This window comes from Acomys russatus, chromosome 29 (genome assembly GCF_903995435.1).
Source record: "Acomys russatus chromosome 29, mAcoRus1.1, whole genome shotgun sequence".
Taxonomy (NCBI): Eukaryota; Metazoa; Chordata; class Mammalia; order Rodentia; family Muridae; genus Acomys; species Acomys russatus.
Window position 1 is genome coordinate 19676375 of NC_067165.1, and position 286793 is coordinate 19963167.

Sequence of the window (286793 nt, forward strand, 5' to 3'; positions counted from 1 at the left end):
CAAGAGACGAAGACTACCATTGGTAACTGGCCACTTTTCTGCCAGTCAGTTAGTCCTTTGAACTTGGCATCTGTGGAGGAGTTCATACTTGACAGAGAAGCCTCTGCACTGATGGAAGGATGGGACGGGGTGGGGAGGGAAGGGCGTGACCACAGTGGAGGTCAAGAGGAGGTTGGCCACCCTCACTACCTTCAGGCTAGAGAGCCAGTTTCTCAGCTAAGTCTCGTATCCACGGTCGTGCCTGACAGCCCCTCTCCTACAACCTCCAGAAAGATAAGACCTTAAGAAATGCCAGGTTAAAAATCAGCTCTCAGATTCCATTGTAGGTTATTCAAAGGAGAAAAAGAATAAAAATCAATGTGAACCCCATCTCCTGCTCTGAGGAGCCGTCGCATCTTGTTTGTAACCCGAAAGGATCAATAAGAGATGCTCCTTCTGTTCTGTTTTTTAAGCTCAATACGATGGATGCAATTTGGTTGACAATTATGAACAATCAGTTATCTTGTAGGCTCGCTCCCGCCACCAGCTACCCCATTGGCAATCATGAGCTATTATAGAGGTGGGGGCGGCGCCGCAGAGGAACTGGCTCCTGCCCCCCTCACCGAGGATCTCTCAGAAGTGAACAGAATTCTCCGATCAATGGAGCCACTGGGATGTACAAGTTATGAATGCTCCAGCACAGAGTCCTGGCTTTCTCGAGTTTTCAGACCCATTAGCCAGGGTGAAGTTTTGTATTGATGAAATAATCTATCTCACTCCCGTTGGAAGTTACAAGATGCTGAGACTCTGGGTTAGGGCTTGCAAGGGCTCCAAAAACCAGGTGTCCCTGGCTGTCAGTGAGACTGTGGAGAGTTGACGGGGTGCGACAGAGAACTGAGCTGGGAGGATAAAAAGCCAGCAGGGACTGGGGAGACAGCTCAGTGGGTAAGGAACTTGTCATGCAAGCATGAGGGCCCGTGTCTGGATCCCCAGGACCCATGTAAAGAGTAGGACAGCAATGTGTGTAATCCTATGCCTGGATGGAAGGCCAGAGAGGAGGACCCTGGGAGCTCATGAGCCGGAAAGAGACTGGTCTTAGACATGGTGGACTATGAAGATGGACCCCTGAGGTTGTCCTTTGGACTCTGTATGGTCATCACGGTGTATGTGTGGCATCTTCTTTCTCTGTCTCTGTCTCTGTGTCTCTCTCTCTTTCTCTCTCTCTCTCTCTCTCTCTCTCTCTCTCTCTCTCTCTCTCTCTCTCTCTGTGTGTGTGTGTGTGTGTGTGTGTGTGTGTGTGTGTCTCAGCCTGAGCTAGGAATCCCTGTGGGACTAACAAGCTGTCTGGCTGAGCCTCAGGACTAACTGAGCAACTGAGCCTCAACTGCCTTTTGGGGGTCTTACACCAATTTTGGAAAACTAATATCAGCTCAGCATGTCCCTTAAGAGTTTCTCAGGTGCTCTAGGCTTTGTGCATGATCTTTTTTGGGGGGGGGCCTATGGAAGCTAGGATGACAGTGTCATGATAAGGGATTTGAAGTCTGGTAACTTTGGTTGGGCTTTATCACCTGGAAGCTGTGCTATCCCGAGCAACCTCTCTCCCATGCTCCAAAACGGTATTTTCTTTCTGTAATGTGGATGCAAATTGCATCCACCACACAGAATTGCAAGATAATCCATGGGGAATGCAATCCATTTGCATAGTGATAGTAAGTGATTAATAAACATTAGCATCGTGGTTAACGTGAATAATAATGATGGGAACCAGCTTCAAGTCATGGGATATCTTTATGCTGCATTGATAAAAATGAGAGTGTGTCTCGCCATTTGTACTTACCCATGTGTTTATATTATGCCTAGCTTCTTTACCTGAGTGCTTACTTCACAAGGCTGTGGATCAGCAGGCCTGCCAACTTCACCTCTGATTTCCAGCTCCTACCCATGTGCTTGTCGTGAAGTGCGTTCTCCATACATAACAGGACAGGTTACAGGCTATTCTAGCTTCAGCTCTCCTCTAGTTCCCTCCTGTTATAAAACATTCAGACCAAAAGCAAGTTATAGAGGAATGGCTTTGTTTCAGCTTATAAATTAAAGTCCACCACTGAGAGAATTCAGGGCAGTGCCTTGAAGCAAAAATCACGGAAGGATGCTGTTTGCTGGTTATCACACTAGGCTCATGCTCACCCCTGCCTAGGGAATGGTGCTGCCCATAGTGGGCTGGGCTATCCTGTATCAATTAACAATCAAGACAATCCCCCACAGACATACTACAGGACAATCTGATCTAATAATAATGATCTTTCCTCAAATGATTCTAGGTTGTGCCAAGTTGATTACTAAGCTAACTAGGTCATTCAAGGAAGGGAAAGTAGCAACTTACTGTGGACAGCTCCTTACAGGAGCTCAAAGGGGGTAGTTAAAGGGAAGGAAAAGGGAATCTCTGTTTCTGGGGGCCCTGGGGGAGTATCTTATCTCTGAATCAGAACCTAGGTCTCCTCTGCTAGCCCAGGACATTGCTTCTAAGAACAGGATGGAGGGCTGGAGAGATGGCTCAGAGGTTAAGAGCACTGACTGCTCTTCCAGAGGACCTGGGTTCAATTCCCGGCAACCACATGATGGCTCACAATCATCTAGAATGTGACCTAATGCCCTCTTCTGACATGTAGGTGTATATGCAGGCAGAGCACTGTATACATAAAAATAAATCTTAAAAAACAAAAACAAAAAAACCCAGGATGGAGCCTGGGGCCCTGGATGCATACCAACCCTTTTGTCCTGTCTTTGCAATCCTGCTCTACTTTTCTCCCCACTAAACACTGTGACCTTGTGGCCTGTCTAGTCACTCAAGCCATCTCCAGTTCAGGAAATGATCTGATTCACTCAGTGCCCCTGAGATTTCACTAGATTCTATTCTTGAGGCTATTTGCATTTTAATGACCAACGATAAAAAATTTAAGCCCAAGGAGTGATGTAGAGCCATGGAGGCAGCCCTAGCTCTTGCACGAGCCCTTTCTGATGTTCAGAGAGAGGGAAGGCCTCTGAGTAAGAAGGTATTGGGCCCTGGCCGATGTCCTATGAGAGCAGGTCTGTGGGCCTCGTGACTTTTTTTTTCTGTCTCCATGCCTAACATGTACTGCTCCAAATGACTTAACAAATCTGAGAGCTCAATGTAGGGCACTAGAGAGCATTTCACAGCCCTCTCCGGGCTCTCCTTAGCCTTCCCCCTCCTCTGTCCTAGCCAGCCTGGCTGAGGCCCTGATTCTGGGTCTCTCAGAGATGTGGCAGCTGCAAGGGGAAGCAGAAGTGAACCTAGAGCAGGCGGCTAAGCCAGATTGGCCTGCGGACAACCCAGCCCCCCTCTGTAGTTAGGTAGGAGCTAGTAGAGGGAGAGGCACTGAGGGCACACATACAGCTGGGAAATGCTTTACAGCCTCCTTTTAAACAGCCCTCACTCCAGAACCCCACAGCTACCTATCAAAGACTCAGAACAAATAGAGGCAGCAGAGCAGAGGGAGATGGTCCAGGAAAGAAGCCATTTCCTAGGCCTCCTGGGCAGGAAATTACTCTCCCAGTGAAAATCAGGGATGTTCTAGCCCAAGTGGCCTGCCTGTGCAATGCTCACACAGCACGCATGGGACTGGCATTAGCTAATGGCAAGACACCACATCTCCGGCCTGAAGACTCAGCATGACCTTACAGCCCCCTTCTTGGGCTACTCAGTGGCTTTCCATTAGTGACAGGAGCACAGATTGACAACGGCCCGGTCTGCTGGACAGGGCCACAGACACACATCTCTTCATGCCTGCATACACACGCAGGGAGGACTAGGGCCAGACCCAATGCTTAAGTGACAGAAACGGTAGCACTGAACCCAACTGAAGATCCTCAGTGATGTGTTAGATGCAGATACAACAGGGTGCCTGAGAGCTAAGTCAACAGGTTGGCTCAGTGGTAGAGCACTTGCACAAGGTTCTAGGTTCGATTCCCAGAACTTCAAGCAGCAACAGCGAAGCAAGGTCAAGAGGCCAGGAGACAAGTGCAGCTATGACGTAAGGACTACCAGTGTTACTGCGATACCTGTGACACCCTACTGCGTCGGCAGAATTCTCTCAAATATCACGACAAATGCTCAGGATAGTGTCACCAGTCCATTGTGTGTGTGATTGAGAATACTAAGATTAGGTAATTTGTTTAACATTGCGCAACCAAACAATAAAGCCAGAGTTCAGGGCAGGATAGCAGATTCCAGCCCAAATATCAGGCAGTGCTTCTAATCCATCCCACTGACCTCGTGACTCTAGGTCCTCAGTTTCCCCATCTGTAAAGCAAAAGACCTTACCTCTCTTTCTTACAGAGTTATTGGAGGAAAGCAGGCCACACACATCTCTACATATGGACAGACGGACATATAGAACTTTCTAAGCCTTAAAATTTCCCCCCCTTCCAGTCTTTGGATTAGTGATGCAGATTGTGTGAGCTGGCAGAGAATATTCCAGATACGCTTAGCACAAGAATCCAAGCCCAACAACTCAAGAAATGTCCTTTAGTTCATGAGAAAGAGTGGAAGGGATACAAGGAGATGAGGCAGCCTGAGCCAGGCTTGGTGAGGTCTATGAAGACTGGAAGAGGGAGGCTCCTGATAGCCTGTACCTTGGCCTCGCTGAGCCCTGGCCTTCACCCACCCAGGAAACAGAGGGGCTCAGAGCCCCTTCTGCAGCCACTCACCCCTTGTCTTGTTGGCTCTGTTCCAAGTCACCTCTCCCGGGGCCTAAGCTAACACAGTCACTGTGCCTGTCCCTGTCCCTGAGGACAGGGAATGATCTCCAGGAGCCATCAGGTACAGCTGACCTGGGAAGACTGGGCCACCACACTCACCATTTGGAATCTTCCCTCTCTCCCCATCCTTCAGGTAACAGTAAATCTGCAGCAAGCAGCCTGCAGAGGCTGGTGGGATATTTGCTCGCCCGACTACCCCGCCTTCCCCCTCCACTACTCTGCAACATTTCCAGTCGTGGGCTCTCGGGGATGAGTGTATTCCTTGTGAGACAGGTATTGAGAAACAGCAACGTCATGAAGTTCATCTACTGAGTGCTTTGTCCACAGCCACAGGAGGCCGCTGTGAGCAGAGCAGAGGACAGGGCCCTGGGGAAGGGCCCAAGCAGGGCCTGAACAGAGCCACTAAGCGAGACCTTACCTCCTCATGCCCAACCTCCCTTTACCTGAAGAACTTTGTTCACTCATCTCTTGTTTGCTTACTTTGCTTTTAAGGTAACAGTCTCTGGTAGTCCAAGCTGGCCTCCAACTCACTATATAGGCAAAGATGACCTTGAACTTCTGGTTCTCCTCCATCTCCCAAGCACTGGGATTATAGGCATGTACCACCAAGCCCATTTGTAAGGAGCTGATTATCCAAACTAAGGCAGTATGCATCTTAAGTCAACAGTCTACCAACCTGACACACCATCTTTTGTGAGACTCTGCTCTGTCATATGTGTGGGCATGTATATATATGTGTGTGTGTGAAAGAGCATGCTACACATGACACATGTATGAATACATGTGCATAGTAATGAATACTTGTATGAGCTAATGTGTTTGTGTATCAGCACTCCTACGCCTCCTCCTGACTCCCATCCCCATCTGAGTGACTGAGAGTCTAAACTTGGTTTCCTTCTTCCAGAGTCAACAGCTTCCTTTCTTCTCCAGAAAAAAAAGAAAAAGGGAAAAAAAAAAAAAAAAAAAAAAGCAAATATGTACCTCCAATACAGACCTTTTTCCGCAGCCTCACACCCACAAAGGATGGTCTGTACAGATCTGAAACCCAGGGCCACAAAATATCCTCCTCCAGTTTTCCCAAAGTTCCTGCAGACCTAACGGTGCCAGCATTGTCACTGTCACCCTTACAGGTTCCTTCACATTTTTATCTCCACGAAAGGCCTGGGCTCCTTCCTGCGGTCCTCTCACCAGAACCTTACTGGCTCCTGACCCAGCCATTCAACTGGAGACCATAATACCATTATTAAAGCACAGGTGTGGGTACTGGTGTCACATGCCTATACTCTCAGCTACTTGGGAGTCTGATGCAGGAAAGTGGCAAGTTCAAGGCCAGCCTGGGGCAACTTCATAAGACCTTGTCTCCAAACAAAACAAAACAAAAAATAAACATAAAAATAAAATAAATAGAAGGCTAATGATGTATCTCAGTGGGTAAAGGGCTCCTTAATATGCATAAGGTCATATCTTTAAAAATGTGCACACAGCTGCCCCCCCACCCCACCCCAAAAAACCCTCAGTTTTCTTGTTTCCCACCCAAACCATTTCCTGGGCTCCTTGCCTGGGTTCAAAGCTCCCTCTCTGCTGCTGGTGCCCTGAGGGAGCATGACTCTGAGACCTCTGAGAACCCCCCACAGAGTGATGAAAACCCAGCTCAACAACATGGGAATGTGCCGCCAAGTGTCTCATGTAATATACATGCTATGTAAACATGTTTTATATGTTGCATAAATATGTATGTGCATATATAAAATATGTATTTTCTTAATTTCAGCTCTTTGGTTTGAGAGAGAAGCAGTGTAGTGTGCATGTGGATGGGTAAGTGTGTAAGGAAATGAGTACTGCACGTAGCAGTGGGCACAGAGAGCCCGCCGTGTAGCTGTCTTTCACCTCTTCATTCAGTGTCTACTTCAACCCGCTTTGTCCTATATAGTGGTTCAAATATAGACCAAGATAGAAAAGTTCTGGCCTTAAACATTTGGCATCCAATATGAACTTCCTCTCAACCTTTAAGCCTGGAAAAAAGAAATCCGATGATTTCTGCAGAGAAATTATTTTTTAACCTCCTAACTGCCGCCCTTCCCCACATCCCACACCCCAGACTGGCCTGTCCCTGTCCCTTCTTTGCAGAGGTAGCGCCCTGAAACTTCCCCCCACTCCCCCTGAGCCACCAGATCTACAGTCCTTTGGTAGCCTGTAAGAACTGTCATCTCTGCTATTTGGCTCTGCAGTGTATGATCCCTGGTTAGTACAGGTGGTGGCCCAGAGAGGGACAAACAGAGCGGGGGAGGGGGCACAGAAAGGGGCAGAGAGGGACAGAGGGGGACAGAGAGGGGCAGAGAAGGGCAGAGAGGGACAGAGGGGGCAGAGAGGGGAAGAATGGGAACCCCCCCCCCCCACACACACACACAGAACTGGAAAAGCGGGGCTTGCTTCTAGGGCTGGAATGAGAGGTGGAGGTAGAGGTCGATGAGACTCGTCTAACTGAAGTCTCTCCAATTCACTCTCAAGAAGGAGCTCCATTAACGGGAGCGTTTGGGGAAAAAGACAAAAAACACTAATCACCATCCGAAATGTACATGCTATTTCCCATCTGGTGTGCGGAATTGGATCGTCTCGGGAGTCTCAGGGAAAATGCGGCAGATGGGCTGGGCTTGGAGCGCCTCTCCCCACAGGCAGTAGGGAAAAGAGGAAGTGGCTTGGCACAGGAAGCTGGCTTGAGGGAGGGATGGTGGGCCCCACCGGGTACCTATCAACTGCGGCCTGAGGAAGCCGCCCCGCCCGCCCCTCTGATGCCTGGTGCCTGCAGCAGCTGTGCTGGCTGCCCTGTGGCTTTGGATCCGATCTGGGAAGCAGTGTGGATTGCTCCGGGTTTATTGAATCTATGCTTAGTCTGCAGTGGTGCTGGGAAAAGATTCAGAGGCATCAAATACCTGCTGGTGCACCTTTCTAGCTGTGTGCTCCTGGGACGGGGTGGGGTGGGATGATGGGGTGGTGGAGGAGTGGGGAGGGGAGTCGGGGTTGTCACTCACCATGGGTCATAGGTGTCTCTACGAGGTTCTGATGAGGCCATTGAGAAGTGATCTGTGCCTGGAGGTCACTACTTGCCTCAGACACCCTGATCAGGACATCTTGGGATTCTCCATAGGGAATAGAGCCTAGTGATACACTCAAGCAGGAAAAAGACTCACCCTAGGGCTCCTGGCCTTCCAGGGTAACCAAAGAGCTGTCCAGGGTCCCCATTCTGTGCCACTACAGGGGACTCATGTGTCACAAGTGGTGTGAGGAAAGATGGCTCCCTGACAGCAAGCAAGAGGCTGGACCTGTTCCTGGCACATAGAGAGAGAGGCACTGGGGAGACACTGGGAAAGAATCAGCAAGGTGGAAAGCAATGCTTCTGGCAGGAAGGACCACAAAGTGTGGATGCTTGGGGGGGCATCTACTGCTAGGGTCCCATCTAGAGAGGAGATGGCCCTTCCTCACTCCTTATGACCCAGTGATGACTCCTGTCCTATCAGACAGCAGGATACTTCCAACACTCTTCCTCTCTGCAGTGACTTTCAGTCTCTCTCCCCTGAGCACCCCTCCTCCAACATCTAATTAAAGGGAGGAAAGTAATTAAGGAAGGGCATGTAACATTCTCTGTAATGCCGAACCCAGTAACGCCCCCTGCCCCTCCCCCACTCCCAATCCATCAGTATGGCATGCAGAGCAACTCAACCCAACACCACCTTGTTTATTGCTTGCGAAGCTGGAAAGCACTTGACCCGACCTCCTGCATAAGTGGAGTTAGGGAAGATCCCAGCGTCTTTAAGTGGGAAGAAGATGGAGGCCTGTCAGGCTTCTTTTAGAGAACTGAGCGTGAGGCCTCATCCACTCATTTACGCCAGTGTTTTGCCAAGTGCCCACGGTGGACCAGATCATGTGTTCACATTTAGAATATTGAGGAGATGAAGGGATAAATTAGCGTTGATCCTACAACTGGAAACATGTCATCTTCTGCTGTCTGAAAAGGTGGCAGCTCAGGCCCTGGAAAGGAGAAAGACCGCCCCCGCCCCCAGAAGCCGCCCCCAGGGGGAGGGCTCACTACATTTGAGAGGGGAAAGACACTTCCTCCAGTGAAGCTAAAAGGAGAGGGTTGCATAGCCTACTGCACAGCTCCCCAGCTCCCAGCTGGAGGACAGCTCTTCACCAATCCTATCCTCTAGTCCAGGCACTGTGGGGGCTGTGGACACTGTGAGGTCACTGGCCCGGTTTTGAAGGAGACCATAGTCAAAGTGGGGAGCCAGACTCTGGTAAGGCGTTCACTGTCGTATAAGAAAATTCATTCCTTAATTGAGATGCTTGCAAAGCACAGGGGAAAGGCGGGGACTGACTTTGTCTGGGGGACTTGAAGACAGGATCACAAAGGCACTGGCATTGAAGTTGGATTTTGAAGCATCGATGGCAATTCCCCGGTGGAGGAAAGGGTGTGGGAAAACCTCAGCAGGAGAAAACGCTTGTGTAAAGGCCCAAAGGCGTGGAAGGGTAGATGACTTGTCTGAGTGGAAGTAGAGAGGGGAGGAGGGGGTGGAGGGACAGTGGACACAGCGTCATAGAAGATACAGTGCAGTCTGTGAAAGGTGGTGTAGCGGGAGGCTATTCAGTGAGGGCTGGCTGCCTGGCTTAAGAACCTGGCTAACCACTTCCTAGCTGGGCTCTCTTTATTAACCATCCCACGAGAATCTCAGTTGGACCCGGCCCAGAGAAAGACTGTGAAAATTTAAGAATTGATTTATGTCAAATGCCTAGTACTGTGCCTGGCATGTAACAAGCACTTGGTGCTTAGAAATACCATTTTCCTTCTTGGGGTTTGGGAGGAAGGTGTCTCTCTAGGTGGTTCAGGCTGGCTTTGAACTCAAGACCCTCCAGACTCCCAAATCCTAGGATCACAACAAGCATGTACCACCGTGACCTGATCATCATTTGCTTTTTATGACCACACACCTTGAGGTGCCTTCCTAAGAACCCTTTGATGGTTAGGAGCAGAACACCCTCTTTTTTATTTTGTATTTTGGAGAAGCCCCTCCTACAGGTGGCTCAGAATCCACCAGTCTCCAAACACTGATGTCCCCAAATTGCCTGGAGAATATGCTTAGCACATCTTCCCAAGCACCCAACTCCTAAATTGCTAATTCAAAATCTTCTAGATTAAAAATGAAAGGGTCGGGGCTGGAGAGATGGCTCAGTGATTAAGAGCACTGCCTGCTCTTTGAAAGGACCTGGATTCAATTCCTAGCACCCACACGGCAGCTCACAGCTGTCTGTAACTCCAAGATCTGACACCCTCACACCAACACACATAAATTAAAATTAAATAAAAAATTTTTTAAAATGAAAGGGTGAGAGGGTGTCCTAAGGGATAGTGAAAGGAATGACAAAGGTGCTTTATACCCAAACTGTGGGACAGCTGCCCATCTGTGTAGAATCACCAGAAAGCACTGAATTGGACTCACTGAACAGAGGGTATTTCTATTAGGTAAGTGACACCCAAATGAAGTCATTAAAAAAAGTCTTCAGGATGATTCTAGTGAGAAACTAGTGTGTGTGTGTGTGTGTGTTCGTTCCTGACTGCAGGGCCTATGAGTGCAATGTGTTGGTGGGCAGAGTCACAGAGTAAGACTTGCTCAGTATTCCCCTGGCATATCTACCCAGGACTAACTAGAGGATCAGGAACAGAGTACTCATCTCTCTTTCCATTTTAGAAAAGCGCCCCCAACAGGCCTTTCCTGGGTTGATCTTAGTCAAAGAAGCCACTGGTGTTGGCTAGGGCTCGCTCTTCAGCCCCTCCAGCATCAGCTTGTGGGGGGTAAAGGGGAGGGAGGTAAGGGGGCAGGGATTGGTCTAATATAAGGAAGCTCTATTGCCAGTCCTGGCCTTTCAGGAACCCTGAGAGCTCCCAAAGGACAGGTACCCAGAGCTGTATACGGAGTAGGTAGCCACAGTCATGGGTGGTGCTACTGAGCTTCATGGGACCCCAGGTTTCTGCCCTAAGAGAAGATGCAAAGCCTTGCCTCAGGCTCCTGCTGCTTGCAGCAGCCACTTTTAGCAGGAGCATCTCCCCCCACCCCCTCTTCCACTCACACCAGTATTTCCCTTGCTGGGGGTTGAGGCCAGTTTATAGGGGCAGAGGCCTTGCCTCTGAGACACCCAAACTTTTAACTTTATTCCCTCAGCTCTTCCCTTGGACACCAAACTCCCACCAGTCTTCCCCCAGCTCTGGGCTGGGCCCCAGGGCTTCCTGCTTGGCATGTGAACCCTAGGCTTGTCCTCTGTTGTGAGATCTCAAGTTCTCATTTGTCCCCTGCGCGTAACCTCTTTGCCCTCTCCTCTGACCCCAGGCACTCTACCTGCACCTCTTCTGTCAGTGCCTGTGCTCCTTGGCTTTCCCACACTGGTCTCTTGAAACCCCACTAGGGACTCCACAGCTTTCCTGTACCCCCTCAGCCGGCACGAGCAGTGGTTTTCCAGTGATGCTTGGAATACAATAATGAGCGGGTGAGGGAAGCAGCTGGGAAGGTTTGGGAAGTAAATTGTTCTGTGATTGGAATTAAAGTGTTCTCCTTTGGATGGTCTGGAAACTTGCTTCTATTTTTACTCAGTGGTGTGTGTGTGCAGATGTGGGCATAGCCCCAAGCTTCCCAACATGAGCTTACAGGTTCTTTCTCTGCCACGCCTCCGTCTTTTGATTCCTGCCTCAGGTCACAGGAGTAAGAATCAGCAAACCCTTTAGCCAAGGGCCCTTGACTCCCTGAGATAGGTGCCCTGGGGCTTTCTCAGAGGCATCTAGCAGAAGAGAGAGATGCCCAAACCATCCCAGGCCTCTGGTGTGCTCCTCTTCTCCCTGAGGCAGGGAGGGCAAGTTGCCCAACACAAGCCACAAGCAGAGCTAACCTGCCCCTCAGCACCAAGGGTCAGCAGGTTGTGTCAGAGTTCCCTAAATGCCTGAAGGGTGAAGATGGCTGTTCTTTGTCCTCTAGTCTGGTCCCTACCTGTCCCCAAGCTCTGAGTATCCCGGGGCTTAGAAGGGATGCGTGTGCACATTCGAGAGGAAAGAGACTCGGCTGGCTGAGCCCACATAATGAAGTTATGCCAAATCAGAGAAATGAGCCTGTGTGCCCAGCCCAACTGAACCCAGGTGGAGGATAGAGCCCTGGATTAACTGATTGGCAGAGTTCTGTTGTCTGTCACTCCGTCCTCCTGCTGCCTCAGAGATAAGGGGGCTGAGCCTGACTCCGGCAGCCCTGCCTTCTCCATTGTGGTCCTAGCCTTGCCCTAGGCTCCTCTCTGCTGTCTGTGCAGCTGCTTCTGTTTTTTGTTTGTTTTGTTTTGTTTTGTTTGCCCCCTAGAAACACTGAGGTGCCTCGCACTAAGCAGCGAGAGCTTCCAATGGCTGATTTGGGGACTTCTGGGCCCCCATCCTAGGCTCTTCTGAAGTGTCCCTTCATCTCAGAGGCCCAGCAGCTTCCCTGGCGAGGAGAAAGCCTTGAGCTGAGACACAGGAAAGGGTCAGCAGTATTATGACAATGGGACGGGGTCAAGAGGAAGTTCAGTTAGGTAGGACTGAGGGCTCCACATGTCCAAAGATGTCACCCTGGTGTAGTGGCACTCGCTTTTAATCCTAGTGCTCAGGAGGCAGAGGTGAGTCAACTTCTATTGAGTGGGAGGCCAATGCGGTCTATATACTGAGGCTTCAGGCTAATCAAGGCTACATAATGAGACTCTGTTAAAAAACACACACACACAAATCCAGCTGGGAGGCAAGCATGTGTGTGTGTGTGTGTGTGTGTGTGTATGTGAAATGTATGTGTAATGTGTGTGTTTAGTGTGTAAAGTACAAGATGTATGTGTGTGTTATCTGAATGTGTATACATGTGTGTGTGTAGCATGTGTGCTATCTATGTATGTATGTATTTATGTTGTGTATGCATGTATGTGTAGGAGAAGAGCATTTCCCCACAGACCTAACTCTAGACAAGTCCAAGCAGGCAGGACAGATGACTGCCAGGTGCTGTTTGTCTCCATAGAGTGCCAGACATGGTCCTAAGCACGGCGCACGTCTCAACTCATTTGACCCTCCCAACAGCCCTGCAGGGCAGATCATACTATCATTTCCATGTTACAGCTGGAAAGCAGAAGCATAGGAAATAGATTAATAGCTAGGGTGCTCACCTAGGAGGGGGCAGGGCTCATTTGCAGCCAGGCTATCTGGCTGTGTAGTGTGTGGTTCCTTTCATCGTAGGTGGACGGTAGAACCTTGTTGTGTGTGTGTGTGTGTGTGCGTGTGCGCGTGCACAGGTTTTCTCGTTTCTCACAGAAATGAGAAAAGTTAGTTCCCTCTAAAGAAACCATGAGGACTTTTCTTCTGCTCTCCTTTTCCCAGTGAGACTGTCGCTTTCCCCTCTCCAGACTGCCGCTACCTTTGGTCAGCTCCATGAGGTTTTCTGGCCTCCTGGCAACAAACAAACACAAACCAAGGCACATCTGCATGCAGAGGTTCTCTCGTGTAGAGTGGGCATGGTTCTTACCATCTGCTGTGGCTGAAATGTTTGCTGCCTTCAGCCCTGTTCTGGGCACAAACCCCAAGTGCTTTCTCCAGGATATGCCCATTGCTAGAAACATCTTCCTTCTCTGGAACAATGTGGGACAGGGTAGATGTATCACTGGGGATCCATAACGGGGGTGGGGGGTGGGGGTGGGACTAGGTCTGCAACCTGGATGGCCTGCTGTGGGGAAAGGCAACAGCATCTCCCTTAGCCTATGGTCCCAGCCTCCTCCCAGCTCCTCCTTCTAAGTGTCCAGGGCATGTGCTTCTCTCCTCTGGCAGCCTGGCGGCTTGCCGCCATGCCTGTCTTGTGGGCAGAGACTCACCATACCTGTGTGCCAGAGAGGCACAGGTGTGCCCGTGCCACTCACACAGCGCACCACCTGCTGGAATCTTGGCGGAAGGTGGCCTTGGGATGGGATCCACGAGAGAGACAGTCTGTGGCATAATTAAGAGGGAGCAAAACAGAAAACAAAACAATGTTTTCCTTCCTCTCTCTTTTCTACCACTTGCCCTAATTATTTTCCCACTCTCAAATTCTACATCAACTTTAATTAAGCTGGCCTCGGGCAGGGAAGTCTGGCAAACTTGGAGAAGTTCACTTGTTTATTTTCCTATCACTCCGTGATTGGATTTTCACAGTGCACTCTGTCTCTTTTTCTCTAAGGAGGGGTGGTGACAGCCTCCTGCCTACGGAGGAGGGGACGATGACAGGTGCAGCTGAGAACGGGTTCTGCAGACTCCCAGGGAGGTGCTTCTCCACCCAAATCTATTGTTGGCAAACTTATGTTTTAGTTCTGGCCCCCCCCCCCCCCCCCCCATTGAGCCTGCCTCTGCTCTCCCCCACCCCCACCCCCGCCGAGAGCTCAAGATATGATAGAAGATGGAATCTTTAAGCAGCAGAGACTGGACTTGAAGGTTAGACGTGTGGGCTGGAAATTCTGTTTTATTACTTATTTTGTGGGGGGAGGGGCACATTATTGGTGTGCTTAGTTCATTCATGTACATGTCAACTCATTCTCTGCTCTCCCTGTCACCAGCAAAGGGAATGCCCCACTTCCACTCTTCTGCAAGTTCCAGGAGGCAGGTTCCTTGGCTCCTCTGGGCATTTTTTTTCTTTATCCCTGTATGCTTGGGTTATTTCAAGGACAAGAGGAGAGAGCTGCAACTGGAAGCCAGTGTGACTCTTGGCTCCGTGTGGTGACACTACACGACCTCAATTGTGTTCCATCCATCACCAGGCACACAGGTGCTGGGTCTTTCTGGACCGTCTTCATCTTTGTGAGGAGGACAGATGCTAGGCCATTCCCAGGGCCAGAGATGCAGACTGAACCCCGAGGTTGCTGAATTTCACATTACAGTGGGAGGCAGGAGGACTGAGGCTCTAAAGAACCAAGGCTTTCTGGGGAGCACAGCACATTTCTGAGGTGTCTTGGGTTGGCCTAAGCGATTGGATGGTGACAGGCAGGTGGTTTTTTTTTTTTTCCCCCCCCTGGGTCCGCTGGGAAAGCAGTGTGAGGGTGACAGAGTGAAGGAAGGCGTGTGTGGATGAGTGTAGTGAATAGAAGACAGAACAAAAGACTGGAGTGTGTGAGTGGACAAATGGATGAATAAAGGAGCAAATGACTTAGTGGATGTATGAATGAAGGAACTAGGGCATGGGAAAGAATGAATAAGGCAGGAGTGAGGTCTTTAGTGAGCAAACAAGCAAAAGCCTCCTGTAAGTGGAAGTCTAAGTGGATCAATGAGGGGACAGGATGAATTAATTACAGATTGACCGTATGAATGGGTGAGGGGGAGAATTTGGTAAGGGATTGAGGGGGGAAAAAACCCCAACGAATCAATGAGTGAATAGCTGACTAAGGGGATAAAAAAAAATGAATGGATTAATGAACGAATGGTTGCATAAGTAAATTAATTAGGGACTCTGAATGATTGTTGGAGTAAGCTAGCTAGTGACTGTGGTCCCCACCAGTAGAGTCAGGGAGCCAGGAGATGCTAGTTCCTGTGGGCACTCTTTGCCTTTTCCTCATCTCACAGCAGTAAATTCCCCCACCCTGTGGGCATCTTACCCACTAGCACCTGTTCTGTTCTGTACACATACAATAAGAATATTCGTGCATGTGTACCTGCACACCGTTTACTTCCCCACCAGAACAGCGCCCAGACCATTGAAGAGCAGATGTCAGTAAAATAGCGTATCTCCGGTGGCTTGTCTACCTGTCTCCCTCACTGCTGAGAAATAACTCAGCAGCAGTGGGTTAAGCTGACAACAAACAGAGGAATTGACTTCAGTGGGAATGAACTTGCTTCACTGTGGACAAAAATCTAAGGTGATGCCACTTTTACTGGCTCACCACTTGCTCGGGTGTCTGTGGACCTGTGCTGCTTTCTCCCTTCTTGGAGCAGGGGGAAGAGATAGAGGTCTCTGGCCTTATAGGTCACAGTGCATAGGACAGAGAGAAACTGGGAAATAGAGTGGGACCTTGGGACAGAATCCTCGGTCTTTCAGCCTCCTGCTTGAGCAGTCAGTAGAGATCGTGTGTGTGTGTGTGTGTGTGTGTGTGTGTGTGTGTAGAGGGATTGTCAGCTGCCTCTTTCCAAGCCTGAACCCCTGGGGCCAGAGAGAGGAGAGGTTTCTCTATCTCGTTTTCACCAACGCATCAGAAGAGGGGAGCGTCCAGAGCCCACAGGGCAGGCTGGGCTACAGTGTCCAGCCCTTCAGCACCCGCCTGCAAAGGAGTTGACAATAAGCAGGCTTCAGCAGAGGGCACTCAAGTCCTAGGAATCTGCACTCAGGAACTGTGCGCTGGGCTCAGTGGCTTCCCGGGGAAGCGGAGTCATGAATCTCGGTAACTCGAGCCCAGGGCCTCATCACTCACAGTGATTGTGGAGGGACTGAGAGCCGAGTGGATCAGTCTAAACAAAACATGCACACAGGGGACTCATCTAAAGGAGCTAGCTTGGCCACCCCTGGGGGCTCCCCTCCTTAACCACATAAGTAAGGAGTACAGGGAGGGGCCAGGGGGCTTGAGGGGGCCTGATAGTACCACCCACCCCCCTTCTTCCAAGCCTTATCCACACCCCCACCTGTGAGCCAGTGGGAGGCATGAATCTAGCTGGCAGCGACTTGGGCCAGCTCAGCCGTTTTAGGGGATGTTAATGAAATTCGGGAGCACTTGTCCTTTCAGACAGCGGCCCCTTTTATTTGGGAATGAAAAGCTGCATTAGTCTGAATGAGGTTTGGAGGCCTCATAAATCCAGTGCTGGCTGCCTCCTGGGGGAGCGGAGGGGGGCTGGGGGGAGCCGAGGCCTGGCTGGTGGGTAGACTTGTTTACCAACAATTCCAAAAGCCAGGATTGGCGGCTCCCAATCTCCAGAGATGGGGTTTGAGAGCTTGCCAATCCTGCTATCTGCTGACTCTGGGGATGGCCTGAAGAGGCTCTTGAGGGAGGACTGCAGAGCTCTCTTAAGATTTGGGGAAGGGGGTGGGCATGGGGACAGAGTTCTCCAGTTTACTCCAGTCAAGAACCCTGTTGCTTTCTGCTTCCCGCCTGCCCTCGGGCAGCCTGAGGCACAGAGGTTTCTGCCGAGGCCAAGGGGCTCTCAATAGAGCAGTTTCCGTTCAGTCCAGGTGGTGTAGGACACCACAGGGTGTCAACTTAACAGCCTGCTGAGTCTGTGTGCAAACCCAGCCTGGCAAACAGTACCACCTAACAAATGTCAGTGGAAGGAAGGGACGGAGGAAAGGAAGAAGGGAGGAGAGGAAGGGAGCTAGCTAGCTATGTGTGTCTTTGGACTTAAGTCCTTGGAGCTTGGGTCCTTACTCTGTAAAGTGGAAAAACAGCACAAGACTATCTTGGTGTGTCGTGGGAAGGACTGGATGGAGTGACAGGCAAGCTTGTGAGTACCTTCTCTGGACCATAGAAAACATGCAATAAACACATCAGTCATGGTCGTCATCCAGCTGTTTTTTGATTTGTTGTTGTTGTTGAGTGCATCCCACCCTTCCCTTGTGACTGGGACTTGCAGTTGGGTCAAGAGAGAAGAAGGTCAGGCCTGGGCGTAGGAAAGGCTACTCTACTCCGCTCCAGAGTTCAAAGAGGGGCTGTAAAACCCTGACAGAGCCTCCCTGCAACTGGGAGGCCGTTCCCTCTGCAACCCAAAGGAAGCCCGAGACAAGCCTTTGTCCATCCATATGCTAGGGAAAACTCATCTGCTTGGGCATGGGACTGGCTGGGCTGCCTGCTTCCTGAGTGTGGGGAGGGGGCTCCGGTGACAGAACCACACTCTCCCCTTTGAGGAACTCAAGTTTTCCTTCTTCCTCCATTTACTGCTATGGTGCTACCTCAGCTAGCTTTTAGGAAGCCTGGCCATCTCTCCCACCCTTCAGCTCTCCCAGCTGGCCTCAGAGGTGTTCCTTTCTCTGGCCATACCTCTACCTTTCTGCATCTTCAGGTTTCCTGTGGAGTCACTTGTCTCTGTCCCCAGCCCACTCGTGACAAGGGGTTTCTGTCTGCAGAACAGGCAGCCTATAGAAGTAGTCAGCCCTGGGCACCGCTGTTGCACTATTTTCAACCCTTTCCCTATTAGGGCACAGAATTATCTTCCTTAGAAAACAGTGCAGGTCCTCTGGGCTCCAGGAACCAAACAAACCAGCTGTGAAATCTGAGCTCAGGCAGTGGGGTGCTGGGACCGGCTTCTGACAGCTGTGTCTTAGGGGTCGTCTGCTCCGCTCTTCTGCATGCCTTCTTCCTGGGTCCTTGGGGACCTATCCTCTAAAATCTCTGGCCCCTATGGAGAGGTGGGAGCTGCTGATTCTGAAGCTATGATCTTTGTGTCTTTGCCTATTTCTTTGGGCAACACTTGTCAGAGGCCGGTTGGGGAACGAGCCATTCTCACTCCAGTGAAGGCCCAACTACGGCAAATTCAGAGACCTCGGTACAACAGCTGATCACCTAGGAGGTCTGGGGACAAGGTACACACTCCTCTTTTTCTTGGGCAGAGCCCAGGAACTTGTCGCTCCCAAGGCCACGGATACAAGTTCAGAAGAGAAGGAAGGAGCCTCTTCCTAATTGCTAATTGGCTCTACTGCCATATTCATAACCCCGCACAATGCCTCGGAACCGTGCGCCTTGGATAGGGCGGGAAAGAAAATACGGCAAAATTAACAGGCGGGTTTGAAGCGCAACACATTATCTATTTGTAGGAAAATTAAAGATTTGCTCTTCAGATGTAGGGGGCCATGCTCTTACCAGACAGCTGGCAAATGGGAGAGATTGGAAATGATTGAATAGATCAAATTATTTAAATGAGAAAAATAAATTCGCACACAGCCTAGCCGCTGCCCGGTGACAGATCTGTTTATTTATCTACTGTATCGGTACCGCTTTGTCTCTGTCAAAAAGGTCATTAAACTCGCCTAGCTGCGTAATTCGCAGCCTCCTGCTCCTGCCTCGCTCCACAGCCCTTCTCTTCCCTCGACACCCAGCTTCACTTGAAAAAAAAATTATTATTGGTAATAAACAACATTTCTTTTTAACCCTTTCGGCTTGCTTCCTTGCGAGTTCTACTCTGTCCCACGAAAAATCAGTTTCTCTGTACTGTTTCTCAGGAGAATTCCGGGAGGGGGCTCCAATTCCTCCCGCATAGTTGCGGAAGAGGACTGAGAAACCAGCGGGCTCCAACTCCAGAGGCCCTTGGAAGCGAAGGTGTTAGCGGTCTTTCTCCACGGCCCTCCTAATGATGGTGCGTGGTCCTACCTTCCACGCAGAGGGTCTCTCCCTCCCGGTTAGTTCCTGAAGCTCCGCAACCCCAAGCACCGACAGTTCTCTCTCCCCCCCTTCAAAAAAAAACCCTCCAAATCCCGGGCTAACTCCGCTTTCCCATGGGCTGGAGATCAGGAGGGAGAACCAGCTTCAGGTCAGTCTCCTGCCACCGCCGTCCAGCAAGCTCCAGCCGCGTGGGAGCTGAAAGGCGAGGCTCCGCAGACGGCGGGCTCTGGGTCTCGCGGCTCTCGGCAGGCGCGTCTCTTCCAGCTGGTCGGGCGGCTGGGCTGCCGCCGCCTCCCCGCTCGCGGTGCCAGCGCTGCCGCTTGCTCTACGCTTGGCTCCCCGGCTCCGTGCCTTGCCCTGGGGGCGGCAGGGCAGATGGGGACGTCTGGGCTGCGGAGGAAAGTCTTCATCCTCCGGGCGTCCCCCCTCCCAAACCCGGGCCAGGGTCCCCTTCCCCGCCCCCTGCGCAGGTGTGAGCGCGCGAGTGTGCGCCCGGGCGAGTGTGAGTGGGAAGCGTGTGTGCGCGGGGGAGTACGCGGAGGGAGCGCGGGCGGCGGGCGGCGCGGGAGGCGGGAGGCAGGGCGCGGGGGAGGGGGCTGGGAGGGAGTGTGTGCGCGCGTGCAACTCCACTCCGGGGCTTTGTGCGAGCCCGGGCGATAGCATCGGCGGCGGCTGGAGGAGGAGCGGCCGGAGACGCGTGCAAGCCCGCCTGGCAGCCGGGGCAGGTGGGAAGCCCGCGCGGGAGCCGAGCGGACACGAGCAGAAGACGCCGCAGCCGAGTCCGAGAGGAGCCCGGGCGGAGCCCAGGAGCCCTCGCTCACGGGCGGCCCGTAGGCGGCAGCCTAGGCGGGGCGGGCGCCGGCGGGGCGGCCCCCCAGTAAGATGTGCGCAGCGCCGCGGGGCGCCCCCCACTCGCAGAGGCGCTCGGGAGCCGGGCGGCTGGGCCAGGCGGCGCCTCGGGGGCTGCTGCGCGCCCGCGCCTAGAGCTGCCGCCCCAGGGAGCCCGCCACGGCCTCGCCCCGGGCACGCTCGGTGGCGCCCAACGATGACCGCTCCCTGGCGGCGCCTCCGGAGTCTGGTTTGGGAATACTGGGCCGGGCTCCTCGTGTGCGCCTTCTGGATCCCAGACTCGCGCGGGATGCCCCACGTCATCCGGATCGGTAAGGGCTCCCCTGGAGCCGGAGGGGGGATGTCTCTGCGCGCTCGGGTGGGGACGGGAATTTTGGGGTAGTGGTGCTCTGAACGTGATCCGAGAGATTGCCCCAACCTTCCTTTAGGGTGCAGGGGTCGGGTGGCTATTGGAAGCTCTTGTATGGGAGGACAAAGTTCCAAAGCCCAGGTCGCTGGGCCTTACTTACGGAGAGGAGGCAACCGGGTCCCGGTGATGAGGGGACCTGGGCACGCTCGGGAGAAGGCGACGTGGTGGAGTGTGTCGAAGGTTCCAGCCCCTAAACCAGCGCCTCAGGGGAATTTCGCCGCGACTGTCAGCACGGTTGGCCGCAGACCGAGTTGAGGGACTGGCTTCTGCGCAGAGTGGGAGCCCTATGGAAGGGGCCAACTTCTCTCCCCTTGTCGCCCCCAGGGCCACCACGCTGAAGCTTAGGGACTGGCACGGGCAGGGGGTGCAGGGGATGGATTCGCCGGACGAGGGCAGTGGATCTCTTTACCCCTGGTTGGCAGAGGCGCTGGGCAGGAGAGGAGCAGTCCCCTGCATGTAGCTCCAACGGATCCTCCAGGCCCAGGCCTTTTTCGATCGAGGGTAACCGAGGCTGGGGAAAGGGAGCGCAGCAGGCAGCCCAGCGCCGCGCAGCCAGGGAAGGCGGCTGAGGGATGCGAGTGGCTTTTAAAGTTAGCTGAAAATCCCTCCGCAGCTGGCGGTGGCTGGCGGTTTGCGCGCGGCTTTCTGAGGTTCTGGCTTTTCAGCTTCTCTTACCGCCCGCCGCAGATTTCTTACTCTGGGCTTTAACTTTGTTGTGGCCGCCTGAGGCACCCTGCGCGGCAGCGCTCTGGGCTGGGCGGGAGCTAATGCGTGTCTCTGGCCAGCCGTACCGCAAGGTTGGGCCAGGCTAGGCTACCCAGGAGCCTCGGTTTCTGCGGGCCCAGAGACCGCGCCAGGCAGGAGACTTGGGCAGCTCGGGTTCGCGAGGCACCAACATCTGGTGCGTAGCCAGCCGAGAGGGAGCTCTACCCAGTCAGGGCTACCTTCTTCCTCCTCCTCCCAGGCTCTCCTCCAGGAGCCGACTTTGCCTCTACAAGAGCGGACTTTGGGTGGCCAGTGGTGAAATGAGGATACAGGAAACGCGGGCCAGGCTCGGTTATCTGTGCTTGAGGTTTTTCCTAGGAGGCAGTCCTCTTGCTCACTCTCCTGGAGCCACGTCCTCTTGATCTCAGCTTCTGAATGAAAGCAGAAAACAGTCCTTCCAGTGCATGCCTAGAACCCAGGATCAGGACGAGCAGGCACTACACCTGAGGCCAAGAAGGCCAGGCACCTGAGGAGAGTCTGGGGGACAGCTCTCACAGTCAAATTTAACCCTTTAAAGTCCAGGTTTCTCCAGGCTAACCAGAAAGATTCCTGCCCCGCTACTGGCTCGTTTGCCGCTCCAGCTAGTCGCTTAGCAGTGGGCCACTGCTTCCTGTATTTCCTCTCAGTTCTTGTGATTTTAGGGGACCTTCATGGTAGAGTGTCCTTGAGATAGAAAGGAAACCTCAAAGGGTGCAGTGTGCCCTCCCCATGCTTTGTAGGTCTGTCCTCTTTGGTCATCCCTCCAAGGGTTGGGGGGTGGGGGCGGGGACAACGACTACAGGACGGGTATGTTTCCAGCCCAGTTTTACAAATGGAAATCTTTGGGGGCCTAGAGAATTCGGGATAAGCACAGCCTTAGAGGTCTGGACTGCAAATGGGCAGGGCAACTGCCCTTGTCCCTGGGATAGTACTCAGAGTTGCACTGGGATCTCTCCATTGCTCTGAGGAGGAACACATTCCAAACCTGTGGCCCTTTCTTGAGCCACAGTGTAATAGTGTGATTAAGGACGGCAGAGCTCGCCTCTCTTCTAATCTTCTTCATATTAAGCCCCAGGATTAATTAGCGTGTCGGCCCAGGCCATTTATATCCGAGAGCCCTGCCCTATTTGACTCCCAGCCTCAGGACCAGGGTGCTGTACTGATGCCAACCGGGACTGACTCCTGGAGCAGGGCCAACTCTGGGTGGTGGATGGGAAGGATCGGAGACCTTTGACTTCTTTAGAGCTGCCTGGGAGAGCTGAGCCTCAGTCCTTCTGGAGCTTAAGGTTGAACCTCAGCAGGAATCAGGGCACCAGGAAGTGGGAACCATAGAGGTGGGGGTGGGGAGTACCACTGCAACCCAAAGATACTATCTTGGCCAGTCTCCCCGCCCCCCCCCCCACCCCCTAGGATCCGAGGCCTCTTGGCTGAGGCTGCAGGGATGGAGGCTATGGAAACTGGGCTCCTCTGAAGCATGCTGGGTGCTTCTGTTGGAGCTGTTTGAGCTTGGAGCCCCAATCCTTCTCCTGCAGCCAGACAGTCCTCCTCACTGAGCACCAGACCAGAGAGAGCATTTACCTGCAGGTGCAAGATGGGCTCTCTGGCCTAGGGAGTGTGGTACCCGCCCCTTCTCTTTGTGCCTCTTTTGGGGGCTGAAACTCCCTCTCAGACAAGGAGATGGATAGCTCAGCAGTGTGACAGAGTGTTCAAACAATCTGTCTTGAATAGATGAATTGCATTGCTCTGTCTTTTTGTAATTGTGTCTATCAGAGGGAGAGGTCAAGGCATTGATTGCTTGGATGGTTTGCAAGTAACAAAGGAGAGAGAGGGAGAGAGCGAGGGAGAGAGAGTAATTGGATTGTAGTCTGCGGGAAAAAATGATCATTGATTATTTTCTATGAATATGTGGAAGATGTATTCTGTGTGTGATTATCAAGGGCTGCCATTGAAGGCTTGCGAGACATGTTGTTATTTTATTATTACTGTTGCCATTGTTATCGTTGGTTGGATGGATCCTGGTCTTAGGATGAACAGTTAGATTCAGGGTCTTCTCAGCCAAATGAGCTCTTTAGAGACCCTCCATGGGGACGGGATTTGTAGGTTTGGTAGGTTCCTAATCTAGAAGCTAAAGAGCAGAGGTGATGGACGCAGAGGCTGGAGGCTTGGGTTTCATATTCTTTCAGCTCTCAGCAAACTGGATCACTTTGACAAAATTCCGTTCTTTCCCCCCCCCCCCACTTTGGTGCTCAGTTTCCCCATATGTACGCAATTTAGCCGACATGGCAGGAAACAGTCACTGTAGGTTTCCTGGCTGTGTCTTCCCTAGGATTATAGACCTGCTAGAGGACCCTGAGGGCTGCTTGGAACCCGAGAAAAGCACCAGGCAGTAGTGGCAGAAGCTGAGGAAAGCCTGGTGAGTCTTCCTGGTGGTGAAGAGCTTGGTGGCTGGGAGCGATCTCTGGCTAGCCGGCGAGGAGATTCAAAGCCAAATGACTGCGGAGACATAAAACAGGTGTAAGGGGTGGGAGGGAAGGGCGTGCCCAGCTCTGCGATCTTGGAGCCTTCAGTCAGGGCAGAGGTAAGCAGTTCCTGAATATATGGGAGCCCAGCAGCCCTTCACAGCGGGGGAGGGGGAGCGGGGGGGGTGGTGAACATCACCACCACCACCACCACCCGCCTCCCACTTGCCACTTTTCTGACCAGATCATCGAAATTGTCCCGAACACTGTCTCTTGAGTTTGAGAGTCATTACCTGTAAAACAATGAGGAATTCTCGTGACCGGCGATGTGTGGAGACATTGCGCCTTGTAGGAACAGACAGCAGCTGAATGAAGATCAATAGGGCTTTGCCCCCCTAGAAGCAAATAGCTTCGGACAAAACCTGGGAGTGGCCCGAGGGGCCTTAGAAAGCATTAACTTGAGGAATTTCTGCCTCGCTTCTCAGTCCAGCTGCTCCTGTCAGCTCAGGCTCCCCGCCCTCTCCAGCTGGAGTTTAATGTCTCCTCGATGCTCGGACTGCGCTGAACAGCCTTCTGGCGTCAGGATGACCTGGGGTTTTTAGGACGGGTTTGTGTGGGGTGAGCTAGGCCAGGCTAAACTTTTCCAAGGTCACGGGCATTCCCCCTCCCCCATGGCTGTGCGTGGTGGGTTGAGTTTAGAAGTCTAACCCCTAGGGCTGTTTTAAAGTGGTTTCGAGAGGCCTCCCTCCACACCTCACTCCTACCGAAATGCAGGAGTGCTTGGCTCCCTTTAGCGTCCTTTGTGACCCCTCCCTCCAACACCATGAACCTCTTTGAGGCCCCATGTTCGCACAGGCACAATGTTTTAGCGTTGGAAAGTAGAGTATACTGCAGAGACAGAAGGGCCAGATGAACCTGTAGGCATTATAACTACCCCCTCCTCAGGGGGCAAGGCCTGTGGAGGGGAAGCTGCAGGCTGGGGCAGTCTTGGTAGGAGAGGTTTGTGCTTTGTAGCTAGGGCTCCCCATCCTCTCATACTCAGCCACCCCCTCTCCCTCCTACAGCTGCAACCTGAGCCTTGTCGTGTCCTTACTCAGAACCTTCTAGAGGGAACTGAGATCTGATCATGTAAAAGTGGGTAGGGTATAGAGGTCCCCAGGACCTGCCTGGCAACAGAGAGGGCTGGCGTGCAAGAATAAGGCCCTTCTCCGGAGCTGGCAGCCGCAGACCCCAGTGTATCCTCCAGTGGGGCAGGAGGCCTGAGTAGGTAGAATCCCCCAGAGGGCCAGACAGGACCTAGTCCTGGGCCTCACTTAGCCTTGGCCTTGTTTCCTGGAGCGCTTTTCTTCCTGCTGCCTGTTCCTTAGCAGCAGCACCAGAGGGCAGTGTGTCTGTGCTCAGATGGCCAAACCGATTCTCCTGCCTGGGGGCCCCACTGAGTATGGCGCATAATCAAAATAATAAGATGGCAACAGTACCATGGCCATAGTTTATCGAGCACTTAATAGCCACCAGGCTGTTCGGAGTGCTTTCCAAACAATGACAAAGTAGGGGGAGAGATAGTAAGTGCTCAATAAATGTAGCCCACAGTATTTTCTCCATTATCTGATTGCTGCTGGTGTCGCTGCTGCTCCCCACTTCGCAGACAAGGGAACTAAGCTAGGTGAACTCACTTGCCTGCGAGCACATGGCTAGTACTTGGTAGACACAGGCCTTGAGCTGCAGCCAGAGCGCCTGTAGATAGCCTACAGATCTGGTGTTTGGAGCTGGCTATGGTTTGAAGATAACAACAAATTATAAAGGGGCTAAATGCAGGCCTCGTGCCTATGGTTTTGGAAGTTGAACAAGGTCTTGCTAGGTGGTTCTGGGTCTTTCGCTGGCCGGGGATGGTTTCTGTGCCATGTTTAGCCCCTTCAGTGCTCATATGCAGGGTCAGACTGGCCTTGGTAGTTAGTCTGCTTCTGTGGAAAGGAGTGACTGTCCAGGGAGGCACACACTGCTGTGTTTTTCTGTACTCCACCTGGCTCTGGCTTCTTACCAGCTAGCGCTTTATCTAAGGGCCACATAAAGGCTGGGTTCTCCTGTGGGTGAGGACAGTCTACTCACAGAAGTCCCCGTGCTCAGAGTTTCCCGAGATATCCTCAAAGACACTGCCAAAGCTTTGAGCCCCCAAAGCCCTGTATGTATCTCACCTCCAGCCTCTTTCACCCTCGAGCTGGCAAAGGAAGATAGGTATGTGGTGGGTGGGTTCTCTTTGTGCCTTCTGTCCTGTCTCACCTCCCGTTTGCTACCCTGATCTCATCCTGTCTCCTCTCTACCATCTTTTTTCCAGGCTACCCGATAGTTTTTTTTTTTTTTAATGTTGTTCTATTTTTAAGCAAGAGTCACGTGCCCATCTTCTAAATGGAGCCTATCTGGTCTGGAACGGAGACTGGTGGGCAACATCCAGGGCCTGGTGGTTGGTGTCAGCAACTGCCACTCTGCTAGTAAATGGAGCTGTATCACTTACTCACCGCAGCAGTGACACATTCAGTATTGGCTCGGACAGAGGGGTCGTCATGTTGTCGTTGTCCAGTTTCCCTGTCTATAGACTGGGGGAAATATATAATGCCTGTCTCTCAGAGTGTGATGTCTTTCCAAAAAAAAAAAAGCTTAAGTCGCTCCAAGGATCAACAAGATGTCTTTGCTATTATTCCTGCAGTCAAAGACCAGTTCAGAGCCTGGACTGGGATGAAGCTCCCTGGGTGTGTGTGTGTGTGTGTGTGTGTGTGTGTGTGTGTGTGTGTGTGTGTGTGTGTGTGTGTGTGTGTGTTTAAGGAAGCTCTCAAAAAGTAAGGGCTTAGAGCTTTCCTCACTGATACAACAGTGAGTGCCTCCTTAAATCCTGCCTCTGCCCTTCTTCTGGGTGAGTTCCAGGTGCTATGGTTCTTGGATTTAGAGATGCCTAGCTGTGAAAACCAGCTAGGCTTGGAGAGGTGAGACTGGAGGAGGGGCCAGGGAACTGGAGTTGAGGGCAACGGGCTGCTTGATTTTGCTTGCCTTTTTTCTTTTAATACATTTCACAGCAGCAAGGCCTCAGAGCCCTTGTGTCATGTCACCCTTCCCTCAACTGACTGCTTTGTTTCTTGGGAACTGCCTCCAGAGTCCAGGCTGTCTCTCCTCTCCCTGCCTCCCCTCCTCCTACTGGCATTTTCTTCTCCTCACAGCTCAGTTATAGCCAAAGTTCCTATCTCTGCCTCTCTTGACCTTTATATATTTGTTTGCTTTATATACTTTATATGCATTAACAATAGTGTTGTTGACCTTGAGTGTGGGTAGGGCAGGGGATGGATTTGGGCTTTTCTCTAACGCTTGCGGTTCTGCTGCCTGCCTTCGAGAAGGATCTGCCCAAGGTTTCCCCACAACACTACCAAAATGGATAGTTTCAGAATGATGTGTTTTATGGATGCTAAGCTAGTTTTTTTTCCTCTTTATGTTGTCACATAGAAGCTAGCATGGGCCTCATGTTCCATGTCTGAGCTTACTTATGGATTTTTTTTTTCTTGGCACTTGCAAATAATGGTGTGTCTGGGTTTGATGAGTTGTAGCTGACTGGCTACATCTGCTCAGGTGTGCTGGCTGCCTGACCTGACTGAGTCACTTCCCCTCTGAACCTCTGTTTCCTCTTTGCCTGAGACAGAAGGAGTAACATTTAGAGAGGATCTAGTCTGTTGTTTTTGACCTACAAACATTTTGCCCGGTCGAGCCTTATAGTACCGCCTTCACAGGGCTGCCGTGTGGATTAAAGGAGATAAAATGGTGTGAAGCTCTTTGTACGGAGCCTAACGTTTAATAACTGAGAAGGAGAAGGAAGGTTCCCCAGGGTGGAGGCCGTGTCTCTGCCATCAGACGGAGCTCTGAAGCTTTCTCTGCTTTGTGTTCACCCTGGTGCTCATGCTCCATGCGGCACTCTATGTGCCATTTGCTCGTTGCACACACACCAGCGTGGCCTGATGTGGAATTGTCAAGTCCAGCCACTGTGCCAATTACAAGAGCAGGAGGGGAGCCCTTCCTAGGACACTCCTGGACCATCATTTGTCACATACCTACAGCCTGGGGCACCGAGTTTGCATTTGCAGCGATTTAATTGAAATGCTTTTGTAAAAGCGTGTGTTCAGAGCTGGAAAGACCCAGGGGATGGTTGTGGATGCTCTTGAGGGATTAGTCTGGGGGTATACTGGTCAGCCAGCCCCCCCTTTTTTTTGAATAGGGTGCTCAGTGTTTGTTTCTTGGACAGGTCAGTAGGGATGGGAGACAGTCTGTGCCTGGATCAGAAGGACAGACATTGTTGGCTCTTTTGGGAGACACCAGGTAATGGTGGCAAAAGCTGGGGAGGGATGGAAGGATTGAAGATAATGAACTCAGTGAGAACTGGGGGGGGGGAGTGTCAAGCCTCTCCCACAGACCCTTTGGTGCTGCGCTGGATGGCGGTTAAGGACGGCAGAGGGAGAGAAGGAAAAAAACACTGCTGAGATTCCTGTTTGTGTCAAGAGGGTTCCAGTCCATAGAAGACAATTAAAGTCTCCTGCTATTCAAGAGACAATGCAGACAGGCTGCTGGTAGAGGGGTTTTTATAGAGTTCTCAGAACAACTGCAGGAACGAGCTCTTTAAATATGGCAACGCCGGGGACCTCTGCAAAGCCTCCCTGGTTCTGCTTTGCAGAACTGAATGCGCTATTCCTAAGAGCTGCCCAATTGGGCGGAAAAGCGGGAGGGAAAGCCAAGGACTTCCCTGGGCTCCAAGCAGCCCATTTCCTGTCTACAGCGAAGAATTGCAGAATCCAGGCAGTAGAGAATTCCAGGGGTCATCCTGGGCTTCTGGCTTTCCAATATTAGCATTTATCAGAATCATGGAGAACGCCTTCAGACACTGATTGCCAGGACCCCAGCCCCAGAGGGCGGCCACTCAGCAGGTCTAGAATGAGGATTCCTTCTGTCCCTCCCCTTCCTTCCCCCTCCCTTCCCCTCCCTCTTCTTACTCACTTTGCTTGTTTGCTTGCTTCCTTGTTTTGAGTCAGTGTCCCATTTTGTAGCCCAGGCTGTCCTGGAACTTACGTAGCCCAGGCTAGCCTCAAATTCTCTGCCATCCTTTTGCTTCAGCCTCTGGAGTGCTAGGATGATGGGGAGCCATCATGCCCACCTCGGATGCCACCCTTTGAGAGACCACTGACACAACATGGTGGAGGATGCCACCCTTTGAGAGACCACTGACATAACATGGTGGAGGATCTTCCTGAAGCCCGTCTCTAGATGAATATCACCAGTCTCAGGGAGCTTGCTGCTTTTAGGGTCCACCTAGTCTCTAGCACAGTCGCTGGCTACTGATTACAGCCCCGCCCCCACCCACACCCACACTTCAGAAGCTGACATACATCAGCCTGCAGCCCTGAGAAGGCAATGAGACTCCTGTCTTGGGAGCGGTGAGCTCTAGCATGCAACTAGGTGGGCTTAAGACCCCTTCTTTCCTGGCTGTGTGAAATTGGATGAGTCACTTCTCACAGCCTAGAGTCCCTCACCTGTGAAATGGGAACAGTAGCTTTGGCCTCCTGGGATTGTATGAGAATCAGCTGGCACGGCACACGCGCATGCACACGCATGCATACATGCACACACACACACATGCACACACATCGAAACAATAACAACAGCAAAACAAACAAACAAACAAAAACAACAACAACAAAAAAATCTCTTTTGAGCCTTGTGGATATGTGTGCAGGTTCTTGACTCGATCAGACGACGAACATTAAAGCCTGTCTTTGTGACTTCCTACCTGCGTGATCTTGGGCAAATGGTTACATGTGTTGACATACTCCTCACAGGGACCGTATCTATCTCCAGCATTTGGTGAGGACCGGGTGACGTAATGCATAGGAAGTCCTTAGAATTCCTGCAAGCAGGCTCCTGCTGTTAGATCACGCTGACACTGGTTGAGGCAGGCTCCCCATCCTACCCTGACAAGTATAAAGAAATGTCTTTGTCCCAAAGAGGCACAGCTCCAGCAGCACCGTGCCTGCCATTATGCTGCTTGTTTATTGAAACTGGTAAGGCCGCTACCTCCCTAGATCTTAGCCTTGACCTCTAATAATGCAACTCCCAGTTATCCCAGGTGTTTAAGCAGCCATTTCCCTTTATTGAGCAGCTACTGTACCGTGCTGGTGGTCTCCTGAGATCATGAGGTCTTTTTTTTTTTTTTTTTTTTTTTTTTTCTCTTTTTATACAGGATCTTATCTTATAGCCGTGGCTTGCCTAGAACTCACTAAGTAGACCAGACTGGCCTTAAACTCATAGAGATCCACCTGCCTCTGCCTCCAGAGTTCTGGCATTAAAGGTGTGCACCACCACACCCAGCTCATGAGATCTTACCACAGGATTCACTGCCCGTCTATAACTTCTCTCGTCCTTTTGGTGACAGTTGATCCTTTAAGCTTCAAGGCAGGGTCTGTCATTCATCTCTAGGGAGTTCTGTCATCGAGTCTTCATGTAGATTATTTTTCTCTTGTTCACTGTTAGTGTACCACCCCAGCCTGGTCCCATAGTTTCATCTCAGAAAATAAGTATAAACGTCACCGTCTCCTTCCACTGTGACTTCCTTCCTGAGGTCTGTAGAGATGAAGCGCTTGTGGGCTGGAGCTAGGAACTCCTGTCCAGAGCAGCAAAGCTTTGGGGACTGCCTCTTACATTGTATGGCATGCTTCATCCCATTGGAGCCTGGGAGAGATGGGTCTTCTCTTACTTCTGCCATGTTTGTTTTCCTACAGGACATGGCTGACTTGTGTGTCTGCTGGATTCATCATGGTGGCCTTGGCTTCCCTTACTCTAAGTCACCTTAACCAACTGCAAACAAGGGACAGTTTCCCTAACACCATTAGGCCTTGGTGTTCTCCATACCAGCGGCCACAGTCTCTGGAGCTAGACATGGCCCATTCTCACCGTTTCTCTCTGCCAAATGCTTGAGGCCTCCCAGGAGGCTCTGCTTCTCCACTCTCACCCCTGGCTTCTGCCCATCTTTTCTACCTGACCAACTCCTTTCTATTCACACTCATGTCTCGGCAAACATGTCTCTTCCTCCACGAAGCCTTTCTTGACCTCCACTGCTTCCTGCAAGTCCTCACAACCCCCTTCGCTTCCCTGGGCATAGTGCTTATTGCATTGTTCCCAGTTACCGTAGAGATAAATAAACAGGCTTGGAGCCTGCACCCTCTCTGCTGTACTCTGTATCCAGTACAGTTTGTGCTTGGCGCATCAGAGACGATGAGTAAACATTTGTTGAGCAAATGAATCCGTCCATGGCTACGGTCATGTGGACAGAAGGCCACCTAACTGCTTCATCATTCAGTTCAGCACCTTTGCTGTTTCATCTATGAGGATTTCACGAACACCTTGCATCCCCAGAAGTCAAGATACTCACGAGGCCTCTGGTATTCTCCCAACACTCAGGTTGGCATCTTCTATGCCAAGGCCTTCTCCATTGAGTCTAGTGGGTTACACTAGAGTGGCTGGCGGGGGGCGGGGGAGGAGGGTGGGCAGTGAGCCCTTTCCTTCCAAGCTCAGGGCTAGACATCCCATCCATCGCCTGATTCCTACATTGGGGGCTGTCCTTTTGAGAGAGACACAGCTGCCCACTTTCAGAAGAGAGTGAGGATGCAGTCATCACTCCTCTGCCTCTCTGACCTCACATCTTGCTCCTTAGAATCTTTCCTCCTCTTTTTGGGAACTGGTCTGAGGATATGGACTTGTGCCATCTGGTCCTTAACAGACTGATCACTAAGGCGGAGTTATGGCTAAGACACGTGCGTCTCTGCCAGTCAGCTCTCCGTACTTCCTCCCTTTGCCACTTCCCTGGATCCTGCTGGGATGTGTAGACAGCAGACTGAGGTGACATCTGAGGTGTAGCATGGAGGTTATCCGTTATCCTGGAGACTCAGGATATGCAGTCAGCCCGAGCTGTTTAACCTGCATCATCCCCTCTGGGTGTTTGAAGTGCACATGCGCACGTGCATGTGTCTGTGTGTGTGTGTGTGTGTGTGTGTGTGTGTGTGTGTACATATGCATGTGTACGTGTGTGTGTGTGTGTGTGTGTGTGTGTGTGTGTACTGTACAGTATACTTGCCAGAGATGTCCCAAGGGGCTTTGCTTCTGTAGAGACAGCTTACCAACTGGAGGTTTGACAGCTGTTCATCGTCCAAAGCCCAATCCACGACAGTAGTTTTCTCTTTGGATTGCCAAGAAAACAAAACTTTGCCAGTGGCCTCACTTCCTGAATGTATAGATGACCTTTTCACCACTGTGGTATAGCTGAGAACAGTACGCATTCATGACGTAGCCCCCCCCCCCCCCATGCCCTTCACAGACACAGCAGAGAGGGATATCGCCCTACTGGAGCCCAAGCCCTCCCATTTCCTCATGCCCTTCTGCAGAGAAACGGGTGACACTTCATGAGCAGCAAGAGCCTGTTGCTGACAAGGCCACTTTTCCTCCAGTTTAATAGAGGTGACAGCCGTCAATTTTACTTGTCTCGTAACATCAAATCAGTAAATAAAATAAGGGGGAACTCTCAGGTTAAACTGAATTACTGCTGATCCCTGGGGAGTGAGGGTTGGGGGAGCCTCCAACAGGAAGTTCTTTTAAGAGAAGTAGAGCCTGTGTCTTCCAACTGAATCCAGTAAGTCCTTTTTCATGTGGGAGGAGACCAGGTCATAGTGTTTGATGCTGTCAGAGTCCATGGAAGAACCAGAGCACCAGGGTAGGCATGGCAAGTGATGGGACTGTCACAGGTAAGGACTCTGAGGACACAAGGGAAATGACCTGTTGTATGCTTTTTGGTGAGCTGTGTGTGTGTGTGTGTGTGTGTGTGTGTGTGAAGCCTTGACCCCTGGTCTTGACCTCTTAACATGTGCACACATCACTTTGAAGCTTTAACTTCATAGGTTTGCTTATTGGTAGAGACAGGAGCTCACTTTGTTTCCCAGGCTGGCCTTGAAATCTTGGCCACAAGTTATCCCTCTGCATCAGCTATGTTGGCTTTGTGGGCTACTAACACATACCCACTATGCTTGACTGGATATGCAGTCTTCAGAGATATACATAGATTAGAATTTTTCAGTGTGGGAAAAAAAAAAACACCTATGAAATGTCTTTCCACACAGAGAGAGAATACAGATTGGGACTGTATGTGTTGATAAAAGCTTCCAGATAATAGCCCTGCTAGGAGGGTCGCCCTGGACTCGCTGTGTTCAGCACCACGGAGAGCAGCTCTGGCTAGGATAATGGCTCTGTGATGTTCCAAGGTTCCTTTCTAGCCCTGGTGTGGCTTCGGTCGCACTAAACAGGTGTTCTGCCTTCCAATGCAGGACCTCTAGGCTCTGGTAGTCACATACAGGACAGCTGTTTTTGTTTTTTTTAAGAAGCCCACATCTGGTGAGGAAACACCAGGAATTTCGTTGGAGTCTAGTAATGAACAGTTAAGGAAAATGACGCCTCCAGGTAGAATTTCTTTCTTTTTGCCCTTCCACATAAACTGTTCTTAAATCGTTGGTGCCATGTATGGCTTGTCTGCTAGGGAGCAGTAGCAGATGACAAAATGCATGAACAACTGCCTGTCAGATAGCACACCTGATACCACGAGTCTCTGCTCAGCCTGCCGGCATCATCTTTCACATTGCATTTGGTAAGTGGGCTTTCCTAATGCAGTTTTATCCTGCTAAATGTGATTTCTTAAACGCGTTTTCTGTGTTATTGTTTCCTGAGCTGTGGAGGCCTGCACACCTGTAATAGAACCTTATTTTCTGCTAATAAATAAAGTTACTATTCATTCAGGTGATGGGAAACCAATGTGTCACAGCTTTGCGGTGTTCCCTCAAAGAGCCACAGCGGCAGGTGCATGATCACCTGCCTGTGTCAGAGAAGCTTGATCAGCGGGTGGGTGTAACAGAGGCATCCCCTAGACAGGAAGATGTGAGAGAGGGTTACATGGAGGATGGAGAATGAGGGCGCCTTTGTGCGTCACCAGGGGACTGAGAATTGACTGGGAGCACTAGAACCCAACTGCATTAGAACCCAAAGAGACAAAGAAGGCCACGGATGGCAGAAGAGCAGAGGGATTGCATTTTGGGCTCTTGGGACTTCAGAGGCAAGCTAGCCCCCAGAAGCCTATAGCAAAAAGAAAGACCTAGGACATGCAGGGGGCCTGTGGCAGCTGCAGTTGGGGATGCTTTAGGAGCCCTGGCTTGAGAAATGTCAGCATCAAGGGTCTGAAGATTTTTTTTTTTTTTTTTGGCTTCCCTTAAGAAAGAAAAAGAAAAAAAAAAAAAACGCTTTGGAAATGTGGCTATTTTTATGCTGTTTGTAATTTTGTGTTTATTTCCTGTCTTTTTTCACATGGATTCTGGGCTGACTCATTGATTCATGAAACATTAGTGGAACGCCCACTCTGTGTTGAAGAGGAAAGAGGACAGGGGGCTGCTGGGGTGGGGTGCAGTTGCACCCTGAGCTGGGGAGCATACTAGGGTGCTCACTGTACATCCAGGCGGTGATAACACCCATGGTCCTTCACACTGAGGGTGTGTACAGCCTACATCAAAGCCCCGTGCTCGGAGGTTCCTTATTTCCTCTCTATATCCTGGGGAGAGGTAACAAGGCTCAGAGATCAGCTGCATGTCTCACAGCAGATACGGGAAGGAAGCCCATTTTTTTTTCAGCTTCTTTGCTTCCTTACCCCTTCCAGAACTCTTTTCAGTTTGTTTTCTGCCCAGAACTATCATGCCCCCAACTTCCAGCCCCTCCAGGGTTCACTTTTTCCCCTGCCCGTAGGCAGAATTCCATCTAACTCATCTAGAAGGGAAGAAATTAGCATCGTGTGTGTGTGTGTGTGTGTGTGTGTGTGTGTGTGTGTGTGAGAGAGAGAGAGAGAGAGAGAGAGAGAGAGAGAGAGAGAGAGAGAGGATAAGCATGAGCTAGCCTATACAAGAGCACTTGGCTGTCTTCCTAATTGGTTCTCCACCTTAGCTCTTAAGATAGCGTTTCTTACTGAGCCTGGAGTGCACTATTTTGGCTAGACTGGTTGACCAGCAGGACCCTGGGGGTCTGCTTCATCCTCCAGCACCAGAAGAGTTCCAGGTGTGCCAGGTGTGCCAGGTGTGACTGGCTTTCACCCAGCTGTGGGGCATCTGAACGTGGGTCTTCATGCTTGTGCAGTGGACACTATCCACTGAGCTATCTCTCCAGCCCCCAGCACCGACTTTTGAGCATCTGAGGGATTGACTCTCCTTCTAGCTAATTTGGATTCTTCCTACTGCAAGGCAAAGGTCTCTGGTCCAGGGCATGATATGGCCTTTCCTTAGGGCATAGGAACCTCTAGCTTGAGACTCATTCTTTCCAGGGCTTTTCTTTTTGGAGCTACAGCAGAGAAGCTCTTAGACAATTAAATTGAAATGGCTACACATTTTCCCTCACAGGGGTTTGGACAGATTTATATTATTTTCTTTTTTAAAAAAAAAATCGGGCCCTTTTTCATGGAGACAATGATTTATGGAATAATCAATTTCTTTATCTACCTAATACATTGGAGTGATCCGTCAGTTCAGGCATCAGTCTCCCTGGGGCTGGGGAGGGCAGATGGTCTAACAGCCTGGCTCATCAGGCAAAGGGCAGGTTTTCCGGTGAGAGCTGTTTTGCTGCCGAGACTGGACGGAGAGGCTTGGAAGGATGGCCGAAGGCTCCTGTAGACTTCTCTTGCAGATAATAGGTAACTCTTTCTTCTCTTCAGTCTCTGCCACCCAAGGGGAGTGGGCGCTGTCCACATCACACAGCTTTGGAGACCGAGCTCTTGAATCATGCTGAGGGAGTGATGGCTCAGCTGCTAAAAACGCCTACCTTGCAAGCACTAGGACCCGAGCTTGATTCCCAGAGCCCACGTAGAGATGACAGTGTGCAGGTGCACATGTGTAAGTCCAGTGCTGAGAAGATGGGAGAGTCTCGTAGCTCCCTGGCCAGCCAGGACAGTGAGAGACCTGGCGATAAACAGTCTCAAAGGAGGTGGGTGCATCCCTAAGAATGACACCTGAGGTTGCTGTTCTCCCATGTCCATGCACATGTACACATCCATGATGTTCACACACATGCATACATCCATGGACACGCATGCACACACACGTACACACGCAGACATACCCATATGAGATGGACAGGAACTTAAAGACAGGAAGGCAAGAGTGACTGCCTATAAATTCTGAAGCTCAGGCTGGTGTGACAATTCAGCTAGTGAAAGCGTTTGCCACCAAGCCTCTCTGAGCTCAAGCCCCAGGACCCACATGGTAGAAAGAAAGAACTGACATCCACATGTCATCTTCCAACCTCCACATGTGCACCTCCCTCCAGCATACAAATAAAAATGTGATTTTTTAAAAAAAAGTCTCTGAGGTCTATAGCAAGTGGAGGACACAAACCTGGCCTGAGAGGTCCCTGCAGGATTGAGACCAGTAAGTGCTGGCCAATACCAGCTGTTTTATCTTTAGTACTATTTGAAGATTCAGTAAACTGTCTCATGGGGGTAGTGGGCTTCCTGCAATGGAGACACACACAGCTTGGCTGATGACATCACAAGAAGAGCCCAGGATTCTCCCCCTGTGAAGTTTTCAGTCTGCCCAGCTGTATGACTAAGGCTGCTGCTGAGGATAGCCAGGTTTTCTGAGCTCCCTGAAAAGACCAAGGCCATGCCAGCTCTAGCTTATGCAAACCCCACGGAGGGAGGCCAAACTCCAGGTGGTGGTTGCCTGCCGAGGACACTCGCAGCTCACAGTCTATCGCCTCCACTGCTCATCCTGGTAATGCCATGGGTCAGTGAGGGAAATGGTCAGTACAGCTGGAAATCTGGGAGATGTCATGGCAAGCACATCACAGTCCTCAGCTTGTTTGGCTCCCCATCTCTGAGGCGTGAAACTTCCTTCTGCAGGAGCAGAGGCTGGTATCTGAAACAGAAGGTCTGGGGTCAGGCAGCAGACTATCAGCGTGGGAGCGTCATTCGCTGCCTGGTGGTTCACAACAGGTGGCTTTACTTTGTACTCACTGCGGGTCAGTCTTGTGCCAAGTGCCAAGGTGAGCAAGGCAGGAGGGATCTGTGTCCTCCAGGAGCCCACAGTCGGGCATGAGAGGCAGACATCAAAATGCATTCCAGGAGGAAAGTTCAGGATTAAGAAAATGACATCCAGGTTTAAGACTCAAAGCAGCAAGAAAGGACAGATGGGTGCCGGTGAAGGGGGAGGAGTGAGGGATGAGTCCTCAGGCAACAGATACAATGTGCTCCAAGCAGCAGATACAATGTGCTCGAATGCGGAACGGGCTGGCAGTGGTGTCTGCCTGACTGTGTGAGACTCCCAGCTTTGTACGCAAGCACAATCAAATACTAGCAGTTTCACATTTCAGACTGTCGTTGAAAACCTCAAGGAACACTGGGCAGTGGTGGCACACACCTTTAGTGTCAGCACTTGGGAGGCAGAGGCAGGTGGATTGCTGTGAGTTCGAAGCCAGCCTGGTCTACAAAGTGAGTCCAGGACAGCCAAGGCCACACATAGAAACCCTGTCTCAAAAAAAAAAAAAAAAAAAAAGAAAGAAAGAAAGAAAACCTCAAGGAAGTCCAGATATTAGCAGTGGTGGTACAGGAATGTAGTCCGTGTGACCCTCCTGAAGAGTATTTGAGTATCGAGTCTGGGCGATGGGGAACCACTGAGGAAGAGGGACAGAACCAAACCCACATGGTGGCTGTGGGACGGGACTTCAATGAAAGCTGGAGGCCCTTACATGCTGTTTTCAGAGGTCCAGGTGAGAAATGAAATGCTATCTGTGGATGGACGGAGGATTGTTTCAGAGAGCTAGCATCCTGCTTCACTGTCTTGAGCTCTTCCCAAAGGCCTGACTGTTTCTTTGCCCTGGGCCTAAGTAGTGGATGCAGGCTGGGTATGTATGAGTGCTCTGGTCCTCCCAAGACCTCTATGTTCATGTCTCCAGGTGTCTTTGGGTGCCACATGGATGACACCAAGTGCAGCAAAGGCCTTCAGTACCTTTCACCTACTCTGAACTGAGCATCCACAGCCAGTTCTGTCCCCCACTGTCCTGCTCAGAGGGCAGGCTACCCATCTCACAGCCATCTCCCGTGATCAGGCAGAGCCCGATGTGTCTGGCCACCAGGTGGGCCTGCCGTGAGTGCCAGGTAGGGAGGCCTGAGAAAGAAAGCGACAGGGCTACTGTCTGGCTTGTTGTCTTGGGTAGGAGGTTGGGGTAGCTGAGGAGTCCTTCTGTGGGCTGAGCACAGAGGACAGAGAACAATCCACGGGGCAAGTGCAGGGCAGTAGGGAGGGCTGCTGGGGCAGGAGCTTCCTCTCTCTGAGTTCCGGTTGGGCTGACCTCTCTTCCCTTTTAATTCCCAACTGGCTCCGTGAATCCAGACAACAGTGACCCATCGACAACAGCTACCCATTGTGGACTTAGCACACACCAGGCTCTGTTCCAAAGAGCCATGTCATGCACGCAGCACCTTTAAGAGGTAGGATGCAGCCCCGCCCCTCATAATGAGGATCATGAAGGCCTGGGCATGCAGAGAGGAGCCCGCATGGCATTGCTTTCCTTATCACCACCTTATCATCACCCCCGAGGTAGAAAGGTGTTTATTTTTGAGGCAAAGTGCTTTTACATATTTCTTTGCTTAAATGTTGCTTTTAACTTCTATTGAGAAATTGTGATTGTCTATATTACACAGGAAGGGACACAATGCAAGGTTCTGACATTGTTGCTCTTGTTATCTCAACTAAAAGATGTGGAAACTCCCTGCCCTGCCCTGCCCTGCTTGTCAGGGGGTGCTCATGGTATGCGTGCACACATTTGTATCTGTTTCCTTTGTAAGGAGCTGGTTGAGTGGAGCAGTGCAGCACAGCTGGAGAAAGCTCTCGACTCCCACAATGCCCCAGTGGCTCCCGCTTCCGTTCTTCCGCCCATCCCTTTTTCCTAGTCCAGCCTGGCCCCCTTAGCTGGCTTCTCTGGATTCACAGGGCACTTGATCCTGCCATCTGTCCCAGTTGCAGGGACTGACCCTGGGAGGGCAGATGGTTCCCTTCTGGATCCTTCCTGATCCTTCTGGATTTTGCACCGCAGGTGCCCCACTCCCACCCCTCAGCTACCCACAGGTAGCATTGCTAAGACCTCCCAGGAACTATTTCGTTTCCAATGTGAGCAACTTGTCTGGGGTGCAGTGGTTGCCGCTCAGATGTTGCGCTTTTTGGACACCCCACTTGCAGTGTCACTTTTCTGCCTGCTGTTGAATCACTTCTCTCTCATATTTTGTGCCTAGCAGAAGCCATACCTGCTCTGGGAATTGTTCATGGGAACACATCTCACCCCTAAGCACAAGCCTGTCTGAAGACTTCCCCCAGACATTTCAGAAACTCTCATGGCTACCAAAATTCTCTTCTGTCCCATTGGTCCTGTTGGAGGTTCAGGGTCTCAAGACTCCAAGTTTTGTGGGCCTCTTTCCTCAAGCTATTTTCCTTTTGGACTTTTTAAAAAGATATTTTTATTAAAACAAAGCAGCACACTCATGGTTTGTGGGATTGGCCAAGCAATTCTCTATGTGAACCTATTTTTGTGTGCATGTGAACCTACTTTTTTTCTGTGCCCCCCCCTCCTCATTGATTCAAATTTAAGTTGCGTTAATTTTTTTTCTTTTTCTTCTTCTTCTTCTTTTTTTTTTGTCAGCTAGCCTTCAGGCGCTGGGACTTGTCCATACAGTTTGGATGTCCACCTTCTTTCTGCATAGTCTCCAGCACCACAGACCCCACCCTGCTTTCTAATCATCTCCCATGATGGGATGCCCCTGTCCTGTCAGAGGTGCTCAGGGTGTGTGTGTGTGTGTGTGTGTGTGTGTGTGTGCGCGCGCGCACACGTATCTATTTCAAACTGGCTTTTGGTCAAGTTCATAGAGAAAAGGAGTGTTTTGTGGACCTACATTTTCATTCTCAGGAGGAAACAAAGGGCAAAGACAGCCGTGGTCTCCCTACCTTCCTCTCTGACTTGTCCTGCTTCTGTCTGGCTGACTCCTGTACCTCCCACGTGGCAGGGCGGGATTTGGTCTCAGTCTGTTGTCATCTTCACAGCTATGGGACACCGGGCTTTTTACCAATACCTCCAAACCCTCATAGTCTCATGGGATGGATGAGATTGTCCCTGCCTTTTGGGTAAGGAACAGGTGTCTCAGATGAGGAAAGCAAGTGAGTGAGAAAGATGTCCAGGCGGGGTGTTCTCAAGCTATGATTACTGATCTGCCTGGATGCAATAGAACCCTTTTGCTTGTTCCTAATGGCTGCTCCAGCTGCTCCCTGTAGGCGATGGATTAATAAGTCTTAGTAAGTCAGGCTGAGTGCCAGTCCCAGGTCAGATAGATCAGGAAGGACCGCACCCCTCCCCCATACACACACACCTGCGATGGGGAGCAGTTTGCATGTGTCTGATGTTTCCAGCTCTACCTTCCTTCATCAGGCTTTATAGAGTGGTGGTAACTTAAGTAAAGTGAGTGCGTGCTGGGTGGGGATGTATTGAGGGTCCTTGCTCCATCCCCACCCCTGTCTTTGAGGCAGGAGGACATGGTGCAGGTGTCAAGCTCAGTAGGAGGATTTTAACAACCTCTGTCCTTGTTCGCTTTCTGTAGTCCTCAAGGTGGCCACAGGCTCATCACTGTAACACGGTCTCAAGGACTAATTGGGCCCGGATAATAGGCTGGGTGTACAGCCTTCCCAATCTCCTTCTGGACTGTAGAGTCTTTTTGCAAAGCCACTCCTTCTGCCTGGGCAGGAGTTGGGGAGAATTGTGGCTCGGAGGCAGATGGTTCCCTGCTCCAGGCAGGCACAAGCTGCTGGGTACCTCACATCGCCCAATGGATTCTCTATAACAGGAGTCGGGGCTGTGTGTTGTCAGCAGTGCTCTGTGGGCATCGTCAGAAGGTGGCTGCTAGAAAGACTCTCAACAAAGGATCCCCGGCTCTCCACGTGCAAGGGTCTGTGGGTGTTGCCCGGTCCTGTCATTATGTCATCCCGCTGCTGGCCACTCGGAGCAGTTGGCACGGGAAGCTTCAGATGAGAGCACGTAGTGTTTTCTTTGCCCGGCTCCAGGGTTCTGTGCAAGTGGATTAAGTTTTGGATCGAATAGGGCCTCTCTCGCTTTCTTGGCTTTCAGGGCTGGCTTTGCTTTTCTGCCTGTTGGGATACATGTTGGCTATGTGGATTATCCCCCATATCCAAACTTGGGGAATCCTGAGCCTCCAACTGTTCCAGTCTGGGATTCTAGACATCTGGCCTTGCTGGCCCGGAGACAAGTCTCACTCTGGGGAGACAGTGCCCTCGGCTGATGGGGACTGGGTGTCATGTTGGGGATGTGGCGTGAGTCTCCTGCTCCTGAGGGAACCTAGGAAGGGAACCTTCTGCATGCCGTCTGAGCCCTATGTCCTTGGGCTCTGTTCAGACCCCACCACCTACCACAGGAAGGGAGAGAGCCTGACTCTAGGGACCTGACAGTGGTCAGTGAGATCAGAGTGGAGGCTCAGCTTCTGGGAAAGTCTGTCTCAGTGGCTCTCATTGTTCCCAGTGTCTGGGGGTCATGCTGGAGTCAGTTACCCACCCAAGAGGTAGCCTATCTGTATGGTCTTCACCTCCCAGGTGCCTTCCCTGGGACCTCACACTTTCTTTTGCTGTAGTAGCCACTGCTGGAGGCGCTAACCCCTTTCCTTGTGGCCCCTCCAGGGTTTGAGGGGAGAGGAGCCCACTCAAAGAGGGATGACCCTTGGGCTCTCTACTATAGCACATTGTCCCCAGGGAACTGGGGCCTTTCCTTTATCTTGTCTTTCACCCATGCTGACAGGACCACCTACCCTTATTAGCCCAACCCAGGCTCCAGACCAGCACTGAGGCCGAGCAACCAAACAGAAGAGCTGGGCTGACACTAGCCATATCTACAGGGACCACCCTTGTCTCCCGGAACCAGCCATACCCGCTGAACGTTTATTGCACACTGGCAGTGTGTTGGCACTTACCAGTGTGTCCCCTAAATTTGCACATGAGAAGAAAACTGAGGTCTGGTGAGGTCAAGTCAAACCAGATAAGTCTGGCTCAGGAAAACCATCTGTGTGAGGACTGCCCCTTCACTTTTAGTTGCTTTGTTACTTTGGGGGACACAAAGCCAGCCTCATCTGAAAATGCAGGAAAAAAAGCCCCTGGTGTCAAAATGTCAGGGTGTCTCTGCATATGGTGAGGGTGGGCCGGGCTTAGTAAGCAGGTGCTTGGTAAATGTTACCCCCCCCCTTGCCCCGCTTCTGTTCTGTCCTTGGCATTGGGGAGTGAGGAAGGAGCAAAATATTTTCTTCCGCCCACTCGTCCTCCCAGCCTCCTGTGCTCCAGGTTTGTTGTTGCGACCTTGTTCGAGAAACGTCTTGATGTTTGTTGCCAGGTAGACAAAACATCTGGAGGATTGACCCATCTTTTTCTTTCGTCCAAATGTTTTGGTGTCATGAGGATAAAGCCTCAGCGATGTAACTGCCAGGGCCCGGTTCCCAGAAGGCTATAAAACACGGGTGATCTTGCCGGGCCTTGCATGCCACAATCCAGCAAAGTGCTCCTCGCATTCAACACATGGTGATTTTTTACAAAATCGCTGAACTAGCCATGTTCTCTGTATTGATCAATAAATTACTTTGATGAAAACTCAATAGGCAAAGGCCCCTGGCACTCATTCCTTCACAAGGGAAGGGCCTGTACGCCTTTCCATCTCAAAAACCTTGCAGCTGTTTCCAGATCCATATTTTCTCTTCGGTGTGCCACTCCCTGGGCTGGCACCTGTTCAGACAGAGCTGATAGTCTAGGGGTGACAGGCAGATTCTCTTCTCACCCAGAAGCATGGAAGCTTGATGGGGGGGTGAGAATGAATCCACCTGTCAGGCCCCCAAAGAGCATTTTCTGCTTTCTTGAACACTGGGTGTATGTACTGCCACTGCTGTGTCTAGGCCTTATGAGACAGCAGGCACCTTGCCACCCTCCTGCCTGGAAGAGCCTGGGTCAGAATGGACCCACGGGCTGCCTCTAAAGCTACTGTCTCATTCATTCATATGAATCTTTTGAGGCCCCCATCCTCTCTGGAACTTTCTGTGTGCACTGCTGGATTTGGTACTTGAGATGAATCTTCCCTGCCTTGGACAGAACAACAGCCTGCCGCCTTTGTGGTGTGCATTGGAGGCAGGAAGCCCCTCGGGTTGGAGGGGACCACAGAATATGGTGGTTATAAGCCTGGTTCACAGCACACCTCATGACTTTCCTTAAGTTCTTAACCTTATCAGTTCATCCATCTGTGCACGAGGCTAGAGCGAGTCCAGAGAGTGTGGAGGGGTGTAGGGTCTTGTGCTGAAGCCCCAAGTGAGCCGCCCTGGCCAGTTAGGATAAAATGAACAAGTACATACAGTTCACAGACCAGCGTGTGTCACCTAGATCTGGTGCAGAGAAGCCAGGAACACCTGCTCATGTAACCCTCACACTGCTGCAAGGGGGCATCGTTAGACCCCCCCACACACTTTGCAGATGAGAAAACCGAGGCTCTGTGAGGCCAAGAGAATGTCCGGGTTTCGCAGGGATGCTTTGACCTCCTCTTGTGGTGCTTCTCCCAAGTGCTGGACCAGTCGCAGCTCTTTGGGGCTGGAGAGGAGCTGGAGGAGACTGGGTCAACAGCCCGAATGTGATGCCCTATGCATCACTCCCAGAGAGCCAGCCTACTCCTGAGAATGTATAGTCGTTTTAGGGAGTGGAGGCTCACGATGCAGTGGTGACATCTGAATGGCTGACTGTTTTCCCTGTTGCCCCAGGTATATCCAAATAGAGCCCCTCCACTCCCAGACACCACCCCTCCCCATTTGGGAACTGGTTTTTCTTTAACCAGCCCAGGTTGGCCTCCTCAATCCTCCTCGATATTCTAAGCACTGTAGCATTGTTTTATAGATGTGTCCACCACACCAGCCGGCAGCATCTTTAACCCTGCTGTGGCATAGCTATTAAGAGAATAGGTTCTTGAATCATGTCACTAAGTTGAAATTCTGAACCCCTCACTTCTTGACTTTGCCTCAGTTTCCCTGGGGCTATAGCAAGGGTCCAAGGGATATGACCCAAGTATATAGAAATGTATAGAAAGTGCTTTTAAAAGTCAGCTTTTACTTATTTAGTTATCTGTGTTTTATTCCTTTATTATAGACAGAGTCTTACCATGTAGCCTAGGCTAGCCTTGAACTCACAGCAGTCCTCCTACCAGCGTGCTGGGATTACAAGCTTCCATCACCACACTCAGCTTTATTTATTCTCCAACTAAAACGAAAACAGTAATTGTCCATTTTTACAGCTCTAAATATATTTCTATCCCAGTCTGACCCCAGATAACACTGAGGGGGGAGGGGGGGAACTAAAGGGTGGAGTTTAGCTTCCTTCCCCTGTAACAGAGCCCAGTGTGGAGGACTCATTCAAGGTTGCACAGCTGGCCAGTGGACCAGGCAAGGCTCAGACTGCCAGCTGTTGGTGCTTTCCGCCTGCACCACAACTGTCTTCCATGTCAAAGCTTCAGGCTGCAGGGGGAAGCCCAAGCCTCCCCAGGCATCTGGTTTCTGCCGCCGAGTTGGCCTGGTTCTGTCTCCAGGCCCTTCCTCAGTGGTGTAACAGCTTTCTCTCCTCTGCAGTCCCCACATTAGCTTCCTTCCTCCCATTAAAGTGACATTAGCTACCCCACCAGGCCCAACACCCATACCCTGCTTTCTCCCGCAACATCCTCAGGACTGTGGCTTTGGGCCAAGGGACATTTTTCCCAATTACCTCGATCGCCTAAGTTCCTACTGCAGCTGGCCAGGCCCGGCCCCATTTGCATACCATTAGCTATGATGCCATGCATTATGGATTCATATTTAATTTTAGTACTTTTTGGAGGCAACTCTAACCTAATTAAAATCTCCTTCTCCAAGAATCTGACATTTCCCCGAACTCTGGCTCTGCACGAATGGAACTCTCTCTCTCTCTCTCTCTCTCTCTCTCTCTCTCTCTCTCTGACTGACTCACCTTGGTCTAGGTATAGATGTATAACATGCTACTTCAGCGCTATTTCTTTAGATTCATTTCTTCAGTAAAAAGGGAAACTTTTCTCCCGGGGATATTCGCCGGCCTCAGTTTCTCCTCCTTTTGTAAATAGTAAGAAGACAGCAGTTGTAGCCCATGCCGTACTGTACTCATATCCTTAGCTCATTTGCACGTGGGAACCATGAATTAAATGACTTTTAAGCTTTTTCCTTCCTTAAATCAAACCCACTAGCCTAATGTTTGCTGGGTGACCGCCACATGTTAATCAGGCACCTTAATTAGTTCTCACAACAGTTTGAGGTCAGCATTGTTGAGACATGCCCATTTTACAGGTGAAAAGACTGAGGCCTGTGGGTGTAAGTTTTTTTTTCCTTAGTGCCACCTGGTATTGGTGGAGGCTGGATTTCACCCCGCACTGCTTTAGAACTTGGGCCTTAACTAGACCACAGTTTCCTCCTTCCCCTTGAAAGGGAGGAATTGGGATAGAGGGCTGGATCCATTCTATGCTCTGGTCCCAAGATGATGCCCTCACTGTCCTCAGATGCAGGCCAGTGTGTAACTGCCCTTTATCTCCTTACTGGGTCTCAGCAGTCAACCAGTCTCAGCCGATCAGAGTCAGCATATTCTGACCTAAGCATCCTGGAATAACAGAGTTTGGGCAGGGCCTGGCAGGCTGGGCAAACCCCTGGATATGAGGCACAGGAAATGTCCCCTCCCTCCTAGAGAGAGGGCTCAGACCACCGCCCACCCTTGGTTCTCAGCTTCTTCCTGTGGACCAGCCAGAAGGATGTAGCAGGGTGGGAGCTTCATGTGGGCTTCTATGGAAGAAAATAGATTGCTCATCACCCCCAACCTTTAGGTATGACAGGACACAGATTGTGACACAGAAAAGGGAGGGGAATCTACAGTGCATGTCCTGGGCATCCAGTCTGCTCCCACTTTGTGCTCCAGCACTGCCCCAAAAGACTCCATACCGACACTTCAGTCCTCCCACAGGCTCAGGGCGGTGTGGCTTCTTGTGCCCATTGCACAGAGGATCAAGTTGGGGCCCAGCTGGGTGAAGGGGCTGGCTCAGCTGATGAGACTCCATAAGAGCTAGGCCCAGGAGTGTCCCCAGAGCTCTCTCTACCCTCAAAGCCTTGGTTTTCTCCCTCTCCCACTCTACTGTCACTGCAGGACACTGAGTCCCTTAGATAGTGTCTACGGGGGCCATTCCTTGACCACAATGGTCAAGGTCATGCCTCCATTCCAGGAGGTTTTACAAGCCACCCCACGCCCCCCCACCCCCGCCACAGAACTCAGAGGTAAGCAGTGAGCCTAGGCCAAGACTTACTCCTGCGTCCCATTCGATGCCTACTGTCTACCTTGAGTTGGCTCTGTTGCCTCCTAAACAAATCAGCTGCGATCTTGTACTCCCTCACCGGGGACTGAAGCATTGGCTTGCCTTGCGCATGTGACACTCTAAGCCTTTCCCTAGAAAGGCCTCAGAGGCAGAAGCAGGGATGTGGGCTTGTTTCCTTTGACAATCTCCTTCACAGCCCTGGAGCCTCACTCAACTTCTTGAAGAGACATACCTGCAGGGCAGCGGGGCAGTGTTTGTAGCTCAGAACCATGGACAGCGTCTTGGCCCCAACTACTCCAGGAGTGCAGATAGGCCTTAGTTCCAATCTTGGCAGTGACAGTTTGGATAATGTTCTTTAGCTGGACCAGACCTCAGTCTTCCCATCTGTGGAGGGGACTCAGCAATAGGCTCCAGCTAAGATGTTCCAAATAGGCTGTAGCCTACCGACAGCCGCTGAAGGCAGGGGCAACCAGCGTCCCCGAGCCACGGATTCAGGGAAGGTTCCAGCATCCATATCCCTGCAGTGTCTTCTTGGTGACTGCCCTTGTTCATGAGTAGCAGCACCTGCAGTCCCTTGGGCCTTTGACCTGGGCAGACTTTGCCAGGAGAAATTCCTCCTTCCTGGCCAAGCTGCCACCTCCTTTCATATTCCACATTGAGGCTTTGCAGAGAAATGTTTCATGTTTCCCACATGTAGAGAAAGAACCATGGATCCTTCTCTTCTGGCTACTGTGATATTGGAGACATCAGTCCCTGTGGGACCCGCCAGCCTTTGCTCCGAATTGGCTTCATCTGCACGTGTCCTGGTGCTATATTTAGGCCTTTGAGTCCCTCTGTCCCTCCAAGCATTATTAAGGTTACTACTGATCCTGCTGCAGAACTCAGCCTGGAGGGCTGAGGCAAAGCCCTTGTCCCAGTGTACACTTAGAGGGTCCCTTCATGGTCTGGGACTCCCCTACCAATGACAGTGAAGAGACAGAAGAAAAAGGACAGGGCCACAAACTCTGAAAACACAGGCAGCCTTGTGTGTGTGTGTGTGTGTGTGTGTGAGAGAGAGAGAGAGAGAGAGAGAGAGAGAGAGAGAGAGAGAGAGAGAGAGAGAGAAGCTTGCAGCCTTGGACCTTCTGTGTCCCCTAGGTTCACCCCATTTACACCTTCAGTTCAGCATTCTTTGACTTTCTTGCCAGAAAACCCAACATGGCTCTGTATGCCATCTTACCTGCATCCTATAATCTTCAAGGGCTCCCTATTACCTGCAAATGAAGCCTAACCTTAGCCTGGCATTCAAGGGTTTCTGTGATCTCATCCAACCTACATCTTCATCTTCAGGTGAAGAAAACCTTCACCGAGACATAAGTTTCATCTGTTTCACTGACCACAGGCTGCCTCGGAGGGTAAATAGAGCACTGGGTGGAGGGGAGGGCAATATGGTGAAAGTGGGAGGGAGGGAGGAATGGGACGATACAAGTGATGAGATAACAATTGAGCTGTAATCTGAATAAATTAATAAAATTTAAAAATATAAAGTATGATGTGGCCATTTGCAGCATCCCACCCCCTGTGTACACTTGATCTTGGCCCTACCTGGTCCTCTGTGGTGGCCCAGCTCAGAGTCCCACTTGCTGGGCATGTCTATGGCATAGCTGCTTCTATGCATGGCTGATACTCCTTGAGGTCTGTGGAAAGAAGATGCCTCAGCTGGTGACCTTCAACCTTTGTGAGTTCCTCTGTGCCTTACGGAGGATGGGGCAGGCCCAGCCCTGGTGAGCAGACAGGAAGAGATGTCACCCCAGGTAGGGGAGAGTGCGTGCAGCTCAGAGGGGATTGCGGCTGGTGTCATCTGGGTGGGCCATGTAAGTAGGACCCCAGAAAAGCATAGCATGGAGCCTGGAGATGGCCAAGCTCAGAGCAGGGACTGTGGGAGTGGGAGGGGATCAGATGCCCAAGGCAGCTGGCCAGAGCTATGCTTCTGTTATCACAGAAGCTGTCCTGGGGTGGGGGCAACAGCTGCTAGGCAGGGGTCTGAGGTGAGCCCCGAGGCCTGAAAACAAGGCAGGAACTGTGCTCCACACCAGGGCTAAGGTTAGGCCTCAGCTGGCCATCAGAGACTTTCGGTGGCAACTGCTCTCTGCCATTGTGGAGACAAGCGATCAGGACCTGCCTAATTAAGCTGCACTTGTAGATCCAGCAGGCTGGGCTTGAGGATGAAGTGGAGATGTTAACAAATGTGATGCGCAGACACACACACGCACACACGTACACACACACACACACACACACACACACACACACACACACGCTGGAGTTGAGGATGAAGTGGAGATGTTAACAAATGTGATGCGCAGACACACACACACACACACACACGCGCGCGCGCACTGGAGTTGAGGATGAAGTGGAGATGTCAACAAATGTGATGAGAGAGGGGGAGAGGACCCTTTCATGACCCTAGAGACCTCTTCTTTCAGACTTAGCACCTGCCAATTTGAGGCACAGGAGGGAGGGGCCGGGAGCCTCGTGGTGGGGCCCCCATTCTGGTCATCCACATCGTCTAGGTCCACTTGACTCTCCCAAGGGACAGTTCTAGGAACCATGCTGTCTGTGTCCCTCATCCCTCCCCCAATCCCTTTGTGCGCTTTTCCCTCTGTGTAGCCCTGTGATAGCCAGATCATATGGGATTATCGGCTCTGCTTTACAGATAAGGAGATGGCTGGAGAAGGCCCTGTGGTTTGTCAGGGAGCGCACCGGGGCTGGGGATTAGTCTAGAGCGGCTGCCTTTCCCCTGCTCTGATATGTAGAGTTTTCATCCTGCCAAGATGTCCTGAAGTTTCCAGGAGCAGTGTGGGTGGAAGCAAGGAGAAGGCAGAGTAGTCCATAGACTTTTCTCTTCCAGGGCTTTCTCTCAACATTGGCTTTGGGGTTCTGACAGGTGGCAGGCGCCACTCAGCCCCTCCCTCTTCTTCTGTAGGGGGGTGGGGAAGTGTGAGGCAGAAGAGCAGCATCTGGGGTGCCTGTGTCTGAGAAGGGGTGGCAAGGAAATGAATGACACCTATGGTAGATTGTGTGTGTGTGTGTGTGTAGGTATTTGTGGTGTGTGTGTGTGTGTAGGTATGTGTGGGATGTGTGTGTGTGAGGTGGTGTGCATGTGTGTGAAGATGTGTAGGTAGGTGTGTGTGTGTGTGTGTGTGTGTGTGTGTGTGTGAACACCAGAGTATAACCTCAGATGTTATTCCTCAAGAAATCCTTCCAACACATTTTGAGATAGGGAGATAGGGTCTTTTATTGGGCCTGGGAGTGGCCAAGTAGGCTAGGCTGACTGGGCAGCAAACCTCAGGGACCCTCCTGTCTTCACCTCTGAGTGCATGTGCCAACATACCTGGCTTTTACATAAATTCTGAGGATAGAAGTCAGGTCCTGGTAGTTACACAGTGGGTGCCTCATTTCTCTCTCTCTCTCTCTCTCTCTCTCTCTCTCTCTCTCTCTCTCTCCCCCCAAACTGATTTAAGGGAACAGATGAAAAAGCAGGGGTGGAGTGGGACAATTTGGTTTCCCGAGGGAGTGGTTAGGAAAGCTAATGCTGGTTAGGTTACATGCCACCTCCAGGAATGGCTGGGATACCATGAGGCTGACCTGGAAGGGCATCTGGGTCACTCCCTATCTATGATTTGGATGATGACTGGGCTTGGTTGCTAGTTAATGAGTTGGTAACCACTCCGTCTCACTCCACAAAAGTAACATGAAGTGGTTCACAAGAATAACAGTTCAAGAGCTAGGTAACCCCTGGGAAGGATTCACTGCCAGGAAAACTTTTAAAAAATGTTCCTTGAGGATAAAGCAAAATGGCACGTTTTAGTCATGGCGACATGTAAGTTCTATCATTGGGTCCCAGGGACAAGGGAAACAGTTGCTGAAATTTTACCTCAGGCAGGAAAAGCAATCTTGATAGTTTTTCCATTAACCCCCTCATTTTAAAAGAACCGTTCGTTCATCCTGGTTTTTACATGGAAGACACAGGAAAGCGACACCCTTCCAACATATGGCTGGATTTTGTGAGTCGTAGTCTGGTCCTGAAGGCATCACCTAGGCGAGAGCGTGAAGCTGTGAAAGGAGCCAAGCCATGCCTTTCAAGGGCACAGTTCCATCTGAGGAGAGCTTAGAATATCTGGAGAATGGGTCAGCCTGTTCCCCCATTGCCATTTCTTTCGTTCAGACCTCTAACTGATACCAGCCAGTTGACGTTTGAGGCCTCGTCTGGCAGGACTTGATATCCATGTGACTGCGGGGCCATTCCCAATCAGTCACCAGCGGTGATGGTCAGCTTTCCTCGAAGACATGCCCTGTGAGGACAGGTCCAACATTCTCCCCAGTAAATAGGATGTTCTTAATAAGTTATATACTAAGACAGCCAGGATAATCTACACACCTTACAAATTGCATGCCATGATTAGTAATAGTGATGTTTAAATAACTAATTAAAAATAATGGTATTCCGAGCCAGGTGTGGTGGCTCACATCTGTAATTTTAGCGCTGGTGGGGAGGCTGAAGGAGGAGAGTCTTGAGTTTGAAGCCAGCCTGGGCTATACAGTGAAACCCTGTCTCAGAAAAGCAGTGAGATGTCCATCGGCCCAGGTGGGTGTTGCTGGAGACACCTGCTTTGTACTCAGCTGTGTCCAGCCTCTTTGCAGCCTTCTAAATCCTCCCACTGTGGTGGTGGCTGACCACCTGCTGTCACTCAGAAGCATCATGGTAGAAGAGAGTTAATGCCTCATCCACCGGCATGCGGGATGCAGCCTTTGCAAGGAGTCCTCGAGGGTCCTAGGAAACGCACCTGCTCCTGGATGACCTCCTGCATCTGCCTAGCTTCCTCTTCTCTCACCCATGTGTCCTGATGTCACATCTCAAGTGAACCACGTGATCTCAGTCCGCTCAGCATCTGCAATGGGGAAGCCCAGCAAGGGTGGATCTCCTTTGAGGAAACCAAGAAACCAAGGAAGGATTTTGGTCTGGGAAAAGAGGGTTCAGCTTTTCTTTTTCTTGAAAACCAGTACAGTGTTTCTTTGCCACGCTGAGAGTGGGCAGCCTTGTGCTGTGTGGTGACTCTATCCTGGAAGGGGTTCTTAGGAAACATTCTGGGCCCTCACGAGGAACAAGAAGGCTGGGGCTGGAGTTGTGTGGCTTCCCACCTGCAGATCTGTGTGGGGTGCCCCGGGAGTAACTGAGTTAAGTTCTAAGCTGAAGGGAGCTTTGAATATAAGCTCATTAAATTTGTAAGGACAACTGCCAAATGCAATCGATTTTTGCTTTAGGACAATTGATTCCAGCCAATTTTTTCTGACAATAGGCAGATAAAGGGCCACTTGTCTATTGCAGCCATTGTTGGGTTGTGGCAATAAAATGAAGCAATTGGCCCAGAAGCTCATCTTTTAGAGTCCTGGGGCAGTGACACATAAACATACGTAGGTACATACACATGCTCAGAAATAAATACATTCATGCACAAACATGTACATGCAGACATGCATACACAGACACATACATACATAAACACGTATACTACACACAGACCGACAGATGCAATTCACATCCATGCATGCACAAACACATATACCATATATCTACATAGACACAATTCACATACATACATAGACACATAGCCATGCATGCATGGACACATATGTGTACACACACACACATACACACACATATATATGCACACACATACAGATGCACAGTGTACACACACATACACACCATACACAAATGCAAACATTGCATGCATATACACATCCATGCATACACACATATGTGTAAACATGTGCATATAACTTGCACACATAAACATGCACATATGTGCACATACATTTATGTATACATAGGCATAGATACCCCACAGCATACATATGCACACATATACACTCATGAGCCTATATTTCTCACATTGATGGCAATATCATCTGATGTCATTTAATTCTTTGAGTTATTGCATCCAGATTGCTGGCTGGCTATCTCCAGAGCACTGTGGAGAAGGTACTGGCAGGAGTTGGCATGGGAACTACGGGGCCACCTCTGCATATCACCCTTACCTGTGTCGCTTCTGCTCTTTCTCCTGGACAAGGGTTAAATGAGGTGTGTGCCCAGGCAATGCAGTTGTTTGTCCCCCACACATGAGCATGTCAAAGCAGGAAAGCCCTCACGGGCTTTTCACAGCATGAAAGCAGTTTAGATCTGGCCACACTTTTCAAGGCTTCCCGTCTCCCACCTGTGACCCAGGCCCTGGAGTGCCGCTTCTAACGGGCTCCGGCTGGCCGGTGTGCATAGGAGAAGAGAGCATTCGGATTTGGATGGATGCGGGTGCCTTCTTGGCTTTGCCTTGTGCTTGTCTTGGGACAGCCGTGTGTCTCTGGACTGCAGTTTCTTTTTCTGTAGTCCAGAATTATTGCCTGATAATAAAATGGTCGCAGGTGCCCCCCGACGAAGCTCGCACAAAGCACCCAGCATGGCGTCAAGCCCAGGGCTGTGTGAGCTTCGATATGATGTTATGTTGTTTCTCTGAACTTCATTTTCTCCATGTGGCAAATTGGGTTAATAGCTTTCACCTTCTAGGGTGATTGGGAAACGTCAGTTAATTAGATTAAGTATGAGAAACCTTTACTGCGGGGCCTGGCATACAGTAAGTGCTCAATAGAAGCTAGGTATTGGTGCCATCATTATTCCCTCACGTTCAAGATAGAGCTAATAAGAATAACACTTCTCTTCTCTATCTTGGCAGTGGTGAGTTGGGCCAGCATGGATGGGTTAAATGACACTATCTGGGAAGCTGCCTTGGGGGCCCTGTGGGTGAAGAGACAGAATTAAGGTGCTTTCCCAGAAACTGCCCAGAGGGTAGCTGGAAACCCAGATGCTGGGCCCTGTGTTTTCCAGCTGTCTCAAGGCTCATCGGCCCCCATACCTGCCTCCTGCAGTGTGGTCCCCGCCCCCCCCCCCCCGCTTCCTGAGAACACAAGGTCGGCCCCCAGCTGGGACCCTGTGTCTGATGTGCCATCCACCCTTGAGGTGCCTCTCCCATTCGTGGCGCCTGGGCCCTCCCCCACTTCACCTCACAGAGTCCCCTCCCTGGATTGTCAGGGCAGCAGACTCACCCTGCCTTCCACTTTATGTACTTGAGCTCCAACTGTGGACACCTGAGCCTTCCACCCTCCCCATCCCCTTCCCCCCCCTCCATCCTCCCCATCCCCAGCATTCCCATCAGATTCTCAAAACCTCTCACTTTTGCCTCCTGCCCCCGCCCCCAGATCCTAGCCTCTGTCTTATTATCTCTCAATCCCCGCCCCCTCCAGAAGCCCAGCAGTGTAAGACAGGGATAGATAGATGTATGAGACTGTAGCCGGAACAGAGGCTAGACCTTGACATTTACCCTGCCCCGCCCATTGCCTTGAGTAGAAATCCTAGCTGCTGTTCACAGGCTAGGGGAAGGGTTCCTTCCAATACCAGGGGTTCTGGGAGTCCAGGGCGAGGGGGCTTCCCTGAGCTTCAGGCTCTTTTTCTGTTAAAAGGGTGATAATGTCTCATGTCACAAAGCTATCAGGAGTGTTAGGTGGTGTGGTGGTTTGAATAAGACTGATCCTCATAGGCTCAGATATTTGAATGCTTAGTCACCACGGAGTGGCCCTATTTGAGAAGGATTAGAAAGGTAAGGAGGTGTGGCCTTGTTGGAGTGGGTGTGGCCTTGATGGAGTGGGTGTGGCCTTGTTGGAGTAGGTTTGGGCTTGTTGGAGGAAGTGCGTCACTGGGGGTGGGCTTTGAGGTTTCAGCGCCTCTCAGCTATTTCTGCAGCACCACGCCTGTCTGCCACCATGCTCCCTGCCATGATGATAATGGACTAAACCTCTGAAACTGTAAGCTAGCCCCGGTGAAATGCTTTCTTTTGTAAGAATTGTCTTTGTCATGGTGTCTTGTCATAGCAGTTAGAACAACGACTAAGACAGTTGGGGAGTCAGGCCCAGGACTCCCTAGTAGAATCAGACAAATGCCAGCCATGGAGGCCAAAGAGGCTGCTGCTGGAAGCAAGCACATCAGTTCCTATGGATGCCTCCCATCCGCGGACAGGCACTGGTAACCCTCTCTGCTGAGGCCCTTGGCTGCCGCTAGAGATGCAGCATAAACTCACACAAGACTGGTTTGGGTTCCACTGCCATTTGGGAAGCCAGGGTTCAGCCCCAGGTCCTGTAGTCAGCAGTCTGGCAGGGTGATAAGGAGGCCAGGCCAGGTCAGGGACAGGAAGGGGCCTTATTGATTCTGTTGGAGAACTATTCTTGTTGGGTGGCATTTCAGAATGTCTGGCCAGTGGGACACAGCAGCCTGACCAGCTTGGGCCATATAAGATGGGCTTGGACTCCACTGCCCCTTCACGTCCACTCATTCCTTTCTTTCTTTATTCAGTTAGACCTACCATGTGCCCAGCATTGTCCCCTACTTTGAACTTCACAGCAAGGAACATAACGTACCACTATCCCTGGACTGGCAGAGCTTAAATTCTGGTGAAGGGAGAGATAGCCATTAAAATGTGCTGGTCATCCCTTCCTTCTCCAGACCATTCCAGGACTCAGGCCTGCTACCCTTGGCACTGCTGTGGTTAACCTTGAGTGTTCCTGGTTCTGCTGGGGAGTTGGCTAGGTCTGAGCATTAGGGCATCTCTGATGCAGGTGGGGTCACCTCAGCCCCTCTTAGGCTGAGGCTGGTTGCTCATTTCTTTTTCCCTGGGGCAGCCTGAGAAGCAGAGGCTGGCGGCAGCATACATCTGAGCCTCCCAGCCTGGGCATCCACGGCCCTGCGCAGCTGGAGTTTGAGCTTAAGGGTTCATCCTTCCAGACCACACTGCCCCTTTAGCAGGGTCCTAGATGGAGGGGTGGCATGGGGCTCTGCAATGACATCTCTTGCCTTAGCATCTGTGTGTGTTCACTGCAGCTTTACTGCCTTAAAAATGTTTTCTAATAACCCCCAGGTGTTTCTCTTGCATACAATAGCCTGGCTTGTTACAGCCCAATTAAATCCTTATTTGAGACGCTTAATTAAAACTCTGAACAGAACAAGCCATAAAGCTTGCTCCTTGCCAGCCTTTCGCCAAAAGTGCCTGTCCCTACCCTCACTGCCGGATCCTTCCAGGACATGCTACTGACAATTCTCCACTTCTAGTATTGACCTGGAGGGGCAGAGGCATCCAGCTTGTTCCTGGGGGGCAGGGGTGGGGGGAAGGAGGGGGCTGAGCCCCAGAACCTGTGAGTCCCTGGCTCCTTTTCTGGGATCCATCTCAGGTAGCCAGATGACCAGTCTCAGGGACAGTGCTATCTGGGGCCAGATAACTTCTTGCTGGAGTTGCCATCCCAAACACACCTGGCATCTCCCAAAGAACAGTAATGGGCTCCTCCCTGCCAGTGATGTCAACCAAAGATGTTTCCGGACATTGCCAGATGCCCCCTGACAGGTGGGGAGGACATCACCCTCTCTGGGACCATTGTCCCAAAGGGAGATGCCGTTCCCCACTTTTCCCAACACAGTCATCAAATCCTGTGTGCCTCATCATCTCCCAGGAGATGCTAAATCCAGTCCAGGCTACAACCTGAACAGGGCAAGTGACAATGGAGATTAACCACTGCTCCCGCCATTGGAGTCCCTGCAGTCTGGGTGGAGCAACCCCTTGCAAGCAGATTCTTGCTTCCTCCCCTACAGAGAATTCTAACAGATCCCTGGGAGAAGAACCAGGGTGGGAAAGCTGATGGGCAGGGCAGGAGGGGGCACAACTCCACCCACAGATTACCTGTTCTGCCCACGGCCTTGGTCTCCCTGCCCCCCCCTTCCCCTCATCTCTTCTTAGCTCAGGATAAACTGGAGACACTCTTTCAGAGCTTCCTGGAAATCAGGAACTGGCCCTTCGGCATTCTAACCTGGAAGCCTCCCTAGTTGTGGCTGGCCCTGGTGACAATGGATGGTGCTAACCTCAGGTCCAGAGATACAGGAGGAGGGCATGATGGGACAGACATCTCACACCTCTGGCCCTCAGACAGAAGCATCCACAGATGCCCTGTTGACAGCCCAGTTCCCAGAGGGTGATGGGAGGAGTGGCCAGCCGATGGATTCTGACTGACAGGGAGCTGTCTAGTGAAGGAGTATGACAAGAAAATGGGAGGAAGTCACCTTGTCAACTTGTAAGGTCCACGCCTAGGAGGGTGTAGCCTGGATGTCAGTATGTGAGACAAGGGAGACACATGAGCAGGGGCCTATGGTCTGGAATGCGGAGATTAGAGAGACAGGTCCCGTGCAGGCTCTTCTGTCAGTGAGCCCTCAGCCCCTTGCTTCTGAGTTTTAGTGAAGTGTAGGCTGGGATTATTATTTATTTATTATTTTTATAATAATGTGTAAGTTACCCACTGAGGCTTACAACCTGGAGTTGCAAGCGGTTGGAAGTCACCCAGTGTAGGTTTGGGAACTGAACTCTGGCCCACTGCAAGAGCAGAGTGTGCTCTTAACTGCGGGCTGTCTCTCCAGGGCCACTGGAAGTATATAAAACAAAACTGAGCCTGCACTGAACATGCACAGAGTCTTTTATTATCATCTTAATAGTAACCCTTAAGCAGCACGGTGTGACAGCTACTTGCACAGCATGTATATTGCATTGGGTATTCTGTCATTCATAGGTGACTTGCAGTGGGGGTGACTGTAAAGCTTCATAAATATGAATATTATTGCATTTGGGGTAAGGGACTTGGGCAGCCCTGGGTTGTGCTATCCATGGTATCCTGGGGCCAACACTTCACTAGTTACTTTTCTGTCTCCGTGAGGAGCTAGCTGACAGAAGCAACTTAAAGGAGAGAGGTTTGTTTGTCCTTACTGTGCCCTGTCCACAGCCCTTCCATCCCATTAGCTTGAGTGGAATATCACGGCGTTGGGGGGGGGGGGTGTGTGGCAGAGGCAGACAGGAAGCATTCTCAAGGACCTGCCCCACCCCCATCTCAGTGGCTTATTTCCTTTAACCAGGCCCCGCCTCCCAAGTTTTCCAGAGAACCTCTCAGAATAATGTCACCATCTGGATACCGAGTAATCAACACGTGAGCCTTGCGGGGGGTGGGGGTGGGGGACATTTCCTATTCAAACCATCCCAAAAGCCCTGTGAGCACTTAGGGTCAACTAGCAAATTGATCTAAGAAAATCAGGTTTGGACTGAGTCCTGAGGAACCTGTTTTTTTCCTAGGAAGCTCTAGGGAGGCTGGATTTGTAGAAGGTGCATTCCAAGGATGGAAAAGAAAGAGGGTTGACCAAGAGGGCATGTGCCTAGTGACATCATTCCTGGCCACACCATCCCCAAGAGGGACCTTGAGTCTGTTGAGTTACCCTGAGCTGTTGTGTGTTGAACACCTTCTATGTGTGTTGTTGAATGTTGGATGGGTAGCAGCTAGCCAGTCTTCATGTTGCCCACAAGATGGAGGAATTGGTTTACACTGTGGTCAGTTGTAGACAATGTGACAGTGTCCCTACAGTGACTCTCGCTCTCATCACGGTGGGGCCCCAACTTTCCCAGTTGGTCTTTCTAGGTGGTATTGGACTCACCTGTGGGATGGGTGCACACAGTGATGGGTGCGCAGCTTGTGCTTTGGCCCCTATGGGGTCCCTTCGCTTTTGAAGCTCTGTGGGTTGACAGTGCAGGGCAAAGCCGTGGATGGGCTAGGACATGGAAAGAGAGTGCAGGAGACATGGAACAAGAGGTGGTCAAAGGCTTCCCAGTTCCTACTGAGAAAAAGAGACGGGCTTTATTTACGTTGGTGGTGACAGGTGCCACTGAGATGCTTCACTCACTCCTACTCTTGACTCTTGAAGAGAGGGTGGGTCGACCTGGCCCTCAGGAAGAGAGGCACGTTCCAGGTGAGTAATGTGGGAGCCCCTGAGCATGGGCACCAAGCCCATTTCCCTGATGTTGTTGAGTGACCTGTGACCTCAGAACAGCATGGGGTTCACTGCAAGCCTGAGGATGGGGTAAAGAATCTTCAAATTCACAGACCAGAAAGCTTTACTTGAGGCCAAGGTTTGGGGACGCCTAGCCCCATCTACAGAAGCACAGCTTTGTTGAAGATCCATCTTATGTCACACATTATGTCAGATTCAAGTCAATTTCTGCAGGGCTAAACTTACTTTTGTGGGCACAAAGGGGGCTGCTAAACTTTAGGCCAGCAAGGTGTAGAATGCCTGGATTCAGAGAGATGTTTGAAAAACCCGTCACCGGGCTCTAATATGCACAAGATAGGGACATTCCAAGTGTCCAGAAGGACAGCGAAGGCTCCGGGTGTGGTTCGCATGGTAGAGGGCTTGCCTGGCATGCACAAGGCTCTGGTTTCTTTCCCTGGCATCAATCATGTAATGGTGGGTGTGGTGGCGTGTGTCTGTGGTCTCAGCATTTTGAGGCCTGGTGATAGGAGAATGAGGTGTCATCCTCCGCTGGATGACTACGTAGGGAGTTCAAGGCCAGCCTGCCATACCTGAGACCCTTCTTAAAGAAAAAGGCCAATGAGGTGAATCAGTAACTGGCTCCAAGATGGAGCTGTCAGTTCTCTCTGAGTGTAAGGGACTCAGAGTGCCACCAGATTCTGTGGGTATCGGTTGCTTGAGGAAGACTTCTTTTTGTTATCTCTAGAGTGCAGGTTTGTAGCCGGACATGTATGCATAGCACCACAACGTAGGGCTTGTAGCTTGGGCACGGCCGAGGCTGAAAATTCCAGGCTGACCCTGTAGCTCTTACAGACCTGGCTGTCATCCCAGCTTCCCGTCCAAGGCCTTTTGTCACTTCTGCCCCCAGCCTGTGCTCACACCCTGTTCCGGTTGCCTTGTGCCTGCCGTTTGGCCCATGGCCTCTCTGTCTCTCACCTAATGATCTCCTAGCTCCCTTTGCCAATAGCACCACACCTCAGATTCCAAGGAGAAGGATTTGGTGGCACTGTCAGCTTTTCCCATGGGCCGCGGCCAGCCCGCAGATGACTGCTGGCCTCGGTCGACCGCACGAAGCTTGAGTGAATGGGGGAGGCTGATAAGAGGCAAAGGGCCGTCCTTGGACGGAGATGTGGCTGGAACATGACCTGTAAACAGTGGTGATAATTAGTGGGTTTGCTTGCAACAGGGACAGGCATGCTTATTCAATTCACGTGTGAGGCAGAGTGGTGGGAAATTGCGATTTCCCTGCATGACAGCAGCCTCATGTCTGAGCTTCTCCATGGCTCTGGAGTCTGCAGGAGACCACTCTGTCCCCGTGCCCGGGCACCTGGGAGGCTCCAGGTTCCCACTGCTTAACGGGGGGGGGGGGGGGCAGGGGGGGGGGGGGACTATGGCAACTCTTCATGTTCTGTTCCGTTCTATGGAGGATTCCAACCAGGCTGACCAAATCATGCAAAGTAATGTAACAGGTGGAAAATGGTTCTAATTCCAGCAAGAGCTGGGACGAGCTCTCTCTCTGTCTCTCTGTCGTCTCTGTTTTTTTCTCTCTGTCTTTCTCTCTGTCTCTCTCTGTCTCTCTCTGTCTCTCTCTGTCTCTGTCTCTGTCTCTGTCTCTGTCTCTCTCTCTCTCTCTCTCTCTCTCTCTCTCTCTCTCGTGTGTGTTTAGTTTTTTTGTGCGCCAGGAATGGTGTGGCAATTGATCATTATTGGAAATAAATGATCTAAAACAGGGTTGGTAATGGTACCCCCACTGTTCTACATTAGGTAACACCTGATGAAAGGGGAGCTCTGAAGGTCACAGCTGACATTTCTGGACATCTGTGCTCAAGACACTGTTCTCAGTGTAATCTCATGTCAACCCTGTGGGATGGATACTGACTGGTTCACAGACCATAACATTGACGAGCAGAGGAACTTAACTGTACTGGGGTAGGTGGGCCACGCCAAAGTCCGCAGGGTTGAGTGGTTGCCTGTGTGAGGAGTGTGAGTTGGAGGGATCCCAAGATAGTGCTGGGTGAAGGCTAGCCCATGGTATTGAAGGGGATGTGCAGGAGACGCCGTGCTCCTTGCTCTCTCGGCCTTGTCACCCTCACACATTTTACCCAGGTGCATCATAGCCCCACATTGCAAGGACCCCCAGGAGCTGTCATGACCAGCAGGCTTAGAATTCCTGCTTCATCTTATGCTCCCCCAAAGCCCCGTGGGCCTCTGTTTCACTAATGTCCCGCTTTGTGGAAGAGGGGTGTGGATGCCCAAGAGTTTAAAAGGCTAGTTCAAGGACACACATCCAGTAAAACACCACGTGTGAACTCCCAAACCCAGTGCCTGACCTGGCTGCTTGTAATTCAAAGCAAGTCTCTGAGTCCCCTAGGCAGGTGACACCTGGTCACCATGCTTGATCACCATGTCTGGTGGGTGAGCCAGTCATTGCTCCTCTCCTCTAGTGCCTCACCGAATGCAGGGCTCCATCTCCCATGTCTGCGAAGATGCTTCGAGAACATCTCTTTTTCTCCCAGGTCTCTCCCCCTGATGTCCCAACTTTAGACTCCACTTGTAGCACTGGCTCATCTGATCCTAGTGTTAAGAGGTAAAATCCTGAGCCTAATGCTGGCTTACTGTGCCCTACCCTCTTGTGCCTCAGCTTTCTCATCTATAAAATAGGACTAATGATGGTCTGTCTATGTACACACACACACACACACACACACACACACACACACACACACACACACACAGTGATTAGGACAGGCCTGATTACTGCCCCAGTTGTTCTAACACTCTCAGGCGAGAGCAGTTGGCAAGTACTCCCTCGTCCTATGCCTCCCATGGGACAAGTGTCTCCATGTCACTTTCCTGTGCCCTGACTCTTCACCGTCAGCCTCCACCATCACCACCAGCTCAGTGATGACCCCATCTTTCTCTGTTTCCTAGAAGGCTATTCTACCCATCCTCTGTCAAACGGTTGGGTGGTACCCTAAGCATTTCCTTGTGGCCCTCAGGGGGGACCCTAGTTTGTCCATCTGGAGACTCTCTCCTACCTCTGAACCTTCACTTCCCTTTTGTCTCAGGCCTTCTTGGCCTCACAGAAGCCCTGGCTTCTCCATCCATATCCTACCCAGTGCATGCCTTTAATCCCAGCACTTGGGAGGCAGAGGCAGGTGGATCACTGTGAGTTCCAGGCTAGCCTGGTCTACAAGTGAGTCCAGGATAGCCAAGGCTACACAGAGAAACCCTGTCTTGAAAAACAAAATCAGAAAACAAACAAACAACTTTCTCCTTGATGCATTTCCACCTTCAAAGTCAGTCTCCTTAGTTCCACAGACTCAGCTCCTCTCCAGGCCTGTGGTCCTTTTTCCTTGTGGATATCTGTAAACTATGACTTTTCCCAAGAGGCTCATGGCACCAGCTAGCCCTGGCCTTGGGTCTGCAGCAAAATGCCTTTACTGAGACCAGCAATCCCCAGGGCCACCTCCCCAGGCCCTGCAACTCTGGCTGCCACCCCAAGGGCCCTGGCCCAGTGCCACAGCTGCCTAGTTGCTTAGGACATCAGATCAGTACTTTTGATGTGTGCATGCTGTGCCTCCTACCCACCCCCCCCCCCAACCTCCAGATCTCATAAATGCCTTCATTCCCATCAGAAATGGAAGAAAATTTGTTTTCTTCCTCTGTGAGTTGGGTCCCAGCCCAGGCATCTCCTTGGAACTCAATACGATAAACAGCACATTCATGAGAGCCTGCCTGGGGTGCAGCCCTGGGAGTCCAGATGCTCCTCCGGAACTTCTTGCTGGTCCCCTCCCATTGGCTTGAGCCACTATGGATCTGGCTTCTCCCAAGAATCCTCCAGGCCTCTGAGATTTGGGCACATTGCTGGCTCTGATGCAGGTGGAGATCTCATGATGGAGGATGGAGGGTGGCATATAGTTGATACAGGGCAAGCCTCACCCTGGAGGATCCAACGGTATGTCAGAAGGCTGGGCAGATAGAGCATCTTGACAGTCCAGGCCTCCCAATCTTCAGAAGCAGGATCCTAAGGGAGGTAGGGTAGAGGGCTGGGCGAAGTCTTAAGGGCTCAGTAGGCAGGTGTAAGGATCTGAGGCCACATCGTGAATAGCAAGCAGTGGCTGAGTTGGGCAGCTTGCTACCTTCTTGACACTTACCCCCACCCCCTCCCCAACACACCTTGGCAAATTGCTTGACTTTCCTCATCTGCAAATGGCATAAAGATCTCAGCCTCTGCTCATAGGTTCTTAGTGAGGTCCCAGGGGCATTGGTTATGCCTGCAAGGGCCTGAGGCATGGTGCCGGGGATGCCGCATAAAGTAATTGCTCAATAAAGAGGGTATGCTGCCTGTGTATGCCCCGAGTGAAGACGACTGGGTTAGAGTACTCCTCCTGGCTGAACCATGGCAACTCTGGTCCCTGCATCCTATGCAGGAAGAAGACCTTGTAGTCCCCAGGTGGCTGGGCTTAGGCCTGTGTCCCCTGTGCTAGGGGCGTGGCTGACTGGGAGCAGGGAGGGGCCCAGCCTTATCAACATGAGGCTCCCAGAGATCCAAGCATGTGATTCACAGGGCCATTTAGCTGACAGCTTCTTCTGCCTCACCAGACTCTAAGCAATTAACCAGCCAGGCCCCGGGGAGGGACGTTTGGCTGCAATCAGGGTAACCTTGACCTCCTTTGCAATGCACAGCCAGGCTCCAAGGTGCTCAAGTGCTGTTGAAGGGCAGCTCCTCCTCACACAGAGAGCTCCTCCTTCTGGGCCAGCTGGAGCAGAGGCCAGGGTCCCCTGACTCAGCTGCGGACACCTACACGCGACTGACCTTATTTGGCCTTTACACAGTAAAGAATTTCTCATGGCTCTGCACATTTTGCCTCCTCGGAGATAGATGTACAACCTCTTGCCTGAGGGGTGTGTGTGTGTGTGTGTGTGTGTGTGTGTGTGTGTGTGTGTGTGTGGTGTGTGTGTGTGTGTGTTAGGGGTGGGTGGGTACATGTGCTAGGATACAGGATTACAGAGGCAATGGATGCCACAGGAATATGAATGGAGATCCAGGCATGTCTGTGTGGGAATGGGAGGTGTGGACGGGACTTGGGGAGGGGGTGGGGGCAGTGTGTGTAAAGTACAGCGCAAAAGAGCTCAAATGACTGAGTCAGGAGGAGCCACGGCTGAGGGGGTGGGGCGTTAGGTTTGGGGAGGTAGTGACGGCCCTCCCCAGTGGCTCAGGCCTGTATGTTTCAAATACTTCATTGTCGGCCCTGGTAAAGCCTTTATTTATAAAGCGCGGGTGTTTCATTCAGCTTAACTGAAAAGGCCTTTAAATCACCGCAGCTGGGAAGGGCTAATTGCAGTTAGGGTTGTCAAGGACTCTCTTGTCTGCTTTCGCCATCTGTGACATAGTGAATGCAAAGATCATTTTAAACACAGGCAGTTAATGTAGAGAATAATTTGAGAGCTTTAGATATTTATGGTAAATTATTTAACTTTATAGTTGAGTTTTATTGCCTCATTATTCTATGTGTGAAGAATCTTGGCGTTTCCTGTGACTCGGCACTTTGTGGAGTTTTACTTTGCAATACTCTGGGGGGGGGGGGGGGAGTTACTCTGCCCTGCAGAGCCTGGAGCTGATCTCCAGGCCACCCACAGAGAGGCCCTGGACCGATGTCCATCTAGGCACAGGCCATGGCTGCTTTTTGCCCTGGGTCAGGGCCATCAGATGCTCCTTCCCTCTCTCCTGCCCCATAAGGTCCTTACCTGATGGCCCTCTGCCATGAGGCGCTAGAATCCTGAGAGGACAGCGCTCGGGCAAGGCTTTTTATTTCATTGGACCCCCGAGGTCCATCCTTACGTCCCTTGCCGACTTCCATCAGGACAGGTGTTGCCCGTGTGCCTGTGTTGTCTCTTGATCATTGCTCAGAGCTGAGCTTCCTAATTACCCAGGTGTCTTTGGGAATGTCCCGAAATGGAAGACTTTCCTGCCTCCCTGGCGCTCTCCCTTCCACATGGGATTCTGGTGACCCTGGCCTGAGCACTGTACCCGGGACACTTACGTCTCAGCAGGACTTTGCTACAGGCACTGAGGGCCTCTCCAGGCAATAGGCGCTGGATCCCCGAAGCTGTAGAGGGTGTCCCCCGGCCAGTGATGTGCAGGAGTGGGATGACAAACACCCCACTTTTCTGCCTTCTGGTAGCATTAGCTCAGGGGATGGTCAGAGGGCCCCACGCTTTCCCCACAGGGCTGAGCCCATCTTATCCTTGGCCTTGCTCCTCTTTCTAGCTTTCTTCTTCTTCTCTGACTCACCTCTCTTTTCTTCATCATCGGTATTTTCTTGAAGTAGCTCTCAAGTAGATGACGTAGACTCAAACCCTGTCTCGAGGTATGCTTCTAGGGCAGTGTTTCTCCACCGTCCTAACGCTGTGACCGTTTAAAACAGTCCCCCATGTTGTGGTGACCCCAACCCCCAGCTGTATAATTGCTCTCACTGTCATTTGCTACTGTTATGAATCGTAATGTAAGTCTCTGTGTTTTTCTCTGGTCTTAGGTGACCCCTGTGAAAGGGTCGTTCGACCACAAAGGGGTCGCGATCCACAGGTTGAGACTGTAGTTCTAGGGGGCTCTTTGCCTGGCGGCTGTGGCGTTGAACACAGCACTACCTATCTGATGACTGTAGAGCAAGGATGTTGAGCTCTCCCTCCCTAGCCCACTCGCTTGACTTGGGAAGTGATGTGTCCACGGTGTTGGGCTGTGTCCAGCCTTTGTCAGACTTTCTTTGACAGGACAAAGGAGTTTTCAGCCCCCTCTATGAGCATGCTAGGGGTCTAGGGGAAGGGTGTATCCTTGGGAGGTTTGGGTGATTATTTTCTATGAGGCTCTATTCCTAGTCCAAGGTCCGAAATGACTGTCTGAGGTTTGAACTTAATGTCTGGAGTGGATGTAGTTTGAACCCCAGAGTGACTAGTTGTCACAGGATACCTCTGAGGTACATTGGAATGAGCTCTCTCCTGTCCCTGGTTTCCATACTGCCACCCATCCCTCAGGACTCAGCTTAAATGTCCCCTCCTCCACCAAGCCTTCCTTAAGTGCTCCTCCAGGCTTGGGCTGAAGTGTTTTCACAGCGGCGGGTTCATAGCTTGGTAATTGCACTTATCACACCCACACTGACTTGTCATTTATCTGTCTCCCTGCCTTCGTCCTCACCAGGCTGGGAGTGCCTTGAGGGCAGGAACTGTTTTGATTCATTGTGTTTGTTTTCAGAGCCTAGTGCCTGACACGACCCCAACTCAGAATATGTCCTGAATTAGCAGATGAGGTAAGGGTGGGTGGATGGGTGGGTGGGGGGATAAACAGATGAGCAAATAGATGAACAGATGGATGGATGGATAGATAGATAGATAGATAGATAGATAGATAGATAGATAGATAGATAGACAGACGGACAGATGGATGGATAGATGAGCAGACGAGATGGATAAATGGGTGTATTTACAAATGGGTAGATGGATGATGGTTTTGTTTCATTTCTATTGCCATGATAAAATACCCCGGCAAACAGCGCATTAGGCAAGAAAGGCTTTATTTTATCTCACGATCCCAGGTTGCAGTGCATCACTTTGGAGTCACAGTAGCAGGAGCTTAAGTCAGCTGGTCACATATCATATCCTTAGTCAACATCTGAGAGAGAGATATATGTATGCTTGATAATGCTCAGCTTGAGTCCTCGATTCTTACTCCGCTCAGTTTACTGTCCCCTGCCTAGGGAATGGTGCCAACCACAGTGAACTGGGTCTCCCCACATCAACTAATTTAATTAAGACAATCTTGTATAGACACAACTACAGGACACCCCATTGTAGACGAACCTACATTAAGACTGTTTCTAGGCGATTCTGTATTGTGTCAAGTTGCCAATTAAAACTAAACATAATAGGTGGACAGGTATGTGAATGAACAGATGGATAGACGGATGAACAAATGAATGTATAGACAGAAAAATGGGTGGACAATAAACAGAATGATGAGCGAACTAACTGGTATGTGGATGAATGCCGACTGTCATATGGATATTATGTGCTCATGTCAATCCTCAGAACCCCGAAACACCAGCTTCCTCCAATGACTGTCTTCCCAGGCGATGGATGCCTTAGCATTCTCTCAGGAATGTAAGAGACTGAGAAACAGGAAGTCTGGGTCTCTGGGTATAGGATCCTGGGTAAAAGCTCCTTTAGCCTGAAGGAGCCAGCATTCTTCCCCATGACAGGGGCCTTGTACTCTTTACAAAGTCACCACAGTGAAGAGGGAAAGGTGAGCGCACATCCTTCATTGCTGGGGGCTACTCTCTAAGGGATCAGATTGAGAAGAGCCCCAAGTGTGACGTGGGCACAGACAGGAGGAATTTGAACCCAGTTCTAGCTTTGCAGCAGGAGGCCTGGGAGGTGGAAGAGGCCAACAGGAGCCTGGAGGGACAGGAAACACCAGGGCCTTTGAGGGTTAATAACAGCCACTCCCCAGCCTCTGTCCTGCAGCATTGTGGCTTCTAAATCAGAAAGCCTGTCCCAGACTTGTCCCTGGTCCCTCAAGGAAAGCACCTAATAAGGCTCTAGGAACACACAGGGAAGGGGCCAGCAGGGAAAGGCAGCAAAGGCTTGAAGTATGCACATTCCTTAAGTTACACGACTTTTCTCAGCTATAGGAACCCCATGTGCCTGCCTTTGTAGACCCCGGCCAGAAATCAAGACAGTCCCAGGAAGACATGTTCTGAGTATGGCTACACTGGGGAAGTGGGCAGACTTGATATTATTGTGGGCTGGCTGGCAGGAGGAGGTCCAGCCACCAGGGAACACCAGGTATCCTGGGCTTCTGGCAGTATTACTAGGGACGGACAGACTACTCTGGGGCCTGAGGTGGGGACAAGATAAACAGAATCACAGCTGCCTGCCTGCCCTCTGCCTCAGTCTCTCCTTGGAAACTCTGAAAAGAAAGGTCCTGCTTTGCCCTCTCAGGTCTGTCCTATGTCCCCAAAGTTGGGAGCCACCCTAAACCACAGTGGTCCAGGACACTCACTGTGGGGTAACGCTCTTTCAAAGCATACTGAGTGTCAGGGGTGCTCTTTCCATCATCCCCCCACCTCCTCTTTTTAAGACAAGGTCTCTCTATGTAATCCTAAACGGACTGGAACTTGATTTGTAGACCAGGTTGGCCTTGAACTTACAGAGATCCACCTGCGTCTTCCTCTGGAGTACCAGGATTAAAGGCCATCACACCTGGCCAGGAATGTTCTTTTTCTCCTTGCGGCTGACTTGCAGAGCCCTGCCAGCCTGGTCCCTCTACTCCTCAGCTGCCCATTCTGCATGTGCCAGGCTCCTCCTGAGCTGTCCCTGAGGCCTGGCATGTCCGGATTAACCCTCAGTCCTGTGCTTTGCTTGTTCACGATGGCCCTCCTGGCAGGGCTCCATGCTCAGTCGATGCTGTGCGAAGGTTCTCTTTTATCTGGCTGAGGAGACCTGGAGGGAAAGGTTCAGGCTGTCCCTCAACTGGAACTTGCCACCTTCTCCCTTCTGTTCCGGTTATGGATTCCCAAGGGTTTGTGGGTGCCCTATTCCCTTCCTCCTCCACACCCCACCCTTTGGTTGTGCCACAAGTGTGAATGAGTGTGAAAGTGTGCATGGATGTGTTCAGCACTGTATAAATGTGAGTGGGCTGAGAGTTACAGAAGTTGTATGTGTGTGTTTGTGTGTGCACGAATATGGGGTTCATGAGAGAATGTGGGAGTGTGCAAGCATGTGAGGGTCTGTTAGATTCTCTCTCTGTGTGTGTACGTGTGTGTACACTTTTGTTTGCTCATGTGACAGTCTACCTATGAGAAGGTGAAGCAGGAAGATGGCATGTGGCTTCCGGTCAGCATGTGAGTCCGGGGATGCAAGTTTCCTCACTTCCATACTCATGTGTGCAGCAATAAGAGTATTACAGTGTTGCTGTGTGGTCCCTTCATTCATTCATTATCCTGCACTCCAGACTCTTATGTGTGGGAGCTCACCCCATAGTGGGCAGCAGTGCGAGAGCCAGAAACCAGGTTATAGCAGCCTGGTGTCCGGCAGTGCCTGGCACCATTAGATGCAGAAGAATAGAGATGAGCAGAGGCCATGTGTCAGAGCATCAAGAAGAGCCTCCATTGTGAAGGTTGGATACTGTGAACATCACACAGTTCAACAGCAGAGAGCAGTGGCCAAGAGCTTGGCTTGGAGGCCCAGTTCTACTGTTTAGTAACTAGGAGAAAATGCCTCCAGGTATGTGGAGCAAGAATGGCTGTGGTCTCCTCTTCCAAGTCTCAGAAGACTGGAAAGCCCTTAGAACAGAGCCTGGGACGTGGGAAACTCACCAAGTGTTCCGTGCAGTTATTACTTCCCTGTGCCTGGTGTTGGGAGAGGTGAGCAGAAGCAGAGCAGGTGTCAGTAGGCATTTCCATGTACCCCGTAGTCGCGTTTGTATGGACATGTGCATATGTGGGGCAGCATGAGAATGTCATGCGTGTGGGGAAGGGTGTGTGTGTGCATGTGCATGCTCATCATGAGCACCTTGCCCAAGACAGGTAGAGCCCAAAAACACAGGTGTTTGCAGGGCCTGCAAAGAGAAAGCTATGTGTGAGTGCATGCTCACATGCATGAGGATTGCAGTGAGTATGTGACTGTGGCCATGTGCAGCTGTGCACAAGGGCTGGCGTGTGCCACATGCGGGGCTGGAACAGGTGCAGCCACAGAAGCATATGGGGCAGTGTCTGCTAGGACCCCTTTGGAGACAGTGGACTGTAACTGTAATGGGAGGGACAGGTCCTGGAGAGGGCGCTTGGTTGTCCAGGGCCCTCAGAGAGCACCGGCAATCCTTGCTTTAGTTGTTGGCCAACAGCTGCCTCTCCTCAATCATCTTCCATTCCCTACTCTCCTCCCTTCTGTCCAGCCTCAGATCTGGCTTCCCCAGCTTTCCTTTGCCACCCCCCTTCTGCATTTCTTAATGGGGCTCTGGTCTGCCCTTCACTATGACCAGCCAATGACTGGCTTGGAAAGGCTAGTGACCATCCCTCAGAGAGTCTGTTTGGAGTGAGGCCAGAGCACCGTGTAGTTCCTACGTGCCCCTGGAGGTCCGTTAGATAAGTGGCCACAGGCACTTCTCCACCTTGATCCCAGAGAGTGACCTGTCTGCATTTCTAATAAGACCCCAGGTGCACACTTGGAGGAAGAATCCAAGGCTTTTGGTTGGAGACTCAATGGTCTTTCTTAAGGATTGCATTCCTTCCTGCTATCCTTTCTGGATGGTGAGCTGAGGCCTGTTTCCATAGAAACCACAGGGGCAGGTGGAGTGTGAGCCTGGGTAGGACCCTGAGGATTGTACCCACCACACCTGGTCCAAACTTTGACCACCTACCTACCCAGACAAGCAGGGGTGAGCCTGTATGGGGAACATGACTTTGGGGTACCAACACCTGCCCTGGTTGGGTTGGGGGAGCTAACGAGACACCAAGGATAGGATTGAGGAGCTAGGCCAAAGTGGGAGGACATTGTGTGTTGATCCCAAGTGTGGGATTGGGAACAGACTTGTGAGAGAGCAGGATGTTTTCCACTTAGAAGTCAAACTACTTTGTGGGGGAGCTTGGATGTTGCCAGCTGAAAACATCGTAGTAGAGACTTTGAGAGGAGGTGTGTGTGTGTGTGTGTGTGTGTGTAAAAGCCCCAAACAAGAGGCTTGAGAGAGAAGACTTGGGATTGTTTGGGCTGTTCATCCATATTTCTAGAGACACTCCTAGAGAGAACTGTTCCAGGGAAAGCTTCAAGGCTTTGGACTCCAGCTGAGGCTTCAGGTTCCAGTTGCTCCAGGTTCCAGTAGCAGCTTTGGTGGGATTGCTGGTTTGCTGAGGTCCTGCTGACTTCGCCAGGAGAATCGTTCCTCTGAACTAATATCCTTAAGGTTTCATTATTGTGTTCTTTAATCTCCTTTTCCTATTGTTTTGGTTAGTCAGGTTGTAAGGGAGGTAGGTTCATTTAATAAGTTCATAGTAAAATATAGTTGTTAAGAAAATTGAGCTTACAGGGAAGAGTCTGAAGGACAGAGCTTGACTATTGCCATGTGCTGCTCAAAGTACACCCTGCTGTTTTCCTGGCTGTGCCAACCCTCTTAACTGGTATCTATATTCTCCAGAAAGGACTTTGTTCAGAGTGGTATACTCTATGCCTGAGGCAGCATGGCATGAAGTGGGCACACACTGAGCATAAGGCATGACTCGCCCTGACCACGTCTCTCATGTGGTGGCACAGCCAGTCAAGTTTGTCAGACAGGCAGTCACGGAGACAGATGGAGTTTGAAACCAGGGCCTGGTCTAGGCTTGGGTGTACTACTTGATATGACTGAACCATCCCCCACCACCTGCTTCTTTCCTTTAAGCATCCCTCTGGCTGCCGGGTGGAGAAAAGGCTGGTGAGCCATGGCCTGGTCCTCCCTGTCAGTCCTGCAACAATAAAGTCAGAGCCTCGAAGGGAGCTCTCCTGGGAAACTAGTGAAGACAGGCCAGGTGTGTGAATGTGTGGAAAGATGTGTTGGACTTGCTGAGTGGCGGCTCAAGAGGCCTTCCTCTCAAGATGGGCAGAGCCGTGCTGAACAGGCAAAGCCTTTGGAATCCAGGCTACTCAACCTCCATTTCTTTCTCCATCCCTCCTCCCATCTTCGAGCACTGCAGGTTCAGGAACCAACTGTATGTCCTCTCTATCCTTTACAGACCACGCCTCATCACTGCTGTGCACGGGTAATCCATCTTGCCCTTTCTGGCCTGGCCTGGCCTTGTGATCACTCAGCAGCAGGTTCTTCCTCCACCGGCCAGGAACTCCCTTCTGGTTTTGAGTTCAAATTCCCAGGAAATGAACTGATTGGCTCAACCCTCAATCATGCGTTTTTGTTTGTTCGTTTGTTTGTTTTCAACAGAGGGTTTCTCTGTGGAGCCTTGGCTGTCCTTGGTAGACCAGGCTGGCCTTGAACTCACAGTGATCCACTTGCCTCTGCCTCCCTGGGTGCTGGCATTAAAGGCGTGCGCCATCATGCCTGGCTGACTCACCATTCATTAGGAGCCAGGCCAGAGGGCATCTGTCTTTGGGTCAAGTGCCTGACCTCTTTATTCACCAACTTAGTCCAGGGAGCATGGGATGCTCCCGATGTGGCCTCCAGGACAGTAAGTTCCCGGGAAAGAGTGCACACAGGGCAGGCCCAGCACTAGCTCCTGCAGGCCAGGAGCATTTATGAACCAGAGCTCTGGGCTCTGGCTTTTCTTATACATCTAATGGCTTGGTGGCTTCTTCCATGTGACCTCAACTAGCCTTTGGTCTTCAAGTGGGTCAGAACTGGGCCATGATCGCCAGTTATAGTCCTAAGCCTGGTCTGTGGGCTCACTGACCATGCCATTGGTCCTAACAATGGACTGAATGGATCTTTGAGGGCCTGCCACACAGTCGGGACTCTGCTGTAGCAAGGGCAGGGGATCTGGAATACCCAGTTCAATACATCTGGCCAGAACTGCGTGCCCCACTGCATCTCTCTCTGCTGCTCCAGCTGAGTAAGGTGTCAGTAGAGACTGCTCAGTATCAGCCTCACTGGGGTGTTGACTAGATGTGCTCAGGCGTCGGGGGTGGGGGTGGGATGGGGTGTTATGGCAAATGGTACAGATCTTCATTCCTCCCTATGTCCTGATCTTTGCATTGTCTGAACATCAACTGTGGAGAGGAGGGATCTGTTTCCATCTCCTCTGATGGGGCTTCCCATTAATGCTTGGCTAATTTGGCCATCACAACATAACAGAAAGGATACTGTGCCCGCTTGCAAACCTAGACTTTGAGAATTCCTGCACGAGGGGCTGCAAACACGGCCCAGTGGTTAAGAACACCTGCTGCTTTTTGCAAAGAGCTGTCTTTGATTCCCAGTACCCATGTGGTGACTTAGAGTCATCTGTAACTCCAGTTCCCGTGGATCCAAGGCCTTCTTCTGACCTCCACGGGCAGCACCAGGCACATCCGTGGTACATGTATGTAGCACAGAGACAAAACAGTCATAAGCTTAAAAAAATAAAATAAAGAATTCCTGCACGCACAAGCATTCTTTTGGAATCCTGCCATTGCCACACAAACCAGCATGGTATGTTACATGACAGGAGACAAGAGATGACATCACCCCATACCCTGCTTGATAACCAGCCCACAGTTAGGCACTAAATGAGTCCATCCTAAACATGATCATGGTCCTCTCAGTCCAAGACACACTAGCACCCAGGGCATTAGAGGATGTTCTCTAGAGGAACAGACATAGCAGAACATGATCCAATCTGGGTAGTCCAACAATGGCTGCACACCAGAGAGGCTGAGCCTGGTAGCTGCTCCATTCGTGTGCTTCCTCAGTTCCCATCTGATGTTGAAGGCTCAGAGGATTCCTGGAGAGCCACTGGTCTTTGGTCCACATTGGAAACCCAAAGAAGCTGGGTTCAGAGATGAGTAAAGGAATACAACAGTGGTGGTGCCAGCAGCAGCCACAGAATAGATGAACATACCAGCAAGACTCAAAGGCAAGCAGGCAAAATGAACAAGGTTTGTTTGTTTGTTTTTCTCTCCCTCAGATCTCCTTTTTCTAGGCTGCAACAGAAGGTGCTGCCCACATTCACATGGGGGGGTCTTCACACTTTAGTTAACCCCCAAGAAAATTCCTCACAGATGTGCCTAGCAACTTGTCTCTTAGCTAATTCTTGATCCAAGACAACCAAGATTAGTAGTCACACTCAGCCTAGGTCTACTTAGCCTGGCCCTGATCCTGAGCAATAATGTGTGCTTATATTGAAATAAGCTGCTGAGTCATAGAGTGTTTGTTATGTGGCAGTAGCTAGCTGATACACCTCCCCATCCCGAGACCTCAGAGGATGTGTTGACACTTGCTTTCCAGCTCTGTTCCTGAGACTAGGGTGGTCTGCTCTGGTAGGCAGGACTGAAAATGTGTTTGGACCCAAGATGCAATGATGACTTGGTATATTGATAGATGCCCTGTAATCTGGGCGCAGAGCATGCCAGGCAGCTGCACTTCCTGCCACTTACAGAGAATTTGCTGTAATGCATTGTGAGGCATTAGCATAATAATTGCTAAGCATTCGCAAATGAATAGCTCACTGACTGATGGATTTTGTACAGAATCTGTGAAGGTTACATCGAGGGTGAAAACATTTCACTGTGTCAATGAACATACTTAATTTCTCTGGAAGTGCTATTTAAATTGCGTCGTGCTATGACATTAGCATAACAAAGACATAATGCATTCGTTTATGCTGTAGTAGGGAACACTGCCATAATCAGCGGACATGACGGAGGCAGTGTGAAGAGGGGTCTGGGAGCTGCGGAGGGCAGCCCCATTGGGTCTCTTGGCCAGGCGGGGGAGGTGCCGCCCTGTGGGTCCCGCCCTCCAACTCAGCTCCAGATGGGGCTCTGGGGCTCGCTTGGTGGGTGGACTCTGTTTATTGGCTTGTTTCCTTTTCACTGATTTTTCTCTTCCCGCTGCTCTGGCCACCAAGTCCTGCTAATGGGTGGGTGGGTCTTGGCTGTCAGCAGAGAAGCCCTCGGGAGAATTAGGAAGCATTCAAATCTGGCAGGATTTATCCGCCCCCTTCAGCAGGGCAGGGCAGCCTCCCCAGAATCAGCCAGCTGGTCCAGAGAGCTGTGCCGTAGGACCTCCATCTCTCCAGCCCCCCTCCTCTGAAAGTGTCATCAGAGCTGTCACAAGAAGCCTCTCAGGGAATGGCTTTATTACCTCAATTTTCAACATGTTCTGCATATCTGGCTCTTCGAGGGGGACTGTCGGGGCGGGGGGGTCTGTTAACTGAGCATCTACTGGTCTGCCAGGCACTGAGCTATTTTTGTCCACACCAGCTCGGCTCCTCGGCTAGCTGTGCACAGGATTGGGGCAGATTGGTGAGTTCAAGGTCCAGCACCTGCTTCCTTTTATGCAGAATTTATCAGAACCTTTAGCACAAGAGTGACTCACAGGTCTCCAAGACAGAGGCAGAAGAGGGCTTCAGACCTTGAAAACAATGGAGCCTGGTGTGGGAGGGGCTGCACTGATTCCATTTGAGACCTGGTAAGAACAGAACAAGTCAAGGGTTCTTAACCCCATTTCAGAGCTAAGGAAATGGAGCCCCTGAGAGAATGTAATTTGCAGGGAGCGGACCGATGGCCCACATGGGATCCGAACCCTTGTCTACTTGACTTCCGTGCCAATTTGGCTTCTTAGGAGAAAGGCGACTGACAGCCAGCTTTATTGGGAGGGACAGCTGGGAACAACAGTGGGAGCTGCTGGCCACATGGGGGTGACGGGACTTACAGAGGGCTCAGATGGAGAGGGGATGCACCAGTCAATGCTGACCAAGAAGTAGGGCTCCTAAGAAAGGTCACCAAAAGTCCTAGCACTTTAGGACTGGCCTGGTATGGAATGGAAGGGGGTGATAGCCACCGAGGCTCAGACACAGGAAACGACTCACACTCCTAGAGAGGGAGGGAGGACCTTGGAAAGCCAAGGACCATGGTGGGGTGATGGGGATCAGCCCCTGAGTCCCCATCCTCCGTGGGGGTAGGGGGAGTGTTATGGGATCTGGAGAGTGACTGAACTTGGTGGGTGGGCTCCAAAGCTTCCTCTTCCTGAGATCCCAGGTCCCCAGGAGAAAGGAGAGTTTGAGGGGTAACCTGTCTACTTGGTTTTACCTCCCACCCCAGCCAGAGATTCTCTCTGTCTGAGGGTTCATCATGTACTTTGATAGAGTAGGTTCTATGTGCCATGGAGGTTTTGTGAATGCCTAGGCACGCAGCCCCGAATGCCCTCTTGGACTGAGACCTTGGCAAAAGAGAAGAAAAAAACAAAAAACAAAAAATCAGAGAATCCTCAGTTAGTTTACGAGACTCTCTAGAGCTCATCTCCATCCTGCATCCTCCCTGACCACCTCAGCTCGCTCGCGCTCTCTCTCTCTCTCTCTCTCTCTCTCTCTCTCTCTCTCTCTCTCTCTCTCTCTCTCTCTCTCTCTCTCTCTCTGCCCCCCTCCCCCTCTGGTTCCTCACATCTGCCTCTGCTCTAGCCAGACAGAAGAGCCCCTGAAGCAGCATAGAGCCTCCTGCTTTGCTTCTGGCTTGGGACACGCTCCACTCTGCTCTGACTCTGCATGGCTAAAGCAACTCTTGCCTTCATTGGGTTTCCCACTTCCTGGAGACTTCCACGAGTACCCCTCCTTCTCTTCAACAGGGCGTCTGTGTGTGTTTACAGGACACATTTGGCTTGCGGAAGTTTGGGACACAGGGGGAAACAGACTTGGCCTGTTGCTGCTCCTGGGACCTACCTGCAGGCCAGCGGGGCGGGGAGGGGGGTGGGGGGGGGGGGAAGCAGTCAGGAAAGCATTTGGTGTCATCAATATGACACAAGACAGGAGGGGTTGTCTGTGTGCCCACAGCGTTGCAGGACAGGGCTTCTCTGATGTTTGCTGGGGTCCCACCTATCTGGTTTCCCTCACTTCATCCTGCCATCTGAATTGTTTACTTCCTTTTGTTTGGCTTTAAATAAGCTTGTTGACTTGCTGTGCTTGGCCTAAGGAGTGCGGCCTGTGAAATGGTGAGTCTCTATTTAAAAATTTTAAACAGTAACTTAAAGCTGTTCATTAAGGTAAAATATGCATTTTACATATTTGCCAATTTTTTAAATAAAGTAAACAGTTTAGCAACACTGAATACATTCCTGGTGCTGTACAGAAGTCACCACTATCCATTTCTAGAACTTTCCCACCATCTCAAATAGAACCATTCACTCTTCTACCCATCCTCCCAGCCCTTCTTTGCATCACTCGGCCTCTGGTAACCCCCGCTCGATCCCCCGTCTCTCTGTGAGTCTGTACTGGGTACTTCCCATAAGTAGACTAGTGCGGTTCATGCCCCTTTATGTCCAGCTTGCTTTGCTTAGGATATCTTTGGGGGTTAATCTGTGTTATAGTGGACAGAGCATGCCATCCTTTTTACAGGCTTAATAGCATTCCGCAGTGTGTCTGGACCACATCGTTTATCCATTGGTCAGGACGGGACGTTTGGGCTATGGTGTATACAGTTTGTATTTTAACCTATGCTCCCATGACTCAATAACTGGAGTTCTTTAGGTGTTCTGTGATCATCGCTTCTGAAAGCAGAAGTTCAGATGAGGACATGAGCGCAGGTACTTTATTTGGGAAGAAATAGGAGTGGAGGAGTGGAGAGCATGTGACAGGAAAGGGATCAAAGCCAGTAGCATACTGAGCTGGTTATTGCTGTGGGCAACTGGGGCTCAATCTTAATAAGGTTTGAAGAACCAAGTAGACACACCTCAGACTCATCCCACTGGAGGACAGGAGGCTGACACATATCTGCAATCCCCAGTCTCCGCTGCTGCACCCCTTCCTCCTCAAACTGAGAAAAACAGAAGAGCCCAGCGCAGAACTACAGCTGTGCTGAAATCAGGTGAGTCTAGGATGCTGCTCAGGGCATCCTGAACACCTGCCGTGCTGTCTAAAAACATTTCAGACACCTCATTCCAGGCTTGGAGAGGGTTGCTCCTTAAAGTGGCAGGCTAACGACTGAAGACAGAGCAAGGGCTGGCCTAGCTGTTCAGGAAAGAGCATCTCAAGCAAAGACCTTGAGCAGGACAGGCATAGCAAGTTCGTGCCTTGGATGGGGGACGGGGCCTGCAGGGAGATCTCAGCTGTCCCCAGAGCTGTTGAAATCCCTGGGAGGATTTGAAACCTAGGAAGGGAACACATGTGTCATGTGATCTAAAAATTGGCCATTCTTCTGTTGGCTTGGGGCAGATACCAGGCTGGCAGAGGGTACTGATCCTTTGTTTATTTGTTTGTTTATTTTCTTTTGTTTGTGTTTGTGTTTTTCGAAACAGGGTTTCTCTGTGTAGCCTTGACTGTCCTGAACTCTCTTTATAGACCAGGCTGGACTTGAACCCACAGAGATCCGCCTGCCTCTGCCTTCCGAGTGCTGGGATTACAGGTGTGCGCCACCATGCCTGGCTGGGGTGCTGATTCTTCCCTTGCCTTCCAGGAAATCTCAGTGGGAGTCCCCCTCAAATTTTTGCACATTGGGGTCTGATTGACACTTGATACGCAGAGATGACCTTCAGATTGATGACAGCCTATCCAGGCAAGTTGGAGCCCCTTGGGGCTCCGCAGCTGAGCTCAAGCCCTCATTTAGCCCACAGTATAGAAGAAAATCTCTCATGGAGTTGAATCCTACCTCTACCATCAGGTAGCTTGGGCAGATCACATTTCCCCTCAGCCTTGGTTTTCCTGGTCTGTTCGATGGTAGAAACCATGCCTAGCTCACACGGTTATCAGGCAGACCCTATGAGAAAAACCTTCCTTTGGAAAGCACTTAAGACATGGTGCTTTCCCCTTCTAGTGTCCCCAGTAAGCATGACTCCCAGAACCTGGGCCTGCCTGCACAAAGGGAAGTGGAAAGAAGCCCTGGAGGTGGTAGGAGCCTTGTTGGGTTAAGATCCATTTCTCCAGGGCCTGTCCCACCCCTGCCCGTGCCTTCTGCCGTGTGATTACCAGTTGAGGCCACTGCCACTGAATACCATGCAGTTCTTTGTCTAGGATCTGACTTGGATAGGATGCATGTGCCTAAGGCCAGCCTTGTGTGGATCTCGGAGCCTGGGGGGAGTGAAGTCTTTGCAGGCTCCAGAGCATTCCAGCCACCATGGGACTCCGTGAAGCAGTTCTTGAGATGCTTAGATCTGGTCGAATTTTCTGAAATAGCCAAGCAAATGGAAGACGGGTCAGAAGCTCTTGTGTGTGCAGTGGTTGGGATGTTACTGAAAGTAGGTAAACTGTCAGTACCTCTGCAAGCCCTCCCCTGCCTGGATCCCTGGGCCATCTCTGTTTGGATAAGTTTGGTGAGGGGGAGGGAGTTCTGATTACAGTGGTGTCAGGCCCTGGGAGGAGGGTTACTTTGCAGTGAGCTGTGCTGGGGACATTCCCCTATATGCCCGATTAGGTCTCTGTGACTCCCAGAGCCATTTGCATAGTGAACAGAAGAAAAGGAGGAAGCAGCTGGGTGCTGGTGACTCTGTCAGAGAAGACACCTGGAAATCTGGAATAGAGGGTCGGAGCTGCTGAGGGTCCACCCAGGAGCCTTCCTAGAATTAAAGCAAGGTTCTTGGCCCTGCCAAGTGTAAACATCCCCACACAGTGAAAACAGAGCCACTTGCTTGTTTCTCATCTTTCCTCGTGGTACAAGTAGAGCTTGACCTGCATTGATTTTAGAAGCCCAAATCAAAGCAGCTTAAGCAAAAGGAATGAGCAGACTGCTGCCATTGGACGATCTAGGTGCAGCCTGCTTCAGGGATAGCTAGAGCTAGGGGGTCAGATCACAGCATAGTTCATTATTTCTTTGACACCCAGATGTAGCTTCTTCCTCCTCTTTCTCTAGCGAAGGCTTTCTTCTGTTTGTGGGAAATACTTCCCCTCTATCAAGACTCATGTACCACTCTCCAAACTGGCCTGGGTTGGGCCACATGCCCATGCCTGTCCTGGAGTCCTTGTCTGGGCATGGATGACCGCTGACTTGCCAGCTTGGACACTGACCTATTCCCATGGCTTGGAGAAAGTGCACCATGATTTACCGGTCATTGGTATCACATGGAAGGGCTGCAGAAGAGCCAGTGTGAGCATGTCCTGGAGGTCCAGAGATAAGCCACCCAGGGCCAACCAGCAGCGTACTGGGGTAGGTAAGTTAGGTTTTACTGGGCTACTCTTTTGTTTTGTTTTGCTTTTTGTGTGTGTGGGGGGGGGGGCTTGGCACTTCTCTCTTGTGACAAGCACCTCCCCTCCTTGTGAGTTCCCCCTGTGGCTTTCCCAGTGTTCCAGGACCACCCCAGAGGAAAAAAACCATCTTTCTTAGGGCATTTGTAGGCTACTCGAGGGGAGAAGTGATGGAAAGCCAGTTACAAAACTAATATCCTTATAAATGGCACTGCAGGGCAGTCTGGAATCTGGCCCAATTGGTCTCCCCTGAGCAGGCCTACCCATTCCTCAGGAACTAAAAGGCACAAGTGACCACTGTGGTGCAGTAGACCTGAGGAGGAAGGATCCCAGGGGAGAAGTGTCAGGAGCCAGTTTGCAAAGAGAAGGTGGATTTGGGCAGGGGGTGCCAGAGGAGCAGATGGCATGCGACTGAATTCCGTTGCCTACCCACCCACCAGATCTATCCACTCTCCATTCGTCCATCCTATAACACATTTATTGGCCGTGACTTATGTACCAGGAATTGAGCTTACTACCATGGAGAGCAAGGCCACAGAGGCTAGGAGGCTGATGACGCTTAGAATGGGCCAGCTAGGTGACAGAGCATCATAATGAGACAGGCCCTAGAAAGGTGGTTTGGGTCAGTTTCAGGAACTTTACTGCCAGGCTCCGGTGTTTAAGGGTCTTGAAAGGGCAGTAAAGCCTGGGAGGGCCCTTACAGTTAGTTTTTAATAGTGTGAACTTGATACAACCTAGACTCATCTGGGGAGAGAACCTTAATTGACGTGGGAAGACCCAGCCCACTATGGGCAGCACCATTCCCTAAGCATGGTGTTTTAAACTGTGTAAGAGAAATGAAACGGAGCCAGCAAGCAGCATGCATGCTGTTATTGCTTTCCGCTCTTGCACAGATGTAATGTGGCTCGCTTCTTCCACCTTCTTGCACTTGTGGCCTGTAAGCTGGAATCACAAGACAAACTCTTTTCTCCCCCTACATTGCTTTTTTTTTTTTTTTTTTTTTTGGTCAGAATTTTATCACAGTGACAGAAATGAAACTAGAACAGTCTTCCCAGGTCAGAAATGGAAGTGAGGAGCAAAGTCACCCTCTGCAGCTCTAGGGGAACTTCGATGGGCAGTTAGCTGTGCATCTCTTCAGTCACCTCTGCCCTGTGTGTTCTTACTGCACCATTGGGTCCTGAAAACACTGGTCCCTGGCAAGCAAAAGCAGCTGCCATGGCCAGTTGACCATCTTCTCTTCCACAGGAAGCATCTCCGTCCACCTTGTCACCTTTATCTTTACAGTGTCGCCGGCGATGAGGCTCCCGTTACATGTTGCCTCTTGGTCATTGTTTGTCTCAGCTGAATGGATTTTGGCTCACACAACAGAGTTATACCCACACTTTCATAGGTTTCTGCAGATGGCATTTTGATTTTTTGGCGAGGGTGCCGTACTCTATGTGTGTCTGAGAAGACTGAAGCTGAGACCCAAGACTTCACAAGCACTGAGAGCCTCCTAGAGAAGTCTGTATGTCTAAGCCTTCATTCGGCTGTCTCCTCTGCAAGGAGGCCCTTCCTGGCATCCTCAGGAAGTTGTGAGTCTCCCTACCTCCACTCCAGACACGTAGGTCACCTAAAACACCCCTCACTCTATACTTCCCAGTTTGAGGGCTTGCACTTGTGTACTGATAGGGCCTAGCAACATACCTGCCAGTGTGGCCGAAATTAGCCAATGCTGAGTGGGCGGATGAATGAATGATGCAGCAGGTCTCCTGAGGACTGCACGTGGGAGCCTGAGGGGACAGGTCAGTTAGTCAAGTGCTTGCTATGCAATACGAGGACCCAAGTTTGTGCCCTAGCACCTTTGTAAAAAGCTTTATGTAAGAGTGTGCACCCTGGTGCTGGAGAAGCCGAGGCAGGAGGGTCCCTTGGGCTTACTAGACAGACAGACTAGCCAAATTGGTGAGCTCTAGGTTCAGAGATGGACCCTGTCCCAAACTATAAGGTAAAGACACACTGGATGTTGACCTCTGGCCTCTACACTCACACACACACACGCCAGCACTTACATATACACCTATGCATCTGCACAAACACTTACCCATGTACTTACACAAAAAGGAAATAAAGAAAAATTTAAAAGACTTTACATTGGAGGAGATGGGTTTATCCAGATTAGGGTCCTGTAACCGAAAGCAAAAGACCCTGGTTCTGTTTCCAGGTGGCTGGCTTGCCTCCCTTTCCTGGTTACCCTGGAGCTGGTCTCAGAGTGTATAATGATGTCATCATCACTAGAATAAACCCTCTCTGATAGTTTTGAGAGGCATGTGGTCCCTGGAGTTCTGTTTCTTTCTCTTCCCTGTAGCTGCCTTGGCTGGCTTCTTCTTAGCCCCCAGGAAGAAGCCCTTTAGCTAGAGACCTCCCTGTGTGGACTGAATGGTTGAACTAGGATGTTTTCTAGCACGATCCTTTTGTCTTTGGAGTCAGAGTCCTTCGGAGCAAGAGGAGGTAGCATTTGCTGTCAAGCCACCATTCTGATCTCCTAAGGGAAGCTGAGGGAGCAGTGTTTGGGAGCCAACGCGGCAGTGGGCACTTTGATGAGGCTACTTGTCCCTCCCCCCCCACCCCCCGGGAGGCAGGAAAGACTCGACACCTGGGTTTGGTCTCTGGGATGAGTCATTCTGTTTTCTCACATTGTGGAAGTGTGTCTCAGATGGAGCTTTTGGTGTCGCCCAGCAGCACGTCTGTCCCCGAGGCACCTGATGTTAGAGAAATGGGCCGTGCAGCATTTCCAGTTAGTGGCCTGGGAGTCTTGGCAAGGGCCCTGTGAGATGGAGGCTTCAAATGGCACTGGAGCTGGGGGTTTGTTCAGGTTGTAAGAAGGACGTGGCTCCTGGATCCCCAAGGATGCTAACAGTTGGAGGAGTTATAAGCTGGGCATTTGGAAGGCCAGGGGATAACTTTATTGGCTCTGTTCGAAAGTGACCATAGAAAAAGGTTAAGATGCTTCCTCCTCAGAGGATGAGGGATGTCTTAACCTGGGATGAAGCTACCCAGCCAAATCCTTAGCAAGATGGCCCTACTAACCCGGTAGCAATCAGGTATTCTGTCCTGTGGGTGATAGTGAGGCAGGGGAGGCAGGAAATGAAAGGGGGAAAGGAACAAAAAGCAAGCAGAAGAGTTTGAATAGTTACAGAGAAGAAAAAGGAGACAGAGATAGGGATGAAAAGAGGGAGAGAGGAAATAGGAGACAGTGGAAAAGAAGAGAGGAACCTTCCATGCCCTGTGGTAGTTCACAGGGGCGCTCTGTTCTTACCTGAGAGATGCTGAGTGCAGTCTGTGTCAGGGGGATCACCTCCATCTTGCATACCCACTGCTAACAGCTGCTGAGCCTCTCAGGTAGCCCAGGCTGAATCTGGCCTCTGTTCCAGGTTCTTAGTCCAGGCAGTTCAGGACAGGCTCCTCAACAGTAAAAAAAAAAAAAAAAAAAAAAAAAATCATTACCATACTGTTAAAATTCGCATCTGCCAGAGAGCTCACTGTAGCTCCCGGATCTGCCATCTCAAGGCACTCTCACGAGGATGCACTTTAGTCTTTAATTTCATTATGTAGATGAGGAAGGTGACCCTTAGGAAGTCTATGTAACCTGCCCCGTGAATGGTAAAGCTGGGCTCTTAAAGATGCACCCAGGGGCGTCTTCTTGACCCTTCTGCCTGTCAATACCTGGCATATACTCCTCCACCCTAACCTCCTATTCCTGTGCCTTCTTTGCCTCTTGTGCTGTTGCTTCTTAGCCTTCCAGGCCTGGGACTGTGGCCTTGCATTGTCATGATGTTAATCTCTCTGGCTGGCCACAGCTGACCTGCACTCCCTGCTCTCTCCTCATCTGCAGGACCCTATGCTGCAGGAAATAGTGTCCCTTCACATCCGCAGCTGTGTCCTGCTATACCCTGAGGTCAGAAGACAAGGCCAGGCCAGATGACAATGAGTGAGAAATACTCAGGACATCATCAGGGCCAGGAGGAGTCCTGAGCTTTGGAGCACACAATCCCTGATCTTTTAGCCATCCATAGAAACGGGAGGACAGAAGCTGGGGGTCAGAACTCAGGCCTGACAGGCTGATCTGTGTTCTGCTGGCTCATGCACTCTGTCCCAGTGCTCATCTAATGGAGTCACCATCATCCAGTGGTTAAGCAGACAGGCTCTGGAGTCAGGATGGCTGCGGCCATGTACTAGTGTCTTCTGCTAGCTGGGGGCCAGATTCTTATGCCACCTGCTTCATGGCTGACGTTCTCTCTCTCTCTCTCTCTCTCTCTCTCTCTCTCTCTCTCTCTCTCTCTCTCTCTCTCTCTCTCTCTCTCTGTGTGTGTGTGTGTGTGTGTGTGTGTGTGTGTGTGTGTGTGTGTGTGTTCTAGTGCATGTGTGCGCATGGGCAGGCTTCATGGAGGCCATAAGTTGGTAATTATCTTGTTCTTTCACTTTCTACCTTATTTTTGGAGACAAGATCTCTCATTAAGCCTAGACCTCATCAATTTGAATAGACTGGCTGGCCAGTGAGCTCCACGAGTGCTCCTGTCTTCACTTCCTCAGTTCTGATATTACAGGCATGTGCTTCTACACCTGGTCTTTTATGAGCAGGCTAGAGATGGAAGTCAGGTCCTCATGTTTGCACGGCAAGCGCTTTTTTTTTTTTTTTTTAAACCAACTGAGTCATTTCTACAGCTTCCACAGGGCTGTCCATCTTTCAGAGAATTTAGCCTCCATCCAAAGAGTCAAGTGGGACATTCTTCTTAGAGGGGTCAACATGGGACCTGATATCAGTGGCTGCTGTCATCCAGTTATCTGTCTTCATCTATTCACAAGGCAAGGGTTCCACTCAAGGTCAAAATTGGTGCGGAGAAAATGCTGGGACAGGGAAAGTCTGGAAGAAGGATCCTTAGACATAAGTTACCAGCGAGTCTCAGAGAGATTCAGGGGACAGAGCTCTTGGATGGATGAAGAACAGACCCGCTATAGAGGCCGTCTGCGTTTTCTTTCAAGCTAAGGACTTCTTTAGCCTTCGCAGTTCAGGTGGGTTGGCCGTCTGGTCCTCTGTGTCCATGCCGTGTTTTAGGAGCTATCCCTGGTGCTGACCTCCTTGCCCATCTTTGTCTTGGCAGATCTCTAAAGCAGGCTAACCAAGTCCAAGCTGGCGGCTGAACCTTCCAAGGCCCCTGTTGGTTTGGCAGAGTCTTTAAACTCGGTCCAGCCTAAACCATGGTCTATGTGTCAGACAGTTGGCTGCTGCCTGTCTGATTCCATCTCCTGCTTGAGATGTCACAAGTCCACTCTGGGCTGCCACAGCTACTGAGGAACTTGGCCTGTGGAGACGGGGGCGGGCAGGGGGGGGAAGGCTAAGGGCTTATGTATAGGGACAACAGACAAGGTGCATGCACACCAGTGCTTGAGTGGCTGGCTTGCATCCCGAGCTGGCACCCTTCATTGGCTTGGTCTCGTGGGACCTGGACCATATTTCTCTTCCAGTGCAAAACAGGTGTCACGGGTGTGGTGGAGAAGTGCGGTCTCAGCACGATGCTTCCCCAGCTAATGTAGCACTGTGCGGGCTCATCTCTGGAAGGACAGATTAATCATTTCTCCGCCCGGAGTCACCATCCTGGCCAGATTTACAGTGTCGGGAGCAGGGGAGCCCCCGGACTTTATGGTCTTGTAAATTACAGGGCTGCTTGTGCAAGAGGCAGGTTGGGCTGTAAATCATGTGTAATTGCTTGTAAATTGGGAAACAAATAGTATTTTTCCTTAAATCACTCTCTTTGTAGTGTTTCTTGGGGAGAATTGAGGGTGCATAGAGACCCTTTAACCTCCCTGGGATGGAAATACCTAATTTCAGAGTCCCCCAGGCCATATTCCAGGAGAGTTGGAGGCCTTTGGGTCAAATGGAGAAGAATTGACTGTGACTGTCATAAGCTCCTCTTTTAGGTAGGTTTAAATCACTTTCTCCAGGGATGTCCCTCCTCCCTCCCCCTCATTTCAAATTAACCCCAAGAGTCCTGTTTTGCCCCTGGCTGTGGCCTGCTCCCTCCCAGGCTCTGGAGCAACAAACCTAGGCCGTCTCCAGAGGATCTAATTTAACTCCTCTTTTTCTTCCATGCAAGGGCAGTGACTCACCATACGCTGGTAAGCATGGCCTCTGCGCCACAATATTCTTTGCTTGCTTTTTCTCATCTTCTCCCATTTTGATAAAATTACATTTATAATCTTTTTTTTTCCCCTGCCGTGTGGTCAACTTTGAAGAGTCATTAAATTTGCTGATAGTCAGTCTGCTAAACTTTAATTGAATCACGAATCACAGGCCCCTAAAAGGTTCAGCCTACTGGAGACCTTGGGGACCGTATAATTCAGCTCCTTCATTTGACGGACGAGGAAATAGATGTCTAGGATGGGTAAGCGACTTGCCCAAGGTCCTTCTCTGAGCGAAGGTAGCTGTGGGATGAGCCTCTTCCTCTCATCTCCATCTCTCTCTCTCTCACACACACACACACACACACACACACACACACACACACACACACATACACACACACACTGGGGCCCCTCCACTTATCTGCCACTTCTGCAGCTCAGCTGTGTGACAAACCTGAACGGGAGCAGCGGGCGCTTGTCTTATGACTGGGAGAATCAGCACCGCCTCAGACCCTTCTCTTGGAAACTGACTCATTTAATGAGCTTGGTGGAGTTGGGGGCCGGGAGCGCTGAGCCTTCCTGTGGACCCTATAGAGGACTCCTTGGATCTCTTTAGGAAATCTCTTCTCTCTCTCTCTCTCTCTCTCTCTCTCTCTCTCTCTCTCTCTCTCTCTCTCTCTCTCTCTCTCTGTTTCTCTGTGTGTGTGTGTGTGTGTGTGTGTCTGTCTGTCTGTCTGTCTTCCATGATTGCTTTTGAGGCAGAGTCTCTCAGTTGAATTGGAAGCTCTCTCAGATTGCCCAAGCAGGCAGGCCAATGAGCTCCAGGGATCTGTCTGTCCTTCCAACAGCAGCAAGGTTCCACACATCCATGCTGCAGTGCCCAAGTGCATGGGGATCTGAATGCAGGCCCTAATGCCGGTACAGAAGACATTTTACCGACTATGCCATCTCCCTAGCTTGGGATTATGTTTTTGAGTGACACTTGAGACTCAAGTTTGATATTCCTGGTAAGATAGGAACACTGATCACATCACACAGACTGTGGACAGGTCAGGGTAAGGGAGGGAAATGGCCTTGATTCCAGGATGCTATGGATGTGGTTTTGAGAAAATTCTCCTTCCCCACTGACTTCCTCATCTGTCAAGTGGGCACCAGAGCTGTTTTCTGGAGAGTGGCTGGTGGGTGCAATGGCTATCAATGAAGGCACATGAGAAAGTATCTAAGTTAGCTTGTCATGTCACTAGCCCTGTCCAGGCTGATTATAGAGGAAGGCCAGAGATGTTAGCTGAGTGATCTAAGCACCGGGGCCTGTCCCTGGGTGCTGTGCGAGGAAGAAATCAGAGAGCTAAGTATGCTGAGGCCACCTCGGGTCACTGGGAGTCATCGGAGCTGATTCTTTCCCCTCAGTGCCTTCATTAGTCACGTAGACGTGGCTGTCAGGCTGGGCCTCATGGGTATACTCACACATCTCGAACCCTCAGATATGCCTGTGTAAGACACAGGGTAGAGCCACAGGGGGAGATGGCCAATTCTGTACAGACAGCTGAGGCCTCACAGCCCCACACAGGACCCCCCACATTCCCGCCAGGCCTTCCCCACTGCATCCAATCCCCCATGCAGAGGTAGAGGTGGGGGCATAGCGACCTGGACAGCATGCAAAAGGCCATCTCCCTCGTGATAGTTCTAAAGGGCCCGGGTCTTCAGAGGTGGGGAGCTCCTACAGCGAGGCCGGCACCTCCTCACCCCTCTGTGTAGATCACACGGAATTGAAGATAAAAGCAGAGGACCAAATCTGGTTTCTACCACTTCCCAGCTTTGCAGCCCTGGGTGAGTCCCCAAGCCTCTCTGGGCATTAGATGGTCAAAGGGAGTGAACGCTGGTGTCCAGCTCAGAGACTCCACAAGATAATGCTTAGAAGAGGCCAGCATGGTGCTGGACAGGAAGTCGTCCTTGACCTCATGGCTACTCGAGTCACTCAACCACTAAAGCCTTCTTCCAGGTACACGGGGAGCCATCAGGACGTGTGACAGGTTTGACGGCCACGATCCACCTGGTGTCCTGAGTGTCCTAGTCTCAGAAGGCTGAGCAGAGGCTGTGTTTATTCCGGGAGCTGTTTTCTCGGCTGCCTGCCTCCTGCCACCTCCTCCAGCCACACAGAGAGAGCCAAATGGGCAGGAGGCGAGGGCACGAGTCCTGCCAGCCTGATGGAGTGGAAGTCCGAGATTAGCTCCTGTGGACAGACAGATGGGTGAGGGGACACTGGGCACACAGCCTATCCTCACCTCAGGCTTCCTGACCCAGGGCTGGCTTGGTCCCAGTTAACGTGGCCCCTTCTAGTTCTTTCCTTTCTAAATTCTGTCTTCTTTTGTGATCCTCTCTGGTTCTGTCCCTCATCCTTTCTGTCTTTGCTAATGCCCCTTTCCCCCACCACCCCTCTTCCCCCCCCCCCCCCGCCCCAATCCCCTCTCCTGGTCTTCTCCTCGCCAGACCCTGCTGCTTGGTATCTTTCCCTTGCCCTTTCTCCAGAATCTAGAAGCATCATCCTTAAAAGGGGGATGGGGTTAGACTGACCTCCTGCTGCACATACTTGGGGGACATTGAAATAGACAGGAGGGAGCCTGAGCCCCCGTGTCATGTGCTCTGTGAGGATACGTTAGGCTGGCTCTGTGCCCAGTGTGGCAGCCAACAGGAGTGGAGAAGGTCATGGGCTGGACCTTGTGACCTTGCCACAGTGTCCAGCATCACCAGGCCCAGACCCTTGCGCTCACTGGGAGCTGAACTTCTCTAGGCCCCTTGAGCCTCCTTGCTTAGAGATACTCCCATGTCTTCCCACACACAAAACAACTGTTCTTTGCTTGAATTCCCAATGCACCATACCCTGGCCCTTAGAGCAACTATTAGTGTGGGAAATCCCTGCTTGGGTTTCTCTGTGCTCCTCCAAGCTGTGTGCACCTTGAGCAAGGACTGTGGGCTTCTTGGTGCTGCCGTGTAGGCAAGGACCTTGCATGGTGCCTGGCTCAGAGGAAGGACACCCAGGCCCTGGGAAGGAAAAATGATGTGTGACTTGTATTAAGGAAGGACAACAGCATCTTGAGGGTGTCACATCCTTGGCATCTTGGGCCTGCTGGCACCTCCCAGGTCTTACATCTTCAGGCTTTCAAGGTAGAACCAGCAGGACCTTTGAGACCACTCTGTCAGCTTCCTGTTCTATGGATAGGCCCTGAGGCTCACACACAGTCCTCAGCTGCTCGAGAGGAAGGGGCTTCTTGCTGCCTGGGTCCCTGGGTGTCCCTGTTCATGCTGTTATGGCAGCCTCCGTGGAACTCAGAGATGTTCGTGTCTTAGTGCCTGTTGCTGTCTTTGGCTCTGCCCCTGGCTGTCTCTCTGCTGCTTCCTCGTCCTGTTTTTCTTTTTTTCCATCTCCTCTGATGGGATAATTATGCTAATCAGCCTGTCAGAACAAAGATAATTTGTGGTGGGCTATTTCCGACTTTAGAATTCAGGACGAGGCCCCTTTTCTGCCTGCCACTGAATGCCCCTTAACCCTATCCCAGGGACTGAGCCAGGCAGGTCTGTTCAGAAAGGGATGATGGGCCCTTGATGGCAGGTGGGAGAAATGGATTGTGTGTGTGTGTGTGTGTGTGTGTGTGTGTGTGTGTGTGTGTGTGTGTGTGTGTGTGTGTGTGTGTGTGTGTAGGTGGGCACATGTGCTCAGGTGCAGTATATTGCCTGGGGCCCACCTCTGAGTACAGGAGACAACCGACATGCTGCAGCACCAAATGTCTGCTGAAGTCAGTTGAGCATGGAGGAGATGACAAGTGAGCTGATATCCCCAGGATGTCACTACTAAGGATGGGGCTTCTCCCTGTATCAGCTCCAGCTCTTAGGGACCACGTACCTCCAGCCACGCTGTGATAGTGGTGGCATGGATGTTGTGGTTTCCTGAAAAGGGCCACAGCAGCATCTTTACCATGGTATTCTGCCCTCAAACCAGCTTCCAAGCTGGTCCAGGTGTAGAAAGGGTCTCACTTCCTGGGCACGGCTGGTTGTGGAAGGCTGGGAAGTGAAGGGTGGTGCTGTGCATGTGCCGGAGCAAGCCAGGCAGAGCTCAAAGGCCAGCTTTGTGTCCAGGAGCCTGTCAAGGGTGAGGAACATAATTCCAACAGCCAGGCTTAGGCATGGAGGTCCAGGGATACTGACCGGAAAGGTCTAAGGGCTGGATAGAGGTTCTGAGCTACCTCTGTCAGACAGTGAGCTCTCTGAGAGCAATCTGGGGGAGGTGAGGGAGAAGATGTAGCTATACACAAGCCATGAATGGGTCTCACCTCTAGGCAGAAGGTGCAAAGCTTCAATTTTTACTTCAGAAATGCAAAGAACAACATGGTCTGATTTAAAAAACAAACAAACAAACAAACAAATCCTTTCAATCCCAGAGTCACCATTGACTGCTTGGGAACGGCTGTGGTTGTCGCTTCACCAGGACTGTGTTTCCTTTGTCATGGAGACTGCTCTGGGCTTCTCCTGAGGTTGTCTGGCAGGATTGGCCTCAGGCCCTTTCAGAGCCTTGCTGGGCAGATGAAGGAAAAGGCCACCTAGTGCAATAGGTGCTCACCTGCACAGTCCTTTTCCTGGGATCCAGGAAGCCTGTGTGTCCACGTGTAGGAAGGAGAGGCTTAACATGTCCCATCCAGTCCCCGACCCCCATCCCCCTGGCCTCCCACCACCACCCCGGCCTCTTGGGTATGTTTGGAACACTGCCTCACTCAGATAAACAGTGGCAGTTGCACTGTCGAGGCTTTGAGTCATTTAAATGGCTGCGGGGAGACATTACTTGACTGATTTAATCTTGTGAAGGAACTTTCCTCTTCTGGGCTTCTGCTTACGCAGCACCTCAGCCCCTTCAAGCCTGTAGCCGAAGCTCCCGCCCCAGCTTGCGAGTGCAAGCCAATGCCTCTGCCCCTCTTGCTTCCAGGGCTCAGCTAGTCCCTGCCTGGTTGCTGAGGAAGCCCAGAGGTCTGAAGGAGGAGGCGTCCCAGAAACAAATGCTTGGTCCCATTCCCTTATCGGTACCCAGTTCCAAGAATCCTTGTCTGGCTGCTGCTGATCCTGTCCCGAAAGGCCTTGGATGCAGGCCACATGCACCCCTTGTGATCTACCAGGCAGAAGGCACCCCCCAAGTCTCGTAGTCCAGGAGCAGGAGGGGAGGTGGTGAGAGAGCCCTAACTGACACTGACGAGGTTCGAGCTGTGAGCCAGAGGCCAGCGGACACTGTGGATATTTGTGTGCACATGTGTGCGAGTGTGCGTCAGTGCACAGGGCATCTGTGCGCATGCAGCATGTGTCAGGGTGCTTACTAGCCATCTGCCTTCATGCTGTACATGTGAGTGAGCCATGTGCTGCCTGAGGCTGTGTGTATCCAAGCACCTCTAGTGTGTGTGTGCCTGCATCCTGGGAAGCTGTCGGTGTGGGAGTGTGCATCCTGTGTCCAGACCCTTGTTGGGCGACTCAGTATTTAGGCCTCTCTGTGGTCTCAGGGTTGTTGTATGCATATTAATGCTTTCTGTCAGCCTCCATGCATCTGTCTATATTGTTTGTGTGCTTGTCCACCATACCCACATGGGCACAGTCCACCTGGGATTGGAGAGTCTTGCCTGTTCCTTCCTGCTCCACTGACAAGGCTGATGATAGTGGCACAGGGCCCTGCCATTAGCCATCTATCCACGGCTGCCCTTTTAGGAGGGGAAGTAGCTTAGCCAGTCAGCTGGCATAATCCTGGACCTCAGTGAGCGGATGAGTTGGAGACTCATTCTAGGTACCTTGTTACTCTGCTTTTATGGGGTGTTAGTGTTGCTGAGAGCTGGGGTTCAGGTGGATCAAGCCTTTTTTTTTTTTTTTTTTTTTTTTTTTTTTTTTTACCATCCAGCCTGGCATGGCCTGGAGCACTGCTACCTAGAGAAAAGCTGGCTAGGGCTTCTTGCCTATTCTGGAAGGAACAGGCTACCACCTGGGGTGCCTACAGGCCTATCTGCCCATGTGGATACACGAGGAATGTCCTGCTCACAGATGCAGGGGCTGGTCTGCTCTGTACTCGGATGCAGGCCACATCCACCCCTTGTGATCTACCAGGCAGAAGGTACCCCCACGTCTCGTTGTCTAGGAGCAGGAGGGGAGGTGGTGAGAGAGCCTTAAACTGACACTGACGAGGTCAGTGGGTCAGAGGACCCCTCTGCTAAGTGTAAACTTATGAGTCTGTACCTGGATGTCTCTCTAGGGGCGACTTGCTTCTGTTTGCCACTCTGGGCCACAGACACAGACATACATTCATGGGTCTCTGTGCTTCATGTACTGATAGATACTCTTCCAGTCTTCCAGTGGGACTGCCTGTCCTTTGCCTGTGTCCTGCCTCTGGCTTCAGTTCTTTCTCCACATCCAAATATGCAGGCCTCTGCACGCCACTCAAGGCTGCTCCTGCTCAGCCCCTTCTGTGGCTCCCTATTACTTACTCTGTACAGGCCACATGTTTGCTGCGGGCCCCCAAGGCCCAGAACTGCTCCAGGCTTCACTCGTGTCTCCCTCTCAGAAGAGTCCTTTGGCCTGTTGGCTTCTAGCCATCTCTGAGTAGCCATGGCAAGACACAGACCTCGGTCTCAAGGAGTGTGCAGACAGTCAAGGGAGAGAGTGCTGAGGAGCAAAGTCAGGAAGGTAGTAGCCAGTCTCCAGCTGGGCTGGAGAAACCCTCCCTGACCGCAGGAATCCCTTGTCAGGCTTATTCTGGAACGCACTTACAGCTATCTAGTGTGCACTCTCAACACTCAACCTTGACCCCAGGAGTCTCCCCTGCTCTGGGCCGGAGCTTGTTTCCAGCAGAGGTTTGTCCCAGCATCCAGTAGAGATGGAGGCCTAGGGTAGGCAGATGGTGGAGGCAGCCTCTGAGAGAGCCTCCGGGAGCCTCTTGCATCCTCTTCCCTCGGCTGCCCTTTCCCAGCAGTCTTCCTTTAAAGCCATCACCTCTCGAGTCCCCTTTGTCCTTGCCCTGCAGAGAGCTCTTTTAGGCTACCTTTGATGTCAGGGATGCTGGGGATACCCGCGTGGATGGGTACCTCTTCTCTCCACCAGACCACAGGGTCCCACCATTTGCACCATATCTCCACTGGTGTATCTCCAGTGATGGGGATGGACCCAAAGATGGCCCCCTTAGGTGACTGGACCCCAAGCTGGAAAACTCACAGGGTCACTACTGATGCCTTCCTGCCTATCCCATCTTCCTATAGCCTTGACTTCTCTATGTACCTCAGCGCCTCCCCGCCCCCACCCCGTGAAAGTCGTTCCCACCTGCAGATTCTGGAAATACCGTTGCGATGATGCCCCTCCCCAATGGGTACCATCTATAGATCACCATTGTTCTTAGAAGAATGAGGCTGGAGCCCTCGGCAGAGCTCACAAACTGCACCAGAGGCTTTTCCTCAGGGAGGCCTCCTGTGAGCTCTCTTGCTTACCCCTAGCTTGTGCCAGGACAAGTCCGTTCTTCACTGGCACTCGTGCTGGGCACCCCTTAGCACATGCTAGCCAGGGTAGACTGGTAGACTGTCTGGGCACTGTTTTCGTGGCTTCTCCTAAGCTCTAGGAGGCAGAGCTGTCCACGTGATATCTTTAGCGCCATGGTAGGTGAGGCACAGCGTGAGAGCAGAGCCCCGCCTGGCAGACAGGCTGAATGGAGGTGAGGAACTGGGAGGACACAGATGCGGGCTTTCTTCTCTCCTTGCCACCTTCTCCTCTTCCAAGCAGTCCTCAGTAGGCCGGCCTCCTCTGGAGGACCAAATGTGGACAATTTGAAGGTGACTCACACTCCTTGCCACCCATATCATGCCTACCGTGAGGCTTGGGCCCTCTCCTGAGGAACTTCTGCCTGTCCTTTGTCAGCTTGAACTGTTCCACCTTGAAGAGGTCTCTGCCCTGTACGTGAGAACTACACACTGAGAATCTCTCGTCCTATCACGCCCTTTGCTTGGGCCTTCATTCATCCTGTGTCTCTTACAGTCTGTGAGCCACCCCCAACACTGTGCCCCAAGGAGACAAGGCCACAGGTGATAGGAAGGAAAAAGGAACAGTGCGGAGGGAGATTGACGTGGAAGTCGGGGGAGAGGATGAGCGGATAGGGCAGAGGAGGGGGTGAGGGAGGTGTAACTAACACTAAGGATTTTTGGGTAAAATAACATAGAAACCCACTATTGTATAAGTTACACACACACACACACACACACACACACACACACACACACACACACACACACACGACTCTTGGAGTAGGCTTTTGAGAGCTGGATAGAGTTTTATCGCCCTGTGGTATTATAGGGTTCCAGCCATCCCTTTTTCTCATCCCATTTAAAAAAAAAAAGTCACTTTCTCTAGGAGCTGGCTAGTGTGTTCAGTAACGCAGGTGCTTGGTGCTGCTTTGGCAGGGTGGAGACTAAAGAAACACAGGGACAGGACTGTTCCTTGACCTTTGTTCCTTCCTCCTGCAAGCATGAGAGGTCACCTTCCGAAGGGGGGGTTCCTGGCTGGCAGGGAGTGGGGGAGCACTGCTTAAAGCAGTCTCCCCCCACTTTCACTTCCTTCCTTTCTTCCTCTTCTTACGGAGAACACAAAGGGTAGTGAGAGTTAATTTAGGCTCAAGTATCTGGTCACCTGGAAACAAGGCCAGTCCCCCAATGCGGGGCCTCGGTCTGGCCTCATTAATCTGCGGTGAGACTGGCATCGTGCTGCCTGTGTAAGTAGGGCAGAGGCGGAACTGCTGAGAAAGCCCCCAGCCGTCATGACTACTCTTCTCTGTGTGTGCTGGGGAGGCGAGAGGGAAGGAAACCTCAGAGACCCTGGTGTCTGCAGTCCCTTCCCCCAGCCCAAGGACCCTGGATCTTGCCTCACCTTTCCTGGAGTGTGTCCTTGGTTGAAGTCTACTCTTCCTCACTCTGAGTTCAGGTTATGCCAGTTCACTCCCTGTGGAGGATGCTGCGGGCCCTGTATCTGGCTCGGCTCATAGATACTGATCCTCAAAGGATGCTGGGGCAGTCTCCCTGCCCTCAGATCCCACAGTGAGCATGCTGGCTGACCGAGGGGAGAGGTCTAACTCCCTGGCCCCAGCGCACTGCCTCTTCTTAGGTGTTCACTTTAGCCCTCTCCCTTGCCTCTGTGCATTCTGGGAACTCTTACTTTTGGATTTGAGGACATTCACTTTACTCAATCTTGGCCACCATTTTGGAGACCCTCTGGCTCTAGCCCACACTGGCTACCGGCCGTGCCTCACTCTGGACTTCCTGCCTCCTTCCCTGTTCAGTTTCTATGATTGGTAGATGGGAACATGAACCATTTGAGATCATCTCCCAGCTGTGACACCTCCCCCAAAGTGACATCTCTACCATGCCACAGGGAGCCGTTAGTCTTGCATGGGAGGGGGGGGTCATCCTGAGGATAAACAGACTTTTCCTTGATCCAGGCAGACCATGTCTAGTCGCACTGTCCCTGTTTCCTGAAGCTGCCCTGTGCCGACTCCCACTGCTTCCCCCTGAAATCTGCATTATCCAGAAGTGGTGGTGGGGGGCCAGGTGGAGCCGCACTCACGCAGTGGCCTGACTGAGGATCTGTTAAGACCTGTCAACCAAGTCAAGGAGCGCACGCACTTTATTGGAGAATATTACTTTATAAACAGAGAGAGGAGTGGAAGCGCCTGTGCCCAGACACTAGCGGGGCTTTGCTGGATGGCGTCATTGCACGTGTTGTTATCTTCCCTCATGGTATTCAGGCGATGTGTGCTTCCTAAAGAGGACTGATTACACTTAAAAGTCTGAGTTTGCATGCCAATTCAATGGTGTCTCAGCTGTGCTGACACTGGCAAGCCACCCCTCCTTCCCAGAGTTCTGATTTCTGCACCTATAGGGCTGCAATCACAAAAGTGTGGGTGTGGGCTCGCACACATGCATTTGCATGCAAGTGCACAGGTGTTCACACATGGAAGCAAGATCTGCACACACTTGGACGAATCTGGTGTGATGAGCCCATAGGTTCTCTGGAGCCAGTTGGTGCTTGAGTCCAAACCCTGACCCTGATACTTGCTGGCTGGACTGTATGATTTTTTAGAAAGATTAGTGGATCATTCTGTAACATGGAGTTATGATAAAGAGTAAAGGGTTTAGGATATGAAAAGGATCTAAGATGGTGTCTGTATATGGTGAGTACTTCCCAAATGCTAGCTGTGATTGTTACTGCTTTTATTCCTCTGTGTGTGTGTGTGTTTGTGTGTGTGTGTGTGTGTGTGTGTGTGTGTGTGTGTGTGTGTGTGTGTGTGTGCGCGCATGTGAGGTGCCTGAAGAGGCCAGAGTGAGACATCAGTCCCCTGAAGCTGGAGTGATAAGGAGTTATAAGCTGTCCAACATGGGTGCTGGGAATTGAACTTGAGTCCTCTGGAAGAGCAGTAAGTGCTCTTAACCACTGAGCCATCTCTTTAGCCCCCTGTCTTATTTTTGAATACATGGGTGTTGTTTGCTTTTGCTCTCTTCCCAGGCTGGTGGTATTGACAACCCTGTGACCCTGTGGCTGCTAGGCACGTCTGCCTGTCTATTTTAGGGTGCAGAGAGTACAGCTCCTCCAGCTCCTTCAGTGTATGGAAGCCGTGACAGCAGCTGGGGTTCAGCTTACTCTAGGGTCAGAGGTCAGATGAGTTAAAGTCAACATTCAATTTGAGGTCAAGGTCAAGAATAAGTCGAGGAAAGAATCTCATGGCTGTCTGGGAGTGGGTGTTAGGGGGGTGGTGTGGGACGACCAGGCTGGTCTCTTGCTTCTCAGTAGGGCCAGGCAGGGTCCAAGGTCTGCTTTGCACTGCTGAGCTGTGAAGTCAGAATGACCTTTCACAGGGTCCTTCACTTACCCTCTGGCCAAAGCCACCCTTGCACCTCCAGCAGGATGCCTGCTGCCTTTTCCCCATGCAGTGCAAACCAGCCTGCAGGGCCATGGATTCATGTTCAGTAGGCTCCAAGAGCTGCCTCTGTGCCCTGGGCCCTAAATGTATTCCTTTCCAAGGAGGCCCCAGCCCAGCTCAACAGGAGGGGGTACCACCAAAGCACATGCACCAAACCTTGGCTGTATCTAGAACAGCTCCTGGGCATCCGCGTGAAGCGTAGTGGACTGCAGGGCTGGAGACAAGCAGGCCGGGCACACCTCCCAAGCACCGACAGGTTGATGGAGGGCCCAGCTGCTCCCTAGAGCCGAGCTGGGTTCCTGCGCTGGGCTGGCTGGTGAGGAGCTGTGTGCACAGATGGCCCTATACACACTTGTAATTTGCCAGAATAAATAGTTATTATTAATCTCTCCTGTGCTCCTGCTCCCTTCTTCCCCTTCCTGTGCCTTTCCGTGCTGTTACTGCCTAAACCGAGAGAGGACATAGGGTGGGCCTTCTTCTTCCTTATCTTGAGGAAAGATCTAGCACACAGTAGGCTTCCTCTCAGAACAACACCAATTGTGCGCCCCCACCCCCCCCCCCATCAAAGGAGCTCCTCCAAGCAAGGTCTGTATGCAGTGGCCAAGCTGGTACACAATGGATACCTCTTCTGGATGGTGCCTTGCACATAGTAGGGGCTCTCTCAGCACAGTACCAGACCACAGTGGTCATTCATCATGTATGGTATTGGGGGCAGAGTCCAGACAAATGTTTGTGGGGTTGAAGGAATGATCTGTGGCCTGATTGGCACCGGTGCTGTGGCACATGGATGGGTGAGCTGAGTGAGGCACAGACCTTATATTCTTGCTTAAGGCATCCAGAGCTAGGTGCTGAAATGCAGGCCCTTTAGAAGGTAAGCCATCAGGAGGTGCAAGGTGTGACGAGCGGGCTGCCTGGAAGAGGTTACCTGAGATGGATCAAGGTTCCACTTTATCCAAATGCCACAGGCAGAAGGTATCATGAGTTGGATGTGACAGGGTGACTGGAAAGCATTGCTAATTGGTGTAGCAAAGAACCCACACTGGGTGGGGGAGAAAGAGCTCACACTGGGCAGGAAAGAAAGAACTCACTCTGTGTGTCGAGGGGAAAGAACCCACACTGTTGTGGGGGAAGAAAGAATTCACACTGTGGAGAGGGGGGAGAAAGAGCCCACACTGTGGAGGGGGGAGAAAGAGCCCACACTGTGGAGGGGGGAGAAAGAACCCACACTGGGGAGGGGGAAGAAAGAGCCCACACTGTGGAGGGGGAATGAAAGAGTCCACACTGTGGAGGGGAGGGAGAAAGAACTCACACTGTGGAGGGGGGAGAAAGAGCCCACACTGTGGAGGCGGGGAGAAAGAACCCACACTGTGGAGGTGGGGAGAAAGAACCCACACTGTGGAGGGGGAAGAAAGAGCCCACACTGTAGAGGTGGGGGAAGAGCCAACACTGTGGAGGGTGGAAAGAACTCACACTGTAGGGAGGTGGGGTAGTTTCATGTGTATCTGACAAAAATGACTGCCCTGGCTGTAGGAATTGGAGAACTCTACTTTATGGCTCTGATGTAACCTTGCCTGCTCCTGTGGGGGTGGGAGGATAGGTGAAGCAACAGTGCGCTCTTAGGAGTGCCTTGAGGAAAGATGGGGAATGGTGGAAGATTTGAGCTCTTTGGGAATTCTCTTTGATCAAATAAGCCTAGTGTGGAAAACTCAGCAGAGTGGGCAGGTGGAAGACAGGGCAGGCAGGTGGAGACCAGATGGATCTCAGGGGGACACAGCAGCCAGAATGAAGGTGCTGTAGGTGACGAGCCAAACCAGGGGCTTCTGAATAGTAGAGGGGCAGGAGGACAGGCACAGTGGGGAAGAAGAAGCCACACCTGTGAAGAGTGCAGAACAGAAAGCTGAGACCAACGGAGGAGGAGGGGATGGCTGGAAGGAGGGAGATGTGCAAGAGAGAACCATCCCCGTATCCAGGAGCCCCACCTGCCCTTGATCGTCCCTATCTCTCCATACCTTAAGCAGCCTCTCTCTGTGCCCTGCACCTCCTTTTCCTTCTATGGCACCACCCCTCACAGTCCCACAAACACCTCTGCCGAATTCCAGGGGATTGCTCTTCTCTTCTTCATCCAGGCCTGTCCTATGTCTTGCTCTGTCTTTCCTCACTCCTTGGAGGAGAAATTGAAAATCCAATGTCTCAAGGTCCACACAGGCTAAGTGACATTCTGATGATCAGGGCAGTACAAGGGAGCAGCACAGCAAAGTGCCCTGGTTTGGGTTTCAGTTCTGCTACCATAAGCAGCCCAGTGTCTGGGGAGATGTTTGACATCAACCAGCCGTGCAAGGCGGGGCACAGAGGAGTAACAGTTGCTATTGCTGTCCCTGGTTGCTAGTATAGTCCACAGAGGGGACAGCGCCATTTTCAGTGGGGGTGTGGAAGGAATCTCTTGTGTACTGTATGGATGCAACACCTATCAGTTAAAAAAGAAAACCCATGGCCTATGGCTGAGGCAGAAAATGGGTGGGACTTCCAGCAGGCAAAAGGGATTCTGGGATACAGCCGGGCATGGGAGATTTAACTGGCAAGATGTGAGGAAGATGGATACATGGTGCCTGAGCTCAGGTAACCAGCCACGTGGCCGAATTTGGATTAGAATAACGGGTTAATTTATGAGCTAGTCAGAGAAGAGCCTAGCTATACGGCTTATGTATTTGTATAATATTTATTGTGTCTCATAAGTTGTTATTCCGGGAGCTAAGGAATGGGAGGAAAAACATAATGGCGTCCTATTACAGTGGGGTATGTGTATTTCAGAATCAGGCCTATCTGGGAGACACTGTTGATGACATCACATCCAGTATCCAAAAGCCCTACTGAGCTTCCCAACAGCCTCTCTGAGCTTTTCCCATGTCTCCCCAAACCAAGGGCAAAAGTCTTAACTGTCCTTCTGGGACAAAACAAGGCTAGTGCCCAGTGTCAGGGTGCATCTTGGTGGCCCCAAGTGCAGATCTTGTTCCCACCTCTGGCTGGAGCTGCAATTTTCATGTCACCTGGCACCTGTTCTCCTGGCTGACCCCAGGCCCAGGCATCACCCAGGTGACACTTTCTCTGGTTGCATTGTAGAGCTGTAGTTCCCTTCTCACTTCTGTCAGGCAGCCTCTACCAACAGAGACAGGACCTAGCGTTGTCATCCTCGATGAATCCGAGGTACCCCAGAGGTTGGGTCTTCCTGCAGTACCAAGGGCTGTGTTTACCCTCAGGAGTACACGGGGACAGGAAGCCCATTGTGGCCTAGCATGCGATGGCAGCAAGAACAGGACATCTCACACCACTGTCCATCAGATATGTGACCTTGGATGTCCCCTACCTTCTCTGGGCTTCTGTTTTCGCTACTTTGAAGTACAAGTCTTATCTCTGCCTTTTCAGGGAAGGAGTTTTTACACACCCACCCCTCCTCTGAAGCTGTGCATGCTGGGGAGCAAGAGCTACCCACGATTGCGTCGGAAGGCTCAGGCTGAGCCTCTGACTTGATGGACAATCTTGAGCCATCTGTATTCTCTCCCAAATCTCCAGTGTCCTCCAATCTGTCGCACGAAGGATCAGTCGAAATGATGTTGCAGGATCAGTCTAAATGGTGTCGCAAGTCCCTGCCAGTTTTGAAGGTCTGTGAGTGACACTTGGAGTTTTTCGTTCCCTAGTGGGAGCCCAGATGTCTAAGAACCCAAGCAGAGGGCCCAGTCCTCAAAACAGGGTCATACCCACCTCCCAACCACCCAGTCCCAGCTCACTTCCCACTACCCCTCTGCACCCCTTCTGCCTTTTCTACTCCAAACTGGCACATTGTCCAGAAAACTAATAGATTTGACTCCACTGTTTATTTGGAGACAATACAAGTCGATTGAAACTGCCACATCAGGAAAAATATGCTCCATTTAGGTCTGGAAATTGCTTGGCGCCCGCCTCTGATGATGAGGCCTGCTCGTGTCCACCTCGTGCCTCTCTTTGTCACTGGCCACTGTGGTCCATTTGCTTAATGAACAGTGTGGCTTGTGGCCAGAGGGTGGGGCCAGCCGAGTACACCTGCTGTCCCACTGGCCAGAGTGGCTGAGCAGCCTGGCTGGGTGCTGCCTGGCCCACTCCCACAGCTTGACAGCTGGCCCTTTGGGTCAGAGAGGGCACTAGGGTCAGCCCAGTCCCTGCTAATGGCTTTAATATAAAGATGGCGGCAGCCAGAGTGTGCTAGGCTCTTCCTGGGTTGTGTGCCAGGCCTGGGCTAAGTGCCCTGCACACGTCACCTCCTTGAAGATGAGCAGCCGCCAGAGGTGAAGGGTGCAGCTCTCCCATTATGCAGATGAGGAAGTAGCAGCCCCATCTCTGAGCACAGGGCTGGCACTCGCTTGCTCGTAGCCGCTGCTCTTGACGACCTGGAAAGCAACAGTGATGCAGATGCGATGAACAGCTAACAGTGCGAGAGGGGAGACAGTCTTCCAGTAGGAATGGGAGACCGCAAGAAATATCCTTTACTTAATGTCACCAGGGTCCAGTCCTCCCTTCCGATCTGGTTCTGCTTTAGAACATGAGAGCAAAAACACACACACACACAGAGAGACACACACACACATACACAGACAGACAGACAGACACACACACACACACACACACACTCCTTCCATCTCCTACCCCTCAGTTTCCTGCTCCAGCCCTAGATTCTAAATACAAGGGGACTACAGAAGCCAATGGGAGGTCTGTAAGCATTCCAGCCTAACAGAACCTTCCAGAAAGGATGCTTCTTTGCAACCCTAATACCTGTCTCCAGGGAACAGCATTCTCCAGTGCTCCAAGTGTATCTTGCCTGAGCCTTCCAGCTGTGCTGTTTACTATCAGAGCAAGCCCTGGGAAACTGTTTTCCCTTCCCCTCCCCCACCTCTGCCTCCTCTCCTTCTGCGCCCTGGGGATTCATAGGGCCATGAATGCAGCCTTATGTGGAGCTCCGCCCTGCCTGCCTATGCCAGCTGTGAGCACCACAAGTGGAAGCTGCCACAACATGGCCCCGTCTTTCTGTTTCCACCGCCCTGATACCCCCACATGAGGTGCTGGGTGACAGCCTGGAGAGCAAGTAATCAAGGGAGGAAGGGACAGATGTCTCAAATACTGCTGCATCCAATGAGCCCAGGCAGAGGTCAGCCTTCTCCTTACCAGATCCCTGGCAGCTACCTGCAGGGCTAGGAAAATGCAGGATAGAGCTGACACCTAGGGAGACTGGCGAGGGCATGGCCAGGTCAGGGCAAGATAGACTTCCTCAGCTTCAATGGTTCCTCCCTCGCCTGCTAACACTCGAGGGTCTTCACTGAGGACCACATTCGCGATGTCTGGCAAGAACAGACGATACATGCCAATGGAAGAATGAATGCAAGATACTATCATTGATTCAGCGACTAGCCATTCTTCCCCCCCCCCCCCCCCCCCGTTCATTTTGCTCACTTGTTGCCTACTCTTGCCAGGAATTTTCTAGTCTGGATTCTTAATGTGTAATGATCTCCAGGACCAGGCCAGGGAAAGACTAACGAGGTGCCTCAGGCACAAAGTTGAAGGAGCCATTCACTCTCAGGGTCACGTGAGTGATTGGCCAGCTCAGCTGCCCAAGTCAATCTTGTTGTGGGGTGGGGGTGGGGGGGATCGGAGAGTCTGTTGTATGGACAAGGAAAACGGAGTGGCGACTGCTGGTTCCCAGGTCTTGGTGATGTCTGTGTCTTGTCTTTTGCCTGTGAGTGGTCTTCAGTTTCCCTACCTTACCTGCTTGGGGATGGCAAAGCTCCTGAGGAAGCCCTGGCCTGGCGGAGTAAGGTAGAGTCGCAGTGGCTTGCTGTCTTTTGTGGTATGTCTCCACACCATCACTAGCGCTAGGTGTCTGGATTGCACTGTAGTCAGGACCTCATCTGTCTACTCTATTAGGAAGCACGTGACCTTCATGGAGTCACTTAAGCTCCCCGGTGCTCCGGTGTCTGTAGTAAAACGGAACACAATGATCTCCCTAAGCCGTGAGTTGCATAGAGGACCCTGGGAGTTGGCAGGAAATGACGCCCCAGTAGAACAGCGCTTGCCATGGTGAACTTCATGGAAATGTCACATGTGCTAGACTGGCTATCACCTGGAAGCTTGGGGAGGGGGTGCAGAGAGCCCCAAACCCTCAGTCTCTGAACCCCCTCAACTTTCAGTCCCTACCTCCCCAGCCATAGAGCAATCCTGTCATTCAAGATTAGCAATTTCAAGACACCATCTCAACCCTTCTGAGAGGTGGACAGTGGCGGGTGAGTCTGCGCTTTGACTTCCTGTCCAACTGCAGGCAAGGGAACCTCTTAGCTCCTTGCAGCTTGCAGCTTGAGCTCTCCTGGAATTCACAAGAGGCTTGGAGAGAGGGGGGGGGAGGGAGATGTGGAGAGAATTCACACTTCAGTGAAAATGTGTTTCAAACAATTAGCAGGTCTTTACCGTGGGAGCCTTTGAAGTCGGAGCCCAGACCCATCTCCATGAAGGATTTCCCCAGAACTGACAGGCTGGCAGACGCTGACACAGCTCGGCCCTGGCTTGAGTGCCTGGGGCTCCCATCTCTGGGCTGGCACCCAAGGGTTTAAGTGAGCCCCTCCAGTGTGGTCCTCAACTGCCACATGATATAGAGGAGTCTATATCACTGAGACCGAGGGCATGTTAGGGGAGCCAGCCTTCAGGCCAGCCTGGATCAAGAACTCAGAATTTCCTGTTTTCTCAACCTAACCCTGGGCTAGGCAGCAGAAGCCCTTGAATATGAACTCAGACCTCCAGCATTTGTGAACATTGCCTGGCCCACTGTGCTATTTACAGCTGAGTGGCTTTGATGGATTCCTAGAAGGATGCAAACAGATGGGCTGGGCTAACTAGTCTTAAGGCTCTGAGCCAGACCAGGCTTTCCATGATCTTGCGGCAGACTAAGATTGGATCCTACTTCACCTCTTTTCTGATTGTGTGATCTTAGGCAAGTCACCTCCCGCACCCCAGTTTCTCTGTCTGTGAAATGGGTAAAGCAGTCTTTATTTCGCAGGGCCATCGTGGATCCTGTGACAGGACCCTCAAAAGTGCCTAGTGAGACTAATTTGCAAGCTCTGTCTCTGCTACATCTCACCTCAAATACAGCCAATACTAACAGCCGTGGTGGGAAGGGCTCTTGGGACAGAACTCTGTCTTGGAGTTTTAGAGCGAGGACACACACACACAAAGAGACCGAGAGAGAGACAGACAGACAGACAGAGAGACAGAGACAGAGATCTCCCGGAAGACACTGAAGCAGCTGCCCCCACCGTCCTGTCCCAGGGAGCGCCTGGCCACCCCCCCCCCCACCCTCCTGTCCTGGGGAGCGCCTGGCCCAGCCCAAGCCTCTAGACTTCCTGTTTGATTCCTTTCCCTGACATTTCCATCCATCATCATAATTGCTTCTCCCGAAAAATGAATTTGTAGTTGATTTCTTCAAAAGAGGGAATCAGCCAACAGATAAAAAGGTTGTTTTATTTAATTTGCATGAAGAGGCTGCCTGCTGCCACCCAGCTGTGCTGGCTGGGCTGCAGGGAGGGCCTGATTCAGCAGTGGGTGAGCACAGGTAGGAACTAGCTGCTCTCTTGAGCAGGCTTTCTACCGGGATTGCCTAGGTTCACATCTCAGCTATAACCCAAGGGGTCTGTTTTGACCGTTACATCAGGGAAGTCCTGTGTCATACCTATCCTTGTTGGGGCAAGATAAGCCTTCTAACCAAAGGGGCTGAGGCTGAAGAAGTCAGACACTCAGGGAAGCAGAAACTCAACTGGCCAGACCTGTGTCCAATCAGAGATCCTGTGCATGAGGTGGCCCTTTAGTGGAGTGTTCTAGGAAGGGACTGTGCCCAGACATGGGGGTGCGTGCCTGCGATCCCAGTACTCAGGAGGCAGAGGCCAGAGGACCACTGCAAGTTCACGGTCAGCCAAGTCTACCTAGCAAGTTCTAGGCCAGCCAGAGTGACACAGCAGCACAATGACAGCGACTATTATGTACATTCAGGTCAAGTTATAAGCCGTAAGCTTCTCTCCAACAACTTAACCCAACACTGTCTTCTTGTCATCCTTCAGATGAAAAATGGATGCTCCCTCTCACCTAAGTATGACAGGAGCTTCTAACATGGCAGGTGGGAGTTCATTTTCCTTAGAGACAGTTGGCTCAGCCAGCGCTTGGTGTGGAAGCCAGGGGTCAGGCAGGTGTAGGGGGCATGAGTGGGAGATATCTTGCCCCCTGGGAAGCCTCTCTGGTATGGACTGGCATCTGGAGAGGAGGTCGACAGGGCTCTGGGCAAGACACAGCAAACTTCTAGTATTATGCAACACCAGAGAAGATGCTACGTAACAGCATTCTGACACAAGATGTTCCAGAAACCCAGAGACTCGAGCACCCCATGAACAGGGCACCATTTAGCCTACCCTCTAAACATGGATGCTTTTGTGACAGTGACAATGCCTCAGAGGGGACGAGTGTACACAGCCAAGGTCCCTAGCAACACAGGCCGTGCTGTCACTATCATCATCAACCAGAGGCAGCAGAAGTAAATGCAGAGTGGGTATCCTTCAGGAGTCACCCAAAAGGATACTAGACAGTTTAAGGTAGAGCCACTGACCATGCCTGGGCTTTCAGGGGCATTGGCATGGCCATGGAGAGAAAGCTGGGAAAGAGCAGCTGGGGAGCCTACTGGATTCCATCTCCTGGGGCTGTTGTACCCTAGGCAACTCAGCCACCCTCTCTGGGCCATTTCCTCTGTGAGAAGCTGAACAGGAAAGTGTCTTCTCTCTCTCTCTCTTTTTTTACAGGCTATAATTGCCTTGTTCCTGTGTTTGTTTATTCGCGTATTGCTTGTGCCCTCGCCTATCATTTAAGCCTGTGAGGACAGAGGCTGTGTCTGTCATTTTCCCAGCTATATATACCCAGCTCCAAAAACAGCAGCGAGAACAAGCAGACCCTTGATGCTGGACGCAGGCGGAAGGCGTGGCCCTGGGACCGATCTTGCAGATGCTTCTCTGACACAACAGGGATGGCTGTGTTGGGAGGGTCCAGGTGGTGTCAGGGGAGACAAGTGGACCTGACCTCCATCCTGAGGAGGTCCTCCTGCCTCTGCTGTGCTTATCGGCCTGTCAGGTTTCTATAAGATCCTTCTGTCCGCATTCTGTAAGAAGGGTACACAGGCTGATTCACATGATCTTGCTATGAGTGTGTGCGTGTGTGTGCATGTGCACATGCGTGTGTACATGTGCACATGTGTGTACGCGTGTGTGTGCGCGCGCACACGTGTGTGTGTGTGTGTGCGTATGTATGTGTGTGTGTGTGTAGAGGCTAGAAGTTAAACACCACATGTCTCCCTTAGTCAATTGTAGTTTTTGAGACAGAATCTCTTGTTGACCTGGACCTCAAAGACTTGACTAAGCTGCCTAGACTGTGAGCTCCTGGGATTATTAAGCATGTGCTATTCTACTTGGCCTTTAACGTGGAGGCCGAGGATCAAACTGAGGTCCTTGTGCTTGTTTGGCAAGTGTTTTTCCCACCTACCCTTCTCCCCAGTGCCATGACTGATCTCACTAAGCTGGGTCTGGCGTTCCCTGCCTTTAAGCCTTAGAGGGGTGACAATTGGATTATTGACAATGACAGAATGTTGCTTGTAGCTTTATTCTGGCAAGCCCAGAAAGCATTGTGGACAGCAGCTAGCTCACTGAGGTGGAGGGTGGTACTTCTGTGGCTTCGTGCTTCGATGAGCCACCCTGTTGCACCATTGGTTTTTTATCTTTCTTCCTGCCTTCCTCCTTCTCCTCTCTGCCTGGTCCCACCCCTTCTCCGAAGGCTTGGTGTAGCCTGCGTCAGCGGTCTCTCTGTCTGCAGAAGGGGCTGATCCTCCTCAACCCACAAGGACAAGTCCTTGGTTCTCTCTCCAGGGTTTCATTTGGGAGGCCCCCTCTGTCCTCTTCTGTCACAACCCCCAGGGAACAAAGCTGCTATCTTCTTGGCAGGCTGCTATCATGCCTGGGGACCAGATCTTCTCTTCCAATTCCATTTGGAACATATGATCTCATGTTTGTAATGCCAGTCCTGGGTGAATGGAAACAGGATCGCTCTTCCATGGTCCACATCCATGTGTTGAAAGGACCTTAGATTTTGGCTGCAAATGGTTGACGCTGAGTATTAAGAGCTGATGTGGCAGTCATGGTGGGTATTATCTTATACAGCCACATGACAGAAGGACACTGTTGGTCTAGCTTGGGGACAGCCAAACTCTGACTCCTCCTTCATCTTCTGTTGGTAGGTCTTGCCTCTCTGAGAGTCAGGGCCTGTGGTAGCTCCAGATTTCCATCTGTTGTACATCTACTTCAGGAAAGGACGCGGTTGGCTGAACTGGGGTCAGCTGCTGACCCCAACCCACTGCTTGAGTCAAGGGGCACGGGCCTCAACGAGATGATATGAGTTCCTGTTCAGAAATCAGCCTGGAGCAGGCAAGTGCTGCTGCCCTAAAAAGAAGTGGGGCCTGGGAGTGACACAGGCCTTGCTGCTGAAAAATGGTGTGAACTGCAAAGAGTCCTTCCAGGTCACGGGCGGACACAGGGGGTGCGTTTCATCTCCTGGCCTTTCCGCAGGAAAAAAGAGAACTCTGAGAGTCACTCGAGGCTGAAAGACCCATTCCCCTGGTGAGAAGAACTGCCACTCCATGGCGTTCTTAGCTGACACCCTTGCTCCTTCCTGAGCAGCTGAGGTCAAGGTCTCTCTGTTTGATCATGGCAGACATTGCAGACTGCTGATGCCTGATCCAGGATTCAGCTACAGGTCCTGGGATGCTGCATTTGGCCAAGCACCCCCACACTCTTTCTGAAGAAGGAAGTTGAATATATACCCTCACCCCCATTGCCATACCAGCGAGGCCCCCGTCACCACCTTTGTCTCTCTGCTTGGTCTGGATTAGAGCTACCATGGTGGACCTAGAAATAGTATGCCATTATTTTCTCCTCTAGGGACCCAGGCTCCCAGCCCCATCCCATGATCTTTGTCTGTTCACAGCCTTTTCAGCAGCCTCAGATGACACTGAGATGGGGTGTTGTTTTCAGTTTTGGTCCATGAGCATCTGAAGAACGTGGGTTGGCATTTGTCTTTAAGTCATGCTCCAGGCTGGGCACACAATTGTCCTAAAGGGAACACTTCTCCAGCAATGTATCAGCGTGCAGACTGGTAAAGCTAACAGAGCCGGGGTGTGCTTGGTGCAACCCAGCCAGCACTCATGGGCAGGCCCTCCGGGCTGGTGACAGAGCGTCTCTTCCAGCCACGTGAGCTGACAGAAGTTGTGGTCCCTCTGTTGTGGTGGACTGATGTGGAACTTGATCATTCACTGTAAACCTGAAGTGTCTGCCATCGAAAGGGATGACTCTTAAGAGCTGCTTTCTTCTTCCTTTGTGTCCGACCTGCCCCTTCAATTCGGTGGGTGGTGGACTGAGGAAGGTACCTGCTCTGTACCTCCAGCCCCTCCCCGAGTCACATAGGGAAGGAGGGCTCATCTCTTCTCCACTGTTTCTGGATTTAATGGCTCAGGACAGTGACAACCAGCAAAGGGAAACTTTGAGCAAATGTCTAATTCCTGTTGGAGCCAGGCCAGCTCCAACCAGTCCTTCCTTCCTTCCATTCTTTCTTCCTGACTCCTTCCCTCCTTCCTTCCTTTCTTTCTTCCTTCCTTTAATTTTCCTTTTGTCTTCTTGAGACAAGGCCTCAGTATGTAGGCCAGGTCGTTTTCAAGCACTCAATCCTCCGGCCTCAGCACAATGTGCACAATACCACATACAGCTCACGACTTTCTTAGGATCTGAAGAGCTATAGCCTGTGGGGATTTATCACACTTGGGCCTTTGTTTGTTTGTTTGTTTGTTTGTTGTTATTGTTGTCCTCAAATGCCTTGTAATTTGTCTACTCTCCCCTTGGGCTCCACCATTTTTTTTTTCCTTCTCTTCGGAGGCTCCCCGTGACAAGGGGTTGGTTTGTTCCAGCCGAGGCCTTGTGTTTTTTTCCACCTGCTCAGGTTCCCTCACCAAAGCATGCTTGGTCTCTCCCTCTGAGAACAATTTTCTCTGGCAAAGAAGAGTCAAGGAGTTTCTCTTTGCATTATTTATCGCCCCACCCCCACCCCTGGCCATTCCTTGGCTCCGAAATCTGTTTGTAGTTTTCTCCACCAATTCCTTCCTCCCCCTGAGATTCAAGTTTCCAGGAGAGCATGTTTAGAAAGAAAAAAAGCACGAAAAGTGCATTGTAACAGCCCTTTTCCTTTTAGGTTTTCGGCCTACAACTGGGGGGAGAGTGGGGGCGGGGCAGGTCTTCAAACACACCATCAATTTGCGGTTAATTGGTTTAGAATTCATTAAGCACATTTTCCTGCCTGCCGCTGCCTTGTCTTTGGAACGGTGCTTGAGTTTTCCGATTCTTCGAGTTGCCAAACTAATAATTCACCTACTTTATTTCCTGACTCGCAGTTAGTTTGTTTTAGTCTAAATAATGCATATTCAGCTTCATTAGCATATATTTGGATCATTTCCGACTTGAATGTATTCAATCCCATCAATTTGCCATTAGGGAGATCATTCAGGAGGGAAGTTTCCAGATCTCTAATGCTTGTGTCAGTTATTCTCATCTTTCCTGGGTCTGGGGGGAAGGGCAGGGGAGAGGCGATCGGGAGTGGAGCTTGTTTTCCCTAGACACAGAGTTGACCCAGGGAGCCAGATATTCCAATCTCAGAAGACTCTTCCTCCGCCTGAGTGGAACAAATGTGACCAGGAATTCCAGGGACTGAGGGTTGTGCCCTGAGGCTAGGTGGGCAGGGGCTGTGTAGCCAGCCTTCGTGGCCTTCTAACTGGGTATTTGTGTTTGTAGGGCTTGAGGTATCCCAACTGAAAAACAAAACACCCAAGTGCCCTTAGAGCAACGGGCATCGTGCCTATGCATGGTGCCATATATCTAGTGGCGACTGAAATATCCATGAGGTTGAACACCATGGAACCCACAAAGAAAACTGAGAACATTTAGCAAATAAATGCCCATAAAAGAATTCAAATCAAGCCATTAGTATCCTTCTTGCATCTTTCTGTCTGTCCTTTCAATGATGGGCAACAGAGAGGAAGAGACTGGAGGAAATAAAGAGAGCTGAATTATTCCATATGACGAGGATTACAGGTGTAAAAGGGAAAGTGCCAGACCCCGGAAGAGAAAAGATGAGAAAGTGGCCTCTGGGGAAAGAGGACCATGGTGGAGGAATTTAGGGTGCTTTTACTGGGGGATATACACAGACCCTCTGCACCAGCTTTGCCTATGGAGTGTCTGTGCCTTCCTCTGGGATGGAGAGGCTGGCGAGGCTGGATCAGAGTGGCACCTGGAGAGATCTGTCACCTTTATATCTTCCAAATATCATTATAATTTGTGGTAAGTGTGATGGAAGGAAAGAACAAGAGCTGGGAGGTCAGGGACCGCTGATCTGAAGACGTGACCTTCAGGGTGAGGCCTTGAAGATCATGGTGAGCCCGGAAGGAAGGATGAGTAGAAAATCTGAGCTGCAGGTCCAACACTATGGGACTCCTGAGTTGGGGAGGGGGAAACATCTTTTACAAGGTCAGTGTGTCCGGGGCAGAAGGAAGCTGTGCATTTGGGATCTGAGTGAAGGTGAGTAATTCAGAACTGTGCATAGGTGTTCAGGAAAAGAGAGCCACAACACCGGAGTCTGCCAGCAGGCAAGTGGGGAGAGCAGACAGGCCTTGAGATATCAGCATGGGCTGTGTCCCTGGGAGAGGGTTCACAGAGACCCAGAGCAGGTGCAGAGAAGATGACTCAAGGGCAATTGTACAGACTATAGGAAGTCCAGCATGAAAGAGCTTTGATTTTCCCACCACCCTGCGCCACTGATAGTACCAGGCCCCCAAGGCAGGCCCGCTGTTCCCATTCGTCCATGCACTCACAGACGGAGGCTCTCAGACAGAGAGTAGAGGAGGGGCCCTGGGTGTCCTCGGGGACTACTCGGGTCACGGCTGGTGAGGTATTGTGTCATTGTGTCCCTGTCACAGTAAGCATGGCCCCCGTGAACACTGCATATACAGATGAATGATCTGTCATTCTGTGAGGGGGGTGGGACATAAAGATGGGTTGTGGAAAGGGAGCAGAATCATAAAGGAGGATGGAGGTGCCACTCACTTCCTCAACACTGAAGACCACTGCCTCAGACCTGTGGAGGAAACAAGCGTTTTCACAGGCAACCTCCACCACCGCCTCCAGCTAGAAGTGTTGGCATTCGGGTCCACACACCTTCATGTAGCGCCCCCTGTTGCCTCAAGGAATGTTGGGAGAAAGCCTGTGAGGCACATGGGTGCCTTCTGCTGCCTCAAGCCAGCCAGACATACTTTACTCTATACCACTGGCTTCATTCAGTGCAGACACTTGGTAATTTGATTAACAGGTCTGTGGATAAACCATGAAAAACAAATAAAAATACAGGAGCTCATAAGTGGGGCAGAAGTTGAGTGTGTGTGAGTGCGTGTGCGTGTGCGTGTGTGTGTGTGTGTGTCTGATTCCCATCACTGGTCACACCTTCATCTCAGAAGGTTAACACTGTTTGGAAGTAAATAGAGCCTGTTAGGTCCACATTATGTCCTCCCCCTCAGCAGTCAGTGGATACGGCACCCCACACATTGCTGGAAGGGAGCGTGTGACCGGAGAGCTGACACTTAAAGCCAAGTGTAGTCATCCAGCCCAGAGGTGGTATATGGCCGGGAAAGGCAGGTCTAAAAGCTGCCGGACCTTGTCATATTGCCTCACACGGATGCCAGAATATTAGGAAACAAAGAGCTTAGCTTGCTGGGTGACAAACCCTGTTAGTGTAGGCTTTGTTCTCTCTTCATAAAAAAAAAAAAAAAAAAAAAAAAAAAAAAAAAAAGGAAGCTATCTCGGCTGGAAACAGACTGTAACAGACTACAGAATGAATGGTAAATGCGGTTCTGCATATCCGAGGCTGTTGTAACGGGATCCGATCGTGTTCAATCTGTGCTCTGGCATGCCTGGTTATTAGAGTGAGCAGTGATCTGGGGATTTTCCATGATCCTCCCCACCACCACCATCATATCTGAGAGCACATGCATTCACAGTAGATTTGTGGGCCAGACGCTATGCCAGAGATTCTACGGTGGGTAGACACATGCTGCCTGGCCTCACACCCCCAAGGCTGGAGAGATGGTTCAGTGCTTAAGAACATGCTCTGCTCTTCCAGAGGCCCTGAGTTTGATTCTCAGTACCCATGCCAGGTGTGGGGCCAAGGAGCCTTGCAACCCAGGGAGCCAGCCTGGAGCAAGAGTGAGGTCGAGGCATATCCAACTCCCTTGAAAAATCTCACCTTGAGACTGGCAGGAGCAGGACTGCCCCCTCCCTGGCCTTCACCTGTGTGTCCTGGCACATGTAGGCCTCACCTCTGACACCCTTGAGGTGGTCACATGACCTGGCGGCCAGATTACAGGTTAAACTTCCTCTCTCCTTATAGAGTCATGTCTAGCAAACACTTGGAATATCTCTTCATGCAAATAAGGCATTCCCAGCACCTTAGCCCTGGCCAATGATGTACACTCACCCTGAAAGCCTGGACCCACTCCCCAACAGTTTAAATAGCCTTTATCGTCCCCCTCCCCAAATTGAACGAACTGTCTCATGGAAGCCTGCCTCCTAAGGGTCTGTTCTCCTTGCACTCAACTCTGCCTGAGCTCTCCATCCCCCCACCCCTGCCATTCTGCCTCCCTCTCCCTCTCAGGCCAGTGGTGGGATCAGAGTGGGAACGCTGACAACCAGGCAACTCACAACTATTTGTAACTCCAATTCCAAGGGGATCTAACTTCTCTGGACTCTGCAGACACCTGTACACACACACACACACACACACACACACACACACACACACACACACACACTAACTCCAATTCCAAGGGGATCTGACTTCCCTGGACTCTGCAGACACCTGCACACACACACACACACACACACTAATAGTAATAATAACAACAACAACAACAATAATAATAATAAATGAATAGCCATAGAAATAAATTATAAAAAAAGAAACTAAGACTGGCCAAGTTGGAGTTTGGAATCATAAGCTAAAACCATTAGCAGCAGATTCACTGCTAGTCCCTAGAGAACAAAGTAAGAGCAAAAGAAGAGGCCAGCGGATCCAGAGGTATTGGCTCTCTCTAGGAAGCCAAAGGGAGACCAAGATAACTCAGGAAAGGGCAAGTACCAAATCCAAGTTGTTATAGCAAGTATCAAGATCAGAGAAGGACCAGGAACCAGGAACTGGCTAGAACACAGAGGTACAGACAGGCAGACAGAAACTGAGGCAAAATAGAGTATCCAGGAAGCTCCAAGTAGGACCAGGTTGGACAAAGATGCAGTGGGCGACCTACACCTGAGAAGTGGGGCTAGCCAGAGTCAGGCAGCCAGCTGGGAAGCAGACAGGGCTCCAGGCCAGGTGCCAGAGACACAGCAGCTGAGAGCCAGACAGAAGGCTCCGCTGGGGCAGCCACAATGGAACAGGCTGGGGAGGGCCTCGCCGTGTGTGGTGCCAAGTTAGGAAGATGGCCTCCCCCAAGAAAGGTCTCAGCTCTTCAGCACTAACTGTGGCTAAGGCAGATGCCCCTGCCCAGGCAAGGACAGCCTTTCACTGGGTGCTGGCACCACACTGAACACAAGAATGGAGATGGGGACCAAAGAGTCATTGTTGGGATGGGATAATGGGATGCAGCTCAACGCCTGCCTCCCATTCCTGTCTTGCGGAAAACCACCAACACCACCAACAGAAAATAGTCACTGTTTGCATCCTGCTGAAACTAGCAGTCTTTTAAGGGAGGGGGAAATAGGCACTAAATAAATGCAGGTTTAATTGCATTAAAACCTTCAAGTGTTAAAGGTGACACATGTCAGAGTCACAGGGAAGAACAGGGTGAGGAGACCTTAGAGGAAATGAGTCCAAGAGCGGAGAGAGGAGGGAGAGGCTTCAGGTGAGGGACCCAGCCTTCTCCCCAGGGACAGGGAGTGTCAGGCTGAGATGGAGCTACCCAGGCAGAAGGTGCTTCCACTGTTATGCAGCTCCCCACCTTGCTGAGTTTCCCTGTTGATTCTGTATTTGTCAAGAGTCATTTCACACCTGCTGTGATAGTTTGACAAATTTACTCAGCAGAGGGAGAGCATGCTGCTACAGGAACTCAGGATCCATTGGGAGGCAAAGGGAGACTCTGATAAAACAGGCCCTTGTGACAGGGCTTAATCTGGGATCAGGACAAAGACGGACATAGGTCCTAGGAATATGTCATTCAGGCTAGCCTAGAGACAAAGGCCAGCTGAGCTCTTGGATCTGCTACCCATGTAGCTGCTGGAGAGCTTGCAAAGAGAGAAGGGCAGGGCTTGAGGGACTGGTTCTGATCAAGGAGGCTCCTAAGGCTCCTTTGGGATGCAATGGCAGAGTCAGTCACTCAGGAAAATGGAACAACTCAATGATTGCATGCAGTCATTCACCCAGCCAAGAGATTTCTATTCGCCATCGGCTGGGAAAATGTCGGCCAAAGAGAGAGCAGGAGACTAGACTGTAGGCATAGCTGTCACTGAAAATGGGGTGATTTAGAAAATTCCACGTCTATATCATCATTGAGCTCCTGGTCACGTTCCCATGCAACACGTTGTCTGCGACAGTGTACATAAGGCGGCGAGTCCTACCCCAGCAGCAACAACCGACAACAACAGTAACAAAGGTGGCGGAGAGATGGGTCAGTGATTAAGAGCACTTGCTGCCCCTGCAGGGGACCTATGTTCAGTTCCCAGCACCCACATGGTGGCTCACAATGGGCTGTAATTCCAGTTCCAGAAGTTCGCACACCCTCTCCTGTCTTCCGCAGGTGCCCATGCACGTAGTGGGCATATGGGCATACATTCATACACACAAAATAAACAAAAATGTCTTAAGAAAGTGACAATTGATGCAGACTAGAGGATTGCTCTCGTTTGAGTTGTGAGTGATAGAAATCCATTTTAGCTCTTATGGGGAAAATAAGGGTAGTTGGTAGAGTGCTCGCCTAGCATTTGTGAGATCCTGAGGTCTACCCAGCCCCCACCCTACACTACATAAACCAGGAGGTGGGAGGATCAGGAATCCAGAGGCCACAATGGCCCAGTTCCACAACCTTTCCCTGCTCTCCCAGCACAACAGATCCGCTTACACCATCCCTAACCTGGAGCCTGTCATGTCCTTGGCCCTGTGTGGCTAGATCTGCAGGTCCTTTGGGGTTTGACAGAGGATGACATTGGAAGAGGTAGGTTTTGGAGAGAGTCCTTTTGACCAGAGTGAATTCTGGCCTGGATTCCTGGGCCACCCTGAAAGGTTTCGAGGAATAAAGCAGCCATGCCCATGTCTGGTGCAACCTTTATAGCTGGGATGCACCAAGCCACACATGTATACACCGAGCAGAATGCCTTGGTGATTGGTGGTCGGCGAGGGTTGAATCCAAATCCAAGAACTCTAGGGCACCCTCCTGTGCCACACTGTTCTGTCCATACAAGTCTGGCACGCCGCATACCACCTCACACTCACTTGTCTGCCAAGATGGCCTGGCGAGAAAAGTATGGACAGCGACATGGACTCTGTATAGATCCAGTGGTTAGACCTGCAGGCAGAGGTGGCTGTGGCTGTCCTGTTGCTGCTGGAATCCCCCTTGACTACAGCGACTTTGCACACCCAGGATGGCAGAGGCCAGCTGGGAAATTTCAGTGAGTCTGCCTCTCACCTCTGTTGACCTCTTGACTCCACCCACCCGTTCTGTGAGGCAGCCATCCTGGTTTCTTCACTGGGGCACATCTTTGAGAGAGCCCTGTGGATGGCCCCCAAGGCCTTCCCAGCTCCCCAAAGTAGGTCCCTTCTGGCAGGCTAGCTGAGAGGCACCCCAACTTTCTCCCACCCTTTGTTCTTTGAGCATCACAAAAGGTCTCATGCATCAGATCCAGGGGAGCCCAGGCAGAAAGCTAGACAACCTGTTTCTTCTTGCATCTGTGAAATCGGAAATCAGAGGGAAAAGTGGGGCTTGGGGGTCTCCAATTATCTCTCTCTCCTCCTGCCCCTCGGGGTCTTCACACTCTCCCCCCACAGCTCAGCGCAGTCAACAGCCTCTCAAACCTGTTGAAATCCATTACTGACCTTTGGTCTCAGCCACCACAAAGGAGCTTTGCACAGCGCGCAGGCGGATTAAACAGAAATGAATTGGCCAGGGGAGGCTTTGCGACCCTCTGCGTTCCTGCCTCCCTCCTCCCCTTTCTCTCCTTCTATCTCACTTTTATTATTATTATTTTTTTCCTCTGGAAGCCAGCTGGGCAGAGCCAAGATAAGGCTGAAACGATGCCCGAGGTCACAGTCACCTAAACGGAATTCACTTTGTTCCTTCTGCAAAGTAGGGCATGGCAGTGCCTCTGCAAGGGGCCTGTTAGCGTGGAATTCATCGCATCTGGCAAAAGTGAAAATAAAACAAAATGAAAAGCCCATAAAGTTGAACCGTTAAATATTTAGGGCTCGTGATGAACAGGGTGTCATAATATTTGTTGAATTGCATTTGCTATTCAATGCATCTTTACCACTTAAAGCCCCGGTTTTCGGAGGTAGATGGAGGAAACTAGAAGAATTAGGTTGCATCAAAAATGAATCTCAGGGCTTTAATTTAACCTCGAAAGACGAATCTGGCTGTCTGCATGCCCTGGGCTGCATAGCTGTTAGCGCTCACGGGCAGGGGTCTCTGCCTCCCCTGGAGCCCGGTTCAGTGTTCATACGCTGCTCAGTGTGTAATTAAGCAGGTGCCCTTCGATGCTGGGTTTAAATTATCAAATGTCAAGACGCGACACTTTATTTGTGTATGTTTTCCTTGCTTAGCAATTCAGGCAGTATCTGGGGAACAGGGATGTGTCTACTGGGCTCCCAGGAGGCGCTTCCTCCTGTAACTCAGTAAAGTCTACAATCTGACTCTTGGGGGTGGGGGGAGCCATTTGTTCTCCTTCATGCAGTGCCCCTCCCCAGGAGAACCTGCTGAGCTACCTTGACTTATCTGATCAGAGGGAAGGCCTGGATCTTTTCTTGCGATCACAAAATGGGAGTGAGTGTAAAACTCTTGGAAGCCTAAGCCTGAGCTATGGTTGTGGCCTCAGAGGCAATGTAGGTGGGGGTGGGGGTGGGAGGCAGAAAAGAGGGGGACAGGGAGAAAGAAGAGGGGGTGGGAATGAGAGAAATGGTGATGAGGAAGAGACAAAGAGGGAGAAGAAGGGAGGGGGAGAGAGAGGAGACTGAAGGAAGAGAGGGAAAGAAGAAGATGAGGGATGGATGAGGGAGATGAGGGATGGATGAGAGAGATGAGGGATGGATGAGAGAGATGAGGGATGAAGGAGAAAACCTGGTGTGTGCACACTGTGTGAGCAACTGCAGTTTTCTCAGTCCTGAAGCTTGGGTCCTCATCTTGCCCATCATCTCTTCCCTCTGTGCTTTCTTATCTCTGTCTGCTCTGTGATGCTGACCAGAGGGCCCCAGAGTTGGCTCTGAGGGGAGACTTGTTTCCTTGTCAAGATCACCAAGTAGGGGCCAGAGGGCAGAAGGCAGGGAGAACCTTCTTAAGGTAGAAGTGGGCCTCCAAAAGTCTAAGAGGCACTGTGACCTTAAAGGTCTTCAGAGAGTGGTCTTGAGGGTCCCCAGCAGTGACTTCTGAAATCCACATGCTGTGCCTTCCATTGTCAGAGGGCGATGACCTTGAAAAACGAATGCCAAGCTGGTCTAGGTAGAGCATTAACTTTATGTGGCCTTGGGAACTAGGAGACAGTGACCTGGAAAAGCAGTGCAGAGGTGGACCTGTAAGTGAGACTCCCAAGGGTGGGAGCTCAGTATTGGCTGGGAGGCTGTTGGGCTGACACAGCTACCTAAGTGGCCAGGCCAGCAGGGGCCGAGAAAGCGTTGCTCAGGAATCTTCCAACAGGTCCCCATCCAAGCACTGGACACCCTCACTTTCTTGGGGCTCCAGAGAGCCTTTGCTGTGGAACCAACGTGCTTAAGAAATCCAGATCCCAGAGCTGAACTCTCGGTTGGCTATGCTTGGCTCATGACAGTGTGCCACCCTGCCTGCATTTGTGACAACAATCCACCAGGCCAAGATGGAGCCAAGCTCTAGATTTTAGCAGGCTTGTTTGTTTCCACACAACATCTGGGTCTTCTTGCTACCATCTGGATCCGATCCCCATCGGCCTGTCCCTCTCAGTGGTTGCCAGGAGCTGTCACAGACATCAGCTAAGGTAGCCTGACCAGAGGCTAGACAGCTTACAGAAAGGCTCTAAGGACGTGTTTGAGGGCTGGGCAGAGGGTCCAGCTGCTGGGAGGGAAGAGCTTGGCAACAGTCTGCTATGAGCTTATTGTGCAGGGACATAAATGTATGCATGTGCGAATACTTCATTGAAGGCGCATGTGTGTGTGAGTCTAAGTCCGTGCATGTAAATGCCAGCATACATGTGCCTTTGAGTGAGCAGCTGTGTGCCGGTGTGCTCTAGGAGAGGATCCCGACACACATCGTGACTGCTTCATATGTAAGGCAGCATGCTGTCAGCTGCGAGTGCATTTGTGTGCCCGCGGTACATGTGCCCCCAGGTTCTGTGTATCTGGCCAGTAAGTCTGCACAGCTTGTAGCTGTGCACTGGCATGCATCACACACACACACACACACACACACACACACACAGCCCCTCATGAATAGGTGTGTGCGTGTTCGCTTGAGAGCCAGGCGCCTGCTAAATATTTGCTTTGCTAGGCCCTGGGGAGCACAGTTGGCAGAGCTGCCAGCCCTGCGTGCTGTGTTTTTGACAGCTCGAGCACGGCCTCCGAAAGTGTGAACTTTCTCAGGGTAAACAGCTAATGATACTGCCTCGCCTGCGCTGACCCCGCCCCCCCCCCCTCCTCTCGCTAGCAGGCCCCCTTGCTGGCTGGGAGCTGTTAGGCTGCTCTCAGCTGCTGCCTCCCTCCTGGTGAGAGCACTTAGAACCCCAGGCCAGGAAGGCCTGTGATAGGGCAGTGGGAATCAACGTTCCCTCCCCTCCTTCTCGCCTAGCCAGCCGACTTAGTAGCAGAGCAAAACAGCTTTTCTTAGCCAATCCCCTCCCTGAGCTCAGACATCAGCACCTCGGAGAGCTCTCCACGTATTCTGGGGTGGGGCCGAGGCTACCTGAGCAGCCTAGCGCCTGCCCCTGCCTTAGTTCAGGAGCACCCAATATGGGCAGGGCCTCTGGGCCTGTGAGACTCCAGTCACTGCACGCCTCTGGATCAAGGAAACCCCTGGTTAGGATATGACTGCCTGGCTAATGAATGTAAAAATCTCACTCTTGCTGGAATTGGGTCATAGCTTCCCGGAGCTCCTGAAACCCTGGCGTAGAACTGATTTTACTGAGGAGAAAATTGGCCCATTGTCCCTTGTGCCAACAGCATCCTCCCTGTGTCCCACGGCCCTAGCACTGTCTGTGAAGTGTCACCACCTGAGCGTGCCATCTCCTTGCCCTTGGACAGTGGAACATCACCTTTGTACTGAGTTGTGTGAGACTGAGATGCAGGCTTGCTTGTATGTGCGTGTGTGTGTGTGTGTATCTGGCAGAATCAGTTAGAACATACATGTGTACATGTGTGTCTAGGAATGTGTGCTCAACCAATGCCTAGACTTATGTGAATGTTCTCTCCTGCTTGTGTTAAAACAGAGGCTTCCTCCAAGCCATGTGAGGGCAGATGATATCTGGGCACATACATCTCTTATGGGGCTCAGCTGCCACTGGGTTATCCACTGAGGGTGAGGACAGAATGAACAGTGGGTTCTGGCTTAGAAGCTATATGAGACAAGCAATGGTGGGAATAGAATATTCAAGATGACTGCGTTTACTTTCCCTGTCTGCAGTTAAGGAAACTGAGGCCCCATGAGTAGGCTGACTTAAATAGAGTTACTAGGGACGAGCCATGCCTCACTCTATGACCCTACTCTGCAGGTGGCCTGGGACTTGCTGGTGGCCTGCTGCTTCTGCCTTGAGCCCCCTCTAGGCCTCCAGAAAAGCAAGAAGCTTTGAACAGACCTCGCAGATCTCCATCAGGCTTGAAGAAGCTCTTGGTTCCCTTTCCCCTGCCCTCCTCAGAGTCAGTCTAGCAGAAGTCCCTTTAACAGACGGATCCGATCCGGCCTCCTGCCCCCCCAGCCCCCTGCCGCTGAGCTGAGGAGAGCGAACTTTTCCAGACAGCCCCTGTCTGTGTCTCATTACAGAGACACAGCCATATTCCATTAATTCCTCATTTGCTGTGGGCAAAGCGCTGATATGTACGTTTTTACCTGGGGTGGTTTTAATCAGTTAATTTAACCAGAAACATTAATAATGTATTTCTTTGCCACTCGACTGCCCATCTGTTGAACAACTTACCTGTTGGAGAGCAATGTCACCTCCTGTGACTCGGAGCCCTCGGCTTCCCAGGAACAAGATGAGATGTAGCTTAGTTAATGGTGTCTTGGAGCAAGAGTGAGGGCAGGGGGGTGCCACGTGGGCTCCCAGGCAGCTCTTCTGAAGCATGGCTTCTCTCCACCCCGGGCTCTGACGAATGCCACCTCCCACCTGTGCCTTTGATATCCGCTTTGTTGAGGGCTGTGGCCGAGGCTGGAAGAGTCCTCACAGCTCAAGGAGGGAAGAAGGCCGTGAGAGGAGCTGCAGGGGTGGATCTGAGCTCTAGCACTTTACGCTACTGGTCCTTGGTCACATAGCTCACCTGACTCATCATGGACCTCGTGGAGAACTGGGAAGGTTCAGGGAGAGAGACCATTGGTGCTTGATCTAGGAAGGGTTCCTTCCTTGATAAAACACTCTTGCTCCTGCATCTTTAGAATCCATCCCAAGAGTGAGCTTGGTAAGCCAAGGGCCATAGTCGGTACATGGGACCACCAGTCTGGAGGGTAGGAACCTTTAGCATCCCAAGCTCCTAACACACTTGGCCATCTGGTTGCTGGGTCATGGGTTGGTCCTGGAGGGGAGTCCTCAAGAAGGGGGTTGAAGCAACAGAGGCAACAGAGAAGTTTCCGGGAATTTAGAAAGCTGATTGGTTAATGAGTAAAAGGACATCCCCAGCCTCCTTCACCTCTTCTCTCCTGGGATATTCATTGTCCACCCCACCCCCTACTCCCCGTCCCCAGAAACCATGGAGCAACAAAACTATGAGGATCTTTGGTGGGGGGGGGTGTCCCTTCCATTGCTAAACCTACTTTCCCACTAAGCTCCTGTCTTCTAAAGGGCTGTGGGTGCTGGGATGGGCTTAGCCATGTGGCACACTGCCCTAGTCATGACCTGGCTCTATGGTCATGCCAACTCTCGCTCAATGAGTCCTGGAGAGATATGTGAATGTAAACCAAGTTCCTTCTGAAGCTCCCAGTGTCCCTGAGGTGAGTGGAGGACTTATCCTGGCCAAGGTCCAGGGTGGGTGCAGTATACTCAGGACACAGCAGATCAGGTTCTCTGAGGGAGTGCTTCCTCCTGCCTGGAGCTGGTTTGGGCTTCCTAAAGCCTGAGACACTGTCAGCTATACACACAGGCTTTCATGTACTTCCTCAAGGGAAAAAAATGCCAGCAATTAAACTATGACACAGTGCCTTCTTATCATCTATTGCAAGACCCATCTCGATTTCAGGGATGTTAAAATGAAAAAACGAAAAAAAAAAACAGTGTGCTTCGGGACCAGTGGAATATGGAAATGAACATAACACTGCTGCCGTTTATCAAGGGCTCTGTGCTCCAGAGACTCTGCTGATGGTGGCATCTCATTAGATCCTCGTGGAACCCTGTGGTTGCAGATACTGCTCAGAGAGGTTAAACAATGGTGGAGAGTCACACAGACGGTCCTCCAAGGCCCAAGATTGATTCTTCCTCAGTCCATAAGGCTCTCGTAACCTGCAGGTGGCAGAAGGCTGGTTAAACCATTCCACTGTCCTACGATCAGCTAGGAGGGACAGAGCTGGACTCCCAAACCTGCTCCATTTATCTGTAGCCTATGCTCCAATAAATGCAAAGGTAGCAGAGGAAGTGGGTTGCGTGGCAGTATCTGTTGCCCCCGTGCCACCCCCGCCGCCATGGCCATGTGACTGGTCCTCTCGTGGGGGTGGGGGGCGGCTCTCCTCCAGTCCTTCACAGGCTGCCCCCAGCCTAGCCCAGCCCACCTCTGAACAAAGCAGTCACTTTCCCTGCCACCTGCGTGGTGGAGGCTGATCCCCACTTCTCCTACCTCCTTCCGATTCCTAACAGCCAGGATCTGTGAGCAGAGCAGCAGGCAGGCAAGGACAAGGCAGAAACTGAGAACGAAGAGCTGCCGCTGAAAACTCACAAATTGGTCCCAGAGAGCAATGGAGCCTCTTTTTTTGCCCATCAGCTCACTTCCCCAACCATTACCAGGCAGCTAGCGTGAGGCCCGTGGCTGGAGCAAAAGCCAGGCGTGGGCGGGCATGGGGAATGCTATGGGGTAGAGCGGAGCCTTTCCAGAGGAACGCAAAGACCTAGGGCTGCAGTCTAGCTCAACATTCTCCATTAAGAACTGGGGCTGGAGCAGGAGAGCCGGTGTGCCAGGGAGGCGGTACCAAGATGTAGCTCTGCTAAGTTCACGTGGACAGAAGAGGCCTGACCTACCTGATATCAACCCCCACCCCCACCCCCACCCCTACCCCCACCCCGGGGTAGGTGGTGCCTTCTGGCCTCCGACAAAGACAGAAGATAGAGTTGGGTCCAGATCTTGCAAATTCAGGGATCAGCCTTCTTCTTGTGAGCCTCAAGCGTAGAGAGGAAAGGAAGAGCCTGCCTCTGGCAGGCTGCAGCCATTCTGTGCCAGCACAAGGACATCTTCTTTTACTCTACCCAGAAGTCTTAGAAGGTGAATTTGTCACTTCACAGATGTTTAAAAAAAAAAAAAAAAAATTGACTCGCGGAAGGGATAAGTTAACAGCTGGCTAGTAGCTGAGGTGCAAACCGCACCAAACCAGCCAAGGGCCAGGGGAGGGGGGTGCACTGTGCTCTGGTTCTTCTGTGGAAAATGAGGCGTGAAACAGAGGTGCCAGGCAGGGTAGGGTGAGCTCGTGGACACTCAGTGAGGAGACCGGCCTCAGGGACAGGTCTGTTTCAGTTACTTAGAACCATTCAGAGCCTGGGATGGGACACACCTTGCTGTGGAGAACTGGGAGCCCAGTATCGTCCACTCAGCATTGGAGGCTGCAGCCTGCTGCCCAGCCAGGAGGGATGTCTCTTCATTCCTCTTGCACCCTGTCCTCTTCTAAAGACCCTCAGGTGCTCTGGCCTTGGGAATGTCCGAGAGGCTACACATCTTTCTGAAACACTTCTACATCTTCTTGTGCTTGCATGCTTGAGCCCACACTGCCTAGATGTGAGGAACTGTTGCAGTGAGTGAGTTAGCTACCAGACACACAGCATGGCCACCACGCTGCGGGAGGGAGTGGAGGTTCCAGAGGCAGAAAAGAATCTGCCTGAGGAGAGATGGCTAGGCAGGACATGACTTTCACATAAGGTACATTTCCTCTTGGCTCCTGCTGCCCAATGGACAGTCTCTCTCCCGTTCTGCCAACTTCTCACCTTTAAAGGCCCTGCTTGCCTCCTCTCCTCTTGAGGAACCTCTTGGACCCTTTCCTCCATCCTCTGTCCTCAGGGCACAGCATCCACAGCAGAGAGGCATCCTCTGGTTGGTGATTACTGTATTTTACTCCCCCCAGCCCCACCCCCCTTAGTCTATGAGCAGAGTGAAGACAATCACGTGTTCATTTGCATACTGTGGGCCGTGCTGGGGCCTGCTAGTCTGCTCTGTCAAATCTCTCTCGCCTCTCTCCAGAGCCTCACTCCGCATACTCTCTCCTCCCAGTTCTTGGCACAAGAAGATTGCCATCTTGAAAGCAGGGGCTGGCTCGCCTAGCTCCGTGCTACATTTTCAGTGTTTAGAACAGAGTGATACAGCAGGCGTTTGGTGTTTGGTGAATTTTCTGTTCTCAATAAGGTGAGTTTCAGAAGAGTTGAGTCACACAGTGCCCAAGATGGGAGCTTTGTTCATACGGGGCTCCGTTTACTTGTTCCTGTGCCTGGATGAACAGCTCGTTCCTCGAAGGCTTTACTGTCTACTTTGAGGATTGATATGGGTAGAGCCGTGGGGCAGATACACAAGGTCATCCATTACCAACCAGTGGCGTCTAGGGGAAGGAGACACTTGGCACACCTGCCTTCTAGGCGTGAGCTGCGAGGGAGCTGCATCTTTGTTAGAACCTCAGCTTTCTCAGCCATGTCAGCAAGTGCCTAATACTTAGGGACATGGCCCAGATTAAGCAAGACGATGTGCGTGAGACATCTGGCATGATGTTCCGATATGTGAAAAGTGCCCCAATATGTTGTCATGACGAATAAACAAAAGGAAGGTCGTGAGGAAGTGACAGCTCTTAGCCTGGCTGAGCAATAAGTCTGGTGTGACTAACTGACACATCGCAGGAGGATGTTGAGGGGGGAATAAGGCAGAGTGGGGGGGGGGGGGGGCGGGGAGGGACAGCTAGATTCATGAAGCCCCAGTCCTCTGGAAAGAGTGGGAAGAAACAAGAGGAAAGCTGGGGCAGGCAGGGTAGAGTGGGAGTCATGCAGGTGGCAGGGCAGGTGACAAAGGAAGGGGTGGGCAGGGTGAGGATGACAGCCTGCTTTCCAGCTGGAACATGGGCGGTTATCAGTGTCCTTGGATGGGAGGCCCAAGGTTGGATTTGGGAAGTTGGTGCTGCATTTGATTGTAGAAATGTGTTGGTGACATGGTGGAGGACCTGGCTGTACATGGTAGTCTGTCTGGAGACCCTGACCCTGTTAGAGCCTGCTCCTCAGCCACACAGCCTAGACTCCACAGCTGCCCACTGAAGGCCACACCTGTGTGGGAGAGGAGGAGCTAGCTGGACAAGGCGCCTGCCCAACCATGGGAAAGCCCCATTCAACAGGAGGCCTCCATCCTGCCTGCCCTTTGGTGGGGAAAGTGTGTGTCTGTTTTAGTCTCATGGCTCAATTGCCTCGACTTGGAAATAGGTTTATCTGCTGTTAATTATAACCTTGTAAGGCAATAAAAGGATTCATTGGAAATGGCTGGAACCAGAGCCATATGTCATGTGCAATAGAAAGGAGGAACTCGGAACAGCCTCTGGCAAGGAACCTGAAGTTCTAAGGATTGTGTGCTGCTGTGGGGCCAACTTCCAAGGGACAGCTTTCCTCGGGTGGAGCTTGGGAAACTCTCATGGGGGCTCTGGGATAGTCTTTCCTCACCTGCTGTGGATCTGCAGAGCCCGTGAGATTCTGCATGGATTGCTGGCCTTGCTGAGCTTTCTTTCCTTCTCCAAGCGGAGAGGCATGGTAGGACCCACCACACCTGGTTGCCCGTGACAACTAAGTCGCAAGGGCAAAGAGTCAGAAGGCAGGCTCTATGCGTGCTGATGATATTTTTGTTGTTGTTGTTGTTGTTTTGTTTTCTGGACCTAGGATTGTCCTGGATCTCTCTGCTCGGCCTCTACCAGATGGAGATGCAGGGAATCCAGGCTTAGCGTTTCATTCAACGTGCGAGTTTTAGGGACCTACACCTTTAAATGTCAATTTTTAAAACTCCAAACTACTTATTTTCTCTGTTGCTGCTGATGCATATTTGGAGGTTGCAACTTAGCTGCAGCCCTGTGCATGTACCTGCGGCCCTTCCTGTCAGAAACTGCCTTAGGCTCTCTGAGTGGCTGTGATGAGGCACCTGTCTTTCTGGCTTTGGGCTAAAGGAGTTCAGCTTTCTGATCTGGATGCTTCTGTGCAGAGTCCTCCCTTCCTAAACACACTTCCCCTTGGTTACAGGTCTGGGCTGTAGTCTTAACCGTGTGCAGTGTCACTTTCTGCCCCGCCCCTGAAGCAGAAGCTCTGGTTCAAAACTGCTATTCCACTTCTTACCTTCCTGGAGGCTAGCCATGGAATGCCTAACTATACAGATTCATACATTTCATGCATATTCATTTATATTCAAAAATGTTTATGGAATGACCCTTCTCCCTTCTGTGTTGTAGATAGGCCAGACAAACATACACACTGACAGAGTTTATAACCTACCATGCAAGGTGGGAGACAGACAGGCAGAACATCTTTAATACTATCATGAATGGGGGCTTGTCACAAAGCTTGGGGACCTGAGTTTGATCCCTGAAACACACATGGTGGAAGAACAGGACCAACTCCCACGGGTTGTCCTCTGACCTCCACACGTGTGATATGGTGCGTGCATTCACACACAGAGTCCAGTAAGTAGTGTAACAGACTTTTTTTTTTTTTTTTTTTAAAAGACAGTACTGTGAAATACATGACAGATTTGGGGAGTAAGCAAGATGTTGGGGTAGAGGTCTCCCCACTGTTTCATCAGCTGTGGGCCATGTGCCCGATTCCTGGTGCTGGCTTCCCTGAGTGTTCAGTGAGAGGAGAGCCGAATGGTTGGACGTCTCTATCACTGGTGTGAGTGGTCGACAAGGTCACTGGGGATTCCTTTGAACAGCCGCAATCGTGTGAAGACTCCAGCAGCCTCATTTGCTAATGATCATAATTAAGTCAGAATCTCTTTATTTCAGCCGAGGGCCCTGGGGAGGAAGGCACAAAACGTGAGGCAGATGAAGTGGCTCCCCATGCTTTCCACCCCGCTGGGCTTCCACCTAGGCAAGATGTGTGCGCACACCTGCCCAGGTGTGCGCACACACCGGCACACTAATGAGAGCCCAGTGAGTAATCATACCTCCAAGGCTGTATTGAAAGCAGCCAGCCTCCTGGCTCTGGTAATCTGCCCGAGAGAAAGAGGGACCAGTCTCACAGTACCTCCTGGGGATAAGTAGACCTCTTCTTTTCTGCATCCTTTCCTGTTTCTCGCTAGGGCCCAGGGCTGGGCTCTGTGTGTGTGGAGCCGGCTGAGACATGGAGAAACCAGTCCTAGACCTCATGTCTCCTGGCTCAGAAGCAAAGGAAAAGGAAAACCTTGGCCCGAATCACTGGAACACAGCGATTCCCAAAGCGCCTTTCTGGTGAGATGATCTGCCAGAAAAGGTTTTCCGCGCTCGTCAGATTGGTGTGGTGGGGTAGGAGGATCACTGCACAGTGAGCAGAGCAAAGGCCGGGAAGAGCCCTCCTCCCCTTTCTACTGTGGGTTTCTGTGGCTGCTGAAGTTGCAGTTCCTTCAACAAGCCAGAGACGCCCAATCTCTGCTCCACCTCAGGGATCCATAGGTGGAGTCTGAGCCTGGTCTGGCCTGAGAAGAGAAAGCCAAAGGACCCGGAGGTCTCCCAGGCAGGACAGAAGAGCGGATGCGCCCTTGTGAGGCAAAAGTTGAGTGGCCATTATCCAAGATGCTTGGGATGGACAGTGTTTCCGTTTTCAGAGCTCCTCTGTGATAAACCTTATTGAAGGTGCCGAAATGAGCTAACGCAAGACAAGTTTAAGTGTATAAATGCAAGTTTACTGGGTACATGCAGGGGGAGGGGAAGAGAGAGAGAAAAGAGAGGCCTGCAGAGAGAGGAGAGAGAAGAAAAGGAAGAAAGATACAGAGAAGGGGAGGAGGAGGGAGAGGGAAAAAAGAAAGTGAGAGAAGAGAGAGAGGGGGGAACCAAAATGTCTGGATTACATAGGAAGGGAGAGGGGAAGCCCCTGACCCTAGGCTGGAGAGGTCAAGGTGTGTCAGGGGCGGGGTTATGCCAGCCACGCTCTAGAGCAGGTAGAGATGGAGAGACGCTGGAAGAAGCCCAACGCTCTGATTCTGAAATCTTTGCCTAAGCTGTCATAGTGCACCCCTAAGTGGGAGATCTGGACACTTCAACTTCTGAGAGTCTTTGACCATCATAGCACAACTCAAAAAGTTTTCATATCTGTGGATGTTTGTCTCCTACTGCCCGATAAAGGACCGGAAGCCCCCCCACCTCCCCACCCCCACTCTTGCCTCCCAAGCAAGCCACTCCCACTTGAGAAGATGGAGTCCGGTAGTGCAGGGCTGAGGGCAGGGAATGTTGGTGGATCCTGGCTAGGGACACCCTCACACACGTTTGTAGCATCTTACAGTTCCGCCTTTGAGGGCTCCTGTCTGGGAGCAGTTTGCAGGAGAGCCCTGCCTGGGCGTGGGGCTCCTCCCAGTCTAGGAACCCTGTTGGATGAGAAGAACCTGTTTGGATATCAGCAAGCAGTAAAAACAACATGTATTTTTCTGCTCCCCCAGGCCCATTTCTGTCACTCCAGCAGCATTGTCAGAGAAGAACAAAACAAAACAGAGTAGAAGTTGATTCTATAATTAGTGCAGTTTCTTCACTGTTCATTCTCTATCTCCGGAGATCAATTAGCTTGCTTTTAAGCTAAAAGGCATCTGAATAAGTGTTTAACCTGCATAGCAATTGATATTTAAAACAGACGAGGATGAGAGCGATCACATCTAACACTGAGCAGCCCCACCTCACCTCTGCCCACTGGAGTTTCCCAGTGGCCACTGGGGCAGCGTTCTTTTCCTGGTCCTGGCCTTTCTTTCCAGCAGGCGCCTGTTTAGAGTACAGACATATGTTACTTGGGTTAGAGATCAACTGCCTCGACGACCACCAGTGACTGGCAGGGCCTCTCTGCAGCCACTTACCCACGTGTCAGTCAATGGTCACTGAGCCCTGTCCAAGCAGAGGTGGGTCAGGGTTTCTTATCCTCCTCAACTTCCTCATGTGTACTGGGTAGGGATGAAGATCTTCAGGAACATGGTCCTCCTGGCTAGGTATCTTCATTGCTGTTGGCCCTAAGGGTATTTGTATGTTGTCTGATTTGTCATGTAAATATCAAAGTCTGAATTGGAATTAGCTTCATAAAGCAAACAACCCCCCCTCTGTGTGTGTGTGTGTGTGTGTGTGTGTGTGTGTGTGTGTGTGTGTGCTTTGTGTGGATTTACTTAACAATGTGCCTCGATGGCCTCCCTGCTAGTGTGTTAGACTCTGGGTAAGATGGGCAGGTAGCTGAATCTACCCTGCAGATGACAGACAACCACAGAGTAAGTAGAGAGGAGGAAGTGGAGTGGGACGCACACCCTGTCTCTACAGAGTGTCCCCACGTGGGGAAGTGTTCTAGTGGCTGCGAGACACCTTAATTCAGACAAGGGTGAAAGTGTGAAAGTTTGTCTGGAAAATGACCCCCCCCCTCCCCGGGAAGCAGCACCCAGAGATGCTGGGAGGCCAGATAGGAAAGGAAGAGAGCCAGCAGGGCTCAGAAGTTGTGGGGCTCTTAAGGTCTCCTATGGCTCTGGTCACCACCTTGCAGGACCGTCTGAGAAACTGGATGGACTGTGTATGCTCAGCACAGAGCTCCCTGGGGACTAGGAGCCGTATGTCTATTCACATCCCTCCACCTCCCGGCTGAAGCTGCTTCTGGCCTGGTCACTGGCTGACACTTGTAGCCTGTCCCCTCACCCCTCACTGGCCACGTCGTGTGCTTCTTGGAGATAGAGAATGCTAAGGGACACGGATTTGATGTCTGTAGATGGCCTCCGGGTGGGACAAAAAAAAAAAAAAAAGCATTGAACGCCATCCAGGCTCAGAACAGAAGCGGGAGCTGGTTAGGGAGGGTGAACTGGGAGGCTGGAAGGGCCATTCTGGCTGAGGAAAGTCATGAGTAAAGGGCAGCTGAGGGTGGGGGTAGTGATGGGGACCTGAGAGAGAAGGATGGTCTGCACTGAAGGGCTGGGGCAGGAGAGGGGGAGGGGTGCAAGCCATTCAGGATGTGCTTAAGCCTTTCAGCTCTTTGCAGGCCTGCAGGAGGGTGGGCTATGGGGCTGCTCTGTAGTCAGTGGAGGGGGGGGCACCCTGCTTGGCTCCAGAAAACCCCCCGTGTGGTATTTCTAGATCTCTGATCCTACTGCCTTCTGGCAAGGGCATATTGCTGCTCCACAGACTCCTCCGCAGCACCTGGTGCGGCCCTCTCCCCAGCAGCCAGCCTCTGGCTCCTCCGCCTGATGACAGGCCATCCCTCATCAGGGTCTCTAGGCAGCTCAGGAGCCTGCAGCCATCCTCTTGACATGGTCGATGTCCCAGTATTTGACTTACGTGTCCCTGAGTTGTACAGACAAAGCTCCGCATATCACCAGATCAATTAAAACAACCTGACGCCAGGCCCCGGGACTCAATCAGGAATCCCCCATTGGGACCTTAGGGGCGAGTACAGACCCTCCTCAGAACTGAACTGCCGCTATTCTTGATATCTGAATCTCAGGCGAAGGTAGGTCCTCAGCTGCCATAGCACCCTATAAGTGTTACTTCCTACTCTTACTGAGACCTGACCAAGCCTGTTTGCTGGCTTATGCTATTAAAAGCTTCGGCACACCCTGTGTGGTAACAAGCACCACCAACGTCCTCATTTCTGACAAAGCAACATAAGTGTAGGGCCACCGAATTTTGATCAAGGTCATGCGAGTGGAGAAGTGGTGGCATCAATGCAAGATGACTTAACTCTACACTATCCTAGATTGGGCCTTGGAGTCATCTTCTATGCATCCCTTTTTTTCTTCCCAGAGCCCACACCCAACCTCCGCCCGCCACTGGTCCACTCCAGAATAGCAGTGCCTATAGCACACACCTCCACCCTCCTCCCTTGTCTCCCTCCCGGCCCTGTCCAAGCACAAGTCCTTCTATCCATGATGGACCAAGATCAGTCTCCCTGCACCTGGCTGCGATGCTTCTCCCACATCTGGGCTCAGGGAAGGGTCACAGGTTGCTTCCCCTATAATGTCCACAGCCCTGTCTCTCCTGAGTCCCCAGCTGTTTCAGGCGATCTCATCACAAGAGAGTTGGAGCTTTTGTAGTGCTTGTATTCTCGGCCCACAGTCGTTTCCTGTCATAGCCCTGAGCTCCTGCAGTCCCAGGATGCTTTTGTTGCTCATACTCACCTGGGTAGCCACACTGTGCCCTCTTGAACGAGAAGAAAGACACATCTCGTGTCTCTTTTCACAGAACAGCAGAAAGCCCATGCTTGGGCCTCTCTGCTGGGCTCTTTCAGCCTTTCTAAACCACAAACAGATGCCCCTTGACTGCTGATGGGGCGTGTCCTGATAAACCCATTGTCAGTACAAACTGAAGAGGCATCAAGTACATGCGCCCCTTTCGCTACTGAATTGGAGCTGGACATGCAGGACACTGGTGTATCAATCGTTTTCCTCTTTCCGGTGAGTGCAGCTGACTGAGAAATGCCACTCATTGCTTCCAGCGTCACAACAGTATGGTGTGGTGCCGAGTACCGCTATGCCAGGGCCAGGTCAAAGGTCAAAATTCCAACACAGTCACTGCTCAATATGTCTGGCTCTCATACCATCATAGACTTGGCCAACTCTTGTAAGTCAGGATCATCTATGTTGTGTCCAACAGGGAAAGCTGGACGCCATATTCTGTTATTTGCTACCCTTCCTCCTACAGAGACAAGGGCCCAGAGAAGGCCGAGAAGCAAGGTCAGAGGCGCACATCCCCTCACCCTCGCTCAGTGTGCTCACAAAAGGCTGTCGGCCTGGGATCAGAACCTGATTCTCCCAGCCCATGGCAGTGCAAGGAGCTGTAGGGACTCTGGCAGGGAGAAGGGTGTCCAGATAGGGAGGGAAAGAGCCTGGAAAAAAGTTAGCAAAAGTCGCCCCAACCCGCATGTCAGTTCATCTCTAGGATACTCGAGAAACTTTAGAAAGAGAACAAAGTAGCCTGAATAGAAAGAGCAGGGCTGTCACCCGAGGACAGGCTAATCCCAGGGAAGATGCTAGTAACACATGTGTCTCTCCCGGGCCCAGCTGCTAGGCAGTCACTGCAGGGCTGGCCAGCATCTCTCAGGCTTGCTGTTGTCAGGGGCTGTTGGCTCAGCTGCCTCTGCAAGGGCCAAATTAAAGGGAAACCTTAGTAAGAGGGTCAGCTTTCTGTCCCACCTGTCCGGGAACTGTCTGGGGCCATCCTGATTACAAAGAGTTGGAGATACAGGGTAGTGGACCTCCCCTTGGCCTGTAGCCTTGACGATTAGGTGTGCAGAGCCAACAACTGTCTTCCATAATGCTATCTACAGTTGTAGGCAACTTGGCTATGCTTCCACAGCATCTTTGTGTAGAAGGCAAGAGATTCTACCACATAGGTGCCTTCCTAGGGGTTTAAGAAAGCAGTCTTGAAAATCTAGGAACTTGGCTGGGGAGAGAGCTCAGTCAGCAAAGTGCTTGTCATGCAAACATGAAGAACTGAGTATAGTCCAACCGAACCCGTGTGAAAAAGCCAGGCCCAGAGGCATGTACTTATAATTCCAGTGTCTTGGTTAGGGTTTATATTGCTGTGAAGAGACACCATGGCCACGGCAACTCTTATAAAGGAAAACACTGAATTGGGTCTGGCTTACAGTTCAGAGGTTTAGTCCGTTATCATCATGGTGGGAAGCAAGGCGGCATACAGGCAGACATGGCACTGGAGAAGGAGCTGAGAGTTCTACGTCTTGACCCACAGGCAGCAGAAGTAGACTGTGAGCCACACTAGGCTTAGCTTGAGCATGTGAGACCTCAAAGCCCGCCTCCACAATGACACATTTCCTCTAGCAAGGCCACACCCACTCCACAAGGCCGCACCTCTTAATAGTGCCACTTCCTATGGGACAAGCGGTCAAACACTTGAGTCTATGAGGGACCGTTCCTATTCAAACCACCAAACCCAGGGATGAATAGACAGACCAGAAGATCCCTGAAGCTGATTGGTCAGTCAGCTGAGCCTATTTGGTGAGCTCTAGGCCAATAGGAGACTCTCTCTCAAAATAGGATGAACAGTGATCCTGAGAAAGACTTCCAAGGTTGTCCTCTGGTCTCCATATGCATGCACACACATATGCACACATACCCACAAACATGCACACAGAAATCTAATTAGTCTACGATGTTTCTGACTCTTAAATACTGAAGGAGGAAGAAGCAATATAGAAGGCTTTCCAGGGATTCAGTGAGTTCTGCCCCTCTTGCCTTGGGTCAGGGGTGAAAGGTAAGCACGGTACTTTGCTTGTTGTATGAGGTGAAGCCTCCAAAGCTGTAGAGCTCCTCAGAGGCTGTGACACCCTGCCATCTCAGAGCCCAGGTGATGAACAGCATCCTGCTGACAAAGCTCTGTCCACAGAGCAAGCCCTTTTGGTAGCCTCTGCTGATTTCTGTGGTGTCACTTTTCTGGCTATGGCTGCCTTCAAGCTGCCAGCAAACATAAGCTCTGGCTTTGAAAGCCCCTGAAGGTTTAACTCCTGCCTCTCAAAAACTGGCAGGAGCTGGCCCTGCAATACCTCTGCCTTTGGTGGCAGAAAAGAATTCGCCACTTAGTCATACTAACAATATACTTAGAGCTCCCAGGCCTCTCATTTCTCGTGTATAAAATGGGGCACTAGTTTCTGTCTGTCAGGGATGTAGAGGTCTTCAGGAATGTGTGACGACGGGGAAGTGGACTAAGTGTGTTCCTCGTGCACAGTTTCTGTCAGGACATTCATTTAATTTGCACACTAGGCTTCCAGGAAAGGGTTTGTTTGAAGACTACTGTGTCCCAGCTGTGCCCCAAGCCATCCGTGCTCACATCTTCCGGGACAACACACACACACACACACACACACACACACACAATCCCATTTCCTCAGCAACCCTGGTGTCATTCCTTCATTTTATTAAAGCAGAAAGCACTGACAATTATTTTCATAATGAACTGGCTCTTCAAATTAATGCCAATTACACTATGCAATCATGATTAAGATTGTGCATTAATCAACGGTGCCAACCTACTTATTAGCCTCTTTAAATACTGCTTGTGAGGAATGTATGGGAAGGGAGAGAATGGAGATGAGCCAGGGGAATCAGGGAGCTGCCTCCAAGTGGTGCAGGAGAGTTCTCCCAAAGCCTAAGCCCAAAGGAGCTTGTGCCTCGCAGGGGCGGAGCTTGTGCACCAAAGGGGTGGGGCTTTGCCCTAGGGGGCAGAGCTTGTGCTTCACAGGGGCGGGGCTTGGGTCAACAATCGACCCACCAGACATCTTGGCTTCTGAAACAGAGGTGTGCAGAGGATGGCTAGACCAAGAAAGGAAAGGGTAGAGCGGCACCTTTCCACTCCCAAGAGAAGTGCGGTTGGTACGCCCCTTCAAAGTGTCATCTGTGTCATAGGTCAAATCCCATGGTTGCAGGGCCTGAGTCAGGGATGCAGTTCTGTGGTGTTTATAGAGTAGAGGGATGAGCAAGGTAGGTTAGAGGTAGGGGCAGGGCTGGAGGGGCGGGGAGGTAGCCTCAGCTAAGGTTTAGCATTTTATTAAACACCCACTGGCTTATATGTCATCCGGGGTGCCATCATGGTATAATGGCAGAATTAAGTCACTGCAACAAAGATCAACTGTCCCAGTAGGGCAGAAAGGTTTGCTCTCTGAATCTCTACAAGGAAAGGCTTTCGGCACCTGCCCTAGGATATGGAGGCTCAAATTAATTTCTTTCTTTCTTTCTTTCTTTTTTTTTTAACATCACACTGTTTCTTCCTGTAATGGCTGCCTTTTGAGGCCTCAACACATCAAGCTGAGGCCTCAGCTTTCAATGTGTACCCTATTCTACACACTAAAGACAAGTCTTGGGGACATGGAGGAGAGTCCTCTGGTAGAGATGGCTGAGTCTGAACAAGGCATGCTGTCTCTGAAGCCTAAATAGGCAATCTTTCTACTGTCATGTGTAAGAATGGAGCAGCATACATGCGGTCTGCCCGCTGGTCAAGGTCAGCCAGCATTGTTGGAAAACATGACCCATGCTAATGAGGGTACAGTGGCAGTTGGCACAGGGCAGACGTCAGCAAGTTTTCTCAGAGCTGAAGTCTCAGAGTGTGTGGAGCCCTGTGAAAAGGGTTGTGTTCTGGACTGGAGAGGTGGCTCAGAGGTTAAGAACACTGACTGCTCTTCCAGAGGTCCTGAGTTCAATTCCCAGCAACCACATGATGGCTTACAACCATCTATAATGAGATCTGGTGCCCTCTTCTGGTGGGCAGGCACACGTGCAGGCAAAACATTATATACGTAATAAATAAATAAATCTTTATAAAATAAAATAAAAGGGCTGTGTTCAACAGCCTTAGGACGTGCAGGAGGTGGCAGGAATTTCTTCTTATATGAAGCAACCAGAATCTTGGTTTTAGTTTGTTTTGTGTTTTATTTGTTTTTTTTTTCTTTTTGTTTTGTTTGTTTTGTTTTTTGTTTTCAGAGAGGGTTTCTCAGTGTAGCTTTGGTTGTCGTGGAACTCACTCTATAGAACAGGCTGGCCTCAACTAGGGAGACCTGCCTGCCTCTGCCTCTGGAGTGCTGGTTAGGATTGTTTTGTTTTTTCAAATTGCTTTACAAAACTCTTATTTGGTATTTATCCATTTATTTGCTTTTGTATTTAGCATATATGCGCATGTGTGTGCAGAGGCCAGAAGAAGACTTTCTGTGTCCTGCTGTCAGTCTCCGGCTCATTCCCTTCACACAAGGTCTCCTGCTACTGCCAGCTTTTCACATAGATGCTGCGACTCAAATTTCACTATACGAGTGCTCTTATCCACTGGTCCATCTCCTCAGCATGTATGTGTGTGTGTGCGTGCGTGCGCGCACACACACACACACACAAACATTTTTAAAAAATTATTTTGAAGTAACAGTACATATTTGCTATAAATAATTGGAAACACGAAGATCAATATATTTCATTAACCCCTTGTACCCAGACTTAGTCCATAGTAACATTTGAATACAACTCTTTCCAGCTTTTTTTCCCCCATAGCTATAAATAACATTTTAAACCTTATTTTCGTTTGATAAATCAGTATCGTATGATATTATTTGCAGTTCTTTGAAGGAGGAGGATGGCTGCTTTCTATGCCATTAAATATTCTTTAAAAGCATTTAAGACTTCTCATACCATCGGACCCTCCCTTCGGCACGGAAAGCTTGCCAAACAACAGCCAAAGTGCACGCTCCATTGTGTTTTTACTTTCTAGAAAGTAGCACTGTTAACATTTTGGTGTGTGTCCTTCTGGTGTGTCCTTTTTTATTTTAATTGGAATCGCGTTAAATTTATAAATTAATTTGAAGAGAACTGACATCTTTACAATATTGAGCCAGCCCTTTCGGGAGTAAGTTATGTCTCCCCATTTATTCAAGTCTTCTTTTATGTCCCCCAGTAAAGTTTTGTACTTGGCGTGATGGAGGAATCGCACATTTATTGTAAAGCATTTTACTACTTTTTTTTTTTTCCTGCTGCTTTTGTGAGTAGGGTCTCTTTTATTCCTTGCAATTCCTTGCTGTTTATGGCTGAGGCGTAGGACGGCTGTATGTTTTGGGTTATCCGTACACTGGCCCTTGAGTGAGCTCCGGCCTTAGCTGCTTCTGTTTTCATCTGGTTCCCTTGAGTTTTTAAGGGGACAGTAATAAGTATCACCTGCAAGTAGTGTGTGTGTGTGTGTGTGTGTGTGTGTGTGTGTCTGTGTGTGTGTGTCTGTGTGTGTCTGTGTGTTTCTGTGTGTGTGTGTGTGTCTTAGAGATATACACGCATGTGCACATGTGTGTGTTTCAATGCATGGAGGTCAAAGTAGGTCCTCAGGAGTCTCTCACTAAGCCTGGAACTCAGGTTTTTTCTTTTGTTTTTGTTTTTGTTTGTGTCTTTTCTGAAGGTAAAACCATGAGTCTCTTGCATCTTGTTCAGACAGCGTGACCTTCAAAGAGGTTTATCATGAAGACTGTGTCATGCTTGTTAAGAGATCAACCAACTGCGTTTGCGTGTGGCCCTCGTGTGGCCTGTCTTTTGCGCCCAGGGCCTCTCCCACCCTACACACTCCCTCTCACTTCCACTCCTCTGTTTTAAAGCAATTTCACTGTAGCTCATCATTCTTTATTCTCACTGTTACGCACAGGACCTGTTTCCCTGTGCAGATGGGTTTTAACATACCGAGAAGCGTCTGGCTTTAGGGCAGTGAGGAGATTCTTTTTTTTTTTTTTTTTTTTTAAATATCACTTAAAGACATCCTTACACACAAATGATTTTTTAAGGCACGGAATTACCATGTCATGTGGTAGTTGGATCATTTGTTTCCAATGAAGCACATCAATACAGCGGTGTGGCGACTCCCCTTGTTAGAAACAGTGCACGTGGCAGCCGGAGAGATGGCTCAGAGGTTAAGCTCGCTGGCTGTTCTTCCAAAGGTCCTGAGTTCAATTCCCAGCAACCACGTGGTGGCTCACAACCAAGTACAATGAGATCTGGTGCCCTCTTCTGGCCTGGTGGCACATATGCAGGTTAAATACTGTAAAATGAAAAAATAAATCTTTTTAAAAGAAAAGAAAAAGAAAAAAAGAAACGGTGCACACGCTCAGTGCAGAACTTTCAGGAGATGCAGAACACAGAGAAGGAAATGAGTCATTTATAGATGACCGCTCAGAGAAAATGTCCCCTCATGATCTGGGACATGCTTTTCACCTCGTTTTATGCTTGCGTGAAAAGGTTTATGCCCACCAGCAAGGTTCACAGACGTGTCCTCAGGCATTAAAACTGGGTGTTGGGCTAAAATCCTCTGAGAAGGGACAGGTTTGCTTTTTACTCTTTAACATATTCACTATTTTACCCGGTTTTCCTTTTTTCTTTTATTATTTTTATTTTAACTTGTATTGGGGTACATGTGTATGCGCGCGCACGTGCATGTTCATATACACACACATGCTTGTGTATATATGGAGGTCAGAGGACAAACTCAGGTGTTGTTCCTCAGGGCCTACCCACCCTTTTTAGACGAGGTTTCTCATGGGCCTGGAACTTACCTAGTGGTCTGGGCCAACTGGCCAGGGAGCCCCTTGGATCCTCCTACCTCAGTCTGCCCAAGACTAGGATTATAAACACACACCATCATGCCTCTAGTTTTGCAATGTAATTTTTATTATTTGCTACATGACATCCGGGGATTGAACTCATGACTGCGAGGCAAGCGTTTTATTGGCTGGACTATCCCTCCGCCTCTTCGTTTCTCTATTCAGTAGATTTCATTTGAGGGAGGAAGTTTTAGGCTCACAGTAAGATGGAGCAGAAGGCACGGAGATTTCCCACGTGCCCCGCTCTCACATGTTCATAGCCTCCTCCACTGTCATGTCAGGCACTGGAGTTGTGTATTCCTTATGGGTGCTGAACTTGCATTGACCCACTGTCTCTCAGTGTGTGATTTGAGGTAAGGTTCACCCTCAGTATTGAACATTCTGTGGTTCTGACAAATCCACAGTGACATGAGTTCACCATTGCAGTGTCACCCAGTGACCTCACTGGCCTAAAATGCCTCTGTGCATCCTCCTACGAGGCTCTTTCTCATCCCAACCCCTAGTGATCATTGATCATTTTACTATCTCCACATGAACCTTCCGCAGACTACTGCTGGGACACCCAGTTTGCAGCCCTTTTCTGCCTGGCTTCTGTGTACGATGTACCTAAGTTTCCTCCACATCTTTTCAATCTTTTCATAGCTTGATGTAAGCGTGGGCTACTTACTATCTCACTGTGTGAATGTCCAGGTGCGTTGGCCCATTCACCTAGTGAAGAGCATCATGGTTGCCTCTTCGTTTGAACAATCTTAAAATAGGCTGCTGTAAACGCCTTTGTACGGGCTTCTAAGTGGACTTAAGTTGGCAGCGCCTCTGGGTAAATTCCAGAGAGGGCAGTTGCTGGATGGAGTAACAGTTATGTGTTTGGTTTTCTCAGAATGCTAAAGCAGAAAAGAATGGGTGGTTATGAGTTCGAGGCCAGCCTGTGCTACATAGTGAGTGCCAGGCCAGTCTGGGCCATGGAGTGAGACCCTCACTCAAAAAAAAAAAAAAAAAAAAAAAAAAAAAAAGATATTGAGTTTTTTGTTTTTCTTAGTTTGTTTTTTGAGACAGGATTTCTCTGTGTAGTCTTGGCTTTCCTGGACTTGCTTTGTAGACCAGGCTGACCTCAAACTCACAAGGATCCTCCTGCCCTCTTCTTCCCCGAGTGCTGGGATTAACGGTGTGTGCCACCACGCCCGGCTGGATATTGAGTGTTATAAGAAGCTGGAATCCCAGTTCTGTGTCCCCTCATCTTCACCGGCATTTGCTGTTGTCGGTGTGTTGGTTCCCTTTCTCATTGCCATGGCCGGTGATTTGAGATGTCGCCCATCGTGGCAATGGCATGAGATAACTAGTTACACCAGACTCAGTCAGGAAGCAGGGAGAGGTGACTGTTAGGGTTCAGCTGAATTCTTTCCTTTCCCCCTTTTTATTCTGTCAGGGGCTGCAGTCTAAAATGGTGTCAACCATGCTCAGAGCAGGTCTTTTCCTTCTCCCCTTCCTCCTCCTCCTCTTCTTCCTTTTTCTTTCTCCTCCTCCACTGTCTTCTCTTTCTTTCAAGATAGGGTTTCTCTGTGTAGCCCTGGCTGTCCTAGAACTCATTCTGTAGACCAGGCTAGCCTCGAACTCACAGAGACCCGCCTGCCTCTGCCTCCTGAGTGCTGGGATTAGAGGTGTGCATTGCCACCATCCTGCAGGTTTTTTCCTTCTTAACGCCCTCTGGAAACACCCACAAAGCCACATCCAGAGGTGTGTGTGTGTCTCCTAGGAGATTCTAAATTCAGCCAAGCTGACAGTGAAGATGAGCCATCCCAGTCAGCGCTCCGGATTTAGCTAGTCTCAGAGACACGCCATTGCTCCGAGAAGCATTACAAGGACACTATAGGGCAGGGACTGTCTTTTTGTTTGTTTTCTCATCTTCTGTGTATCTTCTGTGATGAGGTGCTTGTTACTTAGTCTTTGGCCCATTTTCGTGCTTTTTACTTCCTTATTGTCAGGAGTGTTTTGGGTAACACTTCTTTACCAAAAGCATCCCAGCCCATAGCTTGGCTTCATCCTTCCAAGCAATCTTTGTAGCACAGACAATTTCAATTTTGACTGAGTCCAGCCTATCAAGTGTTTGTTTTATGGAGCGTGCCTTTGATGTCATATTAAGAAGTCGTTGCCAAAGCCAAGGCCTAAACTTCGTTCTTGTGACCTTCTAGGGTGTCATAGTTCACACGACACATCTTACACTGTGAAAGATGTAGGGTCTGTGTCCAGATCTTCTCCCTCCGCACAGTGACTGTCCAGCTGTTCTGTCCCCATCTGTTTGGAAAGCCCGTGTCCTCTCCATTGCTGTTGCTCCTGCGGCAAAGATCAGCTGACCGTACTTAACGCTCACCCACTGAGAGCTTCTTCGCTCTGTTTGATCTGTCTATCCTCATGCCAGTACTGAGCTCTCTTGGTTACTGTGGCCTTATTGTAACCTCTGTGCATGTGTGTGCATGTCGATGTGTGTGACTATGGCGTGCATGTGTCACAGTGGACACGTGGTGGTGGTCAGAGAACAACTGTGGGTGCCAGTCCACGCCATCCCACCTTGCTGGAGACAGGGCGTCGTTGTTGTGTTCTCGCTGTATATGCCAGATTAGCTGATGCCGAAGCACCTGTGGGTGCTCAGTCTCAGACTCCTGTGTCCCCATAGTGGTGCTAGGATAACAGAATTCATACTATGCCGCTGGCTTTTGTGTGGGTTCTGAGATTCGAACTCAGACCCTCATGCTTGCTCAGCAAAAACCCTTATCCACTGCGCCATCTCCTCTGCTCCCCGTTTTCAGTCTTGAGGCAAAGCAGTGTCAGTCCTACAGCTCTGCCCTCTTTCAATTTGGGCTAGCCCCATGACACCTGCGGCAGCATACTGTAGCACTCAGCTGTGCACTGTTAGAAAGATATCTCCTGTCTCTCCATGCTCAGTGTGGAATCATTCTGCTAATAGCCGCAAAATAACTTGCTGCGGGATTTTGATTGAGAATGCGTTGAACCTATAGATTAAGTCAGAAGCTCTGTGACAATATTGACGCTTTCTATTGAGGATCATGAGATAGTTCTCTGTTTTGTTTTGTTTTTTAAAATTACTCCTTTGATATTTTTTTTATCAGTGGTTCGTCATCTTCTTCAAATGGACCCTATACAAATTTTTCTAGATTTAGTAAAATATTCCTTTTCTTCAATTGCTAATGTGGGTAGTATCATGGTGATTTTTTCTTTCCTTTTCTCTCTCTCTCTCTCTCTCTCTTTTAAATTTAAATAATTTATTTAGATTACATCCCGATTGTTATTCCCTCACTTGTATCTTCCCATTCGTCTTCCGTGGGTTTTTTTTTTTTTAAACTTTTCAAATCGCAATTGTTCTTCGCTGGTGTATTGGAAAGTAACTGACAGTGTTTGATTTCTTGGGCTAATAGCACTTAGCGTGATGCCTTTGTTGTCTATCCATGTCTTGGCATGTGCCAGAATTTATTCTCTTTTTTATAACTGAATAATATTCTCTTGCATATAGGTACCACATTTTGATTGATTAACATCTCATCTTCTGATGTGCAGCTCGGCCTGTCCCTGATTTTTTGACTATCGTGAGTAAAACAGCTATTCACGTGGGTGTGTAGACACCTGCTCATGTCTCTCCTGTTCCTTGGAGGCATTCCCACGAATGGAATAGCTAGGCTCTGTCCCAATATCATAGTTCTATTTCTGAAATACTGCTCTCCAGCAACAGGAGACACGACGCTCAGTTTTCGCAAGCCTTCATTTACACTTTTGTATTTATTTTATCTTATTGTTAAGATTGCATTCGGACAGATATTGTTTAGCTGTGAGAGGGGGTGTGCGTGACATGATGCACATGTGTAGGTGTCAGGGGACAACTTGTGGGTGTCAGTTCTTCCTCCCACCATGTGGACCCTGAGGCTTGAACTCAAGTCATCAGGCGTGGTGGCAAGTGTGTTTGCCAGCTGAGTCACTGCACCAAACCATTCAGCAACGTTTTTAATAGCATCTGTCTTAAGGAGTGTGAGACAATTATGTCACTGGGATTTTAATTTGCATTTCCCTAGTGATTAATGATGCTGAAGATCTTCCAGGTACTTGTTGGCCATTTCTGTATCTTCTTTGGAAAACAAAGTACCTGTTCAAACCTTTTATCAGCTCTGTCACTCAGACCTTAGTTATTCCTAAGATTTTTTTTTTTAAAAATCTTTTTAAACCTTTATTTTTATTTTATGCATGTCCTTTTGTTTGTTTGTTTGTTTTTGTTTTTGTTTTTGTTTGAGACAGGGTTTCTCTGTGTAGCCTTGGCTGTCCTTGACTTGCTTTGTAGACCAGGCTGGCCTCGTACTCACAGAGATCCCACCTGCCTCTGCCTCCCTAAGTGCTGGGATTACAGGCGTGTGCCACTACACTCAGCATTATGTGTGTCTTAATTGGAGTTTCTATTGCTATGATAAAACACCAGGACCAAAGCAACTTGCGGAGGAAAGGGTTTATTTGACTTACACATCCTAAATCACAGCTCTTTGAGAGAAACCAAGTCCGTGCAGGAACCTGGAGGCAGGAGCTGATGCAGAGGCCATGGAGGAGTGCTGCTTACTGGCTTGCTCCTCATGGCTTGCTCAGCCTGCTTTCCTATAGAACCCAGGACCATTAGCCCACCGCAGGCCTGACTGACAATGGACAGGGCCCTCCCCCATCAATCACTCATTAAAAAATGCCCTCCGGTCTGCCTACAGACTGATCTTATGGCAGCATTTTCTCATTTGAGGTTCCCTTCTCGTAGTTGACTTTAGCTTGTGTCAAGTTGATAGAAGTCTAACCAGGACAGTGTGTATGGGTGTTCTGCCTACATGTATATCTGCACACGGTGAGCATGCAGTTATGGATGCCAAAAGCAGGCACTGGCTCTCCTGGGACTGGAGTTACAGATGGTTGTGAGCTACTATGTGGGTGCTGAGAACCCAAATCAAATTCTCTGGAAAGGCACCAGTGCTCTTAACCACTGGTCCACCTTTCCAGCCTCCTGTCTTTATTTAAATACCTGAGGAAATCACTTCAAAGAAGATGGGGTCAGCGTGGCTCAGAGCGTCAGAGGTTTCAGTCTATGGTTGGTTGTTGCTGTGGACTTGAGGTGAGGCTGAACATCCTGTGGTGGAGTAAAGCAGCCCGGTTTATGGCCGACAGGTAGCAGAGAGAGTCCAGGCAGTGACAAAGGCAACAAAGAGCCTAAGGTGTCACCTTAGTGACCCACATCCTCCAGTGAGGTCACACCCCCTAAAGTTTTCAGCCAAATTAGCATCACCAGCTGGAGATAAGGCTCAACAGGTGACCCAATGACGACGACGTGGAAGACAGTGAGAGGAGCATGTAATACTAAAACCTTAACATCCAGGAATTTTTTTAAGGATTTATTTATTATGTATACAGTATGCATCAGATCACATTATAAATGGTTGCGAGCCACCATGTGGCTGATGGGAATTGAACTCAGGGCCTCTGGAAGAGCAGTCAGTGCTCTTAACCACTGAGCTATCTCTCCAGCCCCAACACCTGGGTTTTTAAAAAAAACTGATTTATTCATTTTATTTTGTATATGAGGGCTTTGCCTGCAAATGTGTAAGCACAGCGTTTGTGTGCCTGGTGCTCATGGAGGCTGGAAGGGAGTATTTGATCCCCTGGAACTAGAGTTACAAATGGCTATGAGTTGCCTTGTGGGTGCATGGGAATTGAACCCAGGTACTCTTGAAAAGAAGCCAGTGCTCTTAACCACTGAACCATCCTCCAGCCCCATAACACCCAGTTTTAAATTCGGTTTTTGTTTTTGGGTTTTAGAAGTTCCCTGTATATGAATTTTTGTCGGCTTCAGCTTACCTTTCCTCTCTCTTAGCTGTGCACTTAGATGCACACTTAATTTTTTTTTTTTTTTTTAACGTGAAGCTCAGCTGGTCTAATTTTCTTCTGTTGCCAATGCTTTTTGACGTTTGCATCCAGGAAAAACCACTGCCAAATCGCATGTTGTAATGCTTTGGCTTTTGCCCCACTTCCTTCGATGAGGCTGTAGTTTTAGACCTTATATTTAGCACGTAGAAAGTTTGAAATTAGGAACTGAGCGTCTTCTAAATTTGTACTTTCTCAAGATTGTTTTGGTTATTCAAAGTTCAGTGAGTGTCTGTGTTGATTTTATGGTGCAGTTTTCTGTTTTTACAAAGCCAGGACTTTGACTAGACTGCACTGACTCTGTGTATTGTTTGGGGCAACACTGATCCCTTGATATCATGTTGTCCTACCCGTGCCCACAGGACGTGTTTCTATTTATTTACATTTTCTTTAAGTTTATTCTGCAATAATTTGTAGTTTTCATCATGCATCTGTTTGGCTAAGTTAAATCACACTTCACTGGTTTTTGTTTTGTTTTGTTTTAATTAGTATGGGGGCCGGAGAGATAGCTTGGTGTTTAAGAGCACACACAACTCTTGCAGAGGACTGGAGTTTGGTTCTTACACCCAGACGGGCTGTCTCACAACCTACTGTAACGCCAGCTCCAGGGAATCTAACAAACTATTCTGGACTCTAGTTGACACGTGTGCATGCCCCACGTGCATATGCACATCATTAAAACAAGTCTTTAAATCTTATTGATAAGTTTATATACTTTTGATGATGTGAGTGGTGTTGTTTTTATAATTTACACCTAGATCATTCATTATTAATGTACAGAAATGCAACTTCATCATTTTGACTTCATAGTCTACAAAACTTACTAGTTCTATAGGTGTTTATGAAGGATTCAGAATTTCCTACATACAAAAATCATATCAGCAAATAAAGAGAATCTTATTTTTCCTTTCTAATTCAGGTGTCTATTTCTTTTTCTTGCTTAATTGCTTTGGTCAGAACTGTCACTAATATGTTCAATGCTACAGGCAAAAGTAGGCATCTGCATTAGTCTCTTTTATAACTGACAAAATTCCTGGTAGACACAAGTCAAAGGTCCATAGACTTATTTGGTCTGTGGTTGCAAGGATTTCAAGTCCACCATAGTAAAGATGGTACTGTGGCTGCTGGAGGTCAGTCTGCGGTGGAAGAGCTTGCTGCTGTGACTTCCTACATGGTCCTGACTAGAAACAGGATGCAGGGCTGGAGCAGGCCTGGGATATAACCCTCAGGTACCTATTCCATGATCTACCTCCACCAGCCATGCGTCCCAGCCCCAAAGGTCTCACAACCTCCCAAACAGCAGGTGCCCAAACACTCAAGCCCATGATGATGGACACCCCGAACTCAGTCTGTAACGGCACCCTTGTCTTGTCCTGGAGAAAACCTTCCATTCTTTCACCACAGACTGTTTGCTGTGGGGTTTTCATGGCCTTTACTCAATTCATTGTATCTTAAGTGTTTTTATTTTCTTTTTAAATGACCTGAACTTTTCAAAAGATTTCTCTTCAGGGCTTGACATAATCTTGTGAGGTTTCCCTCCTCTTCATGTAATTACATTTGATTACATTTTTGTGTTTTGAACTATCCTTGCATTCCAGCAATAAGTCCCACTGCCCCACCAGTCTGTCCACTCTTAACCTGCATGCCTTTACTTAAAGTACTTTCTTGAACACAGTGTGCAATTGGGTCTTATATTCTTTTATTCGCTCTGTCAATGACTTTTGTAGGTGCATTGATGTTTAAAACCAATTTTCATATTCATATAGGTTGATGTATCCCACATTTTCACCATTTTCAGATTGCTGCCCTTGTTGTCATATTTTGGTTTTCTACTCTTTCTCTACCATTTGCTTTAATCAAGCAGATTTTATGATTCTAGTATCTTCCATTTTTAGAGTGTCAGCTGTATTTCTCTCTCTTGAGTGCAGTGGTTCTCACCCTTCCTAATGCTGCTAACGCTTCTTAATGCTTCCTGATACCGTTCCTGATGTTGTGGTGACTCCCTGTCTTAGTCAGTGTTCTATTGCTGTGAAGGGACACCATGACCACGGCAACTCTAATAAAGGAAAGCATTAATTGGGGCCAGCTTACCATTTCAGGGGTTTAGTCTATTATCGTCATGGTGAAAAGCATGACAGCGTGCAGGCAGACACGGTGCTGGAGAGGGAGCTGAGAGCTCTGCGTCGTGGTCCACGGGCAGCAGGAGACTGTGTGTTACACTGTGCGCTACACTGGGCCTAGCTTGAGCATATATGAGCTCTGAAAACCCATCTCCACAGTGACACACCTCCTCCAACAAGGCCACACCTCCTAGAAGTGCCACTCCCTATGTGCCCAGCATTCAAACACATTAGTCTGTGAGGGCCATTCCTATTCTAACCACCAAAACCCAACCATAAAATTATTTTGTTGCTACTCCATAACTGTAATTTTGCTACTGGTACGAATTGTAACGTAAATATCAGCCATGCAGGAGAGCTAATGTGTGATCCCTGTGAAAGGGTCATTCAACCCGTGACCCAAAAGAGGTCATGACCCACAGACTGGAATCCACTGCTTTAGTTCGTAAGTCACATTTACAACTAATCCAAGCCCTCTACTAAGTAACATTATGTCTCTACAAAGCAAGTAATTCTTATGGCAATTCTCCCTTCCATCCTTGCATCTGCGATGCCATTTATTTGGCTTTAACTGTGTGTGTGTGTGTGTGTGTGTGTGTGTGTGTGTGTGTGTGTGTGTGTGTAATTTTAACTATTATTTCAAATGAGAAGTTATTTGTTAAATCAATTCAGAATAAGAAAAAATAATTTTGCCTTCACTTAATTTCTCTCAAGTGTTTTCCATTCTGTTTTGGTCCCATTTCTAACCTACATAATTTTCTTCCTCTCCAAATGTCTTTTTAGTTTCCTGAAGTGCAGGTCTGCTGTAAATAAATTCCTTCTATTTTTGTTGCTATTTCTCTTCACATTTGAAGGATAATTTCTCCAGATAAAGAATTCTACGTTGGTGTTTATTTCCTTCTGGACTTTAAATATTTCACTCCACTTTTTTCTTAACAAGGTGGTCTCAGGGAAGTCAAATATAATCCCATTTTTGTAGTCTGTAAGGAAGGTGTGTTTTCCTCTGTCTTCTGGCAGGATTTTTTTATAAAGCCCTTCACTCTCTGTTGTTTGAAAATGGTACCCTTAGGTGTAACTGGGGTGGGGGAGGGTTGTGTGAGTGTGACTGGGGTGGGGGAGGGTTGTGTGGCTAGGGTGGGGGAGGGGTGAGTGAGTGTGACTGGGGTGGGGGAGGGGGTGTATGGCTGGGGTAGGGGAGGGGTAAGTGTGACTGGGGTGGGGGAGGGGTGTACGGTTGGGGTGGGGAAGGAGTGTGTGTGTGTGACTGAGGTGGGGTAGAGTTATCCTACCTGGTGTTTCCCAAGCATCCTAAACCTGTACTTTATAGTGTTTGACATTAATTGGAGAGACATTTTCGACAATTTTTGTTTCCATTATTTCTTCTTTTCACAACTCTCTTCTGCTATTCCCCCGCTTTTTTAAAATTCAAAAACCCTGGCACCTCTCAGATACTGTGCCATGTTGCTTTCTCCTCCCCACGCCTCCCTTTAGTTTTTAGTTTTGGATATTTCTATGGAGAGTTCCTGGAGCTCACAGTCCACCTGCTAGGAGCCCTTCCTGGCATCTCGGTTTCTATCACGGTGCTTCAGTCTCCAGCATTTTTTTCCGTCTCCTTCTCAGAAGTTCACTGTCTCCTATGTTGTCCACTTTACTACAAGAGCCCTTAGCATATTGACACAGTCGGTTTGGATTCCTAGTGGGGCGATCCTACATACTTACCATCTCTGATACTTGCCTGTATTTATGCTAGTGTGTGTGTGTGTGTGTGTGTGTGTGTGTGTGTGTGTGTGTGTGTAGTAGTAGTAGTGGATAAAAGAACTGATGTAAATCTGCCTTTCAGTGATGTGATATTATATATGTGTGTCTGTGTGTGTGTGTGTGTGTGTGTGTGTGTAAAATGTTCTCCAGTTCTCTGGTTAAGCTCAGTCTTTTTCATTCTTTATTTTCTTTTTTTTAATTTTTTGTTTAGTCTTGGTGGATGTGGTGTGTGTGTGTGTGTGTGTGTGTGTGTGTGTGTGTGTGTGTAAAATGTTCTCCAGTTCTCTGGTTAAGCTCAGTCTTTTTCATTCTTTATTTTCTTTTTTTAAATTTTTTGTTTAGTCTTGGTGGATGTGGTGTGTGTGTGTGTGTGTGTGTGTGTGTGTGTGTGTGTGTACTTGCATATATATACATACACTTGTGAAGACCTGATGCTGATGTCCAAAGTCTGTTTTTCTTTCTTTCTTCCTTCCTTCCTTCCTTCCTTTCTTTCTTACTTTTTCCAAGGTTTCTCTGTGTAACCTTGGCAGTCCTGGACTCACTTTGTAGACCAGGCTGGCCTCAAACTCTGAGCTTTTCTTTCTTTTCCTCTTTGTGTGCGCGCGTGTGCGTGTGTGTGTGTGTGTGTGTGTGTGTGTGTGTGTGTGTACATGCACTTGCGCATATATGCATGCTCGTGTGGAGACCTGAGGCTCATGTTCAATGTCTTCCTCATTCACCGAAGCAGATTCCTTTATTTGAACCCAGAGCTCGCTGGCTGCAGCTAACCATCTTCCTCCAGGAATGTCTGTCCCTGCCTTGGAAGTGCTGAGATTTCAGGTGGATGGCTGTCCCCACCTGGCATTTACACCACTGCTGGGGTTCTGAATCTCAGTCCTCACAAGTGTGGGGCAAGCACTTCCTGCTGAGCCATCTTCCCAAGTCCAGGGCGGGTCTTTTGGAGAGCCTGAGCTTTCCTCCAGGACGGGGCCCTCCCAAGTACTCTCCGGTTTCCCTGCTGAGACAAGGCAGCTGGACGCGCCTAGGTCTGAATCTCCTCCTTCTCAGGTCCCTGAGGGTCTGATAAAGCTCCAGCAGGTTAGGCTCGCATCGACTGATGTCATTTGAGACAGACCTTGTACGGGGGAAGAAAAATCTTTGACGTGTTTTTAAAATCCTTCCTGTTGTCCTCCGCCGAATTCACGTGAGAATCCCTTCACTCCAGTATTCACTCTAAGGACCTGGAGGGGCGCCGGGAGTGAAACTCAGAAATGTGGGAACCCTATAAAGGGTGCTCCCTGAAGGTTTTGTCCCTCGGGCTTATCTACAGTTGAGTCTCCAGCAACTTGTCGATTGCAATTTGGGTTTTCCTACTGGATCTCGTGATGGTTTCTGCTCCCAGGTCTCTGCACACTTTTCTCACAGATGGAACAAAATACCTGACAGACGACGTAGTGAAAGAAAGCTTTAGTTTCGGCTGCAGTTTTGTAGTGGGGGCGGGGTGGGTGGGGGTCGGCATCTGGAACTCTATCTGCGGCAGCAGGAACTGCTGGTGCTTCGCTTGCCTCTGGGTCGGCTCGGGGACCTGGAAGCAGAGGCCTCAGGCTGGAATTGGCGCCAGCTTTAACCTTTTAGCCCTGTCCCTATAGTTTTATGCCAGCTAGCTATCCCCTCTATCTAAAAGATTCCACCGCCTCCCAAAACAGCGCCCCCAACTGGCAACCAAGTATTCAAGCACATAAGCTTGGAATCCCGTTAAGGATTCCAATACACTGTGATTCGTAGGTTGTTGATTTGTTGTTACGCCAAATGACGACTTGCTTCCAAGCTTTTCATATGACAGGCCAGAAGCTGGAAGCCACATTTTTTTTCTTTTAGTTTTCCCAAATGAAAACAGTCCAAATACCGATCAGCTGCCACATGGATAAATGAGAGGCAGCACATCCATGCACAGTAATGCTAGCTAAACAAAACGAGGTACTGATACCTGCTATGTCCCGATAAACCACACACACATTGAGCACAAGAAGCCAGACCCAGAAGAACACCCACTGTGTGTCTCTATTTGTGTGAAATGTTCAGGAGGGGGGAAAAAAAATCTCTGGAGACAAAAAGCAAATTAGTGATTTCCTTGGGATTACTGGTGGAAACAGGGAAACGGCAGCAGGGAGTATTATTGGGTGATGGAGATGTTCCAAAATTGGGTTGTGGTATGTTCCCATGACTCCTTAACTTAATATCACCATATACACACAACAGGTCAATTTTATGGAATACAAATAATATCTCAAGAAAGCTCATTACTGAAAGAATAAAGGCATGTCTCTAAATACATGGCAGTATTAAAGAAACAACAGCTCCCCTTACCCAGTGGCTGGCTTCCTTCACCCCGTTTCATTCTTCCCTTTTCCCTGAATTTCCTCAAAACTGCAACAGCAATGACATCATGGTCATTTCCCATATCCTTGCAATTTTTGAAAATAGCCGCCCATGGGTGGTGCACACCTTCAGTTTCCACACTCAGGAGGCAGATCTCTGAGTTCAAGGCCAGCCTGGTTTACAAAGCAAGTTCTAGGACAGCCAGGGCTATACAGAGAAAACATGTCTAGAAAAAAAAAAAAACTTAAAAAAATAATTTGGGGGGGCTTGGTGCAGTGGCACACGCCTGTAATCCCAGCGGTCAGGGAGGCAGAGGTAGGCAGACCACTGTGAGTTTGAAGCCAGTCTGGTTTACAAAGCGAGTCCAGGACAGATAGGACTACACAGAGAAACCCTGTCCCGGAAAAAAAAAAGAAAACAAAAACAAACAAAAAATTTTGGGGGAATTATAATATAATCATATAATTTCCCCCTTTTTCTTTCTTCCTACCTTTCCCACGTACTTCCTTTGCTCATCCTCAAATTCTTGGTCTCATATTCATTCATATATATATATATATATATATATATATATATATATATATATATATATACATACACACACACATATATACACACACACACACATACAAAGCAAGACATACACACACACATGTACACACGCACACATATGTATTCCTAAATATAGAAATATGGCCTGCTCAGCCCATGTAATATATGTGTATATTCTCAGGGCTGACAGCGGTATTGGATAACCAACCTGCATACCTTTCCCTGGGGAAGACTACGTCTCCTGCACTCAGAATTCCGTAGCTGCCTGTGGTTCTTTCTTGTCTAGGGTTGAGGCCTAGTGAGCTTCTCCTCTTCCAAGTTAGCATGTCTGACAAGGCAGCAAGCTTGCTCAGGTCCTGTTTAGGCAGCCATGTTGGTGAGACTTCTTGGGTGTCGCTTCTCTGACATTTCTCACAGGCGCAAAGTCCTGGTCCTCTGGCTCTCTCTGTGCCCTCTCTGCAATGATCCCCGAGCCTTAGGTGCAGGTGCTGTGTGAGGTTGCTTTGTCCACTGCACTTCAGCTCCTCCACAACTCTGCATTTTGATTGGTTGTACTTTTTCTATAATGGTCTTCCATCTGTTACAAGGAGAAGCTTCCCAGATGAGGAGTCATCTCGTTAAAATGTTATAGTTCCACGGATATATATGTACATAGCTTACCATCCCCCGCGAGGGTCTTTCTAGATCGTCTCCATACACGGCCATTGGGAGGAGCAATGTGTGCCGTTTCCCCCGTCTGCCAACAGTGAAGCAGGTGCCCGCATGGTTTTGTCCGCCTTCTCCCTTTGCCCATCAGATGAGGTAAACTGGCATCTTTCTGAGGAGTTTATTTAATTACAAGGAAAGGTGACACCTATCCGCATCCATCGATAGCTTGTTTGCATTTTTTTTTGTTGTTGTTAATGGAGAACGCGTACTTTTCCTTTACACCTGCTTACACTGGGGTATCGGCCTTTTTTGGTGAGTCTGAACTCTGGTGTCTATGGTACAGATTTCTTTTTCTAGTTGGCTTCTTACCATTCAAGGTTGTTGGTGGCAATTTTGGTGCATGGACGTCCAATGTTACTTCCTCAGAGCTTGTGGTCTTTCTTCCACAGTTTTGGATTTTATTGAAATGCTTAGACAACCGTCTTCCACCCCGGCATTACCCACTGTTCACCCATATCTCCTATTCTGGCAACTTTCTAATGTTCTCTTGTCTCTTTCTTTTGTTTTCTTGTTAATCTCTGATTCATCTGCAATGTATTAAGATTGGAATCTAGAGAGCCAGGCATGTCGCTCAGTGGGAGAGCACCTGCCTAGCACGTACGAAACCCTGTGCGTGTGAAACCCTGCGTGTATGAAACCCTGCGTTCAATCCTTGTGCCAAAAAGAATTTTAAAAACCCTGAAATGCCAAATAACAGAATAATTGTCAGGACACAATTAATGAATAATTCATTCTTTTACTGCTGCGAAACATTTTCCTCATTCATGTTTTAGACACTTGTCTCTGCCCGAGCTTCTTTCTGAGGCTTTTTATCTCATTCTCTTGATCTTCCGTGTTTGGAGACGCTGTTACAACACGGTTTTAATTATTTTGGCTTAATGATATATTTTAAAATCTGATAATACAAGTCACCTTTCATCATCCCTGTAAAGACATTTTTTCAGTCACTATCTCATGTTTAGATTTCACGTTTTAGAGTCATTTTTCCAAGTAAAAGAGAAGTCTTTGTGCGGTTGTGAATAGGGTTGAATTAAACTGAAAAATGACTGTGGAGAAAACTGAGACCCGAAACTTCACTTCTCAAGGAACAGGGGCATTAGAGCTGTGTGCGTGTATCTCTGTTTCTCTCTGTCTCCCTGGGTAGCTCTGGCATGTCTGAAACTCACAGGGGTCCACCTGCCTCTGCCTCCCGAGTGCTGAGATGCCACTCTTGGCCTAGTGATCTCTCTTGCTTAAGGAGTTTCATTTGTTTTCATTATTTGTAAAGTATTGGAATCACATGTTTGTATTTGGGCTATTATGTGTTGTTTAATATTTGTGCTGATGTGGTTAAGGGGAATCTTTTGTTGTTATGTGTCCCTATGAGTTCTCTCTGGTATAAAGAGGCACTATTAGTATTTGCTAAGTAGCTGGGTGGTGGTGGTATGCACCCTTAGTCCCAGCATTCTGGAGACAGAGGCAGGCAGATCTCCAAGTTTGAGGCCAGCCTGGTCTACAGAGTGAATTCCAGCACAGCCAGGGCTACAGAGAAAAATTTGTCTCAAAAAAAAAAAAAAAAAAAAAAAAAAAAGTGCTAACTAACTAGTTATTTAACTCTCTGTAACAGCTGCTCTTACCTGTTTTTAGTGGTTGGGGATTGCTTTTTCTTTTCCCCCTCCATTGCACTCACTGGTGCAATAGTAGCATTGGGCAACCAACCAATTCCTGATTGGATCTGAGGCCTGCTCCATGGGAGGGAATATAAGCCTGGTGCTATAAACCTGCTCAAAAACCTATAGCTAGGGATATCGCAGGTCTCACAGAGGAAATCTCCCGCTGGTGATTTTATATATGTTCATGTAGTTAAGCTGCCTTCTAAATTTTTCCCATTTATACCTATATATCAGTGCAACCTTGGTCAAAAGAAAAAAGCCTCCGTGGGCTCTGTGGTCAACACAGAGATTCATAACTGGTTAGCATGTTGAAAATACATGTCTGTTAAGCATGCAGCCCTTAGAAGATGTCCACATTACCTCCTCTGAGGCCCAGGGAGCATTGCAGGAGGTGGAAAGATGGTAAGAACCAGAGGATAGAGAGGGTACTGTGACATGCTAACGCACGGCTGTGATGAAGCCATTGCAGACATGAACACACAGCGGCCTCGGCCATCTGCACAAGACCCGTATATACGCACAAGGAAAAAAAAATGCAAATAGAGGGGGGCTAGTTGGGAAAGAGTGGAAGAGGGAGATAAAAGGTGATAATGGGGGTGAATACAATCACAATACGTTAACATTTATACCATGTGCAAACAAGAGCTTGTAGCTTTGCGGAGCCGCGACTCACAGTTCACTTTCTTGTCTTGTTTTACTGGGTAGCGGCGCGGTGTGAGTCTTCATCAACACTTTTTTGTTGTTGTTTTAATTTTTCATTTGGCAAGAATGCCTCTAGTGTTTCATTTGATATTAGTTAGTATGATAGCTAGGCTGGTGTGAGGTAAAGCTGCTTGAAGGAAGTGTCTTTCCTACCGCTGTCTCATTAGACCTTCTTTATGGCAGTAGACACTGGCTTTCCTCAGACGCCTTCCTGAATTTTGTGAGCCGACCGTATTTTCATCTCCTTTGAACTATTGATATGGTGGAATAGTATTCATGGATTCCTTTATATCGAGCTGGGCTTGCATTCCCGAAATAAAACTATGTGGTCATGGTATGTTAGCCTTGTAATATTCTGGTAGATTCTGCTTGCCAGAACTCTATTAAGAATTTTCATAGCGGTATTAAGTTGGTAATCTCATTCTGGCCTGTCAGATTTTGCTAGCAGGAATTTGCAGGTTGGGTAAAATGTATAATTTTTGAACGTGGAGATTATCTAGGATTGTACTGAGCACTGGGGTGGGAGGGCCTTGTCTAGAAAGCCTGCGTGGAGCATCCTTGCTCCAGCCCATCCCTCCTCCCACACACAGCTCTGTCATTTCTCACAGGAGGAATCTTCGAGTATGCGGACGGCCCCAATGCCCAGGTCATGAACGCCGAGGAGCATGCCTTTCGATTTTCTGCCAACATCATCAACAGGAACAGGACCCTGCTGCCCAACACAACCTTGACTTATGATATTCAGAGGATTCACTTCCATGACAGCTTTGAAGCCACCAAGAAGGGTGAGTGTACAGATCTTCACTGTACACTTCCAACGTGTGTGTGTGTGTGTGTGTGTGTGTGTGTGTGTGTGTGTGTATCGGGGAGGAGAGTGGAGCCTTTCCCACTTGGTCTGGGGACCTGATTCTGTCCCAATCTAGATCAGGCTGTACCAGTCCCCCAGGAGTAGGGTGGGGCCTGTGAGGAAGATCCAGGCTACCCAGGCGTGGTGCTGTAGGCTGCAGTGCCAGCAGTCTGGAAGCCGAGGGGGAGACCATGAGCTTTGGGCCAACCTGGGCTATATAGCAAATACAAGGTCAGTCTGTACTACACAGCAAGATTGTGACAGGCTATGAAGGGTGCCTGGGAACCTGAGGGAAGGACACAGGGCCTGAGATTGCCTGAGAAGAGGCCAGCCGAGGTCTCCAGGACCTTTGAACCAAAGTGAACATTCTCACACCTGATTTTTTTTCCTATTAGTTTTCTTTTTAATGGACAAATATTATAACAATGGTGTAGCAGGTGCTGTTTGGCTTCATGTGCGCTTTGTGGAGTGCCCAAATCAGAGGACCTCACACACCTACCACATGTAGCATTTATCATCTCTCGTTGGTAAGAACATTGAAAATCCTCTCTTTCAGCTATTTCAAAATATGCAATACATTATTAACCACCACAGTCACCTTGCTACAGCACTTATTTTACCTTTCGCTGGTATCCTACTCCGGCAGCAATAGGTAGCGTACATATAAAGCAGATCCGGTATTAGCCCAAAAGCACACCATCTGCCTGTCATAAAAAGGCATTATGAACACAGCGCGCTGCTCAGTGCCTGCGGCAGCTTGATCCTAGATCCTGCAGATGAGCCCCGAATGGACACCGGCCCTGCAGTCATATGGATCTGTACTTTCTTTTGCCTACAGAGTCAGTAGGAAGTACTGGATCACAACGATGACGAGTTGTGAGGAGTCCAGTTAAAGTTGTCCCACACCTGAATTCTTAAAAAAATAAGATAAAAACAGATATCACCTGTATCTTTGCTAATTAGCAGACACATTTAAAAGAGTGAAGTTCTACTGCCCATAGGTCTTCTCACACACACACACACACACACACACACACACACACCCCAGTAACTAACTTTTCAGTACCAGGGGGAGCAGCCAGTTTCCAGTGTGCTACACAGTACACCTGAGTCACGATCGGTTGTTGTTGTTGTTACTTTTTGCTTTCGTTTGTTTGTTTGTTTGTTTGTTTGTTTGTTTGTTTCAAGACAGGGTTTCCTGGAACCTACAATTGTAGACCAGTCTGTCCTCGAACTCAGAGATCCCACCTGCCTCTGCCTCCTGAGTGCTGAGATTAAAGGTACACTCCATCACTGCCTCGTTTGTTGCTATCTTTTTAAAAGATTTATTGATTTTTGTTCTTGTTCTTGTTGTTTTGTGCGTGTGAGTGTTTGCCTGCATGCATGTATGGGCACTACACACATGCAGTGCCTGCAGACGCCAGAAGAGGGCGTCGGATCCCCCCCCGGAAATGGAGTTTGATTGCGAGCTGCTGTGTCGGTGCTGGGAACTGAACCTGGCTCCTCTGCAGGAGTAACCAGTGCTCTGAACTGCTGAGGCAGCCCTCTAGCCCCATGTTAGTGCCTTTTCAAAGGTAGCTAATATACATATACCAACACATGTGAGCCCTGCAGGCTCATGGGCTCTGCAGCTCTGCTTTTAACAAACCATGGACAAAAGACACTCAGGGAAGGGGAAAAAAAAGCAGTTGCTTCTGTACTAAACATATATAGACTTTTCTGTGTCATTTTCCCTAAACAATAAGCACAGCGCCTATTTACATAGCATTTGCATTGCATTGTGGGATGAGGCGTCTTGAAACTATAGAGCATAAGGCAGAGTGTGTGGAAGATATATGCAAATACCGAGCCAGGGACCCAGCATCTGCCTGTCTGCGATCAGCAGGGGGCCCGGGAACCAATTCCCCGCAGATCCCGAGGGAGGCTGCATATCTGAACTATGTTTTTACATATATATTTAATTCAAACTCAACTTAAAGGCTTAGATAACTGGAAATAGCTCCCATAGAACTTTAGATTTCCGTGTAACCATTTTAAAGACCTCAAGCCTAAGGAATCTCATTTCGAAAAATGACTAGGTCATCCTTTCCGAAATACATGATATCATAGCCCATCACAGCTCGTATCACAGTTTTTAGTTAAATCGCTGTGTTTTTAATGTACTTTCTCGTCTCTCTCACATTACTGAAGGGAAGACTCTCTTTTGATATTTGATCTATCCCTGGGGCACCTGAGAGGTCAGGGACTAACGATAGTAGCTGCTCAGTGAAGTGATGGTTGAATGAAGTCATTGAATGATCGGAACCTAAGAGCCATTGTCCCGGATGCCTGGACGCTGAGCCTAGGGGTTAGCGTCATCCGTGTCTATTCCGAGGGCTGAGGCTCTCACCTGTCTCTCTAAGGAGTTCCTGCTTTCCGAGCCATTTGATCTCCTTGCTGCCAAGGGCAGAGAAGCCAGGATGTTACCTACTCCTGGCTCTGTTTTCCAAAGTCCCTCTATGCTTAGCTTTTGAGCCCAGAAAGTCGGCCGAGTGTGACTGTGGAGCCAGGCCGCCCAAGCTGGCATTCCAACAACTCCGACCTCAGCTGCTGTGTTGAACTAAGTGCCTCGGTTCCCTACACTGTGAAATAATGCCTCTATTAAGTGCCAAGGACTGTGTCTGACACTGAAAAATAGGACTTGGCTCTGGGTACACTGGCTCCTGCCCTCCAAGCACTAGGTTGTCAAGGCCGGGAGTTGCGGGGTGGGGAACCCTAACTCCCACTGTTTTCCCTGCTGCCCCTCCCCTACTGTGTGCCCAAGGTCAGAGGCTCCATGACCCAGAGCTGTTTTGTTTGATATGCTTGAGCCTCCACCCTTAGTGCTGAGCCCCGCCTCCCTGTACTAAGCCCCGCCTCCCTGTACTAAGCCCCGCCTCCCTGTACTAAGCCCCGCCTCCCTGTACTAAGCCCTGCCTCTCTGTACTAGGCCCTGCCTCCCTGTACTAAGTCCTGCCTCCCAGCACTAAGCTCTGCCTCCCTGGACTGATGTTATTCCCAGCATACCCTGCACTAGCAAATGATTACATTGGATCAGATCTATTCACAGAAATTTTAGGACTCAGCAATTGCCTGGAGTCAGATCAGAGGCCCTCATGGATTCAACCAGCCCAATGGCCAGTGATGCTTTGTGATTCTGCATAGGTGATTCCTCCAGCCTGGTGGCAGCACAGCACCTGGAAGGGGGAGCCTTCCAGGGCACTTCCTCCCAGGACTTAAACTCCCTATGCAATACTGTCGGGTTGTCCACAGAGAACAGAGACAGAACCATCTGACACTTCCCAGAGTCAGCCGTAGTCTCTCCTTCCATATCAGACCATACAGCTTATGCCCCTAAAACCTTAGTGTACCCCAACCCTGGGCCATCAGATGGCCAATCTAGCCCCAGCCTGACTTTCCTGCCATATCTGTGCGCCCAATTCCTTACACCCAATTATGGAATCTAGCTCTACCTGCCTCCTTGGGGATTTTGTATATCCTGTTTCTCCTGTTTATAATTCCTCCAAATACACACACACACACTCTACCCCCATGCACCCTGGCTGGTGGAGCTGGTGAATTCTCTTTATAGTCTTCTTAAGATAAGGTCAGGCATCCTGTCTCTGTCTTATAACCCTAGACTTTTCTTTCACAATCTCAACTTCCTGGGTGTGTGTGTGTGTGTCTAAGGGCATGTGTGTGTGTGTGTGTGTGTGTGTAAGGGAACATGTGTGTGTCCAAGGGCGTGTGTGTGTGTGTGTGTGTGTGTGTGTGTGTGTGTGTGTAAGGGCATGTTTGTGTGTCTAAGGGCGTGTGTGTGTGTGTGTGTGTGTAAGGGCATGTTTGTGTGTCTAAGGGCACATGTGTATATGTATAAGGACATGTGTATGTGTCAAAGGGCACATGTGTGTATAAGGGCGTGTGTGTGTGTATAAGAGCATGTGTGCGCGTGTAAGGGCGTGTGTATGTATAATAAGGGCATGTGTATGTGAGGGTGTGTGTGTTTCTGTCTCTTCACTGGACTACAGGCTCTATTAGCGTTGCATTACTGTACTATATAACCCAGTGTCCCAGTTTGCTTTATGTTGCTATGATAAAACACTGACCAAATCCAATTTGGAGGAAAGCCAAGGCAGGGCCGGGAGACAGGAGCTGAAGCAGAGACCATGCTCGCTGCCCCTCTTTCCCTCCCTGTGTTCACACTGCTCTTACACACCACAGGACCACCTGCCAGGGTGGCACCACCCACGCTGGGCTGGGGTCTCGTACAACATCAGGCCAGACAACAGGCCAGCCTGATGAGCAATTCCTTCATCGCAGTTCCCTCCCACCAGGTGTCTCTAGTTTGTGTCAAGTTGGCAAAACCGACCAGCATACCTATCATGGACCTGCACCCAGGGGTGCACAAAGCCATTACTGATGGTTTGATCTGATATACAAGTGAGAGAAAGTGTGAATGAGTTCCTGGTGTCCTGAACTCACTTTAGGTTTCTCCTGATAATCCTACATGAAGGAGGGAGACAAAGCTACGCCCTCTACAGGTCACATCCCACAGCTACCATAGCCAGAGAAAGGTAACGAATAACACAAGTGCTGGGACAAGCAGGAGGGCTTCCTGGAATAAGAGATGTCCACGATGTGCTCTGAGGATGGCGGAAAACAGGACAGACAAGAGCAACATGGAAACCAGGGTGGACCTGCAGGAGGGCTTTCTATGTACTTGAGAGATCCTGGGTGAGCATTTGCTGTGTGACAGAAGTTAGGTGTCACAGGGTGAGAAAGGCAGAGGTGGACGGTCCCCGCTACTGCCGGACTTCCATTTGTCTTTATCATGGCTGGGAAGATGAGCCCAGGCCTGGGAACTGCATGGCATGATGTACGAGAGAAGAGTACAACCTTGGGTTGGCCAGGGAGTACTGAAAAGAAACAAACCTGTCTAAGGCAGATCAAGACAGTATCCTTAGCACTCAGATCAAGCCAGAGACCAGGCAAGCCCTTCTAGGCCTCTGGGAGCCCCTGTGGCCAATGCCACCTACTAGTGGCTACCAACAGGCCATGCTGTTGCCATGCACTGATTTAGCTTGGTCTCAGAGATCATAAGGTTAGACTCACTCGGCATCTCCATTTTGAGCATTGTTTATTATTGGGCCCCAGGCCCCTTTCCTGAGAGGCGTGTTGAATCCAGTGGCACTTTCTGGCCTCCACTTAGTGCAGCGTTCCACTAGACGACTGATGACCCTTTGATTTGTTTTGGTTTTGTTTTTTTGTTTGTTTGTTTTTTGTTTTTCGAGACAAGGTCTCTCTGTGTTAGCCTTGGCTGTCCTGGACTCACAGTGTAGACCAGGCTGGCCTCCAACTCACAATGATCCACCTCCCTCTGCCTCCCGATTAAAGGCATGTGCCACCATGCCCAGCCTCTGATGACCCTTTAAAAATGAATCTCACTCTCTATGAGCCCCTGAGTTGCTCTGGCTCAGGAGTTACTAACACAGTGTTTCTGTGAACGGCCATGTGCTTGTCTTCCACGGCAGAGGTACCCCGTTTTGTTGAGTTAATTTTTAGGAGTTGAAGCATGGGGTCACCATGTCCAGCCAAACAGTTTCATAGGTGGTTGCACAGATCTGCACTCCCACAGCAGCACGACGCTGGCAGGTGCTCTGTATCTGGGCTGACAAGCAGAAAGGTCGGTTAGACTTTTGAAGTGTTTGACCGTTCTGCTGATCGGTGCAGTGGTTATCTTACTGTGGCTTTCTTTTGTGTTAATCTGATGATTAGACAATGGAAGTTCCTTTTAATGGGGAAAGACCTCATGGGGCTCAATGCAGGAGGAAGGGCTAATTCAGCCAGAGCAGGTGTGGTAGTTGGTGCCAGGTTTTGCGTTTCTGTGTCCCATTTCCTCATAAGACCTAATATGCCCCACCTGGCTAATTTGAATACTGAATAGGTCATTTGAATATTCTTTTTCTCCTTTTTAGAACTTTTCAATAACCTTTTAAAAATTGAGTTGTCATTTCCTTGTTGATTTAAAGGAGTTCTTTATATATTCTGATAAGAGTCATTTTGGGAGTATGTGTGAATATATACATTTATATATGTATTATATTCATTACATGTAGGATTGTCTTTAATACTCTCTTAGTGGTTGTATCTCATGGGAAGCAAAATCCTTAATTGTAAAAAATTTGATTTATTAATAATCCTCATCATGTTCTGGGTGAGAACTCTCTGCCTATCCTAAAGACCATGCCTTCTCTTTTCTTCGAGGAGGTCTGTGGTTGTGTCTTTCGTGGTTGGCTATCTGATCTATTGAGTAATTTTCTCGTGAGACATGATTGTTGAGATTTGTTTCTTGTACACAAGGCTGGTAGGATGGATTCGACTTCACCAAACATTTTGCCTAGAAGGATGTTTCTATCTAGTCAATTTTCTGTTAACAATCAAATGCTAGAGATGGATGAAGAAACCATCTATAAGAGAACAGACAGATCAACACAGAATTAAACAATGGAATTTTAATCAGCCAGAAAGGAACAGACTCAGGTAGGATAAGTGTGGCCCAGTGGAAGAGAGTTTATCTGGCATGTGCCCTGGGTTCCATATCCCTCTCTCTCTCTCTCTCTCTCTCTCTCTCTCGCTCTCTCTCCTCTCCTCTCCTCTCCTCTTCCTCTTCCTCCTCCTCCTCTTCTTCTTCTTCCTCTCTCTCTCTCCACACACACACACACACACACACACAGAGAAGCAGAGAGAGACACAGAGACACAGAGAAAGAGATATACAGAGACAGACAGACAGACAGATAGACAGACACACAGATGTAGGTTGGGGAGGTTAGTATACAGCATTATATCTGTGTTTCAAACCTGGCAGGTAGCCTGCCTCTTCCACAGACAGAAGCAACACTGTCTGATCCTCTAGGCATTTCTTCTGTGGGGTCAGCTCCCACAGAACACTGCCCTCTCCCCAGGGGCTCAGCACTCCCCTGGTCTGTATTTCTTTCGATCTTTGGGTTTTTTTTTTTTTTTTTTTTTCAGGTTGCATTCCTCAGGAGCTTCGTTAGGACCCTTCTAAGGGGATGCACTAAAGCCCAATTCTGAGGAATCCAGTGATAATTAATTGTTTCTAGATGGAAGTTACCAGCACCGTTCTCCTGCTGTGAGCTGGCTTCAGCCACCTTAGGTCATGTGGAGCAAGGGGACACAGCAACACAAAACTTGGCACCACTTACCCCACCGGCTCTGGCTGAATTAGTCCTTCCTCCTGTTTGAGGCCCAGGAGGCCTTTCCCCATTAAAAGGAACTTTCACTATTGCCTTTATTTTGAAATGTTTTGTGGAAAATTAAAAGAAGAATGTCTGCCAGTCAGGATCTGAGCCAGCAGCCCAGAAAGCACTGTGTTTTCTTCTAAGCCTGGCCAGCGCAGGCTGGAATCGACCCAGCACTCCCCAGGCTCCTCTGCCTGCACTTATTCTCTGGGTGGCTCAATTCCTTTTAAGACATAAATTGATTGGGATAATTTCAGCTATAACTACAATTGCCATGGAAAGAGGGGGGGTGTATTCAGGTTGGGGACTCCCACAATGACTGTGAACCATCGAGTTACTGTAAAATGACCAGAAAATGGATTCAAAATTGAAGCCACAAATAATGTAATTACTGCAGCGTATGCACAGAACTGCCAGGACAAGGTTGGCTGCTGCCCTGCAAACATCTGGAAGCAAGGCTGCTGTTGTTGTTGATGCTGATGCTGATGCTGATGCTGTGATAACCCCTGTCCTGGGCCTTGCTGATAGCAGAGTTCTTCTATCCTGGAAGATCCTCAGAAGAGAGAAGAAACATGGAGGGACTAGGAAACAGATGTAGAGAGGGGAAAGGAGAAAAAAGAAAAAAAAAGAAAAAAAGAAAAAGAAGTAGAAATTAGGAATGAGCCAAATAGTTCTAGACCCTGTACCTTTAGGAGAGCGGAGTCCAGTGTGGATGTCATCTGTCACCACCACAGATATCAGTACCACAGTTCTTGTCATCCCTATCCATGCCATCCCCTCCATCCCTGCCTCTGCTGCCATCATCTTCATCATCACTGGTCTTGCCAACACCAACATCAATCCCCCTCCTGCCCTCACCACCATCACTTCCCTGACAAGAACCTCTATATAAGCAGCACCATCCCACAGGTACTGTGATCCACAGCAGCCCTGTTTTTATCTCCTTCTCTCTCTCTCCACTCACACCTCTTGCCATCCCGGCTGGCCTCATCTCTATGACTGTAATGCCATAGACATCTTTATCACCAGCTGTGTCCTCCACACCAACACCAGCATCTCGATACTGTCTTCTGCATCACATACCCTGGGCCTGGTCTACTGTCCCCTGACTTTAGTCAAACATGATACTCGGCCCTTAGTCTAGGGTAGGAGCATCACATGAAAGAGTGGAAATTGTAAAGATGGAATAAGTTGTATCCTTGGTTGCCTGTTTCACGGTCAGAGCAAAGTGGGGACCTATGAGGCAGACTTTTTTTTTTTTTTTTTTTTTTTTGAGTGGTGCAGGGGAATGACACAATTCATTCAGTCAAGTCTTCAATCTGAACATCCTAGTAAGGATGTACATCCTTTAAAAAAAATTAGCACATGTGGTGTGTGTATGTGTGTGTGTGTGTGTATACACGACACATACTTGTGCATGTATGCATGTAAAAGAGACGGGATGGCCTGGGGACTGGTGTATTCATCATGCTAGAAGGAAAAAACAGATTTTGTTTAACAATGTGCCAGCCTTCCCAATGGGTCAATATTTAGTCTTGGAGGCCCTGTTTTATGGATCTTTTAAGCAAGTCTCCATGGAGTATAGAGCTTACAGAATGTTGGGGAATCGGAACTGCTCTTGGAAGCTGGGTGATGGCTTCCCTTATAAGACCTGCAGATGCACGGACCTGCGGGAAAGGAGAGAGTCGGGCAGATAGCTGAGGAAATGAGTGTTCTCACGGTGCTCGGGGAACGTCCTGGAAGTCAGCTGTAGGGCTGTGAGATGGACACAGCAGGGAGGAGATGAAGTAGGGAAGCAGCAGTGGTCTTAGGAACAGGGGTGAAGAAAAGCTGCAGTAAGTAGGCCTTCTAGGGCCACTCTAAGAACTTCTGGCCTTTACACTGATGGAAAGCAAAGGAGTGGTGCAGCCTTCCTGACACAGAAAGGTTCTTTCTGGCTGCCAAGTGTGGAGATGACAGGGAGTGTGGCTGGTGTCTAATGAAGGAAAATGATGGTGGTGGCTTGGCTCAAGTAGACGTGTAGGGTGGCATCTCTGCTGCCTTGGTCTACAGGTATGCCTGTTGTTTTAATCAATAGATGTGGGGCGGCCCAGGCCACCGTGGGTGGCAGCATTCCCTAGGAAGAAGATTCTAAACTGTGTAAGAATTGAGAAATTGAACTGAGCACAAGCAAGAAAGTGAACGTGCGTGCATGTATGCGTGCGTTTCCCTCTGCTCTTGACTGTGGATGTGAGGTGACTAGGTGTTTGAAGCCACTGCTGTGATTATTTCCCCACTGCTGTGATGCACTGTAACTTGGAACTGTGAGCAAAAATAAACCCACTCTTTCCTAAGTTGCTTTTGGGATATTTTATCACAGCAACAGAAATAAAAACTGGAACGCGGGTCTAAGGCACCTTAAACTGAAGGTGCCTTGCTGAAGAGAAGGGAAATGCACAGATCAGGTCTTGGGGAGCAGGCCAGGGCCAAAGGTAGAAGCTGGAGTCCCCAGTCTGCAGATGTTACTTCCTGTTTGCCTGGAAGCTGGGATGCCTCTTATGAAGACATCACAGTTGACTAGCTTGCTTACGGGATCACTGCGCTCCACAGCTGCCTTCTAATGGTCTCTTCTTACCTCCCTGGTATCACAGGAAGGAGACACTGTGACAGCACGTTGCTCATGAGGAAACTGAGACCTCATGAGTTGTCCTCGCCACACAGGTGTTTCTCTGGATCTTTGCCCCCATGTGTTTATGCAATTGTCAAAAATCACTGACCGCTCCCAGTGCATGGACACAGCACCTCACTAACCCCTGCCTGTGTCACCCTCCCCTCTGTTGCAGCTTGTGACCAGTTGGCTCTAGGTGTGGTAGCCATCTTCGGGCCATCACAGGGCTCCTGCACCAATGCTGTACAGTCCATCTGCAACGCCTTGGAGGTGCCCCACATCCAACTGCGCTGGAAACACCACCCCCTGGACAACAAGGATACCTTCTACGTGAACCTCTACCCTGACTACGCCTCTCTCAGCCACGCCATCCTCGACTTGGTCCAGTCCCTCAAGTGGCGGTCAGCCACCGTGGTCTATGATGACAGTACAGGTGGGTGTCTAGACCTGCCAAGGCTCAGGGGGATGGAGGCAAGAGTGAGGGAGCAGAACCCCAAGATTAGGATTGTCTGCTTGCGTAGCACAGTTGCCTTTGAGGAGAAGGTCCCACCTTACACCAGACACCAACAGTAGCCAGTTACACTGACCCTTGCACCTGGGGTGTCTCACACCCATGTACACCCAACACACACACACACACACATGCACACATGCACACACACACACACACACACACACACCTTATTCAACCTCAGCCTGGCTCACACCTGACCCTCCCCTCCCCTAACCCTCCGCTCCCCTGACCCTCCCCTCCCCAGCGCGCCTGTACCATCTTCCGCTGCAGACCTGTGACTGGCACTTGCTGAGCACTGACCTGTGCTCACACCTCCATGGCCACACCCAACGCCCACCTGCACTCTACATCTGTCCCCTCCCACCTGCAGGAGGCGTGTCCGTATTCTCCACACCCACTCACAGTTTACTCGTGGTGCAGCCCGGTGTAAGGTCTGTCTGTGCTCTGTGTGAATCCCAGCTCTCCCACCTGCTGCCCGGGTTGCCACTCTGAGCCTTTATCTCCTCACGGGGAGTCTCTGGACTTAAGAGACCTGGCTCGGAGCCCAGTGGAAGGTTCGCCGCTGAACCTGCCGACACCTGCTCGCAGCACCCTCCTCCCAATTCTTCGCCTGTCAGGCACTCCTGTTCGTGTCTGGTTATGCTCACATACCCACTTCCTTCCTTCTCACGTGACTGCTGACTCCAGCTAAGGCCAGGTTCATAGAAATGGGCTGCAGGCTTGAGCCCTCCTCCAGTGAGGAGGAAGGAAAATCCTGGCCTCTGATTTTTAGCTGAGGCTGGACCCTTCCCATCACCTCCCCTGTCCCCTCCACTGCCCCGCCCCCCGCAGAGACACCCATCCTGCCACTCATGCCCTGCTGACTTGGAGTCACATCAGCATTCATTCCTTCACACAGGGTCCGCTTAGCCCTGCCTCGCCATCCAAATCTATCATGATGGTACTTACCTTCCAGAACCCTCTTAGTATAGTGTGTTACCCTTTACTTCCTCTTGGTGTGGGCCTGCAGCAGAGAGCCACTAAGGGATCCAGCAAACACCCTGGATCTTTCCTTTGGACCTTGTGGTCTGTGACAAATCCTCAGCTGCTGTCTTGGCAAAATGTGTATTATGTATATCAGGAGAAGAGGGGAGACTTGCCTTCATCCACAGCGGCCTTCAGGAGTTTCGCTCTCTGGAGACAGAGCAGGCAGACCTCCGGAGGAGTGCGTGGGAGAGACTGCTGTGTGTAGTGAGAGTCAAGCAGTGCCAAGACAGTCTCATTTAATTCCACAAGTCTCTCAGCGACTCTGTGGGGTGGTAAATCAGAAACAAGGCCAACAGACTAAGCAAGGTAATAGACCCCACTCACTGTCAGCAGCTAGTACCACAGCCTGCACCATCCCACAGGTCTGTCGGAGCCCAAGGCCAGCACTGTCATCCAGCACAGAGATAGTGCCCCACCCCCACCCCTGCCACTTCTTTCCAAAGACTTGAATCTCAACACAATTTTTAGCTGAGCCTCTTCAGAGACAGCGACCTTGGCAAGTCACTTAACCCGTGTGTGTCAACAGGTAGAGCATCTAGTGTTGAAAAGCCCTCCGGCTCTCAGATACCTGCAACTCCATGTTAGCTCTTGATTACTTCCTAATTGGGGGGGGGGGGCGGGGAATAGGAGGTTGGAAGCCCATGGGCAGGATAAATCCGGATGCTGTTTGTCCATCTCAGAGTTCTGTAAACAGCTATAGAGTTCCCAGCAGTTCTCAAAAGCCACCCCTGAGATCCCAGCTCGAGTCTCTGTCACCATGGGATGCTCCACGGGCAACATGGGTGCCCAGCTATAGGGCACTGGTAACTCGTGGCAATCAGAGCGGAGGATCAAGTGACAAGGACAAATAGTATGAGCGCCATATACCTAGGTGGGGACAGAGCTTTGTGGCCTTGGCTAGCGCGTGCTGATTCACCAGAAGAAGGTGGAGCTTTGTCCTGGCTTCTTGAAGATAGAAGGGCAGAAAGACAAGATAGGGCATGTTTGGGCAGAGCAGGTGGAAGGAACCGTGTGAGCAGAGCAGAGGAGATGGGACAATGTTGTGGAGATGCCAGCCCGCCTGGGAAGAGGATCGGGTATGGAGTGTGAGCAGGGAAAGCGAGACAGACTGGATTCGCCTGGCTGTGCAGGTCTGGCATCCGGCCTCAGGCCTCAGACTATGTTGGGTGTAAGTGAGCACCACTGAGCGCTCTCAAGCATAGCCTTGGAATAATGAAAGCCGAGTTTCAGCAGACACCCCAGAGTGCATTGTGCCAGGAGGGCTGGAAGGACAGCAACAAGCTGGGAGTGGGGGGGGGGGCCGGGGGTGGGGAGGAAGCACGGTCCCCACAGGAGCAAAGGAGGTTGCGGCCTTAGTTCAAGGGGTTGCTCAGAAGAGAACTTGGGAGCCAAATGGAAGGGAAGAAACAGATGTGGACAGGATGGATGGCTGTAGTGTCGCAGGTAGAGTGGGCAGAGCAGATGCTGGCTTGAACCATTGCCCAGGGGGCAGGCTGCGTGGGGTGGGAGGGCAAGGCTTTGCAAGGAGATATGCCAGGATGACAGGCAGCATGCTAGTGGCACTGCTTGGAGCTGATGCTTAAGCCTGGAACTTCCTGACTTTGATCCCTTAGCTCTACTCACAAACCCAGGTCGCTTGGTCCTCTGCTCTGATGGCCGGAAATTGCCAGTGACCTCTAGATGGTACCATTTCCTCCACTCTGTTTTTGTCCAAGTTGCTAGAAATCAAACCTTGTACATACTAGGCCATCGCTTTACCACGGGGATGCACTCCCAGCACCCCTACTCTTCTGTAATCTGATTAACCATTCATATAACCATGGGATGACCATGCCTTCGTTTCTTCGGCTTCCCGGTGCCTAATGTACTTTTTCTTGTGATATTTCATTAGCATTTAATTTAGTTTGATTTTCAATTTGTCTCAATTTAGTTCAGTTTTAAAAGTGCTTATAGCGGAGGCAATGAGAGATGGGCTTTGGTCAAGGAAACAATGGGTTCTATGAGTCAGAGCAGCACTGAATAATAATAATGCAATATTGAAAATAGATAGCAGGAAGCAGAAGCCGTTCTCCTCCAATCAAGACATTTTGCCAGGCTAGACCACCCCCGGGTGGGAAGCAAAGTGTGCTCAGTAAGCTCTGGCTATGTGTGTGCCAAGGTCGTGTCCACATTTTAACTGACGGGGCAATCCAACTCAAATCAATTCAAGTAATTGCCACATTGTTTTCTTGTGGATAGGGGGTGTGGGCTGGACCTTTCTAGGAATTTTTTTGTTTTGTTTTATTTTGTTTTGATTTTTGGTTTCTCAAGACAGGGTTTCTCTGTATAGCCTCGGCTGTCCTGGACTCACTTTTGTAGACCAGGCTGGCCTCGAACTCACAGCGATCTGCCTGCTTTTGCCTCCTGAGTGCTGGGATTAAAGGTGTGCGCCACCATGCCCGGCCCTTTTCTAGTGTTTTGTTAGACTCCTCTTGTCCTTCTCCTCCTTGACACGGTAGTGTGGCTGCAGCTCCAGACATTATTTCGGATGCTGACACCCCAAGCTGGAAGGAGACAGAGGAATTTGTCTTAAAGTGACTCATACCCCTTATCAACAAGAAAGTTCTGTCTCTGAACCTTCTAGAAGACAGTCTTGTACAGCTCATGAAGCCCGTACCTACTACTCCTAGGCACTGTCAAATGGGAGTAAAATGGCCACTGACTGGCTCTCACCAGTCATGGGGACTGGCACATTGCCACACTCCTTTCGGCATGCCAGCTGAGGATGCATTCTGGTAGCCCTCTCTTTGCAATAAGCTGTGTAACAGGCCACCACCCCCAGAATCCAGTGGCCTAAAACAGCAAACATTTCTTTAGCTTCTTTAGGTCAGCGGCTTACTGGGCCTGGCCAGCTGCTTCTTTGGTTTCAGCTGGCTTCCTTGCCTGCCTGCTGGTAGCTCTAGGCCGGCCTTGGCTCTCTTCCATGTGTTTCTGTCCTCCAGCAGGCTCATCCAGGCATTGTTGTTCTAACTATGGCCAAGGAGCAAGAGAATCAGCCAGGATGGAGATCCACCATGCCTGCTAATACAGCACTGACCAACCAAACAACAGTGTTGAGCCTGGTGGGCGGGCACTGGCCAGCTCCATGCAAAGGGTATGGATCCAGGGAGGGGTGAGGAGTGTGGCGTGGCGTATCCTTTTCACGGTAGTAGCCTCAAGGAGAGTGCTTGTGGAGGAGGTGACCTTTGAGCTGTGCCATGTTTTCCGTCTTCCTAATCCAATCTGTGCACAAAACTCTTGCCATGGCTGAAAGGAAAAGGTTTAGAGAGGAAAAGAGCCTTGGGGTGGAGAAAACGGTCTCTTCTGCCTAGAAGGCAAAATACTGCTGCTCAAAACCTGATCCCATCTGTGGCCTGGTTCAAAATTAAGGGTGCTCCCTTAACCTCCGAGCGCGGCCCCCACCCCAGATTCCTTATCTGTCCCACCAGCTCTAAGGTTCTTGTTCTGTGTGCCTCCCAGGATCTGGAAAGAGATGGTTAAATGGGGGCTATGAGCACAAAAGTGCTTTGTAAGTGAAAAAAAAAAAAAGCTATTCCAACAACCGTGATTCAGTGAGGATATTCTTGGAGGGATTGATTAAGGAGGCAGGCAAAGGGAAACTCGGTCTCAGGCAAACACAGACAGCCCGGTCCGCTGGAGGTGGGCCGGAAGGAGCCTCAGTCTCCTTGGGGACTACACTGATGGGAAAGAAGTCTGACATTTGCTCTTGGAGAATGTGGGTCATTGTGCTTTGCACGGGGCGATGTGCTTGGCTGACAAGCCAGCCCTAGTGGCTTCTGCTCCAGCGTCCAACCTGTCCCTGTCCTCATGATCTGGGTCTCCAGAGCCCACGGGCCTGCTAATGCTGAACAGGGTCAGAAGAACGGCTGGGCAGGAGTGAAGTGCGCATGGAGGGCGTCCAGGCAATGGATGTGAGAGGCCAGCGGAAACACTGGAAGAACCCAGAACTGCTGGAGAAGTTAGGCTTCTGGGTGTGACCGGGGTCATTTATGGCCCCTCCTTTGCTGAGGTTTTCGGGTCCCCTCCCTCATCTAGGATGAAGTAGGAGCTCAGAGGCCTGTGTTGAGTCAGAGTTCTACCTGTGCATCCAGAGAGCCCTTTGGGAGGTTTGGTTAGTCTCTGCGGCACAGGAGGCTTGCAGAAGCCAACCCCCCCCCCACCCCCCGGAAAGGGAGGCTGGGCAGACTTAACTGGGCACTAGGGACTGCTTGGGAAGCTAGGATCCCATTGGAAGGGTTCTAGAGTTGAATGTCAAAGCGGGGAGATGCTTCCCAGATAGGAAACACTGTAACAGGCTCGGGAGGCAGAGGCAGGCGGATTACTGTGAGTTCGAGGCCAGCCTGGTGTCTACAAAGTGAGTTCAGGATAGCCAAGGCTACACGGAGAAACCCTGTCTCTAAAAATCAAAAACAAACAAAAACAAAAACAAAAATTAATTCAATGTACATTAGTGTAAGAAACACAGAGATGTGTGTGTAGTTCTTATTTTACTAAGACCTTAGAAGATCACATCACTTTACGGTACCCTTTGACCCAGAGGTTCAAACAAGTGTCATCGGGGCATTCTTTCTCCTCTCTGCATCTTCTCTGACATCTGCCCTCATGGATCCTATCTCTGGTCATATGTGGTGACCTTAGACTTACACGGTCTTACTTGCACAAAAAGAGTTGTTTCTTGCCTGGCACTAGGTAATCACAGAGCCGCAGGCACCCCACCACCACCACCACCACCACCACCATCACCACCACTCCGTGGTCCTCTTCCCAGAGGATGCACTCACTGGTTGGCCAGGTTGGGGTCATGCTCTTTGTTCCCAGAGCTGGCATGGATTCTTCCCGAGTCACAAGGAAAAGTGGGAGTAGGGGGGCGGGGCGGGGTGTGGAACAAGGTTGTGTGAGCCATGTGTAGCTGCTGTGTCTAAGCTGAGGGCACAATGCAGGGAGGGGATGTGCACCTGCTAGCTCAGCCCCTCCTTCCGTGGTGAGCCTGGGTAGGGGTACTGGAGACCAGCACACAGCAGCTTCCCTCCCAGAATCGACAGAGGAGTCGGCAAGAGTGGAGCTTGAAGCAGGCAAGGAAATGAACTTAATTAGACCTAAGCAAGCCATTTGTCTCCAGGAGGTGACATTCCGTTTTCCCCTGGAAGTCCCCAGATTAAGTGGCTTTACAAAATACCAAGGTGGAGGAGAGATTTTTTTTTTTTTTTTTCAGTGTGGGGGAGAGGAAAACAGTAAGTCTATCCAATTACAGGTAAGTTGCTTGAGAACTCCTTAAGTGTCAAGGCTCTGGGCAGGGTGCTTTGGGACTCTAGTCATGGCTGAGGAGTGGGGAGTGGGAGCCAGGCAGAGGAGGCTGAGGGAAGAGGGCCCCCCACCCCCGCAAGCTGGAGTAGATATTAGGGGCATGTTTGAGGGTAGGGAAATATTCCTGAACAGAGCAAACAAGGAAGGCTTCACGGAGGCATGTGCCTGAAATGGTCTGTGCATGTATGTACATGTGTGTGTTCTGTGTCCCCGGGCCCCTCAGGTCTCATCCGGCTGCAGGAACTCATCATGGCCCCATCCAGGTACAACATCCGCCTGAAGATTCGCCAGCTCCCCATCGATTCGGATGACTCACGCCCCCTGCTCAAGGAGATGAAGCGAGGCCGGGAGTTCCGCATCATCTTCGACTGCAGCCACACCATGGCAGCCCAGATCCTCAAGCAGGTAGGTGGGTGAGCGCTAGCCAAGCTGCGTGTGCAGGAGTCTGGCTGGGGGACCTGCCGTGGCTCTACCTCCCCTTTCCCAGGGGACCTCAAAGCATCCTAGCTTGTCTCTCCAGCTGGCTGTACGACCTTGGGGGCCACCATGACTCTCTGTGCCTCAGATGGCACCCGCAGTGTGATGGTTACCCCAGTTGTATTGATGTATGATCCGGCCCCGGGCCATGTCCTAGTATTCCGACTGTCCCAGCATCAACACTGCTTTCTAGCTCACCTCCACCAGGCTGCCAAGAGGCATGAGAACAGAGCGCTGGTGGTCATGGGAGGAAGGCACACCCCACGGAGGGCCTTGACTTCCTAGTACAGTGCCCAGATGCCTCACTGCCTCTCCCAGTAACTAATTTCCCATAGCCAGGGCAGGCACTGTTGTTACTCCCTAAGACTGGGATACTGCTCTTTCAACAATGTGCAGACGCTTTGCAATGATGGTCGAAGAGAAGAATGGTTCTCCAGACTGGAAGGTCTCCTCCGTTCCCAAACACGGCTCGCACTGACAACGGAAGCAAGAGGATGATGAGTTCAAAGCCAGTCTAGGCTACATAATGATGTGCGGTGTTAAGAGAGACACAGAGAGCATCTGTGTCCTGGGGATACCACTCAATTGGTAGAGCGCTTACATAGAATACAGGAGGCCCCAAGCCCCCAGTTCAATCCCCTGCACCACATAATCTACGTAGGGTGGCTCATGCCTGTAATCTCAGTAGTTGAACATAGAGGCAGAAGATTCAGAAATTCAATACCATCTTTACCTGTACTACAAGTTCAAGGCCAGCTTGGGATACATGAGGGGTAGGAAGAGATTTTTTTCCCCTCTATTTTCCTGCCTTCCATGTTACAGAAGGGTGTCACCACCATCTCCTCTGTGGACAGAGTTCATTTATAATCCCACCTCAGACAGCTCTGGGGCATCAGTGAGACAGGACAGCAGAGACGGCGTTCCTGGCACAGAGCTGGAATTGGGCCTGGGGAGACCCTCCGGTCCCTGTGGAGGACCCCCATGCAGAAGTCCTGTAACCTTCACTGTCCGGGGGTTTCCCCTCTCTTCCCTGCATGTGTAGCAGGATGCCAGCCATAGCACTGGCTTACTGAAGAGTCACTCGGCAGGTATTTGTTCCTCCCCGTTGGCCCTGAAAAGGCAGGGATTATTATTACAGGTGACAGGTGAAGAAACTGTGGCTCAAGGGAGAGCAATAGGCCTGAGGTCATCCAGCTGGGAGTTCAGATTAGAGCCATGTCCGGCTGGCTAGCAAGCATCTAGAGTTGAGATGAGGACCCTAGGCTGAGCTCAAAGCAGTTTAAAGGAGGTTGCGGCCTTTCCCAGCTCCTCCCAGCCCTCGCGGCGCGGATGAGGGTGACAGGGATGATGCGTAGGTTCAAGGTGTGTTTAACCCTGTGGCATTTTCCTCCAGAGCCCTTGGTGGGCCCTGGCTTCTGAGGAACTCTGTAGAAAATGCATTATAGTCATTAGTGTTACAGATTACAGGCTTCTAATAAAACACACAGATATATCACCCAGAGACCTCGTGCTGCTGTGCAGGAACCCCAGAGGAGCGCGGGGTATGCTGTGTGGCCTGATGGGATCATAGAAGCGTGGAGATCTCATTGCTCCTGGGGGACACTCATGCTAAGGACATCCCCCTCGAGCCTTGCTGGCACAGGGAGCTCAACTACATAGAGCGAGCCTCTTGAGGCAGTCCAGGTTTCTGTCAGCATGTCAGAGTGACAGGCCCAAAGACACTGACAGAAAATCCAGACCGCTGGGCATCTCCCCGCTGCCCTGCCGAACCGGAGTCTTTTGGAGACAATGACTCCAAAACACTGGAAACTTCCCCAGGTGAGTTTGATACACAGTGCAGTGAGATCCTGTTGCTGTGTGCCAGTGGGTCTGTGTCCTACCCAAGCTCTGAGCAGATAGTCCCACACAGCCCTCAGCCTGTCCTGTCCCCTGCCTCCCCCGCTCCTGCCCCTGGTGAACAGGGGGCTGCCAGGGGTCCCGTTCCATGCTGCGAGCTGACACTCTGCTTCCCCACAGGCCATGGCCATGGGCATGATGACGGAATACTATCACTTCATCTTCACCACTCTGGTAACGTACCTCTGGGTCCTGGGGGCAAGGGTGGGACCTCCTCCAATAAAGGTTACTTGAGCTGGGCCCGGGACCAGCCTGCTAGGGGCAAGTGCTATAGTTGGAGGAGACCCAAGCCTTCTTAAGGCTGTAGGTGTGGCTCCAGGTGACATCACAGCGATATCTCTGTGACTTGCTTACTTTGGAAAAGCCATGGGCACGGGCTCTGGAGCCAGAGTAAAGAACAGCTTCTCTGTGGACTAGTGTGGGGCCCCCTGGGTAAGTCACCAGCCGTCTGCGCCTTGGTTTCTTCCTCTGCAAAATGGGCTTCTACCTCCTTGGGGGGCCTAGTAAGTTGATCAGGCTCAGGGGTGAGAGCAGAGCTTGGTTGATGGAGAGCTTGGTGGTGCAGAGACTGCCCTCCCTCCCACACCTGTCAAAGGCCTCTCATCATACCTGGAATGACCACCTTAGATCCTGCACTGTGCATGCTGAAAGTCAGCCCCTTGCACTCACTGGGGCCAGCCCACCTGCTGTCTCCAGATGGATCCTGTCCAAACTCTGAAAACATTTAGGGCCATTTAAACCCATTAGAATAATTAGCTGTGGTCTGAGATCAGCAGAATCATGGCGTCCTGTGCCAAAGAGGGCACCAGGCCTTGGAGCCAGCCACACCCTCCCTCCCTGCCACCCTCATTCAGGGACTGGTAGCTGTACTCCCCTGCAGCCCTAGAATCCTCTGGATGATTTTTGTTCATTTATAGCTCACCAGTCACCATTCTTTACCCAGCATCTGGACCTAGCAGGCAATTCTGTCTTTCTCTATACATCTGGCTCCGATACAGCTGGCCTGTGACCTCAGGCAGGCAGCCAGCCATGGGGCATGGCATAAGGAGATGTTCAGAGTTGTAAGGCTGGTAGGAGGTGGGAAGTTTGAGGCAGGCTTTCTTGAAAAGCCTGCACTTGAGCTAGGCCTTGAAGGACCAATAAGAGCTCACCAATATTGGGGGAGAAGGGAGGGTATTTCACACAGAAGGAACCGTGTAAGCAAAGGCCAGAAGGCAGGTTAGCTCTTCAGCGATGGGTTGGAGCTGGTTCCCACTGGAGTCAGAGAATCAGCCGTGTTCTCACAGCTTCACATTGTACTCTTAGCTTGCAGTTGGCCAGTGTGAGACTTATACCACAGCAGCGGGCCACTGCTGCCAGCACTGCTGTGCTCTCCAGCACAGAATAGTTACCAGCATACTCTGATTGTCACACACCCTCTGCCCACGGCACCCTGTGCCCATGCAGAGCTCAGGGCCACCTTGCCCATCCTAGTGGCTACAAATCAGACCTGATAAAAGTACCAAGGGGAGACAGGGACCCTGAAAACTGAGGACTGAGACCAGGTACTTTCTCCCGAAGGACCCACATCACCCTAGTCACTTTCTACTACTTTGTGTCCTAGAAAGTCACTCAGGGCTTAGAGCAAGGGACTGAATCCCTGTCATCGGTCCAGACCAAGGCTAGAGCTGGCAGCACCTCTCGTAGTCCCTGTGCCTTCTAAAGTGATGTCGTTTTCCATGGAGGTCAAGATCAAAGGTCTCAGAAAAAGCATACTAGCATCCCAGACTGAGGCTTTGCTTCCTTAATGTGTCTGTTTGTTTACCTAACAGCCGTCAACAAATGCTAAGATCCCCGGCTCTCAGCTGGGAGGACCAACAGAGATGGACCCGACACACAGCTCACACACAAGCTCTGCAACTTCCTTCTGTGAGCAAGGCTGCGGAGTGCCTAGCTCACAGCAGGTGCTCTGTGATGCCTGAGTGGGATGAAGGGCAGCCATGCAAATTAGTTTGTAATCAGCAAGATCAGTACTCACCCTCATCACTTGCAGCAGGCAGTTAAGACCAGGGACTCTGGTGTCTCTGGTTGGGATTAAGATACTTCACTTTGGAGGGTGAGGGCTGGCTCAGTGGTTAAGAGCACTTGCTGCTCAAGCTTGGGAGAAAACTGAGTTCAAATCCCCGGAACCTACATTAAAAAGCTGGGTGTGGCTGCACACACTTAGCCCCTCAGCTGTGGCTGTAAGTGCATGAGACAGGAGATTCCTGAGGGCTTCCTGGCTCCAAGAGACCCCAGTGACAGATCAGAACACCCAACATCTTCCTCTGGTCTCTGCACAGACATGTGTGTACATTACCATATACATACCAGTCACATACATGCACACACCCACCACCACCAAAAAAAGATGCTTCACTTCCTTAGGCAAGGTACCTCCCCTCTCTTTTCCTCATGCCTGTATTCGTAAAACAATGACAATAGCAGTGTCACTCGATAGGATGAGTGCACAAAGCGTTGACAGTGGCAAGGTGCTTAGTACAACACTTGGTATTTACTGCCATGTAAGTGTCAAACTCACTGAGCACCTCCTGCTTTTTCTTCCTGTGTGTCCTCCATCCCTCAAAACAGATCTCAAGGGAGCTGCAACTCCCCCATTTCCCCATAAAAGTGGAAACTAAGGCTCAGAGAGAGAGAGATGACCCAGCAACAAGCAGACAGCAGGGATTTTCCTAGCACATGCTTTCCGGCTGCCAAGCCCTCTGCCAACAACTGTCACTGCAGTGTCCCCAGCCCCCTCCAGCAAGTTAGACTCTTCCTGATGTTTGTCCACAATGGTCCAGCATGGTGATTGACACTAATAGGGTAAACAGAGCCTTCATGAATCCCAGCAGCACCCACACTTGAGCCTTTTGCCTGCACCCTCTGACTTTCCCGTCCAGGCCACCAGGGGAGGGTGTGCTTTCTGCTCCACACCAACTGGTGGGGGAAAAAATGGCATCTGAGAGATCCAATGACTTGCCCAGAGTCTCACAAAAACAAAAACAAAACATCAACAACAACAACAACACCCAAAAAAAAAAAAAAAACAGAGATAGTGGCTTAGTTCTCATTCTGGGTCTTGCCCTGTGGCCATTCCAGGACACTGTTCTTCTTCCTGCCCATTTCTGAGGCCTAGGTGACCAGGCCCTTACAGGGAGATGTGGCCTCCACACTACAGCAGACAGCTTTATGGTGGAGTATGTACTGAGTGTCTTTCACAGCAACCCCAGGAGCCTCCATGTATCAGAGCATCCACTGTGTGTCCCCGTCTGTCCTCCTCCCTGATCACAGCCTGCTGCCAGCTTCAGCATCTTCCCGCCTTGTTAGCTCAGGGCTCCTCATGCCTCATCCCTTTCATGTCCATTGGTCAGTGGCAGCAATATTGGGAAGGGCAATGGTATTTGGCATTTGTCTTAGGACATGCACACCATCAACCCTTCCCCTCGAAAAATTTCTCCAAAGTCTGCTTCCCCCACACAGAAGACATTTTAATTACCCCAGCTGCCATTATCGATGTCAGCCAGCTTTGAGCCATTCCCAGATAACCCTGTGCTAATCAGCCCCAGCTGAGCCCCTGGTGCATGTCATGTGTAGGTAAGAGCCTGGAGGTGAAAAAAAAAAAAAAAAAAAAAAAGAAAGAAAGAATTATAATAAATTAATAGATAAGCAATCACAATTAATGCCACTTCCTGGCAATAACAGTTACATCATGGAAAAGATATTTTCATCTGTCGTTCCTTGAGGCCATGTTTTCCGAGCATCGGCTTCTTCCCATTCAGACCCATGGGGTGCTAATGAATTAGTCTATTATGTTATGCTGAATGTTTCTAAAAGGTCCCCAGTCGACACTGAATTCAGTGTGTCAACATTTGGCATCGGAAATGCAACTTTTTGCCAAGCTGCAAAGTTATCCACAGTTCACCGTGTTGAGCACTTAGGGTCTTGGCCCAGGGCAGTTTGAACAAAAAACACAATAGCAGGAGCTGGACAAAGAGGTCTCTTTCACCAGCTCCTCAGTGTCACTGCCCTCATGCCACAGGGACGGGGGCTACTCTGTGTCAGTAGCCATAGGGAGCTTTGTAGAGAAGCCCGGACCGGAGAATGGCATGAAGGGAAGTGACTCCTAGCCCTGTCACCCACGAGAGCCTGTTATGACTTAAATCTAGAATGTCCTCCGACTGCCTCAGCTCATGGTTGGGTGCTTGCTCCATAGCTGGTGGCAGTATTTTGTTGGAGGGGTGTGGGGCTCTAGGACCAAAGGAGTTAGGGCCGGCTGCTATGAAAAGAGACTTCAAGGTCATACATAGCTCCTGGTTCCTGTCGCTCCTTCTGCTTCCTGGTCCACCATGGTAGGAACAGTGTTTCAACACATTCCCACCTCTGTGGTGGTGTCAACTGCTTTTCCATTGGCTCTCCTGTGATGGGATGAAACTGTCTGAAACCGTGAGCTGAAATACTATAAGCTTTTCTTCCCTCGAACTCTTCTGTCAGGGATTTTGGTCGCAGCCATGTAAAAAGCACCCAGCAAGCACCCTGCAGGCTGTGGCTGTCTTGGCAGATCAGGTGCTGCAGCTAGTGACCAGGGAAGGCGGCTTCACCAGCACACAAGACTCCCCACTAGTGCTTGTCCACTTTTCTAACGCTGTGACCCTTTAGTACAGAGCCCCCCCCCCACGCACACACCATAAAATTATTCCATTGCTACTTCTTAACTGTAAATTTGCTACTGTTTTGAATCATAACCTAAATACTTGATATACAGGATATCTGAGATATGATCCCTATGGGGTAGAGACCCACAGGTTGAGAAACCACTGCACTCCACCCAAGTAGAAATGTCTGACTTCATACTGAGTCAGAGGCCCTGAGAAGGCTACTGTTTTATCATCTGCCAAGTCTTAAGACACCAGGTCAGCATTGATGCTGGGAAGAAGCAGAGCCCCATGCTGACAAGGGTGAGGGTGGTAACTGTCCCAGAAGGCCATGGTCCCAGAAGCTCAACTCCAGCCCCAAACTTGCATACACCACTGCGACGCAAAAAATCTTTCTTAGCTCTCCATCTCCTCCTGGCAAGGGTCTCCCAGGTCTGGATCTTGAAAGCAAACTCCCATCAGGGTCTCACCCTCCTTCCCAGGCAATTCACCAAGCTACACCCAACTTACATCCTCACAGAGACCCTCCTCCAAGTGGGAGGTAAATATTTAAACACTCAGGAAGCGACTAGCCAGGCTGACCCTTCTTTCCACACAGGGGTCAAGGATGTGCAGGAGCTCATAGAGATGTCAGTCCCCCAGACCTTAACAGTCGCTACCTGTTAGGATGAAAACCTGTGGGGGAGGGGGTCTGAAGATCAGAGCCAGGTCTTTAATGGGGCTTGTGTATGTGAAGGAACAGCCAAGGGAAGCGTCCAGGAAGAAGATGCTTGTCTCAGTCTAAGAGCAGCCCACAGACACTCTGAGCTAAACTGGTCCAGTGGTTGGGATATGTGCAGTAGCATCTAGCTTAGGATGAGAAGCTAGGAAAAGGAGGACAAGACTGAGCTAGTGCAGCCTTTATGACGTGAAACCTGGGGGTAGGTACAGGAAAGCAAGATGCAGGCGTAGAGTTTCTGATCTAGGTTAAGGAGTTTGCCTGTTTTGTTTGTTTGTTTGTTTTGTTCCTGAGCAGGCAATGTGACAAAATGCCACATCCCGGGTATGCTGCAGACAACAAGAGTTTCTCTAGCTCCCAGTTCCGTGGGCTGGGAAGTCTGGGAGCCTGGTCCTGGCCCTCAGTGAGGACCGTTAGGCTTCACCATAGTATGGAGGGTGAGCCAGTGGACTGTGGGCCAGAAAGTCAGCCCACATTCTTTTTTTTTTTTTTTAACACATTTTTATTGAAAGATAAAATAATTCATATTACATCTCATTTTCTATCCCATCCCATACATCCTCCCATTCCTCCCTCCCTCCCACTTTCACCCCAATCCCCCTTCCCTATGACTGTGACCAAGGGGGACCTCCTCCCCCTGAGTATGGTGCTAGGGTATCAAGTCTCTTCTTGGTAGTCTGCTATCCTTCCTCCGAGTGCCATTGGGCCTCCCCAACAAAGGGACATGGCCAAATATGGGGCACCAGAGATCCTGTGAAAGTCAGTCCCCAGTCTCCACTTAACTGTGGAAAATGTTCTGTCCCTTGGTTAGATCTGGGTAGGGGTGTGATGATGGCTGCATGTTTTGTCCTTGGTTGGTGCCTTTGATCAAGCAGAGCCCCTGTCAGCCCACATTCTTTAAAAGCCTTCTTTGTCTGACCAACTCACCGCCTCTTGAAGCAGAGTCCTTGGGGCTCGATTACCTCTCCTGTAAGCTACCCACACCCCAGTGCTCTTTCCTCACTTATGAAACAAGAAAGAAAGTTGCTAAGAAAGTTAAAATGTGGCGAGAGTGGTGGCACACATCTTTAATCCCAGCACTCGGGAGGCAGAGGCAGGTGGATCTCTGAGTTCAAGGCCAGCCTGGTCTACAAAGCGAGTCCAGGACAGCCAGAGCTGTTACACAAAGAAACCCTGTCTTGAAAAACTAAACTAAACTAACAAACAAAACAAAGGAAAGAAAGAAAGTTAAAATGTGTGATAGTCCCCACACTCACTCTCACCGAGATTGGTACCATTTAGACACGCTCTGGCCGTCTTAGTGAGGACTCCCTTCCCTACTTCCTCCTGCTCTTACTCACCCTCCTCCCCATCCTAAACACTGGCCTAGAGGCACAAGGCCGTACAGTGGTCTTGGCAGTCATAGTAGTCGTGAAGGGTTGGCTCCAGGACCCCCTTGGATAGTAACTTCTATAGACGCTTGTCATAGTTAGGGTTTCTGTTGCTGTGACGAAAACCATGACCAAAAGCAACTTGGGGAGGAAAGGGTTTGTTTGGCTTACACTTCCCCACACTGTTCATCAGTGAAGGAAGTCAGGGGCAGAAACTCAAGCAGGAACCCGGAGGCAGGAGCTGATGCAGGGGCCATGGAGGGGTGCTGCCTACTGGCTTACTCCCTCAAGGCTTGCTCAGCCTGCTTTCTTATAAAACCTAGGACCACCCGCCCAAGGGGTGGCACCATCCACTGTGGGCTGGGCCCTCCCACATCAATCATTACTCATGACAGTACCCCACAGACTTGCCTACAGACCAATCTTATGGAGGCATTTTTCTCAACTGTGGTGCCCTCTTCTCAGATAATTCTAGTTTTGTGTCAAGTTGACATAAAACTAGACTGCACAATGCTCAAGTCTCTTGTATAAAATTTCATCGCATTTACATATTACTAATGCATGCTCTTATCTCCTTTAAACCAACTCTAGATAATGTACAATACCCAATGAAATGTAAATGCGGTGTAGTTTGCTGTATTGTTAGGGGACTGTGGTGAGGAAGAAAGTCTACATGTTCAATTAAAGATGAGCAATTATATATATATACACATGTATATACATGTGTGTGCATATATACATACATATATGTGCATATAGACATACACACACACACACACACACACACACACACACACATATATATCCACAGTTGGTCGAATCCGCAGATGCCCATAGACTTGGCCCTATTTCTTTGGGCAACTCAGGATGAGACTTTCTTGCCTGGGCTCCAAGCTCTCCTCTTCTCTGCAAAGGAGAGATGAATGCACACAGTGCCTTCCAAAAAAGGGTCCTCCTGGAAACACGGGAGAAGCAGGAGTCTTGCACCAAGAAAGAGCATCTCAGAGACCACAGGATGGCCACACACTCTGTGAGGTCTGCTCTATGGTCTCCAGCCTGTGTCCCTTTTGATTATCTGAGGCCGCCCTGGGGTAAGCATAGAGGTAGGGGTGGGCTTCAGGTTCAAGATGGAAGGTACCCCAGTGAAGGGAAGCAGGAAAGTACAAACAAGAGACGTGAGTTCTCCAGTCCTGGCTTGCAGCCAGTCTACATTGTCCAAGTATTTGTCTTTGAAAATGAAGACATTAGTCTGAAGTAAGTGTAGATTGGACACATTCTTAGTCAGGAGGGAACAGCCGTGTGGCGAAACAGAGCATTCGAGGAATTGAGGGGAGAATCGGGGTTTTAATGGCCGTAGAGTAGAGCAGCCAGGTCACATACAAAATAGATTAATCTCCTCCGTAGCAATAAAACCACAGCCTTAGGGGTGACCTTCATGCTAGATACAAATCTCATGTTAATCAGAAGTTTAGGCTCTAACTAGCATCAATAGCAGCTCCTAACCTGGCAGAGTTTGGAGTGGTTTTGAACCTCCAGTGCTCTGTGTGGCTCCTGTGAGGACTAACTACCCTTTCACATGCTCTGTTCTCTGCTAAGGGGCAGCTGGCTTTCCCCACTGTCCTGCCTCTTAGCACCTTGCCTCTCAAGCCCATTGGCCAGAGCTGGGGCTGCAAGAGGGGCCAGAGTTGGCTGGGCTTTCTATCCTGTTCTTCGGGGCTATCTGCCAAGGACTTCCATCTACCAGGCTGCATGGGGCCTAACCATGGACAGTCCTCTGAACAGCTGTTCTTAGGAGGCAGGGTGAAAGGCCCTGTGCCATGGAGAAGAGTGAAGGGAAAAGGCAGTAGGATTTTTTTTTTTTTTTTTTTTTACCCCATTCACCTATCTATGAAGGGAAAAAAAAAATCCTCCGGCCTTTCTGCCTTCTTCAGTGTCATTTGGAGATGCCTAGGCCCAGTACCTCCCAAAGGTCCTCCCAAACAAAGTGAGAGGGTCCCTCTGGGTTCTGTAAAGGGGAACGATCCCCCATTTTGTAGACGAAGAAACAGGCCCGTGGCTTCCATAGTCAGCATGTGAGGTCAGTGCCAGGAGATCCGAGTGGACTCTGTCCAGTCCTCTATGGATACTTCAGTCACCTTTCATGCAAAGGGCTCTTCAGAGAGCCGCAGTTCAGGCCCAGGAATGCCCAGGGCCAAAGGGTGAGAGCAGAGGGAGCTGGGCCACCCCTTAACCAAGTCAAGCCTCTCTCTTCAGGATCTCTATGCACTAGACCTGGAGCCTTACCGCTACTCGGGCGTGAACCTGACTGGATTCCGTATACTCAACGTGGACAACCCCCATGTCTCAGCCATTGTGGAGAAGTGGTCCATGGAGAGGCTACAGGCAGCTCCCCGGGCAGAGTCGGGCCTGTTGGATGGAGTGATGATGGTACAGTGGGCAGGTGGACAGATGGGCTCCAGGGACCCTCCCCTCTCTCCCTCCCTCCCTCTTTCCTTCTTGTCTTTCATTTCTTTCTTTGTCCCTTTTCTCCTTCCTTTCTTCCTTCCTTCCTTCCTTCCTCCCATATAACACTTCAAGACCAGCCTAGACCTCATCCTATCTAGCCTTTTCTTCTTGCCAGTTACTGAGGTCCTTCGGTAACTAGCTCAGTAACTTGCCTTATGTCAGCCAGAGCCCCATGGACAACAGTCCCATGCCAAGGGCAGCCTCTGATGGAGACACAGGCTGGTTAAATATGGCTTACAGAGAAGTGAACTAAACACCATGGACTCGGGGTGTGGCTGGCAGGTGTGAGGCTGGGAAGGCAAGAAAGGAGAAAGAAGAGGGTGGGGTTAGGTAATGGGTCAGGCAGAGAGTCTGGAGAGAGAGCCTTAGCTTCAGAGAAGAGGGTGGTACTGGGGTATCCATAGACTAATAAGGCCACTGAGGCTGGCCTCTCTTCTGGGAATGAGGCAGGGCTCCCCCTCTGGGCCTGAGGGCCTGTTTCCTCCCCAGGACACCTTGAGCTTGTAGTGGGAGAGGGGCAGATGGGACAGGAGCAGGGATGCCACAGCAATAGCAACACTCAGACAGGCCTGTGTCCTCCGCAGACCGATGCAGCCCTGCTCTACGACGCAGTCCACATCGTGTCTGTGTGCTACCAGCGAGCGCCGCAGATGACCGTGAACTCCCTGCAGTGCCACCGGCACAAGGCCTGGCGTTTTGGCGGCCGCTTCATGAACTTCATCAAGGAGGTGAGTCCTGCACCCCTCCATGGATGCTCCCGTAGCTAGCAATGCTCAAAAGCATCAGAGAGCTGGGATGCTCAGGGTTGGCGGGGGGGCGGTTCAGACTGAAGGGGGTCTCTACTGCATACAGACTTGGGTAGGTCACCTCACATCTCTGAGGCTCAGTCTCCCCAGTCTCAAAGAGGATTGAGAAGCCCAAGTAATCCAAGGATCCTCTCCTCTGTCACTGTCCTCTCTGCTGTCACTCTGGATACAGGGTTATGGCTCCCATCGACAGCCAAATACAACACTCAGCCAGGGATTCATGTGCCAGTGCCTTGCCGCTGAATAGCAGCTTGGGGTAAGATGACCAGCTCAGTTCCTCCAGTCAGAACTGTTCAGAAGACAGAAGGCCTGACCAGGGTCTAGTCTCAGTAACTAGAAGGAAGAAAAGGCTAGGCAGGGCTATCCTGTACTAGAATGAGTGGGTGACCATGACCAACATAAAGGCTCAGGTGAAGCCCCCTGGAAGGTCCAATATTTCTGCTCCTTCTCTCTCTCTCTCATGTGTGTGTACGCGTGCACGCGCGTGCGCGTGTGTGGATGTTCAGAAACTAAAACATAAGCAAGTTGCTTTGGAGTCCATTTATTTACTGATAACCATTGGCTGGGGGTTGGTGTCAGATCTGGGCCCCGCCTGGCACAGCAGGTCTGACAGCCCTGATTTTTCAGTTACCATCATCTGTAGTCATCCTAACTTCCTTTGGGGTAGCGGGTCCCAGCCAGAGGGCCTGCAGCTCACACTGCTTCAGGGACCCCAGCTCTTCACCCCTGACCCCTTAGAAAGCATCGAGGCTCTGCGGTGAATGCCCACGGGCAGCAGATCCTCCATTGCCCGGCCTAGAAAGACAGGTCCTAGAGCTCTCTGCCAGCTGGGGTGGGTACGCCCATCCTTTATAGACCTCCTTCTGTCCTCCTTAGGGCCATGGGGGTCAAGCAAGAGTAGCCATGAAATGCTCACGGTCTATAGCTGGCCACTTTCAGAACCCAGGTACCCTGCAGAGTCCAGTCTTTCCAAGCTGCCCATCTCCCTGTCTGACGGCGTGACAGTAAATCATTTTAAAGACTTGGCATTTCCGTGAGGAGCTGCAAAATACCAGGCCGGAGTTCAGAGCGTGTGAAGCATCTTTCATTTAGCGAGTCCCGAGTCTCTGCTAAGAGGGGGCGGGTGGGCTGAGAAATGTCACAGGGAGGAGCTGCCCTTGGCTCCCTGCCCTGCCCCTGCCCACCCGCCCACAGACAGGCCGCACCTGCTGGCATTTAATTCCTCTGGAGCTGACAAGGAGGAAGGCCTCCTCTGCAGGAGCAAGGCAGCTGAAGACACCTGCTGAGATTTCCCTGGGGGCCAGCAGCTAGCCTGAGGGTGTGGGAAGCCAGAGGGATGGGGGAGCCAGCCCGAGGGAAGCCGGGCCTCCCTGTGAAGTCATAAGCAGAGCTGTTCACCTTCTCTGATGTGGCTTTTAATCTCTGTCCCCTTGGCTCCCAGCTTCCCTGGCTCTGTGTGTGTGTGTGTGTGTGTGTGTGTGTGTGTGTGTGTGTGTGTGTGTGTGAGCTTCCCACACTCCATGTGCATGTATGAATGTATCTGTGTGTCTGTATGTGGCTTTGTCCTTTTGTCTATATGTATCCCAGATTCCCAGGTTCCATGTGTGTGTGTGTGTGTGTGTGTGTGTGTGTGTGTGTTTCAGTTTTGCAGGCTCCATGTGTGTCTGTCTGTCTCTGGGGGTATCTCTGTTTGTTACATGTCTCTGTGAGTGAGTGAGTGTGTGTGTGTGTGTGTGTGTGTGTGTGTGTGTGTGTGTGTGTGTGTGTGTGTGTGTCTGCAGGTGTACATTCATGTGGAGACCAGAGGTAGATAGCATCTTCCTCTGTCACTCTCTGCTTTGCTTTTTGGAGTTGAGCCTGGGTCTCTCACTGAACCTGGCGGTCACCAATTAGATGGGCTAGCTGGAGATCCACCATCTCCACCCTACCCAGCGCTGGGGTTACTGGTGCCTACAGCCATACCTGGCCTTCTTATGTGAGCTCTAGGGAATCCGAGTCAGGACCTCATGCTTCTGTGTCAGGAATTTTACTAACAGAACTCTCTCCTCAGTGCCACAGGCCACCTTTGAAGCTCAGTATTCACATCTGGGAAATAGAGACGATGATATTACACACACACACACACACACACACACACACACACAGTTCACAGTGTCACATTTTCAGTGGGCTCCCTAAGGGCAAGATTGTAACTCTGCTATAAACTCTCTCCTGGAGCCTGAACTTTCCCAGAGGCCTGCTCTTCCTCCCCAGTTGAGGGACAGCTCCATTTCCAGGAGCCTCTTGGGCTCCAGAACCCACAAAGGAAATGTGATAATCCATAACACTCAGTCATGAGTACACACACAGAGATGGTACTGGGCACTTCATCCATGTCTTTAAGGACCTGCTGACCAGTAGGTTGTTAGATAGAGCAAGCCTCTTTGTTCTGCAGCTTCCTGGGGCTCCATGAGTTAGGACACCTTTTGTCTGTCTACTTTTTTTTTTCAGAGGAGGGCTTGAGACAGAGCCTCAGTAAGGAGCCCAGGCTGATCTGGAATTCATAATCCTCTTGCCTCTGACCCAGCTACCATCTACCATTATTTGTAAAGGTCTACAGGGACTCCAAGCTGCCCGAGAACAGGGAGACCCTCTGGGCGATTCAAAGAGAAGTTTCCAGGGCCCAGAAACTGGAGAAGTGGTGAACATATAATGGATACAGATACTCATTCCAGAGAGAGGCCAGGAGCCTTGTTTAAAAAAAATACAGGGTTCTGACCAACCCAGTGCTCAGCCAGGGTTCCAGCATTCAGACCTCCTGCTGTGCACAACTTTCCCCCACTCCCCCACCCCCGCCCCCGACCTCATTCCTCCCTCTCTACATACTAGACTGGCTCAGGACCCTCTCCCCCACTGGCTGTCTCCCTCCTATTTCCCAAACCCCTCTCTGCACCCCATGACCTCACGATGGGTGATGGGTCTTCTTTTCCCAGGCACAGAAATCTAACTGAAAAATACCCACCAGCATTAGCCCCCAAGGAGAAAGAAGAGGGAAAGGGTCCAAATCAAGGGGTGAGAGCCTGGGACCAGAGGTCTAGCTGCCTATTGTACAGTGCAAGCTTTGGGGCTCCCTCCAGGCCTGTTTCCCCATCTGTAAAATGGCTGCTGGGGAGGTGGAGTGACACAAACAGTGAGATTATGTCTCAGGAAATGACTCCACCAGTGAAGTGCCTGCTATGCAAGCATGAGAATCAAAGTTCGAGTCCCCAGGACCCACATACAGAGCTGAGCACAGCATAGTTCTGCAAGGCAAGGGCTGGGAAGGCAGACAGATGAATACATAGGATTCCCTGGCTTACCAGCCTAGCTGAATCAGGTAGCTCTGGATTCAGTGAGAAGAGACACTGTCTCAAAATACCAGATGAAAGGGCTGGGGAGATGGTTCTGCAGGCAAAAACTCATGCTGTGCAATCCTGAGGATCTGAGTTCAAATCCCCATAAGAGCAAGGCATGACTGCACCTGCCTGCAGCCTAGACATCGGGGAGCAGAGGCAGGAGGATGCCAGGAGCTTGTTGATCAGCTCCCCTAGACGAAAGGGCAAGCTTCAGGCTCAGAGAGACCCTGTCTCGAGAGAATAAGGCGGGGAGTCATAGAGGAGGACACTTCCAGCCTCCATATGGCCATGGGCCCCCACACATGTATAGGCAACACACACGTTTATCTTATCATTGCTATTATTACTATAAGTAAGGTGGGGAATGACTGGGAAAGACACTCAACATTGGCCTCTCACCTCCACACACACACACCTGCGTACATTTCTACAGCCACACATGTACAAACACACAGGGAAAGGTAACATACACACACACACACACACACACACACACACACACACTTACGCACAAAGAATGGTTACTTGGGACCCCCAGGAAAGAGACAGTCTAGAATAGCCAATGCTGGCAAACCTGAAGGCAGCAGGACTTCTCATATACAAAGTAGGAATGGCCGTGAGCTAATCACCTATGCACAAGCACGGACTGTGGCCGGAATGTCCCGCCCTGGCCTAGAAGACAGTCCGCATGAAGTTACACCTGCCTCTTTTGCTAATGCCAACAAAATGACAGAAGCTGCTGTTTATCCAGGGCCTGCATTAGACCAGGCTTGTTTCTCTGGTGGTGGTGGTGGTGGTGGTGGTGGTGGTGGTGGTGGTGGTGGTGGTTTGTTTGTGGTGTCCCCCCTACCCCCCGGCTTATTTCACTCTCACAGCACTTTGGAAAGATGGATACCACGATTGGTTCATTTTCTAGCCGAGGAAACTGAGGTAGAGAGTACTCTAGGTCACAGAGCTAGTGGCATTGACCCCAGCACTTGGACTGGCAGATTTCTCAACTGTGGCACAGCGCTGGCGGCAGCAGGTTGAGGGCCTTTGAATCTAGGGCTAACTCTCCAAGGCTGTGGCTTTGTAACCAGAGCCTGCCGGGCCTCTTCTCCTCTGTGAGTCTCCACCTCTGCTCACCTGCCTCCTGGGCCCTCTCCAGGGATCTGACACAGGCTCCCCCTTCCCAGGGCTTCGAGGCGGGGGTGGGGGGGTGGTGCGGGGGGGGGCCGGCTCATTTGAGCGCATCCGAGATCGATGTTGTACACAAGAAGGTGCAGATGTAGAGCTGGCTAAAGAGCGTAATAGAATTTATGGAAATCGCTGGCTCGCACCACAGCCCGAGCAATGATGGAGGTGATTATTAATTAATCATGGTCTTGGGGGAACAGTATCAGTGCAAGGAGTAATTAAAATGAAGCATTGTACAGTTGTACCGAATGATGATTTATGAGCCTGAGGAATTGCTGCTCTGCCCTCTCCCCTCCGCAGGCTCAATGGGAAGGATTAACTGGACGGATTGTTTTCAACAAAACCAGTGGCTTGCGGACTGATTTTGATCTGGACATCATCAGCCTGAAGGAGGATGGCCTGGAAAAGGTGCGTGGGCTGCGGAGGAGGCTCCGCCGAGGGCCCCGGGATGTTGGAAGTGCCTTCTACAAGGCCCAGGCCGAGGCCCATGGGCTGAAGGGCATGATCCACTGCGGGCACCCCCCTTGAGAGTCAGCTGACCTTCCACGGTCTCTGCAGAGCTGTGGACCAGAGGAAACCCTAGAGTCCTATTACACTTGAGGGCGCCAACCTCAGTGGCTTAGCTACAACAGACACCCATGCCATCGCTCTGGGAGCTAAAGCCGGGCAGGGAAGCACAATCAGAGATTTGTGGCACAAACTGACTGTCTCTAAGACCAGATTGCCTACATGGGATAGTAAACTGACGGACCCTGGAGGCATTTAGGCATTAAGATTATCTGGAAGTGGTGGTGCACACCTGTAATCCCAGCACTCGGGAGGCAGAGGCAGGTGGATCTCTGTGAGTTCGAGGCCAGCCTGGTCTACAGAGTGAGTCCAGGACAGTGAAGGCTACACAGAGAGACCCTGTCTCGAAAAACAAAACAAAACAAAAGATTGTCTGGGAGACTGAGAAAATCCTTACCTCAGAGAGATGTTGAAATTCTTGAGGTCCGGGCTCCCCTCAGTTCCAGCTTCTCAGACCGCTGATTCCAGCATTTGGTCAAAGAAAGCAAGCCTATCCGGACTTGGAGCCTCTCATCTGACCAACAGAGAGCTGTTCGTCTTAATGCGACCTGTGACAGTCCCCAGGGACCTTCAGCATGTGCTGTAAACGCCAGACTGCTGGACCAAGAGAGGGGGACTTAAGCTGAGGCCCTAGTTTTCAGCATCCGGAGGAGCCAGCGGCTCAGCCCCATCCATCCCACTGCAGCTGGTCCCTGAGAGCCACCTGAGCTCCCCTCCAACCCCGAGATTCGGCATTTATAAGATATGAAGAGCCGCGGCCAGGAGGCTAGAAGGGTCCCTCTGCTGTCACTGGGCCTTTAGGGTAGATTCCTCTCCTCTCTTCCCGCCTGTATGCATGGCTCAGCCTCTACAGAGGGTCACTGTCACCCCAGTTCCCTGCCTTCCACCTCACTGAGCCCCTTCATCCACCCTGAATGTCTGTCCATACAGATAGAGCTTCAGCAAGCCCAGCGCTGCCCTGCCCGTGGCTCCCTGATTCCGAGTCAGTATGCTGCAGCCCTTCATTAGGGCCCTGTAGACTCTGAGAAATTCTTCAACTGGCCTCCGCACTGCTCCCCACAGTTGACTCATGTCCCTGCCCCTCCTAAACTTCTGGGTGTCATCCCACCCCGGTGCCCTGGCTGTGGAAGTGACATCTGTCCCGCATGCAGGGACCTGGCTCTGCTTGGCCTCAAGTGCTAGCCCCCATATGCCTATGGCCACGGCTTTCCAATTTTCTCCTGGGTCTTCTCATCCACAGTACAGTGGACGGGTGGCCAGGAATCCTCACGCTTCGTCCACGACTGCTTCACCTCTTGTGCGGCATTAATTCCCAAGGCTAGGGCTGAGGCCTCCCTTCCTAGGACCACCGAGGCCCACTCACTGCTCCAGGCCTAGGCAGACTCCGTTGAGTTCCTCAATCGTGGTTTAAGCTCCCCCAGTGCTGTAGAGCAGCCTTCCTCCTTGGCAGTAGTGTGGCTGGCATGCTCACAGGTAGCTGCCTAGCTTTGCCCTCTCAGCCACTCATCTCGAGGGACAGTATCAACTTCTAGGGATAGTAGATGGATGGCACACGTGCCACCGCTTTCCGCTCCTGTGCCCGTGGCAGGCATCAGCAATTGATCACTGGAGCACTCTTTCCATCTGAGCCCACCCTGCAGCATCCATCTCCCAACAGCCCTCCAGGCAGCTGGTACAAATTGACCGTAGCTAATACTCAAGAAAAACTCTATTATCCCTAGATGGAGGTTGGCCTGCAGGGTGCCCACCGAGAGGCTCCCGGTCATAGCCACCTGGGCCTGTTCTTTCATCAGCATCCTGCCTGGGATCTACCAAGATAGCCAGTGAGGGCTTAGAAGAGCTTGCTGGGCTGGGGCTCCCCACTTTTTGCCCACCTCTGGACAGGTGTTCGCTGAGTGCCTCCTGCACCTAGCCCTCTTGCTCAGCCCCCCAGCCCTCTACTCAGTATCCCCTCACTGAACTTGGCCCACTCCTTCCCTGCCATTTCCTGCTTCCTCTCCTTGTAGCCTCAGTGGTCCACACAGGCAGAGAGCCATGCTGAACCCTCAGCACAGCCACAGCCTCTCATTGCCTCACTCTGTTTGCTAAGCTGGGTCAGAGCTGATCCAGCTAGCTCCAGCCAGTGGCTTTGGGAGGATTAAGGCAGAATTACCCAAGCATAATTACGCATCTCCCTGCTATCTGTCCTGCACAGCTCCCTGAGTGGGATGTTTGCTCTTGGCCTCTTTGTTTAATTGATTAGGTTTTCTGAGTACCCCCAACTGGGCCAAGGACAGAGTGGGTGTGTTGATGCCAAGGAGGAGCCAAGATGAGGCTCAGCTGGGAAGTTTGCTCAGCACGCACCTGCAAGAGGCCTAGGGCTTTAGAATGGCTTATAAAAAATTTTATCACATTTATTTATTCATTGTATATGCACAGATGGACTCAAGCCACTGTGCACCTGTGGACACCAGAGGACAACTTTCAGGAGTCAGTTCTGTCCTTCTACCAAGTAGGTCCCAGGGATCAAACTCGGGTCATCAGGCTTGGCAGCAGGTGTCTTTAGCTGCTGAGCCATCTCATCATCACACTAGGATGACTGTTAAACCTACTGCTCCGTCCTTGACTTTTAGTCTCTGACTCTATATTCATAAGGATGCTGTGATGAGTTTCCCATGGCGACCAGGGTATGTGCCCACGTCAGAGGTAAAACCACAAAGCAAACTGCCCTCACTCCTAGTGCACACAGTTCGCTAGGACTCAACGTTGCCACCCAAAACAGCTTCCGAGGCTCCCTGTTCACCCATACATAGCTCCTCCTTCACTTAGTGCACACGTGTGGGGCACTTCTCCCTCACCCCAACGGGGAAGCATCACCTCCATTCCAGAGTGAGCCTGGGCTCTGCGGGTGTCTGGCCTGAAAGAGACCAACTGAGTAAGCAGCTGGGAGCCCAGTGTCTTGTGGGGGGTGTGGCCCTGGCCCTTCTGTTCCTGCTGAGCATCTGCTCTGTTTTCCCAGCTCCCTGCAGCTCCTCTGCATTTCTCTGTCAGCCAAGACTTTGTCAGCAAGAGGAAAAGGAAAACTTCACACCTTGGTGTCTCCTCAGAGTAGGGAGGGCAGCAGAGTTGTCATCAGAGGTGTTCGCTCAAAACACACAGACAATTGCAATGACAAAGGCAGTAGTTGTGACAATTGGAAGCAGATGGAAGGACTGACTCAGCATCTGTTTTTTATCTGTCTGTCCATCCAGGTTGGGGTGTGGAGTCCAGCTGATGGTCTCAACATCACTGAAGTTGCCAAAGGCCGAGGTCCTAATGTCACTGACTCTCTGACCAACAGGTCACTCATCGTCACCACTGTGCTGGTAAGAGCCTCAGGCCCTGCTGGAAGGGCTGTCCAACCTAGAAGTGGACTGGCCATCTGACTTGAGAGACCCCTCCATCCCACACCTGTCACATCTTGGTTACCCCTTAGGAGGCTTTCAGGAGACCAGGACCATAGCAAAGTGGATCACAAGAAAGTAGAAAGTTCTACGAAGGTTCAGAGAGCTCTTAGAGGAAGGCCAGAACCCAGGACCTCTCCCCATCCCCCAAGAGAAACCTGTGTTTGCCATTTTGCCCACCTGCTCGGCAGAATCCCTGTTTTCTTTGGATCACAAGAGAGACTTGACTGCTCATCACAACAAGGAGTGTGCTTTCCCACCTTAAGTCTCAGGGCCAAGCCTCTTTCCCTGAGCCCCTCCAGCTGTGGCAGGTGCTATGGCCACCCCAGAGAGCCCCAGGAACTTGTACACACGCCACAGGCCTTATAAATCCTGAGATCAGGAAGTTGCGAACTCTCCCCATGAAGAGAGCCACACCCCATCTCCTCTCTCTGATGAGTCAGTGGGTCTCATCTTCCCATGATGCTTAGAGCCTCCCCAGCTGAGACAGTTCAGCCAGACTCCTCCATGCCTTCTGTTCTCCTCCTGTCCTTGTTCTCCTGACCCACTTCAACCAGGAAGTGGCTCGTGGGTTCTCCTAGGGCCCATGCACCTTGCAGCCACTGCCCTCCCTTATTGACCAGTGCAGTGTCCGTTTTTCACGTGTGACAGCCTCCTGGGCAGGGCACAAAGGCAAACAGAAGCTCAAAGCAGACCCTCATGCTGTCACAGCACAGCCCTTGGGGACAGTTCCCTCACTTTCCCCAGAGCCATCCCAGGAGAAAGGAGCCTCGCCACAGCCAGACTGACCTCTTTGGGGACAATTCTGGCCCAAGTAGACCTTTCAGAATATGGTCACTAAGTCTGTAAGGCCCATGTGTGGGGACCTGGCCTTGTTCCTGTGCACAAAAGCAATCTTGGCCCTTTAGGATTTAGGAAGCCTTCCAAGGCTGAGGCCTGGACCCAAGTACCAGGAGCTTGCCATGGTGTTTGAATGGGGGTGGCTTCCCCTACCTCCCCACCTGAAACAGTTCAGCCAGGCCATACTAGACCATCCTTCCTCTAGTGTGACTCACCATGTATACATTCAGTGGCTGGATGCTGGGCACCATGAAACAGGGAAGAAATGATAAAATACCCCCCATTCTTCCAGGACTGGCAAGGACACTGGAGTACTTATACATGTTGAGGGGAATTTTATCCCTTGGGTCTCAGCTCCAGCCCCCAGGGTCATGGTAACTGAGAAATCTCATTGAAGATCCTAGAAGTTGAATGGGTATTGTGGAAAAGCCGCTGGTATAGCCGGAGGAAGAGAGCCAGGAAGTTATCTCCCTGTCTTTTGGGGAGCAAGAACCCCAGGAATCCCCACATGATCTTCCAGTCTTCAGGGATTCACTTTTTATTAAGGAGACAAATACTACAGAAATAAATTTTTTAAAAAAAGATCTCAACAGGAACAGGAGAAAAACCAACATAAAATATAAATGATAACAATAAACAAAAAACACCCAGGGATTTAAGGGAGACTGATGAGCAATTAAAGAAATATGTACGCAGATAAAAATAGGAAAGATAGAGGACAGCAAGAGGAGAGTGAAATAGAAAGGTTAGGAGGGAAATAACGAGGAGAAAATTAGGTAAGGAGAGCGATAAAAAGGGAAAGCATTAAGAAAGACGAAAAATTAAATAATTTACAGTGCTGGCTAGACAAGGTAAAAAAATGTTCAAGCAAAAAAATGTCAAAAAGCAAAAGGATGAAAGTGTGACAACGCTAAAATATAAAAGGGTAAAAATAAAATAATAAAAAGGTGGTAAAAGATTAAAAGCAGAATTGCATGAAATGTGAGATATAAATAAAACACTCTTTGCTAGGCAAGATTAAAACAAGGTGAGAGAAATATGATTTTGGAGATGAGGAGGAGAGATGGTTACAGGAGCTGAGGAGACAGCCATGAAACAAGCCGCCAAACAGAGCGAGCGCTGAGCTAAGGACTCCCCAGCAGGATGCAAAACTTAGCCACCTTAAAAGCCCACTGAGTCACACCCACTGAAATGGCAGCTGCCCTGTTTTGAGTGTTTGGAACTGGCTGGGGGCATGGTGACACACACCTTTAATTCCAGCACTCAGGAATCAGAGGCAGGTGTATATCTTCGAGTTCGAGGCCAGCCTGATCCACACAGTGAATTCCAAGAAAGCCCCTCCCCACCAAAAAGAGTATAGATTGTTCTGCAGAGGCACAGGCTTTGTTTGTTTGTTTGTCTTGTTTTGTTTTGCCAGAAGCGTTGGATCAGGCAAGCAACCCGTGCTCCTGACCTGTTGCTCTTCACAGTTTCTTCACCACAGTAGCACTGGTCCCCAACCTGCAGGGCTCACTCCATCCCCAGAATTGGCTGGCTCTTAGGAACCCCAGGAGGACATGGGGGAGATAAGCCCTTCTTGGCTCATAGCCTGGACACAGCTCCATCTGTCCCGCTGCCCCTCAGCCTCACATCAGCTGGGTAGAAATGGCCCAACAGCTCGTTGGCACCTGTCAGAATGGGAGAGGAACCAAAGCTAAGAGCCCAGACTCCAGGGTTAAGTCCTGGCTTTTCTGTTGACGTAATGTGTGCATGGATTTCCTGTTCTGTGCCTGTGGCCTATGTAACATAGATAGGAAGCGATGGGCGCCACTATAACTCCTTCCCAGAGCTGGGAGAGTGGAGTTAGTGAGCTAATGTATCGCTATTGTAACGCATCGCTATTGATTACATATCCAGAGCTCAGTGGGCTCAGGTTGACTACAACACAGCAACCATGTATGGCCACAAGGTAGAAGCCTGAACTTCACCAAGCACTTAGCAAAGTCAGGGTGACGATTCCTGGCACGGGGGCACACTGTCTTAGGAACTTTCAATTCACACTTGAACATTTTTCGAGCCCAGTGAACCCTCCGGGGGCCCACCTCACAGCCCCAGGCTTACACTCTCTTCTATAGTTTTAACATTTGTCACCTCCACCTAGGACCTTCTCAGCGCTCTAACCTCTCAGAGAGACCCGTAAAGCTCCAGGTTGGCCTTTACTTCTTCCCCTCCCCTGGCTACGGTCTGAGCTCCTGGCCTTGGGGTCAGGCTAATTATTTATTCCTGGTACAGCTACACAAGTCATAGGGAGTGGCTCAGCCTGGCCCTGGCAGAAAACCCAGCCCCTCGCTTGGCTGCCTGTGTGCAGGGCTGGCACCGCCTCCTGAGAGCACAGGTACCTGCCTGGCTTTCTTGGCATTGTCAAGGCAACCACACTTTGACTGACAGGCAGGTACCAAGGCACAGGCTCAGAACATCAAACTGTTCTGCCCCAGGGTCCAGGACCTGGAGGTGAGAGTCCTGATGAGGACACCCTTCTTCCTGGGATATGGCCAGCCACAGCAGCCTGGGTGAGCTTATCAGCCCTATCTTCTAGTCTCTTTATTCTAAATCTCTGGGGGTTAGGTAGGTACTCAGGGTGCCTTGCCCTGAGTAGACAGATAGACAGGGGCCTGACTGTGCCCTCTGGCCACTCAGAGAAAGCCAGATTCCCCACTCCACCCCCATTCCGAAGCTGGAAGCCTACCCCACCACCCTCCCTGCAGGCCCAGCCTCTCTTCTGCCTCTGCTCTTCCAAAATCTCATGAAAAATTCATGTACTCAGACCTCAGCTCACACGGAGAAAGCGCACGCAATGTGCTCCCGGGGCCCTGCTTTTGAAGGTTCAAGGTACTTTTGGGCTGTGAATGTGAGTAGCAATGGTGCATGTGGGTGGATGTGAATTCTTAGGATGGGCCACAAACGGCCTCTGGATGTACACCAGTAAAGTGTGCACATTGTGACCTACTTAGACTCAACTGCAGGGCAAGCTGACCCCCCCAGGACCCAGCAGCAAGAGAAGGGGAAAGCCAAGGCCAGAATGTGGCCTAGGAAGACCAGGCCAGGGATTCTGGATCCTCCTATTGGGGGAAAAAAAAAAGCGATACTGAGCGCCCTGTCTTGTTCTGTACTGTAGCAGCCAAAGCCTCAGGTCAGGATTCTTGGTCTTTGTATTCAAGCAGAGTCAGGCAGACAGCACTCAGGGGCACACAGGCCGTGTGTGTTGTCCGCGTGTATACAAGTACAGGTGAGCAGGGACATGGGGGAGACACAGCCTAAGTCAGGGCCCTTGGGGACCCAGCTATCAGATGACTAACTAATCCCTGAATCCAGTCCCTGTGGGCGCTGCCTCCTCTTTCAACCTTCTGGTCCGGTGTCTGGGAGAAGCTTAGCTCTAGGCCTGGCCTCTCTATTGCTAAGTGATTGTAGCGAAGCCAGATGGAGAGCCGTGTGACAGAAAGTCGGGAAAGGTTATTTTTCTGGACCCCTGTTTTCGGTGACTTGTTGAGGAAAAATATTACCCCTGGTCCCACGGCTCTTCTCCTGGAGCAAAAGGCGAGCATGAAGTTATGAAATTGAGGGCACCTTCACTGAGCAATCGATTAGCAGCTGAGAGAGCCCGGTGAACTGGCTGTCTGGACATTTCCAGTAATAAATTGTGAAATAGTCCATGAATAAGTAGTCTTGGAGTTGAGAATTACCCCCTAGGAAATGTTGCTGGACTGGAGACGCATTACTAAGGCGAGCACCATTTTAATGCCCTGGGCTTCAGCTGTTAAATATGTATGCCGTCCGCCAAGCACTTCCCGAAATTAATGGCATTTTGCAGCTGCTCCGAAGGCAGCGTATTTAGATGGAGATGTATAGATTCTGGGGCTGCAGTGGCCTCACAAATGAAGTGCTAATTTTAGAGGCTAAGGCCAAGGAGGGGCGTAGGAGGGGGACGGGTCCGGGTCTTAGGGGCTTTCCCCGCTCGATTCCCTCCACTTCTCCTGGTAGCCATGATTGTTAGACCTTCTGATGGCATTGGGTGTGGCCTCTATGAGGGAAAAGGTCACCGAAGTGACAGGCCAGACAGTGTGCAGGAAGGAGTGGGTGTGAGTAATGATACTAAGAGCAACAAATGCGTTGGCACCTGACATTTGCCAGGCGCTAAAGGCTTTTCCTAGGTGGGTTCATTTTATTCTTAGTCTTGTTAGGATTAAGTTCTGTCGGGATCTCCATTCTACAGAAGGGAGTGGGCATCTCTCCCTGTCCTGGCAATGTTTTAGAAAGATGCTGCCCGTCTCTCTAATTCCTTGGCTAAGCTAAAGGAGGTCAGCTTAGGGCCACCAAAGGCAGTGGTCCAGCTTGCTCACTAAACAAGAGCATCAGTCAAAGGGGTAAAACAGACCGACAGGTTCCCCTGTACCCCACCCCCTCACCCAGGTCATCCACAGGGTGTGTGGGTACAACATTACCTGGGGAAAGGTCAAAGGCTCAACCTGCATTCAGCCTGACTCCTGACCCAGGCCCACCTGCACTTCCTTTCCCCTGCGTGTTGAGCTGCTTTTGTGGCTTCAGGGTAGCACCAGATGTCTAGGGCAGGACTAACCCCGCCATGTGATGAGAAGCCCCATGTTCTCAGACTCCCTGGATGGCCAGGAACCCCTTGGAGATCCAGATCCAGGAGCTCTTTCTCATAAGCTTCTGAAGGACTCCTGAAAGCTTGAGCAGACTGGTCATAAAGTGGGGGTGGGGGGGGGACGACACACTGGGAGACTAGGGGACCAGGGTAGAAGAACAGTGCCTACCCACCACAGAAAGAACCTGGACTAAGGCACTGGCAGGTCTCTGCTCCTGAGGACATCCAACAATAGTCACCAGAGCCTTCTGCTTCCCACCCTATCCCAGGGCCCATGAGGTTAAGAAAGGGGTCCTGACAATGGGGAAAACACGAGACACCCCTCTAAGTACGCACTTGTGCTATTGTGGGCATGGATGGCTCTCAGCTAGGAGTAGAGGCAATTAGACAAGAGCAGTGTGCTGCGATGGGGTATGGGAGAAGGTAACCTGCAGGCCAGGGCAGAGGATGGGTCAGGACCGAGGAAGGAAATCAAAGCAGCTGAGGGGAGATTAGCTCTCAGAGTCAGGAGGGTCTGAGCTAGGAGTGCTGATTGGCTGGGTACCCGCTGAACTATTTTCAACTGCTGTGTGCCCCTGGGTAATGTAGTGGCCCTCTCTGAGTGTGCCTGTTTCTCCGTGTATCAAAAGGGGATAATACCATCTATTTTTCATTCTAATAAGAACGTAAACAAAGCAGGCTGGCAAAGAGTGCATTGTGCGCACAGTAGTAATTCAACAAATGTAAGTTTGCAGGTGGCAGGGGTGGAGTGGGGGGATTTGGCTCAACCACCCCAGACTTCACCACAGGGGTGTGAGTGGGGGACGGGATGGGTGCTTGAGGCCCACAGAATCATGGGCTAGCATTTTGACCTGGATTCTGGGGCTTCTGGATCTTGCTGGATCTTGCCCCATCTGAGCATCTCCAACTGGATGCTGTCAGTTCCATCTTCCCCAAGAGCTTCCTTCCTCTCCTAGTTCTTCATCTGTGGCGCAGCCAGGCATGTGAGTTTGAAAAGTCAGACATCGCTAAGCCTTACTTTGTGCCTTCCACTGGATTCCCATCACCTGGGAAGAGGCACCTGACACAGGGCAGGCATTCCCAGACCCATAAACTGCTTCTTGAGGACCAGCTGATCCCCAGGAAGAGGCACAGCCACATACAGATGAAGTTACCACTGTCGTCAGTGTTGACTCACTGCCAGATCCCACGCTGGGTGCTGGGGGCACCTTGGGAATAGATGGTGTTGGGGAAGAGTGTGTCGAATCTGTTAACTCAGTTGTTAACTTGTCTAATCTGGAATAAACTGAGAGGTCACCATACCTGATGAAGGGCTTTGGCTGCACTGCCCTCCAACTTGAGTGGACAGGAGGCTCACCCACAGCTTTTGCCTCTGTGGGTCTAGTGTGGAGCCCAAGAGTGATTTGCTAACAGGTTCTAAGGTCCTGGTGATGCTGGCCCAGGACACTGGTACAGCAGAAAACCTGTACTTTGGAATTCGGTAGTTCCTGTCCCACCATTTGATAGCTTTGGGTCACTGCCACCTATGTCAGTCAGCAGCAGCAGAGCCCTGTCCCCTGTGCTGGCAACCATCCCTGGAGGTGCCATTACAAGGCACCAAGTTGGCTTTCAGAAAACAGGCTTGCCCTCTGCTTGCCTCTAGGCTGTTGGTCCAAGCCATTTGAAATGGTTTCAGAAGACCAAGACTGTAAGCCCTGGGGGGGGGGGGGGGGGTGGGATGAGAAAGTGCTCCAGTGCAAGCAGAAGGACCCGTGTTCGATCCCTGGAACCACATGAAAAGCCAGGTGTGGTGTCTCAGGCTTGAAATAGCAGTGCTGGGGAGGCAGAAACTGGAGGACCCCTGGGGTTCTGCAGCTAGCCAGTTAATTTTACTCAGCAAGCTCCAAGCCAGTGATAGACCCTGTCTCAAGAACCAAGATGGTCTATGATACCCACTCCTCCATCCCACTGAAGCGAAGTGAACCTCAAGCGGTCAGTTCTGTTTGCAGGCATATAAGTAATTTTCTTTTTAAAGGGATTTTTCTTTTCGAGACAAGTCTCACTATTGTCACCCTAGAAGACCTGGAACCCTCTATGTAGATCAGGCTGGCCTCAAACTCACAGAGATTCTCCTGCCTCTGCCTCCAGAGGCCTAGGATTGAAGGCTCAAACTACCAAGTCTGGCTAGTGGGGATATCTAAAAATACTTGCTACACTTGATGCATATTAGTGTTATTAGTCATAAAATGAAAGTAGTAAAAAAAAAAGCTGATGGTACACTCAAGCTTGACTTGACTTACACACACATAGGCACACAAGCACCTAATGAACGTACATCTGTGTGTGTGTGTGTGTGTGTGTGTGTCTGTCTGTCTGTCTGTCTGTCTGTCTGTCTAGGCCAGGTGTTGTGGCACATGCCTATAACTTCAGCATTTAGGAGATGGAGGCAGGAAGACCAGGGGTTCAAGGTCATCCTCAACTACTTAATGGTTTCAAGGTCAGCCTGAACTACAGAGCCTACCCCCACCTCAGTCACTTAGCCTGGCATCCCTCTGCCCTCTGTCCCCACAGGAGGAGCCCTTTGTCATGTTCCGCAAGTCTGATAGGACCCTTTATGGCAATGACCGGTTTGAGGGCTACTGCATCGACCTGCTCAAGGAGCTGGCGCACATCCTGGGCTTCTCCTATGAAATCCGGCTGGTGGAAGATGGCAAGTACGGGGCGCAGGACGACAAAGGCCAGTGGAACGGCATGGTCAAGGAGCTCATTGACCACGTAAGCCAGGGCTTGGGTGTGGACGGTGTGGTAAGGACAGGGTGGAGAAGGGTCCCATGAAGCAGCATTTGAACATCCGGGCCTCCCAGCGGGACTAGGGACATGGAGATGAAAGTTGTGTTCTTGGGGACTCATCAAGATCCATCGGAGGAAGTGTGCCCAGCTCTGCTAGGCCTGCCTGGCACAGGCTGTCCACCTTCTAGCAATCGCACTGCATGCACAAATCAGCCTGTCTGATGATGGGCCTTCCCAAGGCATCTTTGGTGAGCTTGCCGTGGAGAGGATTCGCTCATCTTCTCAGCCTTTCGTTCCTTGAAGGATGTCCCAGGCCTGGGATTGAGGAAGCTTAAACAAACATACCACCCAGGGCAGGGACACGCAAACAGATCTGTCACCTCCTCTAGTCACTGTGGGTTCACTAGTGAGATGGATCACTCGAGGAGTGGGCTTGGGGCTGGCATGAAGGGGCTAAGACTGTACTGGGCAACACTAAGAGCCTCTCTGCCTGGGAGTAAGGGCCATGTAGTGAAGGAGAAGGGAAGAAGTCCATGGGAGGAGCCTCAGTTTGTACACCATGAGGAAGAAGACGAAGAAGCCACAGGCCAAGAGAGGGATTGGGGCTCAGCTATGGGTACAGGCATACTTAGCTTCTGGGCTGCTTCCTCTTCAGTGAAATGTGCAGGTCACCCCACCCCACCCCACCCCCAGCACTGGAACAGTGACACAGGGGTCACAGGTACCCATGTGAAGCTAACAGCAAGCACACTCTCCCTCTTGAAGTCCAGGCTCAGGACCAACAGATCTGAGGATCAAAAGCCTGCCTGTAGCTTTAGCAGATGTGTGACCTGGGAAGTTCTTCACACACACACACACACACACACACACACACACACACACACACACACACACACACACACACACTCAAACACATACACACACATACACAAACACATTCACACATATATACACTCACACACATATACACGCACAAATACACACACATGCATGCACACACGCACACATGCACACAGATACTCAGCCTCATGTCTTCCTTTTAACTATAGGGGTAGTTAGTAACCACCAAAGCTGCAAAGGAAGATGTGGGACAGTAGCTGTGTATTGTTCGTCAGGCTCACGGGGGCACTAGTGAAATACTTCCCCCTTTCCATCTCTGGGTCCTCAGCATTACAGAAGCAAATGCCTATCTGAAAGAAACCCTCCCTACAGCGACAGGAGGCAAAGAGCAGATCTGCCCTGGACCCCTAGACCTGATCCCCCCATCTTTAGAGCAGCCTATTCAGGCAGCTGTAGAAGCTGAGGCAGAGGCAGCAGAGAGATAGGAGCCAGACTTCAGACATGAAGTGGCGGTCCAGGTGCGATGCCAGAGAGTCTTTTAAGGCTCTGTGCCTAAGTGGCCCTGGACTGTGATCTCTCTAGAGAGACCCACACTGGCCCAGAGCCAGGGAGGAGGCACATTCGTGGAGGACATAGTCTCTATATATACACTGTAGTCTGAATCAGTGTCTGGGCTGCCCACTGCTCTGCTCCTCCAGATAAGGCAGCTGCAACAGGCTTGGTAAATGCCCCATCCCCATTAGTTATTGGTGAAGGTACCATATGGAGACCTTAGAGGCAAGTGGTAGTGGTGATGGTGACGGGGAGTTGAGGCACAAGAGTCAGGTAGAGTCTGCCATGGTAGACCTATGCCCCTGGCCTGACAAACATGGTTTGTATGGAAGCCTGGCTGAGGGAGGGAGGGATGCTGAAGAGCCTCCACTGATGTTGCCACTTGGTGACTGTGCGTCTCTGAGTGCCTCTGTCCCCTCACCTGTAGAGGGGGATGGCATGCACAGAACTTGCCTCCTGGGAGTGCTGTGAGGGCTCAGCTACCAGGTGTGCTCAGTGCAGTCAGTCTGCAGAGCATCAGTCCTTAACGTCATGGTTTTTATTTTTATCCTCACGGTTACTCCTTGGAGAGTGAGGAGGGGGTTGTTCGGGAGTCCTTTTGTGTTCCCCAAGCTCCAGTTTCCTGCCTCCACGGGGCGAGAAAGATGATAACTGTCTCCACTTTCCTCTGCCCACTGTGAGGCTAGAAGAAGACAATGGATGGGAAGGGGCTTCTGAGCTACAGGCTTCCGTGTAAACGGGGAGCTGTGTCGTCGCTGCTATTAGTAATAACTGCAATTATTATGGAAATGAGCCAGCAGGACCGGATGCACCCCCTCTTTACCCGCTTCCCCCGAGCCTTGTGAGTGGGACTTTGGAGCCTGCCATTTGCAGAAGGGGAGGGAAGGGGGAGGGCAGAGCTCCTGTAAGAAGGAAAGCCAGCCACATGTAAAAGGGGCTGAGCAGTCGGTCCTGCCGCCGCCCGCATCTCGGTGGTCCACTAACTTTGAAGAGCCAGTGTTTCAAAGGGACATGATGAGAAAGGCCAGCAGCAGCCAGACCCTCAGTGCCTCTCTCCTGGGGAGCCACAGGGAGCCTCATCTACAGCCTCCAGGCTGCTGGGCAGTGCTTTGAAGGCCTGGTACCCATCAAGGCCAGGAGCTTGGATGGGACATGCCGGGGGACCTTGTTAAACCCAATTCCCCACAAATTGATGAGCCTGTTAATCCTAGCTTGGTGCCATTTTTAATAACATCATAACCATTTATTAGTGTCGTCAGATAATTAGTCTTCTCGCTTGCTCATAGAGAGCATGGTAAAGACTTGGCAATATTATTACTTCCTTATTAAGGATCCAAACGGGGGCATAAAGATGATGGATTCCCACCTCTGGAAGTGTCTGCCCACCCCACCCCACCCCAAGGTCCATTTGGAGGTCCTGGACGGACCCTCCAACCAACAGGACTTAAACATCCTTCCCTGGCGCTCAGTTGGCCTCTGGCCCATGCCCACGTGGCTGTTCATGGTGCTAGCAGTGTGGGAGGTGGGCACCGTGAGGATGCAAACCCCTCCTGCAGACACACTCATCTTCCCTGGGTTGCCTTTAACCAGCAGCAAATGTGATTCAACTACATGTCTCTTCTGATCTCTCTCCATCGCTGCTTCCCGCTCCCTCTCATCCCCTCTTGGGTGCCTCTATTCACCTCCTTGCTTTCAGTCCTCCGATGAGTCCTGATAATTCTATATTCTGATAGAAATGGATTCACATTCCAGGTTGAGTAGATTTCAGCTCACAGGAATAGAGTCTTCCAACCTCTCTGGCTTCCATTCCCCCAGCTGCAGATGCAAGCAGAGCCTTAGGCTCAGCTCGTGCTCAGGAAGCCTTCACACAGGAGAGGTGTCCTACTCAGTACTAGTTCTGCCAAATGCAGCCGCCCGCCCTCCACATCACACCCTGACAAATGTGTCTGTGCCCAGACATGGTGGCAGCAGGCAACAGTAACCTATCAGCCTAGGCATACTGCTAGAAAAGACATAACCTAGGACCTCAACCTTCCCTAGCTGACTCTACTCTTTTCACCCAACTCATAGGGAACTGAGGCAGACACTAAAATGCCACTCTGCTTGGAACAGTGACATTGTTTTACACCAGGAGCCCCTGCCTGCCATCTAGAGCTTCCATGCCCTAGCACAGGTACCCAGGAGCCTACCTGGGGAGTGAGAAGGAAAAACCCCAAGAGGGGAGAGTGTGAAGCCAAAGGGAGGCCACAGATGGAGAGGGAGATGAGAGATGTAAGCCATGAGTGTTTGGTGATAACTGGATTAGTTTTTTTTTTTTCCCCTATTCTGGGAATCGATCCTGGGACCTTACACATGCTAGGGAAGTATTCTATCGCTGAGCTACACACCCAGGCAAGTTATTTCATTTTAATATTGTGAGATACTGGGCACCACCAACAGAGGATGTGGAGCCAGGGGGTGACATCAAACTGGCTCTAGAGGAAAATTACTCCACCCTTGAGTCAACTTGGAGCCAGCCTGGGCAAGTGACGGAGGCCTGGATGAGAGGCAAGAGTGCTGTGGGAGAGGAGGAGTGTGAAGTCCCATCGAGGAGAGAAGAAGGATGCAGACTGGTGATTGGTGAATGGGGGGATGGGGAAAGGGTGGTGATGAAGGACCAGACAGTGGATTCTAACATGCACCTGTCAGGAGATGGTGTTTTTTTTCCCCCGAGTCATAGACCCCCTAGGGAAGTCACCTGAAGCATGTTAGGACCCTGTTCTTAGCAAGTGGCTAGCCACAGGGTATGAGTAGGAGCCAGATAAGGGTGGAGGAGAAGATGTCCCAGGATCCCTAGCCTGGCAAGGAGGAGAACCAAGAGATTATAGGTAAGGTCAATGAGAGCAAGCTCATGCTTGGAATGTGTGGGATTGGGTTGCCCCTGGGTTCTAGATAAACTTGCAGCAAGATAGGAGACAAAGAATGGTCATAGGTCACCTTGATATATCACCCTTCCTTTATGAAGAAATAGCTACATCCAAATGTCCCCCTCTATTCCTTTATCGCAGAGGACAGCCAGGGAAAGTGGCACGGCCAGGAGGGACCGTGTCCTCGGCTTGATACTTCTTCTAGACAGGAAGTGACTGATGCCTTAGCATGGCCAATGCCTAGCACCTGGATGCAAAGCAGGCATTGGTGAATGAGAGACTCATAAATGTGTATAGACTTCTCACCCTGCCCAGAGACATGGCTGCTGCGGGTCATGACTCACCTGCACATCAAAAGTGTGCATGAGGAAGGGCTGGTATCAAAGCTGGGACCTCATCACCTAATGGGCCTGCTGCTTTCCTGCCATTAGCCAGGCCCCTATTCTAGCCTGCATGCACTAGTGCTGAACTCCAACCCTGTTCTTGAGTCCGGGAGAAGCTCTGCCCAATCCCCCTCATGTAGGCTGGGCTGGTGCACTTGCACACAAGGCATGCTGGGAGATCTCCGAGGGCAGGTCAGAATGCTTCAGGGACAGGGCAGTTCAAGTAGGGGGAAACAGATGACTACAAAAGTAGACTGCTGTCTGGGCAGCAGTTTGCCCAAAGCTAAGCCTGAAGAATGTTGGGAGGGGTTCAAGAGGATGTCGGAGTAAAACTGGGGGTGCAGGTGGGCAAGCACGTCAGGAAGGCAAATAGGATGCAGCGCCCTCAGGCTCTAGAACTCAGCCTAGGGCAAGGCCTGCAAAAGGGATCAGACAAACAGGTGCCAGGGAGGACCAGGCACATGAGAGCTTCGTGGTATAAAAAGAGGAAAACAGGTCCAGTGGCTGGGATAGGCAAACTCCCCAGCAGGGGATCATGGACCTTTCTTTCATCCAGCCCAAAGATCTCTCTAGTACCACTGTAACCTTGGACTCGTAGAGTGCAGAGCCACACGGAAGCCTCTCATTGCTTAGCTAGGGAGGGTGACACTGGGGAAGGTGGAGTGAGGCAGGAGAAGCTGAAACATGTTAGCCATCTTTCTCACTGCTGTGACAAAACAGCTGACAGAAAGACCTTAAAGAAAGCAAGCTTTGGACTCGTGGCTTGAAGGTGCAGCCCACCATGGCCCCCAGTCATGTTTCATACACAGTCAAGAAGCAGAGAGAAGTGAAGGCTGAGGCTCAGCTTGCTCCCGCCTTTTTAATTCATTCTAGGACTGCAGCCCGTAGGACAGCACTGCCCACATCCAGGGCAGAGGCCATTCCACCTCAAAGAACCCTGCCTAGAATCTCCCTCACAGGCACACCCAGAGGTCAGTCACTTGGGTGAGTCTAGATTCTGTCGTCAATATTAACCAGCCAGTAACAAGTGGATCAGTCTGTGACTCGGAACCTTAGAAAAGCCCTGTACTGTCTTAGGCCCGTCCCATGTGGTAAGGACAGGCAGGGGTAGACTCCTGCATTGGCCCTGACTTTTGTAGAGCCTGGCAGAACTTGGTGGACATGGCAACTATCCAGGACCCTGCAGCGTGTTCACCAGAGGCCTGGAGCTGGGGTAAAATGCTTTTCTAGACAATACCTGCATGAGATTGACCTCAGCTAGAAGGTATATGAAGGTGTCTGAACCCACCACCAACAGGTCCATGGGGGTAGGGAGGGCGGTGTCATTGGGTGTGAGTGTGTCCAAGCCAGAAAGAAGCAATGGATCAGATCAGTGAAATGCCATCAGGGCTTCAGCAACTGGTGCAAAAGGAAGATGGGGTGCCTGGAGGAGACTAAAACAGAGCAAAGGATGGTGACTCAGGTTCATCTGATCTGTGACTTGGAGAAGAAGGAATAGGTGTCCAGGCTTGCATAGGATGTTTACTGAGGTGGCCCCAGCCAAGACTGCTGAGGTCTCCCACAGTCACGGCCTGGCTGAGACTTATAGTAGCTGGATGCATGGGGAGTCCTCAGTGCAGACAGCTCAGAAGGCCTGGGGATCCCCACCCTGTGCACATGAGGGAGTAAGGGGAAAAGGAGTCTTTTAGGAATGGTAGTGCAGGGTGTGTGCCATGACACAGAAACCAGCCTCGGAGTCAGGCGCAGCACCCTCCCTGGGGATTTGGGGAATCACACAGCTGTCCCAGGCACAGGAGAGATCACTGTCAGGCCTTCTCAGCTCAGGAGGCTTGTGCATGCACCATAGAGGAAGGGGCTTGATGGTTGACATTTGGGAATTTTCTAGATAGTTCCCCCATCTAGTCAGATTTATGTGAACTGTCCAGAATGCCAGTTCTGGGGTTACTGGTGGCCACAATGCTCACTGTCAACATTGTCAGTTGGTTCAGGAGTGTCACAGCAGACACCATCCATGACTTGGTGCGCTTCTGAGGGCATCACTTTGAGACGGGGCTTGCTCAGTGGCATCTTTGAAGCCCTCTGGTGTTCACAGTGGTCAAGCAATTCAGCAAACCTGCCACCTGCGGCCTCGTGCTAGATGCTGTTGGATACAGGAGTAAACACAGGCAAGGGCCCTCTCCTGAGCCTTCAGGATGTTGCCTTCTAACGATGAGCAGATAACTAGATGTGTGCCTCTAGGCACAGTAAGAGTTCATCTCTAAGCAGGAGATTGGGTTGAGCTTCCAGCCAGGCTGATGCTGCAAATGTGGAAGCTAGCTTGTCAGGAGAGCGTCACAGGCTTCTACACAGAACCTGTGGATTGGGAGAGTGGGGAGTTACTGTGACCCATCCCAGAAAGCCCTAGAACAGTGGTTCTCAACCTTTCTAACGCTGCAACCTTTTAATACAGTTCCTCATGTTGTAGTGACCCTACCCATAAAATTATTTTTCGTTGCTACTTCATAAGTCTAATTTTGTTACTGTTATGAACTGTAATGTAAATATTTTGGAGATGAGGATTTGCATAAAGGGTTGCGACCTACAGGTTGAGAGTCGTGGCCCTAGAGGAAGGTCTCAGAGACTCGTGCAAGGCAGAAGAACGTCATTGCGCTGTCCCCTTGGTCAGCACCAGCTAGATTAAGGCAGGGAGGACATGAGGTCATTTCCAGTCCCCAGTGCGCAGACTGTGGTAGCTATTATGGTGAAATAACCCTGGACTTGGGAGGCACACCCTTACCACTTGAATTGTGTGCTGTCCCTTCCTTTCCCTGAACCAGGCCTTTCTTCTGGCCCGTGTGCCTGAATCCCATGGCCCATTTGTAAGGTCAGGGAATGCTCTCCTGAAGCCGGTTCCCAGCCCTGAACCAGAGCACTTCAGGGCAAGTCAGGATGGATGTTCACCTAGGGGCAGACCAGGACCAGGTAGAAGCAGGGAAAACAGACAGCACAGACACCAACAGCCAGTTTGCCCCAGGCAGTGATAGGGAGCTCTGAGGAACTGAAGATGTCCCCAGGACCTTTCCAAGGTGAGCCTGAGGGCAGGTGGAGACTTGTCTGTGCTGGGATCCATTGAGTGGTCAGGGGAGAGGAACAAATGATGGGCCACCATAGATAGCAGTGCCCACTCGGGGAAGAGGCAGGTCAAATGGTCAGAGTCAGTCTGACTTGAGGAAAAGTATTTATGCTGAGTGGGGAAACTGGGAACCAGGATCTACCCATGAGGCCGGGGGAAGGGCAAAGCAGGGCCTTTGGCAGGTAGGTAGGCCTTTCATTAATGTTTTTGTACAACGAGAGAAACAGAAAGAGGGGGGAAGGATTGAGTGTACATGTGCATGTGTGTGTTTATGCATGCTTGCATGTGTGTATGCGTGTGAGCCACAGCAAATGTGTAGAGATCAGATGGACAACCTGTGGGAATCAGTTTTCTTCTAATACCACGTGGATCTTGGGGATCATACCTAGGTGGTCAGTTTGGGCAGGCATCCTAAAGATTATTTTCCAACAAGATTTCCTGGAGACCCCTCTCTGTGTGTCCAGCTTTGCACTAATCCCAAGAGGCACTTCAGTGAGGGGAACATGCTTAATCCTCACCCTCCTGGAGCTTATATCCTGACAGGGAAGCCAGAGATGAAACAATAGCTTACAAAGAAAAAAGTCTGTTGTGATCAGAGCGGCAAGGAGCTGTAGGACGTATAATGGAGATTAGAACTACTTCAAAGAGAGGGGGTCACAGGCCCATCCGCCTTGGGCTCCACTAGAGCAGGCCCCAGCCATCTGGGTTAATATCATTATCAGGAGTTTGGGGAAGGGACTCAAAGTGACAGAAGATAGGTCGTAATTTCTCCTGGGCTCTGGTGATGACTGTGGGCCAGGCCGGACCTGCCATTCTTCCTGATAAACATTATAAAATATGGCACCTGCAGGGAAGCAGGAATGAGGCCTTTCTCCAGGCCTGGGACTGACACCCACATCATTGCTCAGTTGGCCAACGAGGCTGCTGTTGGATCTGTAAGTGGACAGGCGAATCCTGTGGGAGACTCAAATGACACTTTATCAGGTCACTGCCCAGGCTCTACAAGAGGTACCTTGTCTCCTCGGCTTGAATGGGAAGCACCGAGTTAGAGAAACAGCACTTTGGGAGAAGCTTGATTCTGAAGATGCCCCTGTGTGCTCCAAGTGTCTCATTGTGATATACAGAAATACACTTTTCAAAAACCCCATGTGTTTGTGGGCGTGTGGATGTGCATCAGTGCTTGCACTCAAGCCATTGGTGCACATGTGGAGGTCAGAGAACAACTTTGGATGCTGGTCCTCACCTTCCACTTCGTTTGAGACAGAGCCTTGTGTTCGCTGCTGAGTATACCAAACTGAACCATGAACTTCCCAGGATGCTCCGGTCTCCTCCTTCCCCTTCTCTCCCCGCCCCCGCCAACTCACAGAAGGAGAATGGGAGGGGGGGTTAGAGATGTGTACTACCGTGTCTGGCTTTCTGTGGGCTCTGGGGATTCAAACCCAAGTCCTCAAGCTTGCATGGTAAGTGCTTGAGAGAAACCCTTTAGTTGGGCACTCTTGGCACTGGCCCACGGTTTCAGCAGCTTGGTCAGCTTGCCTCACTGCTCTTGGTGTGTGGTGAAACAGGACACTGTGGCAGCAGGAGCGTGAGACAGAGGCTTCTAGCCTCCCAGCTCCTGATAAACAGAAAGTGGAGACTAAGCACCCTTCATAGACACACACTCCAGTGACCCACCTCCCGCTATGAAGCCTCTCCTGCCAATAACACTGTCAAAGTGTAAATCTATCAGTGGGTTGGCCCGCTGCTAAGATCAAGGCACATGTTATCCAGTCTTAAGGGATCTCAATGTCTAGATCCGCCAACTTGGGACACATCTTCAACATGTAAACTTTTTTGGGGATACTCCATATCCAAGCCATAGCACCCAACCCTAGAGACATGGGAGGGGGCCAGCAGACAGAGCTCCTGGGATGAATCAAGTCCCCTCATGGTTGTCAGCAATGTGGCTGGTTTTCTTGGCACTGTAGTGGCAGAAGAGGGATCTGTGAGGCCTAAGACTACAAACTTTCTGCTTCTGGGTTAACTCAGAAAGTTTGGAGTCCTAAAGCCTCGCAGATCCCTCTCTGGTGCCCCATATTTGACAACATCCCCTGGATGGGGAGGCCTTGTGGCACTCAGAGGAAGGATAGCAAGCTACCAAGAAGAAACTTGATACCCTACAAGCTTATAACAGGGGGAGGAGGTCCCCCTCAGTCACAGTCATAGGGGAGGGGAGTAGAGGGAAAGCGGGAGGGAGGGAGGAATGGGAGGATACAAGGGATGGGATAACTATTGAGATGTAATATGAATGAATGAATTTTTAAAAAAGAAATAGAAAAAAAAAAAAAAAAGACTCTAAGCTTAGCAAGCGCTACAAAAAGAATCCCAGCAAAGCCCCAGTGACAGGTGTGGTCAGAAGCCAAGGTGAAATTCAGGTGTCTGGGAATGCAGCATGGGGCTCAGAGCAGGACCTAGTGGCCACAGTCAGCAGGATTGAGAGCAGAAGATAGAAGGAGCTCCATTCATCCTACACTGGCTCTAAGTGACAGCAAGTGGATTCGTTTTCTTGGGCTGCTATAATAAATAATAGCAGACCCAGTGCCTTCAAAGTAAGAAATGCATCCTCTCGAGGGGGAAAAATGAGAAATCAGGATGTCAGTAGTGTTGGCTCCTTTTAGAGGCTCTGAAGGTGAGTGGGCTCCATCCTCACAGGTTCTGGTGTGGCTAGCAGCCCGTGGTGGCCCTTGTGTCTGCATTGTCCCCATTTATGTCTCTATTGTCACACACTCTCTTCTCTCTGTATATCTGTGTCTTCTCTTATGAGGGCACCAGTCGTTGAGAGCAGGGCCACCCTAGTTCAGTATGATGCCATCTTAACTTGGTGACTTTGTTCCACAAGAATATTATCAGCAAGACCTCATTCCAAATTAGGTCACAGTTACAGAACTGGGATGTAATTAAGGCTGCATTGCCACTGCCACATCGCCCCCAACTCTACTTGGCTTATACGACAGCGCGGTGAAATGTTGGATTTTAAGGTCATAATGAATCGAGTACTAGAACTGGCTCAACCACTCACTAGCTTGAACAAGCATCCTGCCTGCTCCAGCCACCAATTCTTCATCTGAAATGTGGTGATGTCTGCTGCCTCCTGGGGCTCTAGGGAGGAATTCATGAGGCACTTAGTGATGCTTGGCCTGTAGGCAGCATCCTGTAATGATGGCAATTCTTGCTATTTTAATATAACAGCTCACTGTCTGCGCAGGCAGGCACTCTGGGGGTTCTGGGGGTTCCCAGCATGAGGCAGAGCATAGACGTGTGGAATCCAGTGGCGGCGAGTATATGGAGAATCCAAAAGGCAGTGCCAACAAGACACCAAACCCAGAGAGGGAGCTGAAGCCAGGGTCTGGGGACAAGACCTTATATCCAAACAAGACTCTTTGTCCTAGGAAAAGGCCACTTGGTGACAAGCTGCCATAACTAAGACAATAAGATTCACTCCATTCTTAGTCTGGTAGGGAGGTGGCCCAGGTTTTATTATAAGAACAAGCTCAGGGTCCAATCTAGTGTCAGGATAGCTGGATATCAAGGGCCAGAACCCAGAGCTGGACTTGGGTGAGCCCTTCGTGTCCTCAGTATGGGATCTGGGGCTGGAACCAAATAGACATCAAGGGACTTCATGTGTGGAAGGGAGGTTGAGCATCCCAATAACCTGGTAAGTGGAAAGCTACTTAAAGGGATGAAACAACGTCCTCAGAAGGTATCCTGCCTGGCCTAGACATTTAGAAGATGTACAGAAAGGTACTTAGTGAGACAGGAGAGGAAAAGCCTCTCCTATAAGACAGGGGAGGCATGGGGACGGCTCAGAGGTGTGTTTTGTAACGTGAGAACGAAGACCGACAAGCTTCTCCAAGCCTCAGTTTCCCTCTGTAATAAAATGCGGAGTTGGAGCAGATGTTCCTGAAGTCCTCTCGTCCAGCTCTGACAGCCTGTGGTTTCATGAATCACACTGGACGAAGTATGCAAGAGTGGGAAGAGCCGCCAAGACTGGGCCTTTCATTCTGAGTAATGAACCGAAACCGCGAAGGCTTGACATCTGTTCCGATCTTTCAAGGGAAGTTGGACAAAATAATGCCTTTTTCAGGGAAATCGTTACCAACAGTGAAATATAGTATTTTTCTGCCTCAGCCAAAAATGAAGTGGAGAATGCCAGCTTTGCTGAAGCCCAAGGGAGAACGCTCATCTGAACTCCCGGAGAAGGTCACGTTGGCCAATTACCTTGCTGCCGTAGGCAAAGAGTGCCATGGACACTGTTGCTGCCCAACTCCATTAATGCCAGAGACAGGAAGAGTGGAAGGGAGGTGCTGAAAGCCTTGAAAAGATTGCTCTGGGGCCTGTGACTGGCTTCCTCCCCAGCCCCTGGGTCATCCTTGCGGAATAAGCATTGTGCACAAAGCACAGACACCTTGGTCTCATGCAGCTTGCCATCAAAAGTCCAAGGACGACCCTCCACCACCGACTCAGAGGTTCCGTTCAACAAGCCGCTGCAAACCCAGAGGCCATCCCCAGAGACCAGCTGGAGTCCCTGTGTGTTCTACCTTTGGAGTGAAACAGAGCCTCCCCAATACAGTGTCCTGGGAAGGGCCTGGGCCAGGGAGACAGGAAACAAAGCACCACTATTGACGGGATGCCTCTCACACCAGAGTCTAGAGCTTCAGGATGGAAGGAGTCCTGCAGGGGCTCCCTGGACCAGGTCGCTGGTTCACTCCTGTATCCCAGCTGGGCCACTGTCTGGGCACACTATGTTTTGATTTGGTGTGTATTAGACAGTCTTCGCTGTCCCTGAGCATTCTTCCTCCCTGCCCATTTCTTCAAACCCTGAACCGAGAGAGTTCTAGGAGCTAGGGTGACCACCATGTCTCACTTTCCCGTGCCTAGAAAGCCAAGCAAATTCTAACTCACACAGTTTAAAAAAAAAAAAATCTATAAAAGGAGGCTTCAGTGTAGTGAGCCTTTTCCATAGCTTCTCCTTCCTGTATTCCCTAGGGTTAGTTCATTTTACATTTATTTACTTATTTAATATATTTATTCAGTTAGTGCTTGCATATGTGCATGTGGGTACATGCTCATGTTTATGTGCCACTTGTGGTCATTGGTTCTCTCCAGATAGGTTCCAGGGTTCCAACTCAGGTCAGCGTCAACCTCGGGGGCAGGTGCCTTTTATTCCATGGACCATCTTGCTACCCAAATTCCTGGGTTTTGAAGTTTTAAAAAATGCCCTGGGCCCCAAATAACCGTGTCAGAGAGTGGAAGATACAATATCAGAATATCTCCAAGCTCCCCCTAGCCTGGGGTACTCACAAAGAGGTCTAGACTGGCATTTCACACATATTAGCCCTTATCTGATGATGTGATTTCTATTGAAGTACTTGTTCCTATTCTGAGATAACTAGAGTCTAAGTTGGTGCTGATTTGATAAACACTTTGATTGATACTCATGTCCCCTGCTAGACCTTAAGAGCCATGATAGCAAAAACTGTACCTGTTAGTGACAGCTGTCTAGTTCCTGATGGATCTATAAAGCAGTGACTGTGTGGGTGGGAAGATGGGTGGGCAGATGGATGGATGGACAGACAGGTGGACTGATGCGTGTTTAGGTTGGTAGAGAGATGGATAAATGGATAGATGAATAAATACATGGATAAGTGGGTGGGGTAGATGGAAGGATGGATGGATAATGGGTGGATAGAGGGATAGACTGATGGGTGACCAAATAGATGGGTGGATGAAAGAATCGATAGACGGATGATAGACAGATGGATAAGTAGATGGGTCAGTGGGTGGATGGATGGGTCAAGCCAGCAAGTGGCTACTTAGACGCATGACTTGGCAGGGTCTTTCTGAAGCATGCTCCTTCCTGGCAAAGGGTCTTCAGTGCTGGCCTTTAGGATCCCTCTTTTCTTCAGCTGTGCCCATGTAAAGAAGGGAAGTAATTCATAATCTGAGATACAAATACCCAGAGAAACCTAAGTGGCAGCCTTCTCCAAACAAGCACTGCTTAATATTTCAGAGTCTAAGAGGGGGCTTTGAGGAGGGGGGGAGAATGGTGGGTCAGCCACAGCCCTAGCATGCGAGGAGCCTGTGAGTATATAAGCAGATGCATGCCTGCTGACATGCAGCCGCGCACACTGAGCAGTGCAGAGCTTCCCTCGGGAAAGAGTGAGCTTCATGAGAATCAAGAATTGAAGGCTGCCAGGGAGGGATCTCAAAGAGGCAGCGTGTGTGAAATAATAGGAACAGCGGGAAGAATTGGACAATGAGAGAAGACATGGTGGGCCAAGCGTGGAGGTGAAGAAATGGTCACAGGGATAGGACAGTGTTTAATGGGGCCTCAGGTTAAGAGAACTGCAGATAAGGTGCCAGGGAAGGAATTTTTAATTCTTAATCAGGAAAACCTCAGAGCAAATTTAAGAGCATCCCTCATTAAATCTGTGATGCAATGGCCTGTATTAACATAGTGCGTCTCTAGCTTTCCCCTTCCTGCCTCCATGTTAACCCCTGCTAGTGAGGCCTTGGACTTGCTCATCTATTTCTTCTCCACTAAAGATGCTATTTTTGTTTGTTTTGTGTGTGTGTGTGTGTGTGTGTGTGTGTGTGTGTGTGTGTAGACATGTATCAACATCAGTTGTCTACATGTTTGTGTGTATGTTTAGAGATATGCATGAGTGTGCCCATGTGTGTGCATCAATGCATGGAGACCCAAGTAGGTTGCACACATATGTATCAGCAATATATGTCTTCAATAGCTCTCCTTCGCCTTATTTTATGAAACAGGAGATCTCTTTGAACCTAGAACTGACCAACTGGATAGACTAGCTGGTCAATGGGTTCCGGGGCTTGTAACCCGATTGCTGGGATTCTGAGCTCTCTTGGTGACCAGCTCTTCACATGAGTGTTGGAGACCCCCAACTCGGGTTCTCATGCCTGCACAGCAAGCATTTCACCAACTGAGCCATCTCCCCAGTTCTCAAGGAGGATATTATCCTTGTCTAACTAGCTCTTGAGAGGGTTTTATGACCTAATGACCATCCTAAGTGGGCTAAAGTGGTCAAGAAGTGATTGTGAGGGGGAAGGTGAGTGAAGTAAGTAGTTGTGGGTTCACGTAGATCTAGCTGTCTCTTGCTGAGCTGTGTTCTCTTGACACGGTACCATCTTGAGAAGGGACCTCATGGGTTTTCATTGCCTGTATGTTTTTGTCACGGCCCTCTTCTTCAAAGCCATCAGCTCTAGGAGAACAAAGCTTAAGTATTGATGCAGGTACATCTTTGTCTCCCCGACATCCCAGCATGACCCAGCTAGGAGGGTCAGTCAGTGCCGAAACTGAACTGTGAATAAGTGGGCTGGAGAGATAATTTAGTCAAGGGCCTGTGTTCTATCCCCAGAATCCATGTCAGGGGAGGGGGAGAAGGCCAGGTGTGGTGGCATACACTTAATATTTCCAGTGTTGGGGAGGCAGGAACAGGCGGATACCTGGAGTTTGATTGCCAGCCAACCTAGGCTACTGGGTGAATTCCAGGCCAGTGAGAGACTCGGTCTTAGAAATCTGGTCAGGGATTGGGGAGATGGATCAGGTGTTAAAGACTAAATCTCAAAGTAAAACAACAACAACAAAAAACAAAAACAAGGTCAATTGCAACTGAGAAGTGATACCTAAAGTTGTGCTCTGACCTCCACACTTGAAAGCACATTGCTATGCATGTGTGCAAACACACACACACACACACACACACACACACACACACACACACACACACACGAGTAGTTAAGTGACCTTGGACTAAGGCTACTCAACCCATGATGCATGAGTGGGCTCTCCATCACCTCTAACCCAAGGGTTTGTTCATTGTCTGTCTGCTTTTGGTCTTGTTACAGAAAGCGGATCTGGCTGTGGCTCCCCTGACCATCACCCAGGTCCGAGAGAAGGCCATCGACTTCTCTAAGCCTTTTATGACCCTTGGAGTGAGCATCTTGTATCGTAAGCCTAATGGCACCAACCCCAGTGTCTTCTCCTTCCTCAACCCACTTTCTCCGGACATCTGGATGTACGTGCTCCTTGCCTACCTGGGTGTCAGCTGTGTCCTCTTCGTCATTGCCAGGTAAGGCTGGTCCTTAGCCAAAGCTCTGGGCCAGACTGGGAAAAATCGGAAGCTAGGCAAGTCCTCGGCTCAGAAGGCCCAAGGCTTAGGTTACTATGACACTCTTCTTGGCACCCCCACCATCCCCCATGCCTCAAAATCTTTGTCCCCAAGGAATATTCCAATGGCCTCCCGAGCTTGAATCATCTGGGTCTCCCGAGCTTGAACCATCCGATCCTCCCTCTGGTCCTTGTCCATGACACTAAGATATGGTAATTGCACCTAGGTCCCCAGAATAGGCTGGTAGAAGCCTGGCCATTGCTTAGGAATGCACCACCTGAGCTGAGCACGTGGGATGGCAGACCAGACCCAGGGGCCTTGCATGGCTGAATATAAGTAACTTTAAAAAACATGGGAAACAAATTGTATCTAAGCAGTCCACATGGCAGCCTTTCACATGCCACATGCAGAAACATGGCACACAGACATGCATGCCTGGGATCCATACTTACACAATGCTTCATCACACGTGTCCTGCACACACACACACACACACACACACACCTAGAATCCATGCTTACATACTGCTTCATCACACATGTGTCCTACACACACACACACACACACACACACACACACACACACCCCTAGAATGCATGCTTGCACTGTACCTACCCATTGCGTTGTCCATTGGAAACAGAAAATCTATAGCGTCAGTAGTGGTTATTGGAAGTGGGTCATGAAGGAAGCAGATTCTGCCCATGTTTATCAAGTGCACAGTATTTGTCAAGCACCCTGTTCTGCACCTGACCACCCTTCCATTCTCTCGGACAGCATCCTTTCAAGACACCCCAGACTCACCGAGGCCATATAGGCAATAAGTGACACATCTAGGACGTGCACTGAGTTTCACCAAGGGTTTGTCTGTGATTCCATACCTCTGCCCACTGCTTGGTCCCCCTCCTCAAGCTCCCCAGCTCCACCTGGATGAGCCTCTGCCTCTCCCTCCAGACCCCATCCTTGCCCCTGCCCTGTGTCCTCTTTGCTCTAAAGTCTAACAAGGTATAAAGAGAAACTTCTCTGGAGAGGCAATTTGAGATCCAAGGACCTGGTGTTTCGCCTTTTCCCTCTAGAGCTTCCTTTGAAAGCCCCCCCTTCCCCCTCTCTGCTCCCTTCACTCTCTGCCTCCTCCTACACAGAGAGAGACCAAAGGAAAAATGTGAGAGGCAAAATCAAGCCAGCCTCCCAGGCCTTTGCTGCAGAGCCCGGTGCTGCAGCAGCTGCCCTGCTTGCTCAGCCCAGCCAACAGCGAGCCGCCACAGAAAGGCCTTCATCACCCCTCTCCTCACTAATGGTCTAACAAGCCTTTGAAAGCAGAGCTGCTCTCTTGCGCTCTCAGCGTAATTTTCTCGAAGCTCAGTGGCCTCTCAGCCACCCACCCCCTCCGAGACAGGAGCATTTCCAGCCTCAGTTCCGTCTGTTTGATGTGCCTCCCCGCCACACCCCCTCCACCTCAGATAGAGGCAGTCCATCCGCTGCAGGCATCTGGATATGTGTCCACCCTCTCCCTCCTGGCTAGGAAGACAGCAGACCCCCGATCCCAATGGTGGTCTGGGGTGCTCAGGAAAAGTGGGGTTTTCTATATTGACTAGGATTCCATGGGATACCTGCAGAGATAGTAGGTGCATGAAAGTCTGGGCCACAGAGCTGAAAAGGCATCAAAGTACACGAGTGGCCTCTTGGAACACTCACTCATGCAGGACAACTCACAGCCTTCGTGTCTGCCCCTTATAAGAGGCCTATCCCCAAGTTACAGAAGCAGAAACCAAGGTCCTGGGAGGTTAAGTCAATACCCAAAGTCACAAAGCTTTCCTTGGCAGGGTCCTGTTTTAAAATAAACATAGTACTGGGAGTTAGGGAGCAGCAAACTGCAGTGCACACAGATGGTTCAAGGGGTTGCTACTGGGCATCTGCAGGCTTGGGGCTGGGCAGAGTAAACTGCACATGGTTCCGCCCTTGCCCAGCGTCCTCCATTCTGTCCTTTTTGGTTGGGGGAAACTCAGCCTCTGAGAACATTACTTAAACACCACTTCTGGAATCAGCTATGTTTATCAGAATAAGCATTTCTGTCTCTGGGAACTTGTCCTGTTAAAGCTTCACCATTGAGTGACACCTTGGAACCTAAAATGCTTTCACATCAGAGCCCCAGAGGACCCAACTACCTGTCAGTGTTGGTAGCCACATAGGTGTGCCCAGGATTTTTCCCCCAGCAGTAGGAACTGGGTCAGCTTCAGCGCCCACCAGTAGGTCGGTGTTAAAACATGTGAGAGTGGTTAGAGGGTACAGGCTGGTTCATGGGGCTGATCTGGAAAGGGGGGCAACAGCTTTCTACATAGACATTTCTATGACAGAATCCTGGGGTGATGTGGTTTGCTTTGGTTTTTTTTTTAAACATTAAAAAGTGTGTGTGTGTGTGTGTGTGTGTGTGTGTGTGTGTGTGTGTGTGTGTGTGTGTGTTACATTAAGAGGAGGGCATAGGGCCAGTGAGATGGCTCAGCCAATAAAGGTGTGCTTGACGCCAAACCTGAATTGTACCTTAGGCTCTCATATCATAGAAGGAGAGAACTGACTCTCTTGCAAATTAGACTCTGACCCCGGCCCCACATGCATGCCATGATGCACATGCCCACACACATGATAAACAAATAAATGTAATACACATTTTAATGATAGAAAGAATGGATGGAAGGAAGGAAGGAAGGAACTAAGAGCGAGCTGAGCCCATGAGCTCTGCTCAGAAGTCATCTTTCTTCTGCTCTCAGCCCTCTGGCCAGGAAACGTCCCAAAGGAGCCAGATCTCTTGGTCCCCAGTGAAAACCACTACATCCTGTGGCCTTTGGCTCACCATGAGATCAGTCCTACATCTCAGTTTCCTAAGCCACAAACTTTGTTTCTACCTGGAAGCTGGAGGCAGAGGCTCCATGGATCTTATAAGATTGCTGCCTTAGCTCTTTTATAGCTAAGCAGGTCTCCCAGGGCCGTGCCTCCTTAGGGTGTCTGCTACTCCCTCCACTCTGTGTCTCCAGTGGCCTCTGGCTTCTGCCTGTTGAAGTCCATTGATTGTCTAACATGCTAAAATGGACTTGAACTGGGTTCCGATCTGTGTGGCCTCAGTGGGGAGGCACTGTGTACCCAGCACCCCTAAGTCTGATAGATTCTGGGCCTGCAGTAGGGACTCTCCTACCTACAACACAAACACCCACCAGGCTCTGCCCTCCGGACACCTTAGGGCCTGTCACAGACTGCAAACAGCAACCATTCTGGGCATCCTGATCTCCAAAGGTTTTTCTCTTACATTCCCTCCCCCAAATGTATCTCAATCCGGTCCCCTCGCACCCCTCCCCCCCACAGCCTCAGCCTCTTCCTTGGGGGTTTTAGACCCTCCAACCAGTTCCTGCTTGTCCCCTTTGACAATCCTCAGCTCCATTTGAAGCCTCTCAGGGAAAAGTCCCGTCCGAGGGGCCATCCTTCTTACTGAGAATGGAGCTGTCCTCACCTGAGCCCTGTGAGAAGTGGGGGACAATATGCCCGCTTTGAGAAGGGAGCTGGAAAGGGCGTGATACAAGTTACTGTAAAGGGTTTCACACTGAAATGGGAAACAGGATGCTCTGGACCTGTCTGCTCTTTGCCTCCTGCATCCTACCCCATCTCATCCCTCAGTACACACAGACAGCTACCCAACCCAGGAGCTTCTCAGGCTCTCCATCTCTGCATCTCTCTGCATCTTCACACTGACTCATTTGTAAGCAGAACTCCAGTCAGTAAGGCAGGATTCCTTCCCTCAATTGGGAATCCTCTTCTTCAGAAGGGGTTGCTGTGGGGTTGGGGCTTCAAGCAACCCTTTTCTGCCTGGCTTATGTTCATATACTCAAACACAAAAACCTGGAATTAAATCCCACATTGCTCTCTCTCTGTGGGGGGATTCTGGAGCAATTACTTTTTCTCGTCATATTCCCATATACTATTTGAATATTTGACAATAGATATCTCTTCCTTTTTTCACCTTTCTTATTATACAAGAAATTCAAACGCACGTTGTCATTTTCAAAAGAAATCATGTAATACAAATAAAGCAATAGGTTTGGCTGAAATCCCTGTTGCCCTTCTTACCCTCCTCCCACAGAGGCACACACCAATATTTTTATAGATGGAAACTTCTAGACTCCTTAGTTTGCATTCACATACACGTTTCCCTATAGAGCAAGCTGTATGGCTCTGTTAGGTGATCTATAGAAATGCGATGTATTGTTTTTGTTTTTTTGATCACTTTCTTTTCATCAGGTAGTCTGTGGTGAAGATCTGTCCCTGCCTAGGGATATCTAGATGCATGCTGTTGTCCTCTCTAACAACTGTGTGATGTTCTGGTGTGGCTGTGGCATGGCTTATTTAATCATTCCTCTACTGAAGGACATTTAGGTTATTTTCGGGGTTTTTTTCTTTTCTATTGCAAACAACACTTCGATAGACACCCTTGAGGACTTCGCTTTATGCTCCTGTATGAGTGGTTTTTCCTAGACGGATAATGACTTACCGCTTCCCAAGGTAGGAGGGCGCACACACTCTTAATGTCAAGAGAGGAGATTCGGAATTACTTTATAACCAGGAAAGGGCACTAGAAGTAAAGTGAAGGACAGGAAGGAACCCGGTCCCAACTGGCCCTTGCCTGTCACTGCAGCCGGACAATGAGGAAAGGGACTCTGGAGTGGCTGGGTCTCTGTACTGGTGTTTGTTGCTAACTGGCAGTCCCCTGCAGCTTAACCTCACTGCTTCCCTCTGCCCTGCCAGGTTCAGCCCTTATGAGTGGCATGACGCTCACCCCTGCAACCCCGGCTCTGAGGTGGTGGAGAATAACTTCACGCTGCTCAACAGCTTCTGGTTTGGAATGGGCTCCCTGATGCAACAAGGTGTGTGTGTGTGTGTCCGCTCTCCCCCACCCCCCACCCCACCCCCGCCCCCGCCACCCGGACCTCCTCATCCCTCTCTAGCGCCAGCTGCCCTCAGGAGGCAGCCTCAGACATGGTTAAGCTGCCTTAAGCTATCGCAAGGTTGGGGACACAGAGCCAGCCCAGGATTTGAAGTAGTCAGCCACCCCAACTGGTGGCATGTGAGACACATCCCCAGGACCTTCTACGACTGTTATGGACGAGAAGATGCTGCCTGCTGGACTGACTAGTCATTTCTCCACGGCAGAACAAAGCTGACCAAAGCAAACTGTGGGTGGGGACCATAGAAGCAGAGAGGCTCGGCAGGAGGTGCAGAGCAGTGCTGTGAGGGGGCTATGGCTGAGCAGGCCATGAGAACTCCAAGACATTGTTAGGGCCAGGCTAGGTGAGGTTGACCGAGGCTGGCCCTTCTGCCCTAGCACATCAGAGACAGTATCCAGGAAGGAAGATTTTCTTGGTCCCAAGATGACTGGCCCTGAGCGTGGGTTCAGCCCTTTAGGAATGTCTGAAGATGCTTAAAATGTCTAGGAAGCAGCCACGTGCACGGTCGCTCGAATCTGTAATTCCAGCATGTGGGTAACTGGGACTGAAGGAGGAATGTGAGTTCAAGACCAGGGGCTGGGGTGGGGGGAGGGTGCAGCAAGAAAATTCACTGGGTAAAGGCACTTGCTGCTAAACCTGATGGCCCAATGGGAAGTACAGTGGCTCCTCTGACTGCTAGGCCCTTGTCCTTCACCCTCCTGTGTGAAGCCTCAAGACCTTGCTAGGTGAATGAGGTAAGAGAGGGAGGGAGAGAGGGTGCGAGGGAGGGATGTGGGAGACAGAGAGAGAAGGGGAGGGAGGGAGGGAGAGAGAGAGAGAGAGATGGGGAGGGAAAGGAGGGAGGGATGGAGGGAGGGCAGGCATTCTCCTCAGTGCCCATCACACATCCATCCACTGGAGCTCTAAGTGTGTCAGATGAGGAACTAGGCCTGTCCCATCCCTGACCCGTGGGCTCCAGCAGCTGGAAAGTGACATGCAGCTTTCATGGAAAGTGTCTCCATCTGTCCCCGCTATTAACAAGCGTTCCTGAAGCATCCTCACCTTGCTTCTTTGCCCATCATCTTTGTTCAGTGACAGTCGAGAAAGACCTAGAAGCCCCCTTGGTGCAGTAATAACTTCCTTGCTGTTGCCTGCTGCTACTCCAAGTCCAGGCCCCCAAAAGCATTCCCCACATGGTTTTGATTAGGAGGGGGGAAAATAGGTATTTGAAAAACTCTCCCTTGAGTGACTTCTTTGAAAGAGAAAGAGAGAAAAAAGTCATCCATATCAAAGCAAATACTTTCAGATTGCAGGTCCAAATATTCCAGAAAGTTCAGGAGTTGCTCGCTATTTAAATCTCTTGAAAGCCGTCTAGTTAATTACTTCAGTTAGAAGGTTTCATCTGAATTGTGCTCCGCACCCAAGGTCGGGGAGGAAGAGTGATATATTTCAGCAAAGAGCTTCCAAAAATGTTGATTTTTCTTCTCCTGCCAAGTGCCTCGCAGCAATCTCATATTTGTATACCGCTTGTATTTCTGACGCATCTCCCTTCAAATTATATCCTTGCGGCATCGCAGTATTTTTGTGAGGCTGGGACAGAGGAAGGACAAGTCTTCATCCTTTGCAGAGTCCAGAGGAAGGGAATTTTCTGGCCTAAGCTCACCCAGAGAATCGGGAACAGGATTTTCTCCTGGAACCCATAGGCTCCAACCCTGAGGCATCAGAGAGGCTGAAGAAGCTTTGAAATGGTGCACACGCGTGTGTGCGGGGGTGGGGATGTGTGGGTGTGTGTGTGGGATGTGTGGGGGGGTGGGGGGGATGTGTGTGTGTGTGGGATGTGTGTGTGTGGGATGTGTGGGTGTGTGTGTGGGATGTGTGGGTGTGGGTGTGGGATGTGTGTGTGTGTGTGTGGGATGTGTGGGTGTGTGTGGGATGTGTGGGTGTGTGTAGGAGGGTGTGGTACGGTGTTTGAGAACAGAAATTATGAAATACCAGCCTGGATCATACAAGAAGGACTGAGTACACGTGTGCATTGCTTATCCCTCTCCTCCCCTCCCTTCAGTTTTTGACTCAGTTGGTCTTGAGGTGATGATCCGAGAACTTGCATTTCAGTCGAATTTCCAGTGATGCTGAGGGACCATGGGGCCAGTAGTCAATTAGTCTGATGAAACGGTCTCAGCACCTAACGGGCGTATCCGGTATAGTCGTGGCCCAGGGATTGAGGCATCCCTGGTCTACACATTGTAAAGCGTTTCCTCCTCCTCCCAGGATCTGAACTGATGCCCAAAGCTCTGTCTACTCGGATCATCGGCGGCATCTGGTGGTTCTTCACACTCATCATTATCTCCTCCTACACCGCCAACCTGGCCGCCTTCCTGACTGTGGAGCGCATGGAGTCACCCATAGACTCTGCTGATGACCTGGCCAAGCAGACCAAGATAGAGTATGGTGCTGTCAAGGATGGGGCCACCATGACCTTCTTCAAGGTTAGAGTCTGTTATTCCTCACGTCACCCAGAATTCATCTTCCTGGACCCTTTACGAAGTAGAAAAGGAGAGCTCTGCCTCTCCCTCCCTCCCTCCCTCCCTTTCTCCCTCCCCAGAATCCAGGGTCCTGAACCCACAGGACTCGGCCCCTTTCTGGTGAAGCACATAAACTCTAGGGAGTTTTGATGACACGCTGTGTAGATTGGCCTCAAGTTCTGACCATTTCTGGGACAAGCCTGTGAGTCACTGGAGAAAGGTAGACAGAAAAGAGTGGACAAGGTGAGAAGAGAGAAATGGCCCAGTCTCAGACAGCCCCGGGACCATTGGTCCCTTGCTCTTGGCTTGGGGATCTCAGTCCATCCATTTCCAATAGGCTGACTTGGGGTGGATGAGTTGCCCATTCCAAGAGCAGAAGACACATCCTCTCCTCTTAGAATGCTAGTGTCTTCAGAGAAAGTCTCTGTCAGCTGCACAGGCGACCACTTTCACAGGAGCTGTGACTTTGTTGCTTCTCCAGCTTTGAAAGGGTTAGCTCAGTTCCCCCTGCTTTCCCCCTTGTCCCTTTCTATCACTAGTTGAGATCAAGGGACTCTGGAGGACCCCAAGACATGAGAGGTTCTTTGTGCTTCTAGACAAATAACCGTAGCTCCAGCCCTGAGCACTCACAGTGGGCCAGACTCTGCTCCTTGCTTGGCCTCTGTTAGCCTCCTCAAACCCTGTGAGATTAGCACTGTAATTATCCCCAGTCCATGTGTGGAAACTGAACTGCTGAAAGATCAGTGGCTCATCGGAGGATTCCTATCTGGAGGAGCTAGACCCCCATTCTCATCTGCTTCTCCCCAAAACTTAGGTGCTAAACCAGTGGTGTTGGGACTGTGTGTCTGAATGCCATGGGGCCTGGGTCATCAGAAAGGATTGAGCAGTGGTCATCTCCCCACCCTGCGTGTGTGTGTGTGTGTGTGTGTGTGTGTGTGTGTGTGTGTGTGTGTGTGTCTGACTCAGGCAGCTTAGGGCATGTGTCTGTGTCCAAACACACACACACACACACACACACACACACACACACACACACATCTAGGTCCCCTGGGCTAAGGATATAACTTAGTTGGTAGAGTGTCTATCGTGCACAAAGCTCTGGGTTCAATCCCAGCACAGGGGACAAAATGGTATAATGGTGCATCTGTGATCTGACCTCTTAGGGGGCAAGAAGATCGGAAGCTCAAGGTCATCCTCAGCTACATGGGGTGTGGGAGGTCAGCCTGAGCCACATGAGTCTCTGATGTGGGGGTGGGGGTGATGGAGAGAGAGAGAGAAGGGAGGGTGGGGAGAAGGGAGAAAGAGAGGGGGAGGGAGGGGAGAGAGAGAAAGAGAGGGGGGAGAGAGAGGGAGAGGGAGAGGGAGTTCTAACAAGTTCCCAGTGCCACTGGAGATGCTGTGAGAAGTGGTCCTCTAATTACCCCTTGGAAGCATCAGGCTTTGGGAACTGTGCGGGTGCATCGTTGGCTTATTAATCAGCTGCCCTCTGCCAGTCTGGAAGCCTGGAGTGTTTCCCTTTACTCTGGGGCTCTGCTTCTTCATGCCTGAGTCCTTGCCTCTTTGGAGACTTGAAGAAATGGACTGAGCCCCAACGGGGCCTGAGGAAATAAAGGAAGAAGTGAGAGTGGAAAAATGCCTTTATCCCATGGGTGCTAGAGCCCTAGCACTTTCTGCCAGCTCCCCGTGTCTCTCCTGAGGCTGGGAGCAGCTACTTACCGAAGAGAACAGAGGAAATAATGGGCTTTCTTTTGCACATGGCTACAGCCACCAGAAGCTGGTTATACCATCTGCCAGGGAGGGCACAGTGGGCACTGAGATCAAGGGGAAATAAAAATGTTGTCACATTAGGCACTTGTTGAAACCTCATGAGCATGTGCTAGTCTGACAGTATGTGCACATATGTATGACTGTGTGTAGAATTGGCACATGTACTTGAGCACTTTCCTCATGAGCACGTGACATGATGAGAGTCTGCCTGTATGTGCACATTTAAATCTGTACTTAGACATGAATGTTTGCCCCCCCCCGTGTGCGTGTGTGCGTGTGTGTGCGTGTGTGTGTGTGTGTGTGTGTGTGTGTACAGAATGTCATCTACTTAAATGTCCCCATGAGTGTGTGTTTGCACATGCGCGCATACGTGCACGCTCACTCCCTGTCCTCGGGCCACAGCCCAGCCCTTTGACTACCAGAGATTCTCATGCATTAGGCATGAGCCTGTCTCTAAGCAGGGCTCCCGATCAAAGGGAAGAGGCATAAATAAGCCCAGTGCAGGCTCATCTTGGCTGATTGGCGGCCCCGCCTCCCTCCATGCAGAGATGCTCAGATTGCCTTCTCAGAGCCCAGTCCCAGCTCCCCCACTGAGCCTCAGTCCTCAGCATCAAGCAGCCGCTGCACCCTCACCCTCCTCCCTTGCAGCGAGGAGGGCAGAGTAGGGATACTGTTTCCCAGCCAGGACTATGGAACTCAAGGACCCATTTGCCTGAAGCAACAGAGGGGCCCCAGGCAGGTGCAGCCCCGCTGCCACATTCTCCTGACACCAATTAATCCTTCTCTGCAACCAGACTTGTTGTCTTAGGCACGGGCCCACACTTTACCTGTTTCTATGTCATTATCCTCCTAAAAACCCTAAAAGACAGTTGACTGTTATCCTCTCATGTTACCCACAGTGGAAGCAAGGCTCAGAGAGGCTAACTGCTTGCCTCACCACACACAGCTAAAGTTGCAGAGCTGGGATTTGAACCACTGACTGTAAAGCCTATATTCTTTGTCCTTTCAATTAGTTTCTCTCCCTTGGGGGAGAACAAAGCCATGGGGCCGGTGGCCTAGGCCATGTCCAAAGCCCAACAGAGTCTTGGCACACTGTAGTCGCACAAAGGATTAGTAAAGCCGAATATCAGGTGCTGTGGGAAAGATGTAATTGAAGGGTGGCGAAGCCATGAGGAGCCAATGCAGGAGGCAGTGGTGGGCACAGGCATGCTGCAGGCGGCAGCCGCCATGTATCCCAAGCTTAAAACAAGTTAACTTTATTTCTGTGGTTAGTGTATTCTCGGTTGGGCGGTACACATGGGACTAAGAAGATGGCTCAGGCAGTACAGAGCTTGCCATGCAAACGTGAAGTTCAAATCCCCAGCACCTATGTAAAAGCCAGCGTGTTGGCACCCACCTGATACCAAGCATCGGGTGTCAGGGCAGACATAGGAGGACCTCTGCACCTCACAGACTGTCTAGGTGAATCAGTAGAGCTTCCTGTTCAGTGAGAGACCCTGTCTCAAGAAATAAAGAGCACATGAGAAATATATCAGATATTGGCCTGTAGCTTCCATAAGCATGTATATATGCACGTATGAACACACACAAGCATAAAGACACACCCCAAAGTAAATAAGTGAACCAAGTTCCCATGGCTAAGAGTAGAACATAAGAGCACAAGCAACTGTTATGGGACATCAGGCTCTTGGGCCCCAGGCCCCTTGAGCTCAGTCAGCTGCCCCTTGGCTGTGAGGAGGCTTGCTGGGGGAATTGTCAGAGAGCACAGACATCACAACAGCATCTCCTGTGTTGTCCTCCCTCTGTCTTGGAAGATAAAAAATTAATTAGGAGATGAAAAAGGAGGCCTTTGAAAGCACGGTTTGGCAAAGTATGTAGGCATATGTAGGCAAAAAAAAAAAAAAAAAAAAGTAAAGGAGGCTGTGGGGGAGGCGAGCTTCTTGCAGGGAAGCTGGGCCCGCTCTGAAGGGAGGAAATATTGGAAGTGATTCTGCAAGAATTGTGGCCTCTTTGAGTGGTGGAACTGGGTGATCAGCACAGTGGGACTGCTGGGGGGGGGGGAAGCATGGGAGTCTGGAGCCTCAAAAGCCAGGCTCCTCAACCCTGTGCGTGGCTGAGGCCTCCCCTGTACACGGCCTCGACTGCAGCATCTTACCTGGAAGGGGCTTGGAGGGGCTGTCCTGTTTACCCTAGGTGGTGGCCGAACACTGGGTTATTCCCCAAGCTGGGGGGCTAATCTCCAGCCCCCTCCCTCCCTTCCGCTGCCCTCCTTCCTTTCCCAGCTCTAGACCTACATTGCAACCGAAGTAGGGTGGGAGGGGCCAGGCAGAAGACTCTGTGGTCCAGCCTGATACAGTTAAGCACCACGCTTTAAAATCGGACACACCGGGATGTGTCCCTAAGTGGTGTCTCTGATGGGTGACTCTGAGAAAGTCACTTCACTGCTCCAAGCCCTGAGATGCTCACCTGGACAAAGTAGATCCGGTTTCTACCTACGACAGGTCACTAGAGGACTCAGTGATCCCCAGATCTTCAGGGCTCATCAGGAGCCTGGGGATAGCTTACCCCAAAGTCCCCTCCTGAGGCAGGTGACTCAAGCAGAAGGCACCCTTGACACCTGGAGATTGTCCTTTCTCCTGGTCCTCTGGAGGGGACCTATTAAGCTTCGTGGTAGACTTTGTGCCTCTTATCATGACTGTATGCCTTTTCACAGAAAGAGAACAGAGAGGAAGCTGGGAGTCACCTCGCAGAAGGATTCCATCACTGGGGAGGCAGAGGCAGGCAGATCTCATTGAGTTCAGGGCTAGCCTGCTCTACATAGAGGTTCAGGTCAGCAAGGACTACATTGTGAAACCCTGACTACTCCCAAACAAAAAGGAGAATTCTAGAAGGAGCCCACAGAAAGAAAGCAGAAGGTTCAAGGATGGCAGGGAAGTCACTGAAAAGTCCTAAGCTTCATAAGACCGCCCTGGACCTCAAATTTCCCGTCTGTGAACTGGGTGTGATAACATCCTGGATTTCTGTTCTATAGGAGACATCCCATGACGCCGGGTAGCCTTACTATTTACTAACGCAAGCCGGAGGGAGGGACAGGCCTGCCCACCCATAGACATGATTCCAGGCCATCCTTTGCTTGCTTTGATGCAGAAATATTTTTTTAAGCTGCTGGTCAGCATTTTGAAATTTAGAGGCTTTTGCATTTGAAGCAGTCACAACTCCAGTCTCTTGAAAATGTGAGCGATCTGGTATCTCCATGCTGGCACTCTTGCTGAGCAGCTCCTGGAGTACCAAGGCAATGGCTGGCTCTGGCTCCGGCTCCCAGTCCTGGCCAGCTGCAAACCATTTCCTGGGCTGGCCCTGGCCCTTGTGGCACTGAGTTTCCTGTGTGTGTGTGTGTGTGTGTGTGTGTGTGTGTGTGTGTGTGTGAGTGAGAGAGAGAGAGAGAGAGAGAGAGAGAGAGAGAGAGAGAGAGAGAGAGACTTGACTGAAAGTGCATGAATATTGTGTGTATGTGTGTGAGGCACACCTCAGATATTCTTCCTAAGCCTTCATCCTCCTCATTTTAAGATAGGATCTCTTACTGGCCTGGAACTTGTCAAATAGGTGAGGCTGGGACCGGTGAGCCCCAGAGATGCACCTATCTCTGATTCCCTAGTGCTGGATTATAAACCATGTGCCACCATACATGATTTTTTTTTTTTTAGTGTGGGCTCTGGGCATCAAATTCAGGGCCTTGTGCTTGCAAGGCAAGCACTTCAGCAACTGAGCGCTTCCCCAGTCCCTTCCCCATATGTTTGGGCTCTTTATTTTTCTTAAGTCCTCTGCACTATGAAGATTATATTCTTCTAAATGGGGAAAACTGGGCTTTAAGCAGAATTGAGGAGCCATAAGGAACAATACTGATGCCAGCCACATATAGAGCCTTCGGGTCCGGCTTTCATGTTCATTACTGCCTCACCCCCAACCCCACCCCAGCCCCATGCCTGCTCGTTCCCGAGTTTAATGTTAGCCAGGTGCAGTAGGCACCCTTAAAGGCCCCATTTTACAGACATGGAAGGTGAGGCTCAGAGGTGTGATGTGACAGAAAGAGTTGGCATTCAAGACAGGCTGGTGTGACACCAGGGTCCATGCAGTGGCGGTGACCCCTCTGTGATCTCTCATCTCCACCTACAATCCTCATCTCTAGAGTAGTCCCTCCAAAGGAAAGGCTGCAGGCCCGCTTGGGACTATAAGAGCAGAGGCAGGGCACTCAGAGAGGCGGCCTCCTAGTGGCCACAAAAATAAACCAGGAGAGGTGATCAACTGCTCCAGGACATGGTTCTGATGGGACCAAAGACTCCCCATCCTGGGATAGGCAAGCTAATTAATCTAGGAAAAGGTCTCTTCTTCATAATGGAAAATACCCGAAGTCTCGCATGGAATCACATTGCAACTGCCTCTCTATACACATTCCCTGAGATTTAGTTGCGCTCAAAGCTGATAGATGCGTGTTTATATATGCATATATGGCCCTATATACATTCTCTTATACAGAAATGTTAAATTCTCAAGATTAAGTGTCTTCGGTTGGGGAAAATCAATTCACTTCTTTGAGGAGGCTGAAATGGAGAGTCGTGAGCCTGGAAGTTCCTTTCTTGCCAATTTTTCCTGATTTAAAAAAAAAAAAAAAAAAAAGCATCTTCATCCTGGCAGATCGCCCTGTGTTGGCTGCTCCAAAGGATTCCATTAATTGATTTAGGTGACTGGCTCTGCAGTAATCCTTATTAAGGTTCCCACCAGAGCCAGGACAGGCAGATGACTCTGGAGCCATCTGTACGTGGGACTCCACTCCCCAAGGAGGTGGACTACAGCTCAGATGTAGCCAGCGGATGTGACAAGGCCCACGGAGATGAGAGGAGAAATTTGCTTCTTTCTATGGTAGACATATGGGGGGGGTAGGGAAGGGGGTTGTGCTCCAGAATCATGGAACTGTTTGAAGATAAAACATAGCAGGCCGAGACTGTACGCAGATGTAATTGACAGTGGGGCCCAAAGTCTGGGTCAAGAACAGCAGGGGACATCCAAGGGCAGCAGGTTGCAGGCCCACGTAGCAGCAACCCAAGAGCAGCTGTGAGTTTGGAGGCCTGGAGTTGGCAGGTGGAATTCTTGGGACACATGCCACAGCCGGCTTCTGCCTGGTGTCAGCTCCCACCTTAGCTGGCCCACGCTCCATTCTGTCCTTCCTTGTTCCTTTACCTACCAGTGTCTTCCTCGAAGCCTGACTGCCTCAGTGCACCCTCCAGGCTCATGAATTCCATGCCTTAGACTGTGGTCTAGAACAAGCTTCTCTGGTGGCATCGGGCAGAGGCCTTGGATAGGAGGAAAGCGGGGTAGTCAGTGCAAGGTGGAGTTGAGGCAGAACGGTGTTCTGATCATATTCTGAGGCATGAGGAATAGGTCAGGTTCACTGGTCTTTCTTTCTTTTCTTTTCTTCCCCCTCCCCCCCCGCAAGACTAAGAAGCTGTAGATGACTAGTTTCATGGGAGAGTAAGTGGTAGGATGGGTGAGAGGAGAGAAGAAAGAGTGGGTGGGTGGCTAATGGCCACATGGGGAAGGGGAAGGGGACGGGTCAGATGAGGAGTCCAATAGCTTGATATCTAGTATTTAGATGGTGTGGGATAGAGGAAATGATCAGAAGGCCAGTAAGAAGAGTAAAAAGAGGGGTGGATAATGCACGAGTGGACTAGTGGAGTGCGTAGACAGACGGACTGATAGGTGGCTGGACTGATGGCTGTGTGCACACACGGGTGGGGACATGGATGGATTGTTGGAGGCATGCATGAGTGAACAGTACCTGAGCAGACAGGTAGATGTCCTCGGAGGTAAAAGAGAGTCTTGGCGCCTTATCCAAGCCTGGCTCCCACCTCTGGAGAAAGCAATTTGGGAAGCAGGAGGCAGGCGTGTAAGGCAGCCAGGAAGCTCGAGTTTTTGAAGGGAAAAGAGCAGTTAGGTCAGAGCGAGCAGGACGCGAGCGAGTCTGGGGAGCAGTGTTTCTGGCCAAGTGGAGAGGGTTGCATTTGGATGATTTGATTACAGGAATAGCTGCAGTGCGTGATTATCTGTACACGCAGCTCTATCAAGAACAGTGAAGCTCTTGGGAACACGCATGTGAGAGTGTATTAGTTATCTACTGCTTAACAAATTACCCCGAACTTCATGTCTTAAAGCAACATCTGTTACTTGGCGGCTTGTGGTCAGGAACCCGGTGTAGCTTTGAGAGTCCTCTGGCTCATTGGAGGGCTGTGGTCCAGCTGCCAGGCAAGGCTGCGGTCACTCTGAGGCATGGCCTCTAATCCATGGCACGTGCCCACGCTCAGGTCCTCTCAAGTCACTGGACTGAGCAAGAGGAGTGCTGTTCACTGAGCCTTGGACAGATGCTGTCCTTTGTCCCTTGCTGTGGGGATCTCCCTTTAAGGAAATTCATACTGTGACCGTGCCACCGCCACCACCTGGGAGAAAAGCAGAGGAATGCACAGAGAGAAGAAGACCGAGTCTTGTCACTCGAAGGTGACATTCCATCCCTTCCAATGAGCGATCCAAAAGCAAGACAAGAGGTCCAGCCCACACTCAGGAGGAGGAGACCCAACAGGGGAAAAGGGGACCATTAGAAGCTGTGCAGCGCCCAGGGAAGGAGGATGCAGAGCGGGAAGAGGGGCCAAGAGGAGAATCTACATATCAGAAATTATCCGGAAAATGAAACATCTGGAGCATCAGGAAAGCCAAAAGATCAGAATCATCTCTGAGGGAAGAGGCGTTGGCGGGGGAGCACTCGGGGAAGAGCTGAGGTGGAAAGAAGGCTAGAAGGTGGCAGGAGGAGAGTGGCTATGGAGGTGGAGCAGACGAGATCGGGAATGGCTGCAAGCAAGAGCGGCTGGCTGGAGCAGAGAGTCAGAGCCTCAGAGCCCTTTGTGCACTGGCTTTGAGGCAAGTGAGTTTGCAGGCAGGGGAGTGGCTGCACCAGGGTTCCATGCCCTGTGGCACTCGGTTGATTCTGTCCAGGTAGAGTCCAGAGGCTCCTGCTTGCTGCATCTAGGCTATGGCCTCCTTCCCTGGAGCTTGCTGTGGACCAGTTTCACAGGGCCCGTCCCTCGCCAGAGCCAAGAAGCACCCAAAGAGAAGAAAGTACACATTCCTCTCTGGCTCCCTGCCCCCTTCTGGCAGGCATGGTCTCATTCCGTGCCCTTCCCCCCAGGCCTGTGCCAGCCTGTGGGAGTGCACCCATGTTGTCACGTGCACCAGAGCTGGGCTAAGTGCCAATCAGACAGGCTGACATCACAGAGAGCCACAGCCAGACTTAGAAACAGTCGATACAATGGGGCTCTCAGAGCCACCTCTTTCCCTGGGACTGAGGAACTAAAGGGGTAGGGCTGGTCTCTGTTGGGACCAGGCAGCTGGCGTACACTAAGTTCCCTGGGAGCCTCATGAGCACCTCGTACATCCAGACAGCAGGGGACACTCATGCACAGCCCTCCCTCCTCTTGCCTGGTCCCAAGGATCTCCCTGAATCTTCCTGGGGCAGACAGCAGCCCACCCCACCAGGCTGCTCAACCCTGCTTGTGGTCTCAGACATGAAGCAGTCACAGGGACCTGTAGACCACGACACCCAGGAGCCTCACCTTTCTCTCTGCCTGCCGTTCCCACTGCATCTCAGTACAGAGAACAGACCAGAACCAAGCTTAAATCCTCTCCTGACACAGAGTACACAAAAGGGAGTGGGCAGCTTTGCCCCAAGTGAAAGTGGAGAGTCAAAGTCCACTGAGCTTTGCCTTCATTTATGCCCCCTAGTGGTTGCTAGGATACAATGCGGCTGTGTGGGTAGGCACATGGATTGTGTCTGGAGGGTCTGGATTTTGAAGCCTGCCGTTTCATCTCTGAATAGCCTTGGGTGAATTACTTAACAGTGTCTCAGCTTCCCCATCTGCACAATGGGACTAATAACACCTACTTGCTGTGATTTCAGTGAGGGAATCAGTGAGCTACAGATAAGGCCCTTAGAGCAAGGCCTCTGCTTGTTCGTTGCCTAAGAGACTTTAGAGAAAACTCATTTTGAAGAAGTCAGTCCTAGAGTCGAGACTGCAGCTAGGTTAGCAGAGCGCCTGCCTCCTATACACGAAGCCCTGTTCAGTCCCCAGCACCATATAAACCAGACATGGTGGCACATGCCTCTAATCCCAGCACTTGACAGGTGGCAGAGGCAGGAGGATTGGAAGTTTAAAGCCATCCTCAGCTACATACAGAGTTTGAGGCCTGCCTGGGCCAGCCTCAAACCTGTCTCAAATTTTAATTAATTAATTCCAAAAGCTACTTGTGCTATGGCAAAGAAGTCCCACAGTTACCAGGAAGTGGGCCAGAGTTAAACCTCGGCTTTAGCACCTTCTAGCTGTGCACTGTGCAGGTCAGCACAGCTCAGTTTCTTTTTCTTTTGTTTTCTCTCTTTTCTTTCTTTTTCTTCTTTCTTTCTTTCTTTCTTTCTTTCTTTCTTTCTTTCTTTCTTTCTTTCTTTCTTTCTTTCTTTCTTTCTTTCTTTCCCCCAAGACAGGGGTTTCTCTGCATAGCCTTGGCTGTCCTGGAACTCACTCTGTAAGACCAGGCTGGCCTCGAACTCAGGGATCCGCCTGCCTCTGCCTCCCTAGTGCTGGGATTAAAGGGGTGCGCCACCACCACCCAGCTAGCACCTCAGTTTCTGTACCCACTCGATGGTGGTGCTCCCCTACTCTACAGAGTATACACAGAGCGTGGAACATGGCGGGAGGGGGCTTGGTCACTTTGGCTTAACCATGCTCATCCCTGGCCACGCAGAAATCCAAGATCTCTACCTTTGAGAAGATGTGGGCCTTCATGAGCAGCAAGCCCTCGGCGCTGGTGAAGAGCAACGAGGAAGGCATCCAGCGGACGCTCACGGCCGACTACGCTCTGCTCATGGAGTCCACCACCATAGAGTACATCACACAAAGGAACTGCAACCTCACCCAGATCGGCGGCCTCATCGACTCCAAGGGCTACGGCATTGGCACGCCCATGGGTGAGCGCGAGAGGGGCACGAGCGGGGGGGGGGGGGGGCGGCGGGCGGTGTGTGGCCAGAGCATCCCGAGTCCCTCCACCCTTCCTCTCACGCATGCGCAGTCCCCCGGGATCATCCCGGTGGAACAGGGGAAGGTGGTGTCTCCTCAGCCAGGAGCAGAGGGATGGAGACACAAGCCTGGCTTGGAAAGCCATGACCTTGAGCAGTGAGAAGTGAGACAGCCTCCCCTTGCCCTCTCCCTGTTGAAGCCCACATGTGACTCAAGGCCTCCTCGGGGAGGCCACAGGACCCCACACCCAGTGAGTAAGGCCTCCCTACTAAGATACCTTACCTGGATCCGGAAGGGGGGCCTTAGTGAGAGGAGTCCTTGTTTTAAGATGGAGGCACATAGTCATGGAGGCTGGCTCTAGTAAATGGTCCCCCACTGACTCCCCCATTCCCCCTCCGCAGGCTCCCCCTACCGGGACAAAATCACCATCGCCATCCTGCAGCTGCAGGAGGAGGACAAGCTGCATATCATGAAGGAGAAGTGGTGGCGAGGCAGCGGGTGCCCCGAGGAGGAGAACAAGGAAGCCAGCGCCCTGGGCATCCAGAAGATCGGCGGCATCTTCATCGTTCTGGCTGCCGGCTTAGTCCTGTCCGTGTTGGTGGCAGTGGGCGAGTTTATATACAAACTCCGCAAGACGGCGGAGCGGGAGCAGGTGAGGCCCTGGAGGAGGCTGCGTTGGACAGGGAAGGAAGGCAAGGACAAGACTAAGCTGGTGTCGTCCCCCGGCTGTCTCATCTCGCCATCCTCCTGCATCCCATCCACCAGGACCCAGCCAGCTCTCCTCCGTCCTCACCGCGCATGTTTTCCCATCATCCCTGCTCCACTCCATCCCAAGCCAGTGTGTGCAACCCAAGCCATATCACAGCCTCCACACTGATGCCTCAGTCTCTGCGTCTTTCCTTCTACCTAACCTGGAAGCCTCCATGCCTCCCATCCACCTGGCCTCCTAAGTGTCTACCCCTTTCTCGATATGTTGGCCTGCCCCCCCCCCTCAGGCTGACTTCCCAGCCTCCAGTGCTTCCTGCCCCCCCCACCCCACGTTTCTCCACTGCCATCGACAAGGCAGCCGGTACCCTGTTTCAAACTTAATTCAAACCGTGTCAGCTCCCTTCCTAGACCCCCAGGGTAATTGTCGAGGCTGGGTGACGGAGGCACAAGGGTTCATTATATTGTACAGTCTACTTTTGCATATAGTGGGAAATTTCCATAATGAAAAGTTTAAGAAAGCGAAGTTCTGAGGGGCGGCCCAAGTATGCAAACAGTAAAGCTAGCCGTGCCCTGCCTGATTAATTCAAGCGTGGTCGGGGCAGGAGCCCTGGGTCCCGTGGCAAATTAGAAGCATGGAGAGGGAGTTTTTAAGTGCTAATACCCTGGCCTCGTTCCCAGAGACTCTGCTTTAATTGGCCCATGGTGGAGCCTAGCTCTAGAGTTTGCAGAAGGCCCACGGGGTGATTTAAGCATGCACCTGAGCCAAGAGCCTTTGGGCTATGGAATCGCCTCTCCCCGTGGAAGTTCAAAAGCATCCAGGCCCAGGGTAGCTGACAGGAGCCTGCCGCTGGGTCACATGTGGAGGGCCCATTACAATCAGCGCCTGATAGATCCATCAAAGTGAACTGGAGTTGTTTAACACCCAGCAAGGCTAAGTCAATCGAGAGGAGAGAGAGAGAGAGAGAGAGAGAGAGAGAGAAAGAAAGAGAGAGGAGAGACACAGGACAACGACAGCCCTGGCTGGGTGAATCAGCCCCTGCCTTAGAGAGCCCTGAAAAGGTACAATCCCAGAAGACCACTCCACAGGAAACAGTCTTTAAAATTGGCTGTGCAGTTGACTAGTAGTTGTCTAAGGCGGTCAAGGATGTGGGTTGTTTTATTCACAGGGATGTTTACCTAAGTGTGAACCACAACATAAAACATGGGAGAAATACCTGAATGTCTAGTGGGGAATGGCTAAAAAGTATGATATATTGGGAAAGAAGAGCTGCCGAGGTCTTTAGGAATCCCTGAAAAGACCGAACTGAATTCGGTCTTGTAGGTTCTTTCCCATCCCCCTCCCTCCCCTTTCCCCCTCACACATGACTCCTTCTGAGCCCATGACACACTCAGCATGTTTCTGCCTCAGGACCTTTGCACATGCTGTTTCACCTACTTGGAGGGCACTGCCTGAAGCAGACCATATTCTTGGCTTCATCTGGCCATGTAGATTTTAACCAATGTCACCTCCTTAAACAGCCTTTCCTAGTCCCCAGGCCTTACACTCCTCTCTTCCACATCACGGCTTAAGCCTCTTAGTAGTTAGTGTTAGTTAGTTAGTTTCGTGTACATTGATGTTTTGCCTGCTTATGTCTGTGTGAAGGTGTTGGATCTCCTAGAACTGCAGTTACAGACAGCTGTGAGCTGACAGATGGGTGCTGGGAATTGCTCACAGGACCTCTGGAAGAACAGCCAGCGCTGTTAGCTGCTGAGCAGTCTCTCCAGCCCCATGGCTTTAGCCTTTTAATAACAGTCATGACTGGCTGGAGGATTTACTTATTTGCTTCTTGTCTGCTCCCATTCCTGTTGCTAGACCACAGCTCCCCTGATCCCAGAGTCCTCACCTGCTTCACCACTGCTCTGAGCCTAACACCCAGCCTGCAGCCTTGTCTGTAAGAAATACCTACAGAATGCAAAAATGGGTGTTCTAAATAGAGCAGGAAAGACGGGGCAGGCTTGTCACCACTAGCAAGAGGCCTTCCTCCCCTGTGCATACACCGTCCCAGGGCTGAGGCTCCAGAGCCTTGCTGTCTGCATTGGGCCATCAGCCTGCCCCACTGTGCACTGTCTTAAGTCCAGCGCCACCTCCAATAGTCCTGAGGGGATGCCCAGCCCCTGCTGTCCCTCTGGCTAACTGCAGGGGCCATGCTCCAAAAGCTCTTAATGGGACCTGTTCACCGGGTACCCACCTTAGACTCAGGCTGGACTCCTGAGTAGGAGGCAGTAGTTGGAAAACCCACCGGGATGGGGTTTCCCCCCACGTGAGTTGCAAGGGCTTCTGCAGCCCCAATTCCAGGCCAGGCCTAGTGCGGAGGAGGTTGGATTCATGAGGACAGAACCTGAGAAGCTAGAGGGAACCCCAGCAGGCTCTGTGTGCATCCTATTTGGGCTGCTGTGTGTTCCTCTATGAAACAGAGGGGAGGCTTCCTGCCCTTCCCCCTTAGGCTTTCTCAGACTCAAGAAGTTGGTAGGGTGTAGATGTAAAAAGGCCCAGGTGGCCTCAGTGCTGGGTCAGGAGGGGAAAGAGTGTGTCTCACGCTGCCCTTTGTCCCTCCCCAGCGCTCCTTCTGCAGCACAGTGGCCGATGAGATCCGCTTCTCCCTCACCTGCCAGCGTCGTCTCAAGCACAAGCCACAGCCTCCAATGATGGTCAAGACGGATGCAGTTATCAACATGCACACCTTCAATGACCGAAGGCTTCCGGGCAAGGACAGCATGAGCTGCAGCACCTCGCTAGCCCCTGTCTTCCCCTAGACCTGGCGACAGCAGGGGACTTCAGGCCTGGTCCACCCAGAAGAAAGCAAAGGAGACCCGACGGGACATCCTCATCTCATGCTAGCCTTGGGGATGGAGCTGCTGCCCACGCCCAGCTGTGAACCATCAGCTCTTACCTACCAGGAAACCCGTGGGCCCTAGGCCAGCTGCTTGGACTTCATCTCCTCTCGTCTTTTCTATGGCTTTCTCGAGCTGGGAAGGCCAGCGGAAGCACATGCCTCTCAGGCTCCACTCACCACCATCCCCCCTCTCTTTTCCATAGCCAGGCATTTCTGCCGTGGCTCTGCAGAGGCCTCAGAACACAGGAGATGGCTCTTATACCTTCCTCCTTTCCCTCAAGCCCAGGCCCCCCAGCACGCAGCCGCGAGAGCAGAGACTCCGACATTGAACACCTTCAGGATGTTCTAATGAGGCTGCCAGTGGGAGCCCAAAGGCGGCCATCCACACATGGACCAGAAGCAAGGCTTGAGCCCTTAAGGGCTAAGTCACCTGGGTCTGGTCGTTCTCCACTTGGCTTCACCTGCAGCAGCCTCTTGGCGACATGAAAAGCGGTGTGGGAAGGAGGAGTTTGGTATGGCTTAAGGTCAAGGTCCCAAGCCACAAGTGTTTTAGAAAGTCTCCAGGAATGCGAATGGGGTAGTAATCACAGCAAACTCGTCTCCACTTCCGCACAGAGAACACCCCGCCTCCCTCACAAGGAGTGTCCAAAGACTCAATGGACATTATTAGAAGACCAACAGAAGAAATACAGATTCTATGAAAATCCCACAGGCCCTTGAACCAATAGGCCAGCTTTGCTGGAAAACAAGCCAGCATTCGGGACCCTGGCTTCTGCACCACCTACTCATGGATGGTTCCCTGTCCCTGCCCATTTGGATTTGGCCACCCCCTGTCATCCTGAAAAGGGAAGAGCAGCCCAACTGAAGTGTGAGCCAAGTCATAACCTCCCCAAAAGAGGGCTTGAGGTCCCCCTGCACAGACTAACTTCGGGGTAGGTAGGAGAAGCCAGAGGGGACCCAAAGAACTTTCTGGGCATGCCTAACCTAATAGAGCCCTCCAGAGAAAGAAAGCTTTCAGGGGTGGAATAGAGACCTCCCCAGGCCCCCAGGGGAGGAAGGGAAAAGCTGCCTCCTGGAAAATTAACCAAAGACCCAACACAGAGATACAAGGCCACTCTGGCCCTTGGTCTCTTATTTGGAGCAGCTATGATCTTAGGGGACTTGTGGGAGACCCCAGAGGAGAGGACAACCAAGGGAGTGAGCCGATGACCTGGGTTCCATCTCTGGAGATTCAAAACTATAAAAGTCGTAGGAAAGATTCAGATGTGAGAAGTTAGGGGAAAAGTGTCCTTACAGAGAGCACGGCAGGCCCGTCAGGGCCCCCACAGCTAAAGGTGAAAGCTGGTCTCTGATCAGGGGCCAGGGTAGACAATATGGGTTGAGAAGTAGAGGACACCAGTCACCCACATGCCCTCACTTTCCTGGTGCTGCCAGGGGAGAGTCAGGTTTGGGTGAGCTATATCTAGATCTTAAGTCTCCTCAGCAAAGGTGAAGGAGCCCCTTCAGCCAAGCATCACCCATTCCCCATGAGCACATGTGATCAGCACCATCAAGCTGATTCTCAGGAGCTTTGGCTGGCTGGCTGCGCTGGAGGAGGGAAGAGACAGGAAACGTCCACCCAAGCCCAGTGCATGCAAGGACAGGAGAAGCTGTGCTCGCAGGAGGGAGGAGCGTGCGCATGTCTGTGTGTTTGACTTTGTATGTGTGAGTTTCAGGGGCTGGATAAAGGACAGGCGTGGGTATATAACATAGTCAATGGCAGGTAATAATAGGGGGCTCCTTTGGGTAGTGTGTGTGTGTGTGTAAGGGGGAGGAAGGAGCTCAGAAAGGACCAGCCTCATCTATGTAAAAAAAAAAAAACAGGAGAAGCCATGTTTAGATGGGGTTCTGGTGAGTATATAGATGGGTGCAAGCATGCGTGACCGTGTGTGAGTGTGCGTGCATCTGTGTACTGAATGGCAGAGGATGGGATACAGAGCAGGATACAACCTGCAGCATAGCCAAATACCTATAAAAGGAGAAGCCATGTCATCAGAGGTCCTTGTGTGAGTGTGTGTGCACACACTCGTGTGCAGGCTTGTGTGCCCTGAAGACAGCAGAGGAGGGAAGACAAGAAGACTGCTGGGCCCCATGGGTGGACATGTGCTGATCAGGAGCGGTGAAATGGAGTATGAGTGTGTGTGTGTGTGTGTGTGTGTGAGAGAGAGAGAGAGAGAGAGAGAGAGAGAGAGAGAGAGAGAGAGAGAGAGAGAGAGAGAGAGAGAGAGAGAGAGAACACCCATGTATATGCAGACATGTACCTAAGCTCCAGTTCACATCCTGAGTTGAAGCAGCAGAGAAATCAACAAGGCAGGATGCCAGGGTTTGTTTGCACGCCTGTTACGGAGGAACCATTTGCTGTAGCTTTCCTGAGGCTCCGTGGGGAAACGTGCAGGGAGACACCTTCTGGGGCTCGCAACTGGTGGTGTCTTCTCCTTTGCTGTTCATTGAGTGTCCTGTTGGGAAGGAAAACATTCTTATCCTTTCTTTCTTTCCTTTTCTTTCTTTCTTTTTTTTTTTTTTTAAACCAACCCTGCTGCATTCTCCAATCTGTTCTCATCCACTGTAGTCACTAACCACTGTTTAATGTTGTCAGATACGCTTTTATAACACACACCCACGTCCGTGTTCATATCACACATGTGCTTTTGTGCATGACACTGCAGACGTGTCATGTTCTTCTGAGGCTATGCACATATGTAGACTGTGATGGGAGAAGGAACGGGGCGTGGTTGGTGGGAGGGCTGTTCATAAAAACAGTGAACATTGGGTAAAGGCGCTAGGGTGGTTTCTGGACTCATTCGAGGCAGAGGGGTGGAATGCTGCAGGATTTCCCCTTCCACTTGAGCCTTATACCCAGAGGTGTGGCTAATGCTTGCCCTCTGGCTGAAGTCCTATGTCTGTCCTAGAGACCAGCCCCAGTGCTAAGCACCCTGGAGACCACCCTGCCCAGCAGAGCTGTGTCTCTCCCAGGGTAGGGAAGGCGGTCAAGAGGAAGGCAGAGCTGTCAAGAGGAAACCTGTCCCAACTCCCTAAGGGATGCACAGAGCTGGGGCTGGAGCACACAGAGGCACTGAGGAGCAATGGAGATCACAAAGGCTGGTTTGGATGGAGCAGATGGGACATACCTGAACAGGTCTCTGGCTGGCTGGCTGGCTGGCTGGCTCTGTCTGATCCTATAGGCCAGCACAAATGCAAGAGCAATTCATACCACTATGTCTGGGCCTAAGCTTCACCTGCGTATATGAGCCCAATGGAGGGGCCGCATCCACCCTATCCAGGCTGTGGGGGCTACTGTATAGTGAACCTCCCTCTGCATCCACCCCGGCCTGCATCTGGTCTCTCTGCAATGGACAGATAATGAAATCCGAGCACCCGGAGATGCTCAGGTGTCTCTTATCTGCAGGCGACTTGCAAGAGGGAAAAGGAGGTGTTGGCCAGTGAGTTGGTCTTAGAATCCCCAAGGTAGGAGACTTCCCCTTTCTCAGCCTGGACTGGGTCTCAGCTGGAAGAGCACTCCCTGGTCCTGCCCTTGTAGTATGCAATGGGGGAGAGGCGAACAGATTAAACATCTCTATGAGAGCAGAAGTGAGGCCAGATCCACCAAGAACCGTCTGCCCTTGCCTACCTACCTACCTACCTACCTTCTTTTCTGGCCCAGGGAGAGCTAAAAGTAGGGGGCAGCTGCTACTGCTTCATGCTGCATGAGGTCATCACACACACACACACACACACACACACACACACACACACACACACACACACACACCAGAGCCATCCCCTACTGTAGGCACCAGCATCTGAACATGACAAACTCCATGGTCCGCCTCTGGAATTGCCCTGCGTGGATGCCCATTTGGAAGGGCCCTCGTATCATGGACAAACAACTGTATGGAGTTAACAACCGGGACCCACCCAGCCCAGTGGACAGATCTGAGAATTGGGCCCAGTCCTGTGGGCAGATCTCTGAGTAAGATATATCTGGACATGCCAGGTTGTTGGGGCAAGGTGCACATCTGGAATACACCTAGCCACTCGCCACAGTGGAAGGGGCCTTGCCCTCTGTCTCAATGTCCTGGAGTTGAAATTTTAGAGCTGAGGTATACGTGAAGTCACAGAACTGTTTTAGGCAGAAGGCTAATGTTCTGTACAATATATATATGAATGTAAAATATATATACGCTTATATATATGCACAGTGTATATAATGACCCACAACCCCTGTGTATACAGTCCTTCCCTGCACGTCTGCACACAAGTGTACAGAACCCAGCCAGTATGGGTGGGGACTCAGTGAGAGATGGGGGAGGGGGCTGCAGCAGAAAGGTCAGGCAGGTTTACACATCCATCTGGAACAAGCCAGGCCTTGCCAGCATCAGTGCTATGGACCATAGCAAAGAGGACAGAATAGCATGGAGCGGGCAGGTGAACCCAGAAAGGAACGGCCATGGGTGAGAGTCTCCACCTGGGAAATTGTCTAAGGTAGGACAGGGGGCATATCTGGGGGGAAAGGCCTTGCTAGTCCTTGATCCCTGAGCCAACATCACAATCTAGTCCCAGGGCAAAGAGTGAGGAAAGTGGAGACAGTTCCCCGGGCCCTGCAGAATGGCCTGGAAGATGTCGGGCAGCATCTGAAGCATCAGACGTCAGAGGATCCTGGGTAGCGAAGGCCTCACGTATGCCAGGTGGCCACAGCACACAGCTGGAGAAAGGCCTGAGGGCACTGCTGGCATGCTTGGTCAGCATCCTGATAACCTAGTTATGAATCTAGCTCTTACGCCCCTGCCTTCTAGAGTAGAGGCCCTCAAATCACCCCATAGCTGTCAGTTTTACTTTTGTAGACCAAAACTCCGAGGCCTCCTAGTAGAAGGAAGAGCCATAGACTGAGAAAGAGCCTGCCCCAGTTCATCCTGACACGGGTACAAAATGTGGGGGAGCTATCAAGGGACCAGAGGGATTCAAGAAGGCAGCGCCTGGCCTTGTACAGATCCTTGCTGTCAATCCTTCTCTCTTGTTGCTTCCTCCTCAACAGGGCAGCTGATAGGGAGCCCCTGACAGGTAGGTCACAGGCCTCTGTCCCTGCTGTCCCTGGATCTGTCTGTTGCCAGTAATTTGAGGCCTTCAGCCCTTTCCTGGGTCGAAGCATCTCCAGAGTGTGCTGGGGAGGGGAGACCCCAGGCTTTGCTTTTGTGTGGTCTGCAGCCCGCCCTTTGCTTCAGCCCCAGCCCTCAGGCCATCTGCACTTAAAAGGCCGGGCCCACTCCACAGCCATGGCCAAGCGTGTCTAAATCTAGCTGCCGCTGAGGAGGGTCCTGTCCTGGCTCCACAGAGACCAGAGGCTCTAAGAGCCCTCACGCCACTGTGCTCTGAAACCCCAGCCCATTCCTGCCTGGGCTGACTTCCTGGCTGGGTTTCCGTGGTGGGGATCTCAGCTCCCAACTCTTGGGCTGAGCCCCCAGACAGCACCATGGGACTCCAAGAGCCCTGGCCTGTCCCACTACCCAGACCAGAGTGCCTGGATGCCCCCCACCCCCCACTCAACAAGGTTCCCACACACTGGTCTCTGGGCCATTCAGGGGGTGCCCTTTGTGGACATGCAGAATTTCTATGAATATAGTTTTTTGTAAACATTTTGTAATAATTTGGGTTTCATAGTAACTGTGTTACTTGCCAATCATTCTAAGCTGATGTAAATAAATTTCCAAACAAATCTGATTATTTTCCTTTTTAAGACACTGTGATATATCAAAGTGCACAGTTTGCTGTATGAAGTAATATGGTTTTAAATTTTAAATAAATGTTTTTATAAAATGGGTCCCTCCTGAAGTGTGTTTTCTGTTCCTCATCTCCCTTCAGAACCAGAGGTCACAGGCAGTTTATGCTGACCATCTTCCTCCAGGGAATGACAGATTCCAGGCAATCTCAGACCCTGTGCTGAGCAGGAAGCTATGCCCAGCCCAGGCTTCTGGTTCCATTTCAGGCATCAGGGCCACAGTGTGATCTCGGAACTGGCTGTCTTCCACTCTCTTGGACATGTGCCTCTACAACTAAGTGACCGCCATCACGGGTTCTGAAGGAGCTGCTATGTCCTTAGGTGACCCTGTCCCTTTGGTCATAGTCGATGAGGTCAGATGAATATGTCACCGGAGGTTGGCTGGTCAAATCTCACCTGCTCTATTCTTGGCTGGGAGGAAGGAGGCTCTGTGGGTGACTCTAGAGATGGCAGTTTGATGTCTGCTTTCAAGGTGATTGTTTTAAGCAGGAGGAATCAGATGTCATGGAAGGGCTGAGAAAGCAAGGCCAGCCTGGACTCCCAAGAATGGCTCCCAAGACAATACAGAGCCAGTCCAGCAAGCGAGCTACCTCCTTGCTCTAAGCCTGGCACAAGAGCTTGGAAGGAGAGACACTTGGGAGCTGCAATCCAGGAAACTAGAAGTCCAGTTTGCAAAGCTCTACCAATCACAACCCCTGTCATGACTGCATCTCAGTGTCTGGGAAGCTGGAGGTGGGTAGTGAACTAACTGATGCCGCCAACTCTCTTGAGTTCTCGTGGCAGAAACATTCCAGATGGGAGCGGGAAGGGGGCATCTGCACCCCTCCGTCTCTCAGACTCATGAACAAATGAGTGGTTCTCAACCTTCCTAATGCAGTGGCCCCTTAATCCAGTTCCTTGTGTTGTGGTGACCCCCCCCCCATCACAAAATTATTCTCATTGCTATTTCAAAACTGTAATTTTAGTACTGTTATGAACCTTAATATAAATATCTGATATACAGGATATTTGACATGAAATTCCTATGACTGATCCTTTGGTCATTCAACACCACACCCCCAGAGGGTCACTACCCCCAGGATGATTTTGGCAGGTGGCTCTGCTCACCTCACAGGATTTGGGTGCTTCTCCTGTGTGATGGGCATACCCACACGGCTGGGGAGCTCCCATGCACAGGAAAGAAGAGATCCAAAAGCCATGTTCAGGGACAATGCGAGAGGACTGTTCTCAAGGGCCTTTTCTAACCCTCAGTTGAGCTCCCATTCTTTGCTTCTGTGCCCTGTGAATGCCAGGAGCAAGCCACGGAGAGGAGGTCAGGGCTGGGGCGCTTGGACTGCAGTCTGGATCAGATCCTGCCTCTGGGGACTCCCTCTGGAAAACAGAAGCTAAGTGTTTAAGAAGCATCTGTCATTATGGAAACAAAGTTGCCAGGCCATTTTTTTCTTTTCCTATTTTAACTGCGGGTTCATTATCTTATGCAAATGAGGCCGCTGATGAGGCCTTTCTGCTGGGTGGCCCATGCTGGGACCAGCTCCACGAGGGGATTTATTGGCTGCCTCGGCCCCAGACAGGATCTGGGATGTGGAGACCCCACAGAGACAGCTTCCAAAGCAGCAGCCCCAACGTGAAGCAAGCCTTCCTCGGACAGTCCACATAGGCTCAACTGTTGGGCCTCTATCTCAGATTCCCCGATATCTAGAGCCTAGCAGACTGAGTGGCCATCCCCAACATGATTATAAGGGAAACAAAATGCTAGAAGAAACACGCAATGTGAGCCTGTCTGAAACAAAGCCTTGGGCAAGCAACATAGACCTTATAACAGAATTCTCAGCTAAATAGCAAGGGAGTTGGGATGTGCAGCCACCAAGGCCTTACTATTTTTGGATGGCCCCCAGAGCTGGTCAAATCGCAAATACTCCTGGCGTACCATTAGGTGATAAAGGAAATGCCCTGAACCAGGACAGAGCATCAGACAGAACACGGTTATGGGAACGCCAAGGGTAGAAGATGGATGCTGACAGTGTCTTCTGTGGGGGCTATTTTACTGATGAAGAAACTGGGGTTCAGAGAGACCAATAACTTGCCTGAGGTCTGGGGAATAGGTTCAGAGACTGACTCGGGGCCTCTCCATCTCAAGCACCCAAACGCACCCCTTTTCAGCCTCTCTACTGCTCATAGCTCAAGCATCAGGCCCCTCGTCCAGGCCTCGCCTAACTCCTGCAGCTCTGGGCTTCCTGATGTTCCATCTCTTGGGCCATCCCCAAGGAGCCTAGCAGCTTCTGCATGCAGAGACGTTTTCTTCAAGAGTCTGTGAGCTTCCATCTGAGCCCCATGCCACAAGCCTTTCTGTTTACTTCATTGTGGAGACCAGCCTCCTCTGTGTATTAGCCAGTTTATACACAGAATAACACGACTGAGCCAGGCTAACTTTATAAAGAAAAGGGGCTCAATGACCTTATAGTTTGGAGGCTCAGAGGCATGATGGCTGCTTGGGTGCCTCCCCTGGCTTTGGTGAGAGCCATTCAGCTACACCATGTTGTGGACTATGGCACTGGCAGGAGTTGGGGGAGTGGCAAGGAGTCACACTGAGCACCAAGGCACAGAGCGAGCTCTTCAAACATTCCTCCCACAAGAATTTCCCAGGGGTACACCCACCTGACCTAAGGACTTCTCTCTTAAATGCTCCACTCTCCAACATAGCCACCAAAAGCCAGGCTCCCAACACGTGAACCAATTCAAATACATTCTAGCCGTAGCATCCTCTTCCCCCATAACTCGAGGTCTCTAAACTCTGGCAGCTCATCTCCTGGAATTGGAAGACAACCAAACACTTCCCAGGAGCCTCGTAAGCCCGCACCCTGGGTGGACGGACACATTCCTCTCCTGGCAGCTCAGATCCCTCCCCACATTTCCCAGAGGCTGCGCAACGGTAAAATGAAACATAGGAAATCACAGAAGTTCTCAAATTGACCAGGTGAGGGTGAAAATGGGGTGACAACATCTCAAGACCCAGTATCACCTGCTCTGTGCCCTCCTGCATCGCTTAGACTTCTAGCCCTGAAGGCCCAGAGGACAGACACTCCTGTCTGAGGGTAGATCTAAGAGCTCTTGGTGCCTGGCGCTTTAGCAAATGGACTTGTCATGAATTACAATAATAAATAATAAAATGTGGGTGGCCACTAGTTGAGGACCCTGCGTGCCTCAGCTCCACAAGGGTCTCACCACACCACTCTCTAAGCTTTGGGACCCCATCCCCATACGGCAGAAGTTCAAAGTGGAAGAGCGGAATCGCCCACAACAATCCAGTCAGCAGCAGAAGGAGGCCTCCAGTCCGAGGCTCCAGTTTTGTAGATGGAGGCAAATGAAAAGCTAACCGAACAAAGGAATGGACTGGAAAGCAGTCCACAGCAATGCTCTTTAGACACCCTATACAGGGGGGGGGTGGATGGGGAGGGGAATCCAAACTCGATTGGGCCCAAAAATGTGAATTACTAATTGCAGTCACTCACAGGAACGACCTACCATTTATGCCTAATTGCAGTGCAACCCAATAACAATTATGCACATCAATAAATGTGTCAGATTAACTTGGTTTCAAGTTTTATTTGATCACTGACACTAAACCCCATTTGTTGGTTGCTCCAACTTGGGAGGTTGTGGCCACCCTGCCTGGTCCTGCCAGTCACTCTGGCTCACCAACAAGGACCATTGAGGCTGGAAAGAAAGTAGAAGGTGAAAGAGTATGGAAATCCCTCCTCCTTTCTCTACTGAAGCCGGGTCTGGCAAGCTCCGGGAGAGCATCTCAGCAGGGGGTCTTTGCAGGGTGTGCATCCGCATCCCAAGCCTCCCCTCCCTTCCCCGGATGCCAAAGGCAGCTTCCTAATTAGAACATCCATAACCCTCAGCATCTGCTCCAAGAGAATTCAGCTGCTGCTCCGAGACGGAGAAGTCCATTAACTTTATTGCATAGAACGTCAGACGTGCTTCTAGACAGAGCATCACTGCCAAGTGAGATAAACTGCCTGGACTTGCCAGAGGGATGGGCCTCCGCCGGGTCCTCAGGACTCTCTCCTCTCGTTGTCCAATGCCCCAGGTAGTCATAGTACGCCACCCTGCCAGGAGGGAACCAGAAAAAATAGTGACTTCCAAGCACAGGTGCAGCCCATGCACCCAGCCATCACTGTGAAAACCCGCACTCGGCTGGATGTCAGCCCCAGATACCTCCATCTGACTCCCAGAATGCACTGGGACTGCCACCCAGAGCCAGGCGGCTCGGTCTACCTCAGCAGACATTAGAAGAGCCCTTGCCACCAGAAGCAGGAGAGCATGGTGGCTCACAGTGGCGTCTGGAAGCAGATACCCCTGAGGCTGAATCACAGCTTCGTCACCCAGGAGTCCTGTGTGACTATACAAAATTGAGGCTCGTCCTGAGCCTGACTCACAAAATGAACCAGCGCCCAACTCTAAAATGATGCTGCACAGAACTTTTAGTGCAACGTCTGGCGCATGCGGAGTGGAGCTCTTTAAATGACAGTAGTCCTTCTCTGTCCCCTGCTCCTCTCCTCTTCTCCTCCCCCTGTGGTAACCAAGGGGAGAGACAGCCACCTATGGGGACAATGCAGACGCCACTGCAGAGTCAGACAGCCTCGCTGCAACCCCAGCTCTACCACGTGGCTTTGTCCCTTAGGTCTTCAGCTTCCTCATCTGTAAAATGGAATTGGTGTCCTCTGGCCTTTTTTCCTCACAGGCAAATCAAGAAGACGGGAGAAGCTTGGAGACCACCCAAGGGGGTCTTCCGACGATAAAAAACCTTCCCGCTCCAGTTACTAAGGCTGGCATCCGAAAATCTAATGTTCCCTGGGATATGCCAGGGCTGTGGCTGGCTGTTAGTTGAGCCTTTCCCAGCTCTCTAGCTTGGAATCCATCTCTGTTTGTGCACCACCCCACCCCCCAACACACAACATTGGCCCTCCCACCTCCTCCTGGGTGGCCCAGATCCTAGCAGGAAGCAGCCAACGACTCCTAGTCCTGATGGATGTTTCTCCCAGTGGGCTTCCCAGCCTCCCTTCTCAGACGCAGATTCCTTCTTAATATGAATAATTAGCAGAAACACTCAGAGGGGGGAGACAGCAGCCATAGCAATCGACCCCAGTGATTTCCGAGCCTCGGGGAGAGCCCAATTTTGCTCCAATCCGGGTGCTGTAAATTCCCATCAAGCTAAGAAAATATAGTGCAATTTAGAAACACTGATACGGCAATAAAACACAGATCTCCAGCAAATGGAATTCGGCAACATCTAAAAATGGAGCCATACATTACTAGGCCTGTGACTCCCTCCGGGGATGTGGTGCTGGGGGAGTTTCATGCTCAAGTGGCTCTTTCTTTTCCAGATGAAGGCAGGGCCACCCACAGATGGCCCCTGAGTTCCCCTCAGGCAGGCCCTCTCTCTGGGTTCAGCAATGGGTCCCAGAAGGGTCTTTTCAGAGGGAGAGGGCCTAAGGCCACCACTGTCGCCAGGGGCCCATTGCAGGAGCATTCACTGAGTGGGAAGTCTGGGAGAACCCACCAGTGGTCCTCACAAGTGGCTTTCCGGGGGGCGGAAGGAGGGCAGAAGTGTGATGGTTTCATTCATCAAATGAAGACACATAGCCAAGACGTGCTCAAGGTCACCATGGGGAGCTGGTTAAACCTGCAATTGAACACGTCCGTATCTGTCTGGCTATTTCGCCCAACTCGGAACTCAGCCCTCGGATTAGCAAAAAAAAAAACTAAGCCCAGAAGTGTGTGGCTGTGCTGCTGTGTTCTGGGCCAGCAGCAGGCCTGGCAGTGTAGCAAGTACCACAGTGGGTGGGGCCCTGCTGAACTGTCGGGTGGGGAGGCTTTTGAATGGTTAAGGAAGACCAGCCATACTCAACACCTCCATGGGGAAGTATTTGCTCTCTCTGCCTGGTCTTCTCATCCTCTCTCCTTATCTTACTCTGTCTCCTTCTTGACCATCTCCGCGCCGCTCTCTCGCTCACACACGCACATGTTTGTGCCCATACATACCTGCACCACGCAGTCCCGGCTTCACCCCTACCTACACCCAGCATGGCAACTCCACAGAGCCATCACAGCCCAGAAGCCCTTGATGCTTTTTCTTCCTCCTTGAACTACCATGTTTTTCAGACTGTAAAGTGCACCTGACCATAAGACACACCCAGTTTTTAGAGCAGTAAAACAAGAAAAATAGTAAAAATAGCAATTGGACCATAAGGCGCACCCTAATCCCCCCACCCCTCGACTTTTGCTGGGGTGGGGGAGGTGCATCTTATGGTCCAAAAAACATAGTAAGCACAGCTCACAGACTACCCAGGTTGGGGACACTTTATGGACAACGTCCATGTGCTCATGGATACCTGGAGCCTAATGGGACGGAAACAGGCTTCTCTGGAATGGGTACACTAAGAACAACAATTCTGGAGTCAGGCTGACCTGGCCTGCAGTTCCACCTTCACTACTGACTCACTGTGTGACAACTTGTGGAAGGCACTTCATCCACGAGCCCCAGTCTCCTCTTCTGTGACGATAGACCTTGCTGGAAGGTGGCTCCAAGGACTTGGGCAATGAGTGATGAGCATTTGGGCGTGCTACAGTCATTCCTGGGGCCCATAACCATTGCTTCCAGGACCCCTCCAGTACAGCATCTATAGACGTCCAAGCCCCTCGTGAAGTGGCATAGCATCTGCAAAGAGCTGGCACGGACCCTGCTTGACTTTAAATCATCTTGACGTGGCTTCTGCTATTAATACATCATGCAAATTCTATGTCAATAATCATGATATTGTATTGTCTGGGGGAACCGTCTACATGTTAGGTCCAGACACTATTGTCCTCTAATTTTTCAATCTGTAGTTGGGTAAACCCATGGGGTGGGGAGAGCTGACTAATCTTGGCACAAGGTAGGTGATTTATAAACAGTAATTGCAGTAATTGGGATAGGATGGGCTATGCTGAGACCACAACCAGTCCCTATAGTGGCTTAGTATAGACATCTTTCCTTCTCGAGTGAACTTACCCTTCTGGTCTCTGTTGTGAAAAGCGGCCGTGGTGGGTTTGGAGGGCTAAGGCCATCTTGTGACTCTGCCATTTCAACGGGCAACCTTCTTCGTCATTGCCTAACCTGAGCTGGCGCAAATGCACTGGAGAGCCTTGTTCTCTCCACCTCTGCTTAGCTGAGATGGTCCTTCCGCCTAGGCCTCAGAGACAGGCGCTGACTACAGTGGCAGGTGGCACCAGCAAAATATCTCCCGCACGTCCAGGAGGGAGAAGAGGCTGGCCATGGATGGGCCGCAGTGGACTCTTCCTGTGTGTTCACTGAGATCCACAGCCAGCTCTCAACCTGACTCAGATTTCTACATCCCTCCCTTTGCTTCTGACCTGTGTCCTCCCCAAAGTACAGCAGAGTAAATACCAGCTACCACTGTCCCCAACCTGTGCTGGCCTAGGAGCAGTTCAGAGAGAGAGAGAGGTATGCCCGAAGCCTCCCTTTGGCTCCTGTCCTGTGACTGAAGGGTCTGCCATCAATTTGGTGACATCCTAGCATGCATGCTCTACTATCTGACTACATACAGTGTGGCCTCTGAGAGTCAGGGGAAAAGCGCCGTAAAGATGCACATGGTAAAGGTGTCGTCAGAGACCTCAGAGAGGACACTGGCCTCTCCCCATCAAGTTGCCTCCATGAACAACTTGGGTAGTTGATGCTCCTGGTGGACGCATAAAGCCTCATTGGGCAAAGGTTTACCAGAAACCAAGGAGGAGAGGTCTCCTGTGAGGAAGGTGTGTGCCGTGGAGCCTCAGCCCGCAGGTGAAACAGCACCTGGCAGCTACGAGCTGTGCACTCATGGACTGACAGCACAACTTCTCTTGACATATTTCAATGAAGAAGCCTTGTGAGACAATGATGTGCAGGGAGGCGCATTTGCCTTGACTCATCGTTCATTAGCCTGGGGAAGAAGCAAGAAATGCCAATCCAGAGGTACAGAACCACCATGGCAGGCCAGGGTGCCCCACCACTACCCCTAACCCACCCCCCCCCCCAATCCACGCCCCAATCCCCAACCCCCGACCCCATACACCACCCACCCCACACACCAAACCTACCCCATACACCCAGCCACCCCGCACCCCCAACCTCCAGCCTCCATACACCCAACCACCACACACACACACACACACACACACACACACACACCGGATCCCTTCCACAGCACGCTTAGCCCTCCACTGCTCTGGAGTGTGGGCTAGCCAAGATTCCCAGCAGCCCCCTCACAGGTACTTTTGTCCCCATAAGGTTTCACTTTCCTTCCCTTCCGCATCTGCATCTCCAGAGGAGGCTCAGTCATTTGCCTGTGAGGGAGCTCCTGCTCCCTGACAGGAGACACTGTGGGCTTGTCATTCATTCTAGAGCAGTGGTTCTCAGCCTTCTAATGCTGTGGCCCTCTGACACAGCTCTTCATGTTGTGCTGGCCTCCCACCCCCACCTAACCATAAAATCATTTGTCACAAACTGCACAACTGTAATTTTGCTACTGTTGTGAGCTGTAATGTAAATATCTGTGTCTTCCAGTGGTCTTAGGGGGACCCTTGGGAAAGTGTCGGTCCACCCCCGTGGAGGGTCGCACCCCACAGGCTGAGGAGCGCTGTTCTAGAGCTGATGAGCAATCAGCCTGAAGCTAATCTCCTGCTTAGCTTCTGGACTGGCCTCTTAGCCCCGCCCCCCAAGCCCTTAACTCAATCACAACAGCTACCCCGCCCTCCCTATCTCAGACTCATCATCTGGTACGTAGAGAATAGAATACAGCTCCAAGAATAGGTACCAAGGACTACAGATGACTCTAAAGTCCAGCCATGACTCGAGGCTGGACTTGCTGAGGAGCAGATAGACATCATGCCCAGAGGCTGAGGCCTGGGGTGAACTCTGACCCCTGACTGAGGGCCTTGCCCCATCAGCTGTGAGTTGGAGCTGGGGGGTGGGGCAGTGGAGAAGGGAAAAGACAGAAGAAGAAGAAACAGCACAGGACTCTCCAATTCTTCTATTTATTGCTTTATTCATGGAAGGCTTATCCCCATGTACTTAAACAGGATTTGAGGAGCTTAAAACTAAACACATTTAAAAGGAAACGATTGTAAAAAGCAAAATAGCACGGAACCGTGTCGAAGGAACGCGGTGTTTTATTTCCTGAGAGGCCAGCCAAGATAATGAAGTCAGGACCTTTTACCCAGGCCACCAGGAGAGCAGGTTACAGAGAGTGGGCCCCTGAAGAGTCAACGAGGAGTCACTGGGAATTCCATAAGGGTCCCCATCTCAAGACCCCCACCCTGAGCACTAACCTTCACTTCCTGAGCCCATGAGGCGCCTCTAATTTAGACGGCAGCCATCAGTGCTGAAAGCAAGCATCCTGTCACTCTGCTGGCACAGGGGAGACATGGGTGCCTATGCCACTTAAAAGACATATCTGAGAAATTCTGGGCCAGGACTAGTGGGCAGTGCCAGTCTCTAACAGTGTCCAGCTCTCCTTGCCCCCAGAAAATGGCATCTCCCAAGGAGCATTAGAAGGTGCCAGACACAATGGGGCGCATGGAAGGAAACAAAGGAACTCCTGAATAAGTTGCTGTTGAACCCCGGGGGGTGTGGGAAGTTCTGGTGAAATCCCAGGCAGCTGGTACTCAGATGCTGGCATCAGATGCTTTGGGAGTAGTGTTTGGACGTCCTGACATTTCCAGAGCCCCAGAGAAATCCTGCATCCCTGAGCGATGGGTGATGGTGGTGCTATCCGGACTACCCTTCCACAGCTGGGCCTGGAATGTACTAGTTAGCCCAGACTGGTCTCAAACTCATGCTGACCGCTCTGTCCCAGTCTCCTGGGTGCTGAAATTATAGGCGTGAACCCTCATGCCCAGGAGAGGAACTAAGGTCCAGAGGCACTGTGGGAGTTGACACAGAAGAACACGGAGCTACAATTTGAACCAGACTATGGTTCAGCTTCCCTTCTTCCTCCTCCCTTCCTCCCCCCTCCCTTCTCTGCCTTTTTGAAATAGGAGGCTCTCACTGTACAGCTAAGGCTGGCTTCAAATTTCTCAATCCTCCTGCCTCAGTCTCCCAAGTGCTCGCACCACATACCTGCTTGACAGTATTCTTTACTCTTTTGCTTCCCTCAAGGCACACTTTGGCCAGCTGTGGGAAGGGGAGTAGGAAAATCAACATCAGGAACCCAAGGTGGGCACAGCTGATTGGCTCATTGGGATTTGGACATGAACCTCAAGAGGTAAGAAATGAAACCGAGTTTCAGGGGTAGCAAGTCAAGATTCAAGGGATGAGAGGTCATAGGTGAGCCTCAAGCGGTAAAGGCTAAACAGAGAGCTTCAATGTTCTCCCCCCACCCCCACGAGGCCCATTCCTGCAGGCCAGAGCCAGGCTAGAGCCAGACCAAGGGCTGGCCCTGTCTCAGTTGGTGTGGTAGCTTCCTCTTACTGTTGCAATAAATCACCACAAATTTACTGACTTTAAAACCATTTTCTCTACTTTTTTTGGTCTGGTGCTAGAGGCCAAACCCAAGGCCTTGGGCATGCTAGGTAAATCCTCTACCACCGAGCCCTATAGATTCCCAGCCCTATTTTACTTTTTTAAAAATACTGGCACCAGTCAGGCGGTACTGGCTCATGCCTTTAACCTCAGCACTTGGGAGGCAGAGGTAGGGAGATCTCTGTGAGCTCAAGACCAGCCTAGTCTACAGAGTGAGTTCTAGGACAGCCAAGGCTACACACAAAGTAACCCTGTCTTGAAAAAAATAAATTATCTCAGGCAGGCCTTGAATGCACTATCCTCCTACCTCAGCCTCCCCAGGAGCTGCTACTACAAACCTGTATCACCAGGCTCCACAAAACAGTGCAACTTTTAATGACTTAGGGGGTGCTTCTTTCTTTAAGTATGCACACACATACACAGCACTCATGTTGTATCTTACAGTTCTGAAAGCCAAAAGTCCCAGGTCAGCTTCACAAGGCTAAAGTCAAGGTATTGGGCGCTCTGTATCTATTTCTGCCCCTCCCATGCCTCCTCATCCCCCCCCCTTGCCCCTTCCCACACCTCTCTCTTCTCTACCCCTCCCTATCTTCCTTTCCCCTTCCCTTCCTCTTCCTAGGTGGGGATGACCTGGCCCTGTCTCTGCAGCTCCAGGCAGCAGGCAGGCAGAGCTGTTTGGCTTTGAACCAGTCCTGCCATCAGAAAACTAAATTGTAAGAGACATTTCCCGCCACCTGTTATTCATAAATTCCAGACAAGTTTACTGAGTGCTGAGCTCTGAGCTCTAGAAGGGCCCAACAGCACATCAGACTGAGCTGGTCTTGCAGGTGGTTCCCAGACCCACTCTGGAGGCTGCAGGAACAGGCACACATGAACCCACAGGAGCCCAACGTTCATTTTCCAAGGATTTCCAAGCCAGCTGTTGAACATGGCCCTGATTAAAAATCCAATTATATTAACTTACAGTTAAATAAATTGTATCAGAAGCAAAGGTAAGAAAAAAAAAAAAGCTCAAACCCGTGACAACGTCTTAATTGTGTAGCTGTCCTGTCCTATTACCCATGCCCTTGAGGTGGAACTTGCAGGCTGGAATAAACATGTCGCCTGTGCAGCTTTGCGTCTCTTCCCAGCTCTGTGCTTGGTAGCCTCACCACTGCTGCTTTGAAATAGCAAGTGTTTACTGCCTAGAACCTGGCAGACACTACACATCAGCCTTTGCTTGGAGAGCCGGTTACTAAACATTTACAGTACGCTGCCACCTGTTTTCTTGCCCATCTTAGACCGCCCTCCTCAAACTGGAAGGCTAGAGGCAGTGGGAGGCTTCACAACCACCAAGTCCTCCTCACTCCCTCCTTGTCAGTCTCTAGGTGAGTCCTCAGTCCTCCATCTCCCTGCAGGGGCTGATGCATCTCACCTCCCCTGAGGATGAGCCAAGAAAACAGCTGTTTCCCCCTCCCAGGCTTGCAGGCCTTAATTCCGATTACAGACACAGCTGGACCACAGCTCCCAGGCCGACATGTAACTAACTAACTTTAACTTTACTCACATTCTCAGGAAAATTGACGATTTTCTGCCTTTTTATTACACTTGGCGATAATTTAAAAGGCAGGTTAGTGCGCCCATAAAACCAACTTGGCAACAAACTTGTGATGGTAGAAAAATACATTTGGCCAAGACCTATTGTTTGCAGTCATAAATTGGAGGCTAGGGGCTTCCTCCCACTCCCAGTCCCTCAATTCATCTTTTTTTCCCCGGGAAATGGAGGGGCAGGTCTCTCTCCTTGCTGCCCCTTTCTCAGGAGACTACTCTCTCAGGATCCAACTCCTGAGGATGCCCACAGGCGTCGTGAAGGCTGGGCAAGTCCTCAGAGTCCTGGGGCTTGAGGACCAGGACACTGCACAGAAGGCCTCCAAGGGCAAAGCTGGCTTCCAAAAGGGAGTTTATAGCCGGGTAATCAAAGCTTAATTACAGCAGCTCAGCGGGCTCCAGCAGGGCCATGGTGGTTTTGCTCAGAAACTTTTTAAAAGCTTAAGCAGAAGCAGCAAATTAGCAGGAAGGGGAGGAAAACCATGCCACCTTCACCGCGTTCCCAAAGCTGGAAACCTGCAGTTACCATGCAGGACAAGGCTCTAGGCAGATGCTGCAGAGGGGAGCTGAGGGCTGAAGGGCAGCCTGGGGGCAGGTTCCCTGGAGTTAGTGGGCTGCCCGGGAAGGCATGCTCTTGTGCGTGTCTGTGGCAGAGGGACCAAGAGGCAGCCTGATGGCTTCTTCTCAGCTCTCTCGGTGGCCACTGGTCAAGGTCATACTGCATATAGCTGGGGTGTTTGTGCCATTCCTAAGCACCCCAGCACCCCTGGACTCTGGGCTCTCTGGGCTTCTGATGAACAGGTTCCTAATTCTCTCCTCCACAACACAGAATTCCTCTGCTCTGGGTAAGTTGTCAGTCTGTCCTATGCACAGCTCCACTCCTCAGGAGGGTTTCCAGGCTCCACACCATGCACATGTATGTTATGGAATGTGCTTCCTTGCTGCCTTCTGCACTTCTGAGAGAAGCTACTTTGGGGCCATTTGGAACCACACAAATCTGGGTTCGAATCCCATCACTGCCCACTAGCAAAAATGCGCTGTCCTAAGCAAGTGGTTTAGACACTGAAGAGAAATGTCTCTGTCTGGAAAACGAGACTAATGAAATCCAAAGTAGGAAGTGGCTGGGAGGCACTCCACTAGGTGACCTGAGGGCAGGTAAATGCCACACCAGCATACTGTGGCTGTCAGTAATTGGTGATTGCTGTGCTCGGCTATAAAACAAAAAGGAGAGACCAGGGCTGAGGACAGAGCTCGGTGGTGGAACACTTGCCTAGCATGTGCAGGGGCTTAGATGACCCTCTCAGCACCAAAAAAACAAACAAACAAACAAACAAAAACGGAGGAAGAGACAAGGGAGAGAGGGAAGTGGGGAGGGGAGATGGCTCAGCTGATAACGTGTTTCATGTAGTAACTTGAGGGTCTGAGTTGAGACCCCCCCCATCCCTCATGTAAAAAGCCAAGAAGAGGGTGCAAGGCTGCATCCCACTGGGGAGACACTGACCAGCCAGCCTAGCTGCACTGGAGAACTCCAGGCCCTAGTGAGAGATCCTATATTAAAAGCCAAAGAGAAGTGGCACCCGGAGTTGCCCTGGCTTTCACATGCTCCTGTACCGTGTACATATGTACCTGCATACAACACACATACATGAAGACGTGTAAGAGGAGAAAGAAGAGGAAGAAGAGGAGAAAGCCAAACCACTCATGATTCACTGAGACCTCAGTTGTCCCCTAAAAGATGACCCGGGGTTCAAGAAGCAAGCAGAAGAGCACCCCGCCTTGTGTTGTCAATAGGCATAACCAAGCCTTGAGGCAGACTGAGGAGAGAGTCTCTCAAAGAGGATGTGGGCAAGCCGGGCGGTGGTGGCACACACCTTTAATCCCAGCACTCAGGGAGGCAGAGGCAGGCGGATCAATGTGAGTTCGAGGCCAGCCTAGTCTACAAAGTGAGTCCAGGATAACAGAGAGACCCTGTCTCGAAAAACAAAAACCAAAAAAAAAAAAAAAAAAAAAAAGAGGATGTGGGCAAGGTCAACATGGAAAAGAGCAGCTGAAATATGGGGTCAGGAACAAAACAAGGCAGGTCCCTGTAGATATTGTAGAGGCCCCAGGCCAGGGGAGCCCTGCAGACGACAAGGAGAGACACAGAATGCCCCACCCAGGGGTCCAGCATGGGGGAGAGGGGGTGGCAAAGGACTGGCTTCCATTGCCAATTCAAGTGGGCCTCTGCAATTCATTTTATTGGTGAGTTACAGACTGAATGCTGCTTTGTGCTATCGCAGCCCACGGAGATGCTCGCTTTCAACTTTATGAACTTCGCTGACAATGAATAAAAGCGCTCTGGCATGACAGGCGCCTGCATTATTCTGTGCAATTCCTGGTTCCTAATGTCATCAATTACAGTAATCAGATCACCGCAACATGGGGCTAGAGCGGGGAGACCGCATAGGGGCAGACGTGCGCGACCACGGCTGTTTGGAGCTGCTCACTCGTGTTTCCAAAACGTCGTAGATGGCTGGGAAATGTGATTGCCCTTAAGTTTCAAATTACCTGCAATCATTAAAATAATCTAGTTCATATTCATAAAGCCGTGATTATATTTCACATTCCCAGTAAACACTTTATGAGAAAAACCCACAATTCTGCAACGAAATAAAGAGGCGTGATCTGCTGGTGTCAAAGTGGTAAGTCGTGTTGGCGTGAAAGCTGCTACAAACACGGAGCCGAGACTTGAATGCTCTCCACGGAGCACATTCCGGGCCACAGTGGTGGGTGGTAGGGTGAGTTTTTTGCATGCAGAGAAAGCAGAAGATGGAAAGAAAGGGGGAGGGGGAAAGCAGCCCTATCCAGGACTCCTGGTGTTTTTCCTCAGCCTGTGCCTCTGTCAGGTGACCACTTAATCCACATGACACAATCAGGCAAAGGTCACCACCCACCCAATGGCAATCTCAGGATTGTGAGACTCTTGTGGACTTCCTAAAAAACTGAACGATTGCTGCCTTTACTTGATGGATAGAAAAACTTGATAGCCGAGGCTCAGAGAAGTTAAATGATTTTCCTAAGAATGCACAGCAAACAAGAAGAGCAAACAAGAATGGGTTACCCAAGCACACCCCACATTTGTTAAAGTGCCTGGTCTGAGGTCAGGTGGCAGCAGCAAACGGCACAGGAGTGTCCTGCCAGCTGAGGGCGTGTTTGACCGTGCCACCACTTAACCACATCCTGATTGGAGGATTTTTAAGCCCCTGCAGTCACCTTGTGATACAGTCTCCTCTCACACTGTCAGCATGGACTGAATGTATGATGGGAAGTCAGAAATTTTGCAAAAATCCCTCACCTGAAAACATGAGGCATCTCTCTTTGTGTTTCTGTTCAATGAGATGCTTTTTAACCCTGATGATTCTATGTGGTGTGTGTGTGGGGGGGGGTATATATGTGAATAAGTGAGTACACACATATGTGCATGTATGTAGAGGCCTAAGGTCAACTGCAGATGCTTTTCTTGATGGCTTCCCACCTTATTTTATGAGGTAAGGCAGGATCTCTCGCTCAAAATGGAGCTTACCAATTTGCTAGGCTGCCTGGTCAGTGATGTCCAGGGCTCTTCCTGACTCTGCTCCCCCACACTGCCACACCCAACTTTTATGTGTGTTTGGGGGATCAAATTAGGGTAGGTCTTCATGCCTGCATAACAAGCACTTACCAACTAAGTTATCTCCCGCCCCTGCCTCCAATACCAATGCTTCTTAAGAAAACACAATAAAATTGTAATTAATTAATCAATTAATTGAAAACATCCATCCCTTCCAAATAGAGCCACATCAAAGGAGATGAAGATGCCCACGTTAGTGCAAAGGTGGATATAATCCAGGAGTAAGAGACTCCTGTCGTTCAGATGAGCCCCGCTGTGAACCGCCTCCCTGAAAATGCAACCCTACCACACTGCCTGCACCCCCAAAGGAAGGAGAAAAGATAGCAGAAACCGTTCAAGCAGGCAGGTGGAGCCCAGAGGGGTGGGGCCTGAGCTGAGCATGCTCAGTGCTTTCTCCCAAACCCACTTCCTCTTCCCAAATGGATTAGAAGGTGACAGAGTGCAGATCCAGGTTTATCTACGCAGTTCTTGCTGCGCAGCAATTCTCCCTGAAAACCAGTGTGGTGCGCGGTGGTTCCTCCCACTTTTACAAACTAAAGAAAAGGAGGGGGGGGGAGAGAGGGAGGGAGGGAGGGAAGGAGAGAGGGAGTAAGAGGGAGAGGGAGCCATTTTTAATCTCTTGGCTCTCTGCCGTATGCCTAGTACAACATTCCCTTGGCCCTCTGTATATTTTAGATGACATAGTCAGTGGCCACATGATGGCCTTCAGGACCAGCTGCCATGGGCCTTTCTAGGCTGTCCCAGAAGCCATCCTGACCTGATCCAGCATCCGATAGAGGCTCCCTGGCACAAAAGCTCTTCTGTCTCGCACTTTCCACTCCTTAGTGGTAGCAGGCTCTTTCAGAAGGAGTGGTTACAGACCGCTCTGTGGCCAACATTGGAATCCGCAGCAGTTAGGGGCTCGCCCTCAGCTGATCCTTCCCAGGCGCTCTGTGCATCCAGCTTTGCACCTGGTCTGAGGATAACTTTGGCTGGAAATAACCAAAACTCTGGGGAAATCTGAAAACAGAAGTGGCTTCGGCCAATGTGCACCTATCTGGAGAGTCAGAGAATGGAGGTCACTAATGAAAGGGGCTAGCATCCCATAAAAGGTCCGTGCCTGTGCACCCTGTACTATGGTATAAGGGCCCCCTGGAAGGCTTCCAATTCCTGAAGCCTGTCACGAGACTCTAGGACCTTGGGGCTGACATCCTAAGACCCTAGAACAAGTTTTACCGATACTTGTAGTGAATGGTGGGGTCCTCTCTCCACACATGAGCTGAAGCTCAACAGGCAGTGTAGCAATATTAAGAGAAGGTTCTCAGGAGGTGCCGGGGTCATGGGAGAGCGCTGGTGCCTTGATTTAGGTCCTCCCTGCAGAGACTTCCCACCATGCCTTTCTGTTTGCCACCACCGGAAGGCACAATAACTAAAGTGTCATCTTGGAGGCAGAGAGCAGCTCTTCCAGCCAACGCCAGCCAGTCCCTTGACTTTGAACTCCCAGCATCCAGAACAATTAAGTGCCTGAGATGACTGAACGGCTGGTATTCATAAATTGCCCGTTTGGTGGTGTTTTCTTGTGGAAGCGGAAGCACAGGAGATTGAGGCATCCAAGTTGCACGAGAGAAAGACAGCTGCCAAGATGTCCTAACACCCACCCACACTCTCCTTAGCTCAAAGAGGGATTGACCCAGCTCCGGGGTGGCAAATACAGCTGGTCTCTGTGTCACTTTCACTCCATTAGTGATGGCTGAGTCAGGAGGGTGTGGAGTTCCCGAAGCACAAGCTGGCCCACGTTCTAGGTAGGTCTCTCAAGCTGAGGGCATTAGTCCCTCACCCAGCTCCTTTACCAAGTTGTAACACCGCTCTCACACTCATCTGCCCTTCCCTCTGCTCATCTACCACCTAAGCCATCCTCTCCCATCAAGACCCTGCCTCTGCCCTTGTCTTCCAAGCTTCCTTCCTGGCAAAAGGATGCCTAAAGCCACAAACCTAGTATATTTTAAAACTCTCCTGAACATAATCCAATCTTGGGCTGCCCCACCCCCACCTTCACCACCTACCCCACCCTGGGCCAGCTACACAACTTCCTGATTCTCATCTTTGAGGAGAGGTCTACAGTGACCTCTGACTTTCTGAGTTCAGGCCTGGGATTCTCAGAACATCTGAAGAGAAGAAAGCCCTGTGGTGGTGGCGGTGGTGGCGGTGGTGGTGGTGATGGTGGTTGGTGGTAGTGGTGGTGGCAGCGGCAGGGGCAGTGGGGCACATCTTTATTCCTAGTACTCAGTACTCTGGAGGCAGAGGCTGGTGGATCTCTGTGGGTTCAAGGCCAGCCTGATCTACTGAGTAAGTTCCAAGGCAGCCAAGGCTATTATATAGAGAAACCCTGTCATGAAAGAAAAAATGTCAAACAAAAGCAGCTCACTCTCCCCAACCCATCCAGTCACTCCTTGGGGATGAGGGCAAAGCAATGAAGACCCCCCCCCATGGGAACACTTCTTGGAAACATAAGAACAGGAGACTGGGTAGAGTTTTCCCTGACTCCCTCCCCACCTCAGTGACTTTACATGCCCTCTTTTCACTGACCCTCACCTTCCTTGGCACCCAGCTTGAGACCCTTGGGCCCCAAGTAGCCCCTTGTTTCCCATGCCAGGTGCTCCATGGCCATCTCATACCCCTTCAATAACCCACTATGATCCTAATTCAACACATGATCAGAAAAGGCAGCACTTGGCATCAGGATCCCCGCTCGGCTAGAAGGAACATATAGCAGGGTCCTTCCTCACTGGGCTATTTCACAGGGGACTCTGGGGCCTAGCTTTAGGAGACACCATTGAGTACTTCTGGGTGATAGGTAGACAGCTTTTAGTTCAACTATAAGTCCACAATAGTGAGCAGAGGCCAAGCTATAGGTAGTGGCAAGCATGGATGTGTGCCCGCGTGTACACACACACACACACACACACACACACACACACACACACACACACACTGTTTTATGTACCCTCCCTAGTCCATCACTTATTGCTAAGAGCTGTCTGAGCTGACCAAGGAGCCGGCGCTGGAGGCAAGGCTGACGCCACACACTTCAGACCTCAGCATGTTTATTTCCAGTGTTTTCTAAGACCCTTGTCTAGGGACAGGCTGATCCCCGTGGCTCTGGAACTGAGAGAAGGAAGATGAGCCAACTAGCTCAAGAGGAAAAACATCGTGTCCAGAACACAGCCGGAAGGCAAAGCATTCCCAACAGAGGTTACTATTATTTATCTCATGATATTAAAAGTGCCTGCGGTGGGAACAGGTTATTGGTGGTGGGGGGAGTGTCCTCAAAGGGATGGTGAGACCCTGATTTCTCCACTTTCTCTCTTTTCACTTCAGACTATTTGGGGAAGGGGCTTTATTCTTTCACGTGCTGTTCTCCATGAAGGCCTGAGGCAGCTCACCACAGGCGGGGGAATCCCCCGTGTACCACATCCACAACCTCCAGAAACAAAGTCAAAACAACATTTTGGGGGTTTGGGTTCCCTTCTTTCCTTCCTTCCTTCCTTCATCTTTTCTTTTCTTTGTTTTTAACAGGGTCCCACGTCTCAAGTTCACTACGTAACCAAGGATGGCTTGGAACTCCTGGTACTTTTGCCTTCGCCTCCTGACTACTGGGATTGCTGTTTTGTGGCATGTTGGGGGTGGAACTCAAGGTTCTGCTCATGTTAGGCAAGCGCTCTGCTAACAGAGCGCACCCCCTGTCCCAAACCATATCTCGTCATAAGCTAAGACGTCAGGCATCAGACACAGAAGACAGGGACCACAGCGAGATAACGCACCGGGTGCAGGGAGTTAAGGGAGGAACATCACTACATTCCATCACAAGCTGACATGACATTTCTTTTAATGTGGCTCCTACAAATTTTAAAGTGACACCCGTAGCTTGCCTTGGTGGCTCACACTGCATTTCTGCTGGGACAGCGTTGCTCTATCCAGCACCTCTGACTCTAGGCCAGGAGCCCAACAGTGAGCAGTGTGCCTGTGGGCCTTCTGCCCAGCTGTGAAATGGAGGAGGAACCAGCCACAGCCACAAATTCCTTCCAGACTTCTGAGGGTTCTCTCCCCAACAGGGCCACAGCCTCGGTCCTAGACCACATGGCCCTCGCTAGGCCCCTAGCTATTGGAGCATCTCTGCCACAGCCAGGCTGCCTGAGGAGCTGCTGCCACGAAGGCTATCTCGCCTCAGAGAAGTGTTAATAAATATTTACCAAGCCCTTTGACAGTGCCCAGGGAGAATACAAATCAGACCCAGCAGGCGCTGGACCGGCCTCCCCAGGGCTGTGGTGAGGCTCCAGCAGAGCAAGGCCTGGCAGTCTGCTAACCTTCCCCAGTCTGAACCTGCCCCACATGGCCCCGCGGCCCCGTTTACAGAAGCTGTGAAATAGGACCATCTTTCACTATTGATTCTGTGGCTCTCCTCACAACCGCCGCCCTCGATAACTCACACCATATGGATTTTTCTATAAACCCCCAAATTAATATCTGCAGCGGGTGGGAATATACTCCCGCTGGATATGGGGAAGTCTCCTTGCTGCCGTGCTGGAGACCAGGAGACACAGTGCTTGTGGCTGCCCTGCCGTGCCTGGGCTCGAGCAGGCTGACCTTTGCTTTATATGGGTATGGAAGCAGGGAAGTGTGTGCTGAGAATAAATGAGTGTGTGAGTGTGCAAAACACGTGGGCCTCCCAGGGACCCTACAGCCATTAAACAAGAGACTCTTGAAGATGGCAGAGAGAAAAAAAAAAAGTGGGTGCGTAAAAGAACATGCAGTCAGTTCACATCCAGCTCTACCACCAACTTTCTGTGTGACCGGTGGAAAGCTGTTTAACTTCTCTGAGCCTCAATCTTCCCATCTGCAAAACTGGGAAAAGTACAAGAGCATCACAGTGTTGTAGAGATCGCTGACTTATCCAGAAAATGCTGAGCGGGGCGGTCTCCACTTGGAGAGGATTTAAGTGGGAAACAAACAAGGTGACAACCAAAGGGGGCAACCTGGGAAAGCCCCCTGAGGTAGGCACTTTGGAAGAATAGATAGGCGGCACTGAAGCCCAGACGCAGAAGGTGGTAGATGCTACCCAAGCCAAGGGCTGTGGAAGAGTAGTGTACCAGGCAAGGTAGCTGCAAGTACAGAAGCCAAGAGAGGGGAAATTACAAGAGAACCAGCCATGGAGCATGCCTGCAGTGCCCCTGTTGGACACAGGAGACTGGGGGGGGTCTAGGGGAATGACACCCCACTTTAGCTTGGAGATCAGTGGGTGAACTGGGAATCGGTAGCTGCACTCTTCCGCAGCCCTGCTCTTCTGAGTTCAGACCAAGCCTCCTGGGATCCTTGTCTCCTGGGTAGAGACTAAGAGGCAAGGCATTGTTCCAGGGCCACCGAGAGGAGAAGGTGAGTGAGCAGCGGAAGAGTAAAGCCTGCAGGCAGAGTGTGATAGCCAAGGATGGCTGGTTGAGCTGAGCAACGGTGGAGAAAAGATTCCGCTTCCCCTACTATGCCCATCCAAGCTAAGTCAACACTCACAGCAGCCGCCTCTAATCCAATTGTCTTCAATAAAACTGCTAATTGGGTTGGGGCTCTCCATGGGGCCTGGCCAAGCCAACAAGGCTGTTCAGCTGCTTCTGGGTAGCCCCACCTGTGGTCCCTCCTCTGCTTCCTTGAATTCATCCAACCTGACATGCCCAGGAGTACAGAGACAAGCCAGAGCCAAGAGAGTTCATGGATGGGCAAGCCTGAGCACAGGGGGCTTGGGCACTCACGAGTGCATTCTTGGGGGCATAGATGTGTCTCTGGATGCACGGAGGATGGATGTGCCTACACGTGCCTTTAGGTATACAGTTGTGTTCTGGAGCCAGCCTCCCTGGATCCCATCTTGGCTCCTCCATGCCTTACACTACTTACACTTTAATTTTCTCACTTGTGAAATGAGATGAAGGGTGATTGTGGGACTCATGCTAGAGTGAGGGCCCACTAGGCCACTGGCATCAAAGCTTAGTCACAAGCACCTGCTTTCTGGACAGCTGCCTGACCCTGCCCAGATGTGGTCCCGGGCCTCGTTGTCCTAACAAGGATATGCTAGGTCTAAACCCTCATGCTCTTACCCCTACCTTGCCTGGGTCTTACTGGCAGCTCCTTACTGCTGTCTATGAGCAAGTTAGAGCTTTATACTGCCCATCTTCCCCACGCAGACCAGGCTCTGACACTGTAGCTATGTTCCCCAACTAAGCACTGGTCCAGTTGGGCTCCCTGGGCAAATCTGGGCTCCCAGTCCCAGAGGCAGAAGAAACTGGTTTCTCCCATAACCCTGCTCATCACTGTACCTCTCCTGTCCCACACCAAAGAGTGTTTCCACCAGTATCTCTTGCATCGTCATCTATGTGTGAAATGGCACACGGGTGTGATCCATGCATGTGTATAGGGAATGTCCAAGGAGATGGGAAATGGGGTTGGAAATTGGTCTACTAGCAGACACAGACTGGAAAGAAGACAGCAACTACACAGTGTGGACTAGAACAGAGACACTCTGCTGGGGAAGAGACAATGCTCCACCCAAGGCAGATGAGGCATGGTGGGTGCCGCAACAAGAGAAAATGCTGGCAGGGATCTGGCAGTGCAAGGCGGGCTCACCATGTAAACACTGCTCTACACTTCAGCTTTGCTGGGAACCAACTCAGACTGGACCAACATGAGTGAAAGGCCAGCAGGAAGTATCAATAAAGGGCCCCATGAACAGCGTCTGTCACCAGAAAGGTAAGGGACGTGCGGAGAGGGAGGAGCCACACGTTAGGGGGAGGAGGCAGACATGGGTGTCCTGTACCTGTAGTCAAGCAAAGAAAAAGACAGTATCCCCAAAGTCCAACCAGAGAACAAACCATGGATTGGAACTTCCATGAACAAAGGCCTAGAGCTTGCTTCTGTGGTCCCAGTGAGACTCAGGATTACATAGGTAAGTGGGGATGGGGAATGGATAGTCTTGTCTACTAGTGGAGCCATAGGTGACAGGTAGAGGACACTGGAGCCCATGGGAGACTGGGCTCCACTGGCGTAGAAAAGAAAGACAAAGGGAAGCAGAGCAGCGAGCAGGTGGCCAGGCGACATGCTCCACGGCTTTAGGCTGAGTGAGGAGAGGTGACAACTTGGAGGACACAGGACCGAGAGCCAGGAAGGTGGCATCTCCAGGATGTCATGCTGAGCGCCTGGCATCAACAAAGCTCTTCATTAACAGGTTCAGCCTGCAGCCACCCCCCACAAGGCAGGCATCCTCAGACTCCTGCAGAGGGAAGGAAGTAAGCTCAGAAGGGTCAGGTGACCCACGCGGAATCACACCGCTCGTTACTTCTACTGAGTGACTAGAAAGGGCACCTAAAGGACAAGAGACATGGACAGAAGGGGTAAGCAGTTAAGGTCTCAAGGCTGAATTGGTTCTGAGCAACTATAAGATCTAAGGTGAAACATGGCTAGTCCAAGGACCCAGAGGCCAAGGTGCTGGAGAGCCCGGTACATGGCTACTGAGCCCCTGATGGTATAGACTTATAGTCTCTCTTTCCTCTCTCTCTCTCTCTCTCTCTCTCTCTCTCTCTCTCTCTCTCTCTCTCTCTCTCTCTCCCTTTCTCTCCCCCTCCCTCCTTTTCTTCCTTGCTTTCTTTTCACTTATTCTTTTTCAGTCATTCAACATTTTATCAGGCACTAAGGTTCTCCCATAGCCAGATGTATCAGCCCCTTTCACAGAAGAATGCCTATATGGTAGACCGGGGCGGGGGGCGGCAATATGGAAGAAAACAAGCCAGTAAAGTGACTCCATTTGGGTTCAATCCATGAAGACAAGAGAATGACTCATGGAGAGAGAGAATGCTCAAACTCAATACCTAATGAAGTTTCTCCTGCTTAAGCAGCAGCTGAGGGAATGAGCCAACCTTGTGGGAACCTGCAGGGAGAGCATTGCAGGCCCAGGAGAGACAGCAGCTGTCAGAGAAGACTTCTGGGAAGGGAACGTGGGACAGGAGAGCTTGACAGTTTCTTGGGCTAGCACCCGACAGGGCCAGATCAGTGGCCATTGCAGTGGGTATGCGCTGGAAGCTTTTAATTAGGAAAAGAAGGTAGGTGTTGATTTGCCTTTTAGGAAACCCACTCTGCCTGCTGAGTGAGCAAAGGGGGTGTCTCAAGAAGTTTATCCTTGTGGAGTGCTAGGTCCTCACAAGGTCCCAATGACAACCCGAAGTTCTATTCCACCAAAGTTCACCCTAAGTAACCAATGAGTTTATTAATCTTATTTATAGAGATGAGGGTTCATGGGCAGGAGAATGGGTGCCTTTAAAACGGCCATATTGGACGGTCCATACACAGCATAAATGATGAGGCCTCAATGGAAGAGGGGTGTGTGTGTGTGTGTGTGTGTGTGTGTGTGTGTGTGTGTGTAACCTTTTCCCCAGTCTTTGCAATCTGTATCCTTTAGCCTACCCCTCCCACAGAGCCTAAGGCCACACTTGGGTGAGGGTCTCATAACCATCCCCGCCCCTCCAATAAGGGAAGATCAACAGCTGTCAACCCCAGCTGCGATGAGCTTTTGCACATGAATTCATGAAGATGATGGTAGTTTGGCTTGGGAGATAGTCTTGTACAACAAAGAACAAGCAAAGAAAGCAGGGCTGGCGTTGGGCATGCTCTGGCCTTCCCAGAGGACAGAGAGGTTACTATCAGGGACAAGGGCAGGGAAGTGGAAGACAGAGAGGTCAAATTTGGAAGGTACATGAGCACTCTGTGTCCACACCACTCATTTATTCATTAATTCTTAGTATCTACTATGACCCAGAGATTGCTGGGGGTACTGCATCAAACCAAAGAGACAAAGCTCTCCAAGTTCTATAGGAAATAAAAAAGGAAACAAGAGCTGATGGGAGAGTAAACAGAAAGACAGGCAAGGGAGGGGCAAAGAGGAGGGCTGTCATTTTAAACCAGGTGGCTTGGAAAGGCTTACAGAAATTGGGACATGTGGTGAAGATCTATATTTTCTGAGGGAGCTAATTGTCTGGACATGCTGGGTAGAGGGAACAGCAGGTGCAAAGGCCCTGAGGTTGCAGGGTGAGCCTGGCATGCTTAGAGAGCAAAGTGCCTAGTATGGCTGGGACAGACTGATCAAGGGTAGAGGTTCTGAAATAAACTGGATGATATGAGGTTACTTGTAGAATTCCCCAACTATACCACTGGTTCTCACTGTTTGCCTGTTTCACAATGGATTATGGAGAAAAATCATCTCACATGGTCCCTCCTCCACAGAGCAGGCAAAGTGGGTTTCCCAAAAGGCTAATCAATGGCTACCTTCCTTTCCTAATTAAAGGCCTCCCGTTCACTCTCGCTGTAACAGCCACCAAGCCGACCCTCCCTGGTGCCAGCCCTTGAAACTTCTTCAGCCCTCAGTCTTCCCTGGCAGTCTGGTCTGCAAGATCTGTGTCCCACGGTCAGGACATAAGCCCAAGCTAGTTCATCCAGGAAGTGCATGCTTGTCATCACCACCGGTCCCATATAGGAAGGGGCAAGATGAGAGATGCCTCCCTGGTCACTCAGCACAACAGAAGTGTCAGTCAAGTGCTATGACTCTGCTGTTCCCCAGGTTACAGGTCAGAGAGCTTGACCTGTAGCATTGCCTAAGGCAGAGTTGCTGCAGAGTTGGGCTCCATAGCGCTGTCTGACTCCAGCACCCTCACTGGCTCTAGGTCCCATGGTAGCTGATAGGCATCCGGAGGAGAGGGGAGGACCTCAGCCTAGAAAAGGGGCTAACAGGAGTGAGACAGCCTCCCTATGCTCTTGTGTTGGGGTTTACTTTAGGGTTCTGTCCATCCATGTGTCCAACAGGTCACCCATATATACATCTTTCCAACTCATTTTGTCTATCCACCTGTCCATTTGTCATTTCCCCTACACACCCATCCATCCACTCATCCATCTGTCTAGCCATCTATGTAGTCATGTATGCATCTAGTTATCCATCTATCCACTCTCCCATCCATCCACATATGCATATACCTGCCCATCCATCCATTCACCCACTCATCCATCTATCTGTCTAGCTATCTACCCATTTGTCCATCCATTGTTCCATCCTTCTAGCCACTCCCATGTCTGTCTGGCTCCGCACTGAGAATCTGCTTCCCAGGACACAGTGCAAAGCTTACCTACAGTTGATGCAGTAGGAGTTGGGGCTTCCTGACCCTGGGGTCACCTCCTTGCCACACTCTAGAGTTAGTTAGATGGCTCCACCCACCAGCCACCCATCAGAATGACACGTCTTGGGACTTCTTGTCATTTCCCATCCAAGATTCCATTACGAGGTGTGATTGCTGAAGTAATAGACAGATAGTGGATCTGTGTGAGCCCCGCCTTCGCACCGGGCAGCTGCTGGGTTTTTCCCATTAGCCACAGGGCTTGACGGACAGTAATGGATTTCATACTGATGCGGAGCCTGCAGCGGATAATTCCGTGATAACGGTTTATCAGCCACTGACGGGAGTAATGGGTAATCACCAGGCAGAAAGCAAACCCGTCAGGGAGCCTGGCCTCCGCCCAGCCAGCCGCACCTCTGTTGTGCCAACTGCCACCTTCTCAGTCTGCGGCCAACTCCCGCCTGTGTCTGGAAGGGTGATAGAGTGGCTGGTATATGGCCAAGCCCAGCTGGGGCCTCAGAAACCACTTTCAGAGATTTGAGCTTGAGACATTATCCCAGGGAGCCCCTCAGCCTCCTTGGGACTCACAGTCATCTTAAAAGCACAGGTGGTGTTAAGGACACCATGACTCAAGAGGCTCCTACCGTCCTGTATGGGTGAGGATATGAAGAAATACTACCCAAGGAATCTGTGTGACTTAAATTATTATTCCTTGGAGCCTAGGGGTGGCCATAGACCCCTCCCACTACCTCTGAGGCTCCCCTACCCCATCCATATCCTTGCAAATACTTGACTACGCCGTCTGTGACTTGCTAAGACCTCACACAGCGTCTGTCTTATAAAAATCTGCAGTAAAGGAAAAAAAATTAAATGTTAATCCCTCTTAATTTCTTTTAAACATCCAAGTCCTCTGCCATTTGACTCTTTAAAGAGAATTAACCCAGGGGCCAAGGAGTGAATGACACAGACACTCGCTGACCTCTTGTTCCCTGCCATGTGTTCTGTGGGCTTTCTTTCTCTGTGTCCTTAAGTGTGGCTATGCTTTGCCAGTGTTTTGGGAATTTGTCCATCTCACTAAACGGAACAAATATGTTCCAAGTAGTTTTTTAAAATGTATCATCATTGGGGCTGGAGAGATGGCTCAGAGGTTCAGAGCACTGACTGCTCTTCCAGAGGTCCCGAGTTCAATTCCCAGCAACCACGTGGTGGCTCACAACCATCTATCATGAGATCTGATGCCCTCTTCTGGCCTTTAGGTATACATGCAGGTAGAGCCCTGTATACATAATAATAAATAAATCTTTTTTTAAAAGGTATCATCATTGTTGTTGTATGTGTGTGCGCATAATATATATATGGGCACATATGCTGTGGTCAGAAGACACCTTTATGGAGTCAGTCCTCTCCTCCTACCCTTATGTGGGTTGTAGGGAATTGAACTTGGCTTGTCAGGCTTGAGTGGCAAGCACCTTTACCTGCTGAGCCATCTCAACAGCCCTCCAACTACCTGTTCTTGAGTTGCAACTTGTTATTAAAAACCCTGCTCTGAAAGAATTTGAGTTATTGGGATTTGGACTGTTGAAGGATTTCCAAGGCTCTGTCTTTGAATAACCAGATCTGGGGTCCAGATCTGGACACAGGTAATGGGACAGCTCTAGCTTCTGGTCATAGACAAAAGGGTGCCCAAGAGTCCCAGAGGGCCATTCTAGAGACCGAGTAGGCTGAGCTCAGGGGAGGGACGAGTCTGAGGATGAGTGTTCGGAGGCCAGAGGGGGCCACTTCCTATGTGTAGATCGTCAGGCTTTATAAGCTGGCCTGATTTCACCTTCCTGCCTTTCCAGAATGCAGTTATGGTTACTGCTTCTGTCCCTCAGCACAAATTAGGACATGAGACATAGGACAGAGATGTGACCTGCCCACAGTTACACAGTTGGTAAGAGCAGACCAGGATTCCAACCCAAGAGGCCACCCTTTGGAGTCTTACCTCTTAGCTTGAAGCTGTGTGGCTTATCCCGACCAGCAGCCCTAACCTGAGGCCATATGTAGTACTGACTGGACTGTGGACACCAGTTTTAGTTCTAGTCACAGTGGAACATTTTAGGGAGTAAGGTGCTAGAACTGACCCAAATGGCTCTCAAGAAATGACTGTGTGCTGCTACAGCCAGGTCGGTATTCTGTCTCCTCAGCTGTGTACCATCACATGTGGGCCTGATGACTGGTGAACACCACAAGAGGGCCTTTTTTCATCTGGAGAGCCCAATGTTAACTGCTTGCCAGTACACCACTGGATCTGGGGTCCAGGAGAAGGCAGGCGTCTGTACAGTGTGTGTGAACAGAGAAGAGGACTAAGCAAATCTGAGACCCAGGCTCCGTTAAGACCCTCAGTATCACAGGGGTAATGCATGAGTCAAAAGGCCCCTCTATGCACTCATTCGCTCAGACACTCAGAAGACACCCCGACTTAGCTCACACAGTGCCCCAGGGGAACCCGGGTCTGGGAATGTGATGATGGAAGAAAGGGCTTCCTCTGGGAGGGGATGGGGACAACATGGCAGCAGACAGAGCTCTGTATGTAAATCTGCCCGAGGCCCTGCCTGTAGTCTGCAAGGCCTTCTAACACTTTTCCAGACTCTGGCGGACTAGAGACCAAGGAGGCCCTGATTATCTGGCCAGTCCTGGTTTGGCCTCAGCTGGTGCCAGTCCCCAGGCCTCTCTCCATCACCCAGCATTGTGCTCTCTTCCCCCTCCCACCTGGAGTTTCCTCTGACTGAAAGGACACACCTGTACACATATGTACAAAACACACACACACACATTCAAACACAGTCTCCTCACCTGCTGTCTCCTTTTCCACTTCAGAGATCAGGTTCCTGGGAAGCCTTTCTTCATTACCTTCAGACACCATATCAAGACCGCACTCACTCAGCACGGCGCATGCCTCTGAGCACATCTCATAGTCTACGACTAAATATCCACACACCAAACTGTTGGATCAACATCTGGTGCCCACCCATGGACCAAAGCTCCAGAGGGCAGAGCCTGTTATGCCTGAAACTCTACCCAGCCAACAGGAGGTCTCAGTAGGTATTTGATGGGTGGATGCGCGTATGCACGGGTGATCCAAATGGCAAGACAGAACGGCACGCATCGGCACAGATGAAAGCCTAAGGCAGTAAAGGAACCTGTAAGCACCCAAGGGATTCTGGGAAAAGGATGGATTTGGAGCTCAAGAGAGCATGAAGCCCTGATCCTATCCTTTCTGCTTGGAAGAAGGGCTGGGTCAGACTGGACATACAAACTGGCAGCCATCCCAGCTGCCATGGAGAGACCAGAGGCCAACCCTAGAAGAAGGCTGCCCTCCCCCCTTTACCTCTCTGCCTTGGGCCAAACACCAGGCCTAATTAAACTGGGTTTGCTCAGCCAGGCCCTAGAGAAGTTGGCTGCAAGCATTCCAGATGGGCTCTGTTTGTCAATTTGAAAACTAATCTTTGACTATTTAAACAGCAGCTTTTCAGGGCCCAGACCAGGATTAGCATTTGGCACCTTGGCTGAAGAAGGTGGGGAGCCCCTCCCAGGTGTTAGAAAAGGACTGGGGTTGTACTTGCCATAGAAGGAGGAGGCTCCCAGCTTCTCCTGGCCCTTAGTTCTCTCTATGAGGTGTCTTTCGGCTGCATCGTGGTCCCATGCCTGTCCTAGAGCCCAGAAAGCAGTCTCCCCTAGACCTGGCAGGCATGCACTGCTGCAGCCATCTTGATTTTGGCCTCAAGCCCCTTGACCAGTAAGAGAACAAACTTGTCTTAAGCCCAGAGGCTAACGGGGACAGTTTATGGGGCTCGGGCCTGAGACTCCGCTGTTCTCTCCCCACATAGGGAGCCACATCCAGGAAAGTACCACTAGGTACCTCCTATAAACCGAAGATGCTCGGCCCCTAGGCCCTTCTCGGGACCTTGAACTCAGCTAGGCACCTGCCTAGGCAGTTCCCTGGTTGGAAGCATCCCGGATGCTCTCCCACCTGTGTGAAGCTGCTGGGCTGCCCAAGCCCTCTCTGGTTCAGTGCATGCTGCTCGGGAGCCCTGGCCAGCTTTCCTCCCTGTCTCTAGGCCCTTGGTAAACCCTACGGACACCATATTCAGATCATTCCCTCCCCCCACTGCAGCAGCCACTGTCCAGCTTGGCTCCGGCTGTGGTCACCACCACCACCACCGCTGGTTTGCATGCTTCCTAGCTTCTCTCCACACTCCCCTCCTCGTTTGTCCCTATGGTAGCCGGGGGGGGGGGGGGGGGGGGGGGGGGGGGGGTGGAGGGGAAGCTGGCAAAAATGTGAGGGGCATCGCACCACGCCCTGCTAGCTACTGATGGGTGTCTTGCTGCAAAACCCAATGAGAGCCAGGTGTTGTGGCATATACCTATAATCCCAGCATGTAGAGGGTGCTGAGACAGGAGGATTGCTGCTAGTACGAGGTCAGCCAGAGCTTTAGAATGAGATGTTGTCTCAGAAAAACAAAGCGTGCGTGCGTGTACTCGCGCGCGCGCGCACACACACACACACACAAAATTGCCAATAAGTCAAGTTCCTACAGGGACCTAAAAGGCCAGCCTATTCCATATCCGGGTCCATACCTGGGACTCCAGCTTCCTGCCACACACTGTTCCTCATGATCCATATGTGGCTTCTGCAAGGCAGCTCTTCCTCACTAACCCTGGCTCCTCTCCCCATATCTGCAGCATTCCTTGCCTGGACCTCTCCTGCATGCCTCCAGGTGCCTCTGTCCCTCTTGGTTTTCAGTGTGTGCTCGCAAGGGGCCTCATGGGTATTCCACCAAGTTATGCCTTCTCCACACTTGGGTATCTCTGTGCCGCTGCATGTCTGTGCACCTTAGTTGTTGCATATATGTGTGCTGTGCCAATATATCTCTGTATATCTGTGTGTCTGTTTCCGTAGGGCTGGGGGCCCATGGGTATCCATGTGACTGTGTGTCCTGGGTCTGCATCTGCATGTCTCTGAGGGTTTGTCTTTCTGTCCCCATAGATATGTATGTTGGAGAGAGAGAGAGAGAAATGAAAGAGGTGGGGAGGGGGAGGGGAAAGGGAGGGAGAGAGGGAGAGGGACAGAAACAGAGACAGATCCATCTACTCTGTGCCAGGGACATTATAAGCTCCAATAATTCTCACACAGCAAAGCGTCAGGTTTGTATTAGTGGACAAGTAACATTTGTTGAATTATTGACGATGGGTAAGAATGCATTTGCTGAGAACAATATTTAGGCTGAGGCCTGAGTGTTGAGGAGGAGACGGCAAGGCCAAGGGGGAATGGAGGGGGCTTTGTGCACAGCCCTTGGTGGGCACTGTTGGGCACATTACAGGAACAGGGCAGGTTGACATGGTTAGGACCTAGTAGAGTCCACACTGTAGTGAGAAGACAGAAGGGAGCCTTCCAGCCTCCCTAGCTGTGTTATCCTGAGGCTACCTCAGGTACCCTCCCCTTCAGTGTCTCCTGACCATGGGTACCGCAGTTTCAGTATACTACAAAGAGTGGGGGGGGGGGATACCCGGGATGGCCTCAGAAGCCCTGGCCCCAATCCCTCTCTAAGACAGATGCAAATACTATTGTCACTCGTGAGCTGAGCCTATGTGTTTGCCCTGAGCATCACACAGCATACATGGAAGTCGAGGTCCTCAGTAGGAAATCGCCCTCCTTAGGCATCTCCAGTAGAGTGAGGACCACTAGGTTGGGGTTCAGAGGACTGGCTCCCTCCCTGTCTTAGTCAGGGTTACTATGGCTGTGATGAAACACCATGGCCAAAGCAACTTGGGGAGGAAAAGGCTCATTTGGTTTACACTTCCACCTCACTGCTCATTATCAAAGAAAGGGCAGGAACCGGAGGCAGAAGCTGATGCAGAGGCCACAAATGGGTGCTGCTTACTGGCTTGTTCCCCATGGCTTTCTCAGCCTGCTTTCTCATAGAACCCAGGACCACCAGCCTGGGGTGGCCTCACCCACAGTGGGCTGAGTCCTCCCCCGTCAATCACTAATTAAGAAAATGCCCCCATCGGCTTCTCTACAGCCTGAATGAACTGGTCTCTCTGAGGCTGTTTCCCTATCTATTTAATGACAGGTGAGGCCTATTAATAAAAACAGCCAAGTTCTACTTATTTCCTCAGAGGAAACCCAAGGCTGGATTTTCAAGCTGAGTCTCACAACCCCTAGCATTGCTGAGGCTCTTTTGCTGCAAAGAATAAGAAACCCCTTAAGGTGGTGGGCAACACATGGTTCAAATACCTGAAAAGAAAGATGCTAATAAAGCTTTGGGTGTGACTCCATCCACGTCTCAAGGAGGATGGAGGGCCATGGGGCATTTTCATCAATGAGTGATCTGACTGGATTTGAGTCCTCCAAAGCGAGCAGTACTTCTTGTTACCATTATCATAAATCCAGACTGAGTCTGCCAGATGCTTTCCCCCTGAACTCCAGCCCTCCCTGGTAGGTGTCTCCTGTACAGCCCCCGGGTCTGTAAATCCTCTGTCTGGCCCTCTGGTGAGTCAGTACAAAGCCACAGGCCCAGACTCTGGCATGGAGGACAAGGGGAAAGATGTAAGAGGAGAGAAGGCTGGCAGGATGGTGGGTTTAGGGAGTCAGACATGCTGCCCCACTACCTGCTCTTGAGGGTCCGAGGCTACGGGACAGAGAGCCTCTATGACTGGTCTTACGGAGTGAGACTCCTGGGGAGTGAGAAAGCTTTAAGAGGAGGGCAGAAGGGTACATAATACAGACACCAGGGTTCTCAGGGCAGAGAAGCTGGTCTCCTGGTTAATTTATTAAGACACCAGCAAACTCTCTGATGCACCTCCTGCTGGCAGGTGGAGTCTGTATTCTTTCTTGCTTTGGTACGAACTATGTGACATCTCTGACCAGCACAGAACACCCACCTCCTGCCTCCGTGGAGCTTTCAGTCTTGGAGTCCTGAGTTGCTATAATCAACTCCATACAAAGCTCTTAGAACCATGCCTGATATCCTGCCAATCACCTCAACTGTTACTATATGTGTTGTGATGGCTTTAATTATCTGAATGAAGGAGCCTGGGGCTCTTAGACCAAAGAAAGGAGACACAAAGGAAAGCAAGAAGATTCCTGTTGGACAATCACATGAATCCTACCATCCTAAGCTGGTGTCCGCAGAGACTGGCCTGTCATGAGTGCCTCCTGGCTTCCTGAGGCAGACCCTGAAGAACTGCTAAACCCACCCTTTAATGAACCAGGGTGAGGATTTGGAGGACACTCCTCTGACCTCTGAAAAGTGGTACAGCTAGACTAAGGGTGTGGCTCAGGGGCAGAATGCTTACCCCGGTATATGGAAAACCTAGGTTCGATCCCCAGCACCAAATGAAAAGAAACAAACTAAAACTGGGTACAGCTAACCCTAGTTGTAACACCTCAGGGGTCTGCTGGTATAATCATAGCCTACCCCGTGGCCTAGCCTACCCCGTGGCCTGTATCACAACAGGGACCGAATTTACTTACAAGCCACTGTTGTGGACACTGCAGAGTGGTGTCCACATTCCAACACTTGTTCCCCTCGTTGCTCCAAGTGTTGAGGGAACGTTGGTAAACAACTACTCATGGCCCGAGACCTTCAGAAATTAATATTCAAAGAAAACCACCACGCCCAATGCCAAGTCTCCGCCATCACACCCAATGAGATACAAGACAGTGCTGCAAGGAAAGTGACCATTTCACCTCAGCTTTTCCAGTAATTTCCCATTCTAAGCATCCAAAGCCCTGGGATGCCCTTGGTGCTGGACAAACTAGGTCACCCAGTCACCTGACTGCTGGTGTCCCAGCACAGCACCATTTCTCTGCCCATTTCGGCCTACCTCTCCAGTTCATTGTCTGCAATAAGTTCATCTGAGATGTGCCTTCTTGGGACTCCCACCCAAGTCTGCCCTTCCTTCATGCCACATACTGTGCTCTGCTCTGCCCAATCCTCATCAGTAGCCCTGGAAGTAGATAACGCTGTCCCCACAGACGCAGGGCTCAAGTTCAGCCCTTAACACAGGCACATAGATGCTCTAGCGTCCTTGCTAGCAAATTTTTCTACACTTTCTCTAGCCAATTCTTTATCTGACTTGAAAATAAGCCAAAGCATTTTGGAATTAAATTTATCCTCTCTTTGGGCCCTTTGGCCTGAATTAGACAATAAAAAACAAGCATTTGTCCCTGGCATCCAGAGGTGAACAAATGCGTCTGCCAGCAGAGGGTTGGCGCGGGCTGGGAGGGCAGTTGCAGGCTGGTCACTCTGTTGTTTACTTGCAAGGCTTCTGTAAACTCAGATCTTCTCCATGGCCTCCTGAACTGTGTCCCTCTCCTTTCTTGGGAGGGAAGCTGAAGTGCTCCGCCCTGATGAGTAAGCAAGCTAGCTCCCTGCTTTCACCGGCAGTCACAATAGGGAGCAGGCCACACCCTCGTGTGACTGTCCCTGCTCTCACCTAACTCTCATTTCCCCTTGAAGATCTAGAGCCAGCAGATCTCAAGGGGAAACAAGATATCTCTTCCTTCCTTCCTGTCCTCTTTCCACCCTACCCTGTCCTTACGTTGTCATTCCATCCCATCGTTACTCCTCCTCCAATCGTCATTACCCTCCTACATAGACAGACAGACAGACAGACAGACACACACACACACACACACACTCTTCACCGTTCTCCCAACTCTTTCCTCCTTCCTCCTAGTCCATTCCTTTCCTTCTTGTGTGGGTGTGGACGTGTGTGGGGGGGGGTGGGAGGGTCTCTCATTGGAACTTGTGATTTTTCAGCTAGGCTATTTAGCCAGCAATCCTCTTATCTCCATCCTCACACAAGCACATTACACACACACACACACACACACACACACACACACACCACCTAATGCTAGGGTTACTGGCCTGCATGGTCATGCCCAGCTTTACAAATACGCTGGGAATCTGAACGCAGGTCATGCTTGCACAGCGAGTGTCCTTATCCGCCAAACCATCTCCCCCCATTATCAAGGTCCTTGGAGGCCTGAAAAGGGACCTGAGCCTCACACGCCCCAGTTCTCACTGCCTCCGTTTTCTATAAACCAGAGGCAGAGCAGACCTACTTCTTAGGATTGTCATGGGAATCCAGTGCCACTGTGTAGGTGGCAGTCTTGCCTGGGACACGGCACACTGGAAGCCTCCTCAAGAGGGAGGAGGTGACCCAGAGAGGTCCCCTCTTCTCATTAGTGTTCTTCAATTTTGCTGTGAGCGAGGCTGTTGTCCCCCAGACTCCACCCCACCTCCCTCCAGCACTTCTCAGCCTTTCTCCCGGGGTTGGGAGCAACTTCTGAAATGAGTTCCTCCAGCAGCAGCCATCAAAGTGCCACCAGCACCATCTGGTCTACCCACATCCTCACGTGGGATTTATTACCTATTCCCTCCATTAGCATAAATAATATGGAGCTTGGTTTTCATGATGGTTTACATAATAAATAAAACAGGTCAATTGCCCACAAAACTAGTCTCTGTGAACAGTAACGGATTTAATTAGATTTATTTTACCCTGGGTTTTCTGGAGTGAGGCAGATATCCCTCATGCCAAGGATAAAACTTCCCCCATCAGCTTCTATTTCTGGGAAGGCAGCTCCATCCTCCAAGAAGACAAACGGGAAGAGGAAATAGAGAAAGGGGAGATGGGGAAATGGAAGACAACCAGGGGAAGGAGGCACGGGAAAAGAGAGGTGTGGCCATGTATTACCTGTCACCAGAGTAGCCCCAGGTACCTGACCACATCCTGAGGGAGCCACAAAGACATCTTGATTGGCTTCTCACCACCTAAGATCAAGTCTAAGACCCTCCTTCCCTATATTTCTTAGCCAGCTCCTTAGACCTCATGAACATCATCCCCTCCCGTTGTCCTTCCCCATGGAGACCCTCAGCCTCCTCTCTACATGTGCATGGGACGTTGCCAACTGCTCTTTGCTTCCTCAGCCATCTCCTGTCAGGGACATCCACCACACCTCAGAGCCTTTCTCTAGGGTCCCAGCATCCTTCCTGTCTCGAGGCTCCTTCTCATTTGCAAAGATCTTCCAGGTGACTTCAGTGGGCATCCTTGATGCTGTGACCTGCCAACTCCAGTGTTGGCTCTGTCTGCACATGTGTTCTCCCATAGAGAGTGGAAGTTCTCAGAGGCAGCCACAGTGGGGTCACTGGTCATCCGGACCAAAACAGAACTTGTCCCATGAGTTTAATCTCCATCTGAAGTACCAGGCCATGGCTTTCAAGATCTTGTGTGGCAGATTCGTAGCTCTGCCTGGAGTGAGAAATCTGTGGAATGTCTTCTCCTACAGCTTTCTCCCTGACCACTGAGAGGTTCTGTGGAAAGGGTTGAAACTGGGCCTAAGGAAGACCAGTGCCATATTTGGGCATCAGTGGGCACAGTGAGCTCACGAAGGCCCCCATCACATGTCTTGCTTGGAAAGCTGACTTGAGGGGTTTCTGTCACTGCAGCCCAAAGGATGGTGGCTGATGTCTCTCCTCTGACACAGAAATTCCATTTGCAGAAATATATCCTTAGTAAAATTCCAAAGATGGCCACTGATATGGCCTCTTAGGTGATGGCCCTCTGCAGAGCTTTCCTCCCAGGTAAAACAAGGTCATCTTTCATTGTGTCTTGTGTCTCCTCCTGTGATGGCTGTTCCTATGTCAACTTGACACACAGACTAGAATTATCTGAAGGGAGAGAACCTTAATCAAGAAATTGCTTCCATAAGATCTTGGTTGTAAGGCACTTCCTAAATTAGCTATTGATGAGAAAGAGTCCAGGCCATTGTGGGTGATACCATCCCTGGGCTGGTAGTTCTGAGTTCTGTAAGAAAGCAGACTGGGCTAGCTATGGAAACCAAGCCAGTAAGCAGCACTTCTTCATGCTTCTGCATGAGCTCCTGCCTCCAGGTTCCTGCCCTGTTTGAGTTCCTGTCCTGACTTCCTTCAATGGTATACAGCAATATGGAAGCATAAGCCAAATAAACACTTTCCTCCCCAACTTGCTTTTTGGTCATGGTATTTAATCACAGCAATAGAAACCCTAACTAAGGACACCTCCCCAGTAGCCTCTGCCATTAGCATAATTCTGCTTGTCAGCTGCATACTGCAAAGGAAGCCCACATGACCAGGAAGTAGTAACTACAGTAAGCTGGATGACCCAACACAGTAGTCTAGTACAAGAGCCTAGGACACTTCCAAGCATTTGCTCTGAACATATCTACTGATGTCTTCCCAAGTCCCTTCCCTGTGCAGCTATGCCACCTCCCCTCCCCATTATGCAGAAGGTGCCAGCTCCTTCAGGCCAGCCAGAGACCACCAAAGGAGCTTCTAGAAAGAAGAGCCTTCACTGCTCCATCCTTTTCATTAAGTCCTCAGACACTTGAGTCCACTCTTGTCCCCATCCTCCCTACATCCTCTGCCAATTTCCAGTCATCCTTCAGTATCTTATCTGTACCCCCTGGGGTGGTCGTCAAGGTTATTAGAGACTGGTGGACAGCATGGGAAACTCCAAAGAGTACCCTTCCTCCACCATGAGCCGGGGCCTCCCTGACATACCATCCCAGAACACACATGAACAGGACCTTGAGCAGACCCGTCTGGTTCTGCCTGCTCCACAAGGCAGAGGTCATTTCAGCTCAGTCCAGGCCCAACAAAGAGAAGTGCAGAGAAGAAAAGGGACTCTCGCTCCTACTACTCCAATTCTTGTTTTCTCCTCCTAGGCTTGGTCACCTTCCAGGAGAGTTGAGAAGGGAAAGCCGGAACTAGGGGAGAAAGGACTTTGCCAAGATCACACACCAGCCAGACCAAGCTGAAAACCTCGCAGGAGAGGCAGGTGAGGCCGTACCTGCGGGGAGACTTGTGATGTGCCAGGTAGGGTGATTCAGGCTCCACTCCGCTCCCGTCCTGCCCTGACCCTGATGCTGCCACTGCTTTGTGGCATCCTTCCCCTGCAAAGGTTAGCTCAAGGACACCGGCAGGGTGCTTGCCTGTGCAGCACAGATCTGCGGTGGCAGGAAGTGACTGATTGCCTGGAAACATTTTCAGGAATGAAAGGGAAAGAAGCCAAGGGCACCAGCCAACCCTATCAGCTGACCTTGGGGTGCTTGTCACTGCAGAATGGTGCAGCCTTCTTGGGGACCTGAGCTGCGCTGGGAGAAAAGGGCAAGGAAGGCTTGGAAGAAAGAGATGAGCAGAATGAGGTCTCTGGGGCTGGCCAGCCTGCCTAAGGCACATTCTTCCCACCTCTAACACATTCCTAGCAAGATGAAAGTATGGAATGTCCCTGTTTGGACTTGTCAGGCGGTGTTGCTGAGCTCAACATCTGGAGGCTGGGTGCCCAACATCTGGAGGCTAGGTGCCCAACATCTGGAGGCCTGGCCCCTTTTCTTTGGAGTAGAGTTTCTTCTCCAGGCTCTCAAAGGGCACAGGTTATCTCTTCCACCAGATTCCCCAATACTGGGAACTGTTCCCCAGATACCCTTATGTTGCTCCTCGTGCTAATATGGTCCCCAGGGATGCTAGCTGGCCAGGCCCAGGCAAAAATGGCATAAAAGGCAGGGTAGAACATGAGTGTCCTTGTTTGAAATCAGGTAGAAGAAATGGTCCCCAGATCAACTGAGTAGTACCCACTTTAATTATGGCTAAATACCTGATTTACATGGAAATTCTTTTCATTAAAAACTGGAAAGGAAAAAAAAAATCTGGCATGGTGATACACAGCTATAATCCCAGTGCTCTAAACTTAGGTAGGTGTAGTGAATTTGAGGCTATTCTGGGCTACTTAGCAAAAAACCTGTCTCAAAATATAACAGCAAACCTGGAGATTGCAAAATCAAGCCACACACTTGATTTGCTGTGATACAAAACAGCGGCCATATTGCTGCATCCCAAGAAAACCCCTCTAGGAAAAAAAAACTTCCTAAAGGTAGCAGGAGGCATTTTTTAGAGCAGCCTTCAATTGTGTGCTGACTTTTTTTTTTTTTCAATTGACTCATCTTTTCTCTGTTCCTGCCTTTCCTTTTCCCAGAATGCTATGCGTATCGTATAAACCTTCACTTTCCTCATGTGATTGCCTATGGATAGGATATTTGCTGGGTTCTGTGACAGACAAATATTTAACTTCATAAAATTCCTCCACACTGTTTGTGAAAGAGGCTATACCAGTTTTGGTCTCTGGGCAGCACTGTACCGAAGTGTCAGGCTTCCTACATCCTTGCCAGCACATGATGTTCTTAGTTTTATAACCTTGGGGTCCTGATAAGTGTACAGTAGTCTACCACAGTGATTTCACAAAGTGGCCCTTAAAAACAAAAGGTAAACGATGATGTGATAAGCCTCCACCAACTTGATTTTAAGTGTGATCACATGACTAGCTCTGGTTGGTCGTTTTGAGACCTCAGTGGCCACATATGAGTTTTGTGCCTCGGCTTTTGTGTCATAGTGTTTCTTCTTGCCTGTCAACGAGCTTTGATCTCTATTGTTTGAATATGTCTTAGGCAGGCGATGGCTCAGAATGAGATACAGAGCCACTCCAATGGGCACACAAGCCTACACTCTGAGGCAAAAGCACCCAGCCACTCTTCATACCGTGAGCCTCAGAATCAAACTGTATTTCTCATGACACTCTGAGCTGTTTGTTACACAGCTCTACCGTGGCAGTAGCTAACTAACACACCAGACATTAAAATTTCATTTTAATGAGCTAAATGGATAAGATGGTTTTTATATCCAATAAAAAGAGTTTAAAATGGAAGAAAGTCTGTGCTAAGAGATTTAGATTTAAAGGGGTCTTATTAGCTAAAAGGCCAGCAACAATAAAACAAAGGTTTAAATAAGGAAATATTACAAAAATCCATATTCATTTTAAGCCCATAGGGATCAAAACCCAGAAATATGAAATTAGTGATGTGGCAGTTAGACCTTAAAAGCTTCCCCAGAGTGCAAAATAAAAAGATATGAAAAACAACAAAAGCAGGTAAAACGCTTGCCATGCAAGTGTGAAGACCTGAGCTTGGATCCCCAAAAACCTTCAGAAATCTGTGCACAGTGCAGCATTTCCAGACTCCTGTGCTCCTATCTAACGAAGGGAGGTAGAGACAGGAGACCCCCTCCCCCGAAGCTCCCAAGTCAGCCATCCTGGCATACCTAGCTATATGTCATGTCTCATACAAGATGAAAGACAAACGCTGACAGTTGGATTTGTCCTTTCTCCCCCACATACAGGCAGTGGCACACTCGCACACAAACACACACACACACACACACACACACACACACACACACACACGAGATTAAAAATACAAAAGAAAAACAACGGAGGATAAGGAAGACGGATGGCTGAGATCTCGTCTACAAGTAATTAATACTTCTAAAGCACATCCAAAGATTGAGCCAAAGCAACAATCAAAGATATAGTAGAAGAAACGTGTCATGTATTAAAAGCCATAGGTCCCAGGGTTGGAGAGATGGCCCTGTGCTTAAGGAACTTGCTGTCCTTGCAGAGAGCCTGAGCTCTATGCCTAGCATCTACAGCAGACAGCTCACAGCCACCTGTAACCCCAGCTCCGTGGAACCAGTGCCCTCTTCTACCCGCCTCAGGCACCTGCACTCACACACGCACAGCTCCACATAATTTTAAGATAAAAATAAATCTTTAAAGAAAACAGATCCTCAGTTTGAAACAAACCGTTAAATAGAGGACAAAAAAAAATACTGAAAACTATAGTATTACGGCTTAAACGTATGCCAGCTTTCTCTCCTTCCTTTGAGTGCTGCAGATCAACCTCCCCCCACCCTGGGGTGTGCGTGTGTGTGTGTGTCTGTCTGTCTGTCTGTGTCTGTGTGTTTGTGTGTGTGTCTGTGTGTCGGTGTGTCTGTGTGTGTGTGTCTGTGTGGTGTCTGTATGTGTGGTGTGTATATGTGTGTGTGTGTGTCTGTGTCTCTATGTGTCTGTATGTGTGGTGTCTGTGTGTGTGGTCTGTGTGTGTGTGGTGTGTGTGTCCGTGTGTGTGTGTGGGTGGGTGCCTGTGTGTGTGTCTGTGCGTGTACCTGGGGAGGTCAGAGGCATCCTTTAGAACTGGAATCACAGCAATCGTGAGCTGCCAATGTGGGTGCTAGGAATCAAATCCAGTCCTCTGCAAGTAGCTACTGAGCCCTCTCTCTCTAGCCCCCAATCCCCATTTAAAATTCTAATAGGAAAAAAAAGTGGATCCTTCATAGAAACTATCTCAAAGAGCAGCCACGGACTGAGGGTCACTGAGCACTTGGAGTGTAGCCAGTCTGCTCTGAGAGAGAATGTGACTGATATTAGGGGGTGGACGTGGCCCCCCCCACCATCCACTGTGAGGGAGCCCACTCATTTCTGTCAGCTGGATGCTGACACGATAATGTTTTGAATATGTTCAATCTAATCAAATATGTTAATTTCATCTGTTTCCGTTGGCCTTTTTCTTTTTCAACTGTGGGCACAAGAGCATTTTAGATTATGTATGTGGCTCATGTTGTGTGTTTAGCAGAAAGCGGTGCTCTGAAAAGGGCTGGGGAAAGTAGGAGCCGGAGATCAGACCACCTCACCGCCTGCTTCATGAACAAATCTCCGCTGCGACGCCGACGCCACGCTGATGCAGGGGAACAAATATTGTCGGTAGCTATCGCATGTTGATGGCAGAATGGACAAGCTGTAGTGGAGGCCAAAGGTGGAAAGGCAGGAAATGTGCGTCACCTAGTTGGACACAGAGTACACTGGCCACTGCCCAGAGCCACAAACGCTGAAAGACAAGTGAGGGCTCCCAGCTGGGTTACAGAGTAAGCTGTATGACGTCACCACAGTGCCGGTTATGGGATTGCACGGTTGGGTTTGAGGGTGGGGTAGGGTGTGACATCACCACAGTGCCAGTTATGGGATTGTATGTGGGGGGTGGGGGTGAGACGAGTAGGGGGATTGAGGTGGGGGGGTTGCTTCTTTCTCTCCCTTTCCTTCCTCCTTTTCTTTTGGTAGAGCTGGGTGCTAACAGGGCCTCTACACTAGCTTATGCCCAGGGGTTTCCCTCAGATGCTCAGGAGGGCCTTGAACTCACCTTGTAGCTAAAGCAGTCCCCAAACCTGTGACCATCCTGCCTCAGTTTCCCAAGTGGCTGGGATTACAAGCCTGCACCATCCATGCCTGCTCAAACGAGTGTAGAGGTGTTCTTTCTTTCTTCTTTCTTTCTTTCTTTCTTTCTTTCTTTCTTTCTTTCTTTCTTTCTAACTGTCCCTACTGGTGAGAGCTTGGCACGGATAGGAGCTGGGGGACAGTGACACTTTCATCCACATCTGTAGAGTGTGAGTGTCTCTGCCCTCCTGGGTGGCAACAGCATCACAGCTCTAACAAGTTCATGGGCAGGATCTACGGCCATGCATGAAGGGGAAAACTCTGTCCCTTTATTTTTACTAACTGAAATGCGTTGCTTCCATTGGTTATGAATGTGGGCGTGGCCTCAAGCTAGACCCAGGTCTGCATCAATCTGGGCATATGAGACCTAATAAGACTTAAAGAGTGTCTTTGCAGTTGCAATCATATCAAGGGCATCGAGATAGAGAGATGACTTTGATGGTTGCAGTGGGCCCCAGTGACATCACCAAGGGCCTTCCAGAAGGAGGCAGGAGAGTCAGGGTCGAAAGAAGACGCCATGATGGCGCAAATTGAGGCCCAGGTAATGAGGGTTCATGAGCCATCGAATGAATGCCAGCAGGCTCTGGCAGGTGGGAGAAACAAGGAAAGACCCTCCCCTAGGGATTCCAAAAAGACCACAGGACCACAAACACCTTGGTGTCAGCCCTTCACAGTGGTGCTGACTTCTCACTCCTCAAACCCAAGTTTGTGGTCATAAGTCACAGCAGCGCTGTGGCAGGTAAAAGATAAAAAGTAGAAGTCACACCCTGACCTCAATTAAATCTCACCTCAGCTATTGCAAGGTTCTCAAAACACTGCTTCAGGTCACCCTCAGACTTGTAGCTGTTAGTAGACAGGCAGTTGGCTCTTAATACTGAGAGTGTTAACACGTGCCTATAGCACCATACCAGATTTTTTTTAATAGTCTGATCACTAAATAATTCACTTTTCAGTCCTGTGTCTTTTTTTTTTTTTTTTTTTTTTTTTTTAAATTGGGGATGGAGGCAGTGTCAGAGAACAACTCTGTAATTTACCTGGGTTCTCGGAACTGAACTCAATTGGCCAGGTTATGTGTCATCCCTGTGCCCTTCATTTTTTTGTACTTGAACTCAAGGAATCCATGAGCTTCACCTGGCCGAGGCTCAGCTTGGTGGCACAAATACCTTAAGAACCC

General features: G+C 50.6%; 1 protein-coding gene across 1 annotated transcript; it reads left to right on the top strand.

Annotated features, from left to right (window-relative positions):
• The first annotated feature begins 20109 nt into the window (after positions 1-20109).
• On the top strand, positions 20110-238819 carry Grik3 (glutamate ionotropic receptor kainate type subunit 3). The gene is made up of 16 exons (XM_051171621.1): positions 20110-20270; positions 153448-153624; positions 163788-164045; positions 170719-170900; positions 172989-173042; positions 181883-182056; positions 182719-182862; positions 187791-187898; positions 191288-191401; positions 199512-199715; positions 215435-215658; positions 220483-220601; positions 222930-223147; positions 233789-234011; positions 234462-234712; positions 237367-238819. The coding sequence occupies exons 1-16, from the start codon at positions 20156-20158 to the stop codon at positions 237559-237561; spliced, it is 2760 nt and encodes a 919-aa protein (XP_051027578.1). The 5' UTR covers positions 20110-20155; the 3' UTR covers positions 237562-238819.
• The last annotated feature ends 47974 nt before the right edge of the window (positions 238820-286793 follow it).

Bases quoted from the DNA above. Each gene is read 5' to 3' on its own strand.
- Grik3 (XM_051171621.1), top strand. From the start codon at position 20,156: ATGACCGCTCCCTGGCGGCGCCTCCGGAGTCTGGTTTGGGAATACTGG. The intron at 20,271-153,447 runs GTAAGGGCTCCC...CATTTCTCACAG, and splicing joins GCCCCACGTCATCCGGATCG to GAGGAATCTTCGAGTATGCG. The intron at 187,899-191,287 runs GTGCGTGGGCTG...CTGTCCATCCAG, and splicing joins AGGAGGATGGCCTGGAAAAG to GTTGGGGTGTGGAGTCCAGC.